At 46.3% G+C, this 248,455-nt stretch overlaps 6 protein-coding genes across 6 annotated transcripts; 4 read left to right on the forward strand and 2 right to left on the reverse strand.

The window, feature by feature from the left end:
• The first annotated feature begins 17,242 nt into the window (after window positions 1-17,242).
• LOC115321443 (zinc finger protein 436-like) lies at window positions 17,243-20,091 on the forward strand. Its single transcript, XM_029981671.3, has 2 exons — window positions 17,243-17,251; window positions 18,437-20,091. The coding sequence occupies exons 1-2, from the start codon at window positions 17,243-17,245 to the stop codon at window positions 18,926-18,928; spliced, it is 501 nt and encodes a 166-aa protein (XP_029837531.2). The 3' UTR covers window positions 18,929-20,091.
• A 9,415-nt stretch (window positions 20,092-29,506) lies between these two features.
• Window positions 29,507-129,866, forward strand: LOC115316623 (proteasome adapter and scaffold protein ECM29). Its single transcript, XM_040221482.2, has 46 exons — window positions 29,507-29,629; window positions 29,947-30,077; window positions 32,566-32,801; window positions 33,482-33,838; window positions 35,598-35,639; window positions 41,185-41,263; window positions 42,777-42,899; window positions 44,158-44,246; window positions 45,251-45,332; window positions 47,879-47,995; window positions 48,499-48,725; window positions 54,156-54,261; window positions 55,735-55,818; window positions 57,803-57,989; window positions 58,474-58,565; window positions 60,402-60,533; window positions 63,528-63,663; window positions 67,324-67,523; window positions 68,403-68,507; window positions 70,355-70,468; window positions 72,554-72,652; window positions 72,733-72,847; window positions 76,089-76,203; window positions 77,900-77,968; window positions 79,044-79,161; window positions 81,911-82,081; window positions 82,622-82,701; window positions 83,098-83,203; window positions 84,149-84,196; window positions 86,864-86,982; window positions 89,067-89,223; window positions 91,236-91,295; window positions 94,495-94,651; window positions 100,214-100,305; window positions 104,956-105,022; window positions 106,238-106,366; window positions 107,607-107,672; window positions 110,415-110,626; window positions 113,369-113,412; window positions 114,838-114,895; window positions 115,331-115,477; window positions 120,985-121,117; window positions 123,919-124,024; window positions 124,509-124,603; window positions 127,829-127,900; window positions 129,571-129,866. Exons 1-46 carry the CDS (start codon window positions 29,605-29,607, stop codon window positions 129,711-129,713), a joined length of 5,442 nt encoding a protein of 1,813 aa, XP_040077416.1. The 5' UTR covers window positions 29,507-29,604; the 3' UTR covers window positions 129,714-129,866.
• LOC121835357 (protein aurora borealis-like) lies at window positions 129,786-148,839 on the reverse strand. The gene is made up of 11 exons (XM_042289494.1): window positions 148,552-148,839; window positions 142,485-142,722; window positions 141,524-141,621; window positions 139,897-140,027; window positions 138,495-138,554; window positions 136,870-136,926; window positions 136,661-136,802; window positions 134,842-134,926; window positions 133,650-133,764; window positions 133,104-133,160; window positions 129,786-131,182 (listed from the first exon to the last, which is right to left on the reverse strand). Exons 1-11 carry the CDS (start codon window positions 148,578-148,580, stop codon window positions 130,953-130,955), a joined length of 1,242 nt encoding a protein of 413 aa, XP_042145428.1. The 5' UTR covers window positions 148,581-148,839; the 3' UTR covers window positions 129,786-130,952.
• A 451-nt stretch (window positions 148,840-149,290) lies between these two features.
• LOC121835358 (mitotic-spindle organizing protein 1-like) lies at window positions 149,291-153,057 on the forward strand. The gene is made up of 3 exons (XM_042289495.1): window positions 149,291-149,456; window positions 149,588-149,760; window positions 152,944-153,057. Exons 1-3 carry the CDS (start codon window positions 149,360-149,362, stop codon window positions 152,968-152,970), a joined length of 297 nt encoding a protein of 98 aa, XP_042145429.1. The 5' UTR covers window positions 149,291-149,359; the 3' UTR covers window positions 152,971-153,057.
• A 618-nt stretch (window positions 153,058-153,675) lies between these two features.
• Window positions 153,676-166,828, reverse strand: LOC115321432 (AP-1 complex subunit mu-1). The gene is made up of 11 exons (XM_029981642.4): window positions 166,584-166,828; window positions 166,263-166,317; window positions 164,305-164,461; window positions 162,715-162,782; window positions 162,510-162,640; window positions 160,787-161,058; window positions 158,571-158,713; window positions 157,303-157,374; window positions 156,074-156,232; window positions 155,019-155,144; window positions 153,676-153,919 (listed from the first exon to the last, which is right to left on the reverse strand). Exons 2-11 carry the CDS (start codon window positions 166,302-166,304, stop codon window positions 153,821-153,823), a joined length of 1,269 nt encoding a protein of 422 aa, XP_029837502.1. The 5' UTR covers window positions 166,305-166,317; window positions 166,584-166,828; the 3' UTR covers window positions 153,676-153,820.
• Window positions 166,829-167,555: 727 nt separating this feature from the next.
• LOC8039379 (rho GTPase-activating protein 45) lies at window positions 167,556-240,559 on the forward strand. Its single transcript, XM_042289496.1, has 25 exons — window positions 167,556-168,286; window positions 190,531-190,897; window positions 194,563-194,712; window positions 198,010-198,094; window positions 200,515-200,575; window positions 200,688-200,736; window positions 201,071-201,214; window positions 205,120-205,184; window positions 205,308-205,418; window positions 205,807-205,887; window positions 209,070-209,321; window positions 213,205-213,321; window positions 214,640-214,773; window positions 215,430-215,518; window positions 216,281-216,466; window positions 218,701-218,837; window positions 222,330-222,518; window positions 223,752-223,946; window positions 226,521-226,780; window positions 228,678-228,835; window positions 230,147-230,272; window positions 232,009-232,325; window positions 233,926-234,166; window positions 236,993-237,092; window positions 238,635-240,559. The coding sequence occupies exons 1-25, from the start codon at window positions 168,197-168,199 to the stop codon at window positions 238,828-238,830; spliced, it is 3,900 nt and encodes a 1,299-aa protein (XP_042145430.1). The 5' UTR covers window positions 167,556-168,196; the 3' UTR covers window positions 238,831-240,559.
• The last annotated feature ends 7,896 nt before the right edge of the window (window positions 240,560-248,455 follow it).

A 248,455-nucleotide genomic window follows, 5' to 3' on the forward strand; every position in this document is an offset into this window, starting at 1 on the left:
GGTCTTTTGAGCTTGGCAAGCGAGCTATACACTCCGTGCGACGCGACTGGCGCGCCGCCGCGCGGCCGGTACCAAAGGTAGGCAGCGAGAACCCCAGAGAAAACGAAACCGAAACCACGCCGCGTACGTTGGTACGCATTGAAGTCGGAGTGGTGCGGTTGCGCTGGGTTCACAGCATGAAGTGCTGCCTGTGCTGCGTCATTAAGTGCTTCAATAGTTGTGCGTCGTATCTCGTGGAGACAAAGTTTCACAGTTTTTCACCTCGCCGATGTTTTGTGGGACAGCGACAACGATGGAGCCGTGCCGTACGACGTGAGAAATTTGGTCTCCCGATCATGTCTGCCACTGTGTCGGCACGGCTGACATATTCTACACTGCCGCTTTGCGCTCTGCGTTTGTTTTCGTACCAGTAACGCCTACATGTGTCAGCGCCGATGGGACAAACCCACACTCTCAGGTATGCAGTGCCAATTTCGTTGGAGGAATGCCTTCCAAAGAAGTTTCGTCCCCATCGTACGGGTCGATGATATTTCCGGACAAGTATGGCACGCAATCTGTACATCATGAAGAAAGATTCGGAAGGTAAAAAAGTGCCAAATATAAATCTAAAGAAAACAACGATGAAACTCGGAATCACTGGAGAATCGCCGTTTGAGTATGGAAGTTTATGTGGTGTGCTTTCTTTCTTGACCAGCCTCCTTCTGAATGTGGAAACGCTGACACCCCGAGTTCTGTAGACAACATTTTTTTTCTCGGCTTCTTTTTTCTTCACTGGTCCCTTCCTACCTGTAAAGTGTGCACCTCCAACGATGAGTGGTATTATCTGACAGCCTTTGACGGTCAAAGCCAGTTCCCATTTAGTTACGCCGCCCAAACTAAATTTCCACCTGGTTTCGCTATGCCAACTCTTTTTGTTATAATAAGTGTTGTGCCAAGTGACGGTCATGTCAAAGTACCTGTGCGCCGAAAATCAGCACCTCGCACAACAGGTTATTACACAACACCTGACCGCAAAAGCTCTTGGCGGCCAAACCGTGTGTTGGCCGACAACTTTGTTTTCTCGGCTTTGGAACCACCTTTCGTAAAGTTGTTTCAATTGGAAGTACAGTCCACTAGTCCCTTCGTACCTCTAAAGTCTCCACCTCCCCCGACCAGTGGTATTCTCTTGACAGCCTTTTCATGATCAAAACCGGTTCCCATTGAGTTACGCCGCCCAAACCAAATTTTCACCTAGTTTCCCTATGCCACCTTTTTTTTTTTTTTTGTATAATAAGTGCTGTGTCATGTTACTGTCAAGTCCAAGCATTTGTGTGCCCAAATCTGCACTTTGCACAGCCCGCTATAATACAACATTTTGGGTCCAATACAGCTTTATTTCTTTATTCGTTAGAAACATAACTTTCACACCTGCTGTCTTAAAGAAGCTTGGCTCCCTTCGTGCACAAACTTAGTGAACCTCTCACTCGCCTCCAAATATCATTGTTCCAGCAGTCCTAAATTTACAGCGACGAGCAAAATAAGTTTCCCACTCAGAGCAATTAAGGTGGCGGCCGTCTTGTTTTTCGGAAAATTACTCCAACTCTTTTTTCGGCCGCAGCTAGAGAAATTACCTCTAATTACGACTCAAACTCGATATATAAGAAGTGGAGAACAGCTAAATGCCCTTCTGCCCCAGCACTCATGCAACGTCACCCTCAACTTATCGGCTCAAAAAGCAAAAGTTTCGTTCGTGCGCGCTTCCGCCGCCACAGCTTGGCACGCGAAAAGGCGCCGCAGGCTGCTGGACGCGCCTCACAGTCGAACGCCAGCTCCTCCGCTAGCGGCGCTGCGCGCGTTTTTCAAAGCGCCCCCTATAGTTCCCGCACGGAGTGTATAGTAGCGACATGGGCTAGATCATCAGTGCGACGGTGTGCCCAGCAGTTTCTTTGCGATTTTGGAAATTCTTCGTGAAATTTGAGCAAATGCTAGTGAGAGGTCTGGTCCCACATGGAGACACGACTGTTTGTTTTGCCTGTTGCAAAAACTGAAAATGTCAGTCCCCACAGGTATGCACAATGGCAAGGAGGACAGGAGAACTTTTCGAGAAGCTTGTTTGAAAACAGGTGCAACTCGCACTACTTTTTCAACAAAAATGTTTGCTATTAGTCGACAACTGCCCACATTATCTCTCCGTCATCCCTGCAAATCTTTGACAAAGGGCTGAATATTGAATTAAGCGAAGTAAGTTTAGGAAAGCATGTTATGCTTCCTTTATAGCACCTTATTAACAAGTTTACGTGTTTTGCATTTAGTATTGTGTTGTTTTGTTTGCAGGCAAAGAAGTCCTAAGCATCGTGTCCAAAGCAGGAAGTGCTGGTGCGAATCTCAGCTCTAGAAAGACGACATTCTGTGTTTACTTTTATTTTATCATTTAAAAACAATTTATTCATGAGTATTTGCCACCTGCTCAGTATGGCAATAATGTTGTTTTTTTTTTTTTTTTGTCTTGCTTTCATTTAGTCATCAGTTGTGGACATTTCTTTTAACACCTTTTCCTAATCATGTGTTCCAGACAGTTTTTTAAGCTTTTTATAGCTCTATTTTTACTTTTGCAACTTGAACATTTATAGCTGCTCGGTATGAGAATGCGGAGAGCTCAAACTCCTCTGAAACGCCCTCGCGGTTGGAGTAGGATGTGAACGTTTGAGAATATTTATTAAATTATAATAAAGAGAAACAATTTTGGTATGAAGCGAGTCCACTGTAAAACCGTAAGATGACATTTTAGTTCTTGTAGCATTCATTTTAATGAGAAAGTTTGTGAGCAGGAAAGATAATTATGCTTTCTTTCATGATGGCAAGCTTTTTCCACCAAAATTAGTGCTAGCATTCTCGGTGCTATTTTTTATGTACCACAAATTGGGCTTAAAATGGACGTCAACTCATAGAGAATTTTTTTTTATTATCTTTTGATCTATGTAATGTCGTGTTTTCAAACTTTTGCACCCTACTCCAATCGCCAGGGCTACATTCTACCAGAGTTTGAGGTCGTTGTGATGCCTAGTTTATTTTTGCGGTAGAGAAACACTGTTGAGTTTTCTCGCCCCTTTCTTTAATTATGTGAGCTTCATAAACCCAATTTACAGGCCTTCAAGCTTCTTCGAAAGTGTGAATTTTTTTTCATAATTGTTCACTTTAATTTTTTTTTAGAGGGAAAATAATTTTAACTGCATAGTCTAGCAATATTGTCGCTGCTCATGTACACTTCAATGTTCCAAATTTGGAGAGTCAATAAATGTACTCATAAACATGTACCAAACTGTTTTCTTTCACAGCAGGGGTAGACTGCAATTAATCACCTGGGAATCATGGTGTTTGGCGCAAAAAAAAAACAACGGACATAAGAGAGACAACAGACATACAGGTGCCACTTACAACTATATATATTTGAAAAGTTCAGAAAAACAGGAATACATCTATCGTCATCTTCATCACGTCCACGCATGCGCTTAGCCATGTAATATACGCCTCATCTAACACATGGCTAAGCGCATGCGTGGACGTGATGAAGATGACAATGTATGTATTCCTTTCTTTCTGCACTTTTCAAGTACAATTGTGAGTGGCACCTGTATGTCTGTTTTCTCTCTTGTGTCCATTGCTTTTTTGCGCCTTACACTATGATTTCCAACGTTCACCAACTAGCCCAACTACAAGTTCTTCTAAAATTATTCACCTGTATGGTAGCTTGTTTGTGCTGTGCTAAATCTGGTGATGGTTGTATCCCACACTTTCTACCAAGGGAACACTTTTTTCTTCAATTAGTGATGTGTCGAGTGGCATTATGGCTAAGCTGAATAAATGAATTTCTGATTATTCCTCCCCGGGAAAGTGTGAGGCGCACACAGCTGTTTATGTTTAGAACAAGTGTCTTTCTATATTTATGATTACATCTGTTGTCACAAAGAAGCTTTGTGATGGTTTAGTGTTCAATATTTTAAATTATTATGCCTCTCACAAACACACTCTGTTCAATTACTGGGACAACCAGTATATGGCCAAACAGATTTGACAAGTTTGGGAGAATGATAAACATAGATCAACTTTTGTTTGCTTGTTTATCATTCTCTGCTTAGATCTCACTTGAAACTTTGGGTGAAGAGTGCAAAGATATTACAATAATCATAAATTAAAAGGCCATTTGGAGTAGAATCCTTTTGTGACATATATGTACAGACGTGGAAAGATTCAACGAAGCCACAGGAGCGTGCGGCCTCGAGATACTCGCGCACTTCATGACGGCAGCGAAAAGAACTAGTATCGATGGCTGCTGCAGCTAGCTGTGAAATTAGCTGCTCTCAGCATCCGTTAAAATGACCTGCTCTGCCGCCCTGCTACCATACTAAAGACCATACGCCTAGAGTGGCACTCTCTACACTGCATCTCAATAAGGCTGGTTATCTGTATCGAATAAGCTGATCGTGTGTACTTGGAATTGCGGAACGCAACAGAATGTCTTTCCTTTTTGTTTTCGCTACAGTTCCAGTGAAGCACAATAAGCTTTGATTCACATCACGACAACCATATTGAACCAAAAGCATGCATCGTTGCAAATAATGTTCTTGAAAAGCGCATTGTCTGTTCAGCTGACAAAACATTTCAATGTCAGTGTACAGTGCGCCACTTTAGGCAAATGACTGTCAGTACGCCAGCAGTGCAGGTCATATAACTGGGTGTTGATAGTCGCTAATCTCGCAATCTGCCAGTATTAGAGGGGATAGTTACCCACGCCACCGGCAGGACGCGCACACATAGTTCGAGGTTGCACGCTACTGTGGCTTTGTTGTTTTTTTTTGTTTTTTTTACGATTGTATTAGCAAAAAGCGCACCTAGCTTGGTTAGTGTTCACGAAAAAAAAATGCAATTGCTCTTGTGAAAAAATGTTTGGAGGGACTGTTAAGAGTCACGAAGACAAACCATACATGTCTGTTTTATTTAGTTTTTTCACTGGTGTGGAATATTGAAATGTGTTAATCTGCTGTTTTGAAAAGGTCTAATAATGATTGTGCCTCACATTTTTATGCTCATTGCAAAGCCCCCATCTTCTGAGTAAACAATACTCAATAATAGCTAGGGTGTCATTGCTGTGTAGAATTGATTTGGCCCACCATATATTGTTTCAAGGAGTGTTAATGCTTGTGAAACAGAAGAGAATGTTACTGCACTGGTGAAATGTCTGCAAAGTTTGGAGGAACACTTCTGAACCATAAAGGCATATATATACTGTGTGTCGGGCACATCTGAACTAAGGCTGCTTCAAACACTAATTTGACTGTGTTGCAGGGCTTGCACCTTGGTAAGACGACTGAGTTACCGTACGTGACAGGTGTTGCCATGGCAATTCACCGTCTCTCGGCAACAGCCCTGGCAATGCAGTCAAACACAACTGTCTCAACCAGACTTTTACAGTATATATTTATCTTCATGGTTCAGAACACTCCTCTGAACATTTTGCATACATTTTGCTGTAGTTGGTGACAGGTCAAGAACCAAGTGGAAGCTCCTCCCACCTCTTTCCTCTTTAGTAGAGCGAACGCTGGAGAGGAGGCGACCTCCTCTCCAGCGTTTGCTCTGCTCAAGTGGAAAGAGGTGGGAGGAGCTTCTACTTGGTTCTTGACCTGTCACCGACTATAATGTGGTAATAACATGTTTTTCGAATGTTACTATAACGTTTACCAGAACATTATTTTAATGTTTTGTAAACATTATATTTCTGTTGTAATAACGCTGCGTAAAAAAATTATTTATGTTGTACAAATGTTACTACAATGTTTACGGTAATGTTATGCTAATGTTTTCCGGACATTGTATTTACGTTGCAAAAATGTTTTCCAAGTGTTCAAATAACGTTTATCAAAACGTTATAAGAATGTTCTGCCAAACGTTAAAATAGCTTTATACAGGCGGACATTAAGAACATTCCTCGAACGTTTGGGGCGAACATAAAAATAACATTATTCTAATGTTTTCGTGTTACCTGGGACGTTGCAATATTGGTGAAGCCTAGTCGTAAAAAGTTTAAACAATGTTGTGGCCAACGTGACCGTAGATCCCTCTGGCCATTGGTGCGCGTGACATGTCGCGTGTGAGATGGATGGTTGATTGTAGAAGGACTCCTTGCAGGCTTGCGTGCGCTCCGTCCGGTAGGTTTTATCAGATCGAAGGCTAGCCTGTGGTGTATTCTAGTACCCCATAGCTAGACAAAGGCTAGCTACGGTCACGTGATGTGGTCACGTTGGCGTGGTAAGTGAGGGGAGCTGCGCTCTAAAATGAGAAAGAGGCGAGGCATCAAGGGAGCATGGCTTGTGGAGGCTACAAGGCTGTCGTCATGCCCTCTCCTAAGCTTCTATCCTCCTTGGTGTCACTAGATGCGTGCCGTACAGGCAAAGGCAACGTCAGGCAAGGGGAGAAAGGTCAAGCATTAGAAAGGCTGGAGAGGAGGATAAAAACCTCCTCTCCTCTCTCACCCTCCTGGTGGTCTCCCTTTCTCCCCTCGCCGTCCAATGCCATCCTGCCGCTATTCGTGAACATTGTTGCCGTCAGCCGGGAACTCTTTTACAACGCCTACACACATTCGAGAACTCAAATTTATTTTAAATTACAATCGCAAGCGTGCAACTTCGTTAAACTTGAAGAGATAGCGCGCCTGCACATCTCGTCGGCGAGCTGCTGCTGCTGTCAGAATAAGCGTGAAGCACATGTCACAATAAGTGCGACTTGTGCTTAATCGACATCCTGTAAACCCTGAAATGGGGAACGTTAAAAAAAAAAAAAAAAAAAAAAAGGACCGGACGAACACAACCAAAATCTCAAGTTCCCCATCTCCCCATCTCTGGGTCTACAAGCTAGATCAGTGCCGTCGGACGGCACGGCAGACACGGCACACAGCACAATGACACAAGACTGAACGATTAGATATTAAATTTTTTGACTGCAAGATGTGCTGAAAACAGTATCTGTAGACCTGTAGTCGAGGAGCCTCACGGACGAAAATCCTGAAGCGTTTTCCAGCAAGGTCAGCTCAGCAAGCACGCCTTTTTCGCAGACATAGAGATTCGGAGGTCGATTCATCCACGATTCATCCATCCATCCAGTCTTTTTACCCGATCAAATCAATTATTGTTGTCTTAGGCTAGGTGGCGCAAGCTACCGCCCGTTATAAAGGGTACAGCCGTTCTGTAATTCATCTATCCATCCAGGCATATTTAAATCGCGACATCATCTGACCTCATGGTGCGCGACCTACTTTGATTTAAACGTCCTTGTACACACTAGAGAAGGTTGTCTCCGTTGTTTGTTCTTTTCGTTCTTCGTGCCGACCGTTGCATGAAGCTTCGTTGGTGCAGGGGTTACCGCCGGCGTCCAGCGATGAAGTCGACAGCCAGGTCCTTCGAATCGTAAGCCGTTCACCGAACGCGCTGATCATCCTTTATGAGGCTGTCCTCGTCACTAGTCTCAATACTCGGTACACCTGAACCCCGCTTGGCCCCTGTGGTGTGTCGGATTGGGCCAACACCGTCTCATTTTAAGTGTGAGCGTAGCAGAAGCTACACGAGCGATCTCCGGGCTTTCAGCGTCCCTGCCAAGCACGCGCGCTCGTGCAGTGCAAGCACTGTTCAAGGCCACATGCTCGCGCTCGTAGTATCGACAGCGTCTGTCGAAACGAAGTATAGACAAAGCAGAAGGCCTCCGCACCGTCGTCAGTCAGATCGGTCCAGGCCCGAGATTGGGCACGAGTGCTGTGTCAGTGTTCGGCTGGGGGTCGTGTCCAATCGGCGCGTCGAAGGTCGGGCTTGCGCCCATTAGGTTAGCGCGATCCGACTCTGATGACGTTTCCTAAAGGGAGAGGAGGCGATGCGGAGGCTTTGATTATTCTAGGTGGTGTTGCCTGAGCACGCAGGAGGCTTGCTGTATGGGATGCACGAACATACGCTACAGGTTCCAAGGCAAGCGCGGGTATCGCAATCTGTGCAAATAAAAATTATTAGTATTATTATTATCAGTTCGCATGATTTGTTAACCTGCGCCACCCTGACATTTTTTTTTTTTACTTGGTTTTAAAGCGTTTGGTTTTGATTGTTTGCATCTGTCGAGCAAGTGTTTTCTTTTTTCGTTTTATGTTCAGCCAGGTTAGTAAAGCGTACTCTGGTTCCCATGCAGATTTTTGTTTCCCTGCAGTTTCTGTTGTGCCTGGTTTGTTAGTGGAACCCGGTCTTGACTGAAACCCCTAATCTATAAAACCTTTTTTTTTTTTCGTTCTTTGTTTCTGTTTTTACAGTGGACCTGTTACGGGCTAGTTTTTCCAGGATCGTGTCCCCCACAAAGAAATGAAGACACCAAACTCTGGACACCTACCGCCATCTATGAGCGACAGCAGCAAGCCACGTATCTGGTTGCTGCCATCGCTCATAGATGGCGGCAGCCTTTCCACTCTGGCTTGCCAACTTGCGGCCGGCCATTACTTTCCATTGTGCAGCTCCGCTGGTCTTCCTTCTTCATCAAAGTGAAAAGACAGAATTTTTTTTTTTTTAAATATAGCTATACATTAACTCATGTTTACAAACAAACCGGAGCGCCCCTAGCGGACGCCACCGGCGCTGCGCAAGCGCGGTGGACGGTGGGCAAGAAGCCCGCCGTCGCCCATAAACAAACCATTGAATCGCGTTGTTTTCGGCGTCGGTGGGAGTCCCCGTGCTCTTTTTCGCGTTGGAATTGTTGGTTCTACCTCCTCCTAACAATGTCTGACTACTTGAGCGGCTTCAGCAAAATTTATGTGGCAAAACTCTGCGTGAATAATGTGACTTGTGGCGATTCATTTCACGTAAACACCGCAGAATGGGCGCTAAAGCCTGTGTCGCACGATGAGATTCTGCTCGCTATTTTCAGTCGCGACGTCGCTCGGGCTGCAAAAGCGTGGACCGTAGCTGAGATGGTGGACGTCGATACTGAAAACCGCAAGTAGAATCGGGCATTACAAATCGGTGATGGCCACTGCTAACAATGATCAACATCTTCTTGTATGTACTGTTTACACTTAGCCTACTTACCCCAACCAACCTTCAAGAGTGTTTTGAGGCCTGCACTTAGTTCTTATCGCAATTACCGGGTCAGCGTTTGGTTTACGGCCGCTGTCCTTTGAACGAGCTGACGACAACAAGTTTGAAAGAGCAGACGGCAGTTCGAAAGCTTGCGCAGTGGAGTGCGGGCAAGAAGCATCGCGTCACGCGTCAACAAACCATTGGAATGTCACGTTGTCGCCGTCTGTGTGAATCCGCATACTTTTTCGCGTTGGAATTGTCTATTCTACGTCCTCATAGCTATGTTTTACCACTTTAATCGCCTGAGCGAAATTATCAAGGCTCGTTACACCGCTAAACTTTGTGTAAATAATTTGACGTGCGGCAATTCATTCAAGTGAACGCCGCAGAACGGACGCCAAAACCATGATAAGATTCTTCTAGGTATTTTCGGCCGCGACGTCGCTTGTGCTGCAAAAGTGTAGAAGGTAGTGGCGATGATCGACGTCGATACTTAAATTCGGAAGCGGGAACAGACCAAGCGTAACAAGTCGGTGATGGCCACTGGTACCAATGATCAAGATCTTGTATCTACTCTTTAGACTGAGCCTACTTAAGTCTTTTGAGGCCTGCAATTACTTATTGTTGCAATCGCCGGGTCAAAGTTTGGTCTACGGGCCGCTTTTGTTTGAACGAGCAGACAACAAAAAACAGACAAGTTCGAACGATCAGGCGGCCGTGTGAATTTGAAGACACACTCAACCCGCGGGTGGCCCGGACAACTTGGCAGTTTTCTCTCGTTCATGTTCGAACAAAACAAATACATCTGGCGACCACAAAGTGTTGCCCGCGCAAGCAATCGTAGTTCGACAGCGTCTAGTCTGCCCTTTTCACGGCTACTATCCACGTACTCGGACGAACGGAGCGGGCAGAAACACATGAAAACTGATCTTGAAACCTTTCCAGACTTTTTTGGTATAGCCCCCGTCGCAGCATTTTGACGAGAACGCAGGTTGTTTGTCTGGTGTCTCCGAAAAGAACACAAGAATGCATGTCTCGCACGGCGACTTCTGCCCACCACCCCAGACCGGAAGTGTGACCGACGCGCCACCACCGCAGCGTGACGTAGGAAAGTTGAGTTCGTGTATACGCGTGACGTTGTGCAACTCGGCCGGAAATGGCCATCTAAAGCCCCAGAGTGGAAAGCGTGTGGAAGGGTGTCTGCTTCACACGCAGCGGAGCCAAGTTCGATCCAAGTGAGCATAGTGTTTGTTTGTTTTTTTGTCAAACATTTGACAATATTTACACATTTCTTTTTTACAGGTATCACTGAAAAAAAATTAATGTTGTGTACGAAACGTAGCTGAACTAAATGATATGGGATTCCCTTTCCAGAAGTGCAGTGGGGGACAGCACCAGCGGGGGGCCGCTGCAAAGCGACATGTACGGGGTGGCATTAGTGGGTTAACATTTTTGTAGTGAGCAGCCACAGACTGTCGCCATGAGGTGGCGTGAATGCAGGTGGGGGCGGGGTGGCCGTCCGAAAAGGGTGACCCAAATGGCACGAGCTCTCTGCGTTATGCATATAGCCCAGGGGTGGCCAAGCTGCGGCTCTTTGCGTGTTAAAGTTCGGCTCGCGGCTCCCTCCCCCCCTCCGCCTCCCTCCTGGTCACGCAAGCACTTCCCCAAAAAGAGAAATGGTACGCGTTTTAAATCAAAAGGAAGGTTGCGGTTTGGTAGTCTTGTGCTACTGCTACCTTACATACAGTTGGACCACTTTTTACTCGGATAGATTTAAAGTAGTCCGAGTTTCATTCATTCTTCTGGACAAAAGTTTGCTCCCCCCCTCCCCTTCCCGCAACTCTTGGAAGTTTCGTGGTTTTGTTTGCGGCTCTTATTCCGGTTCAACTTGGCCACCTTTGATATAGCCTTTTCCGGTCAAGGCGCACAATGTCGTGCGTATAGCCTCATTTTTTTTTTGTTAATGCGATAGCATTCTTTATTACTTCACTAAGTTCTGAATGCGCCGTGCAGTGGCGCGACTCCTCCGGATATGCAGGACGTCCACATACGCAGGCGCCGTACGTATGTGGATGTTGCCCTCAGCGTCCTAGACGTCGTCTGTAATATCGTCCTCTAGGACGTGGTCCTAGATGTCCTAGAGGTTGTTCTAGATGTCGTCTTTGACTTCGTCCCATTTGATTTCGACCTCTAGAACGTCGTCCTTGAGATCACCCTAGAGGTTGCAATAGACATCGTCCTAGCAAGCAGATAAACCCAGGCTGGCATACACGGTGCGGCAGTATGCACACATTCACATTTGTACCCAAGCTACGAAGCAATCACTCGTGGCTGCAGTGCAAGCATATAAACCTGCAACGCGCATACACGGAGCAGCAGTACGCACACATTCACATTTGCGCCCAAGCTACGAAGCGATTATCGGTTTGAGTTGAGCTAGTTGGCACTAGCCGCATAATCGACCGCTTCTGCTCAAAACACTGTCTTGGCATTAGCACCTGTCACAGATTCGCAGTTACATTGAGCGTATGTTCGTCTCGTGAATGGTTCCCGAAGAGCTCACTACTCTAGCGACGGCAATGTTGCGGAATTGGACGTTCATCCGAAGTTGTTTTTGCAGCAGACGACTCTTGAATAGCAGACGACAGCAGTTTCCTCTAAGCCTAGCATTTGGTGCAGTGACACACATGCTCCCATGATGTCGGGTCACGTGCCTTGCTCCGACGCTCTTATTGGGTCACGGTGGCCATAGCCTCCACAGTTTGCCAAGTTGTCGTGAAACGGAGTATAGACAATGCAGTCATGTGTTTTGTGCCTTGTGGGGATGTGTGAACGTCCTTGGTAGAGGACAGTCTTTTTCTGGAAATCCCATCAATGCTGCCCTAGAAACCTTTCCTTGCAAGCACTAGGGGAGTACAATGTGCACATGAAACCGAGAAAAAGCTCATCAACCAGGCTTTAAAATTCAAGTGCAACTGTACAGACATATGCGGAGCACAAGTTTGGCTGCTTCTTGCGCAGGCGTTGCGGTGACTTCAGAATGCCGAGCTTCGATTGTTTCGATGGAAGGGCAGTGGGGTAGACCTCAAGGCATCTAGCATTAAAGTCTACCCCCTACCCTTCCAATCAAAGTAAATCAACAACTCTGCATCGATCTGACTTCACCGCGACCTTTACGCAAGAAAAAGATGACTTGCTCTCCGCATACTGCTGCTCTCTGTGGGCAGAAAGCAGTTTCAGAATTGGTAAGAGTTGCAGATTTCTGCAATGGATGTTGTTCCAAGTACCCTTTCTTGCTGTCTGATCGACTTTCCCATGGAACATCCTCTGAGCAGCCGGGTGGATGTCTGGCTTGCCAAAGTAGAAACTAAAGAGAAAACATTCCCAACACAGTGCAAGTGTGCTTGTTGGCAAAAAGGTCTGCATAAATTAATACAATACACGAGGCATTGTATAAATTTACAGTGCATTATCTGTACGTCTTGTCAATATTCCTTCTTGGAGGCACTGAAAAGTGACCTGTTCTAAATGACGCAGCACGTCTGATGCTGGCACTACCCGGTTTCTTTGAAGCCCAGCTGAAACCTGAAGTAAACAATAGCGAACCATATCCAGCACGCACCCGAGATGTTTGTTGAAATCAAAATTGAACCACCCAATAGTCATCTTTCTATTCTAAGAACTAATACATCTTTTAAAGGCAACGTTATTTGAAAGCAGGGATGGGCAGTATTTCAAATACAAGTATTTGAAATACGTATTTCAAATACTTTGTGTATTTTGCATTTGTATTTAATTATAAATTGGGTAATGTATTCGACATGTGTATTTAAATACTAAAACGTGGGTATTTTAAATACAATTGTAATTAAATACAATTTTGTGGGCGAAAATACATCCCTCAAATCTATTGTCACTGTCCAGAGCAGGAAGAAAACTACGTTCTGAACCGAATGCAGTGTCTCTCAATCAAGCACAAGCCTTTAGTGACTTTGTGATTACGGTGCTAGTCCAGGGCAAGAACAGTGACGAAATCAACGTTCACAGGCAGACTGGCTTATTAAGTGCCTGTGACAACTTGTGATCCTTTCCAGCCGGATTTCCATCCATACTTTTGCCTTGGACATTCTAAATGGGCGGGTCATCCAGATTTTCGTAACTGGTGCGAGTTTCCAACAATAAAAAATTCTCTAGCATGTGCTGCGCGTCTTGGTCGTCTCGGTTCTTTGTGGGCCTATATCAAAATGTAATCGACAGAAAAAGCTGCTTGAAGCTCTGTACTTTTTTCACCTATTGCGTCCAAGCTGATTACATTTTTTTGTGATTATATTTCTATTACGTTACTAGAGCCTCGCTCACTAACTCCCGGGTGTGCAATGCAAAATGAAAATGAGATACCCAGAAACCCGTTGCAGGTGCCCTGAAGTCGCTGACGCAAATTTTGAGGAATGTATTTGGAAAAGTATTTGGAGGAGACCAAATACATTTGGTTGTATTTGTATCTTGTATTTAAATGCTTTTTTGGAAATGTAATTAGATTTGTAATTAAATACATTTTTGACAAAGTATTTTGTAGTTGTATTTCGATACATATTTACATGTATTTTGCCCATCCCTGTTTGAAAGTAATGAAACAGTTAGGTGTACAAAAGTCATTGTTTGTGTACTGCATGAAATCTACACGTCTGTGGGAAATGTAACAGGTGTCTTTAGTTTGCAGATGACTGGACCCAACTGCTGCAAGTATTCCTGACCGAAATTACGACTCTGTTTCGTCTGTTGGTCTTTAACTAGCAGGATTTGGAATTGTTCAATTAGAGCTGTGCCTAAATGGAGAACACGTAAAGATATTGTAAAAATGACTTAGCTTCATGTCATGCCTTCCTACGAAAAATACCACAATAAAGGAATATGTTTTTTCGTTGCTCTGTCTTCTTTGCCACATGATAGTTGTAATTTTTGCACTCTGCTAGTGCCAAGGAGGACCTATGCTGTAACCAGGGGTTCGATTTCGGTGAAGGCAAGAGCGCTCTCGGCTGCTGATAATTTAAGCCCGCGTCTGATCTCGCTTCGTCGCAGCGCTTGGTTCGTAGGAAACCATCTGCTTTTTTTCTCCATCTGTTAGCAACGATGTATAATGTTTTCTCTTTTTATTTCAGTCTGCAATTGAGTTTCGTAGCAGACAAACCGCATTCTTCACTCGCGTTACCAGACGAACCATCTGTGAATGCCATCTTTGCTCGCACCACGAGAGGCGAATTAGATCTCGATCTCACTCCGGCGGTGACCAAAATCGGACGCCCGGTGTGGTAAAGCACCTTCCTCCGATAGTCACTGGCCGGATAGCACAGCAGGGTACCTCTCTCAGATGTTTAGCCTCCAGCGTGCACTCCTTGCCTTCCCCCGTGTTTTGCATGCTCGACGCGTACGAGGCGCTGCAGTGTTATCGAGGGTGGGAAGCTTGTGCTGGAAGGCGGGACGACCGAAAGACCTCTTTGCCATTCTTATCCTGTCGCTAACTAAAGACATGTTTAACAAGAGTCGATGGAGCGCACATCCATGTGAGATTGCACTTTCGTGCAGAGGGAGCACAACAGAAATGTTCAAAATACAGTAAAACCTCGTTATAACAAAACGGGATATAACAAACTAATGGATATAACAAAGCAATCATAATTCCCCTTGCTTGCTAATAGTGGGAAGAAATGGACATTGGCTATAACAAACTAATGGTTATAACGAAATAATTACGACCGCTCCTTCAACTTTGTTATAACGAGGTTTTACTGTATTTCCAGCTCTTTGATTGTAGTCAAACTTCAAGCTCGGTTGCATTGCAATGCAAAAAAAAAAACAAGCATATTTTTTTTTTTTAAAAAAAGGTCTGCATCTGCTCTGCATAGTTCGGCTCAACAAACAATTCGTCGGGACCTCTGGAGACCCTTCCATCTCTTCAGAGGTGCAGGGCCCCTAACAATGGATGCAAACAGCAGCGTGGATTGTGCGTAAAATGACAGCTTTGTATTTCTGTGCATAACAAAGAGATGTACAGTTGAACCTCGATTTAACGAAGTCACCGGGACCCACTAATTATTTCATTAAATCGGGAACTTCGTAAAATCGAGAAAGACATTCTTCGGGCGTGGGCAGCGCGGGGAATCCGAATTTGTTTCTTAAATTGGGAAATTCATAAAATCGGGTTTCGTTAATCGAGGTTCAACTGTATACGCATCCTAAATATTTGATCAATGTGCATCTTTGGTACTTTTCACGTGATATTTTCATTCCCACAGGTGATGCCATAGTACTAAAAGATTGCATGGCAGAACAATCTGGAAAGGGCTTTTGGCACCATTTGCACTTATTGTGTAGCCAGTAGTGTCTAAAGGGCGAAGCACAATGCAACGTATTATAGAATCTTTGGGAAACTTGAACCAACCAGGTGCAGATCAAGCCTTGGAATCCCCGTAACTGCGTGACTGGTCAGATTGGGTCATTTTTCTGACATGCTGTATGATCTGTTGAACATTTCTTTTTGTATTTGTCGCACTTTACCTTGCAACACATGCTGACATATTCCGTTAGATTACTCTTAAACTGATTCATCTCCTATAGCTTTTATAATAATCACTTTATTCAGCAAATAAGGTTCTACAAAAGAGCAGGTCTGCCTAAGCCAATGTAAGGCTTGCATGGCATTACCTTAGGTTGTGGATTTGATTTTGGCTACTGATCCTTTGCTTTCAATACAGTCCATTATTTTCTATCTCTCTTTAGGTGCAAGGTTAAATTACCTGTTTTATGGTTTGTTTGAAAAGAACGAGAAAACCTGATAAGTTGGCATGTAGAAGAATTAATCCTGTATGGATATTTTTTACTTTAGGACAGTTTTCAATAATCTGCAGTGTAAGCAGGGTAATGGAGGGATTAGTGTCTTGATATTAGTTTGTCCAGAACTTATGTTATTTAAACTTGACAGGACACATTATATGGTAAAGTCACTGAATTCATAGGAGAATAGATGCACTTGGCTTCTAAAGTGTTCCCTCTGCATGCGCATTTGAAAATCAAGCACTTTTGAATGGTTGGGCATGTTTGACGAAAGCTTCTCTGGTCAGTACCAGCATAATTTATTGTAAACCTGGTGCGAGTTCAAACCTAACAATTTTTGGACTTCGGCCCATTAGTGTTAGTCACTTACAGAATGGAGAACAGAAAATTATTTCTCCTTATGTGTGCTAGTTTTTATTTAAAGAAATGAAACGAATTGGTTGTGTAGTGATAATGACATGATGCCGTGTATGTATATGACTCGTTGGTCGGGGTTTTTTTTGTTTCCGTAGCGGGAACACTAGTCGACGGAAAACCACCACGCGTCTTATCATCATTCATGTGCACCTTATCATCTATCATCTGGTTTTGACACTTGTTTGAATCAGAAAACCACAAAGCAAGTGTCAAAACCACATGATAGATGATAAGGCGTGCACAAACGATGCTAAGCACGCCGCCTGCGTTTCTCGGTAAAAATTGCTGTTGCATAAGCTACCACGGCAATGGGGGCAAATGAGGTCGTTCATATAAATATAATAAATTTTTGGTGCAGCGCATTTACTTTTGTCATCATTGCAGGTGATACCACAGCTTTGCTGGCCAACCACCTTCGCAGCATGGATTGGAGCCCCAACTTTTTTTTGCTTTGTGAATGCACAGTGGAATCGTAGTAATCTAGGAGAGAGCAAAGCACTTTCTTATACTTGTGCCAAGATAAACAAGATAAAAGTAACATGCTGCAGACCCTTGCAATGTTAAAATTGTTGCACCGCCCCTTCAAAGCACTCTCGAGTCTCAAGTGCTCGGAAATAATGTAGTTTTGTTCAATGAACTGCTGGAAAGCCTTGTCACAATGTCTGATAGTTGTGGAGTAGATTATGGGCACAGTTATATGCATATACAGTTCATCATCATCATCATCATCATTTATTATTCCTTGAAGGCCCAGGGGGCATTACACAAGGGAGTATAGGCACTTTTACATTCTGTCATTGTGGGGTGGACGTGAATGATTTCATTCACATCCTCCACCCCATAATGACAATGAGCTGTCTCAATGAATTTGGCTTTGCTTCGTTTGCATGTATTGAAAAATATGAAGGGGCTGAAGAATGGTGCAAGTCTGTTAATGTGAAAAATTGTGCAATTGTTCTTGCCCTATTTTGAGCAGTTACAACACTGTAAATACAGAAGACATAAAATTGCCTCTGTAACACAAACTGTTCTGGTGTGTCATAAGCTGTTCATGCCTTCACGTACGTAGGAGCAGGCTGGCTGCACTACAAATTGAAAAAAGACCTACCCATAATGAGAAAAAAGACCTACCCATAATGACATAAAAGGAACAAATCTAGCATTTACTACGTTTCTGAAGTTAGATTAATCGTCTATCCTCTTGAGTCAATGGTTTGTACAGTTGCCGCCTTTGTGTTGCTGATGAATTACAAGGGATATATGGGCATTGTGAAGATACAGTTAGTATTTTCAGCTAAATAAAATCTGTTTATGATAGCAAATTTTCTTGAATGGTGCATCACATTTCCAAAGCTGACTTTTGTTTCCAAACAATTTCCTGCATAGAATCAATTGCAATTAGTAATGTTTCTATAAGGGAACAACAGAAACATTATTTATTTAATTTTATATTGCTGTTGTTTTTATGCTGCCCACATTTATTTTTGTCTCGCTTTATTGACAATTTATAGAATTAGTAGGAATTGGGGTTTTGCAACAATGAACAATGCCTTTTGACACTAACTCAAATGCATAGTTGTTATGCTTTGTGCAAGTATTTTTATAAGCTGGTCCGAAGAAGCAATTTTCTAGCAATTTGTCACGTAACAAGCGTATTGGATTAGTCTGCAACTTTCTCGAAGAGGCTAAATTCTAACATTATTTTGTGAATTCAGTCGAGCATCCTGTAACCACCTTTCATCGCTTAATTGTTGAAATAAGTTGTGCACTTAAAAAGTGTAAGCCTGCAGTTACATTCATTAGCACGTAAAGTAAATGGGCACCCTTGCAAGGTTGTTTCCATCAATTTGTGCCATTTTAGGATGCACTTGCCAAGCACCGAATGGCATCGCTAGCTTTTTGCACACTCTAACCTTGAATGATGACTCAGCCCTAGCGTCCTATTCATGTATTTGTTTCTTTAGGTGAGGTTGAAAATCCAGGACTACGACCTGTTATCAGAGGCGTTTAACCCTCAGAGTCTCTTCTTCTGGGCAAGCGGGAGAGCATAGTGCGAGAATTCAGTCACTCTGGGAAGGCTTCCTGCAAGGCAGAAAACAGCCTTCCAGTAGAGCCTTGAACGAGCAACTTTGCTTCTTTGCCATCTCTCAACAGAGCTCGGAGACGCCGCCTGCGCGGCGACGGGCGGCGGCTTTACCTGCCCCCAGTGCGGCGCAACGTTCTCCTCTCGGAGTCACCTGTCGACGCACCGGAGGTTGACGCACCGGTGGAAAGGAGGCCAGCACCAGTGTCGCTTCTGCCCTTACACCAGCGACAGAACCAACGTGTCCCGGCACGAGCGGGTCCACACGCGGGAGAAGCCGTTCTGGTGCCAGATATGCGGCAGTGCCTTCTCGCAGAAGACAAGCCTGGTGGAGCACCAGCGGAGGCACTCTGGCGAGCGGCCGTTCGGGTGCGAAGTGTGTGGGCAGAGGTTCCCGGCTGCAAACCAGCTCATCAGGCACATGCGAAAGCACACGGACGGGCGTCCGTACGTCTGCGGTGTGTGCGGGAAGTCTTTCGCGAAGAAGGGCGACCTGGTGGCTCATGGCTGCATCCACTAAACTTTGTTCGCTGGAAACTACACGCTTGTATCGGTCGGCTGTCTCTCGCGAACCGTGATCGTCTCTCTCAACGTTGCATTGCACAGAGTGGGGTAAGGCGATCAAAGGCAGGTGATCAATAGACCCCTTGCAAAAATTCCAAAACCCCGCGCGCGCTGTGCGACGAATAATGGGAGTCCTCGGTATGCCCCTCCTCCGGCTACCACGTGACTATCTGGCATAAGCGAGCAGGCGCAGGTTACCACAGCAACAACTTCTGAGCCGCTGAGTCTGGCGTTGGTTTGGCGAGTGACGAGCCAACGGCTGCCCCTTTCTCATCCCTCTCCCTTGTACCAGCTCTGTCGTCTGCTGCACCAACGCTTTGTTGAACCTGGTCGAAACCTGCCACGGTTGCGATACAAAATAAGTGGATTCGGTGATACTTCAGTACGTGAAAATAAGTTACGACGAATAACATATTCAAATAAGTTCGCCTGTCACGATGACTTTACGCTGACACAGATACAGTACGTAGCCAACGACGTATGACTCGGCAGGTGGGCAGGATGGCGGATGACTGCAACGGCTGCTGGCGGTAGCTGCCGGGACGCTGCGCGGAGGCGCAACGAGAAAGCGCGTGATCTGTACCGAGGGTTCCCAAAATTCTCTGCCGTCGTGGTGCTGTACGTTTTGCAACAGGTCTATTGGTTTAGCGAGAAGGAAGCTTACGCCGCCCTGTCATCTTGGCGGCAAATGGAGTATAGCAGTCTTAGTGGGGAAGTCCGCTGTTGCCTGCATTCCCGATGAAGACCACTTTTGTCTTGCACCGCTGTTTATAGAGATGTTCGATGGACTGCAACACGAAGTGTAGGCACAGCGCGGCAAAACTTTATTTTGCTAGAAGAGGATTGGTGTTTAAGAACAGAAAAGCTCATCGATACAACACCACTAAGTTTGAGGCCCTGGGCAAGTGCTATCTGCTGCGCTACTATACCCTGTCTCATGTAAAGAAAGGAGGGACGAGCGCCTCTTGCAAAGCCCTTCACTTTTTCCACTTAGTAGAGCGAACGCCAGACAGGAGATGAGCCGAGCAGACGTTAAAGCGTTAACCTTTGTTAACAAACTGCGCCCAAGATGTGATGAAAATAAAATTGACATCTGCTTATCCTTTTCCCAGCTTCCTGCTCTTTTTTGAAAACTCTGACAGGATACGTTGGGAAAATGCCATTTCTTTCGTGCAATTGGCCTGCACTTTCAAACTGTTGCGGTTGGTGTCTCATACTGATGTAGCCTATTTAGCCAGTTCCACAATGAATAAGTATAGTATGCATTAAACTTAGATGTAACAAATGTTTTTGATATTTTTAAATAAATTAAATTTGTGAATTTAAAATGTTTAGAAACATAAAACTTGTTAATTGGTTTCGTATTGTTCTGTTGGTATCGTTTTTATGCTTGGCATGTGGCGCCGCTGTTACGTTCTTCAACGAACCGTTCTTCAGCGAGACAATCTGAGGACCGTCCTTGAGAATAGTCCCCTACAAGACAACCTGAAGACGTCCTCAGGATGTACATGAGAGGATGAGAACGTTCCGACCAGTTGAAGACCTAGTGTGTTGTCTGGGTTTTACTTTGAGTGGTAAAAAAAGAGGCCAGAATGACCTTGCCTATATTCCGTTTCACGATAACTTTGTGAACTGTGGAGGCTACTGCCCCCGTGACCAATAAGAGAGTGCGAGGCACGTGACACCACGTCACGTGAGCGTTTGTGTTCTAGCGCCAAACGCGAGGCCCAAAGCCGGAGGAACCGGCTGTTGTCTGCTGGTCCACACTCGTCTCCTAAGAAACCAACTTCGGATGAACGTCCACTGCCTCAACATTGCCGTCTGCTAGAGCAGCGAGTTCTTTGGGAACACTTCATGAGACAGCCAAACTCAATTTAATGGCGAATCTGTGTCAGGTGCTAATGCCAGGACACGTTTTGAGAGGAAACAGTAGATTGCAGGGTCTGTGATCATTCAAACATCATTCAAAAGCCACGTTGTTCTCGAAAAAGGGTTGATCCAAAATGGGCATCATTAAAAAGTAACAGTCTTCCTCTTTCGTTCATGTTTTGTAGCATAGTGTCGATAAAGATGCGAGCTAAAATTGTCGAAAAAGAAGCCTAGAATTACTTTTTGTTGCAGACGGCGCTGTTGCTGCGGCGGCAACAAGGCTTCCGTGGCCTGGACCATGGAGTGTTGTCGGGTGCCTTGCTCCAACGCCCTTAATGGGTCACGGGGGCCGCAGCCTTCACAGTTAGCCAAGTTATATTGTGAAACAAAGTATAGTCGGTTGAACATTCTAGGTTGAATCTTCAAGATGCCCAGTGTAGTAGGGAGCGCAGTCTTGCTGAGTCATTCACTCTTGCGCTAGCCAGCTGTCACGCCGATGCACCGTCGCTCGCTGCTGCCGCCTTCTCGACGTTTGTTGTTTTTTTTGTTTCTGGCATAAGTCGCCGATTAAATCTTTATTTCCAGTGTATTATTCATTGTCTCTTGGCCTTCATCTGTGATATATCTGGTGGAGGTGCGGGGTACCTAATTTCAAGCCCAAGGAGAACAAAACGATGACGCTGCCGGCTTCGACCGCCCTTTCTGTCGTCGTCATGCCTGTCTCACTTTTGAACGCCCGTTTTCTTCCGCGGTGACGTCTACGAAGACACCGAGGACTGGATTAACCAGCATGAGCGAGTGGCCCAGCACAGTGGGTGGACATCTGAGCAATGCCTGCAGGACGTCTACTTTTCTCTAGAGGGAATGGCACGTATCTGGTATGAAAACCACAAAAGGACGATCAGCACCTGGGAAGCATGCAAGGATGAGCTCCACTGAATGTTTGCGACCCAGCAGTGACGAGAACGTGCCAAGGCAAGGGTTCCAGGTACTTACGAGAGCATCGCCAGCTTCGTCGAGAACGTGCTTTGGCTCAACAGCCGAGTGGATCCCGAAGCTTACGAAGTGATGAATTCGAGGATCCTCATGCGGGGCAGTCAAAGAGAGAGTCTTTGGAGGCCTTGTGCACAACCCACCTGTGACCGTCGAGACTTTTGTGATGGAGGCATGGAGCATCGAACGTGCCCTCCTTGCGAGAGTCAATCACTACCAGCGACTTCTCAGCATCGCTGGCCCCACGCCGTCCATCTGCGACATCAGCACCAGCATCCCGAATGTTTTGCAAGATTATCCTCGACGTCATCTGGGAGGTGCTGAAGAAGCTGGTTCCTACTGCCAAAAGCCCGGCTTCGCTCTTGATCGTCGAGGTCGTTCGAGAAGAAGTATGGCAAGCCTTCAAGCCACAGGCTCTCGTCGACGTTCCAGCCTTTGAGGTACTGTCGTTGACCTACGCCGCAATGGCCCGCACACCACTGCCACCCGTTTGCCTGTACGTGGTGCCTTTACGCCACGAGCCTCTAGCACTGCAGTACTCCCGACAGGACAAAGAACGGGCTCGGTACATTCGCCCAAAACAACCTGCACCCAGGAAGACTGACTTCTGGAGGACGGCCGACCGACGCCCATTCTGCTACCACTGCGGGGAAGCGGACCGCGTTTACCAACGGTGACCCTACCGCGGTGGCACTCAGTTGGTCGAACAACGTTTTAGCGACCGCCGACTTTTTGTCGAAAGATGCTTTAGCGAATGGGCGGCTGCCGTGAAGCAGCATTTACGGGTGGGGCAGATGGTTTAACATTTTTGTAATAAGCTGGCGTCACACTGTCACCCTGAAGCGGCGTGAAGGCACGTGGGCGGGTGGGTTAACGCGCCCCAGTAATTCACTAAGATGTCATTCGCTGATGCATTATGGACCCGCCCAGATTCCCAGCTAGGCCTGCGAGGGTTTGCGCCCAATGACCCTCGGCCACGCCCTCGGGAGCGACCTCAGGACGTCGAGGACTACCTATGCTGTTCGACACCTCTGGAGCTGTCTCCCTCCCAGCCGAGGATGTTGCTCGCCTTCACTGCGACGCCCTGCATCGCCTCTTCGTGGGACCTGCCAGGAAGGCCCGTCTCCCCTGCCTTGCTGGGAAAACTAAGTGCGGCAATACCGGCAGATTCTGTGGCTGAGGACAAACGACACGAATATCCTCCACAAATGTCGGAATGGCTCTTACGCTAGCAACGAGACTCATCGCAACAACGATTTTGCGACAATGTCGAACAACCTCGACATTGCCATCGACGGCCACAATGTGACTGCATTCGTTGACACCTGAGCAGACTGTTTCGTTTTGTGTGGGAAACTCTCTCGCCACCACCTTTAGGAAACCAAGTGACGACACCGTGGGATGGCCTGCAGGTATGAACTGCTGGCGGTCATCTTGTCACACCATTGAGAAGGCGCACCGCTCGTGTCATAATCTAGGGAAAGACTTGTCCGGTGAGCTTCATCATTCTTCAGGACAGCTTGCAGGACCTTGTAATGGACATGGACTTTCTCTGTGAATACGGACCTGCCGCCAACCTTGAAGCAAATGGGTTGCCGCTGCGGAAACCTATCCCTACATCGAAAGATTGCTATGATGCGACGTCGGCTGCAGTACGAGTCCTTGTGCCAGTGAACCTGCCAGCTTCCCTCTTGGGTATATCTTACGGTAAGTGTCCGATAGGCTGTTGCAGACAGACACTACAACCTTCTCAGATGTGACAACCGCTTCCTCAGACAAAAAAGAGGTATGTTAGAGTGTGCCGTAAAAGTCTGATGACTAATGGTCTAGTAGTTAGCGCTCAAAGGGAATCTTGTTCATCCCCTGGAACGGCTGTTTATCGCGTCATCTACCTGACGCAGGTACTGAACGACGGCCATTTTACAGCAAAGCTGTTATACGCTAGGGTCTGGAAAACAATGTGTTCACATTTCGACAGAAAACTCCCCATTGGGTGTGGCAAGTATGAATAAATAAAAAAAAATTGTAAAGCCTTTCCACTTCACGTAACGATGGAGGAACAGCAAAGCTGTTATCTTTACGACGCCTAGGATGATGCCTAGAGGACAATGTCTAGGGTGACCTCAAGGACGACATCTTGGACAACCTCAAGGACAACCTCCAGGACGACGTCTAGGATGACCTCGAGGACGACTTCTAGGACAACCTCTAGGACGACCTCGAGGAGACGCCTAGAGGACGACCTCAAGGACGACTTGGACGACCTCAAAGATGGCGTCTAGGATGACCTCAAGGACGATTTTGAGGACAACGCCTAGGGGGACCTCAAACGACTTCTAGGACGACCTTGAGGACAAAGTCTAAGACGACCTCAAGGACGGCTTCTAGGATGACCTCGAGGAGACTCCTAGAGGACGACCTCAAAGGCAACTTTTAGGACGACCTCAAGAACGACTTCTAGGACGACCTCAGGGACGACGTCCGGGACGACTTCTAGGACAATCTCGAGGACGATCTCTAGGACGATTGCAAGGATGACTTCAAGGACGACCTCGAGGACAACCTCTCGTGCGACGTCTAGGATGACCTCAAGAACGATCTCTAGGACATCGACTTGAGAAATTCAGCTTTTCTACTGTGATGAAAACCACCTTTCAGCCTTTCCGCTCCTGTAAAAAGCAGAGTGGAAAGGTTGCTGCCATCTATGAGCGACGGCGGCAACCAGCAACTGGCAAGCTGGTTGCCGCTGTCGTTCATAGATGACGGTAGCTGTCTGGTGTTGACACGACGCTTGTCCACAGACACGATAGTGGGGGACTATACCTTAACAGCTTCGCTGTAAAAGAGGGGTCAAGTATGAATGAATAAAAACAAAAGGAGGGGGCAACCGGCGTGAGTCAGCCATCCTTGACATTATTAGATAGTGAGGTCCTGATTCCTTGTTATCTCTAGACATCATCCTCGAGGTCGTCTCAGACGTCCTCAAGGTCGTCCTAGAGGTTGTCTGAAAGGACATCCTCTAGGCATCATCCTAGAGGTCGTCGTAGAAGTTGTTCTAGACGTGGTCCTCGAGGTCGTCCTAAAAGTCGTCCTTGAGTTTGTCCAAGATGTCGTCCTCTAGCCATCGTCCTAGACGTCGTGAAGATAACAGCTTCGCTAATCCTCCATCTTCACGTGAAGTGGAAGGGCTCTACAATTTTTTGCATTGTCTCGGCCAGTTTTGTTGACGTAGGTAGCGGGAGGTGGGTTGAGCGTAGCTCTGCGCACTGGGTCATCGCATGGCTTTTATTTAGACTTTTCTTCTCGGTGTTTGGTTTTGGTGGCATTTTTAATCGGGTATCTCGAAAGATTCGTAAGGATTGTGGGATTGGTATCTTCTGACAACAATGGCCTTCAACGCAGAATGATCACATCCCTGCCGTCAATTATGTGGACATAGGGACATAGTCCCCATTATATACTGAGAATTGGAATACAATTCGCAAATTTCACATGATTCCTACCTTGTTTGCATGCTGAAAGTTTCTCGTTTATGTACCTTCTCGTCTTTGGGGATAATGACGGCTTCGGTGTCACCTTCACGTAGGGTGGAGAATAAAAATCACTGATCTAATTTATGGAGGCACTCAATCAATTGACATTTTTGGCAAACGCTGAAGTTTCACCGAATGGCATTTTAGCAAATAGCAGGGAAGCGGCGTTTAAGGGTGGGCCGAGTGGGTTAACATTTTCGTAATGAGCCACCGCACATTGCTGCCACAAAGCAAACTAATTTCAGCACGTGGGGGAAGGGGTTAACACATGCCCGTGTTATTTGCTAAAACGTCATTCTTTAAATTGTGATTTAAATAAGACTAGTTTTACTATGACGATTTTAATCAAACCTTTCCACAAAAATGTTCCTGAAAATATTTTTATGTACCATTTGTCTATCATATTTCATGATCTTTATGTGCATTTGTTTTGTATATAAATCAACAAATTATCAAGCAAGGAAGGTTTATACACCAACAGTGTTTACAAACAAGCCTGCTTTACCCGCACCCCGTGTGGGCACTGCGCGTGTGCAGAAACTGAATTGGGGAGGAGTGAAGCATTTGTGCACGCGCAGTACCGACAGCAGTAGCGTGATGTCGGTGAGTTCAGTTGGTCTATATCGGGCTGAACACGAGCACAAAGAAGTGCTCTTCTGAGCACGTAGGCGTTGAGCTTGATTTCTACCTTCCACTTCGTTCGTCAGCTACGCGGCGTCCTATTGCAACAAGATTGGAATGTTACGCAGCTACGCGGCGTCCTATTGCAACAAGATTGGATTGGAACTAGAAAAGTTACGACCTTTGCAGTTATAAATCTGAACTCTAACGAAAAATCAAATGAAGTTTTCTTGACTAAAAGTAATTATGCTGTTTTAGTTCTACAGGGTGTCTTAAGTAGCAGCCAGGCTCTTTAAATCGACCGCAAAAATCGGTTTCTAAACCTGTTGCGCTAGAATTTTGTGCAATGTTGCCCACAGATAGTGAGAGCAAACTTACCTGAGGAAAGAGTAAAAACTTTCAGCCTTTCCACTCTGGTGAGGAAGACCAGCGAAGCTGTACTACGAAAGGAATGAAGTAACGGCCGGTAGCAAGTTGGAAAGCCAAAGTGGAAAGGCTGGAAAGGTTGCGCAATCTATAAGAGCGACGGCGCGGTAACCAGACAACCGGCAAGCTGGGTGTCTAGTTGCCGTTGTCGCTCATAGAAGGCGGTAGCTGTCCAGAGTTTCATGTCATCATTTGTTTGCTGACGGACGCGATACTGGGGAAACTCTACTTCATTTCACTTTATCTGCGAGCGAAGCCAAAGCTAGAAGCGCGAGATCAGTTGCTTTTTGCGTTTCTCCGCAGCTCACGTGCTCAAGGAAGGCCTGAACACAGAGAGCTTTCGTGCTCGCGCTTCCAGCTTTGCCTTTGCTTGCAAATAAAAAGGCTTAACTCCTATGGAAACGAAGCGTAGCCACCGGTCTTCAAACAATAGGGCGCCGTATGGCACGGGAAACGAGATGGCGCAAGCGGTCGCGACACCAACGAATGAGCATACGGCACCGAGAACCAGCATCATTAGCCGACAATATTTTCGACTTAAAAGTTATCAGCGATAGATTGAAGAAATTAATTGATGAATCTGCCACGCTGAAAAAATTGTAGAGCCCTTCCACTTCACGTAAAGATAAAGGACCAGCGAAGCTGTTATCTTTACGACGTCTAAGACGATGCCTAAGGGACAATGTCTAGGACAACCTCAAGGATGACTTCTAGGACGGCCTTGAGGACGACTTCTAGGACGACCTTGAGGACGACTTCTAGGACGATGTCTAGGACGACCTCAAGGATGACTTCTAGGACGACCTCAAGGACGACTTCTACAACGACCTTGAGGACAATGTCTAGGACGACCTTGAGGACGATGTCTAGAGGACGCCGCCTAGGATGACCTCGAGGACTATGCCTAGAGATGATAACAAGGGATCAGGATCTCACTATCTAATAATGCCAAGGAGGGCTGACTCATGGTGGTTGCCCCCTCTTTTTGTTTTTATTTATTCACACTTGACCCTTTTTTGTTTTTATTTATTCAGACTTCTCAGGACCATGTGAGGGCGCATTTTTTTTCCAGACCCTAGCATAATGGCAATAAAATGTTTTGATGGCGCCACCTTGCGGGCGCACTCCTGTGACGGAGGTGGTAGGATGAGAGCAGATGACATGCTGTGTCAAAGCACGTAGTGGCTATGTTAGTTTGCATCTATGTTGATTAAAAATGCATTATTTATTAAAGAAATTTGTACGACATTTTGTGAGTGATCTTTAAAATAAATAACAGTGCCTCCAAATTGCTTTTTTTATTAAAAAAAAAAAATTGAAAATGTTCAAAACAAAGTCTGGAGCTTAACATTACAGCTTGCGTGGCGTGCGTCAGGGCAATTCACAGCCTTTCCAATTCTTTTTTTTTTTAAATCTGTGGAGGCTGTTGTACAGAAAGGTTTTGCATTTACCACAGTAAATGTCGCGCTCTCTTCTTAACTGCGCACGCGTGCACAATGGAGCTTTTTCGAGTAACGAGCGCCTTCTGGGGAGTTGTCTGCGAACTAAAATAGGAGAGCAGCCCAACATGCCTCTGCCTGTCAAAACATATTGGCATCGTGCCGTTGTATCGGTTTTCAGTGCTTTTTATACCTCATACTACCAATACTAAAAACAAAGCATCAAAATAGACTAAATGTGTGCGAAGATAGATGCTGACAATGTTATAATAATGCTTTATTCGGTTTCTAAAACCCGGGTGACAGTAAAAAGGCTATTGCCCATGCCATAGAGGCTCACTATACCCGCTACACCACACACACACATACATACACGCAAAAAAAAAAAAAAAACACTAGCAGGAGAAAAAAAAAAAAAAATTTCGCAGTGCACCGCGTTTTGGTGTCCTGCGAAAATGGTGACAGCGGGACTGTACGCATGCGCAGAAGCTTATTGGAAAAAGATCCATTGTGTTAAAAAATGCTGCACACTTGTTTTAGTTACATTGAACTCGACAATACCGACACTCATGCTCATCAGCAACTCGCGCTCAGTTCCTCCCGCATCAAATATGTGGCAAAGAATTTTGTCACATCGCGAGTTCGGTTCGAAAGAAATGCAGAAATTTTCAGAAATTCTTAAATCGTTGGATATGGCCCGGCTAATTCATGCGATGGATTAATTTCTTCTATCTAATTTTCACTTAGAATTATTTCCAAAATTAAAATCGTTCGCTGAGAAGCGCATTAGAGTCCGCAGACTTAAACATATAAGTGGTAGTGAAATGTTTTGGGACACCGAGGTGTCACCGACTTGCTAGATTTAAACGACCTTGATCGTGAGGGGGCATCACACAATACACATCGACTGGGTGAATAATGGGGGATTTAGTTGAAACAACTCCTGAAGCCAGCCACCATTTCTTTCTGCCAGTTATTTAGTTATTTTGAGAAAATATTTGTTTACTGGTTTACAAAATTTAAGAATCAATTTCAAACTAATAAGAGAGCAACACTCACAGAACAAATAGGAACCAACAGGATATACGGGGTCGCTTTCACTGAAGACTACACACTCGAGAGGTTCTCGAATTTCAGCTTCCTGTATTTAATTTGATGGAACATCCAAATTATAATAAAAAAAAATACACCCTATTCGTCTTAGTAGATGCATAGTGGGGTAAACCCGTTGGGTAAACTGCTGGATATTCTATTTCCATCATCCAGCTTTTGGTACTGGGGTAGAGAACAACACACCACTTCACCAGATGAACACAACGCGTGAAACAGGCTTTGCCGTGCGTTACCCAAACAGCGCATGAAGCGAGCTCGGCGAGCTCACGAGTCGAAGGATCCAAGATCTGCGCGTTCTGTCCCAGTCTGTCCTACCCGTGACGTCAAAAACGATGATGATGGTAGCGATGGTACCGCCGGTGTAAACAAGGGGCAATCAACGCGGCTTGGCAGTTTGGCTTTGGATGAAACTGGGTTCTTACATCTCTTGAATCAGCCATTTAGTGAAGGCCACAATGTGTGTAGATAACAAAATATAATTTAAAAGGGATGTCTTCATAAAGCAACCTGTTACCGGAGCGTTGTGCCTGGTTGTGCCATCCGGATGAAGAAATCGCTGCAGTACCCCTGGATGCTTGCTGTAATCCCCGTAACTAACTTAATACAAGCCAATCCAATCCGTACACAAACAAGCAGTCATGGCGGAAGCGCAGAACGATATCGGTGAGCGGCATCCTCTATTTTTATTGTCATGCTTCTAAACACCTCCAGAAAATCAGTCTTGAGCTATTAAATTCCCAGGGAGCAATTTGTGGCGTCGTGTCTAAAGTCACTTTTGTTTTTCGCTGCACTGCCACCGAGCGAGAACCTCTTGAAGCGTAAAATCCGGAAACGCCAGTTGTCAAACCGTGATTTTTTTGTTTGTTTGTTTGTTTCCGTATTCTCGTGAATTACCGGCCGGGCGAAATATACGCTAGGTGCTCGGCGTTTTCGCTCGGGTTGGGGACTCACACGCGGCGCTCTTTCTCTTTGGCTGTCAGTGCTTTTGGAGCGTGTGTTCCTGCGAATCGTGACCGCCGAGACGGACGAGCAATTCGAGAGCATACTGGGCAAATTCCTGCTGCCAATCTTGCTGAAGCTCTCGAGCACGCAGGAGGGAGTGCGCAAGAAGGTGAGTCCGCTGCTGACACCCTCCGCCGACACCCTTGGAAGAAGGCCGCAGCACCCTCGGACTGATTACAACACGAACGCTTAGCGATACCAGACCGCCTCTTGCAGCTTTTCAGACGTATCAGCCCCAAGTCACTCATTTGTAGTGTTAAGATTTTTTTGTGAGACCACTAAACTCCGTTTGTGAAATGCTTTTTTAATGTGAAAGCATTAACTGTCCCACGGAGCGAGCCGACGTTATGAGTTTGAAGCGCGAAAACGGCACCTAGTTTCCCTGATCCCAAAGGTCCCATTGGCTGGCGCGCGGCGACGAGGCTCCCATTGGCCGCTGCGCGCGCCAGTTTCAACGACCGCCGCCAGATAGCGCAGTGTGTCCGTGTTGCCAGCGCGCCGATGAAACTAGCCGCCACAACCCATGCCACTACGGGCCCCGCGCCGGTTAAAACAGACAGGTTGGCGAGCGCTCGGAGGCTTCTGCTCGTCTCGCCATCGACCAACATGCCATCGCCTCCATCATCCACATCGTCGGCGGTGCTTCTGCTCGTCTTGCCGCCGCCGAACATGGCGCCGCCTCTAGCATTCACGCCGTCGCTGGTGCGTCTGCCACAACTCGAAAACATTACTCGTGCCACAAAACTCCGTGGCGTTCCATTGGACATTCATGCTTTCGCATTCACAACTCATTAGACGTGCTTAGATGTCTTCCGACTTTTTTTTCCTTTTGCACATACATTGCGGCATTTCGGAGGAATGTTGCACATTTTCTCTTACTTGTGCCAAGATAAACAATATAATTGCGCTCAAGTACGTATTTCTTAGTCAGTCCAGAAGTCTCTGGAAAGGCCACTCTGGGTAGAGGGTGGCAGAAAAAGTGAACGATAAACCTTATCAGTTCACTTTTTTCCCCAGGACTGTTGTAGAGTAAAACAACCTCCTCAAACCATATTCAATTACGCATCCATTGATGGTTTTATAAATTGCTCGCTCAATCGGTCCAATGATTTATAACTTACCCTGACATCAGCATATTATGTGGTATTAAAGCCTTAGGTTTGCAGTTACGCAGTGTCTAGCGTTACGTCCGATGGAATCCGAAATAAAAATGATGAGTTATGTCCGACGTAACTTTACGTCAAGGTTTTGAGTTACGTCCGACATAACCCCATACGAAGATTAAAGTTACGTCCGACAAAACTCCAAATAAAAATTAAAGTTACGTCCGACGGAACTTGAAATAAAGAGCAGAGTTACATCCGACAGAACCCGAAATAAGAATTAAAGATACATTCGACGTAACTTTACCCTAAGGTTTCGAGTTACATCCGTCAGAAATAAGTTACGGCCTGTGTAACCTACGGAACCTTACTGAATGTTACGCTTTGTGGCCGAAACACGACGTAAACACAAAAATATTATAAATTACTTGTGCATTATATCCGATGCAGTATTCGTAAATTGGTTAAAATCACGGTCTGATGTAGCATTCGTAAATTGGTTAAAATCTGAACCTCCAGGTTTGTTGAGGAGGTGAAGTGTGCTCCTCATATGTAGAGGCCGTTAATAACCAGTCACATACGCTTTTTCTTTTTTTCTTTTTTTTCATTTTTTTTTTGTTTACAATTTTTTAAGAGTTTTTTTTTTTATTTGTTTTTCGATATGAAATTACTTTTTCCTGGATGTGACACACAAAAGAAAAGAAAAACATTAACCAAATGGAAACCGCAGCACCCGTGCTGCGAGCCTGAGACCCTGAGATATCAATGTTGGGGTGCTGGTTCGTACAACAGATTGAGGGCCCATTGCTCGTTTAAAGCGTCTAAAGCCCCTATATGTGCCGGGATCTAGAAAAATCGTGTTGCTCGTATATAACTATACAAACGTGTGTAGTAATAATTACACAACGCGTGCCGGTACCACGACCTTCCGTCGGGCTTAACTCGAAACCTTGGGGTAAAGTTACGTCGGATGTAATTTTAATTTTTATTTGGAGTTCCGTCGGACGTAACTTTAATTATCATTTTGGGTTATGTCGGACATAACTCGAATCCTTCACGTAGTTACATCGGACGTAACTTTATTTTTATTTCGGGTTCCGTCGGACGTAACGCTTGATACTGCGTTGCAGTTAATGTTGTTAATTATAGAAATGGTTTTCAACATATTTTGGGCTAAATTGTTGTTGTTGGTATTATTAAAAAATTTGTTTCGTGTGTGTGTGACAATATTTTGATTAGTATTTCACATTAATGGTGTACGCGAGTTTCAATATATATTTATTGTCGTCAACTTTTGTTGCTTGCGTGCACTAGTTTACTAGCATTCATTGGTTTGCTTGTGGTTACATTAGGCACTTCTATTAAGTCGGTGCTTTATGTAATTTCGTACAACATGAATTCGGGTCATTAAAAAATACGAGTGGCAAGCTCTCTCAGTGTTAAAAGGGCCGCACCGCCCCTTTAACACGTGGCACCTCAATTCCGGCCTTTCAGGTCATGGAGGTGCTGGTGCACGTGAACAAGCGCCTCAAGTCACGGCCGCGCGTCCAGCTGCCCGTGGAGCCGCTGCTCCAGCAGTACAAGGACCCCAACTCCAGCTCCTTCGTCCTCAACTTCTCTATGATCTACCTGAAGCTGGGGTTCCCGCGGCTGGACAAGGCGCGGCAGGCCGAGCTGCTGCCCGACCTGCTGGCTTGCGTCGCCGGGAGGCCGCAGCAGCACCAGGACAGGTGAGACACCGAGGAGCCGCAACAATGCCTGGGACGCGTCTTTGGCTGGCGCGTTTGGTGCTCCGCTCCAGCCCGTACGCCGGAAGCAGTCCCGAAGTGGCAACAAATGATGTCACGGGAGCCGGCTTGTCATGCTGTCGGATGTCGTGATCTCGTGTAGCGAGGGGAATGTGCGAACGGCGCCGGCAGCCTAAGTGGGGAACGCAGGAGCGACAAAAACGGGCGCCGCACGGCATTTTTCATGGCAACTTGCGCACACGCTGTGACATGGTGGCTTGGCATGGGTCCACGTCACAGCGTCCTGGGCTTTTGCTGTGGGAATCAGCGTGCAGCGCCCGTTTCGCCGCTCATGTGTTCCCTGCTTTATAGGCGTGAAACACGACACCCAAGGGATGTGCGTGAGCGGCAGCCACGATGGGCTGGCCACCAGCTCCTGCTGTTTCAATCGTGTTTGTGTACCAAAAAAAAAAAAAAATCTATGGCAGTGCCGGTTTGGTGACTCGACAGCTCCATGCCCTTGATAGGGTTGCAAAATTTGGTCACGAATGTAGGTAGAAATTTTTTGGTCGCGATTATAGGTTGACCCTTAATTTTTGACAACATTTCCGAAAAAACAAAAACAAGGTTGACTTATATTTGAATCAATACGGTAGTTACTTCACAGCCTCGGTTCCTTGCAGCCTGATTCAGCTTGCGCTGGCGGCGATCCCGCACGTGACGCTTCCGTCGAGCCCGGAGGCGCGAGCCAGCTGGCTGGGCCTTCCCGAAGGGTCGGACACCCTGGCACTCTTGCGGGAGCGTCTGCTGGACCTGCTGCTCTTGCCTTACTCCGGGGCGGACCCGTCCATGACAGGAGGCACTGCCCCCGCCTGCCTCAGCAACCAATCGCTGGCTCGCCTGCTTCCCGAGGGACCGCCCACGCCCGAGGAGCTGGAGAAGGCCAAGCTGGGCGCGCTCACGTTCGTGGCGTCCGGTGTCTTCCCCGAGCGCAGCATCGTGGTTCACCTCTTGATGGCTGCGGCCGACAGCCGGCACAGGTGGGGAGAGGAGATTCAGTATACACTCTTTTCTAGACACCCAACGTTACTACGAGGGTGATTAAAAAAAATTTCACTCTCAGGCTCCAGAATTTGTTTTAATTGAGTCCTTTTCATACTCGAGCCGGTCATAGATTGTTGCATTGGCAAAGCCTTGGCTTATTTGCAAATTATTTTTTTTTTACATCATCCATTGTCAGTTGTCTATGCGACGTACGTAATCCGTTCAAGTGCATGCTCAATGTGGTCGTCAGTCGAAGACGTCGGTGTGCATCCGGCGCATTCTTTATGGCTAACACTTGTGCGTTCTTGCTTGAACTTCTGTATCCTTTCAAACACACTTCATTGTGACAAACCACTTTCTTTATACGGTGCGCAAAATCTTCTATAAATATTACCACCAGGCACACCCTCAGGCCACAAATACATTGCTCCCCCACTTGAGCAAATCATAAGTGGGGGGCAGCCATTGATTCTCGCACCTCAGTCACAACTGAACTGACTTAACCTGTTTGAACCTGCACAACAATGTCTGAGAGACAGCAAACTCATTAAAAAATCTATTGTAAGGCAGTGCGGCCAACAAAATATCTAAGAAAATTGGATGAGGATAATTTTTTGATCACCCTTGTAGGACAACTCAGTTGCAAAACTGCCCATAGACGCCGCTTCTACGAGCAGTACTTTCCTCTCCCCCTAGGGTCCGCCTCCCGTTGTTTTATGCGCCACCGTTTTCGGAGGGGACGGCTGCTACAGTAACAACAGTTACGCGGGTTTTTAAGCACGGCATCTAGGCTGCGCTTCACCGCAGTGTCTCCGAAAAAAAGTTTTGAAATGCAGCCTCTAGATCTCACTTCAAACGACGGGTGGCAGGCTTGAGGGGGAGAGCGATGGTACTACCCCCTTGTGTGGGAGTTCCACAACTGAGCTGATATAATGACATTGTAGAAACCTTTTCAGCGCTGATCACCCGGGCAAAGAACGCGGAATATCAAATGCATGTGCTACGCCCGATATTCCGCGGAAGATAGCTACTGCATGTGTTCCGAACGCGTTTCACAGCCCAGCAGACAAAGGGTGCGGGATGGAATAGGCGATTATTGGAATGGTCTGTAGTCCGCACCTTGTGCCTACTCGCCATTTGAATGGCTGGCATGTGAAAACTTGTCGTACACATCACACCTAGAAAAATACCTGCTTTGGGGTGGCTAGCTCACTAAGAAGCTTGTATCATATACATATCATCATTAGGATGCTATGACAATCACAAAATCCATCATGCCTTGTCGTAGTGAACTATCTAAAAAGACTAATCCATGTATAGCCTGCGCCGTTAGTGCTGTATAGAATTTTGACTTTTAAACATGCAATGGGATGTTTCTCTAAACGGGCCAAATATTCAAAACATACTAATCTCACAGAAAAAAAGGTTGACATCATATTGGCTTCTGCCAAAGAGCCTATTTAGGAAGATAAATAATCTTAGGCATAATTAGGTTCTTAATTACTGTTGAGTGATTAACTTCCTAACTGGTACATCTAAAAATATGGCTTCAATTATAAACTTTCTAGGCATTGTCTAGAACCATTAAATCAGTACAAGTGTGTGAACCAGCCTTAACTGATACTTTAACTAATTGACAACCACTCTGTGATTGCTTGCGGTCTCTCTTTTATTTGTGCAGCAGTTGAAGCTTTCTGCCAAGCTATTTGATACCTTTGCTGCGTCTGCTAATGGGTACGCCTTTACTTCTTGCAGCGTTGCTAGTGCTGCTGAAATGAAGCTGAAGGCACTTGGAAGGTATGTTTCCCTTCCTGTACCAATTCTAGGTGTCACCCCAGAAGAAGATAGTGTCTGATGGTCGGGGGAATGCTGAAAGCAATTTCACCATTCTTCCTAAAACTGAATATTTTTTACAGCATCAGCTGTACCGGGCTTGCTGTACTGGGCGGTGTATATCCAATCGCCTGGACCCCCAACGCAGCGAGGGAAAAAAAAGGGGGGAGAGGAGGACACCCTAGCAACGATGACACCCTAGCAATGGTGCTCACGCTGGATTGGCTGCTCGGCAACTCGTGGGAATCCGGACTTCGGATTCAGACGGCGCGTGTGTCACTGGGATGCGTGTTAACCCAGCCCCCCACCACCGTTCACGCCGTTTCGCGGTGACAGTCTGCGGCTGCTCATTACAGAACTATTAACCTACTTGGCCCCCCCTGTACTCGCTGCTTCGCGGTGTCCAGCCGGCAACCCAAACCCTACTGTCCCTCATGCACCTCCGGAAAGGAGTGCCATACCATTTAGTTCAACAAAGTTTTGTCGACAGCATTTTTTTTTTTTCAGTGTTAATCGTAAAAAAGAAATGTCGTAAATGTCACCAAATGCCTAAACAAAATAAAATGTTTGAAAAAAAAAAAGAATAAAAATATGTAAGCCCACACTGTGGATTGAACCAGGGCCGGTTGCGTATGAGGGAGACACCTTGCCACTAAGCTACGCTACCGCTTCGGAAACTCATTGTAACTGCTACCTATGTTGACAGGGGCAGCGTCTATCTTTACGAGCCAGCCAATCCGGTGTGAGCGCCGTTGCTAGAGTGTCCTCCTTTTCCTCTTTTTCTTCTCCCTCGCCGTGTCGGTGGTCCAAGCGATCGGATAGACACTACTGGACGAGCGTCTTGTTGGCAGAAACGAACGGAGCGCGCGCGCGTTTATTGCCAGCGGCTTTGGCGCTGGGAGAGGGCGAGTACAGCAGTGGAACTCTCTCCCTTTGCCGATAATAGTTGCGGTTGAGGCGCAGCGCGTTCGGCCGATTGTGATTGCACTGGGGGTCACGTGATCGCGCTCCTCGCCACCTACTCTTTCTTGCCTTCAGTTGCTCGTTCCCTCGGTGCCCTAAGCCTTTGCGCGCAAGAACGAGGTGGCCGAAGCACACGCCGGAGCAAGTGGTGGCTGCTCGGCGGCATAAACGCGCCCGTGAAGGGAGACGTCGTCGATGCGTATGCGCCGACTGTCTTGGCCTGGTTGTTGGGACCGAACGCATTCAATGTCACAATCACGCCGCGCGCGAAAGCGAAGCGGCACATAGAAGAGAACGTTGCCAAGCGAAGATCGGACTCGCCGGTGTGACCGAGCGATTTGTGTAGCGCATCTGGGAGAATGTGTCTGGTGCTAGCTGTTCCGTGTTTCGGTCGGCTGTGGTTTACGCGAGATACTGCGCGATGTGTCATTGGAATCTCCAGTCAATGGCGACGCAACATTATTGAAACGTCGTACCGGCCGACGCCGTCCATTCGTATGGTGTCGCACGACCGCCTGCTCAATATTTCTGAAATGGTTATAGTCGCTGACAAAATGAGAAGAATGGGGTGTGTTTTTCATACGCTTGGCTTCCAGCACGCGCTACGTGCCTTCCACGGTACTTTGGCTGCGCAGGCACATCCCAGTTGCACGCAACGTTGAGACGTTGTGGCAGGTATGATGCTCGCGCTGGAGGCGGAGTAGCCGAAGCTCCCCCCTGCTGTCCTCGCCTTGTCGGTGATTATAATAGACTGATCTCATAGAGCATTGAACGCATGTGCGACACCACCATAACTTTAGTTCACAAGGGGCTGGTGAGGACTGGCTGGTGAGGTCGGTCTATACGTTAAGAAACTGGGAGAGGTGGAGACAAGAGCGTGAGGGGACGTCGGGGCACCGAATTCAGTTTGGAAGGATTAGCGGGTATGTGGAATTCTTATGGTATATTCGGCTGGTCGCTTTTCAGCCTTTTGGAGCACTCTGAAAAGCCGGTGTGCATTCGGCTGGTCGATGCCAGGCGCTCCAAGTATATTCGGGTGGTTCTTTCGGAGCGCTCTCGAAGCTCCGACTTTCGCCGTCCTCTGAATCGGAGCGGTTTGAGGCGCTCTGACTTGGAAGTGGGAGCGCGCGAGAGATCTGGCTGCCGACCGGTCGCGTGACTTCAGCCATTCCGCCATTTTGCTTTTGTGTCGGAAGCGGACGGCGAGAACGCAGCTACTCCGCAGAAAGAGGGCTGCGAAAAACAGCTGTCAGTCTCGACGCCGTCACCGTTGTGTTGTACTCCCCGAATTGAGGTGAAATATTTTTGAAACGAAGACGTTTAATGTTAGGGGTGGCACTGTCAGTGCTGCTGGCGAAGCTAGCAGACAGCGACAACACCAGCCGCTCGGACGACGACGACGAGAGCCGTGTTTACGAAGCGAAGTTTGCCGGGTTGTTTGACGCTAGAGGGCGGCTTGCGCCGTCCTATAGTGACGCAGGCCACCCTCTATTTGCTCGGCTTGCCGCTTTGAAAAGTTGAGGAGCGTTCGGCTGGGCGCGCCGATTCTCATGCTCCGATGCAGAGGCACTCCGGGATCTGATAGCTCCAACTCGGATGATTGGAGCGCTCGAAAGTGACCGGCCGAATATACCATTAAAGATCTATCAGTGAGGCGGTGGACTTTAGCATCAGAAGGTCTATGTGACCGTCGGGTTTAATGGTAAAAAAGAACAACACCCTCATCTTCCTCTTTCTAAAGACTCGATCAGTACTTCAATTCCTCGTGCCTTCTTCTTTCTTCTTTTCGACTTCCTCAACAGGGTAATTGCGAGGGTTAACTTATTTTGTCTCTTCTCACTTCTCGATTTCGAATGCATTTGAACAGTGAGAAGAGAGAAAGGCAGCTAGCCACCAATTTAGCTGCCTTTGTGTCTACCCACTTTTCTTCCAATCCGAGCTCGGTGCTCTGACACGGTCATCTCTCCCTCAGTTTCTTACCTTGTAGCAGAGCCGGCAGCTGCGACAACCGCACGGGTTGTAGAAAACACCAGAGTGAATGTTGTTCCAGACCAAACAACCAAGGCTCCACTGCGCCGGGCACAGTGCCGGTGAGCGCGCCAGCTCACGCTACCGTGTGGCCTCGGAAGCCGCGTGATATAAGAGAATATATGCCTTTTGTCTAAGCTCTGAGCCGGATGTCCTTTTTCTTCTCCGGCGCTTTCGAACACACCGCCGACAAATTGGTGACCCGGACGTCCGACTACAATGAACCAGAGCGCAGGCAACTCCACCGACGACGCAGGATTGACCACCACCGTCCAGCTCCGCCTTCCAGTCTTCTGGGCGAAAAATCCACGGGCCTGGTTTTCCCAAGTGGAAGCACAGTTCCACTTGCGGCACATCACCACCCAGTTATCACGCTACTATTATGTCGTGTCGGCCCTCCCCCCAGAACTGGCTGATGAGCTGGACGACATACTAGCGGTGCCTCCTCCTGACGACGCTTTCGACTACCTCAAGCGCACAATCCTCGCCAGAAAGACGGAGTCTGAGACATCGCGGCTTCAGCAGCTCTTGAACACTGAAGAGCTGGGCGACCGTAGCCCATCCCAGCTGCTCCACCGCATGCGGCAACTGCTGGGTGAGCAAGCGTCTGACACAAGCAATCCCATTTTACGGGAATCGTTCCTCCATCGCTTGCCCCAAGGGATGCGCATGGCCCTCGCCCCAGCTGCAGACTTAAGTCTTGACCGCCTCGCAGAGATGGCCGATCGCGTCGCCGAATACGCTACACCTAACCTGTCGAGCGTCGCGGACACTTCACACCAGTGCTCCTCCACACGAGCCCTCGAAGCCCGCATTGACGCTTTAACAGCAAGCGTCGCGGCCCTTAGCACGAGAAGCAGATCACGTGAACCAAGAAGGCGCAGATCATCTCGACGTCGCAGTTCATCGCAACGACGAGAAGGTGATACCTGTTGGTACCACCAGACATTCGGCAGCAGGGCACGCAAGTGCGAACAACCATGCAACTGGCAGGAAAACGCTCCGGCCCGTCACTAGGGGCGGCAAGTGACCAAGACCCAACAGCAAGCCGTCTGTTTTTCATCACAGAACGCATTTCAGGCCGCCGCTTCTTGGTCGACACCGGAGCTGAAATGTCCGTCCTTCCTCCAACACTAGCGGAAAGACGACACCCACAGCCCGGATCACACCTCGTTGCGGCAAACGGATCCAATATTCCAACATACGGAATGCGCTCGGTGACCCTAGACTTGGGATTACGCCGAGTCTTCCGATGGATCTTTGTCATAGCCGATGTGACCTACCCACTCTTAGGTTCTGACTTCCTTTCCCACTTTGATTTGGATGTCAGTATGCACCACCGTCGCCTGACTGACAACAGAACTCGCCTTGCGGTCAATGGAGCCTTCACCAACTTAACTTCATTTGGCATTCGAAACATCCTGCCGGCTTCCAGTTTTGCCGATATTCTAAAAGAATTTCCAGAGATCACGAAGACGTCTAAAATATCAGAGATACCACCACACGGAGTGACACATCATATTGTCACGTCTGGCCCACCCACTTTTGCTCGCCCTCGTCGTCTATCGGGCGAACGCCTCCGCGTAGCCCGACTAGAGTTCGAGCACATGCAGGAGCTCGGCATCATCCGGCCATCACAGAGTTCCTGGGCCACACCCCTCCACATGGTCCCCAAGAAAGATCCGGGAGACTGGAGGCCGTGTGGGGACTACCGAGCGCTGAACAATCAAACACAGCCCGATCGGTACCCATTGCCTCATATCCACGACTTCACACAGCACCTGGATGGCACATCTATCTACAGCAAGATAGACTTGGTGAAGGCGTATCACCACATCCCAATAGAACCTGCGGATATACCGAAGACGGCAATCACCACCCCCTTCGGCCTCTTTGAGTATGTCCGTATGCCCTTCGGGTTGCGCAACTCCGCGCAAACCTTTCAGAGGTTCATCCACGAAGTCCTTCATCGTGGATGAAGCCAACTAGCCTTATTCGGCTAGTTGGTTTCGGCTAGTTGATCTTGGCTTGAAGATAACTTTTTGCATTCTATTTCTTTTTTTTTAGATTTTGCTATAGATATTATTTTTTTCGGAAATATAACGGCAAGAGATTTAGTGCATAAGCCACCAAAACTTAACCAAAACTCCCGCTGCGATTCCAAGACAAACAAAGGGCGAGGGGTGGGACGGGCCCATGTCCCTCGGTACAGACGACAGCCTGTACTGAGGGCAACATTACATGCTATACATCCGGCGTCAAATTTTCAACGTTGTCAGTTGAGCCTATTGGCCTCTCGGATTAAATTTCTATATTCATTAGCTTCGCAAAAAAAAGTTATTGTGACTTGCAATTTGTGTTACTAGTTCAGATCTTTCTATTATAATGTGTTGAACCAATTTCGAGGCAAGTCTGCAACTGCCAACATTTTGCCGGAGCTGCCCTTTAATTGGCAATCCAGTTTCCCAGGTTGCAGAAGAGTGGCCACTAAGCACGGCACCGATTCCTTTTCTTCTAGCACCGTGGACTGGAACGATCCCACGTTGGTGTCGCGTCTCTTCGGGTTGTTCCTCGGCACGTGTGCTCCGAAGGGTCAGGTACGTGCATTATGTTAACCGTTGCACACGGACGTTGTGGGAACTGCCGAAAAACTTTATTTCGTGCGGTTTGCCGAATCGCCTTTTCCGTTCCAGTAAGCCGCATTCCGTCATGTCGATGCGGCGTTTGACATTTTTCTCATTTCTTTACACATAGATGCTTAACTATTAGTGTTGTTTTTTTATGCCGGTGGAATGCCGAAGCACGGCAAGTGACTCCGTCGACGACAGAGTTCAGTAAGCCCGGTCGGGAACAAGCTTATTCTGACTTAGTTCCTTTCGTAGTCGCTAGGGCATCATCTACCGGGGCCTTTATGGCCGCCAGCGGGTCAACTTCTCAATCGCCTACTCGAATAAAGACCGGTGTGTATAGAAATAGAGTATTAGATGATGCTCCTTCGTGTCGTCGACTCCTCCAGCAGACGTAAGCAATCACAAGGCAAAAAAAACAACAAAAAAAACAAAAAACTCGACCGAGCTTGAAAACACAGTGGCATACGTGTGTAGAAAGGCACATAGCAAAAGCTCGTCAACGTGGCATCCAGCGAGATTTCGAGCTGGAAGTATGCCACATGGAAGCAACTTGCAGTATGCCACATGGAAGCAACTTGCAGGGTGAGAATGGCAGAGAGGAGTTTTAGTTTTAGCCTTTGGTGCGTGCTTCTCGCCCTCGATGAAGCTCTGGCGTCTTGTGCCCCTCGAGCGTACACGCATAGCCAAGGCACAGCAGTAGGCAACAGGCGTTTGTCGGAGGCTGGGCATCCTAGATGTATGCCCTGCTGTTCTCATCCCATCGGCGACGGTAACTGACGGAGAAATTTAAGTGCGTAGCATTTACAGGGCCAACCTCGGGCGTTTTGTGTCTGTGGCATGTGACGTCTGCGTCCCGTGACAGCGTGACATCGCCTGAAACTACGACGTCACGTGATACTGGGATGTCGCGCGTCATTGTGATGTCATGTGACACTAATCTCGTGTTGTACCACGACTTTGTGTCGTACTATGTCTTCGTGCTTCATCGTAACTTAATTTGACACCTTTGCATCGCGCGACAGTGTGATGCCGCAATGTCGGGTGCCACTATATGACGTCGCAAGACGGCGTTGCGCGACGTCACGTGACGTTGCAGTGTCGTGCAATACTGCCACGTTGTGTAATACTGTGACATCACGTGATGTAGCATCACGTGGCACTGAAGTCACGCTGCACTATAACGTCGCGTCATCCTAAGGCGTCGTGCGACATTGCAGCGTTGCGTGACATAATTATGTTGTTACCCGACACCGTGGCATCGCAAGACGGTTGCGTTTGGCGACACCATGACTTCACTTGATGTCGCACAGTCGCGTGATGCTGTGATGGCCTTATATATTAGCAAAACCCTTGCAACATGCTTTTGAGTGCTCTCTTTACTGTGCCTGCAAAAGAGGGACCGCGAGGAGGCTCCTATACATGCTAGGACTGGAACGCCTTGGGGAAGACCAAAGAGGCAGCCAGTGTTTTTACTGTCCAGGATCTAGCAGCGATTCCGGAGGACCAGCGTCGGAGCCCTGCCAACACACGGATCCGTCTGAAGCTCTTCCCAAGCCTGCTGAAGTCGCGCGAGGCGGCGACTCAACTGCCACTCGCTCTCATGGTGCGTGTCTTTGTCTTGCGTCATTTTTGTCATCACCACACTGCATGGGTTTTAGGGCTGCTTTCCAAGTGTCACGCAAAGTTGTTACAAAAACATCGGTCTTTCTGTGCCGACATCATGTGACATTATTGTGGCGTAATGGTGTCACAAAACGTCACACTGTCACGTGACGTAATGGAGTCTCACAATGTTATGACGTTGCGTCACGGTGTAAAAACAAAATCAAACTTGACATTCTTGTTTGTACTGCATAAGGCCGGTCTGCCTTTAAGGTGCGGCAACACTGGTTGATGCTGTAGATGAGAAATTTAGCCAGTGCGGCACCACTGCCAGCCTGGGGTCTTTAATGTGCACCACGCAGTAGTGATACACGACCGCACGCCGGTACAATGCTCATCCAGATCGAAACGGGCAGGGGTGGGGATTGTAGCCAGAATCCCTGGGTTCTGCAGCGCGTATTTTCGCTCCACGTGCTTCGAGCTGGTGTGCACTTGCCCACTTCACAATGTCGGGCCGTCAGGTCACGTCGCGTGACCGGGTGATGTAACGCATCATGTTACATCGCGTGTGCACGAGGCTTATGTGGCATTGTAACATCACATTCCACCGAGGCTACATTCGTGCATAGAGATGGAGACCCTAAGAGCTAGCCCTACGAATGAAAGGCATTTAAAAACACTTTGTTTCTCGCCGGGAATCTTGGTGAGGCCTAGGGCGGAGGGGTTAGAGAGGCTCGTACGAAGGAGCGTTTAAACGACAGAGTTGCTTTCTAGAAAATTTGGTACGGGCTGGTTGTCTTTTAAATCCGTGAGCATTTATTGCCTCGGTGCATGCAGCCATCTTTGGAATGGACTAGGCTGGATTCGGTTCTTCACTATGCAATTGGGGCATAGGCACATGGTTTCGTTTTCACGGTATGCGCAACACAAAACCGAAACGTAGCAATGACGCTGTTTGTGCAAACTCGCCGACGCCTGGGAGGAATGATTGGCTCTTTGAAGACATCTGTATGCGGACCATAGGTGCTTTCGAGGGAAGCTGTTATGACTGCGTCTGAAACAGCAAATGCCCAAGAGGACAGACTGACTCTCGAAAGACACTGAACCCCCGCGCTAAATGCTAACTCATATTTTCGAAAATCGGCGTTGCTACAGCGGGTATTTTGACGCATTTTTTTGTTGCTCTTCTTGCGCTCCCTGCACCCCTGTTTGCACCTTGTACAGCGTCTAACCATTCCTTCCACTCGTCTCGCTTGCAGGTCACCTTCAACGCCCTGTACAGCCCGAACAACACAAACGTCAAGCTGAAGGGGATGGCGCTCCAGTTCGTGCAGTCAATGTGTTTGCAGTGAGTAAGGATGTCCCGCATTCTTTTGGCACTCCTAGTGTTCCCTGGTTGACTCTCACAAGTTCCCCCCATCATCCCAAATTTCCTTGGTTGTCCCTAGGTAAAGTGTTCATCCAGTTGAAGCAATATTTTAGAAGATCTGAGCCATTCACTGATGCACGACTACATTTCAGAAATTTCCTGGTACGTACACTGTGCGACACTGTCGGTGCGAACACAACGTCGGCACTTTTAGCGCTGTGAGGAGCGTACGGCGGCAACGACGACCGGAGCCATACACGGACTTCCCAGTGCACCAGCTCTTGGAGGGGATGAATGGGACGACAGGGGATCGCGGCTCGCGGTGGACATATCGAGATGGGAAATGAAGGAGTGTTGTTACAACGTCGGTTCTTGTGCGTCGAAGGTGTCGGTGCTCCAGCGACGCCAAGCCTAACGACGCATTTTACTTCTAAAAGATATTGGCATGCATCAAGTTTCACCACTTAGGTTAGTGCATCAAACGACCAGTTTTTACTGCACTATTAATCTTGATGACAGCCTTAGAGAAAAACAGGGAAAACCGATGATTGCTTGTTCACGCTAGCAGTGTCACTGTGTGTACATTATTGTTTACAAGGTCTATAGGCATCTGCACTGTTTTATTGCATTAATGATGAGACCGGGAGAAGTTTCGTGAGTATCCATCAAGAAAGATAGTCGTTCCTTGATATTAGAAAGATCTGAGAATCTCTGTTTTATTGCATAGCCTCTTCCTACCGGACAAACACTGACCAAACGCTGCTTGCATGCGAGCCAAGTCCACATTCTTGGGGACTTTTTGGTGAGCAACAAAAACGTTTGGGAACAAGCTGTGCTGCTGCAGATTGCTTGGCTCCCCAAAAGTTGCCAAATGGTGTCGGTTGTTCGTTCATCTTGTGGGACTCTGTTGTCGTGGGAACGTTTTCGTGGAACAAAGGGCAGGCGGTCTGATTTACCAGCGACTCTTTTCTCTTTCTTTTCAGCAATTCAGAACAGCAGCTGAGCCTCGTGGGCCGACAGCTGATGACGTCTCTGCTGGCTCTAGCTCTGCCTCCCGAAGAGCTGGTAGGCTCAGCAGTGTTTCACCCTTTTAGGATGTCTGCCTCGGCAGATGGGACCATATTACTTGGACATCGGGAAAATGTTTAATTAGAGCAACAAGAATGCGCTAGGTTAAGGGGAGACCCTGGTCTTGATAATTTTTTTTCTCATTTCTCATTCAGTTTATATTAGTACTTTCTCACATCTACTATAAACACAAACTTATCATTTTTCGATCTATTATAGTTTCCAATGAAACCCTCAACGTCATCGCATTTGTACCTGAACAACTTTTCTACAATATCTCCATCAAAAACTATGGCACAAAGTATATACGCAAATTTTACAAACAAAAAAAAGTGCGTAAAAACCATTCTTAGAATTTTAGCTTCATCCTAAAAAGTTATCACAACTCAATATTATTTCGCTAATAATTGCAAATCAGTCATTGAAGTCTTGGCCAATTACCAAATATTGCAACTTACATTATTCAAAAATGTTCTCACACTCTAATTTATGGAGTATGCAACCCTAAAAAAAATCTATTCAGATCAAGTTCTAGATCAAAAAAAGAAAAAAATTAATCCTGAAAAAAAAAAAAAAAACAGGAAAAGCTCTTTAAAACATGCCTGTGAACAACCTGAGTATGAAACTTCAAAACAATCTGTGTAACTGTATCGTGATGAAGAGAGACCATTGTATTTCGTACGACCGTTTACTAGCAGCTCCGAGCATCTGAATGTCCCGCGCTGGCGCGCGAGTCTGAGTCCTCCGCGGACCCTATCATCCAATCTTGGTGATGATGATGACGACGAAGTAAGAAGGTGAAGCGAACATGCCATTAGTTTAGATCGTCGCAATATAAATGTGTGCTTTCTGAGTGTAGTAATTAGAAAATGTGCTGTAAGTGACCTGTGCAGGGGGAAACTGAGAGAGAGAAGGAGACAAGAGCACGCGAGGACGTTGGAACACTGAGCTCTGACTGAAATGATCAGTGGGTAGACACCAAGCTAGCTGCCGTTTTCTCCACTCAACCCTCGAACGCGCTCGAACAGTGGCGTCCGGCTCCTGGCGTTCAGAGTTTGCATTAGAACACGAAGTACCAGACATGGTTCTATTTTCGGAGTCCCCAGCCCTCCCTCCGCGATTGTCGAGTATTCCCGGTCCGGTTCAGCCACAATAGAGCAGTGCACCCGCTTAGCCTCGTCGAATGTTGGGGCAAACGAGTGAGACAAAAGACGGTTTGCCACGGGAAAGAGGGGCAAGGTAGTGACTAAGAAGAAATAGTTTTTTTGACTTCTGATAGAAGGCTTCCAGGAAATACAGTGATTCCGCTGCGTAATCACAGCGGAATCGCAGTATTTCAAGGGAAGATGGCGTGTTTTCTCTCGCGTGCCAAAATAAACAATATGAAAGGGACAAGCTGAAAATTCTTTCGACGTTAAAATCGTTGCACTGCCCCTTTAAGTGCGGCGTGCTTTGTCTGTGCCAAGCCGTGGAAGGAATTTTACAAAGGGCTGGCAGTAATTGAGAATCAAACCTACCCTACGAATTCATGGCCGTACTGTAACTGTGTGCTCGGATGCTCGGAGCATGTTCCCCAGTTGAGGTATATTCTGAGCATAGTTGAGCTACGCATTAAGGCAGCACTGTGGATCAGACACTTGCCTTGTTTACGCATGCGTGTGTAGCTGAGCATCTTGATGCTATACCCTCTGCTGGGAACTTTGAAATGTGGATGGAGCAAACTAAACGGGCAGGTCTTTGACACAGCTTTGTTTTGCAAAGTTTGTGAGCCTGTGAATAGTCTTGATATGATCATTTCAAAGGGGACTCAAGGTTTCTTGGGTGTTTTGACTCCTAAACTTTTAGCAGCCACTTGCCTTATACTTCACCTCACTCTGAGGGTACTACTACCCGGAAAAGTCTTCTTATTGACTACTTCGTCAATTTGAATGAAACTTGTAGGGTGCTATGTTGGTAATCATATAGAACTGTAGGCTAAATTTCAGCTAGGCAAACCAATCCTGGAGGTTTTACTGAGGGTTCACGTATGCCGACGTAGAATAAAAAGTCTGTCTGTTTTAGGAATTCATAATTTTAAAACGGTACTGATAATCAATTGTTTTTTTGTGGAGGAATGTGTAGTAGAATACTTGTAGTCAGTTACTATAAAAAGAAATGTCATAGATATTGGTTCTCCTCAGAAAAAAAAGTGTAAAATAAAGAATTTATTCCAGAAAAAATACTTTAGGTACAGGACTAAAATGTTTTGACAGTATCCCTCAGAAATTCTGTGAGCTGATAATGCTACCTTTTAAAAACGCAACTTCTAAAATAGATTCTAAGGAAGTGGCCCCCCCTTAAGTGCAAGTGCAACAAAAGCTGCAAGAGCGAGCTCAGGCTTTGAGCCTCCTTGCTGCACGTCCGCCCTTGTGCAGTGTAGGCATCATTCTGGGCAACATGCTCGCACATGGAGTGAAGCAAATCGCAGTCAGTGCTCTACCACGTGTTCGGTGATACATTGCAATTGGGCGCGAGTGATTGACCTCGCCTGTCTTCTTTTCAAGGATTCCAAGCTGCGGGTACTGGCGTGTGCTGCCTTGGGTCAGCTGGGACGCAAGCTGCCCCATCTGGCTTCCAGCGACCTCAGCATGCTGAGTGCGCTCTTCGAGGGTCTCGCCAAGGTGCGTCCGGACTAGCTGGACTAGCGACACTTTAGCCGTAGACTGGATTGAACTTGATAATGGTGGCTGAACCTTTTGTCTCTGGCAATCACAGTTTAAGAGACTGAATTTAGACCCCCCCCCCCCCCCCCCAAAAAAACTGACATGTCATGTGACACTGTATCACATTGTCACAATGTCACATGGCACCATGACGTCATTTGACATTATAACGTATGACTTATGACGTCACACGACTTCACAATGTCTTCATGATGTCTCGTGACACTCGCATCACGTGACATCACAGTGTCCTATGACACTGTGATGGCTTTATATAATCACAGAGCCCTCACAATGTCTTTGAGTGCCCTCATAACTGTGCTTGCAAAAGAAGGAGTGCAAAGACACGAGGAGATACCATGCATCTAGAACGCCTTTGAAAAATTAAAAAAAGACAATACTTTTTTTTTGTAGATATCTTTGGAGACGGTTATTGACAAATGTTAACAATGTCTGCGCAGGAGGAGGGAGAGGTGCGAATGGCACTGCAGGAGGCGCTGTCAATGCTGGCACCAGCCTTCCAGGCTGCGGACAGCGCCACCCAGGATCTGGTGCTTGCCCTGGTTGCGGCCAACGTCGAGAGCCACAATCCGGCCGTGCGACAGGCCGCGGTCGGCTATGCGGCCACCGTCTTTGGGATTCTGCACGTCCCGTCACGTTACCTGCTGCTCCTAGCTACTGGTGACAGGTGCGCTGCAAGCAATAGCAGACCTTTCACTAGCCTCTTCATGCCCCCCCCCCCCATTATTTAGGGGTGTATCTGAAAGTCCCATTCGCATTTGACTCTTAAAAGCCCATAAGGTTTCTATCAGTGATAGGAACATGAAACTCGCTAGAAATAATGTTTATTGCCTCACAAGCACAAATAATAAAAAAGGTATGAAAATACTACTTGAAAGCCATTAATTAGGGCATGGGAATATTCTTCCCTCTGGGCCTTCAGTGCCACACATACTCTTGGTGAAACTTGGCAAAACAAGGCACCACACAAAGGTATACTTTGCAAGTTGTGCATGTGATCTTTGATCTTTTGTCATTTTTGGCCGTGGAGCAGTACCTACACCTCTTGTAGGCTGCTTCGCCCTGTGGGTAATGTGGCCCGTTGGACAGGCGCACCTCATCTGGCACGCCAAGGTTTTTGTTGGTACTTGCTTGCTGCAAGACGCGTCGAAAAGCGGTCGTGGCTGACCTTTTCCTTCCATTATAGCCGTTGGCCAACTGGCGTGCAAGTATTAGGAGAAAACTCTGGTGGTTCGCCTCCCCCTCTGACAGCTGGTAAAGGATGAAGCTATTCACAAGAGCACAGTCGAGAAGAAAGTAGAAGATTCGCATCCACCATTTTCTTGACTTACGAGTAACGGTGTGATACTCTCGCAGCTGATCAAAGCGGTCTACTCCCCGCATGTGCTTCGTGTACTGCACAATTGCTAGTGGACACTTGATGCTTCTCTTTGACCCGTCCTTATTTTTCTTTTTCACTGTTACCGTCTCTGAAGGATAGTGGGCTGTTGTTACTACATTGACTAGCCGCTTGTCTTGCCACTGGATCGCAGCAACATTTCCCTTCACCTTGTAGTTGTGGTCGCCTTCATTGATTTTCTTTTTGTTCTTCACAACATCAGGAAGACCTTTTCTTTGTGCACGGACAGTTCCCACGGTCATATATCCCGTGGTCAAACACATCCTGCAGGAGTTCGGGTGAACTAAAAAAGTTGTCGAACACTACCAGACACTCTGTCCCGACAAGTTCCTCAGTGAATTTCTTGACTACCCTGTAGCCGAGCCTACCGCCATCGCCCTCTTTGCCCGTGTAGACTTCGAACTGGCTAATAAAGCCAGTTGTAGCATCAGCACGCACCCATACTTTGAACCCACGTTTGATAGGCTTCATGGGCATGTACTGTTTGAATGACTTCCTTCCTTTGAACAGAATCATACTCTCATCAATTGAGTGGTATGCAGATGGCTGGTAGCTAGCTCTGAATGTTTCGGAGAGCTCTGTGATAAGAGGTCGAAGTTTGTGCAAAGGGTCATGGCCGACGTCTCCTTTTCTAGTCGCTGTCTTGTTGTCGTTGGCATGCAGTGATCGAAGAAGCTGAAAAAATCGTGCTCTTGGCATCACTGAGCTAATTGATGCCACTCCGAGGTCGCTGTCCGTGGACCAGTAGTCCCGTCTGTTTTGAAGTTGAAGAATGCCCATTCTGATGAGAATTGCTAGGAATCCTTTCATTTCTTCAACTGTAGTATCCTGCCAAGCTTTCTTTTTGGTTTCTTTGGCGTATATGTTCGTTTGTTCAACGAGTATGGTCAAAGCACCTCCGAACAGGGCATCAAAGATCATTATTGGCGTGTGCGTTGGAGGAAGCTTAGGAGTTGCAGGTGTTTGGCAGCAAAAATCGGGAATGTTGCTTTGGTGGGGAAGCGAACGTATTGTCCACTCACTTGCGGTCTCTTCATCATCACTGGCGTCATCACTTGAGTGCACATCATACGCACTCACTTGTGCTGCTCCTTGTGACGCTGTGCTACTCGGCTGGACTTTCGAACGGGTTACCGCACCCGACGGAACATCGTCGCCGTCTTTTTCTTCCTCGCTGTCACTTGACTGGTTTGGGTCATCAGGCAGGGAGAAAAAGACATCCAGTGCCTCGTCCACTGACAAGAACTTCGACATCTGCGGAGAAACAAGCGCAGGTATAATGTTCTGCTAAAGGCCCATAGGGAAATATATTCCCACCACCTATGGTCGGGAAAAACCATTACAGCATCTAATAAACGCAATGAACATGCTTATAAGTGGTTAAAATCGATGCACGGGATGCCGTAGAGACTCACCTTTAGAAGTTGTTTTTTGCCGTCCTCAGGCTAAAGTTTCTTCGGCAAATTGTACGAGCACAAAGAACCGAAGCCATGCCACCTTGCCGGGAAAAACCATTCTCGCCGCCTAGTGGACGCACCGAAAACCTTCAAAATAATTTTGTGTAGTTTGTTAGGCATGTGGCTAGATGGCGCCACAATACAGAAAAAATAAAAAAATTGCATCAGTTGTTTATGGCGCCTTTTTCGAAGTGGGAAGCATATTCCCTTTGGGCTTTTAAGGGTTGAACCTTGCGCATTTCGTCCCATTCTCATTTGGTCCTTCTCGTTTGAACGTGCTCATAATATCTGAACCAGTTTTTTCGCAAGTAGGTCCATTCTCATTTTGCCAACTCGCGCTACGACCGAATGGCATACTTTGGCATGCTTCTACTGAAGTTATTTATTGGCGAGTCTTGCCTTGTTTGGGCCCCCACTCTACCATCAGATATATATAGGGTCCTTCGTTTTCAGGTGAAACCCAATATTTTCCTATATTTACATCCCAAATATGTTTTTTTTTTGTTTGTTTTTTTGAAGTTGGGTTTAACACGATTGTTAACCAAATTCAGAACAAAAATTCCACCATTTTCATGTTTTTTTTTTTGTTTTTTTTGCATTGTAGAATTGTGAAGCTCATTAACGAAACTTGTTGAAAGTGCGCATCACAGAAGCAATCCAAAAGATATTTGAGTAACAAAAAGTTCAGTTGGGCTAGTTGGTTCATGACTGGATAGAAGTGCCGAAGGACAGGGACAAAGCGAAGAAGGTAACGACAACACGGACAACACAAAATAATACTTTCTGAAAAAAAAAAAGGAAATAAAAGGACAAAATCAAAAGCAAGAAAATTATTTTAGCGAAGGCATCTTTGATAAGAAAGGGCTACCTCAGACTACCGGATGGCTCGCTGACGTTGCTGTGTGTTGCAAACAAAAGTTTTGATGTTGAGAAAGCATTCTCTCAGTTAAGATACATCCGAAGACTGGGCAGGTCTACGATTGAACCAGAAACGCTGCGCATGCAGATGATTTCCTATGTCAACAAGAATTTTTTGAAATATTTGAAATGATTAAGTGAGCTCTTACACCATGTTTTAATCGAGTTATCTGCAGGTGAATGACCGGTTTGTGTAAGTGTAAAACATTCCATGTCCTAAAATGGATCGACACTTTTCATTGGCGGAAAGCAACGACTGAGTGCTGGCGGCAGAACTTGTGCATTTTCTTCCTGTCAGAAATATAGACCGTTCTAATAACCGCCTTTTGCACGCTTTGTCTACTGGACTGGCGAAGGCATTCTGTGCGTGCACAGTAGCTCTTTTTCTTTACAAAAGGGTATGACGTGCAGCGCACACGTCCACAGCCCAGTGCCTTAGCATTTTTCGCCTGTGTGATAAGTGTAGTGTTGTGCCCATCTAACAGATGGCGCTACCTTTCCACACGGCGGCATTATTGTTTTCTTCTCAAGAGCGGCGGGGAAATAAAATCACTTTTTGTTCGGCAGTCACGGGGTGTACAGCTAGCTTGATCCCTCTTCGGCCACCTCGGCTGCTGTCTTATCGTGACCGTCTGGTCGGCCTGGTCGCAACAATAAGCGCTGAAAAGGTCTATAGGCCTTTTCAGCGCTTATTATGACTGATTCATTGTCCATCGCCAACATCTTTGTTTTTGGCAATTTCCTTGGGAAAGTATTAACACAGAATGTGTTTTATCAGCCTATTTTAGAGCGCAGCTCTTAGGGGCCCGTTTCCAGCCTGAGCGGCGTCGGCGTCGCCGTAACCGCGCCCCTCCCTCTCCTCCTCCTCCCCCTCCTCCTCCTCCTCCCCCTCCTCCTCCTCCCCTCATTGTCTAGTATGGTTCGGGGGGGTCACGTGACCTCGGGGGGAGGGGGTCACATGACTTCAGCGGGGGGTCACGTGGCCTCGGGAGGGTCACGTGACTACCCCCTCCCCTCCCCCCCCCGAGATCACGTGGCCCCCGCGAGGGGAAGAGGAGAACGCAGGGGAGCAGGGAGGATGAGCAGGGAGGATGAGCATGAGTATATTGGAAACGCAGTTTCCAATATACACCACGGTTTTTCCCCAATCAATAAAATTTCAACCCTCCAAAATATTTGTCCTGACTCTATATTTCAGAGCACAGCTCTTACGCGACCCTTTCCGGCTTGAGCGGCAAGGAGGAAAGCAGTACGAAGGTGGAGGAGGGGGGAGGAGAGACGCGGAGGCGAGGGGAGGGGAGGAGCTTGAAGGACGAGGAGGTGGTAAAGGAGAGGGAGGGGGAGCAGGAGCGGAGGAGAACTAGCAGGCATGATCACGAGGGAGGAGGAGAAATATACCCTCCACTCCTCCTCCTAAAGAGCTGCGCTCCAGTTCGGCGTTACAGGAAGTTGTAAACGGCTTTCACTTTTTACGGAGATCTTTAATGCTCTACAGTAACATTTGACCGTAGCAAAAAAGCGCTACCGAACAGCGTTACGCTGTAGTGAACCATGGGGGTTAAGTGAGAAGAGCGAAACAAGAACAGGCCCAAATGAGGAGGGTTGAAATGCGAAGGACGAAACGAGAAAGCCAAATGCAACGGGTCAATGCGAGAAGATCTTTTTGAGAACGGTTGTTTTGAGAAGGGCAAAGTGAGAAGGGTGAGAATGGGCTCAAATGATAACCACCCTCGTTTGTCGCTCAATTTTGATCAGATTTAGTTGTTGCATTCTCAAGGATTCTCCACCCCAGAATGATGCAGAATGGCATTCTTACTGAAGCTAACTTTGATATATCCTCGAAAAGTGAAGCATGCCATGTCGAAGAGAGTTGGATGGCAGTCAAACACCTGTGCCGCGAACTCCGCTGGCCACTTGATTCAACTGTGAAAGACAATAGCAAAAAAGAAAAGAACGAAGGAAGCAGGAGAGAGGACTCCGAGACACTTTAAAAGGACTTCACAAACTGCAGAAGCTTCGAAAACAACAACAAAAAAAAAAGGAACAACTCAAAAGTAGGACGTGGCAAGGCTAGACACGTTGTGTGCCTGAAAGGCTTAGACTGGAGTTAGCATCCACCGTGTTCCTCATAAAACGCAATCCTGCACATAGTGGTTTGATCAATAGATAGAAATAGAACCTCTAATTTGTTTACACCCTTTATATTTTTACCATGGGTTGGCATTTAATTGGGGTTCTATAGTATGTAGCAAAGTGATGTAAGGAGGACTTTGTCTTAAATATATAAAGACAACCGAGCCCTAATTGCATTTTTCCGGCACAGCAAGGAGGAAATCCGCAAGGAGGCGCTCAAGGCGCTGCATCCGGCAGAAGGAGACGGCCCTCGCTACCCACCGTTTCCCAGCATGCTGGAGTTTATCATAACCAAGGTGAGATGCGTCGCACATTTTTAAAGCCTTTATAACCCTGCAGTAGACCTTGCTTGCTCGTGTCGGTGTTGGTCGCATTGTAGCAAAACCGTGGGAAAGAGTGTCAACAATGGAGCACATCCATTGGTTTGATGTCATAGCGTATGCGACCAATGGCATAGTGCTGCACAGAGTTGGGGGGTGGAAGGGGAAGGTAAGTGGCACACTAGCACGCCCCTCTCCCTCCCCCTCCTGTAGATGACAAATCTTATATACAGTTAAACCTATAGAGATGCCCTGCTATGCCTAACTAAGTGGATTTACAAATCTTGCTGTATGCAAATATTCTTTCTTCAATCTCAAATTAAAAACAAAAAAAAAAACACAAAGAACTGAATGCAGTTTGTCAGTGCATGTTTGCTTAACCTATGCTGTACCTAGCAGCCACAGTTTATTTTAAAAATTTTACTGCAATGGGGACATCAACATTTCCAAAGTTTCTTTTTCTTTTTAAGTACACCAGACACGCTCACACTCCCTCCCGCTTTGAAAGGGTGCTTTTTTTTTTCCAACCATGCAATTGCAATGTTCAGACTTTTCCAAGAGTTGATCGCAGCGGGTTACCTTGTTGAGTGCGTTTCTTATAGAGCACCGGTGCACTGTGGAGAAACAAAGGAGCTGATTTTTGCTTTGTTGCTTCTCCGCAATGCACTCGTGCTCTGTAAGAAGCGCACTTAACGGGGGTAACCAACATCGATCAACACCTTGAAAAATATGAATATTGTAGTTCATCTCGAAGCGAATATCAAATAGTGTATAATTCTAAACTAACATTTGGCCAACACTAGTTTTAGTATATTTTTATTGTACTAGCTCTGCATGCATGGTTTTTCACAGCTGTGCTGTGGCGAAGCAAGGTTGCGGTATCTGCTCTGCAGATATCGCTTTTTTGCAGTGTACTGGTGCTTGGTGAGAAACTTTTTCACTGGAGATAACCAACGTACTGTGACTTTGCTAGCTGTTCAAAGAGTATGAATATTACAGTTAATTTTGGATCGAATATTGAAATGCGTCTAGAATTCAAGTGCCTGCATAATGCTACTGGAGCTTCAGTTTTTCAGGGAAAAATATTTGTCACTTTTGTACCTTCACTATAGCAATGTCTCAAATCTCTGTGCCAGCATTAAAAGCATCCTTCAACTTTGCTTCACTATAGTAGTCGTGTCTGTACTGTACCAGCCTTTACGAATGCAAAGGTTTCGTACGGTAGTTTCAAACCGAGTACCACTTCAGAAGGAAGGTTTGCCATTGCTGGGTAGTAAGCCAACCTTCAAAAGGGCTGCTGCTCTTCAAACAATAAGTTTTGTGGTTTCTAGGTACTTGGAAAGTCTCAGCGTGTCTCCAAAAGCCCACAAACGCCACTAAGCCTTCAAAATTAAGAATCTTCAGAAACCTCGTAGAGCGAAGGTCAGATTATGCTTTCGTTTGGTGCAGGCTCAACCTGGTGCGGCGCCAAGCGTGCACAACCGTGACCGACCTTTCCCTGGCCTGCCATGGAACCGGGTGCAGTATGCCGAGGTAGGTTCACTCACCCTCTTTTAGTGCAGAATTGCACTTTTACCAAAGCTAATTATAGTCTAGACTCGAAAAGTGAAGCGTGCCAGTTTCAAAGAAAGTTTACCGGCTGCCAAACAACTGCGCCACAAGCTCTGCAGGTCACAAAACAAAACTGTGAAAAAACAAAAAAAAAACAAAAAACAGAAGAGGCAGGAGAGAAAACTTCAAGACGCTTTGAAGAGACTTTACCTGCTGGGAAAGCTTTAAGGTTGACGAGAAAGAGGCTCGGGGAAACCCACTCTCCGCACATTGACCCTAATCATTGTCGTCCTTTCCAGCCGCCACAATCCCCTCCGAAGCGAAAAACGCTAGATTTTAGGGTCGTGCGAATATTCGAAATTTCGAATAGTAGTTCCGAATAATACACTATTCAATATTCGCTTCGAGAAGAACTGCACTATTCGCGTTTTTCCAAGTGTTGTTTGCGGCGGGTTAGCCCCGTTGAGTGCGCTTCTCACCAAACACTGGTGCGCTGTGGAGAAGCAATATCCGCAGAAGCGAGCTTCGCGGGTGTTGCTTCTCCGGAGCGCACCGGTGCTTGGTAAGAAGCACACTCAATGGGGTAACCCGCAGCGATAAACACTTGGAAAAGTATGAATATTGTAATTGCCTGCTTGGAGGTAAAGCATACATTCAAAGCGGCATGGTGCATTTGTGCCGACTGTGTTCGAAAATAAATGAAAAGTTTGTGAATGTGTGTCTACATTGTGGTAAAAGATTCAAAATTAAACTGTTATGTAAGAGTATAACACCAAACCTTCTGACACCAGACCTTCTGAGGTCACAGTTCGTAAATATAGATAGATTAAACTTAGTTTATAAATTAACAAGTGGAACAAACTTCACAGGTTTAGCTGGGTTTTTGTCTAAGTGTTATGCAATGGTAGTGATAGGCGTGGAAAAACTATTCGATATTCGAATCGAAAATATTCGGGAAAAACCACTATTCGCTTCGAATTCGCTTCAAACTCAAAATCCACTATTCGCACAAGGCTACTAGATTTATCTGGATCCTACGGATGAAGTCGGTGTACGCAGAAAGTTTGTGCAGCATTCTTCGGAGTTTGTGGAGGACATTGCAGTTGTTTCTTTTGGTTATGAGGATGCTAGTTTATTCCAAACTCTGTCTTTCTTTTGTGTGACGGTGGGGGCATGTCTTGGGATTCTTTTTTCTTCCCATAAACCGTTTGAACCCAAATGCCGAACGCCGGCATCCAGCGACCGGCATTCACGTTCAAACAGTGAGTAAAGACCACCGCTGCGGAGACAAAGCCAGCTAGTTTTGCATATGTCCACAGACTGGCGCATGGATGGCAGAATGTCGAGCGTACAGTCGCGGGGTTGTATGTGTGATTCCTATTCGCGGCGCGTTTAGAATTTCATTCGTTCTTCTCGATTTACCACTCTTTCGTACAGAAAGTGTCATGTTTGGTGATAGTTTCCACGGAGTTCACTCTCACTTTCTTCACTATGAGCCATCACGCAACTTGCACGTACCTTACCGTACGTGCAAGTAGCGCGAGAGGGTAGCTTTGAGTTTTTCTCCCGCTGCACGAACAGCCGAGGCGCAATCAAACGTGAGGAGATCGCGCAGCTTTCAACAAAGGGCACGCTTTCGGAAGGTGTCTAGGATACGAGTCATACACCCGCTGGAAGTGCTACGGTCATCTACTGGGTGTTCTTAAGGGGTATTTGGGCATAAAAAAATAGCATAAATAGACCGATGAGGAGTGCATTGAAAGTTGTCACAAGGTGTCTTTAGGCGGTGCATTTATGGTACTAAAATTTTACGAGCATAGGTTTGAGGGAAGAAAAATTAATCCTTAAAAGCCTAGGAAATGCAGCCCCGTCTTTTCTCCGACAAATTAATGCCGAAGAAACGACGGACGAATGGGTCGTGCCGCCGAGGGCCTGAACGCTCGAGAGCCTTGCAACTTTGACCCAGGTTCTGCGGTACCTGAGAAGCTGCCTGCGGAGCGGCGCGGGACTGCCTCCTGCGGACTCCGAGACGGACCTGGGACGGGAGGGGGCACCCAAGGTGCTGCGCTACCTGCGCGCGCTTTTGGCCGGGTCGTCGCCGCTGCCGGGGCACTACGCCCGCCTCCTGGTCGGGTTCCTGCCCACTGCACCGGGTGAGTGTGTCGGTTTGGTTCCGTTTGGGGAACTCTTCCGTTTGGCGAGCGACGTGTCAGCGTACCTTGCTTCTGGTACGCCGCTTGGAACGCATCTCCGACTGGCCCGTTTAGCGTTTCATCCCGCCCACGTGTTGAAAGTTGCCCCAAAACGGCAACAGATGACTTCACGAAAGCCAGAGCATCATGTTATCGTTGCCGCTGTTGTACCGCCAGGAAGGCAGCTGGGGACAGCGTGACACTTCGAAGACGTCGTTGGGTGGAAATTGAGGGACCGCATCTTAAGACGCGGTAAATGCGCTGGTCGGAGATGTGTTTCAGGCATTTGTAGTTTTGGTACTGCTTTGGTTTGGTAAGCACTGCACTAGTTTGGGTCAATACAGGGTGTGAAGGGATTATCGAATGTCAACCCCAGAGCTCCGCTAACTGCTTTCGAGCAGCCGTGGTCGTCGACGATTCTCGTCAACTTTGGCAACTTTTTCAGACGTATCTCCCCTTTGTGCACTTCTGGAGCTGGTGGCGGCGGAGCCGAAGGAATTCGCACCTCTTTTGGACAACCAGAAGACGGCACTCAAGGTGATGAAAAAAGCGGAAAATGACTAGCGTATTTACACGATCGTAAGTCGACCCCCCCCCCCCCCTTCGAATCTTGGCAAAACGAAAACAAAAAACTATTTTAGGGGCACATTTTACCGCGAAAACGTGAAAACGGCAGGGTGCCTCTTTCGAAACCCCCAGCCCCCAGTGTGTGCTCAATGCCGTCTGGTGTGCTTCCCACGCAAGCACGAGGCACATGAGACGTTGAAGCATTACCAAAGCTAAAAGGAAGGCTCGAGCTGGAGGCGGGACAACTGAACCTGCTCCCTGTTGCTCTCGTGCTGTCTGCGACTAGACACTACGATTCGTCCGCGCTGGTGCTGTCCTTCCTGTTGTAATCGCTGCTACGTTCCCAAGGTGTGTCGTCGGCGTCCAACGAAACCTCGCACTTCATTATTGACCGCATCGACCGCATCTTCCGCGCTTGATTGGTGGTTACATTGAACATCACGGGTAGGAGCCGATTGCGCATTTCTGTGACGTACGTTGCGAGCCTGACTTCTAACTCCAGGAGGCATCCAGATTCATCCAGACTTTGGCTCACGGAAGCCTCTTCATTTGCCGTCGCAGGTCAGATCCGTCACCGTTGCAGACGTCACTGTCGCACCACCCGCTCTGACGGGTCGAACTTCTGTCCAGCAGCGCAGTTTTTGACTTTTGGGTGAAGAATGGCCGTAAACGAGCCCCGTAAAGCTAAACGCACTATCTCGACAATCGATCAAACAATGCGTTACCATGCATCGTGCAAAAAGAAGCAGCGGGAAGTGAAGCTGTTCCAGGGTTTTAGCTGGCGCTCCGGAGTGGCTCCTATATCACGTACCGCCACGAAGTATATCACTCTATGCAGCCACTCCTGGGAGTGGGGCGCGCCGTTTGCCTTGCATTACGGTTAATTTGCAAATCGCAATAGATAGAACTTGTAAAATAAGCGCACAGAATGGTGCAACTCCTAACAAGCCAAGCTGTTCTTGATATCGCAATTTTGTTTTTGTCGGTGGGGGAAGGCTTTGGTTCAATTATAAGTCGATCCCCCCACATCAGATTTTCAAAAATAGAAAAACGGGTCGACCTACAATCGTGTGAATACAGTACAGAAAGTGCCACACTTTTTGAAAAAACCAGAGACGATGGACGAAGAATTGGAAAAACACAAACCGTCATGTCTGGTTTTTTAAAAAGAACATTAAGACTTTTTTTGTTTGTTTCCTTCTTCGTCAGTCGTCCCCATTTTTAAAAAAATGTGTAACATCAACCAGCTCGCCTGTTCACTTACTCTGTTTTCACATAAAGTGTGTTGTTATTGATGGCGGCAGCTGTTACATTATTAAAAGGTGGCCCTCGGGGTATTTGCTTTAGGAATCTTGCTGGTTAGTAGAACAGTTCTTGGAGATGTGCCTTAGGAGGTGTCCGAGGGACGCTTAAGCGCTGCCACTCATATGTGCTAGTCTGGGTCCTGCGCCCTTTGCTGTTCTCATGCCACCATCGGTTTCTCTCTACTCTGCTCAGCACGGTGCACTCGTCATTTCCACTTTTCGCACGAAGAGCGCATCTTGCACGGGCGTAGCCTCGGGAGTGTGGGCGCGCTAGTCTTGTCAGGGCAGTCCTTCAGACACACCATACACAACGACGTTTGGCTTATCCACACGCAAGACGAGTACTGAGATCCTCCTTACAACGTCCTCACGAAGCGACGCACAGCGCCTTCTGCGTTATCGCCGCGTTTGGCACTGTAGCGCGGGAAAAGGTAGCACGTTTTTTTGTCGTCCTGTCTGGGTGTTTGCGCGAGTACAAACTCGAGACGAACCGACGTTGCAGAACCTGCTGTCGTTGTCCAAGGAGCAAGTGCGGGAGTGTGCCGCCCAACTGGTCGGGTTTCTGGTGGCCTCTCGCACCGGGGAAGCCTTCCTGGGGGACGTGGACGCACTCTGCGGCGACGCCAGGAGTGAGGTGAGCTCGCTGCCCGTTCGGCTCGAATTCCGGTGACTTTGCGATTTTCAATTTGCGAAAGAAATGCTAACGACGTCTCCACCGGCGCTAAGATGCTTGGAACGTGTCTCCGACTGTTGTGTTTATCGCATCCTAAAAAGTGGTTTTGATTTTCGCCCAATGACGTCGCAGAAGTGTTGCGTCCTCGCAGGCCACGGTCCTCGCAGTGTCGCGGTAGTGATGGCATGTTTGGCGGGCACCCGTGCCGCTGCAGGTCACTCTCTGTCTTGACAATGCAAGGAAGCTTCAACAGCCGGGAGTTGGGACCCCACGAACAATGGCGGCACCCGCGTTTGTTCGTGCTTTTTGTCGGGGCTTTTACACCCAACCGCCACAACTGCGACATCCGACAGCATGATGCGCCAGCTTTTGTGACGTCGTTTGTGCCACTTTGGGACCGCTTTCGGCGCGTGGGCAGGATTGGACGCCGAATGCACCGGTCAAAGATGCTTTCCAAGCACCGTACCAGTGCCAAACGTGTCGCGGAAAGATGGTGCGGTGTCTTGGGGTGACCGCTCTACAACTGTCGAGGGCAGTGTGTCTGCCAACCTGGAAAGCGTGGAATCGTTCCATTGAAATGAGCATCGGTCAGGGAAATTGGGCCGACCGCAAACGACGTGAGCGTGCAGCTCAACTGGCGTGCCACTATAAATGCGATAGCAAACATACAAAGAGACGAGCGCGGCGACGACACACTCTTGGCAATGCCCGATTAGCGCCATTGGGTCTTAATGTTGTCGGACTTAAAGCGAAACGGAGTATTGTCCGCAGGCAACTGCCGGCATCGAGCGATGCTTTGTTTGGCATATTTAGTGCGCGGGTGACCGTCAGCGCGCAGCTGGTTCCTGACGAAACGTAGCTTCCCACGTGAACTTGCGACATCGTGGGGGGGGGGGGGAATCGTGCGATGTATGGAGGGATATCGCAGCTAATGTACGTCATCAGAACTTCGGACAAAAGTCAGTTAATAACTTAAAATATGCGGTAAACCTCCTCCTCCCCGTAATTGCTTCAGTTACCGGAAGGGGTCCTTGCGATCCAAGGTCACTGAGAATTTGAGACCATACATGCCCCCATCAAAGAAGCAGAACCCATGAAAAATCGTCATTAAAACTTGTTCGTGACACACTCCACTCTCGAAGAAATTTAAGCTTGACTCGATCGATCTGATGAACCCAGGGGTCACAAGAGTGTCGGTCGTGCGTGCAATGCATCCTAAGCCACTTAAAGCTCCGTGCAACAAAACATGGCAAATCATAACGTACGCATAGTACTCACAGGACAGATTCTGTGATGATCGAGGCTAGTTTTTTTTAGATGCGGAGCATCTCTTGCTCGGGTCTATGTCCCCCGGCGTCGTAGTCCGCACTCACACTACGCTTGCGCAACTCTCCTCCTTCCCTCTCTCCAACAGCTGCGCGTTACTCTCTCCGCTCTCTCTCTCTACCAGCTGCAAGCACTTCGCGTGCGTTCGCTTCTACTCACACCGCGCGCGCAGGCGCAACTCTCCTCCTCTAGTCTCCTCTCCTTCAAGTGTGAATATAAGCAGCGGTAGCGCGCTGCGTGCGTTCAGTTCACCCGCTGTTGACTCCACTCCGTTCTTCCGATGAAGTGTGATGGAAGCAACAGTCCCGTCAGTTAGTGGGTTGGCGCAAGCAAGCTTCAGCACCATCCCACAAACTAACGTAATAACACGCAAGTTAACAATGTTACTAACAACGTTACTAACACCGTTAATAACGATCCGCAATGCTCCGCATCACCCCATGGTTCCCCTCGGGAAGATGGTGTAATTTTTATTTGTTTGGGAGCACGTGAAAATGCATCTCCCGGCACGGGATCTTAGCGGTGACTGTATTACGATGACATTTTGTTTCCGGCTATTTCTTTGTATTTTTCTCTTATGCAATACACCTTGATAAATGCCTGCTTTATTAAGGAATTTTAGTATAACGTATGCAATTTTAGTGCTCACTACCGCTCAGTTTAGCGCTTGCGTGAGCGCGCACTACGCAAGAGCGTTTTGGAATAGTGTTTCTGCATCACAATGCAAAAACCCAAGCATCTTGCGCTTGCAACGCCACCAGGACACAGTAACAATTCTTAGTTAACACACAATGTGCTGTAACTTGAGAAAAAAAAACAAGTTTTTTGGTTCAGAGTAACATTTTAGATTTATTTGAATATGAGAATGCAAGGCGAGCCATTGACCGGTCATGTCCGCTTGCATCGCCTTGGCAATAGAGGTCTTGTGTACTGACCTTCGCACATTGTATCTTTGCCGAGAAACATTTGCACGTCGCAAGCAGCAAGTCTCCGGTGATCGCTGCCCCCCTGGCCCATTTTGCCCACCTTGCTGTGTCTTCCAAACCATTGGTGACGTGCACATCCCGTAGGAGTGCAATGTCGTCCTGTATTGAAAATTGCAGTTGCTAGGTTGCTGCCGACATTGCGTTCACAATGACGGCTGAAGCGGCCGCAGCCACGGTCCTAGGAGCCATCATTTTCTGACTGTGCTCATCTTGGCTTTAGCCAACTTCTCGCGCATCACAAATCCTCCTTGGAGGAACGAAAAGGCTCTTTGCGTATGCACGCAATTTCCAAAAAACAGCACATGCAAAGCACAAAACGCGGTTAGCGTTCGATGCATGTACAGTGGCGACGATGCTGTTATTTCCGTATGCAAAGCTTTTGCGTGTGCTTTTCTAAAACTCCCTATTAGCTCACAAAGAAGCTTGCATCATTAACATAGTCTCTCATTCACAAAATTTGTCACGCCTCGTCATAACGAACAATCTAGATAAAAAACAAATCCTTGTATAGCTTGCACCAGTGCACAGTGCATGAAATTTCAACTTTGAAACATGTATACTCTCTGGACTATTGTCCAGAAGCTACGGTACTTTGGTCCTACCTGAGAAAATTGCCATACAACTAGTATTTTTTGTCTTCTAGAATCTGGAGCTTAAGCAAGGGGCCCTGCTGGCTCTTGGATTCACGCTCGCTCGAAAGTACCGGCATCGGAACCAGGACAACGTTGTTGACAGTCCTAGGATGAAGGCAGCTGTGGAGGTGCTCTGCAGGCAGTTCTGTGAGTTGATGTCCTTAAGAGATGAGATGTGCAACCATAAAGGAGTTTTTGACCACTTTAACTAGTGCAAAAGAAAATTTTACCCATTGAAAGACCTCTCAATGTTAGATGTATGAATTTTAGCCTTTTTCTTGTTTACTTCTTTAAAGCTCACTTCTAAACTGAGATTAAGAAATCCTTTTTTTTTTTCACCTTATGCGCAAGTTTTATTGTGAGACATACGAAATTGTCTGCATATTTGGTAATTTTGCCAAATGCGTTTAAATGCAATAGCTTCATAGGGTGGGTGGTGCCTAAAGCAGGATGACCCTTAAGGCCCGTTCAGACACTTGCGACCTCTGAGAACCGTGTGTCTTGGAACTTCTTAATCTCTCTTACGACGAGGGGACACACTGGCACCATCTATTGGGTAGCAGTGTAAACTTGGCGGTCTGGCATACTTTCTATTTCTCTCGCGCATTATCCTTTCTTTCTTGGCTCGAAAAACTTTTGTCAACGTTATGAACGAGCCTTTCTCATAGGTATTACGCACATTTGACCTCAAAAATCCCGCAAAACTTTCGCTCTTGTGAAATACAGTTCCAGGGTCACCGCATAGATGGCGCCAATGTGCCAGTGTGTTCTCTCATCCTAAGAAATTTAAGAGGTTTCATCAGGTCTCGTCTCTCGGTCGTACTCTGTTGCAAGTGTGTGAACGGGCCTTTAGCCTTCATTGCCTAAGGTGGGTGGTGCTCTTAATTCAGGATGTGCCTAGGGCAGGCTTTTGTATGGAAACAGACTACGTCTCACCATTGCCTCTTCGTGAAGCTGCGTGCGCTTCCCTTCCGCACGACCTGGATACAAAGCCTTTGTGCTGAATTTTCTGGGTCACCAAGAGAGGGGAGGGCGCTTTCTTGCCCTTTCCGCTCCTTGTTCCACGCGATTTCTGCACCACCTGTTTCTGCTCCTCTCTTTCTTGCCCTTTTCACCCCTCTCCACTCTACACGCTTTCTCACCCCTCCTGCTTCTGCTCCTCCAGTTCCTGTGTGCTGGATCTGTAGCTCAGTCAGCAGCACACTCGGCTTGAATGCTGGTGACTGGGGTTCGATCTCTGGCACCAGTTGCCATTTTCTTCAAGATAACTTAGTGGTTACGGGCTGACTGACCTCCACATTTCGTGCTTATCGTCATTTTGAGTCATCGCCCACCCCACTTTTTGGGTAAATATTGGGTTCCAAAAAAAATACAGGGGGATACTTAAGCTTCGCTTCGCTTTTAAGGGCTGAACGGGGTAGCAAAATGTAAACCCCTACTCGTTCCCAAGTCATGCAAACCTGTCTGCGTGGCCTAGTCGGTAGCATGTCTGGCTCGCAACCGAAGGGTCGGAGATTCGAATCCCTACTCCGCCTAAAATTTTTCGGATTTTTCTTTAAGGCAAATGAATTATCTTATAAAGTGAAAATGTTTGAGACATGCAGCAACCTTTCATTTGCATTGCGTGTCATGTTTTCATCACCTTCATTCCACACATGATGTCACGTTTCCCGTGAGCGCTGTGGGCTGTTTGAAATTCCCGCGCGAGGTCATGTGGCTGTGATGTCATGACACTATCAATCAATCAGGATTTTTCCGTCTGCCACCAACACCGACGCCAGCTTTTCTGCCACCCGAGTTCCTTAAAGCTATCGCTTTAAAACACTGAGTGATTGCCCACCCCTACAAATACCTCAACACAGACACCGTTATTTGTGAATATTCGTCCTACCCGAACGACGCAGCCGTGGACCTTACAGTTGAAAGACGTCCATGGCAAAGTAAAACGAAGGAGGGAAAGACACTTCTCTTTGTTTACACATTTCCTCCCAGATTTCTGCGACCCCGGAGTCATAGTACATGCGTGCGAAAGGAAAGCGATGGGGAAAAAGTTCATTCGGACAAGAAAACAAAGTCGAAAAGATAGCACAAGCAGTAACCTATTCAGAGATCGCAAGGTCAGCGTATCCTGGAATGTAACCGCGGAGTGTAAGGTCAAAGTCCGTCTCCCGGAACGTCGCGAGCGCAGTTGGTAAGGTTGCGCGATATTTAAGACAAAGCCGACGGGTAAAAAAAGATTTGCTGGAACGGCGCACAGATGTTTGTAGTCGAGCTCAGTGTTCGTAGTGCCGTCCATGTCATACAGCAACGCCGCCTCAGCCCGCATTGATAGCACGCCACGCATGGACGCACGCATGTATGCCCAAAACAAGGAAGTTGTGCAAAAGCCTGCTCCTTGCTTGCTATTGACAAGGCGTCTTAGTTGGCCCAATGCCAAAGTATTTACCAACGTTATCGCCGGCTTTCCTGCTTCTTCAGCATCGCTCTTTATCGCATCTTTTGTCAGCTCGCTCGCTTGCTTGCTTGGTTGCTCGTTGCACCTGTTAATTTTTCTATTTTCTTGTTGACTTTTTTTTTAAACTAACGAAGAGAACATAGGGGTGTTAGAAACATGATTTCACGGAACAAACGTTCGCGCTGTATGCCGATCGGCGGTGTTCATGGCGCGTGTACAAGCGACGGACTTTGTATTCCTTGTGCAGCCGGGCTAGCTATGTACAGGAAAATGGGCGTTCTTTTAGCTTTTTCTAAACTTTTTGTACTTACCCACCGAGACGTGGCCCACCCCACTTTTTTTTAATGAATTTCAGGGGGCAGGGGGGTGGGTGACGACTCGGGATATTATGGTACGCGGCTCTTGAGGTTGGTTAGCCCTATAAAACTACCACTTAAAAAAAAAAAAAATGGACAGGCTGGAAAACCTTTAATCAGAAACTAGCCAAACAGAAGAAGCAAGCTGTGTCACTACCCAACAATGATATTTTATTAGCTGCCTCGGTAGCTCGAGGCAAAGCGCCGGCCTATGGATTTCCTGGTGGTGGGTTCGAATCCCGACCGAGGTGCTCGCAATCTGATTGAGGCTTATGGCACAGAAGCTGCCGTGTAACCGAGACTTCATTTGTGTGAAAAAATCCCCAGGTGGTCGAAAATAATCCTCAGTCCTCCGCTGGGGTGAGCCAGATGTCCTTCGAAAAGTTTGTCGTGTAAAACCCCCATATTTTTTTGTTATATCGTTATCACAAACTAACATTGGGTGGCCAATACGAGTTTGGTAAGCAAGAACGTGAAGCCTTAGCCAGAGTTGAGAAGACTTTCCTTCCAGAACCAGCGGTTCATTCTAGCGTTGTTGCAAACTTTGGAATTTGAAAAAGACAGGATGAGTCCCGGTGCAGGGAGTTAAGATGGGAGGAGAACAGGGAAAATCACACTCGTTGACATCAGTGGTCCCTAGAGAATGAATGTGAAAGAAAGCGACAGAAAAGAGGAGAAAGAAAGCAGACGATGGGTTAGATGCATTCATTTTGCTGCAACAAGTTTAAGTTGCTTGAGTGCTCGTCAACTCTCTTTTATTTTTATACAAAGCGTGATGCTGGTGTTCTTGTGCAAAACAAAGGTAGAGAAACGCTAGATACAGACGTTGCAAGTGACGTTTTTCTGCTTTCTCGTTAATATTGAAGCATTGCCAGCAGTACAGTCTCATCGAGCCCTCCAATGTCCACCTCTACGCTTGCTGTTCCGAAGCGACCGGAATGCATGGGACCTTTCTCTTTAGGTTATCATATTATTTCTATGTCGTGGTGCTTGCAGTGGAGGCATCCAAGCTGCCCTTGGGTGCTGGCCTGCTGTCGTGCTGCATCGCTCTCGGCGAGGTGGGTTGTGTGGCTACGCCCCCATTTCCTGTCGGGGACTCGGAGGCCGATACGCCGCCCGAGGACCCGGGCCTGACCCTGCTGGCCCTGGTTAGAGCCCTGGGCACCGTCCTGCACAACGCCAAGGCACCCGCCAAGGTCTGCCCCAGAAGCTTGATCCGTGCAAATTCGCCATACAGCTCACTGTGTTTAACCCTTTGACGGTCGCCGCTGTAGATTACACGCTTGAAAGAGCCCGACTAACCGCGAAACCATGCGCACCGCGGTAGATGTTGCTATTTGTTACGTCTTTGGTGAACTATATACGTTATATTCGCACAGCGTTTCACTTTGCTGGGACTATATATAGCTTTGAAATTATGGACGCTCTGCGCATGCGGTGTGCGCGAGATGGTTGCTTTGCATGTCGGCTACTGTGGCAGTTGTGGCAATTGGAGCGTTGGCTTTTCTGGTTCAGGCTTTTAATGCTTCTCAGAATTGAATTCAGAGTATGAGAGCTGATCATCCGATGGAGAAGCTGTCTAAAGTACCTCCGGTTCGAAATCTGAAACTGCTGGAATGTCGCGGAAGCAGACACGTTAAAATGCAACCGAATGGAAGAAAGGTGACAACGTTTCGCCTTCAGTATTTCCTTTTAATGCTTTTAAGCCTGAGCAGCTTGCACACACTGTATGTACTAACCTACTTGAAGTAGTGCTATGAGTGCAATGTACCTAAAGTACTTCCCAACACTGAACCCTCCAACATAAAAGTGGTAGAGCGTGTTGACGGATATCCCATCATGTCGTTTTCAATGAAATAAACTTTGTGTGCCTAATTTTTCTTTTTTTTTTTTTATGCTTCACGTGTTTGGGAGGTTGAGGCTAGAGTTAGTGTCTGCCGCATTCCTTACGAAACGTGATCCCGCACATGGCGGTTTGATCGATGGATCGTAATATAACTGCAGGTTTTTTTGGGGGTGACGCTCATAGCGTTGTTTTTTTTTCGGTTTAAAGTGAAGCGGTTGGCGTCATGCAGGTACGCGAGGAGGCGGCACGCACCCTTGGTCTGCTGTGCTTGGGGCAGAACCACTTCCCCCATGCCAGAACCGTCCTGAACAGCCTCGTGGAGTCCAGCATGGAGGTGGGACGCTCTTTATCTCCGTCCGGGCTCGTGCGTGTGACCACGTGACATGACATTAGATTGCGTGACGTCACCATGACCGATGACATCACCGTGTCACGTGACACGGTGTGACGAGGTCTTGTCATAGCGTCGCCCAAAAACGCTCGACACCACGACTTAGCAGTGTCACGGTGTCACATGATACCCTTCGTAGGATGTCACATGGCACCCTTACGTGGAGGTCACATAAGCAATATAGCCTCGCAGGGGTTATACTGCTTATACGACCCTGACCTGTGTGTCGGCCGAGTGTAACATGTTGCTTTCCTCATGAAACCGAGCCCTATAACAGAGTCTACGTTAGATGTTCGATTCCTTTTGGTGACCTTCGATCCGGGTAAGGCCTCATTCACACAGCCGTTTTTTGCCGGCCCGGCGAAAGCGCCGGCCGTCCTTTCCGCCGGGGGAGAGGGTGTTGGGACCAATTTCCTACCGAAATCGGGTCGCCGGACCCGAAAAGGGCCAAACGAGGATGTTCAACATCCCCGGCACCGGCGGGAGACCGGAAACGCCGGCGCCCCGCCCCATCGAGGGACAGCCAATCACAAAATCGGAAACTTTCGCTGAATCTGGCGGATTCTCAAAAGTTGGGTGACCATGGGCACGGCCGCGGCGGGGGAATTGACCGTACTGTGCCCTAACAACGAAGCCAACAAAGCTCGTTTCGGGAAGGAGGGAGGCCAGCGAGACAACGGGCGCATTGTGTGATGTTTACGGCTTTTGAACAACGGGCATACAGAGATTTGGATTTACCGCTGAGCTGCTGCTCGAAATGGTGAGACCACATCCGTTCCTTTGCGATAGACGTAAATGAGATTTTAAGGAAGAACAGCCGAACAAAGAAAATACGGTCGTCGATCATCGGGGACGAAATGCGGCATAAGGAGCGATTGATGTGAAACGTGCTCGCGGTGGGTCTTGTCGCTTTTGTTTCGAAACGTGGAGACAAATAAAATAAATGTTTTGAAACATGCAGGACCGTTATCGGCGACCCAAACGCAAGCTCCGAGGAACAAAACAGTTGTGGCTGCGCCCATCGACGCCGATAGTCCGCTACATTTGGTGGTCGACGCCTCCACAAAGCAGCCACAAATACGTGATTACAAGATTGATAGTAGAGATCGAGGGAAAGTGAAATTGCGCTCGAGATTACGGAATACAAATGTTTGACACGGAATTTCAAAGGTGCAGAATGATTTCTAAGCTAGGTGGCGCATGCTACCGCCCAATTTCAATTTAAGGGGACCCAGCCGCCAACATCCATCAATTGCTATAGCCACCGCCGGCAGCTCCGTCGCCGCTGGTTCGAACACTCCTCCATCCCCGCACCGTCTCGTTTTCGGCATGGCGCCCACGGCGCTTTCGCCGGGACGGGGCGAAATGCCGGCTGTGTGAATGATGCCTAAGTTAGCCACCTCAGTGGCTCTTATGGATCCCCAGGTGGTGGGTTCGAATCCCGACCGTGGTGCCCGTTGTCTGACAGATGCTTATTGCAGAGAATGCACCACGCAACCGAGATTTTGGTTGCTTGTCAACAGATTTCCAGGTGGTCCAAATTAATCCTCAGTATCCTTCACTGGAGCTTGCCAGATGCCCGTCGTTCGTATGGCGCGTAAAAACCACCAAATTTGACTTTGGTTTAGGTAAGCCGATCCTTGATGTGTTGGCAAAAAGACGTCCCACCTCTGTCTTGCAGCTTTATTGTGAATTTCAGTGTGGTGCATTGCAAGGTGAGCTGTCGCAACCCATGTAAAGTGGGCTTGGCCTCTCTGCGATCCTGCAAGTAGAGGGCTCTCAATGTGCAGAGTCCGGACATGGAGGTGCACTTCACGGTGGGAGAGGCCATCTGCTGCGCCCTGCTGGGTCCGACCTCTCCCCTGAGCCGGGACGCCTGGGCAACCGAGGAAGAGGACTTTGTGGTGAGTTTTCTGCTTTGCTCTCAAACACTTTTCCCAGAGAGCCTAGATTTAAGAGAGGGATCAACTCAAACTATGAAGAGCATTTGCGATTTAATGACGAATGATTGTGCGGAATGGTCACGAGTGTGCATCCGTTGCGTTGTCGCGTGGTGAGGAGGAAACTGGGTGAAGAGGTGGAGACTCTTGCAGACGATCAATGCTTTTACAGCAATAGCTGCCATGGGCTTTTCCTACCATTGGAAATGACGTCCATTGTTGATGTAGTAAGCTGTTGTCATTGTTGATGCGGTAGTTGGCAATGTAGGGCATCCGTCGTCGATGTTGCCGAATCCCTTAAAAAGAGTGCCTGCCGCCCGCGGGAATCGAACCTGGGTCTGCCACGTGCGAAGCGGAAGCGTTGCCACTGAGCTATGCCACAGCGTTCATAACCTGCTTCATACGTAGGATTTTTGTAGTACCCGACGCTCACTGCATGTGGTCTTTGGAGAAAAAAAAAGAGCGCATAACAAAATTCTGTTGTGGCACTGTCAGTGCCAAGAGCTCGTGCCAGGAGACGCGTTTTCATGCGTAATTATAAAAAAAAAAAAAAACGTTCGGAGCAAAACGGTTAGATGTCTATTTTGTTCCAAACGCTCTTGTTCGCGCACACCATGGTGCATAATCATGACGCCGATGCCCAATGGCCTCGCCGTGCCTCGTCGTAGCTATCGCTGTGGCTGTACTGCAGATTGACACAGGACTGTTAACTGTTTTTATCACCTCCTCGCGATCTGTATTGCAAATGCGGCCCTTGGACCGCTTGACCCCGATCGAGCTGTTGGGAACAGTCTGAAATCTAGGCACACCAGCCCTGCCTAGACTTACTGAGTGAGCTATGCTTCAAAGTAACGACACTCCAGCCATCTTCGTCTCTTAGGATTATTGTTGCCAGTTGTCTGAAACTTTATCCGAAATCACAGGAAACGCTTTTTCGATGTTGAAGTTCGGCGTTCAATGTGTGGCCACTAAATAAGAAAAAATAGAGCAATTTAATAAAAAGTTTTTAGGCCTATATTGAAAAATCTGCTCTAAACATTGTAGGGTTTGCACACTTAGCTACATGTGTAAAAAAGTAGTTTCTAGCTGCCCTAGATACTGAGTTACCCCCCTGCAAATTGGCAAATGCTGTAACCGACGTAATTTTCGCAAGGACCTAATTTTTGCGAATTTCGCAGCTCGATTATTATTTATTGGGAAAAATAGATTCTACAAATATGTTTCTCTGTGGTAACAAATTCATGGCACACCCCCTCATTCGCGAAATTTCGTGCCCACGAAATATTTTCGAAAACTACACTTCATTGAATTCGCGAAATATTCAGCCCGGGAAAATAAAGTCGTTTAATGTAGCTTCAAATGTTTATCTTGAGGAGGTGCAGTTTTAGCATTAACTTCAATGCAGATTTTCCCTGCATAGATATTATAAATTGATATTATGACTCATATATCGATCTGCGCAATAGAAACCTTGTAGGACAGAACGAAAATAGCATTATTGTAAAATCCCAGAAGATGACCCTCCCCCGAAAGATAGCTCACTCCTGGTAATAGTAGTGTTGGGATCAATGATGGCCTCGGTGTAAATGCGGCTAGTTTGCTATGGCGGCATAAAAGTGAACGTTGCTAACGGAAGTACAGTCATCTTTGTTTCGTTGCCTCTCACCACCACAACAAGCTTCGAAAGGACACAACCTAAAAATAGCTATTTTTTAAAACTTTTCTTGATTATACATTGAAGGTTAGCCCACTCCATATTTTCAGCCGATCTGCTCTTGATGTTAGGTGGGCTATCTCTCAGGATTTTACAATAGGTTTAAAAATTTAAATATAAAAAAATTAAATTTTTTAGGAATTTCTTGTGTGCCAGAGACCCAGGTCCCCTCCTAGCTTTGTAATTCAGTCCTGGTCTGAATTGAAGCTTGTTCAAAAGCTGGAAGATAATGCCAAGGAAGCATAGGGGTGCATTGTAGCTCACATCGTCCGTGATAATACGAGAAGAACTTGGTCAATAATTTTCTCGTCTCCACGGTTATTAATATCTTCCAGCCTCTGCCGAGCAGCTGTGCAAATCTGGAGGAGATGGCTTGGTTGGTCCCCGAGATTCTAGACAAGTTCCTGTGCAACCCCAAACCTAGCGTTCGTCAGGTACGTTTGTCTCGCGTCTGGCAACTGTGCCTGTGTCGTCAAAGGTGCCGGCGGTGATGCGGCGTTTTGTGGCCCCGCAGGCGGCCTGCATCTGGACTTTGAGCTTGCTGAAGCGCTGCAGTCATCAGCAGCCTGTGCTGGACAACCTGAAACGCATCCAGAATGCCTTGCTCAACCTCCTTGCTGATCGGAGTGGTGAGGGGTCCCAATCTCAGAATGTGTAGCAGTGTGCGTGTTGTCACCCTTGGTTTATTTATTTATTATTGCAGTATCCTAGGGGTTCAGAGGGCAATAAAGAGGGGAGCATGTAACTAAACACATCAAAGTAGACAAAAATAGTTGTAAAACACAATCTCAAAACACTTACACAAAAAACAAAAAAAGAAAAGTTTATTTCTTAACCGCTAGTGGCTCAATATGCATGAAATTAGCAAGGTATGTTGGTAATCGTATAGAGGAGCAGCACGCAAAGTTTCAGTGGTATAAACCAATTTTGTGAGGTTCTACAGACACACAACATGCCTCAGCATGAAGTATGAAGTGTGTGTGGTTCAACATTGTTTGAAAATGGTGCTGATTATCAACTGTTCTTATGGTGGAACGCATACTAAATTACCTGTAGCCTTGCTTACTGATTACCAGCTGAACGTTAGGAAAAGCGACGAAGAGAAAAAGAAACACACTGCTGGACTATCAACCCTTTTTTTATAAACTTCCTTTTCCTCAACCCATGTGTTTCTTTCTCTCTTCGTCGCTTTTCCTAACGTTCAGCTGGTAATCAGTAAGCATGGATAACCAACCGGCTCAGCTACAGGCCATCACTACCTGTAGCCAGCCATTATAAAAAAAAAAAAAAAAAAAGAAAAATCAGCAATTAAGTTTATTTCTGTAAAAAAAAAAAGGAAGGTGTATATATATATATATATATATATACATTTTTTATGTGTTTACTAGGTTTTACAAATTAACAATTTTTATAATAGGGAAACACAAAAACGCAAAATCTAAGTTCATAGTGCAGACCTTCATAAAATTTCAGTATATAAGGTATGTTAGATAAGGACGTGCATGGGGTGTCGTGCATATTTTTGGTTTTATATTAAATTTTTATATGAGGTAGCAAAATAGGTGTTCGTTAAAAAAAGATTGTGTCTGAGAGGAAGTGGAACTAAGATTTTGCCAATTGTGCAGACACAACTTTAAGGGTCACACAAATAAAAAAACTTTCTACAGCGGGAATTTTCTTTATCTATAAAGCATTCTAACTGGTCTACCTGAAGCAGTTAAGTTTAGTTTAAGTTAATATTTGAAATGAAATAAAATGACAGACTTGGCCTTTTGCACAACACTTTCATGTTTAGCCATTTTTCATTGATCTTATAACACATTTAGAATTAAGTTTTTAGACTGAAACTTTCTGTAAAGAGTATTTCATGCTCTGTTCATTTTGAACAAAAAAGCTGGCGCTCATCTATAGTAAGTGTTTTTTGCCTTGCTCCCGGAAGTTCTCAAAATATTGAAAAAGTCAAAATTGTCCAGTGTTTTGTGGAGCAGTTAAAGAAAAAAAATCCCTGTCTTTTTTTTAAAGTTTTCCTCAATGAACCCTTGGAAACGGGTAAATTCAAAAACCACAAAAACGTGTTGCATTGTATTGTCTTGAGTAGTAGTACTGGAGCACCGCATCCAAAGTGGCCATAGTTGGTCGCATTATCTTGCATACACCATGAAGCATTATACAAAATAACAAATCAGCTTGTTTTTTTTTCTAAGTGATGGGATAAATATTGCTTATGAAAACTGAACTTTGCGCCACATTCGGTCCTTAGGGTGTAGTGCTTGGTTGATATGCATTGTTTTGTGCTACTTTCCCTGGGTAGTATTTTACTGTGGGTAGCCTGATGACAAAATGTTTGAATTAATTTATCTAGACATCACTGTCCTTCGTTTCTAATTACAATGGATTGCAGCGTATGTTACGAGCTATCTCGGCCGATCTAGTGTATCAAGTGACAGCGTAGCACTGCGCCCCTCTCAAATGTCTCAAAGGTGACACTCGCACGACATTGGATTGACTTGTGAAGCATATGAACAAGAGACGTTAGGAATATTATGCCCCAACCAATGACGGGCGTGACGAGGGCAGAAAAACAGCAGGTTGCGTCTAAAAAAAGAAAAAAAAGTGATGAAACTCTGCTGTCGGTCATCGGGTAAGGTTCGTTACCCGACGATCAGCCCACAAACTGACTTCTGCAGCTTCTTTTGGTGTGGGGTCTTATCACAATCTTTAAGGGCCTCAAAAAGAAAGAAAAAAAAAGTTGTTTCTTTAACAATCTGGTTGGGATGCGCATATCAAAAAATTAATTTTTAGTGAAAAAATGAATTGTTTAGAGCAGTATTGACGGCGCGAGACGGGATTTAGTCGGCAGTCACCTCCTTTCCCCTTGTTTTCTCTCTCTGCATTTCGGGCATCTGGAGGAAAGGTGGATCGGCTTCACGACCAAGATGGTCATTCCGGAATGACCCGTGACGTCATGGACTTCACAAGCATAATTTCTAATAAATCTCTCGCCCTCAATATTGCTCTAAAATTTATTTTTTTTTGTGTAAAATTTAGTTTTTGACACATGTGTCCCAACCAAACTGTTTAAAATTTTTTTTTCTTTTCAGGGGCTTTTTAAAAGAAACTACTTACTGGTCTGCAAACGTCAGCAGTTTCCACTCTAGTGAATTTTGTCACCACAAGCAGCGCTTACTTATATGCTAAAAATAAAAAAAATAAAAGCTTAAATCTTTTTAAATTTAATAATTTTAAATATATTGAAATAACATTGCTTCTGTACTTCGTTTCACTTTAACTCCGACCGCAGTCGACGCTACGATTTAATAGAGCCAACCAAGCAGCGCCCAAAGTGTGTCTTCACGGTGGTCGTTCTCTTTGGAGGGTGTGCGATCACTGGTTAAAACGGTCGTGCATTCAATGTGCACGATTGGTTTTGCTGGCGTTGGCAAGTGCAGAAAGGCAACGGGCACCGTGACAACGCACTTTTGGCACCGCTTGATTGGCCCCCTCCGATTGTAGCGTTTGCTGCAGTCGGACTTGAAGTGAAACGGAATATAAATCCCAAACATGGATGACGTTTCTAATCATTCATCTTTCCGATGGTTCAGTGTTTTTTGTTTTTTTTTTACGAAAAAGCACCGTAGGTCCGTCCGGCGACTTTCTTTACGGTGGATTCTCCAAACCCACATCCATCCATTGAGTTCCTCGAGTGCTCTGATTGGTTGACTCCTAGCGTCGGCAGCGCACCTCTGGTGCTTAAATTTGTCCCTAGGGAAAATTTTTATTTTTTTTCTTGTAAAGTGACAAAAAGGTTTCAGGCCGGGCAATCTAAGGACTGTGGTCACGTGTTCATTGCCTCTTTTGTTCCGAGCGCAGACATGACGCAGAGCATAGCGTCCAAGGGACTGAGCCTGCTCTACGAGCTGAGCGACGAAGAGAGCAGAGGGGAGCTGGTCTCGCTTCTCCTCGAAACGCTCACTTCCGGACGAAGGTCAGCTTCTTGCTTCTTTATTCCGGTTTGAGTCTGTTTAGATGGAGATGTTTTAGAGGAAACGTTTTCTTTCTGGACAGTTTGATCTGGAAGATACTAATATGAAAGGGGGTATGAGAATAATCCCCCCAGATTTTTTTCTCTTCAATCTTTGGCATACTTATCAAGCATACGTTATTGCTACATTCTTCACAACCAATTATAGTCATCTGTCATTCGAATCTTCATTATTATTTATGCTGTTTTCTGGCAGCACCGAGTAAGACGCTTACCGTAAAGTCCCGCATAAACGCCCTTCGCCAAGAGATTGGCCATCTTGTTTTTCTGGCTAAATACATCCGTAGGATGAAAATTCCGAAACGTTATACATCATCCCCGGTTCCCGTCAGGCATCATGTAATATTTGACGGGAGCCTAACAAATGATAGTATTTCAAAGGCATTGCTAGATGCCTTGGGAGGTAAAATAAATTAAATGAAATAAATGAAATAAGTAAAAAAAAAAAACAACTAAAAGTGCCTAGAAGCTTGTGCATAAGTTTGACGAAGCAAAGTGTCATATATGATAGCACAATGTCTCTTTAGTGTGTGTCTGCAACAGATAAAATAGTTGCTGACAGGATAAGAAGGGCAGAATGTCTCTTTCGGATGATCGGCCTTCAGCGGGCACCCTTTGCCTTCTATTGTGCTTCGACTGTGCACTTGTGCTCAAAGCCCATGAGACGTCGAAGCATTACCGTAGGTAAGAAGCTCGCTCAGGAAGCGGGGCAGCTGAAACTTCTTTCTGCCATTCTAATCCTGTCGGCGACTATCAAATGGATTGTCTTGTCTTCTTGTTGAACGAATGCTCGATAACACCATTCTGGATTTCGTGTAGCCGAGATTTCGGTGACACATCAAGAGGTCCCCAGGCGACCAAACTCAATCCTCGGCTCCTCCGCCGACGTGTGCCAGAGGCCGTCGTTTGCTTCGCGTATAAACCCCCAAAATATTTGACCATTTTGAATTGTGGAGATGGCATAGAGTTCGAATGCACCGCGCGCAACACAGAAATTAAGGGTGGGCGCCTTCGACGGTGGACTCTCGAGCCGTCTCACTACAGTATGTTGCCTGGGACGCGTCCTCGACTGGCACGTCTAGCGTCCTGTCCTGCTCGTGCATCGAATCTGATCTCAAAGCGGCAACGGGCGACGTTGCAGAAGCCGGCGTGTCGTGTTGTCGGACGTCATAATCCCGGCTGTTGGTGCTCGAAGTTCTGCCAAGAAGTAGAATGGAACGCCAGCGTCGCCGTCGTCCCGGAGACCCAACTCGCGGCTGCCATTGCTTCCATGGATTGTCCAGCCGGAGAGCGCCCTGCAGCGTAAGAACGGGCGCCCACAGCACACAACCTCGGCTGTTGTGACACCACGAGGACCGTGGCCGGCAACAACGTGACACCTTTGTTGTGACGACATTGGGCAGTCAAGGACGCGTGCCAGGCACCATAGTCTCGCAGATGATGCGGCTGGTTTGGGTTTTGTTTTACACAGTTGCTGTAGAGAGGTGTTTGTGCTAGGCTTTTTTATTATTATTATTTATTGCAGATGGATGCTTCTTGCGAAGTATTGATCATGTTAGAACTAGTGTTCATTTAATGTGTGATAAGGAAATTTCTTATTGTGTGATGGTAACTCTGAGAAGCATTATTCTGGCTGCAGGTCCACGGTTGCTGTCACTCAAGATACGAGACTATTTGATGAAGGCACCCTGGGAAGCGCGCCTACCGGGTAAAATAATCACACTTACACTGTGTTGCTTTTATGTTTTATAAAGACTTGGAGCCGTAGTTAGAGTCCGTTTTGTTTTAATTGCAAACTCGTCCTACTATGTTGCTTCTAGAATCTTAGGTATGGCGTAACCCATGCAAACCTAGTTTCTTACATGCACAAGCATAATTTTTTCTTGCAGGCATTTAGTATTCAATGACCTGCTGGAAAATTAAAAAAAAAATAAAAAGTGATAAGTGTATCAACATTGTTATTTCATGTCCAATGGATGACATTGTATAATACCGACAGACACAGTGTCGTGTTTTATTTTTAGAGTTCTGCATGTTGTGTCCAGGGATTCTGAGAAACAAAAGCTGATGATAAGCTTGTTGTGAAATAGTGTCCTGTAGATTTCCAGTGAAGGCAGTGCAGTGCACCTTGCATTTCTGGCACCATGGGGTTATTAAAAGAAACAGACTGTAACGTTGATTGATCAACCGGCAGAGCATGTCGTGCAGCTTGTTAACTTAAATGGCAGTTGAAACGCGCTTCTCCCAAACTTAATGCTGTATGCAGCATGCTTAAGTTTTTGGACACTGCATGGTTTATGCGGAGCACTAGTTCGTCTGCTTCTTGTGCAAAGTTTGCAGTGATGTCAGAAGCCGAGTTCTGATTGGCTCTGATGGAGGGATAGTGAATAGACCTGAATGCTAGCTGCCTTGAGGTTTGCTCACTATCCTTCCAATCTGAACCAATCGGAGCTCGGCGTTCTGACGTCACTACAACCCCTGCTCACGAAGCAGACAAACTTGCGCTCCGCATAGCCATGCTCTTTTATTACCTTTGCTGCGGCGATCGCGCAAGACGATTGACTTAATGCTACAGGTTAAGAACAAGACAGTCTCCTCCCGCAAGGCCCTTTGCTCTCTCCACTTTAGCAGAGCGATTGCTGGAGACGAGGCGAGGAAAGAGGAGGAAACCACCAATAATGGCGAGCAGGCAGCTTTGTGGGAGGGGCTTTTCCTACTGTTCTAAACCTGCAGCAGACTATAGTGTGGCCATCAACTGTGCTCTCATTCCACCGTCCGCACAGGGGTGGGCTCACGACTTACCGCGAGCTCTGTTCGCTGGCCACCGACCTGAACCAGCCGGATCTCATGTACAAGTTTATGCACCTTGCCAACCACCATGCCATGTGGAACTCCAAGAAGGTGAGGGCTGAATGCTGGACCCAACTTGGAGCCGAATGTATTCTTTACGTTGATGGTTTTGAACGCATACTCCGATGGGGAGCGCCAGTCAAACAGTGTATGTGTGTTGCGGCTCTATGTGCTGCAAGTTAAAGTATGTTGCAACATAAGGTCTGCAGGAGATACTCAGCCTTCAACTTCCCGGATAGAAATGTTCTGCTAAAAAAGAAAAATAATGTTTTTGGCATAAAAAAATGGGATGTCACGGAACGTGCGTTTCTATAACCATGTACACGGTTCCTCAAAAATTAACATTGTGCATGATCCACTGAATTGTAATCTCGGTGGTTTTCGGACCTGCCAATGAGCAGTATATTACTGGGAGAGAATTATTGGCGCGGCAACCCTCTTCGGTTTTGGCAGGACCACTCTCTGCTTATCTTATGTTGCAACAAACTGTGGTTCGTGTATCTTCAGCAATGCCGTTGAAATTGTAAAGTAAAAGGGTTAAAATATAATGCCGAAATGGTCCCTAAAAGTTGAGTCTTACCAATTACTTTTTTGTTTTGTTGCCAACTTGTCAGCTCAAAGTGGCAGCATATATGACGTGGTAGGACGAAGGCGAGTCAGAAAGAGAGAGTCTGAGGGAAACAGCTTTTAGACACCACTGGGGAAAATATGAAAACTACTTATACTTTTTTACAGCAGGGCTGTTAAGGGCTAGTTTTTACAGTTTTGTGTCAGTCACCAAATAAATGTAGACAGAAAACTCTGGACAGCTACTGCCATCTACGAGCAACGGTGACAACCGGCTTGCCGGTTGTCTGGTTGCCATTGTCGCTTATAGATGGCGGCAACCTTTTCAGGGGCCTTTCCACTCTGGTTTTCACCAGAGTGGAAAGGCTGAATTTCTCTAGGTGGTCGTCTTAGAAGTCATCCTTGAGGTCGTCCTAGATGACATCCTTGAGGTCGTCCGAGAGGTTGTCCTCGAAATCGTCCTAGAAGTCATTCTTGAAGTCATCCTAGAAGTCGTTCTTGAGGTCGTCCTAGACGTCCCTGAGGTTGTCCTAGGCGTCGTTCTCTAGACGTTGCCCTCGAGGTCGTTCTAGAAGTCGTCCTTGAGGTCGTCCTAGACGTCGTCCTCTAGGTGTCTTCCTTGAGGTTGTCTAAGAAGTCGTCCTTATGGGGCTACTCCAGTCCATACTTTTGATTTTGGGATTATGACTGTTTTTAGTGCAGTCAGCATCCCTGAATTGCAAGGTGCAATTTTTTTCTCGTTATTGTGTGTAGTTTTAAAGATATCAGCGCCTCAAAGTTTTGTTTGGGGCGCAGCCAACAAAACCGAAACTAGCCGCTCGAGGCCCCGGCAACACTGGAAATCAGCCGCTACGTGAACGTGACGTCAGGATCGTTCTCGTTCAACAAGTATGCAGGCCGAGCGGCACCTACCTCTATTGCGCTAGCCGTCTAAAGAGAGGATGTAAGCTGATTTTGTTTTCATTCTGTATACTTGGTAGTTACCCAGCATATGTAGCTAGAGTTAGTGCACATACTTAAAAGCTAGGGACTGGAAAACTCGTGAACTCGTACGGTGCCGTACTCGGCGACCGCCGCCGTGCGTGCGCTATGTCGTACTCGTCGCTTGTATACGCAAAGGCTATTGACTGGAAAACGTGTGAACTCGTTTGGTGCCGTACTTGACGGCTGTCGCTGTGTGTGCGGTCTTCCATACTCGTCGCTAGGCCTAAATTCTCATCGGGGCTCCGTGGATGGAGTGGCGTTGCTCTACGCTGCGCTGCCAGCGACATATCAGTACTGGAAGCCCTCTTGCTTTCGCGCTGGGGATCAGTCCCAGACATGAGGCTCTGAGGCTCTCAGGCACGGGCCGCGGCGCCTGAACACGTGTGTTGGGCTGTACACGTCTGTTTTTTCGTTCTTTTTTCCTCGGGTGCTCAAAAGCAGAAGTCCGAAGTCCACTCGTCGAACAGCGTTCACTTACACCTTCTCCAATTTCCGGTCGGTTGGAAACTTGTGAAAAAGCACCTCTGTGTTGCGCAGCGGGTTGTTTGAGCAGCCCACAGAGCTACAAGTTGCACTCGGCAACTTTCGAGGAACAGCTGGACAGCCTTGGGCGCACCGAGTTGCTCGCTAAACGAGTCTTGGAGTCCTCACAAGCAAATAAACAATAGGCTATACCGAAGCTACACGGGCTACAGATAAAAGCAACGACTAAACACGCCAATCACAAGCCAAAGTAGTGGTGGTAGCGGCTCAAAAAAGCACACTCCGCGCAACGCCCGAACCGGAGAAAAAAAAGAGAATGATACTGACGTCACGGCCCAACGTTGCTTTAGTGATCGGCAACCCGCTGGCTGCCCACTAAGGAGCAGTGGCTCGTGGCGGGTCGCATTTTTATTATCGGCATTAGTTGAGAATGCGGCGTCCCACGGACGTAATATTTTGGCTGGGGTCGTATTTTCTGTCACTAAAGCGATACCAGTAATTTATTTCATTTTCAGTTTTGGCCGTAGTTGCCCTTTAAGGTCGTCCCACCACAGTACAGCATCGCTAATCTTCCTTCTTCACCAGAGTGGAAAGGCTGAAAGTTTTTTCAGACGTGGTTTTGACACCAACCTTTTTTAAAGATGCCGAGCTGAAATTTCGTGGCGCCAAACGAAATGAAAGAAGCTTGCTCCTTCGATTGAGAGCTTGGTTAGTTAGACGAAGTTGTGCAGTAGTTACTGACACATTTTTTAAATCTTTTTTCCAGGGGGCTGCGTTTGGGTTCGGCAGCATCGCAGAACGGGCAGGAGAACAGCTCTCGGAGCGTCTGGGAGACATTGTGCCAAAGCTGTACCGCTACCGGTACGACCCAAACCCCGGGGTGCGGGCCTCCTTCGGTTCCATCTGGGCCTCGCTGGTCAAAGAGCCTCACAAGATGGTGAGCCATGGGGACCTTCCTTTTGGGCGTGCAGCGAGCAGGCAGCTGAGAACTGGGGCCAGACGCATAGAGTCCCTCTAAAATTATCTGATTTGGTGGTTCTAGGTTATGCTCAGTAAGTTTTTGATTGGAATTGCATGTCTATTTTCACTACTTAAATATTCACTTCACAAATTTAGTTGTATGTCCCCCTGGCCTTATAGCTCACCTGTACACATTGCATTAACGTACCTTTCGTGGCTTTTTTTCAAATAGATCTATTTGAAATAAAATCATATAACCCTGTATACAGTGGAATCTCATTAATTAATTCAAACTTCTGGATAATTTAAACTAACATGCAGGTCCTGTCCTGTGCGTCTCTATGAGAGAAAACTCCCGCTAATTAAAACTTTGCTTTATTCAAACAAATGTTTGCTCCTCCTTGAGTTTGAATTAACAAGATTTAACTGTATTGCTCCTACTCAGCTTCGATCAGGCAGATATACCTTGTTGGAGACATCTTGCAGTAAAGAAATTGTACCTCTGTTATGAATGCAGGTGGACAAGTATATGAAGGAGATTCTCCAGGATATTGTGCAGAACCTAACAAGCAACGAATGGAGGGTGCGAGAGTCCAGGTGAGACCTTCCACTTTCGGAAACTACCGTAAATTACCGGGCAAGCGCCCTCTCAAACTTTGGAGATAATCGCGAAAAAATGGGGGATGGGCGCTTGTCAGGTCATAAATTTTACATATAAATGTACTGTGCGTATTTTCTCAGATCTCGCAAATTTGGTAATGGGCACTTAATGTGGAATGGGCGGATGCGCGGTATTCTACAGTACAGCTTCAACGGCATTCTCGGGAAAAGGTTTTCTTCTATCCCCAAAGTTATTGATAGGGGAAACTGGCAAAATATATAAGCCTATTTAGAATTTAGGTATAATTTATGTTTTACTCTTTTATTATTGTATGTCATTCTGTTGAACATAAGAGGCTGTTACCTTCCACTTTTATTTTTCTCTCGGAACAGCTGTTTGGCATTGGCAGATCTTCTGAGCGGGCGTCGGCTAGACGAAGTCTTGGATCATGTCTCGGCCCTGTGGAGCACCCTTTTTCGAGTCCGCGACGACATCAAGGTAACTTCCGTGAGCGCATTCTGGGGGGCAATAAGTAGAAAAGTATTTGGGAAATGACTCGAATGCGTGTGACGAGGGTCAACCAGCGTGTCGTTTGAACTGCGTCTCTTTTTGTTTGTCTAGCATAAAGGCTCGTTCACACACTGAAGACCACTTATGACCGAGTGTGTTGCGACCCCTTGTGATCTCTTAAGATGAGAGGAAGCACTCTGATGCCATTTGTCGGGTATCTGTGGAACGCTTATTGTTTCTGTATATTCCCTCTTTTTTTTTTTGCACATCTTTCTTTCACTATTGACTTGAAACTTTTTTGACAATGTTACGAACAACCATTTCTCATAAATAATACACACAAATTTGACCTCACAAATACCGCAAAACCTTTGCAAAGGTTTGGCTAATAGTATTAAAAAACCTTCGCCGGCGCATTTTCTCGTGAGATATTGCTAGAGGTTGTAATGCACTTACCTGGGCGTGAGCAGTCGCAAGTGCGTGAACCGTCCTTTGGGGCACAGAAATTTGGGCGCTGGAAGTGATAGAGATAGACAGGTGTTTTGGGCTCCAAAAATTCCAAAATAGGCAATAAAAACATAATATAGGTTTTTGAAGTAAACATTTCTTATTAGTTTCTCTGGAAAATTTTTCATGGCACCAAATGTTGGGGCACTTTTGCTCATTTAAAAAGGACAAAAAATGCAAACGATCCTTTTTGTCATAATATTGCTTCAAAAGAATGAGTCATTGTTTCAACGAGGTATAGTCAAGAAAAATTTATGATTGTTTTAATCGCCCTCTTAGGTTCAGATACAAGTTCGGTGTGCGGAAAGCAAGAACTGTGCCGCAGTTTTCCGCAACTCGTTGGCGCTCGTCGGCCTTACTGCGAGCTAATGCCTGCATTGTGTCTGACTCGTTTTATTCTGAAACATTTGTGCGTTTTGCATTCAGGAGTCCGTGCGGAAGGCCTGCGACACGGCACTGCAAGCATTGAGCCGGGTGAGTGGAGTTGTGGCAACAGCAACTACCGTAATATCAAGACCCATCGCCCACCCCCCTGCCACCTGAAATTTATAAAAGAAGTAGGGTGGGCCATGCTCGGTGGGTAAGCACGAAAAGTTTAAAAAAAAGCTAAAAAGAAATGTCCATTGTTTTGTATGCCTCTAGCGTGGCTGCATAGGAGATACATTAAACTCAAAACTCGAATTGGTTTAATTGTTTTATGCAAGAAATGCCCATAAAAGAATCTTTTACTATCGCAAAGTCCATTGCTTGCATACCCGCAATGAACACCGTCGACTGGCTTGCAGCACAAACTTTGTTTTGTGTATGTATGTTTCTAACACCGCTATGTTCTCTTCGTGAATAAAACAAAAATGAAGTCAACAAGGAAATAGGAAGATTAACAAGGCAACAAGCAAGCAAGCGAGCAAGCAGACGAAAGAAGCGACGAAGAGCAATGCTGAAGAAGCGGAAAAGCCGGTGATCGTGTTAACAAATACTTTGGCGTCGGGCCAAGTGTTGTTTGGTACATACTGCCATGCGCGTCGTCAAGCGAGCGCGGCCGAATGGTTACCGCGCTTGAGTGTCGCGCGGAAGGGCTAGGTTCAATTCCAGTCTGCGGGATGTTCTTTTATTTATCAGAAATGTCCCGAATGAAGATAACGGGAGGGTGAACAGTGAACTGAAAGTAAAAGTTTAATCGGCGAACTTGTGCCAAACAAAATAAAGAATGAGTGTTTAGGCAGCAGAAAAGCGGGCAGCGATTTGGTGGTGTAACAGCAAGTGAGAGCGAGACTGACTCTGCTCGCCATGAGGAGTCCCCTATGTAGCCGCGCGAGTTTTTGGAACATTCACCAAAGAACTTTACGTGCATAGAACATTGGGAATTCGATCAGACAACAATGTCCTCAAACTTACGAGAACGCCAGGTTGAAAGAATAAATAAAAGAACATTCTGCTGACTGGAATTGAACCTAGACCTTCCGCTCAACAGTCAAGCGCGGTAACCATTCGGCCATGCACGCGCTCGCTCGGCGACGCGCGTGGCATTCCTCCACCCATTAAAAAGAGCATCATCTCGATGCAACTTGCCGGGAAATGAACCAGAAAAACAAACCAAAATAATGGCAAACTACGGAGGCTTGTAAAACAGTCCTATTGAGTGTAGTACGGCTTGAGAAGCACGAGGTGCGGGAGGCAATGCATAAACAAAAAAAAGCGCTTTTCCCTCCTTCATTTTACTTTGAGAGTGAGAAGTGGATAAATCGAGGAGGAGGAAGAAAATTCTGCATGTCCCCCAATGAGAATCAAACCCAGGACCTTTTGGTTCTGCGCCCGAAGCTCAGTCACTGTGCCAAAGTGGGGAGGGGAGGGGGAGGGGGAGGGAGAGGGAAGGGAAAGGGAGGAGAGGAGGGAGGGAGGGAGGGAGGGAGGGAGGGAGGGAGGGAGGGAGGGAGGGAGGGAGGGAGGGAGGGAGGGAGGGAGGGGGGGGGGGGGAGGCTGAAGGGGGGGGGGGACTTATGAAGCAGTGGTTAATAAATGCAGTAACATTTCTTTCGCCAACCGGCACCATGGAACATATGAGTGTCAAGCGGATAGCTGCGAGCTTTGCTCTCCTATTGGAATGGCCAGTTGGTGGATTAGGTTCCGATTGGAAATCTCAATAAAACTAATCGGATTTCTGTGACTCCAAATGGGATCTCTCTGATGCCAGTTGATACCAATTGATTTCCTTATTGAACCCAATGGGTATTTTTACCTATGTCCTGCTGCACATGGACCTCCGCTGCACGAAAACTCGTGCAGCCATTTTTCTTTTTGGAGTTGCCCAGCGGTGTTTGCCAGGACCGTTTTGCTCGCAAACGAGCCAACTTCTCGAGCACCGGCTTGTCTAAAACCTGAATAAAGACCGATATATAAGGATGGAGTATCGGCCGATGCTCCCTTATATTTCTGATATTTTTGATTGGTTTTGTTGATCGCAGTGCGAAAAAACTGGAGCTACCTGGGGAGCACTGCCTCCGCACATAGAAAGGCATAGGGACGTAGGATAAAACTGGACGAATGTCACCGACACAAATTCTGGTGGAGAATAGCGTCGACTTCGAGTCGGAAGTGACGTTATGTTCCAAGAACGGCATAGTTTGTCGTCTAAATTTAAAGAGCAGTGCGGAAAAAAAAAAATTGTCTACTCATATTTAAATATATACAGTACTTTTGCAGTAGATATTCACGCAGCTTGGGTTGTGTTCCAAATCTTGCTTGAGTAGATCCAAGTTACTACCGTGGGTTGGGTTGCATCGTTCGATAACACGGGTAAAGCGATGTAGAGTGTGATGGATCGGTAGGTGAGTGTGTTGACGCACCTCAAGCACGTGGAGCGAAAGCTCACGCTGCAGAGCTCAAAACTCCCACCCTGCCCTTTCGATCTGGACGAGCACCGTACCGGCGTGCAGTCACGTACCATTACCGCATGATGCACGTTAAGAACCCAGGCTAGCAATCATGCTGCACTGGCAAAATTTCTCATTTACGGCGTAAACCAGCGTCGTCATACCTCAAAGGCAGACCGACCTTACACTGTCCAAACAGGAACGTCACGTTTTTGTTTTTTAAGCAAATTTTGGAGCACGACCTTGAGGAGGCGACAAACACCACTCGCAGGCTTGCATCCGGACGTGCGACGTGCAGACCGGCCACAGTGGGGAGAGGGCGCTTGAAGTGATCCTGCCGTGCCTGGCTGAGGGACTGTCCAGTCCCGTTGCGGAAGTGCGCCAGTCCAGGTGGGCTGGCTTGGCTTCGTTTGTTGGAGGAAGTATGGTGCCCGGAACGCGTGTCCGACAACATTCCCATTTGCTCATACTTTCTGCCGGGACTTCTAGCAATGACCGCCGGGATCGCGATATCCGACAGCATGACACACTGGCTTTTGTGACGTCATTTGGGGCTACTTCGGGACCACTTTTGATGTACTATTGGCGAGATTGAACGCTAAACACACGAGTCAGGACGCTTTCCTGGCATTGTAGCAGAGGAAATGTTTATTAGACTCAATTATGCACCAGGTGTTCATGAGAAAACAAAGAACCACCATTTTTTTTATTGCAAAAACAAACTACTTGCCACCAAACTCTCAGTCTCTGCCCAAAGTGTAGCGCTAACGGTTGGGGCCGAGTGCCAAAGTTTCAGAACTTGCCCTTTTCCAATTCAAGAGCTATAAGTGATTTTTGGAAATTTTGATTGTGAAAATGGGACCGATTCTCAGTATCGGGTTCCACTCATCTCCCTGCATTTGCGAGCTTCATTGGCTGCCATTTTCTCTTTGAAAATTTTTGGAAACTGCTCGTAAATTTTGATTTGGCTAATGGTAAGTTTTGAAACCTCAGTCCCAACCGATAGCGTTAGTACGTTTGGGCGTAGGCGGAGTGTTCAGCAGGGCATAGTTAATTTTTGTGGTGAGAAAAACACGGTTCTCTTTCCTTCCAAACATCCGGTGTGCGTCTGATAGGCTCATGGTTCATACTGGGAAGTCCATGGCATTGTGCTTGCCCAAGGCAATGGCACCACGAGCTCTAGAAAACGGTGCTTACAGTACTTGTACCGGGCGTTTCACAGAACATTAGCCAAACTTCTCCCACAAAAACTGCATCATGGAGAAAGATGGTGATTGCCATATTGGTCACTGCTGAGGGCCACTTTAGTGAGGTACATAGTGTCTTGTTCTTAATTGGTTTTGCATAATTAACTTTTTGGTTAGGAAAAGTGAACGTAAGATTCTGTAATGAAAAGGTTAGAAATGCTAAAGAAAGATGTTAGGGAAACCCGGAGACGAGACATAGAAAATTGTCAATTTTGTATTATAGAAAAAAAAAAAAAAAAAGGAAAGAACTAAATGCGAAATATAGAAAATAAATAAGAAATCGGAATATTTACAAAGTTTGGATCGGTTCAAAAACTCGGACCGGTAGCAGTGTTGTCATCTCTTCGACGACCGCAAGGTTTCGTTGTGCGGATGTTGGTTGAATTTCGGTGGAGCGTTGGGGTGCGGACGTCCTGACTTGCCTTTCGGTTTTGGACCGAACAAAGGCTTGGTGAATGGTGAGTTCCCTCCAAGCAATCAGTCTTGCCCGACCGTCATTGAGTCGGTGTTGGTCGTTGCCTACGACCTGGCTGCCCGCTCCTGGTTTGGGGCGCGTCCCAAGCGCTCAGTTCTGGCTGCCGGCCGCCGCTCCACCGACTCTCGCACAAGCGCTTGTGTTTTTCCGTGCGTTCCTTCTTCGTCTTTCCCTCTTCTAATAACGTCCACATCATCACAATCCCAATTAGAAACTCGCGCAGTGTCATTGAAAAACACTAAATCGGCAAACTTTAGGAAAACTGAGCGCATTGAAAGTGCTGTAGTGTGGAGAAGTCACCGCTTGCTTTGCAGGCTGGGGGTGTGAAAATGCAGATCCTAACAGACGGAAAAACCACGCGGGCGTGTTGAAGTTGCACAAAGCACACGCCCTAAATCTATAGATTGTTTATAACATTGTTGAAAGTTTTTTCGTTCTAATAGGGGAATAACGATGCGCAAAGAAATAAGAAACATACGGAAATCGCAAGTGTTCACAGCTACCCGATAGTTGGCGGTAGTGTGCTCTTTTGTCATAAGAGATTGCAAGAGTTAGTAACATGCTCAGTCATAAGCAGTTGCAAGTCTTTGGCTGAGCCTTTATAGAGTACTTAACTTCAAGCTAAAGTCCAACTTGTGGCAAAAATTGCAGTATCCGATTAGATTTCGGGAAGATTGTCGGAGGCCACTGGTGCGAGAGAAATATCTCATCGCATGCTCCTTAGAAATGGCCTTGCTTTGTTTCCTGTGCAGCCTGTCGACGCTTGTTCAGCTGAGCCGGGGTGCGGGAGTGCTGCTGAGACCTCAACTCCCACTGCTCTTCGGGGCATTGCTAAACGCCCTCAGCGAACTTGAGCCCCAAGTCCTGAACCAGATCAGTGTGCGAGCTGGTGCCGATGTCAGGGACAAGGTAATTAATGAGTTACTTGCACAAGTTATTGTGCGGGTTATTACACGGGTAATTGCACAAAGTTTTGCACAAGTTATAGTGCAAGTCATTGCACAGCTTACTGCCAAGCTTATTGTGCAAGTTGTCAGAAAAGTGATTGCACAACTTATTGCACAACTCAACATGCAGCCAAAAATTGAAGTGTGAACATGCTGCAAGACTGCCCCATGAATCGCAGGTTTTATGTGTGAGTGTGTGTGTGTGTCCCTAGGGATCCTGGGTTCAATTTCCACCCATGTGCCTTTCAATCTGGACGAGCATCTATACCGGCATGCGGCCATGTATCACTGCTGCGTGGTGCACTTTAAAGATTCGACGCTGGCTGTGATGCTGCACTAGCTAAATTTCCCATCTACAGCTGAGACACCAGACGCCTACTGGGGCTAACTAGCTTCTTGCTGTTTGAACGTACACACAACACAGCTGTCGATTGGCGAGAATTTTGTCATGATTCTCTGTTTAAAGAATGTGATAATGAGAGTGACCTCAAGTATTCTCAGAACGTGCTTTAAGCTTGTTTCCTTGGCGTGCATGTCAAAGTTGCCAGACTGAATTTTGGAAAGGGTCTATTGCAACTGTAAGCATGATACTTTTTTTTTTTTGTAAAAGGATGTGCAATTTACTGCACATTATTATAAAGCAGCTTGTGGAAAACGATTGAACGGGCATCCAGAAAGTATATACAGTCGAGCAAGGTTATATCACATTCGGGTATTTCGAATTATAATTTATATCAAGCAGTCCAAACGTCCCCTTGAAAATCACATGTAATAGTATAGGAGCATTGTCTTTGTATCCAACTCCCATGGCGGGAACACTTGATATAGCGAATGAAGCCCGGCCGCCTGTTGCCTTTCCCGCGATCACATTGTGTCAGTGGCGAGCACATCACTTGCGTTGTGTGGCTGGCAGACCGCTAGGTCGGCATACATGCGGGAAGATATGCAACGAAAGAGCAGTTGTAAAAAAAGAGAGACAATGAACCATAAAAAAAAAAAAAAGTAGAGGATGGCAAAAGCAAGGAAAAGGGCACGCGCGCGTGCATAGGGAGAGCAGGGAATACCCGCTGTTGGAACGGTAGCCTGCGTCCTTTCTCTGAACTTGATGATGCTGCGGGACTCTCTAACCCCCAAAAAAATAAGCAAAAAAAAAAAAAAAAGTCTTGGGCAAGTTGAGTATGTTGACAACAGTTGTGCTATTGCACTTTGTGTGCCTTACCTTTGTTTACCTTTTTCTTTTGTCGTTATTGCTTTGGCCGTTTTTTCTTTCTTGTTTTTTTCCTTTCTTTATTTTTGTTGCCTGAAGTTAGTGAGCTTTCTTTTTTGTTGCTTGCCTCAATTTTTTTTATGGGTCAAGAAATTGTTTTTATGCGTCTCACTTTTCCATTTTTCTTTCTTTTGTTTTTATTATTTTAGTGTTTTGTCGCTTATGCTGTGTGGAGGTCGCAGCCAGGTGCGCGTTTAAGCACGGCAGTGTTTGCGGTCTCCGCCAGCTATGCTCTACTGTATTTAACGGCTCTTGGATGCTCTATTTGGTATGTTCCCGTTTGTCCTGACCTTCGGTATTGTAGAGACGCCAGGAAATTTTAAACTGGAGCTTAAGTTAACATACTTTTTATATCAAATTATTGATATATTGAACTACCTTTATGATCCCCTTTGAATTAGATATATCCGGGTTGGACTGTAGTTCTCTTCTAATTCTCCAACTTCTTATAAATTGGTTTGAAGTCACAGTTATCAGTAATCCTCAACAAAATAAGACTAAAACTCGACACTGACTTGAATCAACCTCTGAACCAAGCATACCGCATAAAACTGTCCCCAAATGGCAATACAAGCTGTATACTACGATTGCCACTCAGCCTCAGCTTCTTGAGTTCCCTCATATTTTTTGGACACATTGAGAACGGATGCGCATTATAATGATGTGGATTCTGACAAGGCTTTTGTGTATGTTGGATTTTCTCGCAGCTTGATGCTGCGCGCGTGGCGGCCACAAAGTCTACGCCAGCCATGGAAACAATCAATCACGTGAGTGATCCAGGTTCTAATTGGCTTACTTTGACTGATTGGTCGACGAGCTTATTGGTCAGTTTATATATTATTTCATTGTCTCGTTAATTTGTCTGTGCCCAGCAGCAAGGGCTGTCATTGGGACGGTGCAAGATGAGTAGCGTCCGAGAAATGAAAAATGCATGTTGCAAAAAACTAATCGGGTTGTAAATGTTTTCGCAAGTGATTAGCAGTGTAAAAATTACCATAATCATTGTGAAGAGCGCCCTCGGATGGACGGGTGGCAGTAGCTACATCCTTTGTATCTTGTGGTAGCTTGTGCCACCTAGCCTAACTTGTGGTAGCTTGTGGTAACTTGTGGTAGCTTGTGCTAACTTGTGGTAGCTTGCGCCACTTAGCCAACCCACCAACTTTGTGTAATGTCATGCTTCTCTAAAACTTTTCTTTCTCTGGACCAGTGGTTCTCAAATGGGGTTCGCAAACTCTTTGGGGTCCCTGAAAGCCTTTTTAGGGTCCACAAAACCCTCCAAGCAATAAAACTTTAAAAATATTTTTATTGATGCTGGCTGTTTCACACAGCTTACTAGGCCAAACCGCACAAGCCAAGTGAGTAGAATTGTTTACTATTTACTGTCTCACAACTACAGAGTTGGTTTGCATATAGTTAGTTTTCTTTATTATAATCGAAAAATTTGTAATTGTCCCCCTCGTTGAACAGGGTCCCTTTTCACTTCTGCCGACCCAGAAGAGGTCCCCTATACATCAATGGTTGAGAACCACTGCTCTAGACCCTATTTGCAGGGCAGTGTTGCCAGATTGCCACAGCCCAGTGGATTCCATTTTGAGATTGCATATGCATTGCATTGAAGTCGACCCATTCAAGGTTCTATAGCGTGGCTCCATTGGAGCTTGCGTCCTAAAGTGAGCGGTAAAAATCGACGCCTGCACATAGAAAGCTCCAACTTTCATCAAATGTGCTTTGATGCAGGGCATTTTTAGTCTATCAAATTTTTAAGGTGTAGCTCCTTTTCCATGGAAAATGAGACTAACAAACTTGCCAGGGTAAACAGCGGACAGGTTCGCAGACAGTCGAGTTACCGGTACTTCTAATCAGTGGTGCCATTTCCTGACCGACACAGCGAGCAGACGACGCACTCTGTTGTCTGCTCGCTGTGCCTATTGGAGGATGGCACCTTGCATTTCTGACAAGGTCATTTGTAAAGCCGAGGAGACGAGGACGAAAGCCACAATGTTTGCCGGGTGGATGTCCAGACAGAAGACGAACTGCTGGACTTCAACTTTCACTTCATATGGCGGTGAAGTGTTGCTTCACGCGTTCTGAAGTATCTTGTCTGGACACCGCTGCACTGGTACTTTTATTCACGCGGTATGTTCAGGAACATTTTGAACCAGATCACACGTTGACAGCCGAGAATGGGTTGAAATTTTCCAGAAGAGTAAAGACAACCAAAAAAAAAAAACAACTGGGTCCAACCACGTTTCTTTGCATGACAACCGTGTGTGTTGCCACTCCACCACGCACGCGGCAGTTAACTGTGACAAGTTGGTTGGTCTTGTTTTTCTCAGAAAGGTAGTTATGCCTTAAAATCAGAGGTGTGCGAATATCAAAATCTTTCGAAGCTAATCGAATCGAATAATAAAGGTTACGAATCGAATAGAATCGAATATTTTCGAATACAAATAGTAGTTTCAAATAAGGAGATATTTGAAAACAAATATTTTCTATTTGATGTGAATTAAACAAGAATGCTTAATAAAAAACAGAACTGGAATTTTTTTTCAACAAACGTTTATGAAAAGGTTACTTTTATTGCAATAAGAAAAATGTCACACATGTGACTGTTAAAAAAAAACAGATGAAAAAAAGATCAGTCAGTAAAACACCATTCCTTGAGTGAGGTTAGAGAACGTAAATGAAAGTGCAAAAGTGAAGGCGGGTCGGCAAGCCACAACGCAGTCGGAGATTGCATCGCGGACGAAAGGAGGCACTTGAGCGTAAGCGCAAGTACACAAGCGGTGGCGGGTCCGCAAGCCGCAATACAAAGTCGATGATTGCATCTCTACTTTGTGCGATCTCTTTTTATGCTCGTGAACGCAACCACGTGAACAGAAACGGAAGTACACAAGCAGAGGCGGGTCAACAGGCCACTGCAGTTTCAGATTGCACGATCGCGCTGCGCAACCGCACTGACTATCCACCATCTCTTTCCGTGTGCAATAGTTCTGTCCATAGAGGGCGCCACAAAGATGCAATAAGTTAAGAATATGTTTTTTTTTTTTTTGGCGGGGGGGAGTCTCACTTTTACCAGTGAAAACGGGTAGAAATAAATAACAAAAGGAATACTGGCAAACTGATGAACCGGAAAATCAAGCGGAAAATAACACAAGCCAGATATCACCGATAGCCGAGGTGAGCCATAAATCCATATCCGAATCCATAGCACCTTGGCTACTGTAGTCACTGTAGGTACGAAATCACGAATATATGGTTGTGCTACATTAAAAATGAATGTGGACAGGAACGTATACAAGACGTCTCGGGCGGACGCCCGAAACGTCGTGCGGTCCGTCGCGACGATGCATGTGCCGTTGCAAATCGCAGTCCTTCATCCTATCTATCGCAGCGTTTGCGCCACGACCACTTAGCCAACTCTGCAATTCGGACATCACGGCAAGCAAAGGACCAGATCGCGCTACCGCGTGCAAATAACTTCCCAATCCTTCCTACAAAAAAAAAAAAAAAAAAAAGAAAGACACTTAGGCTGGTTGTGTAGGTTTACCAAGCTTGAAACCATACTGCGCAGTCCAAAAACAAAACAGAGAACTCGACCGCAAGTTGACAGTAATCAATGAGTTCCGCGTTATTCGTAGTTTTCGAAGTATTCGAAGAACTCGAATAGTTCGAACAGCGAAAGGGCGAAGCGAATCGAATCGAATAGCAAGCATTATTCACGAAGTATTCAAAGTTTAGAATATTCGCACACCCCTACTTAAAATTTCATCTGTCAAACTGCACCACCTCAAAGCACATTCGGTGAAAGCTTGAACATTCTATGTGCGGGCGTCGATTTTTTTTCGGCTCGTTTTACGGCACAAGGTCCAATGGAGCTGCTCTATAGACTAACTCTTCCTACCGACATCTGCCTCTTCCTTGATCATGGACTGTTAATCCGTGTCCGCTCTGCGCATCTCGCAGTGCGTCCAGTTTGTGGATGCTTCCGTCCTGACCGCCCTGGTTCCCCGCCTGGTGGAGCAAGCCAAGAGTTCGGTGGGTCTGGGCACGAGGGCGGGCTGTGCCCACCTGGCCGTGGCACTCACCCACCAGTGCCCTCTGGAGCTGCAGCCTCACGCAGGTGGGTCTTACTCGGCTCTCTCCAGGAGTCTTACAAAGGTCACATTTGAGGAGACTTTGCTCAGGAGTACTGTGCCCGGAATGTATCTCCGACTGGTGTGTAGAATTGATTTAAATTGAATTGGGTTTGAATTGAATTGAATTGATTTTATTTAGATACTAGGTAAAAGGGCAAAAGGCAGATTGACTCTGCCTGACGTGGGCCTATTAACCATTTACACTGCTCAGCAGTTGAATATGAAAACAATACACATTAAAAAAATATAAGGTGATACAGTAGCACATCAGCAATGAGAACAGTGTATAGTGTATAGAGTTTATATATTCGTCAGCATTGGTCTTAACTTTTTCAAAATACAAAACAAACCGTGTAGTACAACTCAAAGCAATGGTGCACGGGCGGAATAGCGTCCTATTCCACCCGTGCATCAAAAGAGGTCCCAAAGCTGCAACAAACGATGTTGCAAAAGCCGAAGTGTCATGCTGTCGGATGTCGCAGTCTTGGCTGTTGGTTGTGGAAGTTCTGGCAGAGAGCACAAGAGAATGTGAGCGTCGCCATCGTCGTGGCGTGTCAACTCCTGGCTGCTGAAGCTCCGATGGACCGCTAGAGAGCGATCTGCAGCAGAACAGACGTCTGCCGCAACAGATTGTAGCAGTTGACAGCTTGTTACTTGTGCGACGTCATCAGACAGAAATCGAGGCGCCACTTTTGAGGACGCAGCAAACACGCCAGTTGGAGACACGTTCCAGGCACCATACTCAGGAGCAACACCTTGGACTTTTCTTTAACTTAACACAGTATGCCTTAAGAGTAAGGTGAAAACTTTACTCTTAAAATTGCGAATACAGTGGGCTCGCGATTATTTAAACTCGGATATTTCGTACTTCTAGTTAATTCAAGCAAATTTCAAAATTTTGGTTGTTCCGCTATGCTTTTAATGTATTCATAAGTCGCTTAATTCGAACAGCGTTTTCGTGCATTTTATACTTTTTGTTACTTCGGCCCCGTCGAGTGCGCTTCTTTCCGAGCACCGGTGCACTGCAAAGAGGCAACACCCGCAGAGCTTGCTTCCGCGGGTGTTGCTTCTCCGCAGTGCACCAGTGCTCGGTGTGGAGCGCACTACACAGGGCTCAAGCAGGGCACCATAAGCTATAAAAACGGACACCACGCAGAAATTTTCGTAGCAACCTGCGCGGACGCTGTGACGTAGTGGCATGGCATAGGTCCACGTCACAGCGTTCGCGCAGGTTGCTATGAAGACTGCCGCGCAATGCCCGTTTTCATTGCTCGTGTGTCCTCTGCTTAATGGTGCTGATTAGACAACTTCTTGGCTTGATGAACAAACTTTCTTTTGAGTTTTCATGTGCTGTCAGACACTCCACAATAAACACAGTTTTTGAGGGATAAATTAACTTGTGTCATACATTTCACAAATGTTTCTTGTGTTGCTTACCTGCTTCTGGTCAGTAGGCTTATGTAGAGGGAATCATCAAATATCTGCTTTCTATCTGTAGCCATTCACATGACAAATCACAATTTTATCTTGCATCATATTTAGATGCATGTCTGATAATTCAAACTTTTGATAATTCAAACAGAATTTGTGGCTTCCTGGAGTTTGAATTAATGAGTCTCCACTATCATACCGTAGGTTTTCTGTACAAGCATTGCCATGCCTGGCCTACTAGTGTAAAACTTCTGTTTCATAACGCATTATTCAATTCTCGTTTATCCTATTGTCATCTACCGTAATATCCCGAGTCATCGCCCATCCCCGAGCCATCGCCCACCCCATTTTTTGGGCCAATATCGATTTCCGAAAAAACACCAAGTCATCGCCCACCCCTTCAAATACCCCAGCGCGGACTCTGCGATCCGCGAACACTCATCCTACCCGAATGACGCGGCCGCGGACCTTACAGTTGGAGGACGTCCGTCACAAAGTAAAACGAAGGAGGGAAAGACACTTCTTTTTGTTTACGCATTTCCTCCGTGAGCGACCCCGGTCGTGTATCCGTGCGAAAAGAAAACGATGGAGATAACAAAATAAGAGTCTGTTAACGTAACCGCGGAGTGTTAGGTCAAAGTCTGTCTCCGCCGAAGTAAGGTCACCACGAACCCGCTCCTTCTTCCCGCCCGTTGCGACCGCGGTTGTGCAATATTTTAGGCAAAGCCAACGCGTAAATAAAGCTTTGCTGGAACGCCCTACACAGACGTTTGCAGAGCGTCCCAACCGTGCATTGATAGCCCGCCGTGCACGGACGCACGTATGTACGCACCAAACAAGAAAGTTGCGCTAGAGCTTGCAATTGACAAGGCGCCCGACTTGGCCCGACGCCAAAGTATTTGCCAACGCGACCGCCGGCTTTCACGCTTTCCCAGCATTGCTCTTGGTCGCTTCTTTGGTCCGCTCGCTCGCTCGCTCGTTGCGCCTGGTCGGTTTTTCTATTTTCTTGTAGACTTTTCTTTCTTTTTTTTTACTAACTAGGAGAACATAATGGTGACATTCTTTCACGGAACAAACGTTCGTGCTATATGCAGATCGGCGGTGTTTCTAGCGCGTATGCAAGCAACGGACTTCGCTATAGTAAAATATTCTTTCGTGAGCATTTTTTTTTTTATAAAACAATGAAACTAAATCGAGTTTTGAGTTTGATGTATCTTTTGTGCATCAGCGCTAGATACGCAGAGAAAAATAGGCGGTTTTTCCGCTTTTTTTCAAGTGTTTGTGCTCACCCACCGAGACATGGCCCACCCCACTTTTTTAACGAACTTCAGGCGGTTGGGGGGTGGGCGATGACTGGGGATATTACGGTAGTTTGGGGAATTATGACAAGTTTCAACCCGAACAAATTGTTTGTATTGCAAAAGAAAGCAATTCAGGTTGTAGTTAATGCGTCGTATTGTGCACATTGTGAATCATGTTTATTAGAACATACACAGCATCCATTACCATAAATTCAATCATTCATCGAACCAAATTTTTAAAGTAAGCATAAAATATATCATATATGGAGTGCGCAGCGCCGGATTCTGGAGACTGCCTCGTCCTTGAACTAATTACTGGCTTTGGATGATTCAGTACACTCTTCAAACTTAACAAAATTTAAAAAAATAAAATGTCTGTATGTATACGATAAATGAGAAAGCAATACGCAAAATATTCTCCTCCTTCTGACAAGTGTTTTATTTATATATCGCCAATTGTTTGTGTTTTTTTTTGTTTTTTTTTTTTGCCTTACAAATTTGTATTATTCCTGTCGGCCGATCTGCCAGTAGGGGGCAAAGGGCTTTGCCGGTCTGTACTTCTTCAGCTTTTCTCCTCGCCCTTATCGCCCATTTGTGATATGGGAATAAATAAAATTAGTTGAATTGAATACAGCTGGCTCTAAAGCCTCTAAAGAAGCTGCGCTTCAGATTAACGACACACAATACATCGGATGGACGGATGGACAATATCGGCTGTGCCCTTAATAACGGGCGGTAGCTTGCGCCACCTATAGACTAAAAACAATCTTAGTGCTTAAAATCATTGTTGCCAGTTGTTCAACACTTTATCTGAAATTGTGGGAAACGCTTTCCTGTCCCCCAGATGTATTAAAACAGTCCGTGACTGAGCAAAACAATATCTCGTGAGCTTGTAAGGATTGGGAAGTCGTATATTTTGACCGTGACGATCGCTAACTGCCAACACTTTTTATATGCTACTTGGGCCAACAGTTGGTATTGCTAGCTTGCACAGAGTGTTTTTTGTCTCTTTTAATTGCGGTCTGTCGTACGGGTTCATTAAGATTGACTGAAACTGCTCTCGATTGATCGGTTTCTTTGTGAAGCCACGCTCCTTTCTGTGTTGTCAACTTTTGGCCATACTTAAAGTACCGAGGAACTAAGGGAGATGCAAGCCTAAACACGGCATTGTTTTGAAAAAAATGTGATTTCGTGTTTTAGGGTGTTTTATTACCTTTGCATCTTAATGTTTTATGTATACAATAATTAGAACCAAATATGATAGCAAAATTAGTCAAATATGCGTTTGTGATTCTCCAAATTGTGCACTCTTCTTCAAGTTATGACGTTGCCCGCCATCATCTTTTTTGTGCACCACGGAGAGGTCGGCCGTCTCTTCTCAATCGCATTCTTCTGTAGCCTAATTTCTCATAAAAGATAAACAAAAAAAATATTCTTTTTCTCTTCACAAAACAGTGTTGCTACACATCCATAGCAATATACAAACACATTTTTCTTTTTCTAAGTTTGGGGCATCTTTGCAGCTTGTGCACAATAATTTTTGTTCTTAAAGGGGCACTAAAGATGGTTCTGCGCTCGTCTGTTCTTGGTCATAACTGATTTTACTGGCCCTAAGTATCCTAAAAATAAAAAAAAAATATTACAATCACGCAACACCGATTTTCTTATTAAAAATGTGACAAAAGGTCTGGACACACCCCCTTTCTGAGCGTGTTTTTCCGCTCGGCAGAGGCGGGGCATCCCCCAGCAGCGGTGTCAGCGCGGGGAAGATGGGCACTTGTCGGCCAATCGCAGGCCGGCTCTTTCTGCCTTTTGTGATTGGCCGACGAGCGCCCATCGTCACCGCACTGACACCGCTGCTGAAGTATGCCCCGCCTTTCCTGAGCGGAAAAATCTGTTAAAAAAGGGGGTGTGTCCGGACTTTTCATCATGTTTTTATTAAAAAATTAGCGTCGTGTGATTGCAATTTTTGGATTTTTGGGATGCTTAGGGCCTGTAGAATTAGCTGTGACCAAGAACAGACGATTGCAGAACCCTTCTTAGTGCCCATTTAAAATTGTTCTATCGCATCCCAGTTTGCCATTCATACGCTTTAAAATATGTAGGTTGCAAGTTTCAAAGTTTAGAAGATATATTTTAATATGAAAACTTCAAGAAACTTTTGTTAGCCCTTTGAAAATGCTGTTTGCAATTTGCAACTATTTTAAGATATGAGGTCTCACGCACATTATTTTTGTTGTTCATTGCACTCAGTGGTTTAAAAGGGGAGAATTAGTTTAATTTACCAGACTATTTTAAGTGTGTTTCATGACTTATATGTGTGTGCAAGAATACGGCTTTTTTCGCATGTGCATTGCATCCAGAACATAGCATACCAAGCTATATCGAGACCAATGCAAGGTTTATAAAAAAAATGAAAGCCGTTTACAAATCCCTGTAACGCCGAATTGGAGCGCAGCTCTTGAGGAGGAGTAGGGAAGGGTACTGAGGGGGGTCACGTGACCTGCGGGTAGTCACGTGACCCTGGGGGGTCACGTGACCCTGGGGGGGGGGGGTCACGTGACCTTGGGGATGACGTGACTTGGGGGGGGGGGGGTCACCCCCCCCCTCGGTTGCGCTGACGGCGACGCCGACGCCGACGCCGTTCAGGCTGGAAACGGGCCCCTAAGAGCTGTGCTTTAAAAAGATCAAGCACTATGAGCTGTGAAAATTTTATTCAGTTATTGTATATAATGCAAAATGGGGGGGGGGGGGGGGGGGTGTTTCGCCTGACACAAGTTTCTACTTTTAACATTTGTGGTTCATTTGCTGCAGGAAAGCTCCTACGTGCCTTTGTGCATGGGCTGAGTGACCGAAATGCCACCGTGCGTCGCTGTTGCGCCACAGCAGTGGGGAACCTGGCCAAGGTAGGTTTCAGAAACAAGTACAATATCAATCAATCAATCATTTTATTTATGGCCTCAAAGCCAACGGAGCACATAGGCAAAAAGCTGCCAAAGGAAGCTTGATGGTATGTGGGGCTCGTCTCAAATTTGTGAGCTCAACATTTATTTAAAAAAAAAAAGAAAAAAAAAAGAAAATATGTGTAAAGTGTTACCTACATTTGAGGTGCTAGGTCACGGGGAGATTTTATGCATGCCGTTTTACAGGCAGTTCCAGAGCGCTATTCTTTTCAGTTGTTAAAAAAGCAGTTTAAATAAACCAATCAGTGCAGTGCAGTCAAACTTTGCATGAAGTCGCCTTACGGCGAAGCCTTTATCATGCTCAAATTTCGCCGGCGTAGGGTTCTGCATTTATTCGAAAATAGGTCAACCTCTTCACAAACAACGCCTGCACATGTATTTCTCTGCAACGCTCAAGAAGAGCCAATCGTTGCGATTTACAGAAGAGGCCCGACAAATGACGAGATGCCGATAACGTCGGAACGCAGATATAAGATCTGTGTAGATTGCATTTTTTTTTATTACACATTATTTCTGTTTTGCCATTTGCCGTCTCCTTTTGTAAGTCTTGATGATTAGTCTCCATGGGTTCCGCAGGAAAGTAGATGCACAGGTCTGCTTATAAAGGGGTCGACCTATTTTCGAATAATTTTTGGGTAGGTGTCTGAGTAAAATTTCGAGAAAAGAAAAACTTGGTATTTCCAGTGTGTACGAAGGAAACAGAAGCAAACCTTTGGGTTGAGGCTGCTACTAACAAATGGCACCACAAGGTGCAAAAGCTTTAAAACTTCTTAGAGATTAACATCCTAATGCTGGTCCAGCGTATGCGAGCGTGTGTGGTGCCATCTGTGATTGGCAGCGTCAACCAGACGGGGTTTTCTTCCATTCTTTTCCCGCTTGTAAGGAAACGACAAGGTATTCTTTTCTTGCATTTGTTTTTCGAAAACCTACAGTCGCAAAATTTGTGTACGATAAATGTACCGCCTAAAAACACCTTTGTGCAAAGTTTAATTGCACTGCATCAACTTACTTATTTATTCGGATTTTTTTAACAACCGAATGGCGCTCTGAAGTTCCTTGTATTTGTGCAAGTCAGTAGTGCAGTCCGCCGGCTCCGAAGTTCACTTTGCGACGAGATTTTCAGACACGACCAATGGCAGACAATGCAGACCGTGAAGGGTCCTTCGACGAATTTGCGAAATTTACGGACTGAACAGTACGAGCGAAGGAATGGTGTGGAAATAGGTCCGAATGTGGAATGATGGGCGACGGGGCCCTCGTGGTACGTTGAGGAGAAGTGGGTCGTTTCTAGATGCGGACGGTCTGGGGGCAGTGAACGAAAAAAATTCTGGAGAACCGACACTTTGCAACTTTTGATCTTATAACATTTGTCACTGAAGTTTCGAAGTCATTACTTTATTAATTGATCGCAAAGCATATCAGTAGAGCAACTTGTTTTCACGCTGAATATCAGATGGGCTGGCTTAATACTCAGGCAGCAGACTCTCATTGAGAAGGAAAAAAAAAAAAAAGGCATGTGCTATAATATGACAAATGTCTTAACGTTGAGGGGGATCAGTACCTGGGCGGGCCAACACATGGCAGCTCCAAGCTTGGGAGCGAAAGCTCGCGCTGTTCTCCTCATTTCCGCACCTTTCAATCTGGATGAGTACTGTACTGGCGTGCAATCATCTACTGATCACCCCTGCATGATGCACATTCAAGATCTTGGGCTGTACTTTGTAGACCCCTAAGCTGACAGTGTGGTGGTAGCTGTGTGTTCACCGGACCAATCAACCGCTTCTCTTTCATCACACGACCCCGCTTTCTGTGCGTGGGTAGGGGCAGGAGCGGGATCACGTGACGAAGGATAGACGTATACCTGGTCCAAGAGGGCATGTAGCTTCCACCGCACTGGCAACTTAAGGGTGCAAGGGGTACAGTTAAATGCCTCTTTAACAAAGTCCAACAAGTGCCAAGACATAAAAATGACCGCATCTCCACGTGGTGAATGATGTTGATTGGGGTGAAGCTCCGGTGGTGCGAGCTCTCAATTCCGTGTCCTCTTGGCGTTTTTGACGCTTTGCAGCAGCTTCTCACGCCCTGGTCTCCGGAGCAGCTTGCTTTCTGCGTAGACGCTGAGCTGCAGCATGCCGAGCTTTTCGTTCGTTTTCATCCATGTCAGAAAGAGAATGTGTGGTATGGAACGTGGTTATATACGCATTTGAGCATTTGACCGCAGCGCCCTCTCGTCTATAAACATTTAGCCAATGCATGCAAAGTTTAACGCGATTATATACACATTTGACCGCAGCGCCCTCTCCTGTATAGACGTTGAGCGGCTACAGGCAACGTTTCATCCATGACATCCCTAGCTCTTCAGTTACTACCACATCTCGGAGCCCCGTACTCGTCCCGCAGTCGTGGTCGAGTGGTTAAAGCGATGGACTAGAAATCCATTGGGGTCTTTCCGCACAGGTTCGAATCCTGTCGACTGCACAAACATTTTTTCTTTTCTTAAGGAGACAGATGGGATGGCAATCGATGTGAGCACGGACGCCGGACAAGGCTAGACCCTAAGGAGCTTCGCCCCTAAAAAGTTTTGAGTGTCCATGAAAATACTTTTTTTCTTTACAGCGGGGCCATTAAGGGCTAGTTTCCCCAGGATCGTGTCCCCCGCAAAGAAATGTCGACACAAAACTCTGCACAGCCACTGCCATCTATGAGCGATGGCGGCAACCAGATAATCGGCTTGCCGGCCTTGCTTATAGACGGTGACAACCTTTCCAGCCCTTCCACTCTGGTTTTCACCGGAGTGGAGAGGCTGAATTTCTCTAGGCATCGTCCTAGATGTCGTGCTCGAGGTCGTCCTTGAGGTCGTCCTTTAGGTTGTCTGAGAGGTTGTTCTAGAAGTTGTCCTTGAGGGTTGTCCTAGACGTCGTCCTTGAGGTCATTTTTGATGTCGTCCGAGAGGTTGTCCTAGAGGTCGTCCTAGAAGTCATTCTTGAGGTCGTCCTAGATGTTGTCTTCAAAATCGTCCTAGAAGTCGTCCTTGGGGACGTCCTAGACGTCGTCCCTAAGGTCGTCTAGATGTCGTCCCTGAGGTCGTCTTCTAGGCGGCGTCCTTGAGGTCGTCTTAGAAGTTATCCTTGAGGTTGTCCTAGACATTGTCTTTGAGGTCGTCCTAGGCGTTGTCCTTAGGCCTCGTCCTTAGGCCTCGTCCTTGAGGTCGTCCAAAAAGTTGTCCTTGAGGTCGTCTGACCATAGTACAGCCTTGCTGGTCTTCCTTCTTCACCAAAGTGGAAAGTCTGAAAGTTTTTTTTATTTACTCTCGTTTGCATGGGTTCTTTCAGATGCACTGACACACATGCAAAATAAGAGAGTGCACACATTGCCCGAACGAATCGTAGAAAAAAAGATAAACTCATCTTGGAGCGGTGTTGCACATGCTCAATCAACAACGTGAGCAAAACACCGCATTTGCCGTGCTGCGTGTTTTAGCTTTTTTTGTCCAAATAATATGTTAGTGTGCAACATTGTGGGGTCTGTATGGCGCTACGTGACTACGTTGCTGTGTACAGGCTTTCTATGCAGCAAAATAGTCATGTAGCGCCATCTAGACACAAGGTTGTACTCTAACAAATTATTTAGACACAAAACCGAGAATATGCGGTGCGGCGACAGTAGAGGGGGCGGAGGAGGCGGCGCGGCAGCAGTGTCAAGCGTCGCCGCTGTTACATCATTTCTCTTTGTGCTTCGAGTGACAATTTACTTATATAATCGATTACTTTTCACCTAGAAAACTTGTAATACCGGTCATGTTTGCTTTGTGGGGTCGCGCAATCGCTTTGTTAGAAAGAAATATTTGAGGAATTTGTTGTAGTAGTCAGATATACACATTGAACACATGGTATATTGGCCGGGACTTTATTTTACTTCGTTAAACGGGCATTTTCATAGTAGAGGCCTCCGTCATGAAGGCGCTTGACTAAACATCAATTCTACCTCACCGGCTAAATTTCTAGTCTACAAAGGAGACACCAGGCACCCATTGGGGCCGAATTAATTAAGGCTGGCTCTCACACTTGCGACCGCTTACGATCGAGTGCCTCCTGGGATCTCTTACGACGAGAGTGACGCCATCTATCGAGCAGTTGTGGAACACTTGGCATTTCCACATATTTCCTATTTTCTTTTTGCACATAATTCTTTACCCTATTGGCTCGGAAAAACTTTTGACAATGTTATAAACAGCAATTTCTCGTGATAGTATGCATATTTTATCTCGCAAATACCGCAAAACATCGGATCTAGTTAAATGCAGTTGCAAGGTCAGCTCATAGACGGTGCCAGTGTGCCAGTCTGTTCTCTCGTTGCAAGAGACCACGAGAACACGGGAGTAGGCAAACGTAACTGCGAACGGGCCTTTACACGCAATTACTTTTTCGTCGAAGGGGATTGTATCGAAAGATGGATTAAGGTAGGTGGCATTCATTAAAAATTAAAAGTTTTGCAGACGGTGTTGCATAAGTAAAGTTTCTTATTTCAAAATGGAGCTTTACCTCGCATTTGATGCTCGTGGCCCAGCGAAGTCTTTGTTGCCTCGTTTGTCAGGTGGCGAAGGAGAGTGACGTCGACAGGCTCATGGCCAAGCTTCGTTCCTGGTACATGGAGACTGACGGTGGGTGGCTACGCTGTTCTCCCAATTTCCGGGGCTTCGAGGAAAAGAAACCGTAGCAGCCGTACTGGCGGTCCTACCGGAACGATTAGAAAGAAACCGGTCGGTGCGAGCAGACGGAACGAGACACCACGAGCATCAGGATTCGGCGACGGAGCGGCCCGGCGGCTACATTGAGAGATGTCTTTATTTTCTTTTGAAAATTAATTTGGGGAAAGCTACAAGTAATTCGAGATGGCACTGCGCAGATGTTGTTGAAGAAGATTTGTTATTATTATGGTGCCTGGAACATGTCTTTGACTGGTGTGCTTACCGTCTGCCACATCCACCACCGCCGCTGTGTCGCCGCTAGGATCGCGACTGGCGACAGCATGACGCCTCTACGACGTCATTGGGCGAAAAGCGAGGGATCAATTTTTCGGACTAGTAAACGCACAAGTCGTCTTCGACTTGTGCGTTTCCTACGTCTGTGCTCCAGGCACCATAGTTGTAATAACTGACAGAATGAAAACCGCAGGGAGGCCTTTCGGTTATTCTGCATCCAACGTGAGCTTCCCACCTCGGAGAACGCTTTAGGCGTTTTGCGAGATTCAAGCGTGCACGCACAACCCAACCGCGAAAGAAGGCAACGAGCACAAAGGCCGGCCATCCGAAGGAGTTGCCCTGTTGTTCTCGTCCTGTCGGACACTTTAACGGCGCATAAATTGTTGGGTCTCGCGCTTTACGGCAATCTCTTGTATGTCATTACACCTGGTGCGTTTGTTACGTTCATCATATCCGGTCAGATGGTGCAGGGCCGCTTCTTAGTTGCGCATCTTTTGCAGTGTGATACCATCTTGGCTGTCACATGTCCGAATTGCAAAATATTTTTGGTGATGCAAAGCATGTTTGTTAATTTTTTCATACAAACTTCGCAGACGAGAAAAGTCGCGAGTGGCACGTGGACCACGCTGGGGCACCCAATGGCTTGTCTTTGCGATTTGGCTCGCTTGTTCGTGGCTGTTGGGAAAGGGGGAAATTTCTCTTTTTATCTATCTCGACTGAGGGTCGCCCTCCATAGATGTTTTTTTAGTCTAGGCACACTGGGAGCAGCGTCGTAGAGACTCCTGAAATGCACACTGTTGCCAATCTGTGCGATTGCATGGTGTGTAAGGAACAGAGTTTGTGACTATGCCTCCTCCCTCCCTTTCTGCCTGGGCTCCTCGTTGGTGGGAGCAGACGAAGCAGTCCAGTGGGCCTGTGCCCACACGATGCAGTCCGTGGCCAGGCACGCCCCCGACGTACTGCGTGCCCACGCCACGGCCGCTTTACCGCTGGCATTTTTCGCCAAGCACGCCAAGCCCCTGGGCAAGTATCGTGTGCCGACGAGGCAGTTTTCTTCATTTGAATTGAAGAATAGACCCTTTTCAAAAATGTGCGCCATCTAGTAGCCCCTGCACCGCTTACCCGATGGCTTGATTGCTTGGGCCCATACCCTGAACTTGTATCTTTCACAAGGGCTGCGTCTGCGCTCGTCTTGTGCTGGTGTTACTGTCAGCGTTCGGGGAGAACTCGGATTCAGTCACATCTGTCGTGTCCAAGAAACGGCGACCACCAATGTTTCTCAATGGGTTTTTTGAAAAGGGTCTGTTGCATTCTCACTGAAGCTGACTTTGATCTAGCTTCGAAAAGTGAATCCTGCCACTACAAGTCACACTCGAAGAGAGTTGGCCGACTGCCAAACTCATGCGTCGTGTGTTCCCCTGGTCACACAATGCGCGGCTGACAATGAAATAAAGAAATGTGTGATTAAGAACTCTAAGGTGCTTTGAGAAGATCTCACCAGTGGCAAAAAACATAGAAAATGATAACGTAAAGAAAATGGTACAAAAAGAAGGACGTGGTTGCACAAGACACGGTGTCATGTGCTTTGAAGGCTGAGACTGGAGTCGGCGTCCGCTGCGTTCCTCATAAAACAATCCTGCATATGACGAGCTGATCGATAGATTAAAATAGAACTGTAGCGGGGAACATTGTGTACTCCGTTTCACCGTATGATGAACCGCAGTGAACGCCACGAGCCGTCGCAGCCAATCCTGCGCTACAAACATATCACATTACCCTGCGCCCCATGTGTCGCTGCTCTCCTGAAAGTCACGTTAAGTTTGCGTGGCGTGGATATGCTTCGACGGCTTGCGATGTACTCTGCGGTTTGCCATGAGCTGGAATGGAGTATATAGTTGAATGGCATGGGTTATTTGCATTTACAATCGGCATAATCACACACTAGGTTTTTCTACCGTAAAATACCAAGCATCCACCCATCCTACAACAAGCGCCCGCCCCTCAATTTTGTAACTTCTGGAAAATACACAAAGGGCATATCTTTACATCTTGTTGACCTAAGGAGCGCCCATCCCTCAGTTTTACATGATTAGTATCTTCAAATTTCGAGTGGATGTTTGCGCTAAACACGCCGGTTGGAGAAGCGTTTTAGGCATTGTAGTTGGAAGGTTGACGTTGTCGTGCCGCCCATTGCGCGCGTGGCCACGTTTAGCACATCCAAACCTGTGATCTGTCAATGGACGGCTCGTGCCTGCGTTTTCAGAGGGAAAGACAGAAGAAGAGTCTCCTGCACCACTCTGGGACGAAGTCTGGGTCGAGTTCACTGCGGGTAAGCCCGCCTCTTTCTTTGGCAATCTGAATTGCACCTGTAAAGACGTCCTTAAGATTTCTGCGTGCGGATGAATAATCGTGCTTGTTGACGAATTCTGAGACGGGGCAGGTCCGGATAACGAGACGTCGGTGGCGAGAGTGGAAGCTCTCGGTCTTGAGAACTTTTCCCTTTTTAAAGCACAAAATGCTTTTTAACAAAACTACCTAGTCCCAAAATTTTGTCCGTTCATTCATCCGTCTCTGGATTTCCCACTAAATTTAGTGGGGAATTGGGTGCCACGTGGCCTGTACACCAATTCAGTCTCCGCGCTCAATTTAGCGAGGAAATTGACGGTACGTGACCTATGCACCAAGTCTGTTTCCCCGCTATATTTAGTGGGTAAATTAAAAAAAAAATGGTTTTTGCTCCCTGAAATGACTGTTTATGTCTTCTAAACAAATTTAAAGGATCAATATTTAACTCTTTCTGTACTGCGCCCATCGTAGTCGATCCGTTGTGATGGACGATTTGTGAGCCCCATTACAAAGCCTTTGATGCGTTTCTGGATGTGTTACGGCATCTGGAGGTTAGATTAGACACTCTAGTTTCATTTTCTAGATAGTTATTTTTTTTTTCCTCGAGGCGCCAATTTATTATGTTGGAACGCGCAGCCGAGAAAGAGCGCTCTGCGTTGCGAATGTCGCGCACCTCCTCAGGAGCGTATGAAATCTCGCGATTCGAGTATGTCTGTGGTCAGTTTTGTTCATGACAGTTGCACGAGCGAGTCGGAGAATGATATCGGATCATCAGATTTCAGGTCTGGCAGCGATGATTCGTCCAGTAAACTCGAAACATCGCGCCAGGACTGCAAAATTGAGCACAAAAGAAATGTCTTCTGCAATGCTTTCAACATTTATTTGTGTTTTACAGCGATAGCTGTTATGGGCCCTTCCCACCACTGGGAGTGACGTTTGTTGTTGATGTTGTGTAGGTGGCATCGCAGGGCGTCCATTGTCGATTTTGCCAAATCCTCGAAAAAGATTGCCCGTCACCTGCGGGAATCGAACCCGCGTCTGCTGCGTGCGAAGCGGAGGCGTTGCCACAAAGCTGCGCCACAGCGTAAACAGCCCGCTACACGTGCTCTCTCTCTCTCTCGAAAAAAATAGCCAATAATAGAATGCCGTTGTAGCAATGTCAGTGCCAAGAGTATGTGCCAGGAGACGTGCTTTCACATGCTCCAGAATAAAAAAGAAACATAGCATTTGAAAGAAAATGGTCGGATGTCGATTTTGTTTTGAAAACTTTTGTTCACGCACCCCACAGTGCGTGAACGCGACGCTGATGCCGAACGACTTTGCCGTGACGTGTCGCAGCTATCGCACTAACTGTACTGTGGACTAACATGGGTCTGCTCAATTTTTACACCTAGAAACTGCTTCACCAAATGGCATGCACGACACAAGGGTTGAAACTATGTAGAAGAACTTGACAAGACTTTGATATACTGTCAAGACCGGTTATAACGAAGTCAATGAGAATCGGAAATCACTTCGCTATATCCACTATTTTGTTATAACCGACTTCGGTTATAATGAAGTGCAAAAAAGATTGGGAAATCGTGATCGCTTCGCTGTAGCCGCTATTTCGTTATAACCGACTTTGTTATAGCCGGTCTTGACAGTAGATAGCTGCAACTTGTAGCCCTTTGTTTTTATTGAAACTTGGCATCTTTCATGTATTTTGGAATTTTTTCTGTTGCGACTTCTTGCCGGGATATCTGCATACCTTTTTCATTTTTTTGTTGAGTTCGCCACAGTAATTTTGGTTTCCATAAATTAAGTCTTGTATATATTTATTGGGCTCTTATTTCGTGCCTATACCGTTGAAAAGAGCATTTAGTTTTCTACATTTTGATGCACTGCAACAAAATTTAAAAGCGCATGTTTGTAAGAAAAATAGGTAGGAAAAGGGTTAAACGAAAGGTGCTCTAAATTGGCAGCATTTATATGTCCTATGACATAATTGTGTCATCTGATGTCGTGTAACGCCGCGACATCAGGTCACATGACATTGTATGATGTCACGGCATCACGCGACTACTTTCACGCAGATGACGTCGCGGTGAACCTTCCAAAACGCCGACGGCGTCTCGTGAACAGCGTGAAGTCATCAGCGTGACGTCATCATCGAGGCCACATGCCACATGCACGAAAGCGCTAAGAGCTGGCCCTATAAATGCTATAGGCTTCTTGCACCTGAAGTCACTTCTGGACATGCCACCAAGCAGCGTGTTTGAAGACCAGAAAATTCAATGTCAATATAAGCCATCTGCGGCCCTGCCGGCGGTTACCTGCGTGACACTGATTGCTACATTTCCTATTTTCGTCCGCGTAAGCGATTCTTTGTTAGGTTACAGACATGGGAGAGTTAGCACTTGCACAGGAGGCACAAGGCTGGCGATGAAAAACGCAGATGATAATATAGGGGGTTTGGGATGACGCTTGGCAAGTTTTTAACCGAAACCATATGTTCATTTTTACTAAATAAGAAGTTTTTTTTGTAAATTTATTTTTGCAATCCCTGACGTCTGTCGTGGTTGACAGTTCGTTCCCGAAAAGAGTTAACCTTTTTCTCAACCACCTTCTTGGTAGGAATTTTTTAAAGTCTCCATAGAAACATCCGACATGTTTGCACTAAACTCGCTCCAGTTCGTGCTCAGTGTTCCGCAATCTCCGCTTGCGGGGGAATTTCCCGCCGCAGGGACCGAGTCCGGCCTGAAGCTGTACCTGTCCGAAGTGGTTGGGCTGATCCAGCAGGGGCTGGAGTGCCCCTCGTGGCCCCTGCGGGCCCAGGCTGGGGTGACCGCCTGCGCCCTGGCTCAGACCCTGGGTCCCTTCCTGGACTGGGCCTGGACCGAGCTGCTGCTCACCGCCCTGCTGGCCGCCCTCTCGGGACGCACCTGGGCCGGCAAGGTGGGATCTCTTCCTTCTCTTTAACCCTTTTGGTCTTTTTTTTCCTGCACGCCAAACGCAAATGTTTTATCTCGGTAACACTGTAGCATGCACTGCGATGAAAATTTATTAATGAAAGACCTTATTTTATGGGAAAAAAGTTAATTAATGTCTGCATGCCTCTAACAAAGAACATTTTTCTTATATTGTACTCTTCGAGACACAATATTATGCAGTGGCACATTGACCTCGCACCCCGAGGATACTTGTTTGAGTAACCCTTGTACTTTCAGAACCAGATCTTCTTTGTTTTTAGCCCTCGAATACAGAGTTCATTCGTAATTTTTAGATCTCAATGTTTGTGTGAGGTTGGGCAAGATAGATTCGCCATTCCGTAACAATGAAAAAGCATACCAAAACAGAAGCCGCCAGAACAAACGAAATTACACATCATCAAAAAGCAACACCACAAGATCAAACAATGTTTTCATTGCTTGCTCGTGTTTGCCATTACATCTAAAAAAGAAATAACTGCCCAGTTGGGAGGGGCAGGTAGAAAACTGAAATTGAAACCACGGGGGAACTTGCCTGGGTATACCTCGAGCGTGGCACTCATAAAATTAAAAAAAGACACTACCTAAAAAATTGTGTTTTTAAGTTGTATTTTTTACAGATAGTCTTTATAGCATGTAGAACTCCTAAACAATGCTGTCAGGAAGTTTCATTTCTGTAACTGAATTATTTTTTCCAGAAGAAAATATTTTCGACTTGCCGACATTATCTAAAGAGCAAACCCTTTGGCCTTTGATCGCGTTTATGTTAGCTTAACGTTTTAGAATCGCATGTCGGTTCAGGAAAACATATAATATTATAATAAAATGCTGCGTGGAGCTAGCTTCTGGAGTTTCTATGCTTAAATTTTCTGAGGAATGTGGCTGTAAAGTTTCTGTATTTTTATGCTTTTTTTGTTACGTAAAGTAGTGGTTTCTTGGTTTCTTCTACCTAATGCATGGAAAAAGCAAAAATTTCCAGATTCTTATTTTTGAATCAAATTGTGTCAATTCTACAAGTTATTTCCCTGGTTACATGACAAAGGTGTTATACTGCGTATTTCGCCGAAAAAAGTGTCCATTATCATTACCATCTTTAACCTATAGTTTTCCTCAGTGGATGCAGCGTTTATTTAATGCACTTTTATGAAACTTGTTAAAGGATTAATATATAAGCTTGAGACTTTGCGTGGCACCCTCTAGGACAGCAACGAATATGCCCTGTTAATTTATACAAATGGGACTAACGGTTACAAGGTTTGCCTTTCGGAATAGTGTGGACTGGTTTCCAAGTATTAGAAGCATGCGACGAAATAGCAGCACCACAGTGGGGCTCATAGCAGAAGCATTTTGGTCGGCTGCTACATCATCTGTAGCAGCCGACCTTAGTTTCTAATCGATGTCGGCTTGCCTCAGCTCTATGCAAAACGTTCCGAGCCACAGTCGGGGCCAGCTTTTCTTATGAGAGGCCCAGATGTCGAAAACATGTGTACTGGCGAAAAGAGCCGAGATCGTCTCAATCTCGGTGTGTCTACTCGATCTCGCTGCGAGCAAAGAGGAATCTGGTAGTAGGAAAAGCGAAAAATACTTCTTACAAAAATTTATTTAACTAGGTACTGGCACTGGTCATTGTCGTCCCATAGTGATTTTAGGATCGTCAAACACGGGGCGCTTCGTAGAGGCGTAATCCAGCGCAGACGAACAAAAACGTCGTTGCCACTTACAACTGCATGGGACATGATCGAACCTGAGCTCCGAGCGACTCCTGCAGGTCGAATGGCCTGAGAACAGAAACAGAGCAGTGCTGGATGCGGATAGGGTTTCGAATGTCAAGGTGCCAAACCTTTACTCCAGAGTGAGTTTGCCGGAGTGTGTGGCACTTCACTGTGCGACGTGATGCAGATACTGTCGTTGGTGGAGCTGCCAACCGGATGCCGAGGCGGAGCAGCGTACCCCATTTAGATGTCGCATGCTCCCTATAGGTATCATTCATTTTAAAATTTGATTGGTCAATACTTGAACTATAAGGGGAAGAGGTTGTGTAGAGTAGGGTGTAGAACACCATAGGCGTAATTTGTTTTAAAATTCCAATATTCTATACTGGAACTGTAAACAGGGGTAACACAGTATAGATAACGGTTAAGAGTTTAGCTTGTTGGTACATACTTATATATATATATGAGCTTGAACTTTAGAATTAGTCCAAGTTGATATATATACAGTATAGATGTCGGTGACACCTGAAAGAGATTGATATGAATATAGGGCAGTATTTCCCAGCTATTTAAAGTACATAAATGGCACAGAAAACAGAAAGGTGTGATGCCATTGCAGTTGGAGAAGGAAAGTATTGCCTGCTATTGTAATAAGCAACTGGAACCAAAATGGAGGTCTTCCAGACATCTTATTCACAGCATGAGCCCAATGCGTTTTCTGACATTCTGGCATTGCATGACATTTGAGCTCGTACGTGTGGTCAAAGTGCCACACAAGGCAATGAGCATGTGCAAGAAGTGGAGCAGCTGAAGGCTCCATGTAAACCTTCTGCAAGTTCGTTTCAGATTCTCGTGTTTTCTCATTTGGGCTCGCATTCAAGGATTCGACAATTTCTAAAGCTGTCGGCACCTGGGGGTGAAGAGTGACTGTTGGAAGAAGTGTGTCGCCTGTAGCCTCTTTTTTCTTTGTTGTGGACGGCTCTTTTTGTTTGCCGCAGGAGTCCCTTCTCAAGGCGTTGTCTGCTGTTGGCGTCAACTGCGTGTAAGATTCCTCCTGTCTTCTTGTTTTTATTCTCGTTTTAACATGGAACACATCATAGGGGAGAACTAGGCACTTTCCAGAATTGCGAAAAAGCATCGCACAAACATTGCGTGCATAATTATACACCCACACAATGAAAACGTCACGGGCGGAGTGGGCATGTGCGATGTCATGTGACTTATCATTAGTTTCCAGTGTATAAGTTGCAGTTTTTCTTCAAAGATTTTCGTTGGTGCACCTCATGCAATGGTACAACTTCTACCAATTTTTTTCCTCTATAAATAGCAAGCTTAAAGGCCGGCGACCAGACTCGAGATTCTGCAAGGCAGAAGATCCTCGATCCTCCTCACCATGGGGAGGAGGAAAGAGGCAACAGTAGATAAAAGGGGGAGAGGAGGAAGCGGGGGAAAAGTGGAAAAGCGAAGCTATATTTCTCGTTTGGCTAACTGGCGACAATATATAAACTTGCTTCCACTTCTGCCTGTATCGCAATCATAGCACACATATGCAGGTTTATCAGTGTAGTTTCGCCGCGCTGACCGTACAAATATGTATAACAAGCGACTTATAAACCAGAAAAATACGGTATGTGGTCATGTAATACCTGTGATCGCACGAAGGTCACTGTATTATGTCTTAACGCCACAATGTGGCGTCACAGTGTCACATATGATGCTACAAAACATCCCTTTTGCCATCACGATCCATGGGTCGCACCAACCATGTAATTCTGTGACTGAGAGTCACTGACACTTACCGGCCCAGAAACGTATTCTAGGTACGTTGACTTTCTCAGGACTGCGCTATATTTTTTGAGAGGTGCTTACATTGGGATCAGATTTGCCCACTTCGAGGCTTTTCTGTTCTTTCAACCAGATTCTGTGACAATTAGTGTGAGTCTATTCATATTGATTGCAAGATTTTCTCGATCCTGACACACAATGTCTATGAACGATGGTCGTGCGTTGCTTTCCCGTGGAGCATGTCGACTGCTGCAATTACTGCAAGCACCTCAGCAAATCATGGGTCGTTGACATTGTTTTTGCACAACAACGCCTCCTATGCTGCTGCATTAAGTGCAGCGTTTTACCGTCTCAAGAGTCAAGTGCAAACCACAATTCCTGGAAGCAATATTTTCCAAACGTTGTCATTTGCACAGATTGTAGCAATTAACGTTTTCTATGATCCGTGGAAATTCAGCCATGCAAGCCTTCCTCATCAATGGCATCTGTTACACCCGAGCAGATACAATGCTCTTGCTGCTCCACACTATTGCAACAGGTGTGGAGCATCAACTGCATTAATATTCTAACTTTCAAAGCATTTTAGCATATGTCAGTCCCCAGCTTTGTATGAGAGATGTTCCTTTCCATTCTGGCTAGCATGGTTCTACTAATATTAGCTTGCTTTTTTATACTTTTCCAGGGCAACAAACGGCGATTCTGGGGATAACCTGCCAATGCGGAGTGCCTTTCTAAATAAGGTTTGTTGCTACAAATTTTATGCCTTCCCTCTTTCTCAATACAATCATTTATTATTTCACAATTCTGTCACAATACTAGTGAGCGATGCTTCGTATTGAAAACTGAATTAAATAGATGCACAGTAGCTGAAGACTGAAACATGAGGCATGCTGATACCTTACTCGTATTGTAAGCCTAACACTTTGATAGTTAAGTAATTAATTATTTTATGCACGTCGCAAATGCCGAAGCGTCTGCCCATACTCTGCAGTATTCCGGCCCACTGTAGGCGAAAAAAGACGCCGTGTAACCAAGATTTCCGTTGCACTTCAAAACGAAATTATTTCTCGGTCCTCTGCTAGGGCGTGCCAGATGCCTTTCGTTGGTTTTTTCAACAAAAGGCAACCAATTTGCCCAAACTTCCTGATTCGTCTCGAAATGCATTGTTTGTGCAGGTTTCCGAGGCGCTCGTCCGAGAGTGCCGCAAAGAGAACCCCACCTACAAGGAGCAGGCTGTGTTGAGCCTGGCGCAGCTCGTGGAGAAGCACGAACTAGACTACTTTGCACCACTGCTCGAGATCCTCGAGCCACAGCTCAGGAAGGTAAGGGGAACCACAGCCTGATGGGCTGTTAAAATGGAATGGTTTCTGGAGCGCATAGATTGTAGAGTTTTTAGATTAGAGAAGCTATGACCTGGCAAATAACCAAAGCCCTGTGGCAAAGTCTATGAGGCAGTCAGAGTGTCGGAGCATAACTGGCAGAGGATGAAATATAATATCAAAAGTGTCGGAGCGTAACTTGGCAAAAACTATGAGCTGATCAAAGTGTAATGGCAAATGACATAAATATGTGCCAATCAAAGTGTCCATAACTTGGCGAGAACTAGGAGTCACACAAAGCGTCGGAGCATGACTTGGCAGAAAATATGAGCCGATCAAAGCTTAGTGGCATATGACAAAAATATGTGCCAATCGGAGTGTCTGAGTATAACTTGTCAAAAACTGGGCAAAAGCTATGAGCCAATCAAAGTGTCTGAGCATAACTTAGCAAGAACTAGGAGTCACTCGGAGCATCAGAGCGTAACTTGGCATAAACTATGAGCCGATCAAAGTACAATGACAAAGGGAAAAAATCTGTGCCAATCAGTATTGGAGCATAACTTGACGAAAACTATAAGCCAATCGAATTGTCGAAACAGTACATAGTTAGCAAGAACTAGGAGCCACTCAGAATGTTGGAACGTAACGTGGCAAAAAGCTTGGTGAAAACTACGAGCCAATCAGTGTCAGAACATAACTTAGTAAGGACTAGGAGCCACTAAGAATGTTGGATCATAACGTGGCAGAAAGCTTGGTGGAAACTAGGAGCGAATCGGAGTGTCAGAACATAACAAAGCTTGGTGAAAACTATGAGCCAATCAGAGTGTCAGAACATAACAAAGCTTGGTAAAAACTATGAGCCAATCAGAGTGTAAGAACATAACTTAGTAAGGACTAGGAGCCACTCAGAATGTTGGAACATAACATGGCAGAAAGCTTGGTGAAAACTACGAGCCAGTCAGAATGTCAGTACATAACTTAGTAAAGACTAGGAGCCACTCAAAATGTTGGATCGTAACGTGGCAGAAAGCTTGGTGAAAACTAGGAGCGGATCAGTATGTCAGAACATAACAAAGCTTGGTGAAAACTATGAGCCAATCAGAGTGTCAGAACATAACAAAGCTTGGTGAAAACTATGAGCCAATCAGAGTGTCAGAACATAACTTAGTAAGGACTAGGAGCCACTCAGAATGTTGGAACATAACATGGCAGAAAGCTTGGTGAAAACTACGAGCCAGTCAGAGTGTCAGAACATAACAAATCTTGGTGAAAACTATGAGCCAACCAGAGTGTCAGAACATAACTTAGTAAGGACTAGGAGCCACTCAGAATGTTGGATCATAACGTGGCAGAAAGCTTGGTGAAAACTAGGAGCGGATCAGAATGTCAGAACATAACAAAGCTTGGTGAAAGCTATGAGCCAATCAGAGTGTCAGAACATAACAAAGCTTGGTGAAAACTATGAGCCAATCAGAGTGTCAGAACATAACTTAGTAAGGACTAGGAGCCACTCAGAATGTTGGAACATAACATGGCAGAAAGCTTGGTGAAAACTACGAGCCAGTCAGAGTGTCAGAACATAACAAAGCTTGGTGAAAACTATGAGCCAATCAGAGTGTCAGAACATAACTTAGTAAGGACTAGGAGCCACTCAGAATGTTGGATCATAACGTGGCAGAAAGCTTGGTGAAAACTAGGAGCGGATCAGAATGTCAGAACATAACAAAGCTTGGTGAAAGCTATGAGCCAATCAGAGTGTCAGAACATAACTTAGTAAGGACTAGGAGCCACTCAGAATGTTGGATCATAACGTGGCAGAAAGCTTGGTGAAAACTAGGAGCGGATCAGTATGTCAGAACATAACAAAGCTTGGTGAAAACTAGGAGCGGATCAGAATGTCAGAACATAACAAAGCTTGGTGAAAACTATGAGCCAATCAGAGTGTCAGAACATAACAAAGCTTGGTGAAAACTATGAGCCAATCAGAGTGTCAGAACATAACTTAGTAAGGACTAGGAGCCACTCAGAATGTTGGAACATAACATGGCAGAAAGCTTGGTGAAAACTACGAGCCAGTCAGAGTGTCAGAACATAACAAAGCTTGGTGAAAACTATGAGCCAATCAGAGTGTCAGAACATAACTTAGTAAGGACTAGGAGCCACTCAGAATGTTGGATCATAACGTGGCAGAAAGCTTGGTGAAAACTAGGAGCGGATCAGAATGTCAGAACATAACAAAGCTTGGTGAAAGCTATGAGCCAATCAGAGTGTCAGAACATAACTTAGTAAGGACTAGGAGCCACTCAGAATGTTGGATCATAACGTGGCAGAAAGCTTGGTGAAAACTAGGAGCGGATCAGTATGTCAGAACATAACAAAGCTTGGTGAAAACTATGAGCCAATCAGTGTCAGAACATAACAAAGCTTGGTGAAAACTATGAGCCAATCAGAGTGTCAGAACATAACTTAGTAAGGACTAGGAGCCGCTCAGAATGTTGGAACATAACATGGCAGAAAGCTTGGTGAAAACTACGAGCCAGTCAGAGTGTCAGAACATAACAAATCTTGGTGAAAACTATGAGCCAACCAGAGTGTCAGTACATAACTTAGTAAGGACTAGGAGCCACTCAAAATGTTGGATCGTAATGTGGCAGAAAGCTTGGTGAAAACTAGGAGCGGATCAGAATGTCAGAACATAACAAAGCTTGGTGAAAACTATGAGCCAACCAGAGTGTCAGAACATAACAAAGCTTGGTGAAAACTATGAGCCAATCAGAGTGTCAGAACATAACTTAGTAAGGACTAGGAGCCACTCAGAATGTTAGAACATAACATGACAGAAAGCTTGGTGAAAACTACGAGCCAGTCAGAGTGTCAGAACATAACAAAGCTTGGTGAAAACTATGAGCCAATCAGAGTGTCAGAACATAACTTAGTAAGGACTAGGAGCCACTCAGAATGTTGGATCACAACGTGGCAGAAAGCTTGGTGAAAACTAGGAGCGGATCAGAATGTCAGAACATAACAAAGCTTGGTGAAAGCTATGAGCCATTCAGAGTGTCAGAACATAACAAAGCTTGGTGAAAACTATGAGCCAATCAGAGTGTCAGAACATAACTTAGTAAGGACTAGGAGCCACTCAGAATGTTGGAACATAACATGGCAGAAAGCTTGGTGAAAACTGCAAGCCAGTCAGAGTGTCAGAACATAACAGAGCTTGGTGAAAACTATGAGCCAATCAGTGTCAGAACATAACTTAGTAAGGACTAGGAGTCACTCAGAATGTTGGAGCATAACATGGCAGAAAGCTTGGTGAAAACTACGAGCCAGTCAGAGTGTCAGAACATAACAAAGCTTGGTGAAAACTATGAGCCAATCAGAGTGTCAGAACATAACTTAGTAAGGACTAGGAGCCACTCAGAATATTGGAACATAATGTGGCAGAAAGCTTGGTGAAAACTATGAGCCAATCAGTGTGTCAGAACATAACTTTGCAATAACTAGGAGCGACTTAGAGCATCGGAGCATGGCTTGGTAAAATCCATTGGCCTTTCAAAACGTAAAGGCAAGTGAGGATGCACCAGAGTGCATCCTCAGTAAAAACAGTTTTTGAATGGTGTAGCAGAAGGAACAGGAAGTTAAAAAAAAAAGGGCGGTTTCGCCATGCGGCTCATTGAAAGTCAGTCGCAAAATTGTAAGCTTACCTGGATACTTCCCATCAAGCCATTTGTTGCAGAATATGTTGTGTTTTTGTGTCAGTACCTCCAAGGAGGCTACCCGAAAAAGTAAAATGTGCAAAACAAATCAAAGCAGGTCAACGCAAACACACGACACATTCTGCGTCAGTCAGACTCATGCAAAGCTTCGAGGTAAGTTAAAAAATTTTATTGTGCAAGTGGTGTTGATCGCCCTTTCGAACTAATTTCGCATACATCTGGGTTACATTTTCTATATGTGGTCACTGCGCATACACGATGCATCGTCGTAGCTTGTTAAGGGGGGACACTACCCAGAAAAAAAGATTTCTGCAAAAAACGTTCATGTTGAAAAATGCCCTATTCACATCTGCCAACATAGAGTATTCCCAGAAAGTTTCATTTGTTTACAATACATGTTTCTTCTTTTACAAATTATTTTCAGTCCGCCAATGCTAAAAAAAAGGTAGAGTTTCGAGCACTTCGAATGCGTTTTTCTCCAATCCACTTTTGGGCATTAATCCCACCTTAATAAAACTATTGTTTCAGTACGAAACCATTAAGAGACTTAATATTTGCGGCTTATATGCCAAAATTTTATGGAGCCGGTTACTATGAATTTAGATTTTTCATTTTCATGTTCCTTTATTATGAAAAACTTTAATTTGCGGAACATTGTAAATGTGAAACAAAACAAACATTTTTTTTTTTTATTTGCAAAGTCCATTTTTTCTTAAATTTATTTTTATAGTAACCAGCAACAGGTATTCCAGTATGCATTTCACCAGAAAGATATGTGGTTATCAACACCATTTCTCAACGATTGATTCATTGAGCAGGTTCCATGCAAAGCTATGCTTTCTTTCGTTCTGGGAGTATAGTACCTCATAAAATTGGGTCGTAGGGAAGGAGGGACTTTGCATGCCCTCCTTCATTGTGGCTATAAACACCACCTGCAAGTATCACACCGCTTGGGTGAGCGGTTCAAAAGTGGACAATCCCAGGTAGTGTCACCCCTTAAAGGCCGCTATGTTGGAACCATGGTTTGATCGAATCGGATGTCCAAAATACGCTTTCCTCGATATTATGAATTTTCCGACTTAACAAAATATTTTGAGACTGCTCTCAACTTTGTTAGGTTGAGTTTCAACTATGATTTGTCTGTCTTTCCTTCACAGACTCTGGTTGAGCTTCATGCGACTTTTGAGAAACCTCATTAGAATACTGTATTTTAAGAACTGTAGTCCAGAAATAGGCCATAGCTGTGCGCTTCATGGTTAAGCGCATGCTGACTGCAAGCGTTTACCAGATCCATTTCATGTTGTCAAAACTATTTTTCGTGGCAAACCATAAGTGGCTTTACTCACCGCTTGTGCTGATGACGACATAAGAATACTCAAAATGGAAAGCTTGCTAGTAATGGTAATTAGAAATAAGGGAAGACACAAATTTTTGTGTCTTACCTTATTTCTAATGAAATGGGAATACCTCCTATGTGCAAATGCAAATTTTGGTTGAAAAAAAAAATTGTTTTATTATATAGTTTGTACCCTGTGCAGTGTCCTCACTTGGTGCATACCCTGCATGTGAAAAAATTCTTCTACACGGGCCATCATAAAAAATGCCCGTTTTATTAGCGCACAAAGTTTGTATTATAAAAAGAATCATCATTATATAAGTGTTATCCACAAAAATTCCTCGCGATGAGACGCGACAGAAGATATTAAAAAAACAAATCCTCGTACTGTAGCTTGCGCTTATAGATAGTCTGCATAGCATGAAACTTTAATATTTTGAAAAAACACCTTTTTGCAGGCGGCCGACCGTAAGCGTTCGAGCGAGGACGACGACAGCGAAGGTCGCTGGGACTTGGAGTCTCAGCTGCGGTTCCAGTCCGTGGGCTTCGAAGCCCTCGGCCAGGCCTGGCCCAAGGATCCCATCACCCAGGGTGAGCGAAAAAGCTGTTTCTTGCCTCGTACGCCGACGGGCCAAAGAAAAAAAAAATGTAAAGGTTATGGCTAGGGTTTTGCGTTTTTGGCGCATGGCGACGAACCCCGAGACCAGTTCGCGCACTTGCATTTGCTTACGACAGAGTTCTTCTCGCGATCTACGAGCAGTTTTGGGGCCATCTATGAGCTGACCCCGGAACTGCATTTTGCTAAAAATTGCGGCATTTGCGAAATCAAGCATATGTACCATCTATGAGAAATGCTTGTTTATATTCTCAAAAGGTTTTCACGCCAATAAAGAAAGAATGATGCGCGAAAAACACGCCGAGAACACTTAAAAGTGCTTATGTTTAGGAATGTGAAAGCATTGGTAGTCCGGCGGGTGAAATGTTTTGCTCCGGCGATGACATCACGCTCCCCCACTGAGCAGGCGCGGCACCCCCGCCGGCTCCACGGCTTCTGTGACGAAGCATCTGCGTTGCTGTGCTTTTCTTTGTGTTTTATTTCTGAGGTGCCTCTGCTTTGACCTTAAAGGGATGGTGAACCAAAATTTCGATTTCAGAAAAAGCAATGCAGGAAATGTAGGCGGGACGCTACAATCCCTACACCACTACTCGTAAGGCGATATCTCGAATGGATGGCCGTATTTTTGGAAAAAGAGGTCGAGATTGAACCAGGCCGACAAGGCGCGTGACGTCAATATACCGAGTTTTCTCCTCTCTTCGCTTTGCTCCCTCAAGGCCGCGAGGCGGAGAAGACGCGAGGACGTTCCCTCTCCTTCTCAGAGAAACATGACGACATCATCTCTTTCAAATGCGCCTCCTTTTCTTGAAAAATACGGTCATCCGTTCGAGATATCGCAGTATGAGTGATGTTTTGGTGTTTGTAGCATCCCATTGCACGCTTTTACCACGTGTTTTGTGGAATCAAAATTTCGGTTCAGCATCCCTTTAAGCAGCGCGTGCTTGATGACATGTTTTTATGGCCATCCTTCGGGCACAACGCCGGCGCCTTTTTGCGCGATGGGACATATAGGGCTTTCGCCTTAAAAAGTGGGAGATATCCGAAAATCCCAAGCGTTCGAAGACCATCCGACAGATGGGACTAGTGTGACAATTCGTCGTAAGAGATCACAAGTATACTTTCAATGCACTCGGTCGTAAACAGTCACAAGTGTATGAACCGGCCTTCAGAAAGGGATCCTAGAGCCGGTTTCGTAAGAATCGGGGTATAGAGAAAAATCTTGAATATGGCGGCTGTTTTTAGATGAGAGAGGATTCCGAGATTCTCAGGAAGAGATCTTTAAATGATGCTTTACTTTTATTGGCCCAAAGCATGGCCCGGAGCGCATCGTCCGCGAAGCCGGTTTTTTTCATCGGCATTCGCAACCCTTGTCTTGTTTCCCTCTCTCGTCGGTACCGAGACGTTGTTCAAGTATTTGCATCATGCACGATTTCCCTGGAGGCCACGGCTGCGTCCCGTTTTCTTCAACTTAGTCCCTGACAAACAACGATTTCTTGCCAACAACAAGTGAACCCCTACTTTCCCAAATTCCAAACCAAATAATCCCCGAAAACTTTTAACCCTATTTATGTGCAAAACGGTCGGAAATCAGCTAAGTATATTGCTTGCGTAAGGGCAACACCAATTAGAACCAGCGAGGCTTGCAAACATCTTCCTCTTTTTTTCACGGAACATTGTCTTGGTCGGAGGGCGCCAACTCGGCAGTTGGATCCGAGTTCGATGCCACGGAGGTAGGAAGCGTCGTGTCATCTCCAGAGCATTACCCTGGAGATGACACGACGCCACCAGAGTTCAAGCCGGGGGAGGCTTCCGATTTGGAGGGACACGCCCCCCCCAACGACGACCGAAAACCAACAAAACCGAAAGACGCTATTGGACGGAAAGGACACCCTTGGTCGGTGGGAATGCCCTTGGGTGCATTCCCACTGACTGCGACCTCTACATCCGGCTTCGCTCGGGATTTTCTCGTTTGGCTGGCTAGAGTCGGTATGGCGCCTCCTCCTCTTCCTACCTCCATGTTCGACGCGTTGACCAAGCGCGAGGTCCAGCCGAACGTCGACGCATCACTCGTATCCAATCCCGCCCGATCTCACCATGATGACACCCAAAATTCTATTGCAGATGCTTTGACTAATCTAGGTTGTGTATCAACACACAATAGGGGACCTATGAAAGACTATAAAGCTTCATTGGGCCGGCCACGATATAGTGGCAAAGGATTTCGTGCCTCTGTGTTTCGTTTCAGCTTGCATTGTACTGCAATGGATGTTACGAGCATCAATGTCTATTGCAGTAGGCTGGATCGCGGATCAGGCCTTGTTTTGCTGCGGTCGAGTGGCTTGAAACCAGCAAATGCATTGGGCCCTATGGGGAAAACATGAAAAAGTTAGGTTTCGTACAAAACCTTTTACCTTGTAAAAGTCTCTTTACAAGACACTTTACACAAGCTTCAAAAAGTTCATTTTTATTCATTCCTTCCATAGACTTGCATGTATTGCCTGGTGTCAAGTAATGGCTGCCGGTCCTGCTACTGCCGGGCTCCGTATTAGCGGTCCAGCTTACTACAATAGAGATCAGTGGTTATGAGCCATGTTAGCCAGTCCAGTGCTCCATGCGTGCCAAGTGACTTCACGCTCGGCGTGGACTGGCCATGGATTGGCTTTGGTGACTCATAGCATCTGTAGCCGTACAGATTGTAAGGTGAAACAGAGTAGCCGACGTGAATTTTGTAGCGCCTTTTTGGAAGCTGCGAAGAAGACGCATCTTTTGGGCGCAGAGAAATACCAGGCGAGGCTATGCGACCTGCTGCTCGCCAGCTTCCCGGCGAGCACGTGGAAGGTTCAGCTGTCCATTCTGAAGGCTCTACGCAAGTTCCTCGTCAGGTGAACTCGCGTCCCTTTTCAATAATGCGATAGTGTTTATGAGCAGACCCTATGCACTTTTGAGTCTGTGACTCGCGCGCAGCTTTTGACATGCTGAATTATCAGCTCAGTATTATTGTGTTTATATGTCTACATATTATGTCTATATCCCTATAGTAAGAGAGATATATCTGAATCGTAGTAATGCTACAACGAAAGTCGTTGGTTGGTCGTGGGAGATCCGTCCGCGAGAAGTGGACAGATCAGAGAATTGTGTGAATTGGTTTTAATTGTGATGGAAGATTTTCTGGACAATGACGAAAAATATTCTTAGAATTCTAACAGAAATTCCTAAGCAGTTCAATTAAAAAAAAAAATTAGAAATGTTTTCATCGTGCAAGATTGCAAACGTCTATGGTGTTTGAACAACAGTCCACACAACGATTTGGGTAACAATTTGTTCCCGGGGTGCAAGGCTGTGATTGGCTGTGGGCCCTGTTTTCAGGCTGTCGTGGCTCAGCCCCGAAAAGCGCACGGAGTACGACAGCGGCCTGACCTCGGTGACGAGCGGAATCGTGGATGTCGCCTGCCAAGCCTTGGGTACTTAGTCATTCATTTGTGCGGTAGTTTTGCTAGAGTATTGGCATTGTGTAGCTCATCCCTTGGATGGTCCATTGGCAGTTTTCACAGAATTAAACTTTCCAAGCTTTTATGTCAGAACTGTGTCACGGTACTGCAGTTGGTGGCTTCAAAATGGCTGCCCTTTGCAATTGGTGGCTTCAAAATGACTGCTCTGTGCAGGCAAACGTGACAAAACCTGCTCACCAATCTGTGAACGCCTCTCTTCAAAGCTCCTGCTTGAACGTTGTACATACATTCTTTTAATATGATGGCATTCTTTCGCCCCCCCCCCCCCCCTCCCCAAATTTCTTGGACTTTCTGGCCTCCTAATGCCCAGTAGACCATTTCAGCTCACATTCTTACACTCCTTCAAGTTCGCACCCTCTTTGAAGGACCGGACGACCTTGACGTCATCCTTACGGTCGCCCTAGACGCCGCCCTTGAGGTTGCCCTGGAGGTCGTTCTAGAGGTCGTCCTTGAGATCGTCCTAGACGTCGTCAATGAAGTCCTCTGGGATGTCATCCTTGGAGTTGTTCTAGACGAATGCTATCGCAATTCATAGACAACCAACCATAGTGGTTTCTGCAGCAATATTTTTCTTCTGGCTTCAAGATGGTTGAATCTGACCAATCAGCAAGCTTGAGAGGCACTAATTCTTCAGTTCAAGTAGACGCAACGAATGCATTACTCTGGGAGTGTTCAGATCGACTGGGATATAACTTCGCAGTGATGAGTGCCGAGAAAACAAGGAGAGATTGCAATGTGCTCTCCTCTAACATTTGTTAGAGTAGAACTTGTCTCCTTGAAGTTAGGTTTTGCTGTGTGCTCATTGCTTTTCATGTGCTGCAGTTGCGAGTTCTAGTGCTCATGCACACATTCTCGAGTAGTGAAGCCAAACAGTGGCATACTAGGCTAGAGCCCCGTCGATATGTTCTTCTCGGGACCACAGTAAATAGACTTGGGATCTGGGATAAAGTAACAACCATTAGCGCTGTTGGGAGCCTATAGATGGTTTATTTATTTCTTGCAAACGACTACTATATTTATTCAAATATAGGTCAGCATTCTTTTTTTTTTTTTTTCAGAACAGTTGTTTTAGGTCATGGAACGGTCTATAATCGTAAGCAGAGAGTTTCAACCTAGGGGTGAACAAAATTTCCAAACCCATTGAGCTAACCTAGACGCTCCCCCACGTCAGAGGCTCCTCCCAGATATCAACTAAGGATATATCGAGTCACTACCGTAAATACTCTGGCAACAAAAAAAAATAAATAAAAAATATTGAGAATGTTTTCTGCTGTTCTTTGTTTTTTCAATTATAGGTCAACAAACCAAATTAGAAAAAAAGCATAAAGGATTAGCATAGACTACTGTTTTATGGAAAGAAAAAAAATTATACAGGCTTGATTATGCTGATAATGACCACATTCTGCATAGTTTGTGCTAGATGGTTCATTCATTTTATCTTTTCTAATATTCATGTATTTTTAGGTGTTTTTTTTTTGTTTTTTTTTTGTTTATCCAAAACCTGCCGCTTTCGCCGGCACGTGTGCATTAAAATAAAATCATTTACCCTTCTAAACCAACTGTGCTGGCAGCTCAGTGACTATGGCATCTGACTGTCAACCCACAGGCCGAGGTTCGACCCCTGCCGGAGCTCTTGCTTCATATACAGTTAAACCTCTTCATAACGAACACTGATGTAGCGAATTATCAGATATAGCAAACTAATCACGAAGTTTGGTTGGTCATGCTTTATTTGAATGGGAGTTCTAGTTATATGACGAAACCGAAACGGTGAAATCTGACGGGCTATCGGTTATAGCGAAGCAATTCCTGCTTTTCTTGCATCACAAAATACTACGAAGGTTATTAAAAAGTTGAAGAAATACAAATTTGTAAACACAAAGATTCAGGAAGTTTAGATCGCCTGATGTGCAACAATGCACGTTTCGGGAGATAGCGCCACCTATGAACCGAGCTAACAACGGCGGTTGCGCCGCTGCTGGCCTCTATGCGAGGCATCAAGAACGAGTACAGACTGAAGCCAACCGCCAACCGCGCCACTATATACCCGTTTTCACCTCAAGAAAAAAGCAAGTTTTGCTCATTGTTCATACACGGCGCAAAGTAGTTCTTACGAGGTTTGGTCTTCGAAGGAAAAAGCGATGCTTTTGACGTTTGGATGATGTACCTCTTGATAAGACGACATTTATCTAATCTAAAACTCACCTACATATATCTTAATTATCCACATAAAGGGGGAAATTAGTAATGCTCTCCGAGGAGCCGGGCTTGTTTTACTACGGTTCTTGAGGTGAAAGCAGGTATAGTACAGAGCTGCAAATGGCGACGAAGCGAAAAGCTATGTCTCTGGAGACCAAAGTGAAGGTTTTGAGTGCGGTTGACAGCGGTCGGAAGAAAAAAGACATCGCTGCAGACTTCGAGTGTGCACCAAGCACGATATCTATCATCCTGAGTACAAAGAAAAGGATCGAGGACTGCTATACAAACAACACCGTCAACACTGACCGAAAAAATCTTGGGCCTGTTTTCATGGCTTAAGAACGTAAGGGTGCGAAATCTGCCGGTGTATGGTCAGCTTCTTCAGATGAAAGCAATCACTCTGGCGTGTTTGTTAGGGCATGATGATTTCAGTGCGAGCGGCGGTTGGCTGCATTGCGGTTGCTCCAGGCGAAGAGGCACCAGCCCAAAACCACACCTTTCTTCAAATAAATAAAATAATGAATCCAGCTAAGGTCGTTTTTCATGTTGCAAATTGATATCCTCATGTTCCGAGCTATTTTTTTAATGCTGCTTAGTGACGGCTAAGCATCTCGTGGTCTGCGATGGCACGTTTTTTTATCTCGGTGCTGTGCTCATACTTGCAAAGTCTCAATTGCGGGAACGTTCACGTCAATTTTTCTGTGTACTTTTATTACGAATATCGCATATAGCGAGTGATGTTTTGCTCCTGATGCTAGTTCGTTATAATGAGGTTCGACTGTATAAGCTGTATACGTAACCTCAATGTCTATAATCTCCTAGCGTGTCAATTGTTCATGACGACTTTCTCGTAAAAAACGACTGGTAAAAACATTCTGGATTAGTACGAAGTTGGCACGAATGTGGCTCAGGTCTGTGTGCACCATCACTAATCGTCCGAAAAACTAATGTTTTGATTCTTTGATCATGTCTTCCCAGATATGACCAAGTATGCTGCGCTCTCCAGCGAGGCTCTCCTACTCATGAAAGACCTACTGGAGAAGATCAAAGGTGGTGCTCGTTCTGCCTTTCTTTATATACATCATTGATCGATTGATTAGGCCTGCCTCAGGTGGGCACTTTTCCCAGCAATTTTAGGGTTGCTGGCGAGTTGTTCCCTAGATCCTCGTGCTGCAAGACGAATTTCTGGGATTGGGTCTATCTCGTAACGGGCGAGCAACTCTGACGTTCGAAGCAGCAGCAGCAGCCAATGGGGGTTGCAGTATTTTCACGTGGCCCTCCTGTGGTGGTGATGATAACCGGACATCAGGTTTAACTTGGTTTGGATTTGTAATTAATGGTTAAAGTCACATTAATAATGCATAACTTTGTGTCTTTAATTTTAATTTGAAATGACGACACTTGCAAAACGTTGCAATTCAAATTTAGCGGTTGCTGCGCGTGAATGTGAGAAACTAGTGTTGCAACATCGAAACACTGGGAGAAAAGCCTCAAGGTACACCTAAATACTTTTAACGAGTTGTGAATGCGAAAGCGTGCAAGCCGCTCGTCCGCTCCTTTATTTCGTCTGCTGCATACTTTTCGTCGCTGCTCAGCGCGCGCGCTCTCCTGGGCGCACTGACCTTGGACAATCAGTGTTGATGGTGCACTGACGGACACGCAGCGCCATGGGACGAGCGGTCGTTGAAACTGATGTGCAGCGGCCAATGGGGAGCCCTGTCGACGCGCGCCAGCCAGTGGGATTGAAGCCGAAAATCTCTCAGCTTTACTCCGCTCCTTTGGGATCAGGGAATTTAGGTGCCGTGGCTAGCTTTTCGCGTGGTTTCATAGCTGGGAGCTGGCTTCACTTGGAGAAGGGATTTAAGGCGCCATTTGGCATGGCTCGCTCCATGAGACATTTAATGTTTTAGCATTAAAATTGCCGCATCTGAAGTGGGCCTTAGGATTTCTTGGTGCAAGAGTTAGGAAGTGTAAGCTTTATGTCATTGGACAAAGTTGTTGACCGGGCCCTAGATAGACAATACAGATGTTAACTTTTGCTAAAAGTTGTTGAAAATGGAGCTTGCTCCAAACCAAAAACATCCTGCCATTCTATTGGAGACTCCAGCGAAATCGATGCCGCGTAGCGGCAATGCTCAGAAGAGCAGGTCGTTTCGACTCTGTCGTCTGCTATTGCTGCTTGGTTCTCGTAGGCAGCATAGAAACAAACACGGTTTCCAGTAATTATTTTTATACCTCCACCATGTCATTCCTACTGACTAGAAAAATGTTTCTACTGTCGAAAAATTGTTTTGCTTTCATATGCAACACAGATTTTAAAATACAGTGCAGAAAATTTATGGTGGTCCGTGTGCTGATTGACGAAAACGACCTTTCGTCTGCCATTCTGCCTGACCAGCGCGCCCCCTATAGTTTGCTGGAGTTGCGAATATGGCAGCCACAGGGGAGCATGCCATATGCAACGTTTAATCATTATGTTGTAAAAAAACATCTTGGAATGTTTATGCAACCATCTTTTAAATAGTACAGGAATGATTGTAGATTTTTTTTTTTTCCTTGCCAACATTCAAAGAAAGTGCATTCATCTACAATTAAAATCGGACACCATCCGATCACATCTGTGATTGGACTACAGTATCTCGCCAAACAAATTTTGGTGGTCAGTCTTCTCGTGGAATGTTTGTAGTTTCAACATTGGCCCTCTCTTTTTTTTTTTGCAGCGGCAGATGTAGTCTGGGTTCTGACGCCTTCGTCCGCAAACAAGCTGAAGAACTCCGTGGCAACCATTGCAAAGAAGGACAACAACCTCGAACTGAAGAGCTTGGCACAGGACCTAGCAGACCTAGCAATGAACACTTGTTGAACTGGCAGCGTAATATTTCTAACGAGTTTGCAAGCCCCCTCTGTGATGGTAGAGAAAAATGCCAAGTACAGGTTGACAATTTAAAACCTCTTTATACACGGTATATTACATGAATGTGCTTTGTCATATTAAAACATGCATGGTTCTAGATGGGATGGTTGTGGCAGTGATTGGGAATGGCTGGGTGGGCAGCAATGAAACGCTCTGGAACAGACACAAAACTAGTTGAGGGACGGTTGGAACATCGCATTTCGGGATACAGGCCGTTAGCAAGATGCGACAAGCAACGGGCACGCTCGTCATTTCAGGAACCGATCGTTATTCCGCCTCAAATTAGCTTGGCACATGTGGAATGGTGGTAAGTACTAAGACCCCTCTAGCCATTGCCGATTTGTTTATTATTTTTTTGTTTCGGCATTATGACTCGTCGTAGGTTAAAGAAAATAAAAACTTAACACAACTTCTTGCTCAGACATGCAGAGTCGTTCAAAGGGGTGCTTCAGTTCCTCTCGCACAATTGGAATCTAAGTACTCTCCACACTACTATAGAACAAAGGACATGCCAAAGGCACGGCAACCACTGACAAGGTTTCGGTTGTCCCGCCTTCAACATGAGCCTCTCGCCTGTTCTGCAGCGTTTTGATTGCACGTCCTGCCTCAAAGCTCGGGATGCTCAACAACATTTAAAGGCAGAACGTCCGGAAGCAGTTGCAGTGAGCGACTACTTGTAAAATTGAGTCGTTTTAAGGTCCGGTCCGCACATTAAGGTTTGAGTGTGGTCGACTGCTCACGTTAAGAGAACGTGCTGGCGCCATCTATCGGGTGGCCCCGGAACACATCCGATTTGCTCGTATTTTGTGCGTCATTCTTCCACCGTGTGTGTGAAATAATTCAGACAATGTTGTACATGATTGTTTCTCATGAATAGTGCGTAGACCTGATCCTGCAAATACCGGCAAACCTTCAGTCTAGCAATACACGGGTTGGAAGTGTGCCAGGGATACCCGACAGATGGTGCCAGCAAGTTCTCTTGTTGTACATGGTTGCAAGGCGGTCGGTCACACTTCAAACGGAAATGTGTGGGGCCGGGCTTAGGACCCCTTGAGGTAGAAGCTAGCGATGTAGGATTGCATTCTCGAAAGCTTTCGGTCGCCGGCAAGAAACGTCTCTATGCGAGTCCACGTAGGCACGAGATCTTCCACATTCCGTTTTGTTGAGATGGTCTAGGCAGAGCACGCGTCAAAAGAGCTCGTCGTGGCACGACGAGGCGTCCGGGCCGGTCGCCATCTCGTCGGAGTTGGAACAGGATGCCGAGTCACTCTTGTTGGACTCTAGGTTGTCGGGCAAGGCGGGCCGGCACGGGCTGGTTGCCATCGCGTCCTGTTCATTGGAGATGCCGATCGACTGGATGAGGGAAGCCCTTCGGGACGACGCCGATCGGCCGCTCCTGGTGACGGTCGAGACCGTTCCTGAAAATGGATAGTTTGACACACTCTTCAGCGTGGCTTCCGAGCTGAAGTACCAGAAGTCTCTCCAGCATGGCTTATAGTACCGGAAGTCTCTTCAACATGGCTTCCAAGCTGAATCAAGTACTGGAAGTTTTTCTTCAGCATGGCTTTTAAGGTGGAAAAAGTGCTGGAAGCTTCTTTCTTATGGCTTCCAAGCTGAAGAAAGTACCAGAAGTCTTTCTTCAGGATGGCTCTCGAGCTGAGGCACTACCAGCCTTTCTTCAGCATGGTTTCCAACTTGAATTAATATCAGAAGCCACCATACACACAACATAAAAAAGGGGGTCTGCTTTTTATTAGTTAAAGGACACATGCAAAGGAAAAAAACATTTTTTTTAGACAGCTTAGATGGAAAAAGGATGTCATAAAACGATTTTACAACGAAGAAACAAAATTTTTAGAGCTATATTTACGGCGCTATACGAATTTGTAGTTGGCGCTCGCGGGAGCCGCCGCTGGTCACGTGGTAGGCCCGCGCGCCGCCGCGCTGCGTCGCCGCCGCACGCTGAGCGTTGTGCGAACGCCGCTTCAACGCGTTTCTCCACGCCGCCGTCGCCGCCGCCGCACAAGTTCGTCTGCTTCGGGGCGCCGCCGCCGTCGTCTGACCGGCGCACAGGTCTATCGCGTCTGCTTGCGCTTTTTCAGGAGTTTCCTTTGGGCTCTAAAAGTTCCTTATTCGTCTTGGTTTTTTGTTATACTTCAAAGAAAGATGAATAAGTTACATTTAGAGGCCATAGGAAGCTTTCGAAAGAGCGCAAGCACCACGTGATAAATAAAGACCAGTCACGTGATAAATACAGACCACTTTTACGCGGTGCCCGCGGGCGCCAACTACGAATTCGTTTTGCGCCGTAAATATAGCTGTAAAAAATTTTTTTTCTTCGTTGTAAAATCGTTTTATGGTGTCCTTTTTCCATCTAAGCCGTTTAAAAAAAATGTTTTTTTCCTTTGCATGTGTCCTTTAAGAAGAGCGCTCATGTTTAGATTTTTTTTAAGCTTGAGCAGCAGCTGATGGACTCCTACCTTTAAATATTTTTACAATAAATCTGTTCAAGTTTTACAAACATTGATAAACAGATCAGGGAAAAAGTTACAAGTGCTTGGTACATGATTGTCTAGCTATGTATGCTTGTCTCGGTTAAGGGGCAGCACAACGATTTTCGGACTGGCCAATTAACTGCGGAAATTAATCTGTGTCAACTATAAAACGAAGAACAGAAAACCGTATTTTCTTACGAGCACTACTTTTTATTTTAAAAAATGAAACAAATCGAAGGTCAAAGTGCCTCTCAACTCTGCACGTCGCCTTTCGAGTGACATACTCTGGGAGATCAGATGGTTTCTCCTGAGGTTCTCTCTCCAAAGACCCCAGCCGCTTCCTCCGTGATTATCGACTTTTAAAGGATTAGTTGTCGAAGATCAGTTCATTATGCGAGTAAATGCGCTATTTTGAATGGTGGTGGAATGATTGTGCTTAGCCTGTGTACAGGCCATTGCAAGGAACCCGCAATTTTTCTGATTTTGTTTTTAATACATTTTTACACCCTCTAAGGCTGTCCCATGAGAAGAGAGATACTACTTTACTTGAGACACTGTAAAAATGTCTTGGCAGTTGCAGTGCCAAAAACCACCGGGAAGCTCTCCACCTCTTTGACACTCAATTAGCCTCATTTCTGGCACTGATGACCTGATGGCAACCGCGAATGTGTATCTTTTTGTGTGTATATGAAATTCTGCTGGTTGTTTGACCCTACACAGGATCTGCTTTAGTGGGCCAACACAATTTGTATGTACCCATAAATAATGTATTTTATTCTAAAAACAAAAAAGGGAATGAAGAAAGAGTAGTACGCTACATTGAATTGTAATGTGTTACACTTACGAATGAATGAAAGCTTGGGCGTCTCCACACCAAAGAGATTCCGCTGTAAGGGTGTCCCTGACAAGAAAAGAAACGAGAGGTGCGTTGAAAGTAGGGGTGTGAGAATTTCACATTGATTCAAGTGGTACAGTGTTAGTATTACTAGTTTCAACACTACAAGGAGAACCGGTATGCCCTGCACTCTAAGGAATCCAGTGTGTCTGCTTTCCCACTTTCCCGGGAAAGTGGATGCACTAGAAACTTTGGAGTGGCTCTTCCTTGCACTGCGAAAGCCATGAATGATGCAGCACAATCCGATTCAAACCGTTAAAGCTCGTTCACACTCTTGCAATCGAGTACGGCCGAGAGAGACAAGACCAGTTTTTAATCTTCTTACGACGTCTTAGGACCAGCTCCGCAGCAGCGTGCCTGGTCCTAAGAAGTCGCAAGAGGCTTAAAAACCGGTTTCGTCTCTCTCGGTCGTACTCGGTTGCAAGAGTGTGAACGGGCCTTTATTCACACACTTTTGGAGTTGAGAGCACTCCACCCAAACAAGTGAACGCTTACCAGGGTTCCTGACACTTCGCTGCCTGCAAATGGGGGACAACTGCATGCCCTCGCTGTCTGGAGTGCTGCCTTCGCTGCAGCGCACTCGGCCGATGGGACTCGAGCACATGTTAAGCTGCAAGTAGAAGGGGGCTCGGTAAAAACCACAAGCAAGAGCCACTAATTAGGCTATGCTCGAGGTATTGATGGAGTTTTGACATGCACGTTCCTAGCTGGAGCAAACATTTCCAGAAATCTGTTTTTCAGCTTTGAACCTGTTCTGTATTTTTAACACCAATAGATGTTTATCATTTAATTTGTTTTCTTTCTAGCTGATCTTGTATTTTTAACATTGACTGACGTTTATCAGTGTTTTTTTTTTGTTGTTAAAACCGGAAAGTATATGGCATATTTATACTCGGAGAATATTTTCTCACAAGCAAACGGTGGTGCATAAAACTGGGCAAAGGTTTGGTGGTACAGGGCCAAAAAACATTCTCCGCTTCATTTGGTTACTAAAGCCTTTCTGGTCACACATCGTCAGACTGAAAACTCTGCCACGTTGCAAAAAAATAAAATACTATACTTAATAAGAAAAGAACAGTATGAATATATAGACCAGGGGTGGCCAGGCTGACCGGCCTAAAAGCTGCAAACAAAACCATGAGACATCTAAGAGCCACGGGAGGGGGGGCGGGGTGCTAACTTTTGTTCAGAGCAGTAAACGAAAGTTGAACTACTTTCTATCTATCCGCATCAGAAGCAATCCAACTGTACGTAATGTAGCAGTAGCACAAGACCACCGAACTGCAACCTGTCTTTCGATTTAAAACGTGTTCCATTTCTCTTCTTTTTAGGGAAGTGCTCGTGTGCCGGGAGGGAGGCGGGAGAGTGGGGGAAGGGGGTTAGGTAAGGGAGGGAGCCGCGAGCCACACTTTAACACGCGAAGAGCCACATGCGGCTCGCGAGCCGCAGCTTGGCCACCCCTGATATAGACACAAAACGCTGCATCTGCATGAGTGTTTTGTGTATCCATGTCTACTATTTGTCCCCTTGACTTCATGCCGTCGTCTTTTGACCAATTATTCCAAATGAATACCTTCAGTTTATCTGTTTCAGCTAATAACAGCCTATTAGTTCTTCAGTGCTTAGTTTTATCTACTACTCGTCTGTCAAAATATTTTAATGCATTGTTACAATAGTCAAGCTTTACCAGAACAGGCGTGATGCAGGGATCCAGTTTGTCTTCTGCCAGGGGAATGGGACTTGAACAGACGCTCATGTTTTGACTGCCCGTCCTGCAATTGGAGAAGGAAAAAATGTATCGGTGATTATTCCCAAATAAAATTGCTTATTTGTTTAAAAGGCAACTCCAGTAATTACGAGAAAGTTGAGTTAGTGGGTGGTTGTATATCCCGAGGCAATAATGAACAGGTCTATGTCATTTCTTTAAAAAAAGTGCAGTATTTTTTGCGCAATCTTATTTTGAAGTTTACTATGAACCGAAACTAAACCCTTGCCTGTGGTGGGCGACATTACTCCTGTGTTGTCACCTACGTGCCCTAAATATGTGGTACAAATCGTGATGTCGCGTACAAGGTGGCTGGGTGCAGCACGGCGCAAGGGCGAATGTGTCATCTGGCACGATCGGCAGTCTTACACCCGACGACGCCTGCACTGCCGTGGGCGCAGCTTGTTTTAATGCCGAAACAAAAAAAAAAAAGTTTTCCCAAGGGATTGCTTTGAAAACATTAGTAGAAAGTGAAGTTCAGTAGACCACACTTAGGTATGTTGCGATGGGTTTGTGGAAGCGTGCCGTGCTCAATGTCGCAAACTGGCTCTCGCACTTGACAGACGCTGCCAGCGATGATGCATGCTTGCACGAGAGCGCATGTGCGTTCCGCAAATCAGGCAAGGAACACACGAGCGATAAAAACATGCGCTGCGCGGCAGTATCCATAGCAACCGGTCCTGGCATCCCTACGTCACTTTCTCACTGCACCGCGGAGCTAGGATCTGGTTGGTTCAGAGAAGGAAGCGCAATGCGCCTGTGGAGTGCCTAGTGGCGAGTGGCGAATGCCACGCGGCACCCAGTTTCATTGCTCACGTGTTCCTTGCTTCACATGGCCAACGATGGGTGCACTGCTAGCACCGCCAGTAGGATTTGCTTGAAAAAGTATGAAACAAGCAAACAAATCTTCCTGGGCACGACATGGATAGTGCAGGGTGGACTGCACCGACGCGGTGGTATATACTGCGCTGCTGGCTACATGCCAGCTGGGATTGGCATGTTTTGGTAATGTGAACCTCAAACTTTGTTTGCCAGTTTTATCAACTTTTTTGTCAACTTTAGGCGGAGTTAGATCGACATACTATTTGGCATGCGGTCTCTTAAGGCGATGCTAAAGAGAATGGCATTGTGTTCTTAATATTAAAATGAACCGTAGTTGCCCTTTGAGACTTATCATTTTGGTGAGGCTAAATATACTTGAAAAAGGGATCTTGCGTGTAAAGTCAGAAATGTGCAGAATGCACCCGTAATGGCACCCATCCACGCTACTCGCAGGGCTAGTGGAGTGGCTTGGAAAAGGAAACAAACCGTCTGGTTCACGCTGCTACCACATATTGTAACACAGATGGTCAAATCTGCTAGACCTGCTTTCAGGTGCTGATTTTTAAAAAGGTTCCAAGTTTTTGTACCTAGCAGTGCCATATGCAAGTGCCAGCATCAACACGACAGTTTGCTTCCGTGCGTAGGAAATGAGCTTTTCTTTTTTATCTTGCATTTCTTTTTTTAGGAACCTTCACTCACAAAACTTAAGTATGATAAAGGCACAACCTAAAGATAATTTCTGCAAAGTTTCGTTACACTGCATTCATTGGCTAATTTATACAACTTTTTTTTATGACCAAATAGCACTCTGGAACTGCCCGTAGACTTGAAAGGCAGCCCATAAAAGCGTTCTGCTTCAGAAACAAGACTGTCGATCCGCCGATCTATGGCGTCTCTGAAGAACAGAGGAAAACCGTACCTTTCCGGAGTGCGAGCCCTATTTTCGACGGCGTTGCAGAAGAGCTTTCGCCTCATGGAGTCCCTTGTGCTGTTTGGATTCGAAGCCGGACAGTTCAAATCCGTTTGGTGTTCTTGGCTGCGATCGAAGGTGAAGTACTGGGCTGCACGAAGGATCGACAAAAGGCCATTGGGTTTCACCTTCAAAACAAGGTTTTAGAGCAGCCTTACCAAGGGCGGCCGTGATGTCCGCGTCTGGGGGTATGCTCAAATCTGTTTGGCTCCAAACTAAAAAAAAAGAAGAAAGACACCCCCAACAATGGGAAATGGCATCACATATTAGAATGTACCATAAGGTACTACCAGGTTACATTGAGAAAACGAAACCCGGTTTTTCAGCTTGCGTAAATAAACTACACATTACAGAAAGCTGAAAACTCCGTGAGAATGTGACGCTAGCGGTGGTGATAAAATGCGAAAGTTTGAGCTGTATCAAAAGATACAAAATAAAAAAAAAAACTTCTCAATAAGCCGACGCCCACCTGAGCCTAATCATCAAACCGTAATTTAAGATTGGGGCCACCTGTAGCCTTTATTTCAGTGAGAAAACTGAGACAATACTGTTTTCTGCCATGCTGACAAGTTTTTTTCACTGACATAATTGCTACAGGCACCAACAGTCTCAAATTTTGGTTCAATGAAATTTAGGTTGTGGTGAATGCTGGCTCATAAAAACATTGTTTTTTCGTTTGTATGTCTTGAACCAGGTAACGTCATGTGTTCAAACTTTTGAATATTATCATCACCGCTAGTGTCGCATTCTCACGGAGTTTCAGCTTGCTGCGATGTATAGCTTATTTATGCGGGCCGCAAAACCAGGTTTCATTTTCTCGATCGAACCGTACACTCTATAGTACTAGTTTGTATCATATTATGTGCAAGCGAAGCCACAGCTACGATCACATTGTCCTGAACAACGCTTGCACTGCGCAAGTGCACATGTTTGGCAGGGAAACTGAAATTCCAGTGCTTGCCTTTGCAGGTTCTGCAACGCTCATACCTAAAGGTTGACAGCAACCTTCACTTTCAGTCCTACAACATATGAAATGCAGTACTTAAAAAAACTATTGTTTTAATTTTTTTTAGAAGACATCAATATATATATATAAAAATATAAGTAATGCAACAACATCAATTTTCCTGCCAAATTTAGCGGGGAAACTGAATTGGCCTGTAGGTGCCGTGACGTGCGGTCACGCGACAGCAATTTTGCCCGCGGGGAAACCGAATTTGTGTACAGATCATATGACATCAATTTCTGCACTAAATTTAGTGGGAAGTACACAAATGGACGGACAAATTTCGACGTCTTAAAATGAAATGGAGTAACAGCACAAGTGGTTTGCCTGTACAATTCAAACAGTAGTCCAGAAAATGGCGGTCAAATATTTTAACGGAACGCCTACGCAATGGTACGCAACGGAACGTGGATTGAGCAAGCACCTGTTTGCAGTGTGTCAGACGGTGGACCAAGCAGCGATCCGGCAATAATCGCACCGTCTACCTAAGAGCATTTTCTTACGAGTGGAACGGGGCCCATTCGTCCACTACGAAGCCGCGGTCCCACTGCCAATACGTTGTGCAAAAGACAGTCTGCAGACAGTGTGCGAGGCACGCGTCTCCTCCTCGTACCACTGTCCCGTCGCACCTGTTGCGCGAGAACCGTCTTTAGTTCGAAGCATCGTGAATGAAACGCGTCAGCAGATACTGCAGTCGTTTCGTCTGAAGCAATCACCGCGTCTCCTGTACGACGTACGAGCAGTTTGACTGCGGTGGGCACGGCAGCGAGGACTCACCTGTTTTGTGACGACGCCTTTCCTCTACGGTGGGTGGGAGAGAGAACCTCTCTCCACTACCTGCGGAGAAACGACATCGGTGGATGCTGGGGGAAACGCTGTCACAATCCCGTCGTGCCCCGCTTCGCCGCAACGTGCGAAGGGCCTCTCCGAAGCCTAGTCACGTAATAGATACGTAATGGCGCGAATGAACGGGTGGTGTCTCTCTTGAGTCCGCCGTGAACAAGGGCAGAAATTGTCAGCAGAATAGGCTTCCCCATGGAGATGACAAGTTTGTCGCATAATTTATGTCGAACGCGGTGCGACATTTGTGGTTGTTTTGCTCGCTTTATGGCCAAACTTAGTACTTTACAGTGTGATTGCCCGGTACGACGGGTTAAGTCGCCACAATTGAATTTGATCCATAGGCACAACCAACCAAAAAAAGCTACAAAGCTGCAATGAAGCTGGGGAACTGCATCTAATCGTTCGAGCCAAAAAGAAAAAAGTAGCGTTTTGATTCGGCCATAATTCGCACGATATGCGGTGATCTCTGTTTTTGCCCGTTCGGACATCGTAGTGAGTCGTTTTGCAAATGGCACTGGGATCCCACATTTTACCTACAGGGCCTAGGTTTAAGAAAGGGAGAAATCCAAAGCATGAAGTGCGTTTGCAACTTGGCGGCGGACACCTTATGCACAGATTGGATGCACGTGCGCGCATTATCGTTTGGCAAGGAGGATTGCGTGCGCAGGGGCTGAGCACAGTCTCTGCACTGGTTTTACCTTTGAAGCAAGAAAGAGTGGTTCTCTTTTGCAGTTAGCCCAGCTTCATGCCTCTCAAGAGTTGCAGCTGGCATCCTTCGACAGAGTCATTCACACTTATAATTCGGGTTCAGTGTTGCCGCAGTTTATTTTGTTTTAATTTGGGGGGTTCGTTTTAGGAATGGGGGGGGGGGGTATTTTTTCCCCACAGACTGCATTTTTTCAATATAAATTTTTGGCGCCGGCCAAAAACATTAGGGTTTATCGGGGCTCGTATTCAAGAAAAATAAGACACAGGCATGGGATTCCCTAACTTCCAGGGAACATACACACAACCCAAATAGTTGTAAAACACTCTCATACTGATAAGAGAAGCAAACGAGATAAGGGTAGCGATTCTCGAAGAAAACAGCGGCCTCGCGGACAGTTTGGAGCGGGTTGTACCCTAGTTGACACACAGTAGAGCTGTAGTTAAAATTTTCTTCCCATAAAGTTATTTTTTTTCTTGTTCCTTATTGAAGGACAACTTAACTTGTGTGTGTGTGTGTGTGTTTTTTTTTTTAGTTTTCCCAGTTTTTTTAAAAAACGGGCTAACAGAAAAACTTATTTATACTGTCCGAGAGTGTACTCTACATGACGCAGGCACGCTGTTGCCCGACCTGAGTCCTGTAGCCGTCGTGTCAGCCGGGTTCTGCGGTCCTGGGGTTCCCATGGAGAAGGCACAATGTCGTGGCGCGAGAAGAACGCCTCGATCGCCTGTTGAGACTTCTCCTCGTACAGCTCGTCGTTTCTGCGAGGAAAAGGGATCAAACTAAAATACATGTCAGGATCCTGATAATAACATTGTCTTAATTCTGGCACACTTTTCAACTATCTATTAATCCACATGTGCCTATTTAAAAGTATACTGTTTGCTCACTAAATGGAGGTATCTTTTTTCACGGATTGCACCCGCTGCACTCCTCGTGACATGTAAAATGTGGTAGATTATTTCTAAGTTACATATTTTGCACATATACTCTATACAGTATACGTAACCTATTTTATGTGCATTTATTAAAAAAAAAATCCCGCGTGATTGCTTGCAAGTGAGCTACGATGGTAGTGCCCTTACTCACGTGGGATTTTTAAAATCTCGCACATTTTCTTTAGGGCTCAAAAAAATAAACGGCACAATGAAATGTTTCTTAACACGCTCTACAACTTTTGCATTAAAAGGTTAGGCATTTAATCTTTATTAATTAACCAGTTTGGCACATTACAGAAAATATCTCGACAGGACTGCAAACAATACTGTCACGAAAATAACCCCTGGAGAAGGGGAACAAGAGGGACAAAGGACAAGCACAAATCTCCAAACACAGCTAAATGACTGGTGCGCGACCGAAAAAATCTGCCTGGTCCGGGTATCGAACCCGGGACCTCTCCAGAGATTTCTGTTTGTCCTTGGTCCCTTTTGTTCCCCCTTCTCCAGGGATTATTTTCGTTCTTGCCCAGCTCGCTTGCACCTCTGCATTTAATTGCATTATAAACAATACTGTGTTGGTTTGACTTGCGCAGCATGCACCAGACTCTTTTAAGACTTGGTGCAGGTTAGCTGGTACACCCTGCATATAATATGCATTAACGTTCCGGCCGACAGCTGGTTACGTTGCTGCTTCGAAGAGTCGTCAACCTAAATGTTGTTTAGCTGAACTCCACTTTGTTGAATTGCATTTGAGCAATCAGCGAGGAAGCTTGCAACTCCTAATCTCCACATTCTGTCACGTCGGTACACTACTATAACCTGACCTCAACTCAAGCTTGTGAATTTTACCCAAAACACAAATCTATGGTATGTGCAATACAGTCAAATCAATAATTCTTTAGTTCTTTGTGTATGTAATTAAGGCTTGTTCACACATTTCTGTTTGACCAAAGTCGACTGTGCTACCACTGGTTGCGACGGTTTACGATGAAATAATAGGCTGGCGCCATCTATTGGGTAACTCTGGAATGTGTTCGAAGATCTGCATATATTTTATGCATCATTAGGGTTCCAAGGCTTTTTCATAGATAGCGCAGGTGCAGCTACGCAACAGTCGCAGCGCATTCGATCGCACAGTCAAAAGTAAGTGTGTGAACCAGCTTTTAGCGCAGACTCCTGCCGCCGAGATTTCCGCCCCTTGGCACCATCGTAGCTATGGCAGAAAACAGTAGTACATCGATGATTGACGATTCGGATTAACAGCATTGTTCACCAAGCACTTTCTGCTAGATGTCGGTTATCCGACGTTTTCCACTTGCCTCGTCGCCTGTTCCCGGTGTATGTGACTAGACTCTTCGTCGATGTTTGCCGGCCAAAGCACAGCCATCTGGTCGATGGACCAGCGGAAAGGTTGCTTCTGGAGATTTTGCACAAAAGACGATACGGTGTTAGCACTTCAACTTGTACTTTGAAAAGGTAATTTGTTAGTTACTTTCAGAACAAAAGTATCGAAGTTACTGTTACAGTTACCACAACAGAAAAAAGTAGCTCGTTGCAGTTACTTTAAAAATGTGACGGCATTATGTCTTAGTTACTTTCCCATAACAAGTGCATAAAGATTACTAGGTTTCTCCACGTCACTTTCAAACGTGGCTATATCTGGGCCACAACTCGTGAGAAACTAGATAGTTGCAAGTTAGCCCAAGGCGAGCATACGACACTCAGAATGTCGGAACGCATAATTTCGGAAGTGCAAGGAATGGCTGGATTGTACTCGTTCAACGATATCTTAATCCTAAAGAAACTACAAAATTCCTCGTTACTTCAGAAGAAGTAGCTGAAATACAGCTACGAGTTACATTTATAAAAAAAAGTAACGCGTTACAGTTAGGTTTGTCACCAAAAGAGTTACGATCAGTTACTCACAACACGTTACTACCCAAGACCGGCTATGCGGAGGGGATCGGTGGCCGAGTGGGCTGAAGCGCACACCCAGCTCGACGTGCGTGGAGCGAAAGCTCGCGCTGCAGAACCCAGGGATCCTGTGTTCAAGCCCCACCCCTGCCCGTTTCGATCTGGATGAGCATCGTACCGGCGTGCGGTCGTGTATCACTACTGCGTGAACATGTTAAAGACCCCAGGTTAGCAGTCGTATTGCACTGGCAAAATTGCTCATCTACAGTGTAAACCTGTGTCGCCCCTACTGGCAGACCAACCTTACGCTGTATAAATCACTAAAAATGTCCAATTTGACTTTTTGACCGGCTATGCGGCACTCACGTGGCCGGGGCTCGCTTGGGTCATGGACACGAACATTGACGGGGAGCACGAGGGCAGAGTGAGTTGCGCCGGCTCCACATCGAAGGGGGTCCACTCCCATTCTGGCTTGGTGGGGGTGGCGGGCAGGGAGGGCTCCTCCCGTACCTGGCTCGAGCTCGGCAGAGACTCCGAGTCTGCGTCGGTGGCGGTGCTAGAAAGCACGCATGCTCCGCTCCTGGCAGACGGCCTGGCTGCATTGCTGCGCCGCCAGAAAAGGGGAATGTTGTCTACGGGCGCAGTTCTGCTCACACGCCGTACAACCGCTTATACACAGCACGGAAGACACTGTGTTCGCTGTGGACGTGAGAATGGAATCGTCTGCGGACGGTGCATGTTCAAAGCATCTTTGTGTCATATGTACGTCTGCAGACAGTTTTTGTGTGACCAATGAGACGGGACTGTCAAGAAGAAACACACCTCAAACTGCAGACTGTCTTTTTGTATGATGTATTACCAGTGTGACCTCGCGGCCTTAGAAACGTCTGTATCCTCTGGGGAAAACCACTGCTTGCTAACCTTCCGTTGGTCACGACCGTACAGTACTCTCTAGGTCGTCGGCCCAACTTTAAAGGTTGACCAATTAATAAATTGAATAAAAGATTTTTTTTTTAAATGTCTGAGGTTTTTTTGCACGCAGGTCTCTTCAGGCCATTTCGTGAGCCGAAGATTTGCAAAATAAACACACTTTCGATCGACCAATCAATCGACCTCTGAAAATTGGGCCGAGGACCTAGAAACTGCATTGTACGTCGCTCATGGTCCACTCATAGTATATGTGATTAAGCTTTCTTTTTTTTTTTTGCTTATTTAATAGAAATTAAATATGGAGGTGTTGTGTATTTATGTTTACAGCTCACACTGCAGAACCCAGGGACCCTGGGTTCTGCATCCCTTCCTGCCAGTTTCGATCTGGATGAGCACATATGTACCGGCGCGCAGTCGTGCATCGCTACTACGTGACGCATATTTAAAGAACCCCTGGCTAGCAGTCGTGCTGCACTGGTTAAATTTCTAATCTTGCGGTGTGCAACAGTATTGCCATACTCTGGCAGACTCAACACACGCTGTTTGAACACGTACGTCTAATTTCTGCTTTGTATTCCCGCTTTTATGTTTCGCTGGCTCGTATTTATGTTCGTCTTGAATGCAGTACTGGCTTTCGTTTTACGAAGACGGGAGTTTATCGAGCGTCGCCATCAGGGGCAGATTTAGAAGGGGGGTCCGGATGGTCCTGACCCCCTTCTTGAATTCTGCATGCGTAAAGATTTAGGGCGTGCAAACGAGAAAGGGGGCGGATCTTAAACATGAAGCGTACTGAGCTTCAACTAATTTATTTACACTATTTACATTAGGTTAAATCTGAGACGTGACGAGCCGATCTTGCGGGTGCCGTTGTTCCTCGATGTCTGTGCTGTCTCGAGCGCCGAGAGAGGCCGTGATCGCGCGGGCACTTCTTTCTCTTCTTTCGCGCTTCGCTGGGAGCCGCTACATGGTTCCCCCCCTAGCGAGGTTGTGTGTAATGCGAGCGATGTGTGCGATGTGCTTGTCAACGAAGTTGCATCAATTTCTTGTAGCTCATTGTTTGTGAGATGTGCAGGCTTAATGCGGTCAATTGAAATTACTTCTGCTCGGCCGTTGACTGAAAGCGTGAATGTTTTGTCAGTTCGTTGCAGCACTGCATAGGGTCCGTCATAGGGACACTGTAGTGGACGTCGCACCGTGTCGTTTCGCACGAACACGTGACTGCAGTGGTGAAGGTCGGGACTTATGAAGACCTTGCGTGACTGAGTCCTGGTTTGGATTGGTTGGATGTTTTGGAGAACCGAGCGTAATCGGCTGGCGTAGTTCTCGCAGTCAATGTCACTGCTCTTTTCAGTTGTCTGAAAAAATTCACCGGGTAGTCGGAGGGTAGTGCCGTAGACCATTTCGGCGGAGGAGCACTTAAGTTCGTCTCGCACGGCAGTGCGGATGCCCAGCAGCACCATTGGTAGGACTTCGGTCCATGGGTTTATGGACGTGTGTGCTCTGAGTGCCGCTTTCATCTGTCGGTGAAACCTTTCCACGAGCCCGTTGGAGGAGGGATGGTATGCCGTTGTTCGTATGTGGTGTGCACCGAGAAGAGTTGACAGTTTATGGAAGAGAAGACTTTCGAACTGTCTGCCTCTATCGGTTGTTATTGTCGCCGGCACACCAAAACGGCTGGTCCACATAGTAATAAATGTGTGGGCGACAGTCTCCGCGGTCATGTCTTTCATAGGCATTGCCTCTGGCCAGCGAGTGAACCTGTCCACGCACGTCAGCAGGTAACGATAGTCATGAGACGGTGGCAGCGGTCCCACGATATCCAAATGTACGTTGTTGAATCGGGCACCGGGAAGTTGGAATGTGCCTACCGGTGTCACTGTGTGGCGATGGATTTTGGCTCGCTGGCACTGTTGGCATGCCCGTGCGAAGTTTCTAATGTCTGACTTCATCCTTGGCCAAACGAATCGAGCTGAGATGAGGTTTTGTGACGCCCGTATCCCTGGGTGGGAGAGTGAGTGAAGGGTGTCAAAGACGACTCGTCGAAACGGTGTCGGCACGTAAGGTCGAGGATGGCCAGTAGAAGTGTCGCAGAGAAGTGTTTTGTTGCATTCAGGAATTGCAATGTCTTCGAGGACCAGCGCTGTTGACGAAGAGCGAAGGTGCTGAAGTTCTTCGTCGAGCTGTTGCGCGGTGGCCAATTCCTGGAAATTGATAGCTGTCTGTTCAGTTGTAAAGGTGTTGACACCGATCCGGGATAGCGCGTCTGCGACGGTATTTTCTTTGCCGTTGATGAAACGGATGTCGCTAGTGTATTCCGAGATGTAAGCCATCTGTCGGACTTCCCTTGCTGTGTAAGAGGAGCTGTTTGATGTTAGGGCATATGTTAGGGGTTTGTGATCTGTCAGGATAACAAATTGACGTCCTTCCAGAAAATGGCGGAAGTGTTTAACGCCCAGGTAGATTGCTAGAAGTTCACGCCCGAATGTACTATACCGGGTTTCGGTGGGTGTCATTTGCTTTGAGAAAAAGGAAAGTGGTTGCCACCCGGAGTCGGTAAACTGTTGGAGTACGGCACCAACTGCTCCATCGGAGGCGTCGGTCACAAGGGAGAGTGGTGCGTTAGGTTTCTGATGGGCCAATGTTGTGACTTCGGCAAGTTGTTTCTTGATTGTCTCGAAGGCGTTGAGTGCAAGTTCGTTCCACTCGAGTGGGATGGATTGCTTGGGATCTCCAGTGAGAAAACGGTTGAGTGGCTGGAGAGTTCTAGAGCAGTTTGGAAGGAATCGTCGATAAAAGTTTATGAGCCCTAAAAACTCACGTAGTTTCTTTGTTGTTTGTGGTTGGGGAAACTGTTGAATGATGTTCACCTTCTCCAGCAGGGGACGGATGCCGTGCTTGTCCACATGATGTCCCAAGAAATCCAATTCGGCGACGCCAAAGTTGCATTTGGCCGCATTGAGGACGACACCGTAGTTGTGGAGGCGAGAGAAGAGCTGTCGGAGGTGGTCCTCATGTTCTTCACGTGTTTTGCTGAAGACGAGGACGTCATCGATGTAGGCGAAACAGAAGTTTAATCCACGAAGAACTTGATCCATGAACCGTTGGAAGGTTTGTGCTGCATTCCTGAGACCAAATGGCATCCGAATGTACTCAAACATGCCAAATGGTGTCGTGATTGCAGTTTTGTGGATGTCAGATGGTTCGACCGGTATTTGATGATATGCCTTTACAAGGTCTATTTTTGTGAAGATAGTCGATCCGTGTAGTGCCCCAGCAAAATCTTGGATGTGGGGAATTGGGTACCGATCCGGCACCGTGATTTTGTTGAGGGCTCTATAATCCCCGCATGGTCGCCAGTCACCAGATTTTTTTGGTGCCATGTGCAGGGCGCTAGACCACACGCTGGACGATGGACGAATGAATCCGAGTTCCAGCATGTGTTCGAATTCATTTTTAGCGATTTTTAGCCGGTCCGGGGCGAGGCGGCGTGGCTTGGCGAAGACTGGAGAACCTTTGGTGTCGATGCAATGTGTGATGTTGTGTTTGACTGATGCCTCAGTGTTGCATGGCTGCGTTAGCGTTGGGAATTCCTCTAAAAGGTTTTTCCATGGAGCAGCCATTTTGAGGGGTTGTAAAGTAGAATTTAACGATAGTGCCTTTGATAGTACGCCTCGGATACTGAGGTGTGTTGTAGAGTCAAGGAGAAGACGGCGCTTGACATCCACGATGAGGGCAAAATTTCGGAGGAAGTCTGCCCCAATGATTGCGAAACGCACGTCTGCCACCAGAAATATCCAGCGGAACACGCGCCGGAGTCCCAGATCGAGGGTTAGGGATCTCTGTCCATACGTTTTTATCGCCGATCCATTTACCGCCTGGAGTGGTTGGGTCTGTTGTCGGTGCCGACGATCCTCCAGCGTAGGAGGAATGATACTGACTTCAGCGCCGGTGTCCACCAGGTATTGGATCTTTGTTTGGCGATCAGTCACGTGGAACAAACGGCTGATTGTGCTTCCCGCTGCACTGGCCGTCTTCAGTGAGTGGGCGAGGTGTTTCCCGGAAATGCGCATGGTTGGGTGCATTTTCGGGCGTCGTCTCCAAATAATCGGTGGTACCAGCACCACCTGTTGGTATCATCGCGGGTTGCGCTGGGTCGACGTCCCCGAGATGTGTGTGGAGAGGATGGTCGTGAAGGACGGGCACGTAGGTCTCGCAAACTCTTCGCTAGCTGGTCAACTTGCTCTGAGAGTCTCTTGTTTGATTGGAGGAGTTGAGAAAACTTCTCCTCCAAGGAGTGAGCTCCTGATGACTGGCCAGCTGCTGGTGGTTTTTGGCTAACTGCGGAGATCCCGAGAGCGGAAACATCCATGATTTTATCTGCCATCTGGGCGAGTGTTTCCAAGGGCTCCGATAATGTGGACAGGATCATGCGAACTTGTTGGGGAAGTCGCTGAAGGAATAGTTCCTTGAAGATGGATGCGTCGAGTGATTCGGCGCGGTCTCCCAGAAGTTGATGCATTCTGCGGAGGAGATCGGAAGGTTTTCTGTCGCCTAGCTCCTCTTTGGTGAGGAGCTGCTGGATGCGGCGTTGCTCAGATTCTGTAGTCCTCCGAGTTAACTCCATTTTCAATTTTTCGTATGGATTGTCTGCTGGAGGCGCTCGGAGTACGTCCCGGACGATGCCAGCGATGGACTGCGGGAGGGCAGCAACAACGTAGTCGTATTTTGACAGTTGCGTTGTGATACGGTTTTTTCGGAAGATGGACTCGATAGTGATGAACCAGAGTTCCGAGTCCGTGGTCCAAAACTCAGGTAGCTTGACCGTGGCAATGCTTGGAGGGGAAATCTGGTCGCCGGTGGATGTGGATTCGGTAGCTGGCGGAGACATTACCGTTGTTGCTGAGGGCCGGGTCAGGGCTGAGGTCCTGTTGCTGAGGTTTCGGGTCACCAATTTGAAGCGTACTGAGCTTCAACTAATTTATTTACACTATTTACATTAGGTTAAATCTGAGACGTGACGAGCCGATCTTGCGGGTGCCGTTGTTCCTCGATGTCTGTGCTGTCTCGAGCGCCGAGAGAGGCCGTGATCGCGCGGGCACTTCTTTCTCTTCTTTCGCGCTTCGCTGGGAGCCGCTACAAACATATGATACGCTGACCAACACCTGACCCCTCCCTCAAGAAATACCTGCGTCCGCCCCTGGTCGCCATATCTTTGCATTCCAAGAATTTTGTACGCTTTCCTCTACTAGCTGTCCGTAACCGTTTATGACATGGTATAGCATTTTCTTTGCAATTATAAGCCACCGTACACTTTCCGCTTGCCAGATGGGGTGCTTATGACAGCGTCCAACAGGTCGGTCGGTGCCTTTGAAAGCTCGGCCTTCGAACGGTACACAAAGGGCCGCGACAGAAACGAGGTCCCGGCGTACGAGACACATTGAATGACGCCCATAATAACGCGTTATCGTTGTGAACGTCGCATGAATGTTGTAAATTTACTCACCAAACGATAGAGTCTCCAGAATCAGTCATTTGAACCGAGAAGTGCGAAGCGAGGAAGGCGGTTAGAGAAAATAACCCCAGTTTGAGATCGGGGGCGGACGTTTTCAAGGAGGGGTCTGACACCCGGCACTTCGATGTGGCAAACTCAAAAGCGCTCGGTGTGTGTTCTGCCCCTCAGTTTTTGCGCTTTATAAAACGACCCCCAACAAAATCGACGAAAAAGAGCGTGCCGGGACTTTTAAATAACGCGGCCAATGAGCTTGCTTGAACGTTTGGGCAGTTTGGGTGCGTTCGTTTGGTCGCATTTAGCGAGCAGCGCAGGAAAGAGCGGAAAAAAGGGGAAAAAGCATAGAGTAGGAAGGAAAGATGCGAAAGATGCGTATATATGTCGTACCTGAACTTATAATTAATTAATTTGTGTCTGCTCTAAATTGGGCCGATTAATATTTGAATGAATTGTAGAAATGTCTAATCATGAAATGTTTATTTGTCTGTTAAGAGTTAAAACATTAAACTCGAACCCCCTTTAAAAAAGTATAATCGAACACCATTTAATAAGTCACGTGACTATAGTTTTTATTGGGGCGGGAAATAGTTATATTTTTTTAATTTATAAAATTATTTTATTGTTTTAATTACATGTTAATTGATTACGAACTTGTTTCTTTTATTTTGGTTTGACGGTTTTGACACGGCACACTACAGATGGCGTTAGCCATACCTCAAACAAATGCAAACAAACAAAAAATAAATAAATAACGGCGCGAGCTCGCGCCATTGCGCCTCTTCTGTCAGAAACATCGTTATAAATGCCGGAACCCCGAACCATGGTCCAAACTGCTCCACCTTTCCATATGGCGAACGCTGGTGAAGATAGGGAGCTCCTAGCCAAAGAAGTGTTTGAAGGTAACCTCTCTTCCGCCGTTCCTGCGCCATAACAGCGTCTGCTCAACGGGAACCCCGAAGCAGACGATCTCGATTCAGACAAAATGTCGCGCATGTTGTGACGCTGCAACGCTTGGCACTTCTAATCGCAGTTCTGCAAGAAATGTCCCAACTTCTGAACACCGGACTGAGTCCCGAAGCGTTGGCCGTCTGCGTTCAACTATGCGAGCGCGGCGCCGCTGATCCGAGGAGTCTGGCGAACCTCGTCAACGGCCTTCGGACGAATACTGCTACTACGCTCAACGGCAATTCTTCTGCTAACACGGTAACACCTTACTGCTATACGTTAAGAATATAAATACGGTGAAGCCTTCGGACACCACCCTTTCCCAAGACATTTCTCACAACTGGTAGAAGTGTCTTTGCAAACCCCGCCCCGAACCTTCGAGCAAAGGTGCTTGCGATGTTGAGAAGACTGCGTCGTACTCCACTTGTATATATCATCTCATAATCATCATCACTAGACGTGGCACCACAAGCTTCCATGGTACGGACAGTCGCCGGTGCCACGGCTCTCCTAAGCCAATAAAGATTATGATTACGATCAGGACAAGGTTCTCCCACAAAGCCTTCCACTCTTTTCATTATAGCAGAGCCAACGCGGGAGAGGAGGAAACGGCCAATCATTCACCGATTGTACACTGGGAAGTTATCTCATTTTCAATTCACTGGACAATTGGCCCTCTCCTCCCCCCTCCCTTCTTTTACAACTCCTACACACACACATTCAATTCACTGGGAAGTTGAGGCGAGAACGGGATTTTTGAGGAGGAGGACATGTATGACTAAATTTCAGGAGACAGACATATTATGTGCTGCCATGCCATAACGAGAGCGAAACACTAGAGCACTTGGTTTTAAAGTGCATAGGGCTTCGCCCTGCCTTCCCTGAGGGGTAACAAATTTGGCGACGATGGAAGGATGGAAGAGAAAAGGATTACAGTCGCAAAGGGGCAATTAGAAGATTGGTGGAAATTATCTAAGGAAAATCGAATGATGCGCAACTAACTGAAACAGCTGGGGATGGGCGGGACAGAGGCGTTAACCCCTGTGCTGGGGCAACGCCGCCAAGTTTTGACTAGAAGAAAATTGGCGACTCCCATGCCGTGGGGAAAAGGCTGGTGGTGATGTTTTTTTTGTTTTTTCTTTTTTTGCCTGATCCGCCAAAGGTCATCCTAGTGATATCCCATACTGCCTGGTGATAGGGGTAGAAAATTGGCTTAGAAGGGCGGGAGGAATCACGTTTCTTTTTAGACTTACGTTAGGTGGTGCAAGCTACCGTCCGTTACAAAGATTATAGCCATTAACATCCATCCATTCATGGCGAGCAGGGAGCTTCGTTAAAGGGTCCTCTCCTGCTACTCTAAACCTATAACAGACTAGAGTCGCTGACAGGATGAGAACGACAGCGTGTCGCTTTCGGATTGCCAACCTCCAGCTCGCGCTTCTTGACCATTCCACCAAAGGTTCTGGGTGGCGCCACTTTATCGACTGCAGTGCCATCTACATACATCCGGACATTTCAATGGAATCGGGGTAAAAGAGGGAAAGGGCAATCACCCAATCTCGATAGTAATGACAAACCGGCCGTCCTCCTTGGGCGTTTCAACTGATTCGGTGGTGTATAAAGGTGCATTCACACCGGTGATGTGGAGCACTCGCACGATGCAACTAGATCGCATCGCAAAAAATTCCGATGGTCACACTGGCACTTGCAATCAGCGAGTTGCTTCTCAAGAGCTCTCGCCCCAAATGCCGCCGATTGGCTCAGTCGCTCCGCGACTAGATTGCATCGTAAAAAGTCTGATCAGCCATCGACTGCTCAAAACGCGTTGCTTTTTTCCCTAGATGGTCGCTTTTGCGATGAAAGTTATCGTGCGAGTGCTGCACATGACAAAGGCTGCGTGTTTAGCGAGAGAATGATAGCGGCCATAAGAGAGGGAGGGGAACGAGAAACGACACGCTCAGCGCTGGGAAAAGCGCAGCGGTTGACTAAGAAATGAAACACCTTGCAATGAAACGCAACCAGATGGCCACGATTATGGGCTCCACCAAGGCAGGGCACATGCAGGGCGTTCCCAGCAACAGCTGCTCCGGCACCAAGGCTGTGGTCGTACTTGAGCTGTGCGTGCATACTCGAGGCTCACGAGAAGTTGTCGAAGCTAGGAGGCACGTGCTGGAGGCAAGGCAACTGGAACTCCTCCCTCTCGTGATCATCCTGTCAGCTACCCTTGTGTGAAAATGGCTCACTACGAAGGTAGCTGCAATTTTGATAGTGCTTTTTGTTTCTTCTTTCAAGCAAGTCTTTTTGTTTTGGAAAAGATAGGCATTATGACAGTGCCCTAGCGAGGGATTTGGGGCTTACCCCCCTCCCCCTTCCCCTCAAAACACAAAAGAGTGTATTATTAACATATGCAAATTATCCGGAAAAAAAAAAAAGTGGTGTACGACGTTGCACGAGTGGTTTATGGACGACAAACTGTTTACAGAAGTTATATTGGCTCACCATGCATGCATAGGCATTCTCCAAATGGCAGAATACCTACCTTCATAGAAGGCACTACCATTTCAGTACATACCATGCTGCATGCTCAATGCTGTCAGCCATTTTTCTTTTAACCCAGTGTGAACGCGCCCGTCTAATTTGGTTCTATTCTTTGGTTGTGAAACCTCGTTCACAAAACTATTGAGATGTACACAGGCGTATCGAAACCACCCCCATCACAGTGTCTTTTGGCTGTTCCCTCATTTAATTCGATTGAAATGATTACTTATGTGCACATCTGGATTGTTTACTCTGAAAGACCTCGAAAAGACGACGAAAACGTCATCTGGTCATAACAAAGCTATAAGTGGGGCATACGAGACATTTGCCGACCCTCATTTACCCAGAAAAGAAAAGCGCATTTTCAGAAGTGGCTTAACAAAGTAAAAACCATTGCTTAAAAAAAAAAAAAAAAAATTTAAAGTCTTAATGGGGGATGCGTCAAAAAATTAATTTTACGCGAAAAAGAAAAATTTTAGGAGCAATAGTGACGGCGCGAGACGAGATTTAGTTAGTGTCACCTTCTTCCCACTTGTTCTCTGTCTCGACATTTCGGGTGCATGGAGGAGAGGTAGATCGGCTTTGCCTTCATGTTGAGGTGGAAAGAGTGAATGACCATTCCGTGACGTCACGGACTTTGCGCATAGAATTTCTAATAAATCTCTTGCTGTATAATTGCTAAAATTTTGTTTTTTTTTTTCGCTTAAAACTTATTTTTTGACAGGTTTAAACAAAAAAAGCTTTTTTTTTTCTTTTCAAGTGCCTTTTAAGGAATGTAGTCAATTAAAACTTGTATTGGCCTAGTTGGTTCATGATGCAGTCTAGAAGTTTTTTGCGCGACACAAGGGACAATCACAAGCGAACTAGAATGACATTTGTCTTTTTGTTTTTCTTGGATTCCAGCGACGGCAGGAGCACGCGGAGCGGTAAAGCCGAATCGACACCCACAGAGATCATCTCACCGTGCCAAACAGCCTCATGCAATAAAGATGACTGCTTCAGTGGATTTCCATGTTACGAGGTACGACGCTTCGAACGCGTCAACTGGTGCTTTTAGTGTTCAACACCGCCCATGCATCGAAAGCTGTCTCGAAGTGGCAACAAATTACGTCGCTGGAGCTGGCGCGGCATGCCATCGGATGCTGCGACTCTCACGTTGGCCGGAAAAGTTCCGGAAAAAAGTACACACGAGCACACGCAGGCGTTGCTGTTGCCGCAGCATTCTAACTCGTGGCCGCCGAAGTTTTCATAGACTGTCAAGCTGGAAAGGACGTACAGCAAAGCAGGCCTCTGCCGCACTCACCTCCAACACCATATGGGCCGCCGCCAGGATCGCGACACCCAGCGGCACGACGACGCGAGCGTGAAGTCGTTTAACAGAAATCGAGCGAGCACAAATGAGGACTTGGTAAACATAGCAGTCGGCGATCGAGAGCCACTATACGAGCTCTGGGAGTATCAACACTCCCCGAACGTCTCGTGGGTGCCGCCATTTTGATGCTAAGTTCAGAGCGGATGCGATCGACGATAGTTACAATTCGAAAATGTGACCTCCGGAAGCTTAGCTCATTTGGTGGATTTCGGCGGGCGCCACAAACGAGCCAAAAAGACAGTCCCTCCTCCGGGCAGGCGGCATCACTCTATCATCTTGCAAGTTTATTGGACAGGAGCGCTTTGGGAGGGGAGGGAAAACAGTTATACAGTGGTGCCGCGGCCTCTCGATCCGTCCCGCCGACGCTCGATCACCGCGTTGCATTCCGTCGTATACGGCGTTTTACAGTTAGTTGGTGCGCAGTTGATAGTCTCCGTTTTGCGTGATGTAGCGGACCCAGGGGAGTGCTTGGTACCCGCTCTTCTCTATGATCTTGAGGTATCGCACCTGAAGGAGAAAAAGAAAGACGGCTGCGTTGTGAATTGCATCTCGGGTGCAGGGTGCGTTGCTGTGTCGGGTCCTACCTACGGGCAATTCGTTTTACTTAGACATTAACCCCTTGCCTACTAATGCCGAGTGTCACTCTGCCACCCTTTACAAACCATAAAGCCCGACCACGAGCGTGATTTGTGTTTCAGTTTTGGCGCTTGTTTAGCGCGCCCTCCGGCAGATGGCAGCACCACTCTTGTTGTTCCACTTACTTTAGGTTGTTAGCTCGTTCATGTTGCTGTTTGACGGAAAGAAGGCACTCCATTGAGCCAAAGAAAAAGGTACACACTGGGTAAGTGTTTGCGCCAAAACAACATGGTTTCAGCGCAGATGTCCCCTTTAGCCGACGAAAAGATCCAGAAACTTTTTTTTTTAGAAGTGAACGCTCAAGCATATGTAATGACAAATCATGCAGCCTTTTCAATTAGTTGGAATCGGATAGTTTGATGGACAGTGATCGGATGCAAATCGTTTTCATCACTTCAATTAAGGTGGCACTCCACCTTTCTTGATGTTTTCAGTGTTATCACACTGTCAACTATATTGATGAAGACCAGAAGATCAGAAGTTCTGATTAGGAAGAAGGTACCACACCTGAAAGTCAAGGAAATGCCTGTCCTTTTTGATGCAAATTGCCTATTTAAAATTAAGTTTTTCTGTACATTCCTTGAAAAAAAAAAAATGAGTAGGCAAGTCATATTGAATGGGTTAAACAGCGAAAAAAGACGAAGGACCAGTAAAGGAAAAGACACAGCGCTGTGTTTGTGTGTTTCCTTTTACTGGTCCTTCGTCTTTTTGCATTGTTTTAACCTACTCAATACTATGATCAAAAACCAACTCACCCAACTTTACACCTTGTTGGAGTAGGCAAGGGCTAACTTGTTGAGGCAGGTAGACCGGTTCCTTTACCGACTACTTCTTAGTTTATCATGAAACTATGACTGTTGTTATAGTCCCTAACAGAGCAAGAACGACATGCCCTGCCATTCTTAGTCCGTCAGCAACTATAGTCCCTCTCCCTCTCCAGGAAAGGCACACGCGACGTCGGCAGACTTGCCTGAATGCCCGAAGTGGTGAAGTAGGGGATCTCGAACTTGACTTGGATGGGTGCCCGGCCCTCCGTCTCTTCGCTCTCCACGCTGGGAAGGCCAAAGTGCGCCCTCATGAGGTACTCCTTGCCACCCTGCGCAACACGCAAACAAACCAAACGTCGGGCCGACCGCACCTTCCGAAGAGATCCCCCCGGCTTAGACGTTCCCTCAAATGCAACGAAGACCCGATGGCACTAGTACGCAGTTCCTACCCTGCTATGAGCTAGCTCGCGCTCCCGATGCTCGAGAGGAAGTGGGAGATGCGAAGCGTGCGTCTCCCCGTTTTCCTCTGAACACTAGAACCACGTCATGTGAAAGTCACAGGCCACCTAGTTTGTTCACCCTTCAAAGCAATGTGCCAAAGCAAAAGAAAAAATTAAGATCACTACTGTGGTCAAAGCTTCAACTGGCTGCGCTGACGCGCCAAGCATTGGGACCTATGGTCCGTTTCGTGTGCAGCAAACAACACCGTCAAAGCTACGGGCGCATTGCTCGACCTAGCATTCATTTTCGCGGGGGTGCATCCAAGTGAAGGATGATTCACGCATTTGCATTCAAGTGTACTCGAGTGCATTACGTTCCCTCATAAACGCGTACGACGAGGGAACAAATTCGCACACCGGTGCCACCTGTCAAGTAGTTCTGGAACCACTTTCAATCTCCGTATGACCGTACTGAAGTGTTGCACGGTATCGGCAAGTTCAAACCTATGCAGTACCTATAAGAAATAGTCACTACAACATTGTCGTAATTGTACCCGTTATACCCGTCGGCGGCCCAAGCACCTATCCAGGGGGGGGGGAAGGCCCCCCCCCCCCTCTTTTTTGAAACAAAATCCTGGCTACATGCCTGCGGCGGCCGTTTTTCAAAGACCCAAAAATTTGACGGAAAGGATGACAACCAATCCCACTCCACACTTCTTCCAGCGAGCGCAGCGGTGTGCCATGACAAAGTTGCACATTCCAACGTCGTAAATTAGGGCGGCCACCGAGGAACCACGGAGCGGCGACTGGCGACTCACCGGAAACGACTTGATACTCCAGACCACCGCACTCTGCTCGGGAGCGTACTTGACGTTGCCGACCGTCGTCTTGAACTTGGGAGTGTCGGCGTCTGTCGGTACGGGAATGACTATCTCCACGTTGTTCGCTGTCGAACGTCGCTTGAACTGGCTCTTTGCCTGCGCCCGAGTGGTGGTTGCAAATGTTAAGGCCCGTTCACACGCTTGCGCTCGACTATGACCGAATGAGACGAGACCGGTTTTTAAGCCTCTTGGGACGGCTTACGACATGCTGCATTGCCGCACAGCCGGTCGTAAGCCGTTGCAAGAGGCTTAGAAACCGGTCTTGTTGCACTCGATTATAGTCAGCTGCGAGTGTCTGAAAGGCGTTTAGAGAGAAACGAGAGCCCAAAATACGTCGATGGGGAAACGGGGCTCGTTCCGACGCCGTTCGTCTCCGTGCATACATGGGCTTTGTCGGTTTCCGTTTATCCGCCGGAAACTTCCGAAAATCGCTCGCAGCTTTTGAATAAGACGACGAAGCGTTCCAAAACTTCGGCATCTGGTGCATCAAACTCTGCAGCATCGAGCTCTGCAGCATCGAGCTCTGCAGCATCGAGCTCTGCAGCATCGAGCTCTGCAGCATCGAGCTCTGCAGCATCGAGCTCTGCAGCATCGAGCTCTGCAGCATCGAGCTCTGCAGCATCGAGCTGCAGAGCAACCTGCAGCAGAACGGGTGTCTGCCACATTCTCCGCCGATGCTGCAACACCAACAAGATGGCAACCGGCGACAGCGTGACACTTCTATGACGTCACCAAGCGGAAATCGAGGGAACAGCTTTTTTTTTATGCGGTAAACATTGGTTGGAGACGCATTCCAGGCACAACTTTTACGGCGGAAAAGAACACTCTTTTTTGGGAACTTTTACACCACAAGAGAGCAAATTAGTTTGAGCCCACGCACATGAAATGAGCTGAGTGCACGCGCACGTTTGGGTTGCATTCGTCTCGGGTGTTGCAGCCAAGGACCCACCCGGTTGGCTTTGTACGCCACGAGCCTTCACATGCAGGCTCCTTCGAAACTCGGTTCAGAAGGTTGCCCTAGCGAGAACAGACAGGCAAAAACAATCGCACAAAGCAACTATGCCAAGCTTCGCATAAAAAAAAAAAAATTATTGCAACTCGGCGACCGTTGGAACTTCGCTGGGGCACCCCTTCGAGACTGTGGTTGTGCATCTCCCTCCCCTCACCTTGACCATGTACTCCACTCTGCTGTGGGCGTGGCGCTCGATGACCGACTCTATCCAGATGAGCGGCTTGACCTGCAACGTTTTCAGAGGCAGATGTTGGCGACGTGCACCGGGCTGGTGAGACTAGGGCCACTATGATAACTGACACTGTGAGAACGGCAGAATGCGCTACGTGTCTATCGACGTGCTCCGGCTGCGCGCGCGTGCTCAAAATGCTGGAGCGTTGCCGGATGTGGGAAGCTCGCGTTGGAGGTGGGTCAACTGAAGCTCATCCCATCCATTCTCACTGTGTCGGCGACTATAAATAGTCCACATTTCAGAGTAACGACACCTCTGAAGACATAAGTCCATTTTTAACCTTAATTGTTGCCAATGGACGCCATTTTGTCGGACATTGTTCGTGGCGTGTGCTCAAAACGACGCACGGAGACGATTGTTTTTTATTGGGGAGGAATTTCGGAAGAGGCGAACATAGCGCACCCACGACCTTGATCAGCTGCTCAAGGTCCGCAGGCACCCATAACTTCGGCTTCACTTTCTGCGCGGAATGCACAAGGATGCATGTTCCAACGTTCGTTCCAAGCAATCAGAATCATCGTTGTTGGAAAAGAACAAATGGGAGCTAGTTCTGAGCCGTGAACGACGTCCAACAATATTGCACAGACTCTGCACTTAACAACAAAACAGTGGCATTCAAAAGACGATCGGGGAACGGATTGCCGATGCTCCCAGCCGTGGGTTCTCAAACGTTTGAATCTCGAGGAACCCTCATATCTCTCGAATGGCGGCTGAAGAACTTTTCCCGGTCTCGGCACTGGTAAAATAAAGTGGCGCAAAAGCCTACAGGCTCACTAAACAGTAATTCACTGACTAGGGAATAATTGGCTGATACTCATGCATCAGCGGGTGACTCAGATCTTCTCAAATAGTGCTTAAACAGTAGAAAAACTTTGCATAAGGGCGGAGATGTTCGGTGAAATTTGCGAGCTCGGGGAACCCCGCCTGTATTGTGGAGAAACCCTAAGAATACTTGAGGAACTTCCGACAGCATTCTAGGAAACACCCGGCAGTATTCTGGGGAACCCCTGACCTAATCTGGGGAACCCTAGGGGTACTCTGGGGAGCCCCTGACGGTATTGAGGGGATGCCTTGAGGGTCCTCTGGAGAACCTTTCAGGGTACAGGTTCCTAGGAACCTGCTTTGAGTACCCATGGAAGTATGACTTATTTAGCGGTCCTAGCAGACATGGGAGTCGAGGCAGCACTCACGTGAGTGTTGAGCCGGTAGGACATGAGCTCAAACTCCCCGTCGGGCGGAATGAAGGAGATGGTGCGGTCGTTCTCGAAGCGTGACAACCGCACACACTGGTGGAACTTGACGTCCTCCAGCTCCACGGACTTGCTCTTCCCACCTGGATTTGGGGAAAGGAGGGTGCAGACAAAGTGAACGGAAGGATGGTAGTGGATAAACCTTTTGTATCGGGTGGTAGCTTGCGCCACCTTGCTTAGAAACATTTACGCCCCTCCCCTTTAAATTAAGAGAGACGGAAAAGAATAAAGGTTGGTGGCACGAAACAATCGGCAGTTGTATTTCAATCTACCGACCAAACCATCACATGCAGAATTGCATTCTACGAGAAACGTTGTGGGCTTTAACAATGTTTTGTTACTAGCACTCTCCGATTAATTGTACAATGCTGCGCGACGTGAGCATGTGACATCACGTCGCGTGGTAGTGTTCCACGACACCATGAGGTCACGACAGGGTCCAGCAATGTCACCGTGTCGTGACGTCATGCTGTGTGGCACAATGCCACACAACATGGTCACGGTGTCAAGTTGTAGTTTCATGTCACGTGACGTTATGCTACACCACAACTTAACACCCAACAGTATTAGATCTAGTCGTGTTATTGACACTGCGCAACACCTCGACTTAGCACCACGAGTCACTGGCATCAGGTCAAGCAATGTGGAATGCACAGCACCGACAAACAGAAAATATAAGCTAATTTTCTTTAGTATGCATGTCACATAAAAATTACATGTGCGGCCGAAAACTAAAGCGGGGGGGGGGGGGGGGGGGGGTGATTTATATTACTAGGGTCCTTAGCTTGTCCGGTCTGGAATCTTTTTGTCACGCCACATAGAAGTTTTCCCTAGCGACAAACTGAAGCACCAAAGGCGTGTTGCCAACGTTAGGAGCCAACCGATCGGATCGTTCAGAGGACCCAAAGGATAGATGTGGGTTTGAAAAAACCAACGTGGAGAAAAGTTGCTGGATGTGTCGACTCCTTCATAAAGCCAGAACTAAAGGACCCCGCGAACCCATAGAAAAAAATGGGACGATTGGAAACTCCAGCTACACTCGAGAATGAAAGGTCGTATTATTTTGGAATAATTGAAATGCCACGCAAGGGATGCTACATCTGCTTTAAAAAAATGTTATCAAATTCTTTCACAATTTTTTCTTTCTTTTACTTTTACTTGGATCACCGCTGACTGTGGTGAAACTATTTTTTAGCAAAGAAACTGCCAAAGCTTCGAGACCAGCAAGTGTTTCATCTCGCTGGTCCATTTTTGTTTTACAAGGTTGAATATTCTTTTTGTTTTGTTGTCAAGCGTATAACTATTCATGTCTCCACCAGACTCCAGGTCCCACCCGCAAACAGAGCTGCGCTTTTGCGAGCCTCATCAATATTGCTTTTTATTTTTAATAAACCTTATTTTATTATTATATACCATATTTACTTCGACTTTTTTTTTTTTTTTCCCTCGTGTAATGAATGCACCACCGATTTTCAGCTCCGCCAGTCTCGAATTGCGTCTAATTTAACGAGCCACTGAGCCAATTTTCTTTTTCCGCCAAGCGGTCAGGCCAAGTTAAGCCAAGTCAAGCCGCTCTCGTAATGGCTGCAAGTGCGTAGTTGCGGAAGTGATCAACCGTGAAACCAAGCGAAGCTTGGATCGAGGAATTACCCAGCCACGGACATTCTTCGCCTATTGGATGCATTGATGTCAACGAACACACCACCGTCTGTGGTCCGCTTTCGGACAGTGAAATCGTGAAAGTGGTTAGGCCTAAGAACGGTCGCGTTGCTCTTCGTGCCAAGTGAGCTTCGTAGGGCGCTTTTCCTTCAAGCACGCCGAAAGCGCCCCAAAAAGGTTCGCAACTTACAAAGCATGGTTACTGTGGTGTGCCCCGATCAGCCGTAACTGTGCTTCCATGAGTGGAGACGTGCCACAGCACCTTGCCGTGTCATATTGGCACCTAATGAGACATTTACACGAAGTCTGTAAATGCAGAAGTTTTACCCCACATAATGAACCTCCAAATATGTGTCAATTTTTCGGGAAAAAAGTGTGTTCATTATGTGAGTAAATACGGTAGATATATAAGGAACCTTGATACTACCAAACCACCGATTCAGAAAGCAAACGCTTCAGTTTTTGCGAAGCGGTGCACGAACGTGCACGAGACTCACGTCCGGTGCTCTCGAAGAGCACCTTGTCGTTGAGGCCCAGCCGCAGCTCCGGCATGCCCGACAGGTATACGCGCATCTTGATGCAGCCCACGATCTCGCTGCGCAGCACGTTGCCGTTGGCATTGGCCAGCAGGTTCACCGACTCGATGACGTCCAGGAACACCTCATTCTTCCGGTACTTGATGCCCTCCGAGCGCCACGACACCGCGTTGGTCACCGCCATCGGCAGCTTGGGCTGGATCTCCATCTTGTGACTCTCCTGCGTTATGTACCTGGGCCACGGCACTTGCGAAGTCATTTATTTTGGATGGGTCGCTGAGTATCGTAGTGTGGGAAGCATTGCACTAGCATATGCATCTTAAAAGGGACACTGGAGTGAAGTCCGAGATTATCTGTTTATAGCGGTAGTTCAATCTACAAGCTCTAGGAATCCCCCCCAAAAAAACTCGAAACTACACTCAGGGACGGCTGATTTCCCTATTAAATGCCGGCCGATTTCCCTATTAAATATCTAATCAAAGATCATGACACCCCCCTCTTTCTGCGCCTTGGAGCAGACACCAGGGGGTGAAGTCGGAGGGCGTTTTCAAACAATAGCAGCTGTATTAAAGGGCAACTCTGCTTCATTTTCGATATTGAGAAAACTATGTAGCCCTCTTCAGTATCATATAGGAAGACCCGATGTCAAATATTACGATCTAATTCCGTCTCTGTATTTAACAAACTGGCCAGCAAACTTTCAAATCAGCCAAGTCGCCGAAATCTGCCAACTCCAGCGTGCGACGTGAGGCGCAATCGTCAGCGCAGTCAATGCGATGGAGTTGGAGCGGCCAACGTTGAGCCACTACGTCAGAGACATGACTACGTCATTCTCACGTTTTGTTTGTTTTTACTTCTCAGAGAGAAATTGAACGATGACAACACGAGTTTCTCCTCCCGGTGTTGGCTGAACGGCGTCCACGTGATCACCGTAACGCAGATGTGCTAGTTTGCGCTGCCCTGTGCGCTTATCGGTCTGTTTCTCCGCTCTCCCTCTCCTTTTTTGTCTTCTCCTTTTCCCCCACTCCCCCGAGCCATCACCGTCCACCCCATGCGAAGCGACCTGCCCGCGTCGCGTGTCCTGTCCCTCGCTCCTTCCCGAACGTCACAAGACCACGTGGTTCGACGTGACGTGGCCATGACTCTGACGGCACGAGGCCAATGTTGCCTGACGCAACCGAAGTTTCGGTTTCGGTACCAGCTGATGTTTAAATTAAGATTACACAAATAATATTCCACATCTCGCGAATCCGAGGACGTAGAGCTGTTTAGTATTGCTTTGTGAAATGGAATCACATGTAAGCCTAAATTTTTCGGAATTGGGCGGAGTTGCCCTTTAAGTCTCCTACACCCAAAGACAACGTTTTTGTCGAAATATAATGTGCGACGTACCAAAAAGAGCAATAATAGTAACCTTGCGAATCGCCACGTTATTAACTATTTTCTTTCTTGTAACTATTATCATTGGTCAAGTTTTATAGAGGTGGTGGGGACCCCAAGGACCCCCTCCGAAAATAGTGCCCATGTGTTCCTATTGCTGCGGGTTTACCACGACTTCATTTTTATTGACTAAAAGCCCAACAAACGATATGCCATCCAAAACAAGCTTCCTACAAAAAGCATTTGAGTGGCCCCTTTGAGTAATCATTGTACAGTTTGGACAGAATTAAACCGAACCACTCACTCCTGGAGGATTTTGCTGTCGGTGGTCTGGGGATAGCCAAAGTCCATCAGTTCGTCTAGCAGCTCGTAGATGATGACGAAATTGTCGCGGATGCTTTCTTCTTCGAGTTCCTTAAAGTACTCGCTGAACACCTGGTGACAAGAAGCACGGCGGTGAGTACAATACCGACACCGGGTACGCTTCAGCGGGTGCGAGGCTTACTTACAGTCACTATCTTGTGTAGGAATGCAAAGATCAGGGCCACGTTGGCATTCTTCTTTGATGTGGACACCACTGACGAAGGGTATAGGAAACCTGGGGAGGGCACTGCACATGGGAGCACTTCCAGTTGGACAATGTTGGATACAGCAACTATTTATGCGACGTCTTGGAGGCTATGCAAGACGACGAGACGGGATGGAGGGACCCGGACGTCGCCGCCTGGTGCGACGTCCCGGTCCCTTCGTCCCGCCATCTTGCATAGCCCCCTTGGATTGTTTCAGCTAAGAAGCTACCTTAACATCCCGAGAGACAGCCCACCTAAAATCGAAAGCAAATCGGGTGGAAAAAAGGAGTGGGCTGACTTTCAATGTGCAATAAAAAAAAAAGTTGAAAAAATGCTAAGTTTAGGCTTTATGACCTGCAAAACTTGTAATCTCAAGGAGGGGCAATGGAGACGGCTGTTGCTCCCAGTCAGCAATGTTTGCTTGTCCCCCGTCGTGGCTAACTAACGCCATTTCTGCTGAGGTCACCAACGGCCAAGGTGCTGCAATTACTAGAAGTGGGCTACCTTTCGGTGTATGTAGAAAAATAAGAAATCGTGCCAAAAATAGAGTTGGGTTATCTTTCGGGGGTGGGGCATCTCTGGGGATATTATGGCACCACGCGTTACATCTTTTTGTTTCGGGAAAATCGAGCCCTGCATATGACACCGAGGTAAAGAACACTTAACAGCAAGAGGAGGGAAATGGCCACATTGGTTCAACATAAAACATAATAAATATACTATAGTGCTCAACCCAATAGATGTGAATATGTGAAGTTTATGACAGCAATGCAGGCGTAAATGCGGGTCTCACTGGGCATTTATGCTCCATGTTCGTCAGAGTGGTATGCTAAACCACAGTTTTTGGGCGCACCAAAATGTCCGCTCTAAAACTGTTTTCAGGCATGTAAGAAACGCAGGTGTCAGTTGTGTTGTGGAATAATAAGTGATACAAGGCCATTAAAACTGTCTGCAACTGCAGCATTCCAATGGGCTCGGTTACTCTACCCGACAAGAGCTACGCTAAGCCTCTCAATCCTCGTTTCAGTGCTTAGAATGAATACTGCAACAGCACGTCACGAGGGAGTAAACAGTCGGGCAGTCCCATGCCTGCTGTATGTTTTCTTTGTCTCTTACACGATTCCTGCAGCGAAAAAGTAGCACCTGCCCGGGTTGCAACTAAATGGGTCAACGTTCCGAGCGCTCCTCGGCAAGAGTTGAAAGCACTGTTTCCTCAACCCATCTGCAACAGCCACTGCATTTCTGACACGAGGCACCGTTTCCGACAGTTTCTCTGGACACTTTACCGGCTGCGAGTCGTTTCGCGCTCGGCTACAGTCGCTGACAGAATCAGGACGGCAGGGAGACGTTCCTCAGCTGTCCCACCCCCAGCGCGAGCGTGCATACACAACCAGAGCACAGTGGAAGGCAACAAACACATACAGGAGGCCAATCATCTGAAAGAGACACCCTGCCGTTCCCATCCCAGCGGTGACCGGCACTTCGTGCTCCGACAGATTTCCCCGGTGCTAAGGAACTGCAAAAGGATACGGTAAAGGTTGTTGTGCTTGATGTACATGAAGGCGATGTCCGCGTGACGCATTATGGGTGTCACGCAGCCTTCTTCCTCCTTCTCCATGAGCAACGTCATGAACTTGTCGATGGACGACATGTCGATGTCGCCCCGGTAGTTCCGCGATATTAGCACCTGCAAAGCAGGCAGACCTTACCGAGATGCCCACTCTCCTCAACTGGAACGAAGAACTGCAACGTGAAATGTTGGCGGCAGCTGCGCCTATGCAGACGACGGCCGGACACTGATATATCATGCAAAAGACAGTCTGCAGGCACTGACCAAGGCGCGTTTCTTTCTCGTGTGGCGGTGCTGTCGCGTGGGTTGTACATGAAACTGACTGCAGGCATGTTCGAAGCGTGCATACTATGTATAAAACAAACATGTTTCGAACATGCTTGAGGAGCATCCGCAAAAAATTTTGTCATCATGTCTGCGGCGAACATGGTGTCTTTTGTATGATGGAAGAGTAGTTGTTGCTGCAGCTAGGGTTCAGTGTTTTTGGAGCTTATTTTTCTTTGAATCTGGGGAGGAAAAAGGGAAAGGGGGGGGGGGCACTTTCAAATGTGTAATTGCAGCCGTACATGTATGGTGACGACCGTCAAAGGGTTAACAAAGGGGTTTTATAGGTATTTTCTAGAGATGGGCCAATAGCGGTTGGAATTGAATAGCACCGCGTCATTGATAGTCCTCATAGTGCTGGAGAAACCGACATAAGGGCCCTCTCTGCAATGTTGAAGCTAAGGATGATGCTAGCCATTCAATTCACACTGCCAGTCGCCCACCCCTAGTCTTTTCCATAAACAAAGAACCCTAGTTACAGCCGATGCAACTTCCCACATTTTAGGCGGATTCAGACCCTGAAAAGTTCCACTCCCCGACCTTGGCAATGCCAAAATGGAATAATTCAGTTTCATGTGAAACAGTTTTTGGCGACCGCTGCTAGGGTGACATTCATCGGTCGGTTGCCACTCTCCAGCACCACTTGTCTTTAAATCGGCCGTTGACGTCCCTTCGTCGTTGTGCTGGCAATTCTAACGAATGGTAGAAATCTCTACAGGTGGCATTTACCGGCCGTCGTAACTAGTGAACGCACAGAGCAAACAGCCATTTGGAGTCATTCGAGAAAAACGGTTTTGATGGTGTGAAATGCATTGCAGCAGCATCACCTAACAATAAACGTCGGCAGGTGCCGCGGGCCATCTCGGCAAATGCAGCGCCGTATAGCGTGGCTAAGTGCATCACTGGGCCTGTACAGAAAATAGCCCGACACTCACACGGCGTTACGTTGGCTCCGATTGATCACAGCGTTTGCTGCAGTTTGTCGTAAGCTGGATTGGAGTATTGCACATGCTCAAATGCAGCAGAAACAGCTACACTGGCTAGCGAATACATCCACCCATACAAAATGGGTTTGCCATTCCTTCAAAACGAATAGCACATGAAAACCTGTGCAATGATTTATGCACCATCCAAATATGGCAGCAAAGAAACCATTGCATTGGTTGGGAGGAGGGGGGGATTATGATAAGGTTTTAAAGCAGACTTCCTCGAAGGTTACAACCCCCATGCTTTCATCATTCAGGCGGTGGCAATCGGCTATGTTTGAGGGCTTGCGCAATTTCTCGATTGGCAAATCAGAGTTGCTGGACGGCCATTCGAGGCAGTTAATTGATCTGCATCTAGGTCAAGGTTCTGCTCAAATTTGGCTGTTCCAGCGATACAATTGGTACAGGTCGGCCGCGAGTGCAAAAGTTATTTCGCGGCGGTCACCAACGTCGTAAAACACTTACGAAGCGAACACTGCACACCACCAAGAAGAAAAAAAAAAAAGAGAAACCGATCTTTGCCATACTTTATCGCTTCGTGTATTGACGCCAGGTTGCGAAGAAAAACACCGCCTCCGGTCACGTTAACGAAAATCGCCGTGTCATACCTTGCCCTTCAGGTCCAGTATGTAGATTGCTGAAGCAGACATGGTGCTGTGATAGCTGCAAATACAAGAAAAATATGTCGCGTTTGTCACACTCAGACACCTCGGGCAGAAGTTGACTGCCGCCGCCGGCGTTTGCGTGCATGTTTCGAGCCGGGAAATGGCCTGAGTGTATGTGTGTTTCTAGCCAATGGAATCAATTGATGCAGTATGATAATTAATGTCGTAGTCGCACCAAGAAATTCCGATAGAGCTGACAGGTGTGTAGCAAGCCGTGCCGAGACAGCAGTGGTTGATAGCTGCCGATGGTCATCGGTCACTTACCGTTACGCGTCCCGGCGAAATCGACTCGTGGAAATTATAGTAAAAGTGACGCAGGTCCCGGCGCCACTTTGGATGTTACCTGCGATACCACGGGGACAGCCGATTTATCTTATTTTTTCTCCATTCCAAGGCGAAGGTGTACAGCAGGCCAGTGCAAATGACACTGTAGCCCTGCCCAAATATTAAAAATAAAAAAAATTTGGGTACTCGCCACCTGGCGAGAACCGTTCAAAACTCTCACAACCAGAAAAATGATAATCTTATTTTTGCCAAATTATCGTTAAAATTGTAATCATAAAAATGATCTAACTGAACTTATTATATTGCTTTATAATTTGTATTTATTGTTACCTCGATGGCACAAGTTTTTGTTTTATTTAGTCAAAGTTGACAGAATCATTAGTACGTCTTTAAACATTGAGAGTAATGCGTTCGATTATGTGTTTTTGCGACGCCAGTGTAAAAAAAAGCATGACGTAATTTTTTTAAATCTTAGTTGTGTAACGTTCGACTCTAGAGTCTCTGACTCGAAATAGTCGAACACGCTCGAAAACAAATAAGAAAAAAACGTGAAACGGATCAGGTTTGCGGCAGAAAAAGGCGGAAAAGATATCAGCGTGTGACAAAAATTAACAAATAGCGCTAAATTGCGCACACGTAGCGGCGCCGCAAAGATTCGAAAGTTATCTGCCAACACCTGGAAAAAAATATTTCACGCGACGGCAGTGGACAAAGTGAAATGATCGCTGAAAAGTAAAAAAATCAAAAATAAACAAGGCTAGTACTCCGCATCTTGTATCTGGGTGCGGGATGGGTGTGGGTGTTCTCTAGTTTATACAAATGACTGAAGCGCATAGAAATGTAAGGATGCCTTCGTGGCTGTTCGAGCTGTGCCGTGTCTTCCCAAAGTTTCGCTAGTCGACGCCAAAGCTGTGCAATAAAACCCAAAGTCCACCTCGATTTGATGTATCGGATCGTCGGCATGGCCAAGTTTGGACGAGTGCCTCTGTCGTAATAAGTGGTTAGTTTCTTAATTCCTCCGCTTTCGTTACTAATAAAAATAAAACGCACCTGCCGTGAGCGCCTAACACCTGCTTCGACGATTACGCATTGTGCTGCTCGCATTCAAGCTAGTTCGCCCTTTCGGTATCTGCTGCCGCTGATGTGAAGGGTCCGTTCAGCCAGCGCTGGTTCAGCACGCATAAGAACGGAGGATTTTTTTCCCGGTAACATCGGTACGTTGGCTCAAGCCTGACTAATATGCCCCGGATTGAGAAGTCCTTGTAATATATGAATAACAATAATAATAACAGGAACTACGATAGCAGGGGTAGACACATCGTGCTATTGCTGATACGTGAGCCATGGCCCTGTTATCTGCGCAACTGTCATTCTTTCTGAGGGTCCTACAAGCAGAATTCGATCTAAAAACGACCTCACTTACTGGCAGCTATCTACCACGCCCGAATAACCTATCCTATATATGTTTTAAGGGTTCCAGGTATCGCTAAAGCTTGCCTAAAAGAAGTTTGAGATTCGATCTGAGTTCTGTGCTTCGTTTTTTTGCCCGAATCGTTCGCGAGCGTGTATTTCGTTCTGCCTTTGCAGGTGCCATGGACCAGTTTGCTAAGGTGCTTGGCGAGGGTACTCAGCGGAATCGGCATGCGAAAAGTTCGAGCACTTCCAGCATCTTTGCGTCCAGCGTGAGTGCAATTTTGAGTTACCTCTAGCTCTTCCACCGCGAGGGGATACAGAAGCACTAAAGAACGAAATACCACATTTCGCCGTGCCAGACCAACAGATCGATCAAAGTCCGTGTGTGGATAGTCTGCGCGCTACATATACCCACGTAAAACGGCATCGCGCTAGGATGACGATTGGGCCCGAACCGGACCCCGGGTGTCCTTCTACCCATCGATTGGACACGATGTCCGGCCGAACGTAGACGTAAACACTCGTCTCCAATCTGCGTGTCTGCGCGCAATCTCGCTGAGAATGCGAGACGCTGGCCGAACCTGGCAATGCAGTTGCAAAATGACACCAACACAGCGTGCAAACGCCAGTAGTCGCGATGGGAGCTCGATGTTTTGAGTGCAAATGTATTGATCGGTACAGCCCTATATCGCTTGTCTTGGCAGTGATTGGCTGTCACGGGCGGGCCTCGCGGGGATCTAGACGCGTGACGTTTCTTCGTAAAGAGCTGGCCGAAAAGTGCGCCGTCATTTGGGGCGTAGCCGTCGCAGCGTCCCCATGATATGTCGTATGGGTACGGACGTCAGCGCGGGACCATCTGTTCGTGATTCATAGATTTATGGGGAGCACAAGTTCGTCTGCTTCTTGCGCCGGGGTTGCAGTGACGTCAGAACAAAGAGCTCTGATTGGCTTGATTAGAAACGTAGTGGGTAGACCTCAGTGCTGCCTTGAGGTCTGCCCACTATCCATTCAATAGAGCCAATTAGAGCTCGGCGTTCTGACGTCACCGCAACCCTTGCACAAGAAGCAGACGAACTTGTGCTAGGCATTAAAAAATAACCGCAAAATCAGAAAAAAAAAAGGTTAGCGAGTAATTCACACACTGGGCGAAATACAATACTTATATTTGTAGAAAAAAAAAGAAGAAAAAAATAAAAGGCAAGCTTAATGTCTAAATCAACGTTTAAAAAAAAATTTTTTTTTTGAGGACACACTCTCTCTCTTTCTCTCTCTCTCTCTCTATATATATATATATATATATATTTTTTTTTTCATTCGCCTAAGACATTACTTTTTTTTTTTTGTGCTTCCACACACCAGATTTAATCGGTTACCTATCATTTTTCTCTAATCTTGCTCAAGTGACGTTGACGCCGCCATATCTTGTTGGACAACGGTGTAGCTACCGCCGGTGCTGCGAAGTCACCACACGTGATTGGATCATTTGTAAACGAACGATTAACTTACGTGTTGATTTTGTTGTCGTTTCAAATTATACTGTTGTCACGTGGTATTCAAACAAATTATGTTATCTCCCCAAAGATCGATGGATACCTCGATCTAGGCGCGCGCGTTTCAAGGTTCGCAATTGCAGCGCCAATGCGTTTTTTAATACGGGATGATATTTTTACTCGGTTTAAAAAACCGGGCAACGATCACCGGCAACTTGACGCTTGCGACGCGCGAATATTTCTCGGCGAAGGCACGGTGTGTGCAGGTCAATACACAAAACCAAACGACCGCTCGCGTCGCATTCTCTTGTTTAAACCACGACCGGCAAGCCGGTCGTTGTTTAAACAGATCTAAAATGCTACTCTGGACCAAAAAAACCTTTTTTTTTTTGTTTTTTTCCTCAAGTTACAGCATTTCGTGTGTGAAATAAAAATTGTGACTGTATCTTGGTGACGTTGCAAACGCGAAATGGTCTGTAGATGCTTAGGCTTTTGCGTCGTGGCGGAGAAACGCTATTCCGAAACTCTCTTGGGTAGAATGCGCTAACGCAAGCGCTAAATTTAGCGCTATCGTGCGCTAAAATTGCGTACGTTATTCTAAAACTCCCTAATACCTGGCATGGTGCGTTGGCTGCCTTTCCCGCCAACGCCGTCACCAGGGAACGTATACTTTTATCAAACCACTCGTTGGTCATGCATCATGGTGGTCCCAAAGGGAGCAAAATAACGCTTCGGTAGTTTGGTAGACCACTTGCGTGCAACGGCTCCGCTCCGCGCTCCGCTCTACGGAGAGCGCAGTCAGAACTGCGCATGCGCGCCGGCCTTGCCTTGCCTGCTATCTCGAAGCGGTTTGCGGGGAGCGTTGCGGGACAACGGTAGTGATCTACGAGAACTCCCGTGTGATCGCGCATAGCTTTCAAGATGGCTGCTTTGTATTGTTTCCGTCCGCTCTGCGTAAAGTGTACGTATCAGACGACGAAAAATTAATCTATGCGGCATTTATTTGAGTAGGGAGTTCTCAAACGCTATTCAGTCGAAAAAAAATAAATAAATAAAAGCCGTATAAGTAAGAAATTAAACTTTCCACTTAGGTGACTTTGGGTGGTGAGTATGTAATACTCAAATGTCCTGACGGCCGGTAGGTTTCTGAGAAAAAGAAATGCGAGAAAATGGAAAGGTGTTCTTCCTACATAGAGACAAACGGAAACAAACAGTCTGGTTGGCGCTGCAACTCACGCGCTCGAATCTGCTGAATGTGCTCACATCAGCCGCCACTGCTCCGCACCATGCAACCGTGGGCCCGTACCTTCTGTAGCGTACATCTTGTCACCATCGAATTTCTTCTTCTTGGCAAGGGTTGCGAGAAGAACACATTTGAGGGTGCCAAATGTATACACTGGAGAAGGTATGGGCACAGGAGCACATATCGTACGAAACAATGGTTGCTGGTACGGTGCCGTATGACATCACGCGCGTGTGTCGTCTGCGGCCATATCCGTGTGCGCTGCTGCTGAGCGCGTGCTGACGGCGAGCTTCCGCAGCCCTTTTGGAGCGTGCATTTAGCACCGTCAAGGTTGCCGGTCTTAGCAGGCGATTAATGTGAGCTCGTTCTGGGCATGCGCTCTAAACATCGCCCTCAAATATGCCGTCCAGTGAATACCTCCTATACACTGCAAACGCGCACCATCAAGCCACATCGTTCGGCTGAATTGCACCTTCGTCGAAACGGGTTTGATTTACTTGGCCAAAGTGCTTCTAAAGAAAATACATATACATAAGAATAACATTATCTACACAAATAGGCCATTTTACGCTTGTTTTTGGTTCCGCATTGCTTGCGAGTAGGCTGAGAAATGGTTAACCGACTACGTCACCGAATTAACTATCGAACAGTTATAAAATAAAATCACCTCCGCTTCGGTAGTCTTGTACCGCTGCGTTTTCAGGATCTTTCGCCGCATTCCTAAATTGCATTCGTGAAAGACCGAGCGCTAGAGAAGCTCACCGCCCTGCACAGCTACAAGAATAATTTCTCCTTTTTTTTTTTGTGACTTCTTGTCTAATATCTTTTCTTTCAACGTGTTCGCCATCACACCTATATTAGAGCCACTAAATGGGCTGCGCTTAGAGTATCGGCACTCCGTCCCATTGTCGTGGGCGCCGCCGTTTAGGGGCTTGTGCAGGGCAGACGCAACTACCGATCGTCACAATTCAAAAGTGCGACTTCCTCAACATTAGATTCGGTGTTAGGAAGCTCGTGTAATATTGCTTTGCTCTGTTGCGAACTGTATAAACATTTGTGGAGGGCGGAAAAGCGTTTCCTGGGATTTCAGTTAAAGCTTCAGACAACTGGCAACCACGATTTTAAGACACAACATGGCCGAGTGTCGTTACTCTGAAGCGTAGCTTATTTTGTGGCACTAACCTATATAGCAAAGCACGTGTAATGAAACGGACAAACAAGACGCACATTTTTACGCATAAATAATAATAAAAAAAAATGTTGGAAGTTTTTAAGCAATGGGGTCTTTTTATCTTCTCTGATATTACTATAAAGTCACTGCCAGAACAAGAACGGCGGGCGTGTCTTCGAACGGCCGCGGCCTCCGGCACGCGCCTCATGCCTTCCGCCGTGCTTGGCGACGAAGCGCTGTCGAAGGTAGCTCGCGCTGGAGGCAGGGCAACTGAAGGGTCTCCCTGTCGTTCTCATCCTGGCAGTGACTATATAACCGGACACGCAAGACTTCAGAAGCAAGAACAAACGACGAATCTCGTGGCCTGCGCAAAAAAAAAAAAGCTAAAAGCTAGAAAAAAAAAAAAAGTTATTAGATTTAAGCGGCTTGTTGAGTCTCACGCAAACTGGCGAGTGTTCGAGTTTCATTTGTCATTTCATCCGTGACACGCTTATGGTGGTCACATTGGATTACATTAGATGATGGCGGCTCAAACCTATGTATCAAACAATTATAGCCTAAAAAAAAAAGAAAGAGACTTAACCCCCTTCCCTCCCCCGTTTTTATTTTTTTTTTCAAAAATAAAATAAAAGTTTAAGAATTTTTGATGTCACGTCTCAAATTCAGTCTTTCCCCATCAGTCTTCTATAGGTTAAGAATAAAAAATCTTTAAGAACTTTTGATGGCACCTCCTCAAATTCGCAGTCTTTCAGGTCCAGACGCAGCCGACGTACGAGCTGATGGGACCAATAAAAAAAAGCGGGGTCAAAAGCGCAAGTCACTGGGCCTTTTCTGTTCATGATTGGTTCAGCGATGATAGATTGCGTACAGAAACATGGCGAACAACGTGGTGGCGCGCTTTTGACGCTGTGGTTTGATTGGTCCCCCTCAGCTTGTCGGCTGCGGCGATTTCTTCTGCCTTTTTGAGGCGAGGCACAGGCAGTATCACAATGTCCGTCTGTCGTCGACGCCATTGGCACTTTTCCGCCGCGCGCCGTCTGTTCCTGTCGCACCGGTTTCAATTCCCTGAGCCCCAGTGTAACGGCCGAGTCATTCACATCGAGTGGCCTTAAGGTACCTCTGTGGCCTTAAGGTACCTCTGTGGCCTTAAGGTACCTCTTTGGCCTTAAGGTACCTCAGTGGTCTTAAGGTACCTTGTGGCCTTAATACCTCTATGGCCTTAAGGTACCTATGCGGCCTTAAGGTACCTTTGTGGCCTTAGGTACCTATGGGCCTTAAGGTACCAATGTGGCCTTAAGAAACTTTAAGTGGCCTGAGCTCACGCTAGTGCTCCCTCTCGACGTGGATGGCTGTTCCCTCGTGCCGGAGCCGCATAGCCAACACGTCCGGGCCTGCCGTGTACTTGGCCCCGAGGTGGTCGTTTGTGTTCGTCGACAATGTTGCTGACCCCACGTTGGGTCCAAAGTTGTGGGTATAAGCTCTGCTTTCCGCCACTTGGGACGAAAATGGCACGCGACGTTCAGTACGCATGGGGCTATACTTTCTCAGTATCGTTAACAAGAAGCTCGGTGCATGGTAGAAACAGGATGCACATGTGAACCGCCACAGCATATGCCGCTGTCAAGTCGCGGTGGTATACAGGGTGTTTCATATAACTTGTGCCGAAAAAAGAAAGAAACAAACAACGTAGTGTTGTTTACAGTTTAATTGAGCTAGTGAAGATATTTTTTGCGTTGTACCAAACTTGTTAATTAACATACGATTAATTAGCTAACGTTTTATTGTACTAATTTGTGCGCAAGGGCTTCAATACTAAAGTTGTAGCGCATGGTGAGAAACATCCTACCGTGTCGCCTTTATCAGGGTAGCATTTATATGTCGCTCTTTTTTAGCTTTAAAAAAATTACGTGATATATGTTAAAAAAGGTCATAGCGAACTGCGATGTTATTCTCTACATAAGATATCTTAAAATCTCGTACGCTCTCGTTAAAGCTCGGAAAAAATAAAACACACGAAGGCTACATCGATGGAAACGGCACGATAAGATGCTTTCCAACACGCTCCGCAATTTTTGCATTGGGGGGTTTGCGCACAAATTAATATTTAAACCACTGATCTCTATGCGTGCGAAGGCACAGAGACACAGCACTTCGGCGTGCCAAGAGAGCTCTGTTCACGCCGCGAGCCCGGCGAAACTTGCTTTCGACGAGCTGTGCATTTTTCCTGCAGCGCTGCGCTTTCGTAAAAATTTCCACGTGTTCTCAAAGGCAAGTCTCGCCGTTCGCACAAGGTTTTAAAAAAAAAAACTTGTTGTGCGAATGACGACGAGCGAGTAGAAACCGTGTCTTCAGCTCGCTGCCGTTAGCCTCTGCAACGCTCAAAAAAGGCGATTTTTCGACATGCAAGATGGCCGTCCGGTGGCGGCATTTGCGGCTGTAGCGACCAAGCGGGACTTCTGAGCGGGACGCGCGATACAGCAAACTGTCATAGAGATCAGTGGTTTAAACAGTTAGGTAATTAATATGCCCTAGTAATCCTTTTGCTAATTTACCCAAGCGCCAAAGAACATGCTGCGGGTGTAGTTACATGCGCTTCACGTGCTGGCATCTGCAACAGTAACTGTTCTAAAGCAACCGCCTAAAACAAATGGTTGCACGCGCGTTCGTCGACGCTTTATTTTGGTTATTTACTTCGAATCTTTCATACAGGGGAGGCGCGTGGCGCGTGGAACACCAATAATTTAGCAACACGTCTTGCCAGTTTGGCAGATCGCAAACAATATCTTGACTTGCTCAGGAACGCGTTAGGAAGGTTCAGTGTACTTCATATCACTGAATCGGTAGAAAGGCAGTGGAAAAGGTTGATTAGTGTAGGATACGATGAGAGTTTTACCAAATGGCAATCAGAATGGTTTATCAAAGGCAGGAGAGAAAACAGAAATCAAGGAACCGCTTTGCTCTAATCCCATATTTTAATGAGATTTCTCACAACTTGAAGGATGATGATGAGGAGGCAGTTCGGAGTGGACACTATGTTTCGGACAGGTGTGATTGAGTACAAAGAGGCCCATCGGGAAAAATCGGTATGTTGCGAGAATGGTGTTGTGTATGAAATACCGTTGGAGTGTGGGTTTAGGTACTTAGGACAGACGTCACGCTGCATCAATGACAGATTAAACGAACATAAAAGAACTGTGAAGAACAATGCACAGAACTCGGGAATCGCGAAATATATCCGTGAATAACAACTGCGCGGCGCTCTGGTCGGAGACTGAAATCATACGCAAATTGACTATGCGGATGAAATCTCTAAGAGCAATTGTTAAATTTAGACTTCGCTAGAGTTCGGAAGCAACTCAAAAAGCTTGTTAAAAATGTAATTTTTTTTTTTTTTTAAGTGTGAAATGGGGGATTTTTTATTGTGAGTTTCCAAAATAACTGTAAAACACTTTTTCATTTTTTTTTTTTTTTTTGACGTGTGTTGGCCCGAATGCCTTCTTAATGGGGCAGTTATTCGTCGAAGGGCAACTTGTCGAAAGGGGCAATCTGTTGAAGCATGATTTGACGAATAGGTTGAATGACGGTCCGAGGTAAAAAATCGTGGTTTCTTGTTATCTTTTGTCCTAAATATTTATTTGTCGATAATAATCCCTTTGTTTCCCTTTCCCCCTCTCCAGGAATTATTATTATCACTCTTGTCCATCTTTCTTGCACCTTTCATAATATTTATTTGTGTTTGGACATGGGACGGCGCCCTTGTTAGGCTACGAGACTGAAAGAAAAATTTGAAGAGTGCGAAGGCAGGACAGTGAGTTTAAACGTATTTATTTAACAGAACCTCGAAAGAAGTTGAGAAATGTGTCGTCTCGGTATCGTCCTTTTGTTTCTTTTCTTTATTACATTTTGTAATGAGTCGCCGCAGACTGTCGCCGCGAAGCGGCTTGAGTGAGTGGACTGTGGGTTGACATTTTTGTAATGAGCTGCCGCAGACTGTCGCCGCGAAGCGCCATGAACGGGTGGGCCGGGTAGGTTAACATGCGCCCGATACACGCGTGACGTGGACCGTGAAAGCGGCACATTCTTATCTTCAACAACAGGGTGTATCTCAGAACGTCCCATTCGCATTTGAACCTTGCGCATTTCGTCCCATTCTCATTTGGCCCTTCTCGTTTGAACCTTTTCATAAGATCCGAATCGTTCTTTTTTTCTTTTTTTTCAACTGGGCCCATTTTTATTTTGTCTGTTATCTGGAAACGTCCCATTCGCATTTTGACCGTGCGTATTTCGTCCCATTCTCATTTGGTCCGCCTCGTCTAAACCTTCTCATTAGATCCAATTTTTTTTTTTTTCGTTCGCGCTACGACCGAATGGCAATAGTTCAGCATGCTTCTATGCCGTCGTTATGCCCTCGCGGCTTCGTTGGTGAGTGTTACCTTGCCTGGGCTCCCAACATACAGTCAGATATATGTGATGTGTATAGAGGTGCGCAGTGAGAATCGTGCAATGACGCCTGCTTCCCTTCCTCTAAAACTAAACGAACGCAAAAAAAAGGTGATGAACACTTCTTTTGGAAACTGTTTGAACATAAATAGCGTACATTGTAGAAGTGGTGGCATTGTCCCAAGTCGAGAGACCTCAAACACGGTGACATTTTGGAATGTGATCAGGCTGCGATAAATAGTTGGTCTGTTTTATTGTCAACCAGTAGCTTCTCACGACGACCTCGATCGACGCACTGCTAAAATTGTTAGCAGAGAGAGTAGGCCAGTAGCGTGGCACACGCACGCACGCACGCACGCACGCACGCACGCACGCTCACACACACTGTATTATTGATATATACCCGAAAAAAAAAAAAACGATTTTGGAGTGGAAAGAGTTAAATGCGACGGGAGAATGACTGTTTTGAAAAGGGCCAGGTGAAAAGGGTGAAACGAGAACGGGCCCAAATGATAACCACCCTCGGCAACAAAAAGCACACTGGAGGTCTATTACGGTGAGGCGATTTTGCGGATTACTGTAGGGCAGCATTTGCTTTAAAGTTTCAGGACAAAAATTATACATTTTAACTTTGAAATAGCTGCGACCAGCTGGCCCCTTCCACGAGCTTTCCTTCGGCAATTTGCCCTTTGACGAATTGGCCTTTTCGACATATGGACCTCCGACGATTTGCCTTTCGACGAGTTGGCCTAGACCCTGGAAGGGGAGAGAGATCCTATTCGAGTTTGGAGGAGGATGGACGTTGCCTTATCCCGTCGACCTGTAAGGTTGTCCACATTCTTACATTCTGCGATGTAGACTGTGGTACTTCAACTGTATCATAGCCTCATGTGTACTTGAACTGTTTCATTGCCTCATGTATACTTGAATTGTATCACAGCCTCCGGTATTCGGGAGGCTATGACTGCATAGACTTATCCTTTTGGGTTGGTGGTGATGACCTCGAGATTGGTGGAAATAAACGAGTTAGCTGAGTTTGAGACGTCGTCCTGACAATTTTTTGTCTCTTCTACGTTTTGATGTTTCTTCTAGCTCTACACTAGTCTCAGGTTAATTCAACATGGTTGACACAGCTTACGTTCGATGCGCGTATCGTGCAGTCGCTCTTTTCAAGTCTTGGCACAAGTTAGCTGATGGATGGATGAATGAATGCTAATGGCTGCACCCTTGATAACGGGCGTTAGCTTGCGCCACTTAGCCTAGAAACCAAAAGTTTGATTCATCCCCTCGTCCTTCTAAGCCAATTAAGATTAAGCATCCTGGGCGTGTTGTCGTCTCAATTCAGGCACAGCTTTGGGGCCAAATTTTATAGACCAACATCCCAATTTAAAATAAATGTCTTGGAACCATTCTTGAAAAAAAAAAAAAAAAAAAAAAAAACGGCGCTAACAGTCTCAGATGGTTGAAGAAAATGGTAAATCTACACCAGCTCGCCTGCGCCACCACAGTCTTATCGCAAACAGCAAGCTTGGCGGATTTTAGTTGTTTTTTTTTTCTCTCGAGTTATTGGTATTGAAGTGGCCTAGGCGCCGGTGGGGGTCACATGTTTAACTGCTCGCTATGTTTTTTTTTTTTTTTTTAAATAAAAAATAAAGCAATAATTTTTAGCGAAGCTTCGGAAGTGTTTACCTGTGACCTCTCTGAGATATTTTAATGAATTTGACATCACCAGAAATCTCAAGTCTGCTTTCAATGAATACAAAATTGACACTATATGTACAAAATAAAATCGATCGCATACATTTCAATCATCAAATGTTTCGGAAACGTAGCAGATTTGATATCGATTTTCTAAAAAAATATATACATATTTTATTTGCTTAATTTTTATTAGTAGCAAGGTATAATAGTGGTTTATTAGAAAATACATGTAATATATAGTATTTCGTTTCTAGATGTCAGATGTGCGTCGCAAAATGGCAAGCTTTGTTTGCGGAGTAAAATAATGTTTACCCCGCATTACGCGCAATTTCACGTATTCTAAAATTGCGCGTTAATTGAAGTATTAATATTAGGTAATGAACTATACGACGCAACAATGTTGGCCAGAATAACATCTATGCGAGGACGCTGTCACAACGAACTGCTGACAAGATTCGAGCTTTGATTGCGGTCACGTCATGCAAACAGAATACTATATATTTTCTTTGCTGATAAACCACAATCATTCCTTGCCACCAGTAAAATGTCAGGCAAATATAAAATGTGATATATATATATATATATATATATATATATATATATTTTTTTTTTAAGTTGGTCCCGAATTTGCTGAATGTTCGAAACATTCGTTCATTGAAATGTATATATGTAACATTTTATTTTTAACATATTGAATTCGCGTATTCAGTAAAAATAACTAAGTTTGAGCTTGCCGGTGATGTCAAAGTGATTAAATTGGTCACACTTAACAAAATGGCCAAACTTTTCCAAAATCCATCATCATCATTGTTAGTTCTCGGATTATTGCAGGACTTTTCTGGGAGACTCTCAAAATACAATTGTTACGCCTAATGAATTAAGAAAATATTATTTTAAAGCATTTTTTTTATTTTTTTAACTGGGTCCTTTTTGCGATTTTTGTCAAAGTAGGGTAATTTTTAAGAGTGGCCTATTTATGATATTTTAATAACCTTGACATTACCGGAAAACCAAAAGTTAGCTTTTTTATTGTATGTAAGTTTAATATGATACGCTTAAAATAAGATACTTTACATACATTTGAACAAACAAATGTTTCGAAAATCCAGCGAATTGGGGACTTATTTTCTAAATTTTATTTACTTTATGTTTTATTGGTAGCAAGGTATAAATGTGGATAGTATTTTGTTTGTATATGACTGCAATGAAAGCTTGAATTTTGTGTGTTGTTCGTTGTGTGTGTGTGGGGGGGGGAGGGGGGGGGGGACTGCGTCTTTGCATAAGTGCTATTCTGTCCAACGTTTTGACGTGGTATAGTTAGGTACCTAATATTCATACTTTAATGAACACCTAACCTTAAAAAAGAAGTGAAATTATGTATAATGCGTAAAAAAAGGTATTTTACTCTGCAACAATTGACCCGTTTTGCGACGCACATCTGACAAGGTTCGAGCTTGAACCGTTAGATGCCCAGCGTTGCCCAGGAGCCAGAACTCAAGAATTATTTGTTTTCTCGCACGTCACCCGCCTCAACAAACTTTAGCGCCCTCTTTCGCATGAGCGAGGAGTCCTTGCTGCGCTAACAGTGGAGGCTTGAAATGCACCTAATAAGGCTTGGGGTATGAATTAGGGCTTATATATGAATAAAAGTATGTTGCGCTCTCATAAAAAAAATAGTATACAAAATAGTATAATAAACCAGTATTACACCTTGCTAATAATAAAAATAAAGCAAATAAAAAAATGAATTTTTTAGATTTTCGAAACTTTAATTCATTCAAGTGTGCGTTACAGGTTTTATTGTGTACATATAATATTGAAGCTCTATGAATTGAAAATATCTACTCTCTAAGGAATGCCTGCGCGTCTACTTACCCGCAAAACTCTCAAAGAGCCAATCTCTGCGATCTAGGAAATTAGCTAAGGGAATGATGAGGCGAAACATACGTTTAGACCTAAAAATGAAGTCTGCGCTGTGCATTACGCAATGCAAAGCGTCATGCCTGCATTGCCTAATGCCACAGCGCTGTCGTAATTTTAAGGTCTAAACAGACGTTTCGCCTCATCATTCCCTTAGCTGATTTCCTAGATCGCAATGATTGGCTCTTTGAGTGTTTTGCGGGTAAGTAGACGCGCAGGAATTTTAGCTCTCTGGTGATGTCAAGGTCATGCTAATATGTTAAGTAGGTCACACGTAAAAGCTTGCCTAACTTTTTTAAAAATCATTAAAGAGACAGCTCGACATAAAAAAAAAAAAAGTTATTTCAAGATATAAACCACTTTTTTTTTAAACTTAATTGGCTTAGAAGGACGAGGGAATGAATCAAACTTTTGGTTTCTAGGCTAGGTGGCGCAAGCTAACGCCCGTTCTAAAGGGTGCAGCCATTAGCATCCATTCATCCATCCATCAGCTAACTTGTGCCAAGACTTGAAAAACCAACTGTACGATACGCGCATCAACCGTAAGCTTTAATAAAATTTGTTTTTGAGTGTGTCACAAAAGGGTCTTAGTGCTTTATTTTGAGAAATGAGGAAAATATCGAGCGTCGATCCCCGACCGGTGGGAGAAATGTTTCAATGACCCCCCCCCCCCCCCCCCCCTAAATAAACCAAATAAAGACGGTTGTTAACAATTAAGTTTGATCAGCGCACAGGGTCAATGGTCCCATGAAAATGCCACCATAGTTATCTTTCAAATCTGACCTCATTGGCAGAAGGGGTCTTGCCGCTTATCTCGTCAAGGTTCAGGACGACCTGTCATTCTACTTTCGGGCAACGACAAAAAGCCTCTGTATTGGTTTCCAGTTTGGGCCGTACTATTTGTGTTTTAAGAGGAGGGAGAGGCTGTGTTTTTGTAACAGTGAAAGCTATGGACCATAGAGATTGCATATAATTCGGAAGAAGGGCAGTTGAAACTTCCCTCTTACATCCTTTACCACTCCACCTCGCGCGGCCGCGGGGTAGCATGGAATAGGATGGGATGAATACGTGCTTCCCAGCGATTACCTCCAGGAGTTTATTTTTAAGGTATCGACGTTTATCGAAGCCACAGATATGTGTAACTTTTGCCGTGGGACAAATTAGTATTTGCAACGGCAATGGCACCAGTACCAAATCCAGGTGAAGAAATATTAATTGATATATAAGCGCGTTTTATTTTTCTTTGTCTAGCATACGTTTACACCCGGATATTATTTATTCATTTTTTTGTAGGAAACACTGTGAAATAAAGCTCCTAATTCCAGAGATTTCGGAATCAAAGAAAAATAAGCTCATAAACTCCGAATTTTCGGTGGAAAAAAATGAACTCCGAAAAACACCATCCGAATTCGACGAACAATAAACTCAGATAACACGGAATCCTGTCAATAACTAAAAACAAAAACAAGAATCCGCCAAGCCTGCAGTTTGCGCTGTATTTAATTTCAAGAATGCTCCCAAAACAATATTCACTTTTTTTTTGGTCAAAATTAAAAAAAAAAAAAAAAAAAAAAAAAAAAAAAATTAACTTTAAAATCGTGCCTGACATTTTGAGACGAAAACACTCCACTATACTTATACTTATGCCACCAAGTGACCGTCAAAACGAATGCAGTTTACAACCGTGCCTCAGGAAGTGAGAGTAATGCTTCAATCCTGATAGATCCTGCGAATGTGTTTGAGTTACTACATTCACGGGCATGTTCACCGAGTCGTGACACGGGTAAAGCTGCAGCGAATACTCCAGTGGAAATGCTAAACGCACTGCGAGACGCGAAACGGATCGTGACAAACCGGCGGCGACGAACGAACCCGTCGAAACCTAAACCCACGCTGCGTTAGCGCCTCTTCCTGCAGCGCCTATCCGCCAGTGGTCTAAACCTTAGCCACCGACCATAGCAGTCGCCACAGGTGTGTGGACGTTTCCGCGTTCAATCTCGAAGCACAGCCTCCCTCTCACGCCTCGAATATCCCGCTGATGTGGCGGAGGGAACTGTAACCCGCGCGCCGCCTCCCTTCAACTCGATCGATGTCCACCGAAATACCCCTCGAGCCACGCGCTCGGAGTTCTCGATCGAAATCTGGGGAGAGCTCCGCCGCCCGTTCTTTTTTCCTTTCTCCCCTTCTACCTCCCTCGTACTCCAGTGCCAGCAGGCAGACAGACCCAGAACGCCCAGGTGCCCTGCGCGCGCATCAAGATCTCTAAGGTGTGGGAGTTGCCGTCGTGTATGCTTGCCTTCGCGCCGCTTCTCCGCGGGCGCTCTTCCCCGCCTCGTTTGCGCCCACCACAAACCCAGAACGGCATATCATCACGACGACGACGACGTCCAACCTGTTGAACTCCCACATCGTTTTTGTTTCGGCCGTTGTGGAGTAGGGCAGGACCGTCGCGAGGACGGCAAGACCTTCTGGTCGGCTGGAGCGTTCCAAGAGATCGGCGGCCAAGCCGGCCAAGCGCTCGGCTGGGGCCGCTGCTGCGTCGTCTGCCATGAGCGGTGGCCGCAAGAGCGGCAAGAGGCACGACCCGTCGGCGTCGACGTCTTCGTCGACTTCGCGTGCGGTGGCGGAGACCCATCGCGGAGGTCGTCGGGCGAGTCTTCCGTACCGGAACGTCGTAGACCTCGCCAAGGCCCTCTGCAAGACGTGTCGGCAGCGGAGGGCCAGTTACGCGGCTGGTGTGGTCATTGCCCTGCCCGGGATCATACAGGTGAAGACGTCTACCACAATGTCATATACGCGAACTTTGTTCAAAACCTTACCTTGTGTTTAGAAAGAGGACTGCACGAAGGTTGCTCGAGGTCTTAACTACAAGCAGTTGTTGGTCTGGCCAAAGCGAATTTCGCACGGCCGCCAGAATCTGGTTGTTTGAGTCTTTCATGCATCGTTGGAGACTTTCCTCTTGTGGGCGTCGGAGGCCGCTGCTCTGGGCAGAGTGGGAGCTCGCGTTATTCATTCGGGGCCTTTGTTTTCTTTTTTTTTTCATTCTTTGTTTTTAAAATGGAGTTTACTATTTATAGGTTCCCGTTTCTCGAGAGACCGCAACCTGTTGCGTCGCGATGGGGGAAGTTTTGGCGCCACGTCTCGCGCCGCTGCGAGGTGGTCGATTTTTGCTCGTCTTGTGGCGATGTTGCTTTCGAGGACCGTGTTCTTGAAGAAAATTCGGTATTCTCGCTTACGTATTTGCGGGAAAGATAGGACGTGTTGGTTGGGTTTTGATTTTCTCCTTTGACGGGGAGTTAGAGCGCTTACGTGCTGCAGGGCTGGTTGATAGTTGCCGTCTTGTCAACGCGACGGACTAATTGAAGATTGATCGCAGTTTTGTCGTCGAATGCAGCCTGATGGCGTCAAGTAACCCGCGTATTCTTAATCGCTGTTGGGCTCGCAGCTCCACGTCTTCATAGAAACTGGAAGGCAGTAAAGTATATTAGAAAAAAAGTGAGTCGTAGTTCAGACAGCTTTCTTTTTCAGGAAGCAAATCAAAGCGTCAGTCGATTCTTCCTTTGTGCACACACACACACACACACACACACACACACACACACACACACACACACACACACACACACACACACACACACACACACACACACACACACACACACACACACACACACACACACACACACACACACACACACACACAAACAAACAAACAAACAAACGAAAAAAAAAAGGAAGAATCGACTGACGCTTTGACTTGCTTTCTGAAAAAGAAAGCTGTCTGAACTAGGACTCACTTTTTTCGAATATACTTTACTGCCTTCCAGTTTCTAAGAATACGTCGGGCTGCGAGCCCAATAACGATTAAAGTACGCGGGTTAGTTGACGGCATCAGGCTGCATTCGACGACATAACTGCGATCAGTCGATTCTTCCTTTGTGTATATATATATATATATATATATATATATATATATATATATATATATATATATATATAAACAAGCAAATAAGAGAAGCTCAAGCTATATGTCACAGAATGACACGTCAGTTTGGCCTGTTTTTTTGCGACAGTTCTTTTGTTCGTACGTGACAGAATACTTTACTAATTTAAAGTCGTAATAATAGTCCAAACAGCCTTCAGACAACGTTGTGTTCGGCAGTTGTTTCCATAATTATGGGGTGTTACTAGGGGTGTATCTAGTGCGGGTACTCCATGCGATGCTCCTAAGGCACAAGGGTGTTTGGAGTACACCTGCGTGTGGTGCGCTTTCGGTGGTTGTTTTAGCGACAGCATGGAATATAATTATTCTTCGTGCCGGTGCTTTTCACTGTAGTCGCCGACGGTTTGAGAAACGTAGGGAGCGTGGAGAATCCTGGGCAATCATTCCGCAGCCAATGAAAACGCGGCATTCGCCGACAAGAGGGCCGAACAACCAATCACAAAGCAGAAAACATGAATTAATATAATAGGCCACGCCCCCGCGTGCACCGTCTACGCACACCGAGAATTCGTGTTTTGTGGCCATCCCCAACGTTCTAGGACATTCGTGCCTTGCGCCCCCTCTCGGAAATCGTAAGCAAAAAAAAAAAAAAAAATTAATATTTCCGTTAATGAATTGCAAGAGCTGTAATATTCCGCGAAAGGATTATGGGCGACAATGATGCAATACTATTCAATACTGACCACATGCTCAGGAAAATATACGTGTTATTCCCATGCCCGGTATTTGATTGCGTGGGATCCCATATGAATCACCCTTTGGGAAATCTTGAATTTTTGCCCGACATATTGAATACACGTAAAATTCTTGGGGATTGTAATAGCGTGAGACCAGCAATACCAAAATTTAAATTTACTATTTCCCTCAATTCTTTTTTAATCCTAAAAAAAATTTTTTTTTTTTTTCGGAGAATTTAGTTTTCGTAAAGTTACCATTCCCGTCTATACCGCCACGCTGAGGCCAAACAATCTTTACAAACGCTACGCGTGGTCATACAGGATTGATATGGTATGATGCGTTTGTCACACCACTATCATTTAGTCCTATAGGCTATAAAACAAAATATCTCGCAGCGTTAGCCGTATTGGCTGTGTAAAATCGGCGAGGGAAACGCTCCACACTTGGAACCCTTATAATTGCGGCGGGATGTATTCGGAAAAGCTTCAACAAACCGGCTTGGCAGGCACACTAATTGGTGCGTTTTGATGTACGTCACACATCGCCCGGTTCACGGGGGGAGGGAGCGAAGATGATGATGGGAGTCCGAGGCTTAGCTGTAAGCACACCTTAGCGATTCACGCCTTTAGGTGACCGTCAGATTTGCATACCCGATAAGCGCGAGCAAATCTGGAGTCGGCTAAAGGCTAGCGCGCGTGAGTCACTGAAGCGCGTTTACCTAATCCCCCCTCTCTTTCTCCCCCGTAAACCAGGGGATGTGACGTCATCGAAAACGAGCCAGTCAGACTGCCGAAGTTGACCTGTTGGCTTACTTCACAATCTTTTCCGAATACGCTTATTGGGGTGGTTTTCGAAACGGTACCATTAACTTAAATTGACATGGTCACGTGATTCCTGAATCATGCGCCCGCTATGTACACTCTAAAAAAAAAGGGTGTATCGTTACACCCTTTGTCCCATATAATACACCCCAAAACTTCATTTGGACGTACAGAGCCCTACGGTCGAACAGACGGCCCCAAAATTTCCGAGGGGCTTGATAACGGTGCGATATAACTTTTTTTTAAATAGCTAAAGTACGTATCAAAAACCGCATAAAGAAAACACCGAGCTTTTACAGTAGGGGCAAACAAGCCCCAATTTTTGTTTTGTTTTGTAGTCAGTAACACATACATTAGCTATTTTAGTAAGTTGTACCGCACGGCTATCGAGCCTCTCGTGAAATTTTGGGCCGTCTGTTGTACTGCAGGGCGCTGTACGTCATATTCAAGTTTTGGGGTGTATTATATGGGACAAGGGTGTAACAATACACCCTTTTACACCCATTTTTAGAGTGTATTTTCTTTGTACGAGGCGGCGTTCACATTACGAGACTAATCTTGTAGCGTAGAGAGAGAACATCACTGGGAAGGCGAAGAGAGGGGGAGACCTTCCCCGACCTCTCTCTGTCTTCCAGTGATGTCCTGCCAATCTTGAAGCGCGAATGCCACTCAGAACACTACGCGCACTCCTCGCAGCTTTTTCGCCATAAGCCTGTCGAATCATTTCGAAGGTCTCTGTTCCAGATTTGCCGAGTTTGACTAAAATCGCCAATGTGCTCGTGAACGTCGTAGAAAAAAGAAAAAAAAATGTATTAAATGTTAACAAAACGACGGCCTTTGGCAGAATGACACGTAAAGGTCTCTGCCTTCGACTGTTGCGCGCGCATCTCTCTCTACTTTTTACGCTACAAAATTTGTCTCTGAAATTTTTTTAATTGCGTTTTGTATGCACGAAGCGGAGCCCGAGAACTTCACAAACTATCGCTGAATTTGATAAACACGAGCGTCCTTCCTTACCCGTGTTCTGCAGCTCAAATGTGGACCCTAAAGGTGTAAAGAACTCAGAAACACCCCTGACATGGGTGCTTCTGCGTTTTCTCTTGAGGTGTGTGTATACGTGCGCGTGTGTGCGTGTGCGCGCGTTATAGGGATCTCAAAACACCCTTTTCGGTGTAAATGTGTTAACAGTGACCGCATACTTGGGTAGTAATTCAATTACAGTAATTTAATTACTTTCTAGCGTCGGTTATTGCAGAAATTTAGGCGCAGGTACAACTACTTTTGCAAGCCTGCGGCGCCGACGGCACCTCTCTAAAAGCCTCAGCGCTCGCACAATCTAAAAAAAAGCCCATGCGTCTGCTTTCCCGCAGAACACTCGGAGAGCCAATCACCGCAACATACAGAGACAGGTCAGAGAATGACGATGCCGAAACATATGTTTAGACCAAAAAGCGTGGTCTGAGTTGTGACATTAAGCAATGCAAGCGTGACGTTTTGCATTGCTTAACAACTCAGACTGCGTTTTTTGGTCTAAACATATATTTCGGCATCGTCATTCGCTGAGCTGCCTCCGTAAGTTGCGGCGATTGGCTCCCCCAGTCTTATGCGGGAAAGTAGACGCACGGGCTTTTTTTAGAGTGCACGAGCGGCTTAGCGCTCGGTGACACAGTCGCACCACATAGACACGCACTCACATACACGCGCAACAAAAACATCGTCGCGTTGTTTGTTGCGTACACTGCAGACTGAGAGACTATCCTCTTTGGAGCCTACCTCAACGGCGCCGTAAGCCGCCGCCTGCGATGCGAGCAGAAAACAATAGCGTAAAGACGCCAAAATATTGAAAGAAACAAAATTGAGCTTCAGCTTTCAGCCGAGGTTGGGAATTTTATTTTGCTATAAAGTTTTTTTTTTTTTGCCTGTTTGTTACGTCCTTTTTCTAGTATCTGCCCCATATTTGTTTCTCTGTATTTTTTTCAAGTTTATTTTCTGTTGGTTTTACTTCGGATAGTATTTGCATAAGCATTTTGGAGACCGACCTCGCACCTGTGAATATTGTCACCGTCGAATATATAAGAACCCGATTCGGTTCTTATATATTTCTGAGCCATTATACTTTCAACTCAGTGTAAATAATTTAGAACAACATGAAGCGTTTGTATGTAAATGTGGTCGTGTCAGCGCGTGTGGATTGCTTTTTGTTTTATTAACACCATTAAAATATTCAGATAATACATATTGTCGCATTTTCATTTGCCTGGCTAACAAAAGTACTTTAGCGTTGCGATCGAGCGTCTAGGAGTAAATGAACGAATTCATTATTATTTATTGAAAAATATAAGAACGCAGGACTTCATTATTCCAAACTGTCAAGTTATATCGTTAATTTAACAAAATTCACAAAAGGAAAGTCCAATACGTGACATTTATGCAGCGAGGCTTAAGTCTTTTCAAACATAAGGGCAAGGAATGGACAAAAGCATTGAATTTTTCAACAATTAGTTATATGTCCCAACTTCAGTCGCTTGCCGAAATAAGTAATTGTGAGGTAATTTCATTACCCTGTAAAATAAATTTATAATTGTAATGAATTACTTTTCACTTTGTAGTAATTGTAATTGTAGTTAAACTAGTTTGCATTGCTCCGCAGCCGGTCGTCGGCTTTGTGCTCGTGTTCAATCTGTTGTACTTTTTTCGTATTAGGCGTTTCCTGGATTTAAATACAAAACAAGTGCACACAGAGAATAAAATTAGTGTGATTTAAATCACGATTTAAATCATATTGAATTTTATTCTGCATCCTGCTAAACACTAAAATAACGTCCCAGAAAAAAAAAAAAGAAAAAAAATATCGGGATTGCAGTGACGATATTTTAAGCGTAAATTTGGTGGCTCTGGAACAGCAAAACGAGGAAGTCTTCCGGTAAAACAAGGCCGTATCTAAGTGCGGCATTGTTTGCGTAAAGCTTCTGGTGGAGCGAATATCGCACTCAAGATGGCGAGAATGTAAGCAGATTGTTACGCGTCAACGGTAGTTTGCCGTCCTGTTTTTATCACGCGCTCTCTACGTCTCGGAATGCGCCCAAGCGAAACGAGAACCTAATAGCGCCTTCCGGTTTCGGTCATTGTCGACGGCAATATTTTCGCGCTGTTTTCTGGAAATAATTTGCGATGCTGATCTGTAACTTGTGGATGTCGTCCGTAACGAAAGTTTCGATATCTTTTTCTCTTTTATTATTCTTAATCAAAGCTTTCTTTCCTCTTTTTTTGAACACCCGGGTTTTACTTTTTTCGACATGCTATTTGTACTATATCTAAATTCAGTATAGGTGTTGAGGCAGCTGCAAATGATTATGTTAGGCCAAATTCAACATTCAAATTTTTCCGCGCTCTCTAATTAGATGGTGTTGCGTGTACGTGTTTTTTTTTTTTTTTTTCGTCTTGCAAAAGCGGTTTTCTTTTTTTGTGCATCACATTATTATATTTTTTTAAACCGTTGCGACAGTGCACTCCCCCCCCCCCCCCCCCCTCCACATTACATCTGGCGTAACTTTTCGTTGATGCCAGCAGAGCCTCTCATCCTCTCAGACCAAATAACAGAGATCAATAACTTTGCGAGAAAAAACAGCAACAACATATTTTGACCTGTGATTTGTGTATTAACATGTTGAACCAACTTTGAGGCATCTGACCTCTCAACTTTGTCTGAACAGGTCCGAATTATCCCAACTGCTGTCGCATTGCATCTCCTTTAGGTATATTTGACGAGGTCTCAAATTTTTCAGTGATGTCCTTGCTGCCCAATTTGCTTCAAACTGCTTCGAAGTATTCACCCTGCTACATTCGCCAACAATTAACGAGAATGTGGTGGAATTGGCGCCATTAGATTGCTTCAAAAGTTAATTTCTCCCTTCGGGCGACGAAACTTGTAACACGGGCGGGCGACTGGCGTGCCGTTACGGTAGTCATTCTCGAATTTTAGAAAACTCTCGACTCTCGAATCGAATAACGTACTATTCGATTCGATCTTGCTTACCGAATACTGACTGTACTACTGTCACTGACAGGATGAGAACTGCCGGGGCTCAGTTGTCCCACCTCCAGCGCGAGCTTTTCCTACCTTCGGTAATACTTCGGCGCCTCGTGAGTCTCGAGCGCGGTCGAGCAGCCAAAGCACGACGGAAGGCAAAGAAGACGTGCTGTAGCGCCGGAAGCCCAGCATCCGGAAGAGGCGCCCTGCCTTTCTACTGATCCTGTCAGTGTCTTTTGGAAATGTCGCAATATCTCTCACTCCCCGACATTTGGTCGCTATACTTCGTTTCAGCTTCGGTCCGAGCGCGGCCGATATTATGAGCCAAAGGGCCAATCAAACAGCGAAAGAGGCACAACGTCATGGCGTGCTCTCTGCAGTTGATAGGACCAGCCTGTATTCACCGTCTCTCTGTGCGTGCTCCTCCGCCGGCTAGTCCTATCAAGTGCAGAAAGCACGCCATGACGTTGCGCTCTTTACGCTCTTTGATTGGCCCTTCGGCTCATGGATCCGTTGAGTGCGCTTCTCGCAACGCACTGGTGCGTGCGGAGAAGCGACATTTGCGGAGCGATGGGCTATTTGCGACACTGGGCGTCATACGACGACCAGTCGTGCGACAATCTTTATCTCGAGGGAGAGGAAGAGATGAGAGCGGGCGGGGTTGTCAGATCGCCGAGCTCTGATCGGCCAGATTAGTGGGTAGACACAGATGCCTTTGTCACCTCACTGTCTCCCTCCAATCGGAGCAGACAACAACGTCGTCTGCTCCTCGCGCGGGGTCTCGCGTTTCAACGCCGGGCGCGGGCGTTCGGCGTTCGAACCCTCTTGAACAGTGAGCGAAGACAAAGACAGCTAGCCTTTGCGTTTACCCGCTACCCTTCTAATCAGAGCTTGGCGCGCTGGTGTCCCCGCGCGGCTGTGACGTCGGCCAGGTTCCTTTGGCAGCGTGAAGAATGTGCATGGCAGACGCTGCTTTACGCACAGCTCGTGCTGATGACGACGTTAACCTCGCGCAGACGCTCCAGCCCGAGGAACGGGGGTCCTCGAGCCCCTCGGTGGCGGCGGCGGCCTCCGGCGAGTCGGGCTCGTCCCCGTTGTCCCGCCAGCACCAGCACAGCCGGAGCGGTTCGGGCGCCAGCTCTGCGAGCGGCATGGCCCCGGGCGGCGGGGGCGCCGGGGCGGCGACCGCAACGCAGTCCGCGACCAGCCTCGCGAGCAGCGCCAGCAGTGGCAGCGCCGCGGGGGACGGCGGAAGGTCGGCAGTGGCGACTTCTGGCCCTGGTGTAGTCCAGAGGGAGGACATCCTGGTGTTGACCCACGACGTGCGGGCGTTCAAGGAGGCCCTCGGCAGGCTGCGCAAGGTCTTCGGAGCCGAGGGGCAAGGTGAGGTTCCTCTGGTGTGGTGTTGACGATTGTTTTTGCATGTTGGCAAACACAGTTTCCATCAACATATCAGCCAGTTAATTAACCAATTAATCAATCGCCCAGCCAATCAATCAAGCCAGATGGAGAGGTGAGTCGACTACTCTGGTGTGGTGTTGATGTCGTGAAAACGTTTAGGCACCACAGAAAACACAATTTCAATCAATCTATCAATTAGTCAGTCAGTTAGTAAACTATTCAGTCAGTCAGTTAATAAACTAATCAATCAATCATTAATTTGATAAGCCCAATCAATCACCCAGCCAGTCAAGCCATGAGGCAAGGTGAGGCTTTCTGATGTGGTGTTGGCATTGTGGCAATTTTTAGGCAAGACAGCAAACACATTTTAATCATTGTATCAATCAATCAATTAGTCAGTCTCTTAATTAAACAGTCCATCAATCCATCAATTCATAACACTTAGCCAACCAGCTAAGCTAAGGTGAAACGTTATGCTACTTTGCTGTGGCGCGTGCATCGTGATAGTGTTTGGAGAAGACATTAAACACAATTTTAATCAATCTATCAATCAGTCAGTCAGTTAATCGATCAACCTGTCAATCAATCACCCAGCCAATCAATCATGCCGAGGTGAAAGGCAACGTGATCTTGGTGTAGGATTGACATTGTGAGAACGTTTAGACGGGACAGCAAAATCAGTTCTAATTATTTTATCACTTAAGCAAATTATTTTTTAGTACGTTAATCAACTTATCAGTCATTCATTAAATCAAGCAACCAACCAGTCAATCAAGCCAAGGTGCAAGTGAGGCTACTTTAGTATAGTGTTGGCATCGTGACATTTAGGCAGGACAGCAAATACAATTACAGTTAATCAGTCAGTTAATCATTGAATCATTCAGTCAATCAATCAAGCCAAGGGGAAAGGTGACACTACCCTGGTGTAGTGTTTACATTTCAACATTCAGACAGGACAATAAATGCAATTTCAATCAATCAGTTAAACAACTACCGTATTTTCCGGGCTATAGTCCGCAGACTATACATGTTTAAAAGTTGAAATTTCTGGCTGTGCGGACTATATACGCGTGCGGACTATACAGGAATTATGTTTTTCAGTATTGTTGATTATGACGAGACGGGACAGATTTTGTGAATAAAAGAGTATGTTATTGATAATTTATGTATATTATAGGCTTTTTTGTGAGCTAACAAAACATACATATGTCAAGGTGTGCCGCGTATGACAAAGAACTTCGTGTCGACTAAGCACCAGGTGCGGACTATCCACTGGGTGCGGACTATGCAGCGGATGCGGACTATTGTCCGGAAAATACGGTAGTCAGTCAACTAATTGATTAGACAATCGTTGATTCAATCAATCAATCGCTTTACAATTCATCGCTCATTCGACTGTCTTGAGCTGGCTGCAGCGAAAGCATTTTCCAGCAATCATTCCACTTTTACAGGTCATAGGGGTAGTCTTCCTGACATTTGAATTCAGAGGAGAATTATGCAAAATATTTTAAGATTTTTTTTTCCCTTTTTTGTGTGTCTGTGGGTATTCGTTCCGCAAAGGGGGCCTAAGGCAAAAGGCGCAAGTGCCTGACAAGGCCTTAGCTTTGTCAGGTACGTGTTGAGTGCTACATCACGAAATCGTTGCTCGGCTGTTTCCAGAGAGCGCTCCCGTGAGAAGGACACAGCTCGTGCGTTTCATTTAAGTGTTGTGAGCACTGTACTGCCAAAACTCTTTTCAAAGAGCGACCAGCTCCTGTCTATGTTGAGATAAGCCCAAAGTATCCTTTTTTCTGTCTTCATAATTTGGCCATGTCAGAAAGGATTCGCTGGCGCTGTTGGGGTGAACTGCCTCAGACGTTATATCTGTTTAATTTATTTATTTCACTAAGAAAGTCCTCCTCAGAAACACACAAATTTGTCAGCACTTCTGGAGAGACATATAAAAATGTTATGTGCCATATTTCTTGGTATATAAGTCACCTTTTTTTTTCCAAAAGTTTTGTCAGTTTGTCTTATACAATGGTACGACTTGTGGACCAAAAAAATATGGTACTACACAGTTTTTGTTTAGCGTCTTCCACCTGCCAAACCCGAGTGTCCCGTTTTCTACTTCGAGAATTATGGTCACCCTACTTTGAGGTCAACTTTTTGGGGAACTGGGCAATCTAGGCCTTACTACTACATCCAACTCAAGGACAAATGTATTAAGTCTTAAAGGACTTAGAGATTCCCATGTGGCATAGTCCATAAAGAAATTTACATACTGTAGAATACCGTGCATCCAGCCATTCCACACTAAGCGCCCACCCCCGAAATTCGAAACATCTGAAAAAAGTGCATTATATGTAAAAGTGCTGACCTCACATGTGCCCATACCCTATTTTCTCGTGATTATCTTCAAAGTTTGCCCGGTATTTTACGGTAACCAAACTTAACGGCAAATGACTGTACAAACCCTCTTGGACGAAGGAATAGGTATGCTTTTTCATGGATCGTGGCTGTAGGAAGAACAAGACGCAGTTAGCCCAAACATGCTATCAACAGTTTTTCCAACTTGGTTGCCACCAAACTGTATTCTTTTGATGTCAGTGGCACCAGGAGTGTAACCTTATGGCAATGTCCTGTAAACCCCAAGCACAAATTGACAAAACACCAAAGTAGGTTTTGAACACATTAACTGAAGAGCATGTTGGTAACATTGACTGGCAACAGAAAGAATAAAGCAAACTTGGGACAAGGGACGACGAACAGAAATGTTTGTCATCCCTTGTCTTGAGTTTGTTTTATTCTTTCTGTTGCCAGTAGATTTTGAAATTTTTTATTTATGGCACAAACATTATGCATTCTGAGCATTCTAAAAAACCAAAATTACAATCATAAATGACCTTCTTTCGTCTGAAAAACGTGACCAAACATTTAATTGCACCCACTTTTTTAAACATACCTAAAAAAGTGTTGTACAATTTTAGATAGGCACAGTAATCAACTAGCTAGGGAAATTTTTTAAGCTGAACACATCATCAGGAATAATTAAAACTGTGTTAGTACATCATCTTTGAACCTGACAGAAAAAGAACAAATTTTCTTGGCACCTAGGAGATAAGTGCGCGTGATTCGGGAAATTTGGTAGTTCCAGACGTAGAAGAAGACAAAGTATATAACAATGAGTTGTGAGTCAGCATGGTTCGTTTGATTTTTCCTTTTTTTTTGTGTGTAAGGAGTGTGTGTATGATGCGAGTGTACATTTGCAGTAGTGCGCTGTAGTGTGTGTTATTATTATCCAAAGTTGGGCAATGGATGTTGCTCAAAACTGATGTAAGCATGCGGCAATCTCCTCCAACGACAGGGCGGCACCCGAGCTGGGTGACGTAACCTGAAGCTTTCTGGAGCCGTTCGAGTCAAATGTTTTCTCTTCTCTCAGAAGCCGCTGTGGCTGTGTTTCGGCGCGTACGTGATCACAGACCCATTACCTCTGACACAATTGCCTGGATCTGTGTTTCTGTTCTGTTCTCATCCCCAATTTTTACTTAATTGTGTTTTTAAACAATACAAGCCAACTGGCTTGAACGTGTCAACTGCTGTCCAGTATGTTGTAACATCTTCATAGCACCGGTGATCATGGCACATTGTTTCTGCCGGTGGTGCAGATAAGCAGCGCCGGGAGACACGGCTGGTTGCCGCCCACGAACGCCTGGGCCAGGTTCTGCGGATTCTGCGCTCCATCCTGGAGAAGTACCCACCGATCCAGTCGACAGAGTTGCTTGTGGCCGCTGGCACCCTCATCCAGCACGTCAAAGGTGGGTCATGCACTTAGAGCATGAGTTCTCAAACTGAGTTCCTAGCAACCCTGGGGTGCCCTAGGGAACACTTAAAGGTTTCCCTCAAAGGTTACCCTCAAGATTCCCCAGAGCTCCCTTAAGGGTTCCCCAGAGCACTCAAAAGGGTTTCCATGAGCACCCTCAAGAATTCCCCAAGCTTCCGAACTTCCCCAGCCGTCCCTGCCCCTGAATGAAGTTTTTTTTGCAGATCAAGCGCTATCTTAGCAGATCTGAGCTATTTATTGATACATACAGAGAGCCGAGAAGCTTCCTATTATGTGCATTATTGTTTGCAAGGTCTGCGAGCCTCTGAAGTGCTTTATTGCTTCAATGCCGAGACAAGGAGGGCTTCTTCGGCCTTTAGTCAAGCCAGATGGGCTTCCTCCTGCAGTGCAGACAAAGGCATGGGCACGAGCGCATGGCTGTGGAAAGTGCCTCATATGCACGAGTTCTCATACAAACAAAATCATACTGCTAAGCGAGGCTCATGTGCCTAGAACTTTGTCTTTACTACAGATATTTGTGAGATAGGGTATGGAGCATCACAGCTGTCTCCCACTTCGATTCAAGTAATGCGGGAAGCGACCATCGTTCTTGCAGGAGAAGCAGTGACATGCAACCTTGGTTGGCGTTAAAGCCACCAGACACGCTTTGTTTAGAGTATCAGCACTTCATTCCCTGATATGCACGTGTGCTCCGCCCCGCCATTTTGGCATTTGTTATGATTCGAAAATGCGGCTTCCCGAGCTTTAAATAAGGTTTCAGGAAACTCAGGCAATATTGTCTTGCTTTGTGGCTGGCTGTTTCTGCATTTCTGGAAGACGGAAAACAGTCTTCTGCAATTTAAGGGGAAGCTTCGGATTACTCGCAACCATCACTTTAAGCACCAATATGGCTGAAGCGTAGCTTGCTTGACTCCAGTCATTGTGTGGCACGGCACCAGCAGTAACCCTCTCCCTTGGATGCACGCACATGTGCACTGTGTAGGCCGTCATCTGCGTGTCCACGGTTGTCGTAAAACGGCTCAAAGAACACAGTCGCCCGCCCTCTAACTGGCATGCACAACGTTGAATGTTCAAGAAACTTCCTGGATGTCTAGACTTCAGTCTGAGATGTATGTTTTGCGAACATAAGGCAAAAGAAATATGTTCCCCTTAAAACTCGGTGGCCCCCCAAGTCCAGCTGCCTTATATGCACCTTCTCTCACAGTAGAGTGCTTTGACATTAGTAAAAGGTATGTACGCACAGCTCCGGCTCATATTCTTTCGTTCATATAGCCATAATTCAAAGCAACATAGTTTCAGTATGGCCTTGGCTTTGTTATTGCTGTAAGGTAGAGTGGTATCGAAGGACACAAGCCCGTGCTCTTTTCAGAATTGCTAACCAAGTACACATCTCAGTCAAGCTCCGCTTGTCTATGGCTGTTAAAAGTGTCACAATGGTTCTGCCATCTATTCTTTTTTTATGTCGGACTACGTCATTCTCCGTGCTTGGAAGGGGGTGCAAAGTTGGAAAGTCAATCTCACGAAAACTTGGTCATGGAAGTGACGTCACGCACGTCAAAATAAATGAGCCAATCAGGCAGCGCTGAAAGTGCAATGTCACGGCATTCGTTTTGCGTGTGCTATCACCGCCTTACACCAATCCTGCACAGAAAAAGGATCACGGAGCACTCCCTGTGCGTGATAATCGGTGATAGCGCAGTGAATGCCGTAACGATGCATTTTTGGCTCGATTGACACCGTCGGGTCGTCGGCTGCGGTTGCACTTAGAATGAAGCAGAGTTTATTTTGCTAAGTAGTGCGTCGCATCAGTATTCAACAAGTTCCATATTTTTTTTTCTTCTTAGAAATAAATAGCACGAAGCTCAAGTAAAAACTGACGGAAGAAGCACTAATACCGTAAAATACGGGGCAAGCGCCCACTCAAAATTCAGAGATGATCGCGAAAAAATCGGTGATAGGCGCTTGTCCGGTCATCAATTTTACGTATCAATGTTCTGTGCATATTTTCTCAAATCTTACAAATTTGGGTATGGGCACTTAGTTTGGAATGAATGGATGCGTAGTATTGTTATTGTATGGCATAGCGCTTGTTTTGTCAGTTTGTATTTGACCTTTGTGCTATTTATTTCTAAGATGCATATCTAACTAGCCCACCTTAATATTTTAGTAAAGTTCCATTATATATATATATCTTTTTGTTTTTGTTGTGGGATTATCTTTTTTTTTTGCACTTGAAAGAGGGTGCAAAGTTGCGATTCAATATAAGGAAAACTTGGTTATGGAAGTGATGTCTCTCTCCAGTTTAGGTCAGGTGACGTGAGTCGATGTCACGCCATTTGACATTACGCTATGTATACAATTCAATGTCTCCAATTCAATTTGACATTACGCTATGTATACGATTCAATGTCTCCGCTAAATTTAGCAAGGAAATTGATGTCACGTGACTCGACGTGTTGTGAAATGAACTATACGCAAACTTAGTTTCCCTGCTAAATTTAGCGGGTCACGTGATATCGAAATTCGTGTGAAATTTAGCAGGGAAACTGAATTGGTGTTCAGGTCACGTGACGTCAGGTCGCGGCCTCTCATATATCAGCCCCCCCTCCCCCCACCCCCCCTCTCATTTCCTGTTCCATCCACATGTAGTTCCACAGGGACTATGCGGCTTAGCAGACCTATGCACCGGCCAATTTTTTCTAAGGCTCGCTGGCAAAAAACGAAAATTGCGAAGGTTATTAATTTCAGCGAACCTAGCTCGTAGTGCATTTTCATTTTGTAGGTGCTTTACCGGCTTGCATCTGTTGCTGTATGATATGCAAATATTTTTTCACATTATCTGTTGTTACCAGGGAAACTGATGAGGCAGGATGAACAGAACAGCGCACACAAAGACAAGGACGGATAAAAGGAACATGCACGACACACAAGCGCTTGTGTGTCGTGCATGTTCCTTTTCTTTGTCCTTGTCCTTGCGTGCGCTGTTCTGTTCATCATGTCATCATACCAACTCGCCCAACCTACAACACTTCTGATAAGGCAGGTGATAAATATGGGCCACGGTGTCACAATTCCTTGTGTACAGACCTTATCGCTCCCCTGTCACTTTCATTTGTTGTTTTGATGAGCGTGTCTTGTACTCGGTACTTCTCGGATAAGAAGGTTCGGCAAACATGGCCCCTGTTGCATGGATATCTTGCCTATGACTCGTCACAGCATCTGTGGCCTCGGTTGTAGAGTGTGATCGGTCCTTTGCGGTTTCTTCCTTCAGGGCATGACTACAGTGAGGATAAGGCAAGCCAGAGCGAGTCTTTCTTCGAGGCGGTGGACCAGCTGGCTCTGGCATTTAGCAGCAGGTCAGTTGGCTCTGACTACTCGACGGTCATCTGGTGCTTAGGCATATATCAGAGGGTCAAATTGTTTGTTTAAATGGTAGTGAAGCACGGGTGTTTTTACCTGTACAAGAGCTTTTAGGGCGTTTCAGTCAAAACGTGCAGGTGAATCGAGCATGCGCGTGAATAGTTCCTAGGCGGGACACGTCCAAGTGGTGTGAGCGCGAGTTCCTCAACATGTTTGGTTTTTGTTTAACCTCCTAGTAAAGAATCTGACTCTTCAGGTAGCGTTGCAACAGAGATGATGTTGTCACCCATAAAGAAAAACTCGGATTAGAAGACGACAAACTGTAGTATTCGAGAAATGTTTGGTAGCAAATGCCTTTTTGAGTTACAGTTCAGGTTTCTGGTGTTTAGCATTTATAATATCCAATATAATTCGCATAATGCATTGTTTGTCTGGCTAATAGAACATTGGTATGTATATGTATCTTGTCAGGCAGGACAGCTAGCGAGAGAAAAACAAACAGTAGTGGTCTAAAGCAAACAACAGGAGTGCACTAATAGGGACTACACAAAGTGTGCTCTTGTTGGCTGACTCTCGGTAATTCAAATCTCATGGGGACAGCGGACCACTTTGAATTAGGCGCACTTCTAAATAACAAAACACACTCAAGCGATGAGTTTTTTGTTTATTTACAGTACTGACTTGGAAGATTAAAGCTAGCACGAATTGCAATTACTCATTACCGAAAGTAACTAAGCTCTGTATATTGCGAGCCTTTTTTAGGCACCTTTGGTATTTTCATTACCAAAGAAAATGTTTTCGATGATGCCCAGTGCGAAACGCGATCTTTACGTTGGCGGCATTCGGCATGGAATGCGACGCTTCCTAAATTTACCTGTCCAAAAACATACCATAGACCTTGTTGACATCAATATTGTAAAGAATTCTTGTCCTTCGAATTGGTAGTTCGAAGGATAAAACACCTCTGGGGCCCGAGTATTTCCTCGTGACTAACCTTGAGGCCAGTTACAGTCACATTCCTAATCGCTTCCATAACGTAGGGATGGCTCCACGATTCACGTTCCCATGGCCCAGCCACTTATTTAAATTGACCACTCGACAGCTTAGCCTTGCTCATTTCTTCTTTTCACAACTGCGCACACAGTCAATAAAAAGTGATAAAATTTGCACGATAAATGTATTAGCACACATTTAAGCTTGGCTAGTATAATCACAAGGCTTTTTTACACTCCCGGATTCACCGGACCTCTCGAGCACACAGACAAATACTTTGAACGAACCGAACTCCACGTTAAATTTAGAATTACCGAATGTTTTTAGAGCGCAGCTCTTAGGCACCCGTTTCCGGCTTGAGCGGCGTCGCCGTCGGCGTAATTGTGCGGTGCATTATGGGTCGTCACTGGTGACTCTCGTGACGTCACGAGGGTCACCATTGACGTTATAGAGGATGTCACACATGACGTCATGTGTGACGTCACCAAGGTCACCAGTGACGTCATAGATGACATCGCGTGACGTCTTGAGGGTCACCAGTGACGTCACTCGTGACGTCACCGTGCATGGCATTATGGGTAAATATTCCCGCTAAATAGAGCGGAAAATTTTGTCCACTAAATTTAGCTGTAAAACTTTCCCGCTAAATTTAACGGAAAATTTCCCGGCTAAATTTAGCAGAAAAAATTCCCTGCTAAATTTAGTGGAAAAAAAAATCTGCTAAATTTAGCGGAAAAATTTCCCAGCTAAATTTAGCAGAAAATTTTGCCTGCTAAATTTAGCAGAAAAAATTTCCCTGCTGAATTTAGCGGGAAACGTTCTCTGCTAAATTTAATGGGAAATTTTCCCTTAAATAGGAGGCGAGCAGGAGAGAAGGAGGGGAGGGTACAGATAAGGAGGAGGGGCATACCCTCCTCTCCACACCTTTTCCTCCTCCTCCTCAAGAGCTGCGCTCTAATTCGGCGTTACAGGGGATTGTAAACGTCTTTCATTTTTTGCCCTACGGACTACTCATGCGTACGATTGCAAGGACCGCACCCCTGCTTCGAACTAAGCGATTTTGAATTATTGAGAGTCAACTGCAATATCAGTTTCGAGGTACTAACACACATGGAGATAGTACTCCGAAGGAAATCAGATCAATTCGGACCACTCGACCCGATTTTTGGGGCCTGTTCGGTTCCTCCAGTTTGTTGAGACAATATGCTCGCTGCACGTTTATCGGCATGGGTGCTCCTTTAAGTTATGGTGTCTGGAACGCGTCTGCAGTGCCCGCCAGAAGCCGAGAGACTGTATCTAGAGGCAGGTGCTGGCCATAGCTTCTTGCACGCTTTTACGCTCCTTGCTTTGCATGTAGAGTTTCACGGTGCCCCGGGCTCTCGTGGGTGACTAGTGGTTTTGTGTCCTCTGCAAACTCTCCCAGGGTGTCTGAGTATCTGATGGGTGATCTGGACTTGGGCACGAGCGCTATGGGCAAGACCAGGGTGCGTTGGCTTTGGGTTCTCCTTCCCCCGGTTTCTCCCGCGGCTTGAAGATCGCTTGTTTTCTGGATGGTTAATTGGGGCCGTCTGGCTTACAGTGTCCTCACTCTTTCAGAGCTGCGAGAACCTTCTGTCTCCGGACAGGACGACGGGGCACACATACTGTGAGTGGCGCAGATTTAGTATAGCTCTTTCACCCTCTCCTACTCCCTTAAGCCTGGGCGACATTTTTTTATGGAGGAAACGACATACTAACACTAGCTTTTTCAAGAAGAAATGCTTAGTTAGCAATTATTAGGTAAAAAAAATAGACTAAGGCAACGCTTCGTCCGTAGCATCACATCTCTGTCCGCGATGTCAAATCTCTCTGCATACCCCCCCTTCACACACACAAACACACACACACACATACATACATACATACAGCCAAATTTTCACCGCTTGCCCCCCCAAGCCTGACCTATAAATCCGCCCCTGATCCGCCTTCGAAACTTTCAGCATCTTCAGCACTCACGGGGCAGGAAGTGGACGCCAAGCTCATGAGGCTCAGTGAAGGGGTGGAGTTCTCCTTGAGGCGAGCCAAGATCTGGTCAAAGTATGCCAAGGACGTCATGACGTACGTGGAGAAGCGCGCAAACCTGGGTGAGCACTGCCCGACGAGTGGACGTATGGCACGTATCTCTTCCGCGACGTTTGTGGTAGCTTGCGCCACCTGGCCTGTCTGGTACAGTCAGTGTTTCTGCTTTAGTTTCTTTCTTCCCTGTAAATCTCAAAAAGGGCCATTACTTGTGTGGGATATTAACATAGGATGTGTTTTATCAGGAAAATTCCATGAGAAAGCGGCCACAAAGAACTGTTACGTTAATTTCCTCATTCAATTTTGGGGGTGACCTTATGTCACGGAACTTCCCGTTTCCCCGCTAAATTTTCCGGGGAAAGTGATGTCATGTGACGTCAATTTCCACGTTAAATTTAGCAAGATAATTGATGTGACGTAACCATCTCACATTACCTGAAGTCACGGCACGTCAATTTCTGAGAGCTGGTTCTGTGAGGTGGTAGCTTGCACTCAAGACATTTCGTGCTCCCCTGTCCTTATTGTTAGCATGATCAAGCTTGTGTCATTTTTTACTTTCTCCTCATTCCCAGGCCCTTTTTGTGTTTTTAGAACATTCACCCTTTTATGGTCACGTCACCTAAAAATTGAAATACTCCTAGCTGCTCTGACTTTTGGCCTTTTGGCCCTTCACACTTCATAACCCCATGCTCAGTCGCTTCAGTATTTTTTGGCTTGTGGGGCAGTGTGTCTTTTCTTATTAAAGCGAAAGCATTAACTGCTTCATGGAGTGAGACGACGTCATCAGCTTTGAAACCACGCCAAACAGCTCTTAAATCCTTCTCCAAGTCAAGCCAGCTCCCATTCGCCGGTTAGCCACGGCACCTTTTACACCGCTTCAATCCCATTGGCTAGCGCGCGTCGACCAGGCTTCCATTCGCCGGACACGCAGCGCCATGGGGTGGCCGGTCGTTGACCCGGCCACCTTATGGCACTGCGTGTCCGTCAGCGCTAGGGAGCCTTCATATACTTTCGCCACATCTGTCTTAGGGTGGCGACATCTCGGCCATTTCTGTCCCCAGAATGCACATGCTTCGATCTTGTTCGGAGCGAGTGCTTAACTCTGCCCGGTGCTTTGGCGCCATTTTAAGGCCCATTTGGCACGCGCAGACAGTTTTCAATACAACAATGGGTGTCTTCACCCTATGAGAGACGCACATCGAGGCACCCTAGTCAGTGCCAGGTCAGCGCCCCAGTCAGTGCGCCAACACGCGTAGAGCAAGTATGACGTACATGCTTTCGCATTCACAACTCATAAGAAGTGCTTAGGTGTACCTCGATCTTTTTAGCCCTACTACAGTCGAATCTCGTTAATTCAAACTCTGTTAATTCAAACTTGCAAATAATTCGAACTAACATGCAGGTCCCATCCTATGCGTCTGTATGGGAGGAAACTCCTTGCAATTCAAACTTTGCTTTATTCAAACAAATTTCCAGTCCCCCTCGTATTTGAATTAACAAGATATGACTGTATTAGTATGTTGCGCTCCTTTGTTTCTGAACAGACCTGTTCTGGCCTCAGACTGCAATCTGCTCCCTTTCAAATTGTCGAATATAAAAATACTTTATTTCTTTATTTATTCATGTTCCCTTAAAGGGATACTTCAACGAAATTTGAAATATATCCGTCGTGTTCAAAAATAGGTTGAATATGATCCACAATATCTGTAAATGACAATCGCACGTTTGTATTTTGGGCCTGGTGGCTGTATTTTTCGTTATAAACGGCCCACTCTAGTAAGCGCTCGGAGAAGGCCCAGTTTAGAGCACGTGACATTCGACACAATCGTGACGTAGGTCGTCTCGGGACGAGCAAAGCTACGGCGAGGCTGATGCTGAGGGGATGGCCTAGTCGTTCCAACCACCGAAGCGGCTGCTTTTGTACGAATTTTGAGTGACGGGTTAATCTTTTATAATCTTGTAGGGGGACAATAGCTACTTCTGGAACACACAAAAGGGATTTTCGGGAAGACAGGAGTTCCTCCTTCCCCTTTTCTCTCGTTGTGGCCGGAGGCAAGACACTCACCGTCACTAGCTGTCAAGGTTCCTAGACGGGCATTACAAGCGAGGCGTTAGCGACATCCACCAGGTGCTCTTTGCTAATTGTTTAATTTGTTTTAAAATTCCTTTTCGTGACTTTTTTAACAAGATATTGGTGTGTTCGATGTGATACTGCTCCTTTTAATGCATATGGACCATAAAATAAGCACCGATATTTCGTTGTAGTATCCCTTTAAAGGCCTTCTGGAGGGTATTACTTAAGGGGGCATGGCGTGGTTATAAAAATATGACACAACACTTCAAGTGAGCAGAAATGCATTAACAGTTGAATCTCGTTAATTCATACTCGAGGGGAACCGAACATTCGTTTAAATGAAGCAATATTGAATTACCGGGAGTTTCCTTCCACAAAGACACATAGATGGGACCTGCATGTTAGTTTGAATTATCCGCAAGTTTGAATTAATGAGATTTGACTGTAATAGTAAATTTCTCAATAAGAACACTAAAAATATATAGAAAACCTTCGTTAGTTTAAATTTTGCAAGCTACCTATACCTGACTTTTTGCATCTCCCTCTCCTCCTCCTTCGCTCCCTTTTTTGTTGTCAAATGGTCTGGTCTCATTGCTTGTGTGTAATTGGGCTCCTAGCATTCAGGCTCAGCTCATTCCTTTTATATACCTTCAAGCATATGAATATAATGGCTGCTTCAAGTTTGCACATCACAAGTGCTGAGGGCCATTTACAGGGACATTAAACTCTCAATAAACATGGTTTCTATGTGCCTGGACACGACAGCTAGTGTCACAAAGTGAACTTTTTCCCCCCCTAAAAAGATCATTTAGTACAATACTACGTCACGAAACTCGTTTGAGCTATCCCAAAACATGCTTCCATACTTCGGGGCCGACGTCCCAAAATGAAAGCATTTTTTAGAATTGCGCTTCCAACTTAAAACATGTCTCGCAATAGTATTGTGCTAAAAAAATGTTTTTTTTTTCAGAACCAGTTTATTATGTGACATACAAATGTGGCTCATCTAGCTTCTTGAGAACTTGTTAATGCAATTAGCATTGGAACGCTCGTTTTGACGAAAACCCGTCGGTGTCTTTTGATCGTCGGCACCGGGGAGAGACCGAGAAGAAGGGGAAGAGGGTGACGCTTGCGACGTTTCCATTGGTCCAAAGCGCCGATTTTCAGCACGCGTCAACATTTCCCTCTCTCCCTGGCACTGACAAGCTGACAGACACCGCAGGATGTTTGTCAAAACGAGCTCTTTTGTTTTCGTCAAAGTCACACTCATGTTCAGCACGTGTCGACATTTCCCTCTCTCCCTGGCACTGACAAACTGACAGACACCGCAGGATTTTTGTCAAAACGAGCTCTTTTGTTTTCGTCAAAGTCACACTCATGTTCAGCACGTGTCGACATTTCCCTCTCTCCCTGGCACTGACAAACTGACAGACACCGCAGGATTTTTGTCAAAACGAGCTCTTTTGTTTTCGTCAAAGTCACACTCATGTTCAGCACGTGTCGACATTTCCCTCTCTCCCTGGCACTGACAAACTGACAGACACCGCAGGATTTTTGTCAAAACAAGCTCTTTTGTTTTCGTCAAAGTCACACTCACAGCTACTGCGGAGCCAGAGAGGAGGATGCGCCACAGTGCGGTGGAATGCAGGCGTGCTCAGTGGGTATTGGCTCAGTTGCCACTCTGTTGTCACTGGTTGTTCTTCGCTCTGGTTTTCCGTAGTAGCGGTGTGTAGCCTGTGAGATGTGTGTGTAGTTGAACCGATGGATGCAATTCCCCCCCCCCCCCCCCCCCCCCCCGAGTGATTTGGATGCGGCTCTTTCCACAAGTGGGCGGATGTGGTTCTTTCCCTGAGTGCTCATTCTAGCTAAAAAGTTCTTGATATTTCCTCTCTCCAGAGGCAGACCATGCCAGGAACCTTCTCAAGCTGGCCCAGACAATGCGACCGATCCTAAAAGAAGAGGTATGGCTTCGCTTACGAAACCTCCCTGGTACCTGTGTTTCTTTGTGTCTGTGCGTAATCTCTTCTTCGTGCGAGACCCCCTTGTCAATCTTCTGGAGTCGGTTCTGCCTCACTTTTCCTTAGAGCTTCCTGCCGTTTCAATCAATCTACTGCACCGCCATCGACCAAGACCTGGACAACTCCAGCAACTGCCTTTCCAACTGCACTCTGCTTCATGATCACAAGTTCATTGAAGTGAGTCACTGAGTAGCTGCTTTACTGTTTTACTTGGTTTCTCCTTTGAATGCAGGATGCATTTTAGTGGAAGCTAAGTTAGGATTTGTGTAGCCAGTGCAAGAGCCATAGCCATAGCCATACCAGGCGATCATTAACTAAATTCGGTGGGCTAACACCCCTCTAAATTTAGCAGGACGCCTCTATGGTTGGTGTCCCGCCACACCACGACTTGACATTACAACGTAACTTGACGTCACGCTTTTACGCTTCCCAGGTTTTCGTATATATCACTAACGCATTCTGCATATGAGACATTTGAGTGGTATGTTAAAGGTGCGCCTCTACTTTTTTGAGTCTGTGACTGACCTCTTTTTTCATCGCCCCTCCCCCCCCACCCCTCCTCAAGCCACTGACGGCCCGGAGAAACGAGCACGAAAAGGCACGCAAACAATTGAAAGAGATCTGGCACAGAGAGCTGAAGAGAATGGTGAGTTCATTTTGCTTTTATGTGTGTCACCCTTTCTTATACTTTTTATAAATTAAAGCATTCCTAACAAGTGGTAGGCCTGAATGCAGTTCCTTGAAGTGTTTTCATTAGAAACATATAACTGGAGTCACTCTAAAGCTGTGTGACCTGAGGCACCCTTTCCCCTGTTGTCTAACTTCACCACAGTGGTCATTCATTTGCATACATACAGAGTGTGGAACATTTAGCAGGAACATCCAATCGCCGGTTTTCTTTGTTTTTTCCTTACGGCTGAAAAATTGCCATAAGGAGTACGTACTGACATAATTTTTGTTGGTACTTGGAGTGTGCTAATCCTGGAGATCACCTTAAGCGATACATTTTAATGTTTGTCAGTACTCTTTTCAAGCAAGACATGAAAAAACTGTCTAGTGAGACGTTTGTTCGTGTGGCAGAAGCTATACTGATGCCGCCATTTTGTTGCTTGGGCACTTTTGGTAACTGACACTGCTCTGGAGTGCAACTGCGGCATTAAGTTGATGAAAACCGTTCTCAAGTGCAAGGATATACTTGTGCGTGTGCAAAAAGTGGAATAAAACTAAACAATGAAAAACAACCTGTGGTTGTTTACGAGCTTAGAGAAGTCGGAGGACGGGAGACAGAATGTGGCGAACTCATTTTCGATTAAAAAACGAATGTGTTCATTAAACGCGGACGGTTAAGAATGAAGACATGTGTTGTAGTTACTCGTTGATATACCAGTTGCACCTATTATGAACAAGGCTAGACGTGTGCAAATAGTGTATTTTGAGTTCGAAGCAACTATCTGGAGTAGCAACGGCAAAAAGAGCATCATCCGGTACTCTATTTTTACACATACCATTCTTTATTCGAATTTAAGACGAGCCGGTGATGAAGGAGTCGACCTGTCGGCGGTCACAAGGACCCCAGTATATGCTCTCCTCCGGGTGACTCTGAGAGGAAATGAATCGAAACAAACTCGGATTTATGCGACCCAAATACTTCCCCAATCATACCTACCGAGTTCTGTCGTCGACGGAGCCACTCTCCATGCTTCAGCGTTTTACCAACACGAGAAACAGTGCCATTTACTAAACGTCTGCACTTAAGAAGCAAAATGCGAAAGTGGCAGACACTGTTCGTCAACGTGGCGGAACACGGCTTACCGAAAGGGAGAAGGCGTTTCATAGAAGCGCCCTCTATGGTTTGTGGAAAACAGTGCTGGGACAATGTTTGAGTGAACAAGACATCCCGGCGGCATTTGTCAGGGCCATTTTGACTCCAACAAGCTGACTTCTCAAGCAAGAGCTCCTCTGAAGTCTAAATAAAGACTGGTATATATGTAAAAATCAAGTATACTAGCCGATGTTCCTTTATGTTCCTGACCACCCTGGCTGGTGCACTCGTTCACGACGTGAAAGAACTCGAGCAATCTGGAAGGAGGACACACTGCTCCTGCCATAAAATGACACACGGTGGACATAGGGCGAAAGCAGACGAACGTCACCGACATGGACTCCGGCAGAGATTTCGTATCAGAAGCATGTCGCATCATGGTCTTGTGCAGGAACCCTATACAGTGTAGACCGCATATAACGTATGTCGCGGGAGTCGCGAAAATCCGCACTATAAGCGGTACCGCGTTATAACCAAAACATCAATTTTTCAGGCCAAAATACATGCCATGAGACAACCTACCTTTGTAAAAGAATTTATTTTATGTTAGATGAAAAATAAAGCTTAGTTTGAGAAAAGTCTTTATTTCACCAGACTAGTACAGTTCTGTCTCAAGTGTGTCACACATTTTGAAAGAAATGAGCGGCTTTTGCCTGGTGCAGCCTTTTAACGGCGTCGCGGCCGGGTTGCGGACGGACGTTGCGAGCGTTCAGGATTGCTAACCCTAATCACTTTTCTCCGGAGATGAAAACGCGTGAAAATTCGCATCCTTCATACGGTACGCGCCAGAAAAATACCTTGAACTTCAGCACAGGCATGAAATGCTCCAAATAAGAAATCCGGGCGATGTTCGAAAACACAAATGCTTAGAAAGCACCACTTTAGCCGAAGTAAACAAACATGACGACACGGGCGTTTCTGCCGTCTTGAGAGCGCCGCCACATCGCCGCACGAGTAGGTGGATCTTCCCTTCTAGTACGTGCTGGGTTATCATAGCGACACACAACGAAAATTCACTGTCAAGGATAGCGTTTTTACGCGGAACGATGAGATGAACGCCACAACCGACGCCATGTTTGCGGACAGAAGCCGCCGGCCCGCGATTGGCATGCAATGCGCGCGAACACTTCTCGACCTGCGATTGGTCTGTCGTTTCGGTTGTTTGTTCCCAACGCAGCGGAGGGACGCACGCACATGAACGACACGTGCGTGCGTCCTTCCGTCGCTATGGCAAATGAAGCCTCTCTCTTCGCTTCTCCGAGCAACCTCCTTGCCCCGCGAGTGCCGTTTGCGGCAAGTTGCGGCTCGCGCCGTTATCTAGTGTCGCACAGGGAAGCGTGCTCGCTGCTCCGGTCGTCGGCGCGGTCGGCGGGCTGTGCCAGAAACCGCACTATAACCGGTATTTCCCTTCGCGCGCCTGCATTTTAAGCGGTATGTAATTACATGGAGTTCTATGGGAGGCGAACCGGTGGTTTAAAAAAACCGCGTTATACCCGGTCCTGCACTATAAGCGGTTACGTTGTAAGTGGTCTATACTGTAGACCAACTCGCTTTTCTGACATCGCACCGCCATGGTGGGACCACTAAGGTAACACCGCTTCATCTCACCGGATTCTAGTTCCTGCGTGCGTGCGGTGCCCACACCTGGTGTGGGCACACGCGGGTTTGTTGGTAAATGGCGCGAATATCGGTGGTTCTCAAATAGGTGTTCACAATTCTTTTGGGGTCCCCGAAGGCCTTCTTAGGGTCCCCAACGCTCTTTATCATTGGTCAAGCAGAAGAATAAAACTTTTTTTTTATCGATGCTGGCTGTGCCACAGAGCTATATGTAGACCAAACCGCATGTACCGAGTGGTTAGGGGTGATTATTCTCTGTTTCAGAACTTCGAAGTTCTTTGAAGTTCTTAACCATACGGTGCATACGGTGTGTGGAAAGCAGTGCCGAGACTTTGTTTGAGGAAACAGGGCATCTTGGTGTGACTGACGTGTGCCGTTCCTGTGTGCAGCAAGAGCTGGAGACAAACGTGCGCAAGGCCCGTGCCCTGTACGTGCAGCGTCAGCAGGACCACGAGAAGGCCAAGGAGTCTGCGCACCGGGCGGCCGAGGCGCAGGAGGGTGGGGACGGTGGGAGCAGCCGCTGCGAACGGAAGCGGCGCCTGGAAGACGACGCGCTCCAGAAGGCCCGTGAGGCTGAGACTACCTACAAGGCCTGTGTCGTGGAGGCCAACGAAAGGCTGCTGTCGCTCGAGAGGACAAAGGTCGGGAGCGCTACTTACGCACGTGCTCATTGTCAACGAGCTATCACTTGGGCAGTACTTTGGCGAGGCAGGGAGAAGCCCTTCATTAAGACTGCTAGCTGAACATGTGCGCATCCAAGTGGAAGGTTCAGATAGAATTTTGCCTTTCTCAAAGGAACTCTTTAAAGAAGTCACCTAAAACTTTCGAAATGCCCCCCCTTGAAAAATTCGCAAGGTTTTCTTTCACCAGAAAAATAAATGATGCATCGCCGGATGCTCCGCCTCCACCCAGACATAGCACTAGTGATCCAAACCAGATACCGAAGTGTCAGAACAAACCATCATATCATTAAAAAGTGGTTGTGTGCGAATTGTGGATTTTTAGTTCGACGTGAATTCGAAGCAAATAGAGGTTTTGGCCGAATAATTTCTAATCGAATATCGAATAGTTTCTTCGAGCCTTTCACTACAGTTGTACCATGCTTAAACGAAAACCCAGCTGAACTCATGAAGGTCGTTCCCAAGCTTCCACTTGTCCATTTCTAAACTAAGTTAACTTTGATCTACCATAATATCCCCAGAGATGCCCCACCCCCAAAAGATGACGCGCCCCCTATTTCTGGCCTGCTTTGCTATTTCTTTTCCAAAAAAAAAAAAAAACACCGAAGGATAGCCCACTTGCGGTAATTGCAGGGCCTTGGCCATTGGTGACCTCGGCAGAAGTGGTGCTACTTAGCCACTACGGGAGATAAGCGAACATTGCTGACTGGAAAGCACAATCGTCTTTGATCCATCGCCCCTCTCTGCGATCACAAGTTTCGTAGGTCGCGAAATCTAAAACTAGCATTTTTTTCAACTCTCTTTCTTGTGTACCAAAAGCTAGCCCACTCTTTATTTTCACCCGATTTGCTTTCGGTTGTAGGTGGGCTATCTTTCAGGACATTACAGTATCTCTATTTATGAACTGTGACTTTAGAAAGTCGAATGCCTACATTTGATGGCAAAAAAACAACAGATTTGACATAAAATTAAGCCTATAGAGGTGCCTGCAGCTATACCTAATGGGGATTTATTAATCGTGCTATATGCAAATAGCCTTCCTTTAAACTCAAATAAAAAAAATCAGATGATGAGCACATGTTGTCAGGGCATCTCCGCCTAACTATACTCTTGCATAGTAGCCGCAGTTTAATTTTTCTAATTTTACTGCACTGCAGGTATCTAAGTTCACAAAGTTTCCTTTTTTTTTTAATATACCATGCGCGCGGGTGCACCATCTCGCTTTAAAAGTGTGTTTTTCTCCTATGCACGGGACTACTATATTTGTGCTTTATGAAATGTTGATTTCGGCGGGCTAGCCCCAGTGAGCGTGCTTCTTACCGAGCACCAGTGCACTGCAGAGAAGCAACAACCGCAAAGCTCGCTTCTGCAGGTGTTGCTTCTCCGTAGTACACCGGTGCTCGGCAAGAAGCGTGCTCAACGGTGCTAGGGGCTAACCCGCCGTGACCAACTTTAGAATAATAAGAATATCACAGGTCATCTCGAATAGAATATAGAATAGCATATTATTCAAAAAACACTGTTCAAAAATTGGAATATTTGCACAACACTATTAAAGAGTTCTAAGTGATTTTTTTAAAATTTAAATGGGGAAATGGGGTTCATTTTAGATAACTGATGCCATTCACCTCCACGTTTTCGGGTGTTCCGTTTGCCACCATTTTCCCAATGAAATTTTCAGAAAATCACTTATAACTTTTGATGTAGATAATGGTTAGTTCTCAAACTTTGGCACTTGGTACAAACCGCTAGCAGTAGATTTGGGTGGAGACTGAGCGTTCGGCAATGCATAGTGTACTTTTGAAGTAAATAAAAAGCCTCATACACTTGTGGGCAAGCATCCTGTATAAGCCCGAGTGTGTCGAAAATAAGACTCGACTGAATTGACACTATGATTACGATACAGCCTACATAATGCCATATAACTCAGTGCGCACACCATTGAGCGCTACACTTTGACGCTGAAAATGATGCTGCACAGGAACACGCTTCACCATTATGGTAGCGTCAATGGTAGCCTCTTAGACGTGTAAAAAAAATTTAGTCAAAATTGGCAATCGTACGGTTTGGTCATAAACAGCTTAAGAAGCGCAGGGAGCGATAATTCTTAGGCTCACGTTTCCTGGTGCGGAATTGGTCCTCCAGCATTCTTATTGGCCAATGCTGCAGTCTCGTTGGCCGTGGAGCGGCCTGATTTTCAGGACTTGCCATGCGCTGCATGCCTTAAAAAAACACTGACACCTCCTCGAAAAAAAATTTTTATATTTTGCCAGGCGATTTAAGATGGTGTCAGTTTAAGATGGTGTTAATTTGAGTTTAAACCGAAACCGAAACTGGACCGGGGAGGAAGGAGAAATGTAGAGGAGGAGGGAGTTGCTGGAGTCATGTGGCTACTCCCGACCGCATATTTTTTTTTTTTTTGTGCTAAGCATACAAACAATTAGTGCGTCGCTTGTCGCTTGAAATATGCAAATGTCAGAAGACATGTCATGCTTGACGTTTGCACGTTTTCCGAGCTCTTGCCAATTCGTGTTTGTAAGACGAGCGATGACTGCAGCCAGGAGAATGGGCGGTGACTCGGCAACGTTTTCGTGCGAATCAACTTGGCGGTCGGCCCTTTCGTACGGAATAAATCTTAATTGATCTAACCTTTAAATGATTTCTATTTCAAAGCTAGATAGATTTGCCGGTACCGCAAACGACAGTTCTAAAGTAGAGGTCCCACGCCCGTTGTCCGCCATCATCGCTTAGTCAGCTTCGTCCAGCCCATGACTCCTGTGATACGACGCCGTCTTGAGAATTACGCTGAGAATGCACAGAGTGCTTTTGGTACTTTGTGTGACTTTTGTTTCTTTCAGTCAACGTATTAGCAGCTTTTTAGAAATCTCAAAAAATGAGTTTCATTTTTTTTTTTTTTAATATTAAGTGTACGCTTTTAATGGCCCACGACTTTGATTATATGTGTGTGTTTGAACCGCACATGACTACGGAGAAGAGAGTGAGCGCTACTCAAACTGGCCACTTCTCGACCGGCGGTTTTTGGGCGAAAAGAAAACCAATTTTGAGCCGCAAATTGTGTTCTCGGTATTTGGGCTCTCATATGCCATGTACAAATAAATAACCTTGGCAAGCATAAATGCCCTATTAGTGTTCCTTTAACCCTTTGTGTTCCGGGCTTTTTTTTTTTCTGCACGTCGAACGTGAGTTTTAGTTTCGAGTAACGCTGTAGCATGCTTTCTTTATGAAGAATATTTACTCATCAAAGACGCATTGTTCTATAAGGGCGAAAGGTTGATTGGTGTTTGCTCACCTTCAACCTAAGACATTTTCCTTGTATCATATTTTTCGAGATGCGGTGCTTAACGGCGGCACCTCGACCTCGCACCCCGAAGTCACTCTTTTGAGCATCCTTACTCGGCCTTTTTTTATTAGGAACCGTAACTTCCTTGTTTTCACTAACGTCGAATACAGAGTTCCTTAGTAATTTCTATATCTTGGTGTTCGCCACAAAGCGCGAGGTTGAGGGACATTGATTCGCAATTCTAACAACGAAGGAGCACACCGAAACCGAAATTGCCTATATGAAAACTTCTACATGGCACGAAAAAGTGACACAACAAGGTAAAAGACTGGTTTCAACGCTTGCTCATACAGCGCGCTACACATAGAGAAAAGATTGACACACCAGTTGGGAGTAGCAGGGAGCAAACGGAAACTGAAACCATATAGGTGCGCACTTGAGTTTGTTCTTACGTGGCGCCCAAGGGGTTAAGCTGTCGTTTTCTATACACGCTCTGTACGTAGGATGGTGAGTTGAAGCGTGTGGTGCCCTCTGTGCCTGCAGATGGAGGTGCTTCAGCAGGTGCGAGAGCTCATGTGCCAGTGTGACCAGACGATGAAGGCGGTGACGGTTGCCTACTTCCAGCTGCAGCATACTGTGTCCGCACCAGCTCCCGTTCAGGTCTGTACGAATCCTCGCCTTTCAGTGGTTGTTAAAGAGTGCTCTCGGGTTTGTTCTAGAGCAGGGGTTCTCAAACTCTTTGATCTCAAGCTTCGTAACTCGAGAACGAGAGCTCCGACAAGCTTAGCTTGCAATTCGCGGCCATTATTGTTTTAAAAAAAACGTGCAAAAACCCCCATTTTTTGGCGAAAATAAAATTTTAGTTATATTTTTCTGCTTGATTTCACATGAAGTCATCTATACCCGTTTTCACCTCAAGAAAGCAGTAAGTTTCGCGCATTGTTCATACGCCGCGCGAAATAGTTCTCGCCAGAGTTGGTTGTCGGAGGCGCAGGCGATGCTTTTGGCGTTGGAGCGTGTACTCCTTGATAAGATAACGTGTATCCACTCTAAAATGCTAATAAATATATCTTATATCTCCACCTAAAGGTGAAAATTAGTAATCATCCGCGAGAAGCCGGACTTTTTTTCCTATGGTTCTTGAGGTGAAAACAGGTATAGTTAATAAAGTCTCCAGTATAGCATGATTAGCTATAGGTAAGATGACTTTGAAGTCATTAAAATGATTAGTAGCATGATTAGCTATGGGTAAGATGACTTTGAAGCCATTCGATTAAATGATCGGTAGCATGATTAGGTTTCATCAAGATCTATTTGTGACTCCCTGCGGGCTGTAGCTTCGATGCTTTGAATTGTATGTTCGCTAGCGGTAAAAGTTTGGTTTGCACGACGCGTAGGATCACGCGTCGTGCAAACCGAAGTTTTGATACATTATTTCTATGCGGAGTTCATCGAGGCCGGTCAAATTCGTTGTAAAATGCGGGATGTCGCATAAACCGGGGATGCATAATCGAGGTTCCACTATATACTTTAGTGTTTTTGAGCGAAACAATTCTAGCTTTTCTTTTTCTAGTGTGCTTAGTTTCCTTAGTAAGAAGGTGATTGATTACTTAAAAAAGGAAAGATATGAATCCTCAGTTGTTCTTTGAAGATGACTGGGAGTTCTTTGAAATAAAGAACCATTGAGAACCCTCTCACTAAAAGAACAGAAAGGGACTCTAAAGTTATTTTTTCAACTATATGCTTTGTTTCATTCGTAATCTGCTGTAATTAAAGGTTTGTGAAACACCCCAGGTGATAGACCAATCTCATCAGCCAGTTTTGTTGCACGGCCACTGCCGTGACACATCGAGGGAACTTCTGTCTTTCTGCACATGTTTCGTGAGACCGGCCAATTGAAAGTAAAAGCCTTCGTTGCATGACCTTTTGAGTTTGGACTCTTGGGTGCCATGTTCCGCTGTGTCTCCCATGGTTTCAGTTCCAAACGCTCTGCGAAAGCAGTCGGATGTACGAGCCAGGGTCGCAGTACATGGAGTTTGTGAGGCGGATTCCGTTGGGGCGGCCCACGGAACCGCAGCTGCTCACCTTTGAGCCGTACACCACTGACACCAGGTGCGTAAGATCCATAGGAACGGCGAGACGTTGTATGCAGACGGTAACACCATTGCATGCCTATTATTCTCGTTTTTGCACCGCCAGCCTTGAAGCTGTTGTTTGAGTGGTGATTTTAGCACACCACCCGCCCGCACGCTCCAAATCTCCCTAAAATTGACAGATTTGGTTGTTTTTGATGACGCTCAGCGAGTTTCTAATTACAACCGTATTTACCATTTTCTTTAACCACCTCAGACTGGGTGGGGAACGAGAGGAATCCAAAGTGGAAGAGAGAGGAACAGGACCGAAGGCAATGTCTCTATTGAGACGTCTCTTGTCTGTTCTTTTTTTGTCCACTTTGGATTCTTCTCATTCTCTACCCAGTCTCAGGTGGTCCAAGAAAATGGTAAATTTACACCACCTGGCCTGTGCCATCAGAGTTTTATTGTGGAATTATGTTTATTTGCATTGTTAAAAAGTTAATCGACAGATTTTAGATAATTATTTGATGATTAGCCCCTACATTACGTCTTCCTGGCCGTATAACTTGCCTGCATAGATCACATTAGTGTAGCTTTCACGGCTTTCTTCAAATAATTTTGGAAAGACTAAAAGAAACAAATGTATATGGTAGTTTTGCAATGCTTGATTTTGCCTTTTCTTGTTCTTGTCAGGACGGAGTCTCGAAGAATCCATGAAGCGGTCGTAGCGAATGACGAGCCTCTGGATGGCGCCGCCTTGGATGCCAGGCTTGGTTTGGAAGGTGGGGACCGCCGTGGAAGCTCGGCTTGCATGCCTGCTTTGGACTCTTTTGGATGCTAACCGTTAGAACAGTACATCAAATTTGCGTAGCAGCTGCCTTGGGTATGAGCCTGGCAACTGTGGTGAAGCACCACATGTGGTTCATCTTCCATCCTCACCAGCAAAAGATGGGCTTTGCTGGCACAATGGGAAAAATGGTGGAGAAAAGGATTGCAATCACAAAGAGAAGGTTAGAAAATTTGGGGAAATTATCCAGGGAATATTGAATGGAGTACAACTAACTAGCATAGCTGAAGGATAGGTGGGATGTAGGAAAATTGTGATTCCCTCCTACATGGCTATGGACCAAGGTCTCAATCCTATCCCACAGTGGGTCCGGTAGAACGCCAACGAGGTTTTACCGGGGGAAAATTGGCGACTCTCTCGCCGGGAGGAGAAGGCAGGGGGGGGTGCGTGTTTCCATTGTTTTCTTCCCCATCCCCCAAAAGTCATCAAGGACAAGTTGGACAGGTTTTGCTGTTTTCCTCCCTGTGCATAGAAAAACAAAAACTGTTTTTTAACTTTTAGGCATACATTTTTTACCTGAAACCTACACTCATAAAAATTTTAGTATGACAAATGCTCCAGCTAATGACACCTTCCTGAAAAGTTTAATTGCACCCTGTTTATTGGTTTATCTGATTTCTTCTACACCCAAATAGCGCTCGTAAACAGCCTGTAGATGCGACCAGCTCCGGGCTGATGCCGGTCCTGTCTCTTGTAGCCGGTGCCGGAGCCAAGGCAGCAGGCAGGACTTGGGGCACGTGCCCGGGTAGCGATTCGGACAGCGTGGGCAGCTGCCACAGCAACAAGTCTCCCGACACGAGCCCCGCCGCAAGCCCCCAGGCCCCCGCCAGGACCCTGCTGACCGTCTCGTCCGGGGACGAACTGGACACAGACCACGACAACGGTCGGTTGGACGTGTGCAGCCGTTTTTAACCCCTTGCATTCTAATTCCACGTGTCCCCAAAAGGGAACCAAACCCAGGACCTTTCGATTGTGAGCTTAACGCTCAACCACCATGCCAAGGGGGGAAAGAGGGACTTGAGAAGTGATGACTAAGAAATGCGATCAGTTCCAACTTGGTAGCTCAGAAGTGGGGGAAAAACGGGACGGACAACACAAAACCTTGCGTTGTCCGCTCTGTTTTTGCCTTGCGCCTGGGTTACCACGTCGGTGTTGAACCAGCTCTCTTGCTTTAGTTGCAATGAATTCCTTTCACCAACTGACACCGCGGAACGTGCGGGTAGCGCGAACAGGTGGCTTTGAGTTTTAGTTCTGCTGCACGAGGGCTCACAGCCAAGGCTCCGTCGCATTTTCGTCACACTTTCAAGGGGTTTATAATATAAGTCATACGCTTGCTGGTATAGTGCTCGCAATAGAAAGGGACAGACTGAAGGGAAGAGAGAACAGAATTTGGCTATGGACAGGAAGTAGGTTTGCTCGTTGTGCTCTGACCCGAGGGCCTAGTGAAGGGGCGAGGCATGTCTTAATTTATCCAGCAGAATGTGGCCTGCTTAAGGAAGAAACTTCATAATGCTACGGCATTTCAACCTAGTCTGTGGCTGACCATCACAGAAGCGCAGCCCCATTCTTTTAATGCGTTGGCATTAGAACGCTCGTTTTGACAAAAACCCGGCGGTGTCTTTTGTTTGTCAGTTGTCGCGTGCGATGCTCCCATTGGTCTGAAGCGCTGATGTGAGCACGCATCAACCTCTTCCTTTCACCCCGGTGGTGACAAACTGACAGACACCGCTGGGTTTTCGTCACGAGCCCTTTCATTTTTGGCAAAGTCACATGCACAGCTGGCGTGAAGTCAGAGAGGAGCAGGTGCTGCGCAACACCTCCTAGATAACAAAGCCATAATGCTGAATGAGATGGCTTAATCAGAGAAGGCCAATGCTGGACGCAGATTTGAAACTAGTCCTGCGTCAGCGCTCGGCTTTGAGTAAATTTTGAGCCAAACGTTGACGCAATGCTAGATAAAAAAGCCATAGTGCTGGACGAGATCGCTTAATCAGAGAAAGCCAACGCTGGACAGAGATTGGAAACTAGCACTGCGTCAGCGCTCAACTTCGAGTCCCGTTTGAGCCGCACGTTGACACAATCGTCGTGTCCAATCTATGCCCAGCATTGACCTTCTTTGAAGGCGCCCTCTTATTCAGCACTACGGCTTTGTTATCTAGAAGGTGTTGCACCGCGGCGCGATGGAATGCAGGCGTGCTCAATTGCTGCTCTGCCGTTGCTGGTTTTTCTTCACTCTGAGTTTCCGTAGTAGCGGTCGCGTGTGCTGTGATCTTTGTGTGTAGTTAAAACAGTGGATGCGGTTCCCTCGACTAGTGATATAGATGCGGTTCCTTCCACGAGTGGTATGGATGTGGTTCTTTCCACAAGTGATATTGATGATTGTATCCAGGGGCGTCGACATACTCTGACAGGCGGAGTACAGAAAAGGAGTGAAGAAAAGTACAGGAAGATCCATTGGTGTATTCTTAGGAAATCCTTTGGCATGACCCTTGAGAAATGCCACACATGTCCCCATTTGGGAAACACCAACACTGACCACGTAACGACGCCAATGAGAGGCAGCAAAAAACAGAGGAAGCAAAAAAGAAAGCCAAAGATGAAAAGTGAAGGAGTCAGCAATAGCGTTTCCCAAAGGAGGACGTGTTTGGCGTTCACAAAGGTCATGCTAACGTATTCCGTAAGAATCCACCACTAGATCTTCCTGTAATTTTTCTTTCTAGGCAATGGCAGTCGCCATTGCCCATTCCGTCGAAGAGGTGGCACAACTCGTTACCAGAAATGGTAGAACACAAACCTTTCAAACAAAAGTTTTGGTGTTGTTTTTCAGTAGCTAATGCGGACCTCTTTGCTGAGGCCACATTGTCAACCCTACTCACTAATTGTTTCCATATAGTACTTTAATGTGTTTTCATACCTTTCTTTAATGTGGGATTGCAGAGAAACATAGTTGATGGATTTGTTTTTGTAAGTATCTATATCTCGTGCAACAAGGTTTTATTTCAATCAAGTGAATTTGGTAGATTCGAGTGCTCTTGGAACGTATGTGTGGTCAACCTTGTTCGGGACGAAACATGATCAGTTTGTGCGAGAATTGACATTTGTGGTGTTGATGTGCAGACAGCGGCTTGGGCCTGTGCCGTCGGATGTGCCTGTCCCGGGCGGCGGAGACACACTCGTTCCGCAAGTTGCGCACTCCCTCCCGCTGCCGGGAATGTGACTCCTACGTCTACTTCCAAGGGGTGGAGTGCTCGGAGGCAAGTAGGCTCTGGGACGTGAAGGAACCATGCCAGTACCACGTCTCTGTCATGTTTTCTGTCGTGCCTTTGTTGTGTACATGTCATGTCGTTTCTCTTTCTGTCATGCCTTCTATCATTTCTGTAGCTTTGTCATGTTTCTGCCTTGCTCTCATTATGTATGTCATATGTGTTCTTGCCCTGTCTGCATCTTATGCCTTGTTGTCTCTGTGTCTTGCATTAATTTTGCCATGTTCTTTATGCCTTCTACGTTTGTGCTATGTTCTTTCCCTGTCTGCATGTCATGCCTGTGTCGTGTCGGATGCAACTGGGATGGCAGAGAAATGATTTGGGCATGACACAGACATTACAAGGTCTTAAAGGTATGAGCAAAACACGACAAAGGCATGACATAGACATGAAACTGGCAGGAGTTGCACACAAGAGTCAGTCAGTCAGAGTCTTGGGAGCAAGGAAATCAAAGGAAGTGTTGCTGAGCCGGAAGCTCAATATGTCACCTTTGTGAAAGCACACAAGAAGATTGATATGAGACATATATATACACAATGAAGCTTCATTATGTCTAAGTCACATTCTTGTGTGCATCTTATGCCTTTGTCATATCTATGTCATGCCTTCGTAATGTTTTGGTCATACCTTCTGTATATGTTATGTCTGTGTCATGTCTAAATCATTTCTCTGCTGTCCTCGTTGTGTCTGTGCATTGTCTTCTTTTCTTCATTTTGTGTCTGCTTGGTATGCCTTCATTGTCTTTCCTGTCAAAATTATGTCCAATGATCTTTGTTATGTTTTTGCATGGCCTATATGTCATGTCCTGTGATTTCCTCTGTTATGTTTTTACAGCAGAGCTGTTAAGGGCTTGTCACACCCAGTTTTGTGTCCTTCACGAAAGAAATTTTGACACAAAACTCTGAACAACTACCGCCATCCATGAGTGACGGCGGCAACCAGACAACTGGTTTTCTGGTTGCCGCCGTCGCTTATAGATGGCGGCAACCTTTCCAGCCTTTCCACTCTGGTGTCTAGGCGTCGTCCTAGGCGTCGTCCTTGAGGTCGTCCTAAAAGTCATCCTTGAGGTCGTCCTCGAAGTCGTCCTTGAGGTCGCCCTAGAGGTTGTCCTCGGGGTTGTCCTAGAGGTCATCCTTGAAGTCGTCCTAGACGTTGTCCTAGACGTCGCCCTTGAGGTCATCCTAGGCATTGTCTTTGAGTTCGTCTCTGAGGTCGTCCTAGGCGTCGTCCTCGAGGTCGTCCTAGAAGTCGTCCTTGAGGTTGTTCCAGAGTCATCCTAGGCGTCGTCCTCTAGGCGTCATCCTTGAGGTCATCCCACCATAGTACAGCTTTGCTGGTCTTCCTTCTTCACCAGAGTGGAAAGGCTGAAAGTTTTGTCTTGCCTATGTGTCATGCCTTTGTCATAGTTGTGTCACGTCATGTTTGGGATTGCCTTGTCGTATTTGTTTTACCTTGTTTGTCATATGTCTATGACGAGTTAGCACGTCATGTCTTCATCATGTCTAGTTCTTGTCTTCGTCATCCTTATGATGTCCTTGTCACCTCTCTGACACATGTTGCTATTACCGTCCGAGATATGCCCCACCCCCGAAAGATAACCCACCCCTATTTCTGACCACGATTTGCTATTTCTTTAAAAAAAACACCGAAAGACAGCCTACTTCTAGTAATTGCAGGGTCCTGGCCAATGGCAACCTCAGCAGGAATGGTGTTACTTAGCCACAGCAGGAGATAATCGAACATGGCTGATTGGAAAGAACAGTCATCTTTAGTTCTTGCTTCTGAAGGTTTCCAGCTGAACATAGAGGGAAAAACGAAGGAAAGGAGAAAAAAGAGGCACACACTGCTGGCTGCCCCCCCTTTGTTATTCCCTCTACTTTCAGCTGGAAGCCTTCAGAAGCATGTCAAACCAACCAGCTCAGCTCTGAACAATCACAACTTGTTCTTAGTTCATCGCACCTCCCTGCGATTACAAATTTTGCAGGTCACAATATCTAAAGCTAGCTTTTTTTCAATTATTTTTTATCGCACACCGAAAGTTAGCCTGCTCCTTATTTTCAACCGATTTGCTTTAAGTTTTAGGTGGGCTATGTCTCAGGATATTACGGTATAATATTGCAGTCTATCATCTCTTTCTGCCTCATGTTTGTGAAAAGCCAACTCTTTTTATATTGACACACTTTCAAGTGTCATGTTGTGCATACTACAGCGAATTAACTGTTAATGTAGGTATTGATAGACAAAGGACTCTCAGCATTAATTTGGGCATTTAAATTAATCTTGATAATTCTAGCACCCATTAAAAAGTTCAAAGTAAATCATAAAAAAAATGGAGGTGGGCTTTATGAGTGGAAAAATAGGGGGCACATATGGTAAAGTAGACGCTTGATTCATTCGAAGAGACAGTACTGGAACAATGCAGGGGTCTAGAGAGCACCTAACTTTTAAAGCAGCTGCATTACTCACGTCAAGCTTACTCTGCACCGCCACTCCTGCTCCTATAGTTTCACCACTTCGCACTGGCACATATGCCCAAAGCCTCACAGCTTTGTGTTGGTGTGCTCGGAGAAGCGGCCAATGCAGGGGAGCACCTCGATTAGCTCCGTGGGCTCAGAAGTTGACTGGGCTGGGTGTTTGATATGTTCTTTATACTTTAATTTTAGATTTTGTTTACTGTGACTTGCCTGCATGCTTGATTAATTACGGTAACCTTTAAGGCCCGTTCACACTCTTGCGACCAAGTACGACTGAGAGAGACGAGATCTCTTAAAACTTCTTAAATGTTTTTAGAATGAGGGAACACACTGGCATTGTGGCGCCATCTATGTGGTGACCCTGGAACTGCATTTCACAAGAGCGAAGATTTTGCGTAATTTCCGAGGTAAAATGTGCGTAATACCCATAGAAAGGCTCGTTTATAACATTGACAAAAGTTTTTCGAGCCAAAAAAGAAAGGATAATGCACGAGAAATAAAAAAAATATGCTGGACCGCCGAGTTTACACTGCTCCCCAATAGATGGCGCCAGTGTGTTCTCTGGTCTAAGAAGTTTTAAGAAACCCAGGTTTAAGAGGTCGCAAGAGTGTGAACGGGCCTTTACACTGGTGGGACGGGGGAAAAAAAGTAATGACAAAGTGAGTGAACAGCAATAAAAGTTTTCTATATATACTGTCTGAAGTCTCTCGGGGACTTTGATGCTCATACTCTTTTTGTTGTTACTCCTTTATTTAAGTTTCAGAGGGAATGTTGCCATATGTCTAACTTGCCTGCATCTTATTGTTACGTTCTATAATCTGGCTGTTTTGGCTGTTGATTTTGTTGCTGTGGATGTCTTTATAGATGCATGGCACTTTAATTTATGAACAAACCGACGCATCAGCACTGGTGTTAACTGATGGATACTTGATTTAAGGAATGAATGGATGGATGAAGCACTAGGTGTTGGTGCAACAGCTGGTAACAGAGGGCATGCTTGTTCCTTCAGTGTGGCCTGTCCTCACACAAGAAGTGTCTGGAGACGCTGGCCATTCGATGCGGTCACAAGCGGCTGCCGCGAAAGATGACCACCTTTGGGGTGGATCTGACCGACCACACGGACGAGGCTGACGCCGACATCCCTTACATCGTTCGCAAATGCGTGGAGGAAATCGATCGGCGGGGGTACGACGTCAAGGCAAGCTGAGACTCTGCTTCTGCTCTCTGGACCCTTTCCGATATTCTGTGCCATTTAGTGGCTCAAACAGCTGTATGTCCTTTGTTATGCTAACGGTGGTAATAAATATGTAATGTTTCATTCAGTACCTTCATATATCAACAGCACACGAGAGTGGGTCCTTTCTCGTATTGCATATTCTTTATGCACATGCGAATAGAGGATTTTGAGTTTAAAGCGAATTCAAAACAAATACAACGAAACCTCAATTATGCGTCCCCGGTTTATGCGGCATCCCACATTTTACGAGGAATTTGCCCGGTCCTGACAAACTCCCCATAGAAATATTATATTAAAAGTTTGGTTTACGCGCAAGGCTTGATTCTACACGTCTCATGTCATACGACGTTCTGGCGGGAAATGCGCGACGAATTTGATGGCTGCACGCAGAGGGGGGCGGAAGTGCGGCAACGCGGAAGAGTTCTGCGTGCCTGCGTGCCATTTCAGAGGGTCCATAACATGCCACCGGCAACCCAAGACAGCCACAGCATGGGGAGAAAGCAGGAGATGCTTTCCCTTCTCTTCCCTGGGTTCTAAAATGGCTTATCGTTTTCGCGGGTTCAATCACATGAGCGGTGCCAGTGTCACCGTCAATGTCGGGTCACTCTTCCTGCAGCATTTGTGCTGGACCTTTTCCTTTCTAAATTTTTATAAATTTGTAGTGCTGAAGCATGTGTCACATTTTTTTTTTTCATTTTTTTTATACAACCAAGCATTTGGATATTTCTACTCAAGGGTACATTATTTTTGCTCAGATTTAATTACAGTTTGCGAGTATTTCGCTATAACAATATTTCAGAATAACGAATGATTTTTGTGAGTCTGATGAAATTAGTTAGATCGAGATTTGACTGTATTCTAGTATTTTTATTACTATAGTTTCAGTTGCATAGAGACAAAGAAACAGAAAATGTGCAGCACACAATTCGCTACATCAGGCAACTTGCGAGTCAAGTGTGCCCCAACAGATTGAATGGCATCCTTGTGCTAATCGTTAACGTATTAATGCATGCAAACTCAGGCTCGACCAGGTTAGGTTAAGCTAGTTTCGTTTAGGTCAGGCTTAGTTAGTTTAGGTCAGGCTAGACTAGCTTAGGTTACATGCGGCTAGTTTAGGCTACGTTAGGTTAGGTAGGGTAAGTTAGGTCGGCCACGTCGCACTGACGAAGCCATGCGCGGGGACGCCCTCTGCAGGGGCTGTACCGGGTGTCCGGGGTCAAGTCGAAGGTGGAGAAGCTGTGCCAGTGCTTTGAGAACGGCGCCCAGCTGGTGGACCTGAGCGACGCCCACCCCAACGTGGTGGCCAACGTGCTCAAGCTCTACCTCCGCCAGCTGCCCGAGCCCCTGCTCACCTTCAGGCTGTACCCACACTTCGTCGGCGTGGCCAGGGTACGGGTGTTTCCCCGCTTTCTCAGCCGCTTCGCCGACGGACGGATGTTTAATGGCCGGTTTGCGCGCTTGCAACTGCTCATGGCTGAGCGCGTCGTGACCTCTCGTGACGTCTTGCCACGACATGCTGGCACGCCGGTGCCATCTGTGAGGTGGCCCCGGTACTGCATGTCACTAGAGCGAAGGTTTTGCGGTATTTCTGAGATCAAATGCATGTCATCCTCTCTATGAGGAATGGTTGTTTATACTATTGTTGGAAGTTTTTAGAGCCAATAGGGAAAGAATGATGCATGAAAGAAATGGGAAATACCGTGCGGAAATCGTGAGTGTTCCCTGATGGCCCGATAGATGGCCCTAGTATGTTCTCTCTTCGTGAGAGATCACTAGGGATCGCGACGCACTTGGTCGTAAGCATTCGCGAGTGTATGAACGGGCCTTTATAGGGCGGTTTCACGCGATGCACGCTGCGCGACACTCTTGGTGCGAATGTGACGTCAGTGCTTTTTTGTGTTTTACTCCCGCACAGTGCCGACAGGCACTAGACTTTCGCGCTCGGTTTACTGCGCTAAACGAGTCTTTTCAGCCACACTGGTAGTTTTTGTGGCTTTTCGTTGATTTTAGGACATTTGAGAGGGAGTAACTAACACACCCGGCTTACGAATTCTTCCACGATTGGTCTAAAAACAAACGTACACAGTTTTTTTTCGAAGCCTCAGTGACCCGTTGAGCTTGTTGCTTAGATATACGGAAGTCGACCCAGTGGAGCTGCAGGAATGCCCCACGGGGAATCACTGCCATACCCAGTTCGCAAAACATACTAGCGTAAAATACCGAGCATGCGCCTCCCCTCGCGTAAGCGCTCCCTCCCATTTTATGAAAATTTAATATTTTTTTGTCGTCATCTTGATTGTTATTTCCACACCGAGTAATGGCCCTTTCCCTATTTTGATTGAATAATCTCTAAACTTGGAAGGGGCTCTCGCTTGGCATTTCACGTTATGATTTGGTCACGAAACAAACGTGTGCAGTCCTTTTTTTCCTTTGTAACTCTCAGCGACTAATAGAGCTTGTTTCTTAGATTTACGAAGGCCGGCACAGCACTGTTACAGGAACACCGTGCCGGAAGTTGCTAGCATACCTAAAATGTAGTCACTAAGACACCTGGACTGCAAATCATGGCATGATTGGTCTAGAAACATGCATGTGCAGTCCTTGCAAACTCGGTGACGGACCGAGCTTGTTTCTCAGATTTACGGAAATTGATGCAACGGTGCTACAGTATTGGCCTGGAGTTGCTAGCATAGCTAAAAGGAAGTCAGTGGCCCACCCTGCTTGCAAATCATGGCAGGATTGGTGTAGTGTATCGACCCCGAGGCAGTGTTATATACTGAGTGAGATGAACATGTCAAAGGCTTAAAGGGGCCCTGCAATCATATTTCAGCATCTACCTTTTTTATGGTTTCCACGTCTCTTGGGGTTCGGGCAAGCCAGCGGGCACGGGGAGAGTACTAAATATCTGTGCGTCATATTTTAACCAGACGACGCGGAAACCTCCTCCACCGACAAGGGCGACCCGCGGTACCGAAAGCGCGCAAAATGTGACGTCTTTGGTCCTTGGCTTGCTACTGGTCAAAGCCGCTAAAAGCTTTTTTTTTTAGTTGAGATACAAAATAAAAGTATCGCGAACTGTTTCATTTATGTATAAAAGTAGTTTTTGTTCACTATTTTAGATCAGAAAAGAAACAAATGCAGTTTAGAAAGTACGGAAACAAGAAATGACTCGTCGACATACCCGCCACCAAGCGGCGGAAAAAACGGCGGTTCCGAGCGTTCCGAAGGCCTTCGGCGCGGGCCCTGCTGGCGATTTGGCCATTTGTCGGTGCGTCAGCGCAAAGTGGCTCCCGTTCCGAACTGATCTTTACCCCGTGTTTGCTGTCGTTTGTGGCCATGAAGTGTTACGCCGAGTTAGTGTTTAGTCGCGCAGCAAATGCAATGCGAGCTGCCCTGGCCGCCCTCTTCATACAGCCTATCCAACACGTGCTTTAGTGGCGCCCTCTCGAGCTGTCGACACGGAGTGCGGCAGCCGTGAGCGCTCGATGAGCTCACTACTCCTCCTTTAGTTCACGGCGACTCAAGCCAGGACCTACGACGTCATGAAGGAGGTTTTTTGCTTGTTTTTGTAATTCTAATTTGCCTATAACTTTTAAAATAAAGCGAAATTTGAGAAAATAAAATTTTGATTAAGTTACTACGTTCAGTGCAAATTAAAAACCAGTCAAAAAGTCATTGCAGGGCCCCTTTAAGTGCCATTGCGCCATAGGCTTTTACTAATAAAAGCAGGCATGAAAAAGGCCGCCCTGGCTCGAGGAAGCTTGATGTCCAAATGCCGCTTGCATTTGGCACGCTGAACCCTGGCCCCATCTCGTGCCTCATGTGCTTGTGCGCTCGCGTCAGCATAGCCTCGGGCTCGATAGACTACAATTGGTTTTAAAACATGCATGCGCGGTCCACTCTAAGTGACTGATCTAGCTTTCGTTTCTTCAACTTACGAACGCTGACGCAACGGTGTTACAGGAACACCCGGCGGGGAGTCACGCGGAGGGAGCTGTTCCCGAGGAAGATCAGGCCAACGACGCTCCCCCGGAGGAAGTGGTCGGTGGCCAAGAAGCAGTGCCAGACTTGCGCCGTCTGGTCGAGCAGCTTCCCTCTGTGCACCGGCGCACTTTGGCGCTCCTCCTGCGCCACCTGGCGCGGGTGGCGCAGCATGCGCGCAAGAACTGCATGCCGGCCAGCAACCTCGCCATCATGTTTGGACCCACACTGCTTCGCACCAGGTCAGGGATGCACCGTAGTGTGCAGAGATTTCAAAGTGTTTCCAACCGCTTGATTGGTGTCACCCATTTTATGGGCCGCGTTTTCAATACGAGCGTCGAGGAGGAAACAAAAGCGGCTGTTGTCTGCAAGCGTCTCCACCTCTCCACCCGCTTTCCCCCTCGCCTTGCGATAATGTAACGGATGCGCATTTGCGACCAATCTGCCCAGGAGTTGTCCACCATTAAATTGCGAATGCTCTCCATGGTTTGAGTTGCTCCCTCTCTTAAATTTAGGCCTTCTAATGCACCACACTTCGTGTTGCATGCCGTCTGCCCTACTTTGGGACGGCTCATAAATATGGTTTCATGTTTTCGGAGTTTATTTTTCTTTGTATGGACCTTTTTCAAAAATCTCAAAACGCTGTGCACAAACTCCCATACACTCCTCTTTTCCACCTCAAGTTCTACCACGTGACGCTGAAGAAAGCGAAAGCGTAGCGCACTCGCTCGCCTGCCCTCGCCCACTTGCCATTGCCTCCAAGGTTGCTTCTGTTGTTTGCCAGAACCGGCTCTACCAGCATTCTTTGCGCTCCTTTCGGCGCCACAGACAGCGCAGCATGTTTTGCAAAAGATCTATTCGGGGGTCAAGGGCTTACTGAGGAAGTCCCTACTCTGAGACCAGTGCATTCAGCAGCTCCACATTCAACATAGTTCCTAGGAATCAAGGGGTTCCCCAGGGCACCCTCAGGTGTTCCACAGGGCACCTTCAGCAGGGTACCCTTAAGGGTTCCTCAAAGATTTCTCAGGGTTTCCCCACAGTAACCTCAGGTTCCCACGCGGTATTCTCATGGATTCTCCAGTGAACCCTCAGGGATTCTTCAGGGTACCCTTAAGGAATCCCCAGGGTACCCTTAAGGGTTTCCTGAGCTCCCAAATTTTCTCGGTTGTCCCTACCTCTAAGTAAACGCAATCCTCCAGTTTAAGTGCTACCTTAGAAAATCCAAGCCGTCCATTGATATGACTACGTGCAAAACACTTTTTAGTATGATCCTCCTTAATTATGTGGTCTGTTGGCTCATACTGCTTTACTGCATCAATGCTGAGACCAGGGACTATAATATGGACCCTTGGCCTAAAAGCCGTCGAGGAATTCTGCGGCCGTGATTGACCGGTGCCTCATTTGACCTTGGTGCCGGCCAATCACGGCGGTCGAATTCCTCACCCACCTTTTTGAGAAGTGTCCAGATTAGAGCCCTAGGAGGGGTTCCTCAGCTAATCATTGAGGGAGAAAGAGATTTCCTCGAAGCCATAAGCTTTCAGAACCTTGAAGGATTCTGCTTTGACTATAGACAGTTGCATGTGGGAGAGAAGGATCATCCGGTTCTCCGTGCCAGCTTCCGTCTCAGGGTCTCTTCAAGTGATCCTACTTCCTGTTCTCTAAAAACTGCATTGTTTTTCTCACCACAAAAATAAACAATGTATCGCCGCATGCTCAGTGTCCAGCTAAATGTAGCGCTTAGCGGTCCTGACCAGATGACAAAGAAAGTTTCATGGCCAACCGTCATATTTATGAAGACATCTGTTTTTGTGAAATATTCAATGGGAAAATGGCAGCCAACGAAGCCCAAGAATGCATAGGGTTGAATGGCGTAAACTACCGAGAACGGGCCCCATTTTCCCGTTGAAAGTTAAAAAAAATTACTTATAAGTTTCGAATAAAATGACGGTTGGTCCTGAAACTTTGACCTCTGGTCCGGACCGCTGTAGCGTTACATGTTGGCAGTGATTCAGTGTTCGGCGATGCATAGTTCCTTTTTGTGGTTAAAAAAACACCTCACATTTTCTTTTCGGGGGCAAGCTGGACTTGGGGAGTCGGAGAAATCCAGGGAAGCTGACTTTCCTGTGTTGGCCATTGCAGAGAAGGCAGTGCCTCGCTGAGCTCACTGGTGGACACGGTGCACCAGACCAGGGCCATCGAGCTGCTCATCACGTACGTCGACCGGATATTCGAGGACCCCGACGCCAACGAGCAGTACACCGTTCTGGAGGCCATCACGAGGCCTCCGCCACAAGAGGGTGAGGCTACCGATCCATCTACCCTTTTCCGGATTCCCAGTGTGAGGGTTTCTTGGTACAAAGCTGCGTGGGTGAATGCACAAGTAACCGAGAACATTCCTTCGAGCAAGGACGCTATGCTCCTTTTTGCCTCACGTCGCAGCGGATGCTACGAGCCATCGGAGCCAATCCAAGGCCGTGACAGTTCCCGTGACCTTCGAGAGAAAGTGCCATGACATGCAGAAAGCAGTCACGTGCTATGTTCACAGAGCTGGATTGTCTGGAATGGCTGATAGCGTCCGCTATAGCCAGACGTAAGGTGAAATGGAGTATAGACCTGTTAGCTTCACTGAGCTATGGTTATCTAGATTCAGCTCCCGAGACATTGCTTACATGCCCATTGTGGCTTATTTTTGGAACCCCAAGTCGGTACAAAGAAACTTCTCCCCTCTCCTTCTTACCTCTTGTTCCCTACCAAGATAATCCTCCAACAGGGGGCACCACTTCTGTTGAAAGAGGCAGGTCAAACCGATCTGTGACGATCGGTGTGAAACTAACGAAGCAGACAGTGTGCATCTCTTATATTCCTACAGTATCTTCTGGGCCACAGTCTGTATCCCATGTATAGTCCACAAGTGCAAATTTTGATTGAAAGAAAAGTGCTTTTCATTAGATGATATTGTCAAAGGGTGGTTATCACGTGGTGTTTGTCACAAGGGAGGTTTCCAAGGGGTGTTCATCACAAGTATGTTTGTCACAGGGGTGTTTGTCATGGAGGTATTTGTCACTGGAGTGTTCATCTATAGGAGGGTTTGTCACAAGAGTGCTTGTCATGGGGTGTACAATACAAGCCTATTTGTCATGAGGGTTTTGTTGAAAGTGTGTTCATCACCAGAGTGTTCGTCACGGGCTTTCGTCTCGGGGGCATTGTCACTTGGTGACTGGGGTGTTCATAAGAGGAGGATTTGTCATGGGGGTGTTCATCACAAGTGTATTAGTCATAAGGGTGCTTCACCAGCGTGTTCGTCACATGGGTGTTTGTTAGTCATGGGGGTGTCTGTCACAAGCGTGTTTGTCACAGGTTTTCGTCACGATGGCATTGTCACTTGGTGACTGGGGTGTTCATAAGAGCAGGATTTGTCATGGGAGTGCTTGTCACAAGGGTATTTGTCACAGCAGTGTTTGTCACGGGGGTTCATCACAAAGTGCAACAAGCACTACCTTGTTGCTCATCGCTGCCATCCTAGTCAACTTGACTTGTGAGTTTTTACCGCATGTGATGGTTTTGGTGCACTGCCAGATGTAGTAATTCCCTCGAAAATACTACGCCAGACTCCCCGGAAGTTGCTGAGGAGGATCCCAATCCACCGCTGAGTCGAGCGGCTTCGGCGACAAGTCAGGCAAGCGACGAAGGGCAGCATGGGGCCGACCTTGAGAGCCATACCTGTGGAACACTTGGTGAGACGGGAGACCAGATTCACTGTGGTACACATCGCGACACTGTTAGCGCGAACACGACATCGGTGCATTTTCGCATTTTACTTCTAAATAGTATTAGCGAGCACGAAATTTTATCGCTTACATTATAGAACTAATTGAGCTCTTTCCGTAGCAATAATAACTTGGATGAAATCCCTTGGTTTGAGTGAGAAGGACTGAAAAAACTGGAGATCGCTTGTTCGCGCTAACAGTGTCGCGCTCTGTACCTGAGTACTTTGTATTATACATATGCAAATTAATTTTCGTATATTTCTGCAGAAACAGAGAATAGCAGATGTGTCTACCCCCCTTTTTTTCATGTCTAGCAATGTTGACATCATACCCCCTTATGTAATGCCCTTGAAGAAGGGCCCTTAAGGGTACAATAAATGAATGAATGAATGAATACCTCAACTTCAATATCCTGTGGGCATAATTGAAGGCCGTGTATAAGGGCAATATATTATCTTAATACTGTCGTTTCTACTTTTGTCATCGTAGACACTACTAATTTTTTTGCATGTGTGCATAGAAAGAGACAGGTGTGCATACAATTATTAGGTTGTTTTTAGCCTTCATTTGGAGCGTTGGTGTGCCTGTTAAGACACACATTTGCATTGTCCGATCATTAAACTGTTTTTAGAAGCAAACAGTTAAAAGGACACAAATATGTGGAAGGTAGGCACAGGACGACAGCTGACTTTCAACTGATCCTTTATTTCTCTTGATGTAAAGAAGACAACAAATTTCTGACAGCATGTGCATGCATACATGACCATTTATGACAATATCAAGTACTTCTTTCTTTGGCAAGGCCACTATTTTAACAAGCTCTTAAGCATGCACCCCTGCCCTCCCTCCTCTCCTCTTTCAGAATGCTAAGTTGATTACTTCATACGTCCAACAAACTAACCCAGCCATCCGTTGCAGTTAAAAAAACATGCATTGTGCACCCTGCACAAGTATACAGTCATTTCGCATTAATCTGGACCCCATTAATACGGATACCTTGCTGTATGGACAAAATTTACATAGACAACCTGGTTAAATATATTCATTTCTTTCTCGTTACTATGAACGACCCATTTTATGGACAATTGTTTTAAGGAAAGGTGGTGTCCATATCAGAGGGGAGCTCCGACCAAAGCTTTTTATAGTCACTGATTTGCCTCAAAATTTATTCAATGTATCAACGGACAAATTTGAGGTACCAACCCAAGTTGCCAGTCAGAATAATTTTTTTTTTTTTCAATGTTATTGAAGTTTTAACTTTGGTCAGGGGTTCTGAAGGGGCTCCACTGGCAACACTCGGAATGTGACACCAGGTGTTGAATATGGTGCAGTATGGGGCATCACAGTTTGTTTCCGATGGTTTACAAAGAAGTTTGGTGGTTCGATACAAATTATGGTCCAGCTCACGCCAGCAAAGCGAAGAAAAAACGCGAGCAATATATTGTGTTTTGTAGCCCGCCCGCTCGACTTGCAAGTTATGCAATATCACGCACCACCTTCGTTTGCCGTTTTCTCATTAGCCATTTCGAATTTGGAGATAATGAACATAGTGGCCGGAAAGAGCAAAGCCCAGGTATTTCGCAAATGTGCTCAGTTTGGGTAGCCCAAAGAGCCGCCAGAGACATACGTGTATCTTCTTTCTACGTCTCGTCGTCAATGTTGTACAACCACTCCAGTGGCTCACCCAACATCCCCCTTCTCAGGTGATTGGCCCACAGCCGAAGGCGGTTCCGAGGATGGCGAATCGGATGCAAGCGACGACGGTCGTGCCAGCGTCTCTCCCCTGGCGCCGACGCAAGATCGCCGCAGCCCCGACGACGCTCACGAGGAAGACCCTTCGGGCGAGGACCCCGCCGGAGACTGCCCTCCCGTTCCGCCCCCTCGCCGGGCAGCCGGCACGAGCTCGCTCCGGAGCAAGCGCCTCGAGAACCAGGCTCGCGGTGGGCAAGGCGGCGGGCAAGGCGGCGGGCAAGATGGCGGCGTCACGTGGTCGGCCATCTCCAAACTTGCAAGTCATAAGGTGCATTCCGACTCTCCTACTTCATGGTGCAATCTTTTTGTTTCTTTGGGAACTGTTCAAATATGACACCAGGAATGCGTTTGTTACTGGTCTGTGCAAATCGTAAGGTGCGTTCAGACTCTCCTTTGCGTTCACTAAGGCTGACCAGCAGTCTGGCCCTACCGATGTTCGCTTCTATGCCCCACCGTTCCAAAGTGGTCAAAATGTGTGGGAAGACAGTGGTCCTTTTCCCCCAGATTTATCATACAAACTTTATGCTTTCAACCCTCTGTTTTGAGGTGTTCCTTTTCTTTTTCTGGGAACCGTTTCATAGCGATGCCTGGAAAGCACTTTCAAATTGTTTATGTGACTATGATTCCTCAAGGAATCATATTATGGTCTATGGTGCCTTGAGGGCATCTCCGACTGGTGTGTTTAGCGCTCCGTTCCGCCCATCCATCGAAAGTGGTCCCAGAATGGCAACAAATTATGTAACAAAAGCCTGTGTGTTTTTGGCGTAGGATGTCACAATCCTGACGGTCGGGCCTAGAAATTCAGGCAAAAAGTACAAGCGAACAGGAGTGTCGCCGTTGTTGCGTCATCCAAACTCCTGGCTGCCGAAGCTTGCGTGGGTTGTTAAAATCATGTGGTGGGCTAGTTGGCTATACATCTTGGTAAAATTAGCACAAAGACAAGGGAGGAAGAACGTAGGTACAGGATAGATGCACTACTTACAACTGGCATTTAATAAGTGAGAGAAAGACAAAGAAGTACTGACAGTGAAAAAGAAAGACACTCAAATAAAAACCTGAGAAATCGTCAGTGAAAGAAGGGGCAGGAGTGAAAGAGAAATAGCGATAAAAAGGAGGAATAAAAAAAAGAGACTAAAAAAAAAACGGGAAGGAAAAGGGGTTTAGGTTTAAGCTTGATGGCTGGGCTGTCCAAAACGACCAGTCATCAAGCTTAAACCTTACCCCCTTTTTCTTCCCAGTTTTTTTCTCTTTCTTTTTTATCGCTATTTTTCTTTCTCAGGTTTTTATTTGTGTCTTTCTCTTTCAACTGTCAGGACTTCTTCGTCTTCCTTTCACTTACTATTAAATGCCAGTTGTAAGTAGCACTCTATCCTGTCTCTCAGTTTTTACCCCCTTGTCTTTGCGCTAATTTTACCAAGACAGGGATTGTTAACGTGGAGAGTGACCGGCAGCAGAACAGGCGCCTGCCACATCCATCGCCACTGCTGTGACGCTGCTAGGATCACAGCCAGCAGCGACGTGAAACTCCTGCGAAGTCACCGGGCGGAAACGGAGGGACCGCTTTTTAGAATGTGGTAAACACGTCCAGGCGAAAACCAGTCCACTTCCAGCTGGATTATGGAACTGGAAATGAGGCAGTCCAGCTGGATTCCAGCTGGGTCCAGCCAAATCCAGCCGGAAATCCAGCTGGACTGCCTCATTTCCAGTTCCATAATCCAGCTGGAAGTGGACTGGTTTTCGCCTGGACCAGTCGCAGACGTGTTCCCGGCAGATTGCAACCTTTGTTATTGCGTTCAAACTGAAGATTTGTCCATGTTTCAGAGACCTGAGTTGGCACTAACCTGATATTGTTGCGCCGCAATTGGCAGAGGCAGCACCAGCAGAACCAGCATCAGCGGCTGTCGAGGCCCACCAACGTGGCGGAGCTGCGGCGGCAGTTCTTTGAGGCCCCCTGGGGCAGTGCCAGCCTGGAGGAGTTCTCGGCCGGCAGCCTGCCCCACTCGCCGGCCATGCAGCGCCTCCTCTCTTCCACGCGTACCTCGAGCGAGCCTCACCTGGCGGCGCACCAGGACGCACCTTCCTCGGGGCCCTCGTCGCTCCAGGACAGAGGTGCCAAAGCTCGGGCTACGTGCAGTCCTCTAGCCGGCTTGTTTTTGGCTCGTAGCCGAAATCGAGTTGGCGCAAGGCTGGTGCCTACCCGGCTCACGACCTAGGCCCGAGCCCAGCTGACTCGTGACAGGGCTAACCGGAGCTCAGCCAGTTCTTGGTTGGAGCCCTGCCGGTTTTGTACATTCTCAGAAAAAAAAATGGGTATACTCTTACACCCTTTTTTTCATATACAACATCCCAAACTTATTAAACCTATAACCTATTAAGCAGCGAAAATATTTATTAAAGACTAGAGAAAAAATGAAAGCTGTTTACTACTCCCTGTCACACCACATTGGAGCGCAGCTCTTCCCTCCTCCTCCCTCGTGATCCTGCCTGCTACTCCTGAACGATAGGGCTCCGGTTCGAAGCCGGCCGAGGGACAAGAGATAAAAGTCTTTTAAAATCATTTTTCGGAGTAATGAAAATTCGAATTTGTCCCCCCTGCTCATCCTCCCTGCTCCCCCCCTTTCTCCTCCTCCCCTCACGGCGGTCACGTGATCTCGGGGGGGGGGGTCACGTGATTGCGGCGTCGCCGTTGCCGTCGCCGTAACCCGCCGCTCATGTTGGAAACGGACTAAGAGCTGCGCTCTAAAAAACACTGAGGTTTTGCAATAGGGCCAAGAAGACTCTGATTATTTTTATATGCAGTTAGTAACACATGCGTTAGCTATTTTAATAAGTTGTACCACTTGGCTATCAAGCCGCTCGCGAAAGTTGGTACCATCAGTTTGACGTCAGTGCGCTGTACGTCAAACTGAAGTTTTGGGGTGTAGCGTATGGGACAAAGGGTGTAAGGCCCTTTTTTTCTGAGAGTGTAGCCATAGCCATCTTGCAGCCGGCTCATAGCCAGAGCACAGCCAACACATAAGCGGAGCCCAGCTGGCTCATAGCCGGGGGCCAGCTGGCTCTTGACCAAAACCCGCTCAGTTTGTAGCTTATAGCCATCTTGTAGCCGGCTTGTAGCCAGAGCCCAGCAACCTTTGAAACAGAGCCAGGTGGCACCGAGCTGGCTTTTGGCAAGGGCTAACTGGAGCTCAGCCAGTTTTTGATCGAAGCCCTGCTGGTTTTATAGCCACAGCCATCTTGTAGTTGGCTCATAGCCGGAGCCCAGCCAACTCATAAATGGGGCCCAGGTGGCTCACAGCCGGGGACCAACGGGGGTTGAGCCAGCTGTTGGACAAAACCCAGTCAGTTTGTAGCTATAACCATTTTGTAGCCAGCTTATAACCAGAGCCCAGCCAACTCATAAATGAAGTCCAGCTGGCTAATGGCCAGGAACCAACCGGCTCTTGGCCAGGGCCCAGTCAGTTTGTAGCTTAGCCATCTTGTAGCAAGTGTCGAGCCGGTGCCCAGCTGGCTCATGGCAGTGGGGCTAACTGAAGCCCAGCCGGTTCTTGGCTGGAGCCATCTTCTAGCCAACTTATAGCCAGAGCCCCCAGAACTATGTTTTGGGGCTTTGGTTATAAGAACTATGTTAACGTGCACCCAGAACTATGTTAAAAACAATCTTGAAGATGTGTAATGTACTACCAAGTGAAACTACTATGGTGGATTGTGCGGCTAGGCGATGAGGTCAACGCACTGCCCGCATGCACACTCGCACACACATACACAAACAAACCATGGATGGGCAGTATTTGAAATATGTATTTAAAATATTTTGAGTTGTGTTTTATTTATAATTTCATTTGTCTACTCTATTTGTCAATTGAATTCATATACTGAAAATTTAGTATTTTAAATGTTTGTCTTACAAATACTGTCCAGATACAATTTTGGGTACTGTTTTTTGGAATCAAATGCAATGATATCCACTTTTTGCAATATAGCCATATGCAAAGAACATGAAACTTGTTGCACTTTGCTCATAATAAACATGGAAGTAGAGCAAGGAATTAACAGGATAGGCACAAATATTAACTTTTTGGTTAATTTATAATTTTTTAGTTGTCAGATTAACATGTTGTTTTTAAAGGCTTTATTGCTTCAAATGAGCCTTTCAGATTAAACTTGTACTGAATACATTGTGTTTCTTGACATTGTACCCACCTTATGACATCTTATGACAAATTTTAGTTTTAGAGCTGCATCCTTTTTTTTAAAGGGGCACTCAAGTAGGATTTTGAGATTGTCCATTTATTGTCATAACATGGTCTATGGGCTCTAAGCATCCTAAAATACCCGGTATTGCATTCAAGGGTGGCTAATTTCCCTATTAAAAGTTCAATCAAAGATCATGCCACTCCCCCCTTTCTGCGCCATGGCGCAGAACACCAGGGGTGCCACCGGACGGGAAGGCAGCAGAGGAGGGCACATTACAGTCAATCATAAATGACGGCTTCCCGACAGACTGAAGTTTCGAATATGTGGGCATTCCAAAAATCAGTTCGCCGGGAAGCCAACACTTGTGATTGGCTGACGCTTGCCCTCCCCTACTGCCTCTCCGTCCGGTGGCGCCCCTGGTGTTCTGTGCCACGGCGTAGAATGAGAGGCACGGCATGATCTTTGATTAGATGTCTCTTCCTGCAATACACCCGGTATATGAGACACTAGCTCTCTGCATGTCATGAGGGGGGTTTTATGCTCTTGAAACCTGGATGTGCAGCTATTGTTAGGCTACTAATGGACATCCATGGAAACAAAACATCTTCAAAGCTGACATATATAAAATGCTATGCACAAAGCTTTCTGGGGTTCAAATTTTTCCGTCCATGTTTTCAAGAACCTGTCAGATGTGTGGCAGGCATGTGAATGAGCATGTTTTGGCACCTTTCTTTCTCATAGACTCCAAGGAGTCCTCGGGGACTTTTGGAAGGCCAAACTTTCGGGAGAGTGGCCCTCATCGAGTCTGGCCTCACGGGCCAGGAGACGCCGCTCCAAGAAGGTAAACTTTTTGCACTTCTTTTTAACACAGAATGTGTTTATGGGCTGGACTTCATGCAGAAAGTGTCATGCTCGAGGGTAAAGAAAAGCCATTACATGCATACCAAGGCAACATAAAGCCTTCAAAGTCCATATCAGGGAATGCATGAGCATGCTCAGTCATTTTATCATAATTAGTGAGATTTGCTATGCTGAGTAGCGGAAATCGAACCCTGGACATTGCAATCCGCAACCCGACACCTCTGCTTGAGGCTACTATGAATAGGCAACCAGGACCGCGAGCAGTTAGACTAAGGCCGTGTTCCAAAATTTACTCGATCTTACTCCAGGGTAAGGGTTTTGTGCCCTTGGCGTTCTAAAACCTGCCGGCGTCCAGCGTTTTTTAATCTGTGCTGTCACGTGACACGATCCGCCGGAGTAACTCGGATCCATTTGGGTAAGATTTGGAACACAGCCTAAGTGTGACTCTGGGAGCCTGTAGTAGTAGGTGACTGTCGGTGAATGCAATTGTCTTGTGAACTTGATGAAGTGCAGCTTCCCAATGGGATCTCACAATGTCATGGGTCTTGAACTAACTTAAACTTGCCTTGATCATTCTGACAAACCTGGGGAGTTCCTACATGAACGTGTCATGCGTGCAACCCATTTGAAATCTGAACGACTGTTCTGGGGACATTTTTTCCACGTGATATTGCTGATGTTTACAAGATATTTGTTGAGCGCTCTGAGGCTGCCAGGCAGTTTCTTTCAAGGCTATCGATGGGACTCCAGGGCATCCTATAGACCTTTGCAGAAATCGCCTCCTGCGCGCTGCCATCTTTCTCTGCTGGGCTGTGGAACGCCCTCCAAGCATGCGCTGTTGATCTGATGTGCAGTATATCGGACGCTGCGCATGCGTCCACAGCTCAGTGACTCAGCATTTTTTGCCCGGTCGTTTCGTTCGAGACTGCCGCTGGAAAGGTCTATACTTGTCTGTAGGATGACATACTGTTAGGGTTGTTCTGTCCTACACACCAAAGAACCAACCATTTGCTCTCACTGCCCCCTCTTTGTTTTACTCTCACTTTTTGGTTTCATTGAAGCTTTATTTACGCAGGACAGATGCCAATCAATGCTAATTTTATTGTAATCAACTACTAAATTTGTATTTGCGATCCCAAGTCCTGTCAGAAATGGCCAGTTTATGATACAGACTTTTCCAATAATCGCCTTCGCCCATCTTCTGCTGAACTGTGTAATGCGTTCTGCGCATGCAAACTAGCTTTTTTCTGCAGAATATCAGGCTTTGTGCGTGAGTCCACAGCTAACTGGCTCAGCATTTTTCACTTGACCTATGAGCAGTGCAAAGGTAGACAGCGTGCAGCTGCTCTTAAATTCTTTGTTGCACTTAGGGAGCACCTAGCCCCTTTGAAGGACAGCTAGGAATGGGAACCGTCGAGAGAGTTTTATTGCTGAAGAAAACCAGTCTGAGATGCTGCGCTGTCCACGCTGTCCTCTTTTAGAGTTTGTTATTATAAATCGCCACGTTTTCTCCTCCTCACAGGACGCACACCCCTCTGCGCGAAAGTGTCTCTCTCAAGCACCACTGGTACAGTACAGACGAAGCGAGCAGCGAACAGGAAACCACGACATGCTCATCTTCCTGGGGCTTGACAAGGACACAGCTGCCCTCGGCCTCCGACCGGAGTGGAGCTCAATGCCCGTCACCATCAATGGGACGAGCACCGCGTTTCGTATAGACGTCCACAGCTCCAAGCAGACGGACATCATCTGTGCTCACAGCCTCAAGCAGATGGATGTTATCTGTGCTCACAGCCCTGAGCAGATGGACGTCGTCTGCTACCAAACATATTTAGTCTGCTAACAGTCAGATGTCGTCTGCTAACAGAGGGATGTTGTCTGCTAACAGAGGGATGTTGTCTGCTAACAGACGAACGAACGTCGTCTGCTAGCAGTCTGACGTCGTCTGCCAAAAGTCGGACCTTGTCTTCTAGCAAACGGACGTCGCCTGCTAACAAACAAACATTGTCTGCTAACAGACGTGCACACAGCTCTCTCTGTTTCCCGTTTCTGGGACTTTGTGGGCAGCTTTAAAAAGCCCCTTTTTTCAGGAGACATAGCCTCCCGCCACTTTGAGACGCTGCCATTGGCGATTTGCGTCGCTTTTGTCGTTGAGGTGGGAGGCGGGTTTGGGGGGGTTATGGAGCCTAGTGCTCCAGAAGGGCATTTGATTTTGAAGAAAAGGTTTGCTACATTTGAGGCAGCACCCAAATGTTTGTTTTTATGTTTGTGGTTTTTATTTGTTACGGTGTTCCTCAGTCGCTAACTTTGACGTCAAGTCTGCACTTTCGATGGTTCCCCCGATCACTCGTGGGCCTTTATTTAACATGTTTGATGAGCGCTCCTTCCTTCCTCAGTCACCTTTGGTGTTCCCTTTTGCAAAGGGTTACTATTTTATCGCAGCGTTCCGCAAGGAACTCGGCGTGAAGCTCGTTGGGCAAATACATTTACGGCGTCATTTTTGTTTGTTAATCTCTACGGCAACATATCCGGCCGTCGCACGCACAGGGTCTCTTTGCTATATCCTCACCGCTTTGACGTTAGTTCAGGTCGAGTGGCACACAGTCAGTTCAAACGTCCTTTCCGGGAAGGAGCATGCCCTTTTCTCGCACGTGCCTCAAGGCTGTAACCTCGCAGGTTAAGAATAGCAGGACAAAGCTCTCTGCTCACCCTGATTGGTGGTTTCCTTCTCTCTAGCATTCACTATGCTAATATGGAAAGAGCGGAGGGCTTTGTGGGGGGGGGGGGGGGGGAGAAGTCTGTCCTGCCTTTCTTAACCTGCAACAGGCTGTAGGGACCTCAATCCCAGAGGCTCACAAATGCACCTGAAATGTTTCCTGCCCTCACCTGGCCACAGTGCCTTCGTCGAGCCGACCCGACCGGACGGGTGGCTTGAAGCCAAGATAGTCAGACCGTTACATGTGGCCAAAGGCCTTTGAACTATTGGTTGGTCAAATTCGGCTGGCCACACCTTTGCCTGGCGAGACCATTGCCTGTTCGGTTATCGGAGCCTCTACTGGTGGAATGCTCGATTGGCCGATCATGCCGTCGGCTGCCCAACACCTCGGAACTTTGTCTACTTCCTGCCAATCAGCACCCCGGTGGTTTTTAATCCGCGACGTCGTCGACAGCGTGTGCGCGAGCAGACGTGCTTTGCGGCGACACGCATGCCAAAAAGAATTTCACCTTGTTACTTTCACGGTCGAAGTTTGTCGACATGCACGCTAGTCAGGTGAAACTCGCACGAAAGCTGCCCTTTTTGAAAGGAGAAAAAAAAATTATATATATATGCGCGGTTTTATTTTGACGAGCCGACGTGAAGATTGTTGCACCGTTTTTTCCTTTTTTTTCCCAAAATGCTTGTTTGTAGGAACTAATGTGTGTAAATAAACACTGACGTTAGCGAGAGTTTGTGGAATTTGTCTATATCTCAATGTGGCACATGGCATTGTACAAGGTCTCGTCCCTACTGCAAGATCTTATTTGTATAAGACATTTCTTGGTCCAATGAATGCATATGATCAAATAAGATCATATAAGAGCGATATAAGATTTTATAAGAAGTTATAAGAAACGTTATGTTTCTTCTATCTTTTTTATGAAATCTTAAATGCTCTTATACGGTTCTTATATGATCTTATTTATCATATGCGTTTATTGGACCAGGAAATTTCTTATACAAAATATTTTTCACTAAGGGTATCTGTGTCCGAGGTGGAATTCTCTCTACTCGCACTGCTTTTTTTCTCTTTTATTTTTCGTGGGTTAAAAATAATTAAAAAAAATACTTGAAATAAATAAAATATTTTTGACGGGTTAAAGGGACACTGAGCTCGCCAAGTTTTTAATTTAAACATGACCTATAAGAGTCGAGGTACTCTGAACCAGGGTGTCGAACCGGAACCGAACCGGACCGAAAACCGGAACAGAACCGTTATTTTTAGCCGAACCGGAACTGAACCGAACCGAAATTTTCGCCGCCATCTTGGAACTGAACCGGAACCGAACCGAAAAAAAAATATAACGGTAACCGGTTCAAGGCAATTTTTTTCTTATTTTTTGTTAGTACCACAAAATGAACATATAGGAATAAAAAATTGGCGGCTGTATTTCTATTGATCAAATTGCCATATACAGAATTGCAACGTATGGTAAATTGTGGGTTTTCGTGGCGCTTTTGTATTGGCACTATGATTAACCATGTGTCACGTTGTCACGTGACGTCATGGTGTCAATACATGTTGTCAAGTAATGTCACGTGACCTCGTGACGTCACGTGACTCACTGCGTCACCTCGATTTAATTTGAGGAAGTCACTAGATGTATTAGCCTTGTTGACAGCGTGACATAACATGACATCACGATTTTGCAGCGAGTCACGTGACACCGTGACGTAAGCGATGTTCATAACAGCTAGTCGAGTGCACGGGTTCTTGACTGTCAGCATCGTCAAACATTCGGGTAATGGCTCATGTCAATTAAATAGGATAATAGCCCAACTCTAACAGTATCTGAACCTCAGCCCAAGCTTTTGCTTTCCAAACCCTAGCCACCTAGGGCATGACTAGGATGAACACTGCCGGTATATAAGAAGCGTCAGATCACGCTGCCGCTTGTTCAAATTGCGAGTTGAGGAGGGGATGGACAGCTGTCTCTTTCCTTTATTTTTTCGGAATGTGCTATTGCGCGGAAAGGAAAAGTAATGGATGTTTTCGCAAGCTATAAACGTCAGGGGTTACTTCTTAACAGTATTTATTGAAAGTACAAAAAAAAATGTTGCAACTAGACCAATTTTACATTATTGAGGCACCCAAACATTTTTTGGTTGTTGCTGAACTGCATCGGAAAGATGTCCGTGAGAATAGAAGTATTGAAATCACTAAATACGACTTATTAATGTGAAGTTCCATAGAACTACATGTGTGTACGAAAGGAATACTTAAAAAAAGATTTCAGCCACCTCAGAGGGACAGCCGAACAATGGCAGTCGCTGTAAGTCTCATACGAGCGTCGTTCTCAAGTTATTGCGCAAGTTTCGACCCCCTCTGTACTTTACTTAAACAAGCTATAAAGAGGATTTCTATACATCACTAAATTCTACTCAGGATCACTCCCTAACGTTGATAACTGATTGAACATGGCTTTGTTTTGTTTTTTTTTCTAGGCAATGGCAGTCGCCAAAAATTTAGATAAATATGAGCATCGTTCAGTCGCTCAACTCGGAGCCAGGAGCGGCCACGTGGCCCGGTGCGTGTTTTATGCCGCCAAGGTTAATCATACCCCCGCGCTGGGGCTTTAAAGGAAGAAAACGCGTGCTGGAGCTCCAGGCATTGTTAGAGTTCGACTATTCTTATTACCGCACTGGTTGGACACGAGCCACTACCCAAGCGTCGGCCAAGGCATTGACTGTTACGAGCCGATGTTCAGTGCTCACGCAGTTCTTGTGTCCAATCCATGAGCCGCGCTCGACTGTCGTCAGGCGGGTGGGTTTGATCCCACAATTATGTCATCAATCTTTGCGAAGGCAAGAAAGAAAGAAATAGTGTCGTTTAATCCTCGCAATTTCACCGCGACAAAGAAGCTTCTGAATCAGTGGCGGCCTGTGCGAGTATACTTGGGCCAGACTAGGACCAGTTCGCCTGGGAAAAGTCGTGAACATTCCAACCCGATATCGTTCTATGACCCCTTTAAACTTCACGGGGTGCAAAATAAAATCAGTGAAGGGTTGCTGTTAACAAGTGACTACTAAAATTGTCGAATTAGCACATACGAACGGAGGAGGCATTTTCTCAGGAATACCAAATACTTTACTAGGTGGAATACATTCCACTCCTCTCAAATACAATAGCTTCGGCGCGGACAGGTTTTCTGGGCTTGGCGAGAGCCATCTATCGTCGTGGAGGTCTCGGCTACCGGGCGGTAAATATACTTCGTTTCACCTTATGCGAGCGAAGGCAAAGCTGGGAGCGCGAGCGCGAAAGCTCCGCGCGTTCAGGCTTTGCTCGAGCGCGCGAGCTGGGCAGAAACGCAAAAAGCGCTGCTCTCGCGCTTTTAGCTTTGCCTTCGCTCGCAGATGAGGTGAACCGAAGTATAGACGCTTTCAGCGCGCGCCAGATCGAGCCGCCATGGCTGACCTTCTCTTGTCTTACCGAGATGCCTAGCCACTGAAGCGGGCGTTGTCGAGCCTCCAAAAAGGCCTTGGCTGGGGAGGAGGACGCAGTAGAATCTAAAATGGCAATAACCTGTCCCGCTGTGGTAATGATGAAGTGAAGCGAACGAAATAATCGGGAACAAAAACTGAAGGTCGGTTATGGCGGCGCCCATGCCCAGCTGCCTGAAAGAGTCTATAGCTCAGTGCTGCGCCAAATACTTTGCTGCGCTGTGCCGCCGTAATCTTCCCAAGGGTTGCACGTTGCACGTGCCTCGTGCATCGACGCGCCTCGCGGAGACGACACCGCCGCGGCCGCCGCGAACATCCACGTGCACATGCGCGTGGACTGACGCGGACCTCCACACCGTCAGCGGCAATGTAGGCGTTCTGTCTAATGCAAATGAGCAGAGTGGAATGTATTCCCCCTAGTAAAGTATTTGGGAATACTCAGAGAGAGTTCGGCGGTTCTTTGATCCAGCCGCCAGTCTGGCAGCACTGATCAAACAGTCTGGCAACTGTGCGCATCCGCCATGATGTGCCTTGCCGTCTAGCTTGATTGCACCTTTGCATTTAATTGCATTATAATTGTAACCTTAAATTGCAAGCTTCACCCTTGTTTGGTGTGAGGCTGGTGGCGGCTGATAAAACCCGTTTGCCCTATGACTCGAGCCGGCAGTCGGCTCGCTAGAGTCCATGGAGCGAGAGACGACGATGAAAATGATCGTTCTGCGCTGCGCTCTGCCAGACATGAAAAAGAAATGGGGGGCTGCAGTGCCGTTGGGTGCTCGAACAACGCGAAAAAGGGGTTCAGGATGTACCGGTTCCCTCGAGGAAAAGAAAACCGCGCAAGGCACAAGATCTGGGAAACCAAGAAGGGCTGACTGGAAGCCGAGTTCTCGATTGTGCGAGGTAAGTTTATGATTAACGTATGATTAACGTAACAAAATGCTTGATTTTTCGACTTTCTCCTTACGCCAACAAAAGCGCAAACGGCAAAACCCACACGCGTATACATCGCATGTCAATGGGGACCCACTCGCCGGGAGGCACATCATGGCGGAAGCGGCGCCCGCTGAGTCCGCTAGACCTAGCGGGCCGTAAGCCCCTCCCACCCGCCGAACTCTCCCAGTATAAAAGGCTCTGGGAATACAATCAGGCTTTCCACTCTGCTGAAGAAGGAAGACCAGCGAATCTGTACTCTGGTGGGAATGAAGTAATGGCCGGTCGCGAGTCGGCAAGCCAGAGTGGAAAGGCTGTAGAGGTTGCCGCCACCTATGCGTAACGGTGGCAACCAGACAACCGGCAAGCCGGTTGTCTGGTTGCCGTCGTCACTTATAAATGTCGGTAGCTGTCCAGAGTTTAGTGTCGTCATTTGTTTGCTGACGGACACGATACTGGGGCAAGTAGCCCTTAACAGCTCCGCTGTAAAAAGAAGTGTGTGTGTGCGTGTGCGCGCGTGCGTGTGTGTGTGTGTGGGGGGGGGGGGGGGGAGGCGGTTAATTTTAAAAATTCAGTGTGTTGTAAAGGTTCCTCTTCCCCGCACCTTTGGCGCAGACCAAAAAGCGTGACCCCGGAAACTACTTTGTGTGCAAAAGGGTCTTGCCAAATAGCACGTTTTTGTCGGTTCAGACGCTCGCGCCGTTCGTCACGACGATGCACTATGAATAGTAATACGTGCTTTTAAAATACTTGGCTTTCACTGAGCTTGAACCTCCTGCAGCATGCACTTTGCACCATCGAATTCGATTTTCTCAGCAAGAAGAAATCACAATGACCACGAGCCTATAGTGTGATGACGTCACGTGCATACCATGTTAAACAGTTCATATTGCTGGTGAAATGTGATGTTTGCAACACTAGCAATAGATGTCCTAATTGTAAAGCTGTGCAGTATTTATAGCAGTCTCGCGATGAGATATGAGAGAAATGTTAGCGCGCATGACTATTCAAGCACAGGGTTCTAAAGTGAGGGCCCAAAACAAGTGCAGGTAAAACCGAATATAACATTAGCCTCCGGAGGCAGTATTTCGCGAAGTTTCGAGCTCATGGAAGTTGATAAAATGTGATTTACACTAAGTTTTTAAGAATATTGTCTGTCCTTTGCCCTATTTATGTAAAATTATAAATCTCATTGTGTGCATTTTTACGCATCTCTTTTTGCAGTAAGGCGTTCTGTAAGGGATTGTTTACAAAAATAACATTAATTATCTCTATTTTTGAACATTTCATGTATTTGACTTCCAATCTATTATGTGAGCATAGAGCCCTTTTTGGCGTACCCTGCAAACCGGTGTTTCACACTGCCAATCAGCGAACAGAAAAACACTTTTACGCAGACTCCACAGCTCGCGTAGTTTCGAGTATCGTCCTTCCGCGTCGGTCTCAAGCGGTTATGGGAACTTTATAAAATACAATTTATTGATTGTTATAAAATATATTTCATTACTAACTGAATATTTGACAACATAAATAAGTGGCCGACCACTCTAAAGCAATGCCCCCCAAATCACCTGAAAAATGTTCTGCCAATCTTTCCCGGCGTTTTTTTCCCTCGACAGGCACGTTGTAAGTGATATGGGACAGCCTTACACACATTCCTGATTTTGAAGCTAATTTAAATAACTATGCGTTCCTCACACGTATAACTTCTCAGGCATATAGAAGTCTGTTATTGCCTCTTTTATGTGGCGAACATTACTTTTATGTGTCTGTGGTCTGGACAAAAACAAAGTAAACAAGGACGCGCGGCGGAACTAACTAACTAGTACGCACGCAAACCATCAGAAAGTGTCCAATTAAGTAGCTGCCATGTCGAGTAGAACGTGAAATACTACTTCGTTTTACTTAACAAACAAGAATTTTGAGGACGCTAAAACTTTGCCTTTAAAAGTGGAAGGCGATAGCCTTAACGGGCATCGTTTGCGTTGCATTCTCATTTGCCACGAAAGCGTGCCTCGCGTGGCCTAGTCAAAAGCGTCTTACTCGCAACCGAAGGGTCGTGGGTTCGAATCGCACCTAAAATTCCTTTTTTTTTTCTTTAAGGCAAAGGAATTACTTTAAAAAGTGAAATTATTTGAGACATACGGCGAACTTTAATTCGCATTACATGTCATGTTTTAATCACTCTCATTCCACGCGTGATGTTACGTTTCATATAAGCATTGTGGGTTGCTTGAAATTCTTGCGCGACGGCATGTAGGTCTTACGTCATCACCCTATCGACCAATCAAGAATTTCTAGTCACGCCACCGACATCGGCTCTTCTGCGACATGAACTCCTTAACGCTATCACGTTAGAGTCATCAATTAGCAAGAGTGATGCTCATTTGCAAATTAAATTGACCGGCATCTCGTCAAGAACAAATCTCAACAGCCAGGCTGTGCCAGCTTCTCCTGTATAAGAAAATGTTCACTTGGACAAGCGCTATTTTGAACCAGAATCGATCGGAGTGCGAAGGTGCGTATAGATTAAGGTGAACAATTGCGGTTACCCTTGCTGCATGATTAGTCGCATGCATGCGGTACTGAGTGTAAACAATGTTTGGTTAGAACAACAAGCATTTTGATTGCCGTTCGGTATTTCTTTTAAAAAATAGTCCGAAAGGAAATATTCTAAAACTTTTGTGACATTTTGAAAATTTCATTGCTTTTAGCTAAGTTGTGTCGTCATCATATACATATATATATTGTGAAGTGTATTTCGTAAACAATATATGGTAATATATATGGCCACGAGGTGCTCATTTTATAATTTTTTTGTGCCAAGACGCCAAGACGAACGCGCCTTTCGTTTGCGGCGGTTCTCGCTGAGCTTCAGAGTGTTTGCCGCTCGGAGCGGGTCGGGTATCGACTAACGATGAAGTCACGCGCAGGCCTTGTCCTCTAGGTGGTGTTGCTGGCCCAGTATACCGCGTCGGCGCGTTAGGTACTGCGCGTGGAGGCTCTTTTCCCGTTTCGCTTTCCCGTTCCCGAGAAGGGTGCTTCTCCTTGCGCAGCGCAGCACTGCCACGAAACAGCAGAGCGAGGAGGCCAGCTTCGTCGAGATACGACTGATACGGCTGCGGGTTATCGAGGATGCGTATTCCGAAAAGCTCGAAGAATAAGTCAACAAGTTTATTTCGGCCCTCTGATTGGCGCTTTTAGAGGCGAAGCTCCTTAGGGTGTATAGCCTTGTCCGTCCGGCGTCCGTGCTCACATCGATTGCCATCCCATCTGTCTTCTTAAAAAAAGAAAAAAAAAAAATGTTTGCGCAATCGACAGGATTCGAACCTGTGCGGGGAGACCCCAATGGATTTCTAGTCCATCGCCTTAAAGGAACAATGAAGACGATTTTATTTAGTTTTTTTAAATGGTGTTTTTATGCTTCTTGGAAACATAGCATGCTGCCCAATTTTTTGTAGACATTTGTGACGCGTATTTTTGTGCCTACGAAAGAAGTAAAGAAACCGAAACTGGACAATCTTCATTCTCGTTTCTGGGCCTCCGAAAACGGAGGTGACGTAGGGAGTGACGTCAAGTGTGAATAGTCGGTATCTATTTAGGTATTTAGGAGATCGAGACTCTGGTTACCGCGGTGGGTTATAGGAGCGCGGTGGCGCGGTCGTTTCGTAGAATCTGTCAACAAGGACGGCAATGCCGCTCTCGCGAGCGAGTTCGAGCTTCCGTTCAGTGACCCAACACAAACGGAACGGGAGTACGCGTGTGGCGGCCTCCACCATCACCCGACGGAGACCGCCCATCCGGTAACGAGCGGCCCGCATGCCGAAGTGCCCATAGTTGCTCGTTGGCCGTTTCGCGTCCAGCGTACCAAAGAAAAAAACAATTACGCTGCTTTATTTACGGTTTAGTAATCATTTCTGGTCCGATTTATACTTTTCATGGTTATTCAAGCGGAAATTAAAACAGTATATCTAAAAATCGCGAACCAAAACGTGACCGAGGGCACGTCTCTCGTTTCGACCAATCGCTGACGCGTCTCTTGTGACGTCGCGCTTCTTGTCCCCGCATTGGTCACGTGAGCTCCGCTTCTCCTGGCTTCCCCCGCAACTCTCAGGGCGTCGCCCCAGTCGATCTCGGTACGATTATTACCGCGACTGTCTAATCGATTTGCGCGGCACACAAGCGCCGGTTTCGGCTGAAATTTGGGCAACGTG

The sequence above is a fragment of the Ixodes scapularis genome, unplaced genomic scaffold (genome assembly GCF_016920785.2).
Source record: "Ixodes scapularis isolate PalLabHiFi unplaced genomic scaffold, ASM1692078v2 PGA_scaffold12__126_contigs__length_90152505, whole genome shotgun sequence".
NCBI lineage: Eukaryota > Metazoa > Arthropoda > Arachnida > Ixodida > Ixodidae > Ixodes > Ixodes scapularis.

What these genes read in the sequence shown, in the direction of transcription:
- LOC121835358 (XM_042289495.1), top strand. Translation starts at nt 149,360, where the DNA reads ATGCCGGAACCCCGAACCATGGTCCAAACTGCTCCACCTTTCCATATG. An exon ending in AGCCAAAGAAGTGTTTGAAG is followed by an intron (nt 149,457 to 149,587) that starts GTAACCTCTCTT and finishes TTCTAATCGCAG; the next exon opens with TTCTGCAAGAAATGTCCCAA. An exon ending in GCAATTCTTCTGCTAACACG is followed by an intron (nt 149,761 to 152,943) that starts GTAACACCTTAC and finishes CTTGGATTCCAG; the next exon opens with CGACGGCAGGAGCACGCGGA.
- LOC115321432 (XM_029981642.4), bottom strand. Translation starts at nt 166,304, where the DNA reads ATGTCTGCTTCAGCAATCTACATACTGGACCTGAAGGGCAAG. An exon ending in GCTCTTCGAGAGCACCGGAC is followed by an intron (nt 158,714 to 160,786) that starts GTGAGTCTCGTG and finishes CCCCAAATCCAG; the next exon opens with GTGGGAAGAGCAAGTCCGTG. An exon ending in TCACCACTTCGGGCATTCAG is followed by an intron (nt 153,920 to 155,018) that starts GCAAGTCTGCCG and finishes TTTCTCCTTCAG; the next exon opens with GTGCGATACCTCAAGATCAT.
- LOC121835357 (XM_042289494.1), bottom strand. Translation starts at nt 148,580, where the DNA reads ATGACTGATTCTGGAGACTCTATCGTTTG. An exon ending in CACCGGGAACAGGCGACGAG is followed by an intron (nt 140,028 to 141,523) that starts GCAAGTGGAAAA and finishes TTTTCCTCGCAG; the next exon opens with AAACGACGAGCTGTACGAGG. An exon ending in AGGGCTCGCACTCCGGAAAG is followed by an intron (nt 134,927 to 136,660) that starts GTACGGTTTTCC and finishes CTCCAATTGCAG; the next exon opens with GACGGGCAGTCAAAACATGA.
- LOC115316623 (XM_040221482.2), top strand. Translation starts at nt 29,605, where the DNA reads ATGGCGGAAGCGCAGAACGATATCG. An exon ending in CTCCTAGCTACTGGTGACAG is followed by an intron (nt 48,726 to 54,155) that starts GTGCGCTGCAAG and finishes TTTCCGGCACAG; the next exon opens with CAAGGAGGAAATCCGCAAGG. An exon ending in GGAGCTGCAGCCTCACGCAG is followed by an intron (nt 94,652 to 100,213) that starts GTGGGTCTTACT and finishes CATTTGCTGCAG; the next exon opens with GAAAGCTCCTACGTGCCTTT.
- LOC8039379 (XM_042289496.1), top strand. Translation starts at nt 168,197, where the DNA reads ATGGACCAGTTTGCTAAGGTGCTTGGCGAGGGTACTCAGCGGAATCGG. An exon ending in GACCGATCCTAAAAGAAGAG is followed by an intron (nt 205,185 to 205,307) that starts GTATGGCTTCGC and finishes ACTTTTCCTTAG; the next exon opens with AGCTTCCTGCCGTTTCAATC. An exon ending in ATGATCACAAGTTCATTGAA is followed by an intron (nt 205,419 to 205,806) that starts GTGAGTCACTGA and finishes CCCCTCCTCAAG; the next exon opens with CCACTGACGGCCCGGAGAAA.